Below are 288,358 nucleotides of genomic sequence, written 5' to 3'. Positions count from 1 at the left end.
GACTCCAAACTGTCCTCTGGTTTGATTCTAAACTGTCCTCTGAAGTGACCACATAGCTAAAGGGCAGTTGGTGATTGGCTGTGAATGCTGGCCTTGCCAGCGATGTTTCCATCCCGTGAAAGAATCCTTAATAAACTGCAGCGCTGAGCAAACTGATGTGACATCTCTGTTTGCTGTTTTCAGAGCTCCATCTCATTTAAAAAGCTACTTAATGCAACCTCTCCACCAATTAGATTACTCAACCTGCTAAAGTGCCCTCTATGCCATTATTATCCAACGACACATGTACTGCCATCAAGAGGAGCAATCATGAGTCTTCCTGCCATCATGCCTCACTTGCTTAAGCTGCTGCTCTTCCTCTATTATATAGAGCAGAGGTATATTAAGAGGACCAAACGGACTGCACTTGCTTCTATTTTCTGTTTCTAAGACCATTCTCTGAAGTTGTGCAGTGGACAATGGGGAACCTGTGGATGTTGTGTATCTGGATTTCCTAGAAGGCATCTGACAAGGTGCTGCACCAAAAACTGCTACACAAGATAAAGCTGCACAGTGTCACGGGTAATGTATTAGCATGTATAGAGGATTGGTTAACTAACAAAATGCAAAGAGTGGGGGTAAGTGGGTGTTTTTCTGGTTGGTGATCAGTGACTAGTGATGTGCCTCAGGGATCGTTTACAATTGTTTACAATTTGCAAAAAATGATTTGAAGTTGGGGACCAAGTGTAGTATGTCAAAATTCGCAAGTGACACAAAGATGGGTGGAAGAGTAAAGTATGCAGAGGACGCTGAAAGTCTGCAAAGGGATATAGATAGTCTAAGTGAGTGGGTGAGGGTCTAGTAGATGGAATACATTGTTGGTACATGTGAGGTTGTTAGAAATAACAGCAAAATGGACTATTATTTAAATAGTAAAAACTTGCAGCAAGCTGCTGTGCAGAGGGACCTGGTGTCCGTGTGCAGGAATCTGAAAGAGTTGTTTTGCAGGTGCAGCAGGTAATGAAGGCGGCAAACGGAATTTTGTCCTTCATTGCTAGGGGAATGGAGTTTAAAAACAGTGAGGTTATGTTGCAGCTGTATAAGGTGCTGGCGAGGCCACACCTGGACTACTGTGTAGAATTTTGGTCTTGCTTGAGAAAGGATATACTGGCACTAGAGGGGGTGCAGAGGAGATTCACTAGGTTGATTCTGAAGTTGAGAGGGTTGGCTTACGAGAAGAGACTGCATAGACTGGGGCTATACTCATTGGAATTCAGAAATATGAGGGGAGGTCTTACAAAAAGATATAAAATTATGAAGGGAATCGATAAGATAGAAGCAGGGAAGTTGTTTCCACTGGTGGGTGAAACTAGAACTAGGGGGCATGGCCTCAAAATAAGGGGAAGCAGATTTAGGACTGAGTTGAGGAGGAACTTCTTCACACAAAGCGTTGTGAATCTGTGGAATTCCCTGCCCAGTGAAGCAGTTGAGGCCAATCATTGAATGTTTTAAGGCAAGGATGGATACATTTTTGAACAGTAAAGGAATTAAGGTTTACGGTGAGCAGGCGGGTAAGCGAAGTTGAGTCCATAAAAAGATCAGCCATGATCTTATTGAATGGCGGAGCAGGCTTGAGGGGCCAGATGGCCTACTCCTGCTCCTAGTTCTTATGTTCTCACCTGATGAAGGGGCAGTGCTCCAAAAGCTAGTGGCTTGTGCTACCAAATAGACCTACTGGACTTTAACCTGGTGTTGCAAAACTTCTTACTGTAGTTAATTAGGAGAGCAATCGAGACATTGAAAGGATGAACATTTATTTTCAACTTTTGCCTTTGTACACTAAAATGATGAACTGATGATCACGACAGTGCGGCATCGTACAACTCTTACTGAAGATCCTACACTCACCATCACGTAATGTCGCTGCATCTCAGTCTTCTCGCTGGCCAGTTTTTCACACTCCATCTTGAGGCTTGCAAACAAGGAAACAAAAAAAAAGTCAGAACGCATTTCAAAATGGCTTCCCAGGCCCTTTAATCCCATTTTCAACCTCCCACCCAGAGAAAGAAAGACATTTCCAACTTTACCACCTCAAAATTATATTTCCACTCCTAGAGACATAAGACAAATCTTCTATTTTTTCCTCTTTTCTAGGCTCTAATTTTGACCCCTAAATACAGAGGTCACTCCTGGCTCGATTTGCTCAAGTACCCAAAATGCAAACTGTTTCACTGCCTCCGCGCTGCTCAGTTGGAAATCATGATAAATCCCAGTACTTTCGACTCTAACTCATTCCTGCCCAGGATTCAATTTGTGAAAATCCTCACCTCCTTCAGCAACACCTCCAACCTACGTTAAAATTATGTAGACTTAAGGTTAATTGGCAAAAAAAAAGATGTGAAGAGAATTTTTAAAAATACGTAGGCAGCAAGTTTTGATCAGCGATGTTTCAGTTGTTAGTGTCATGAGTAGGCTTACATTAAAGCTGCAATAAAGTTAGTGTGAAAATCTCAATCTCTGTATTCCATCCCCTTTTTGGGTACACTGAGGGAGAATTTAGTACGGCCAACGCACCCTAACCAGCAAGTCTTCTGCATTGTGGGAGGAAACCAGAACACCTGGAGGAAACCCACACAGACATGGGGAGAATGTGCAGGCTCCAGACAGACAGTCATCCGAGGCCAGAATTGAACCCAGGTCCCTGGCGCTGTGAGGCAGCAGTACTAACCACTGTGCCACCCCAATTCCTTTACTCAAATCCAATGCACAACCTGAAAGAGTGATTGAAGCAGATTCATTTAAAAAAAATTGTAGAAAGGAGCAGGGGAGTGGGGCTAATTGAAGAACTTTCATAAAGTGCCTGTCACAGACATGATGGGCCTAATGGCCTCTTCCAGTACTGCAAGACTCTATGGAACTGAGTGACAGAAACACAAGTCTGCTGCCACGTAATCATTATTTCATTATCCAGCTCCTTGCCTATTCTACTGCCTTGGATACCTTTCACCTAAATTTATCACTTAAAATTCATCATGATTAATAAGAACACCCGTATTAGCTTGCATTAAGCAACAGAACGCATGAGGAAATTTGATGGGTGAAGCCCATAATAGCATTCAGTCGCAAGGTGCTCGTGACATTGTGAGAATTAAAGTACAAAGGGTGACAGATTTCACTCGTTAGACCTCGGTCGACATCAGAGCATTTTTAACCCCAGTTGCTTCAATTGATGCCACTTGGTGTTCTCCCTCTCCTCCTCGCCCCAGCTTTCAGGGCTAAAAGGTTAATGAGGCTTCATTGAAAGCTATTAAGCTTAGGCAGTTCAATAGAAGGCAGCAGCAGCAGGTGGAATAATGCACTGCAGGAAACATCTTATTAAAATGGAATCTTTGATATCCGAGTTTGATTTTTAAAAGTAAAATCAGCCCGGATTATTTAAAAGACAGCATAGTTATACATCTCGCTCCTTCTCCCACAGGTAATTATGCCATTAAGCAAAGGCCTCTTCAATTTAGACCAGAGAACAACCAAGTTTTATCCTGACTCTGTGCTATATTACTCTGTCTAGATATCAGCAGAGCTGTCAAAAGAAATAACTGGACGAATATGCATATTTTAGATGCTTCAGAGATGTGAAGTGGTGCTGACCTTTCAGTGCAAGGTACATTCAAACCCACATCAGCCATTACCAAAATAAGGATTGAACAGGTCCAGGGGAAATACAGATTGGTCTCTGTCTCCAGATAGTTTGTGTATGTGGGATGACGGGGTGCGGGAAAATACAAAGAGGACACTAGGATTCTCACATCCAACCAATACCCAATCATTGGAGGTACATGGATGTAGACAGGACGATGGCTAGAGCAGATAGTCCAACAAGCCCCATTAAAACATCAGGAAATAGATCATCTAGCTCCACCATTCAAAATGTTTTTTTTAGTTCATGGATGGGATGTGGACATTACTGCAGATGCTGGAATCTGAAACTCAAGAGAAAATCTCAGCAGGTCTGGGAGCATCTGTAAGAGGAGAAAAGAGCTGACATTGAGTCCAGGTGACCCAACAATCCCCTGCCCTACACAGCAACAGCACTGTGGGTATGGAAGGTGCTGTCCAAGGAATCTGGATGAGTTGCAGTGCATCTTGTCAATGGTACACACGGCTGCCACTGTACGTCAGTGGTGGGGGTGTGGGGTGAGTGTGTGTGGACAGGGTGTCAATCACAGGTTGATTTGTCCTAGATTGTGGCTAATAATCAACCTCAACACAATAACCCTGCACTATCCCTGTTTCCCTTGATGGCTTCGCTAACTAAAAATCCATCATTTGGAAGAGACATGCTGGATTTGAAATATTAACTCCGCTCCCCCCCCCTCCCCCACACAGTTTGCCCAGCACTCTTGTTTATATTTCAGATCTCCAGTATCCATCGATCTTTGTTTCGAATATACCCTGTGACTGAGTCCCCACAACCCTCTTCGGTAGAGAATTCCAAAGGTTCACCACACTGATTGAAGGAATTCCCCCTCATCTCAGTCCTAAATGCTCCCCTCCAACTTTATGCCAAGACTGGTATTCCTTGGTTCTAGACTCACCAGCCAAACAAAAATACCCTTTCCACACCTACTGGGTTGAGTCCTATAAGAATTCTACATGATCAACAAGATGACCTCTCATTCATCTAAACTCATGAGGATACAGGCCTCCTCTCCTCAATCTCTTCCACCACCCAAGGAATCAGTTTGGAGAATTTCTGTTGCACTCCTTCAATGGCAGGGATATATTTCCTTAAGTAAGGAGACCAAAGCTGCACACAATGCTCCAGCTGCAGTCGCAGCAAGATTAAACACAACTGTGGCAAGATACAGAATCCCTACAGTGCATTTGGCCCATCGGGTCTGCACTGACAACAATCCCACTCAGGCCTTATCCTTGTTGCCCCATGTAACTCCCCCTGACATTAAGGGGTAATCCCACCCAAACCTACTCCCCATAAACCCAAGTATTTACCCTGCTTATCTCCCTAATCTACACATATTGGGACACTAAGGGGCAAATTAGCCTGGCCAATCCACCTAACCCGCACACCTTTGGAGTGGGAGGAAACCTGAGCACCCGGAGGAAACCCACGCAGACACAGGGAGGACATGCAAACTCCACACAGTAACCTGAGACCAGAATTGAACTCAGGTGCCAAGGGACCTGGTGTTAGCCACTGTGGCACTGTGCTGCTCTAATTCATGTACTCAAATCCCCTCACAATGAAGTCCAACATACCCAGCTGCTTGCTACACCTGCAAGTTACTTTTCAGTGACTGGTGATCAAGGATCCCTAGGTTCCTTTCAACATTAGTACTTCCCAATCTCTCACCATTTAGGAAAACTGTTTCTGGTTTTCCTGCCAAAGTGGATAACTTTATTTTTTTCCACATCACATTCAAAATGTAATGTTCCTCTCCATTCACTCGAATGGTTTAAAATTCCCTTGTACCCTCCTTGCATCCTCCTCACAGCTCACACTTAATCAGCAAACTTGGAAATATTACATTCGATCCGCAAATCTAAATCATTGATTATAGATAGCGATTAGCCCAGCTTAATACAGCATTGGAATAATGGCCAGAGGGGAGGGCTTATAAAGCAATTTCAACACAAACAGGACAGGCCACATTTAGGGTGAGAAAGGAAAGATTTGCATTTATATTGCATGTCTCAGTCAGGCGATACAACTAAACGAAGTTTAAAGTTTATTTATTAGTGTCACAAGTAGGCTTACATTAATGAAGTTACTGTGAAAATCCCCTAGTCGCCACACTCTGGTGCCTGTTTGGATGCACGGAGCATGAACCAACGTACCTAACCAGCATGTCTTTCGGACTGTGGAAAGAAACCGGAGCACCCAGAGGGGGAAAATGTGCAGTCTCCACGCAGACAGTGACACAAATTGGGAATCAAACACGGGTCCCTGGCACCGTGAGGCAGCAGTGCTAACCACTGTGAGGCAGCAGTGCTAACCACTGTGCTGACCAAAATGAAGTATTTTTGGATTGTAATCATGGTTGTACAGCAGGGAATTTGGCAGCCAATTTGCACGCAGCAAGATTCCGTAAACAAGGTGATAACGGACAGGTAATCTGTTTTAGTGTTGATCGAGTTATAAACATTGGCCAGGTGCAGGAGGAGAGAACTTCCTCAGTCTCCTCCCAAATAGCGCTGTGGGATCTTTCACATCCACATAATCACGGCTAAACATCTCATCTGAAAGGTGGAAAGTGCAGGAGTAAGCTGCAGCGTTCAAACTGCAGGACAAAGATCAAAAGCTGCCTGCAAACTCCCAACATCTGGGCCTGGTGACGCATTCCGTTTATTGTGACACTTGTTTTGTGTACTTGGCTTTCTGTATTGCTGATTTATCTTGTCTGAATGTCGAGGGCCCAACGGTTTGCAAAGCTATATTCCCCACAAGAAAATCTGACCACCAAATACTTTCATTTGTGTGTAACGCCACCCAGAAAAATGGTACTCAGCAAAAAGTGAACTACCAAGAGAAAATGCCGTGAAGTAAATGGAGAAAAATGCTGAGACCAACAGATTGTTAAAATATTTCAACTGCTTTCATTTTATATCCGGCAAAATAGCTCGTGCATCATTTTACTAGGATGATGAAGCCCCTTTAAATTATAGAGCAGAGGCTTCAGATTCACGAAGCAAGTTTCTGGTAGATTAGATGTTTCAGTACGTGCTGCATCCATCGATACTGCAACATCTGGCCAGCTGCCACCCCCCCCGCCCCCCTCCGCCCCCAAAAATTGCCTGCAGTTAATTTTTGCCCCCACCAAAAATCAAACACATTTTCTGGCAAAATCGGCACATTCCACTTTAATATTAATCACAAGGCCCGTGAAGGCAGCAAATCGTGATCCACCATAAAAATCCCATTGGTACATCATCTAACAAACCAGGGAAGGAATTGGTTTCATTTTCATCTGCATGGGAGTTTGAGGGCATCGTTTAATTCTGACAAAGCAACAAACGCGAAGAATCTCTTTCTATTTAGGGAAAAAACGCTCCAAGAAAAGAGGCTGTCAAAGTTAGGAAATGGAACGTTTTGTTACAGGCAACTTGACAGTTCCAGGTCACAGTATAGCTCCCAATCTAACAGAAACCTACTTCAAACATGGAAAAGTTATCATAAACTCATATGCCCTCTATTCAGCCCCAAAAGTATGCTTCACAGATAAACACTCTCTACTATCTGTCTGTCTCTTTGACGAGGCGTCCAGTGGCCTTTCTGACTGAACTTATAAATTTACTGCCAAACACTTGGCAGTCCAACGATACGAGCCTCTGGATTCAGACTGCCTTAAGGTCATTTCGCACTACAGGGGAGGCTTTCATCTGCCAAGTCTGGATCAAATTTGAATCCAGTGGCCCAGAGGTGAAAGGTCAACACTTAACCCAGTGTCTGACTTTACAGCTTCTCATCATCTAGTACCACTGAGGAAAATAGCAACAGAACAGAGGCTGCACAAAGACATGTTTCTAACTCCCAAGAGTAACAAGGGTAAGAATATCAAATACACAAAGGGATCCATCCCTCCCCAACCGAGTGGGGAAAGCCACTGCCTCATGCAGAGCCTAGTCTTATTCCCACTTAGGAGAAAAGCCAACTGTAGACAAGACAGTAAGAGAGTGGGCAATAAGAGAAGATTAAAGAAATCTGCATGTCAGCTATGACTCTCACCAACTTTTACAGATGCACCACAGAAAGCATTCTTTCTGGTTGTATCACAGCTTGGTATGGGCTCCTGCTCTGCCAAAGACCACAAGAAGCTACAAAAATGTAATGAATGAAGCCCAGTCCAGCATGCAAACCAGCCTGCCATCCACTGACTCTGTCTACACTTCCTGCTGCCTTGGAAAAGCAGCCGGCATAATCATGGACCCCACGCACCCTGGACATTCTCTCTTCCACCGGAAAAAAAGATGCAAAGCCTGCGATTGGTTCTCGAAATAGCTAGCACAAGGGGGCACCGCTTTAAATTGAGGGGTGATAGACATAGGACAGATGTCAGAGATAGGTTCTTTACTCAGAGTAGTGAGGGTGTGGAATGCCCTGCCTGCAGCAGTAGTGGACTCGCCAACATTAAGGGCATTTAAATGGTCATTGGATAAACATATGGATGATATTGGAATAGCGTAGTTTAGATGGGCTTTAGATTGGTTTCACAGGTTGGCGCAATATTAAGGGCTGAAGGGCCTGTACTGCGCTGTAATGTTCTATGTAGGTTATATCTGGAGGAGGGAACCGAGTGTAGAGTGTCGAAATTTGCTGATGACACCAAGATTGGGGGAACGGCAAATTGTGCGGAGGGTGTGGAGAGTCTGCAGAAGGATCTAGATAGGCTGGGCGAATGGGCCAGGAAATGGCAAATGGAATTTAATGTTGGCAAGTGTGAGGTGGTCCACTTTGGTAGGAAGAATGGTAGGAAGGACTATTACTTACGGGGCAAAAAACTGCAGCAGGCGACGGTGCAGAGGGACCTCGGGGTCCTTGTGCATGAGTCGCAAAAACCCAGCTTGCAGGTGCAGCAGGTGGTCAGGAAGGCGAATGGGATGCTGGCCTTCATAGCGAGGGGGATTGAATATAAAAGTAGGGAGGTCTTGCTGCCGCTATATAGGGCATTGGTGAGGCCGCAGCTGGAGTACTGTGTGCAGTTTTGGGCGCCGCACCTGCGCAAAGATATTTTGGCCTTGGAGGGAGTGCAGAGGAGGTTTACTAGGCTGATACCGGAGTTGAGGGGGTTGAGCTATGAGGAGAGGCTGAATAAACTGGGCTTGTACTCGTTAGAGTTTAGAAGAATGAGGGGAGATCTCATTGAGACATAGAAGATGATGAATGGGATGGATAGGATAGAGGTGGAAAGACTCTTCCCACTCAAAAAAGACAGTAGGACTAGGGGGCACAGCCTCAAGATAAAAGGGGGGCGGTTTAGAACGGAGTTGAGGAGGAACTTCTTCACTCAAAGGGTGGTGAATCTCTGGAATTCTCTGCCCGTTGAAGTGGTGGAGGCTACTTCGCTAAATATTTTTAAGACGCGGGTTGATGGGTTTTTGATAGGAGAGGGGATTAAGGGTTATGGGGAGAGGGCGGGAAAGTGGAACTGAGCAGCGACAGATCAGCCATGATCTTATTGAATGGCGGGGCAGGCTCGAAGGGCTGGATGGCCTACTCCTGCTCCTATTTCTTATGTTCTTATGTTCTTATAAAGGAGATTCTCATAAGAGGAAAGGTAGAGAGCTTTAGGGAGAGGATTCCAGAGCTCAAAGCCTAGGCAACGGATGGCACAGCCATCGATGGTGGAATGGTTAAAATTGGAGATGCTGAAGAGACTAGAAGTAGAACAGTACAGACATCTCACAGGGTTGTGGGATTGGAGATTATAGCGATAAAGAGAAGTGGTTAGCACTGCGGCCTCAAAGTGCCTGGGACCCAGGTTTGATTCCATCCTTGGGTGACTGTCACTTGGACACTTGCCCTGCATCCGTGTGGGTTTCCTCCCACACTCTAAAGATGGGCAGGTTAGATGGATTGGCCATGCTCAATTGCCTCTTAGTGTCCAAAGATGTGTAGGATTGGGGGATATATATGTGGAGATACAGGGATAGGGTGGGGAAGGGGGTTGGGTCCTTGCAAGATGCTCTACTGGAGAGTCAGTGCAGAATCGATGGGCCAAATGGCCTTTGATTCTATGTTATGGGGAGGGGGGGCGGAATAAAGGGAAAAAAGAAAAAAAGAGGCCTGGGTGTCTGCACCAGGGAGGTGGTGTAGACTCAATGGGCTGAGTAGCCTCTTTTGCACTCAGGGATTCTATATTTATATGACCTGCAACATCCACTTTGCAACCACCTCCCCCCCACCCCCCGATAACCGAGATGAGCAAACCCAGCACAGATCAGGAATCAAATCCAATACTCTTATATTGAGCTCTGTTAATGACCACTCCACTCACCACACTGCTGTGGAGAGGCACTAAAATGGAGGCAGATATCATCTTACCAGAGTTGTAAAGGAATGGATCACAAGAGCATTATGGTAAATTTTGGAGACTTTGTGTACTCCACCCCGAGGGTGCCTCTAGACTGGAATAAGTTGGAGTGGAGGACGACAAAATTACAGAGCATATTCTGCAAACCACAATCCCAGCTAGTGAGGCTCCGCATGGGGAAAGGAACCTGCCGAAAACAGACTGCAATGCCCCACTAATTCAAAGGCAACACTGCCTGAGATCTGGAAGTTGCCTTCAATGCAGAACCCCCGGAAGATCAAGTGGAGAAAATTGGAAGGCAAGTTGAGATTTTCACCAAGTCAGGGACTTTTCAAAATGGCGGCCAGGAGGCCCCTTCAGGCCCCATTTCCAACACACCTAACTTTCCTCCAGGCAAGATATGGGTTCGGATTACATCCTGCACTCCCGGCCTGGTAGGATAGGCATATCCTACCCACTATAATTTTCAATTGAGCCAGACAGTTTGTCTGGATGAGGGAATCTTTTGAAAGGCAAGTTGAGAAGGTCTAGCCCATGCCAAACTATGCTCCTCTAGCCACTCCATGACTCCTCATGCCCCCATGCAAGCTATACCCCTCTACCCATAACTCCACTTCCCCTCTATGCTTCTCTACTCAACATCCCAATGACCCCCATGCCAACCTAGGGCACTTACTGAGATCAAGGCACACAGAGAAGCAGGCCTTGCCAACGTCTAAGCCCCTCCTCTCTCATTTCTAGCGCAAATCACTCTGATCTCCAAAACTAAATATTTCTATAAAGTATCACATCTAAGAATGAGGTCTGCATAATTATCAGTGTTTGGACTGTAATGTTCCATCCACACACCACCCAAACACTTGCATTTTATGCAACGCTTGAATTAGGCATGTGATTAGTAAGTTTGCAGATGACAGAAGATTGGAGGAGTTGCTAATAGTGACAGGGTTACAACAGGATAGATAGATTGTAGACTTGGACACAGAAATGGCAGATGGTGTTTAATCCAGGCAAGTTCGAGGTAATGCATTTTGGAGGTCCATATTTAGGTGTGAATTATACTGTAAATGACAACTCTTAGGAACATTAAAATACAGAGGGATCCGGGTGTGCAGGTCCACAATTCCCTAAAAATGGAACACAGGTGGCCAAGGTGTTTAAAACACATGGCACGCTTGCTTCCATTGGCCGGGGCATTGAGTACAGGAGTTGGGAAATCATGTTGCAGCTATATCAAACCTTAGTTAGGCACATTTGGAGTACTGCGTACAGTACTGCTCACCACACTACCAGAAGGAGAGGGCAAAGAAGGTTCACCAAGATGTTGCCTGGTCTTGAGGATGTTGACTATGAGGAGAGGTTGAATAAACTAGGATTGTTTTCACTGGAAAGATGGAGGCTGAGGGGAGAAATGATAGAGGTCTCCAAAATTATGAGAGCTATAGACAGGATGGATAGTCAGAGGCTTTTTCCTAGGATGGAAACATTAATTAGGAGGAGGCACAGGTTCAAGGTGAGAGGGAGAAAGTTGAAGGGAGATGTGCAAGGGAAGTTTTTCATGCAGAGTGGTGGGTTCCTGTAACATGCTGCCAGAGGTGGTGGTGGAAGCAAGCACATTAGCAACATTTAAAAAGGTATCTGGATGGGTACATAAATAGGGAGGGAATAGAGGGATATGGACTAAGTAAGGACAGAAGGTTTTTTTCCCAGTTTAGGTAGGGCATCATGATCGACAAGCTTAGAGGGTGAAGAGCTGTTTCTGTGCTGTAATTTTCTGTGTGTGATTTGAGGAATTTCATTAACCCACACCAAAACAATGACTAAGTGGGGGAGGATTGGGATTGCACCGGCCGACACACACTTCCTGCTGGAGATGACAGTCATCTTTTTTTTTCCTCTGGAGAATGGCACCCAATGTTTGATGGGCAACTTGTTAGACCATCATTTTGGACCAGCGAGTTTCATATCACATCAGAAGAAACTATGACAAGAAGAGGCCACCAAGAATCTCTCTCATGTACCCCAGCTCTCTCAGGACAATATCCACTGCATTCTGAATACCTCAAATGACTTTGGAATAAAGTGCTAGGCCAAAACAAATATTTATCACCCTTTATTTTTCAGAAAGAAAAGCTTGTCAGCATCTGTTTTAAGTTTGCTTTTCACTCATTTCCAAACAGCGGTTACTCTGCCGGTTTGAGTTAAGGTAGGTCCTTCCATCAGGAGCCAAGCCTCGTTGGAGCAGACGCTGGCAATATCTGTGAAAATGTCTAGAACATGTTGCTTTTATTCACAATTCTTCCCCTGCCAGACACAAACAACTGCTCCCATTGGCAAATCAAATGGCATTGCTGTCTGGCCTCCAGTCTCACTAAACACAAAGTCAAAAGTCCCAGGCTGCTGCAAGAGAGCTCAAACTCACCTGAAATATAAATAAACCTTCCAATATTAAGAATATGTGTGCGCTTTTGATTTTTTTTGGAAAAGACCAGCAAAAACGTGGAGGGGGAGGTGACAGCTTCATAATATTATTACTAGACTTTTAATCCAGAAACTCAGCTAATATTCTGGAGACCTGGGTTCAAATCCCATTGTGGTAGATAATGGAATTTGAGCTCAATAAAAAATATCTGGAATTAAGAATTTACCGGTGACCACGAAACCATTGTCGGAAAAAACCCATCTGGTTCACTAATGTCCTTTAGGGAAGGAAATCTGCCATCCTCACCTGGTCTGGCCCACATGTGACTCCAGAGCCATAGCCGATTCTCAACTGCCCTCTGAAATAGCCTGGCAAGCCACTCAGTTCAAGGGCAACTAGGAATGGGCAATAAATACTGGACCAACCAGTGACACTCAGGTCACATGAAATGATTAAAAGAGGTTAGGTGGATTGGCCACACTAAATTGCCCCTTAGGTGTCCCAAAATATGCAGGTCAAGTATGTCAGACTACATGGATACGCCTGGGGGAGACGCTCTGTTGGCGAGTGGGCACAGGCACGATTGGCTAAAAGGCATCCTTCTGCACTGTAGGGTCCTATGATTCTATGGAAATAGAGTCAGAATATTTGCAGAAAAATTCACAGAACTCCTGGCCTGACTCAAAATGTTAACGCTGTTGTTCTCTCTCCTGTTCAGAATAGGAACTATATTAGACTTGAAACTATTATCTCTGTTTTTTTCCCCTCTCTCTAGAGGCTGCCAGACCTGCTGTGTTTATCCAGCATTTTCTATTGTGTATCTTGTGAAGTAGCTTCTCAGAAGCTCGATACCCACAACCCATGAAAGATTACAAAAAAATACATTCCTATCACCTGTATAAAATCTACAAAATAGCCTGAAGCAATAAATGTGTTTTTTTAATGTATTCATTAGTATCACAAGTAGGTTTATATTAACACCGCAATGACGTTACTGTGAAAAATCCCCAAGTTGTCACACTCCGGTACCTGTTTGGGTACACTGAGGAAGAATTTAGCATGGCCAATACATCTAACCAGCACATTTTTCTGATTGTGGGAGGAAACTCACACAGACATGGGGAGAATATACAGGCTCCACACAGAGTGACCCAAGCCAAGAATCAAACCCGGGTCCCTGGCTCAATGCAGCAGCAGTGCTGTCCACTGTGCTGCCCTTTTGCTTTACAATGTACATAGGCAGTTTCAGATAGTGCAGCTCAGTGGCACAGTATGAGCACTGACGCCTCACAGCAACATGGGTTCAATTTCCAGCTTGGGTCACTGTGCGAAGTCTGCACATTCTTCCCGTGTCTATGTGGGTTCCCTCCAGGTTTCTCTTATTAAGAGGCTCTGAGTGTTAAGGTGCCTCCATTTATTGTACGGCCTCACTGGTAGCTCAGAACTGGAGGAATAAATAAATTAGGAAAGTGACCTGCAACTGATGTGGAGGTACTTACCCTACCTGCCCCCTGCACACCCGCCATGAAACTGGCATTTCCATTTACAGATACTGCCTGACCTGCTGTGCAGTTGTTGCTTTTATTTCCTGACAAGTTCACAGAGAAGGGGGAGTAAGGAAGGAAGGAGGAACCAGCAGCAGTTCTGGACCAGTTGCTGCTGCTGCTCCTGTGTGTCCTCTATCATTACATGGGCTGTTTCAAATCCCAGGCCTCCAGTCTAATATTTTAAATTGTTGACATACTAGCCTTCCAGTTGACGCTAAATGGAAGAGCTTTAATTGAGTGTGATGTACAAAATGTTTACAGCATGGCAAATTAATGCACATCAAGCCATTAAATTATAATACGCCTTCCTAGAGCTGCTCTAATTATATGCTAATGATTCTCTGATCTGTTGACGTCACTGGTTTATTATAAACATGGGTGATAGCGTGCAGCTGCAGAAGTGGCTTCAGCAAGCGGCTGGAAGGCATCGAGAGCCTGACCGACACATCATTGAGCCCAAATTGTGGGAAGGTGCATCAAAAGATGGGCATTTACACCTCACACGCACACAGGAACAGCACGCAGTCAACTGCACCCATGAGTTAAATCTGTCTGTATTTTGACAAAGCGTAGCTTGGGATCGTTTGCCCAAAGACAGTCATTAAGTGAGATCAGCCAGCAAGCGAGCATCATTAACTGTTTATAAAAGAGAATCATTATCCAACTCCTAAACCTTCTGAGAATCAGAATACATTCCTTTTCACTGCACCCCCTCCTCCTCACTGCAAGAAAATACAGAAACAGTGGCAATGACACCTTTGCAGCTTACAGAGAAAGCCCTTGTGACCTGCAGCAAGGTCCACTGTGCATAATAACTAGCATCCAAGAATTTGACAAGCAGAGGGAGGGCTGAGTCACAGGGTATGCACTGCATACATTCAAACAATACATTTCCTTCGTCCTCAGAGCTGTAAAAAACAGACTGATACATGATCCCTCAGGGTGACACACTGGTAAGCGCAGCTGCCTCACAGCGCCAGGGACTCGGGTTCAATTCTAGGTTCAGCTAATGTCGTAATCAAGGACCCCACAGTACCCGGACATTCCCTCCTCCGCCTTCTTCTTTTGGGAAAAAGATTCAGAAGTCTGTGGTCACGTACCAACCTACTCAAGAACAGCTTCTTCCCTGCTGCCATCAGACTTTTGAATGGACCTACCTTGCATTAAGTTGATCTTTCTCTACATCCTAGCTATGACTGTAACACGACATTCTGCACTCTCTCCTTTCCTTCTCTATGAACAATATGCTTTGTCTAAATAAAATATAAGAATCAACACTTTTCACTGTATACTAATGCATGTGACAATAAGAAATAATATAAAAATCTGTTTGCACATTCTCCTCATGTCTGCGGGTGCTCCAGTTTCCTCCCACAGTCCAAAGATGTGGGGATGAGGTTGATTAGCCATGCTACAGTCAGCTTCACAGCACCAGGGACCTGGGTTCGATTCCCGGCTTGGGTCACCATCGGCATGGAGTTTGCACATTCTCTTTCTTCTATGTGTTTACTCCAGGTGCTCCAGTTTCCTCCCACAGTCCAAAAGACATGCTGCTTAAGTGCATGTCTTTCAGACTGGATTGTCCAAGGCACTGAATCGTGCCAAGCAGGGAAATATCTCAGTAGCTCATTGCAGTGTTAATATAAGCCTATTTGTGACTGACAACTAAACTGACCCTTAAAATCAGGGGGATTGACAGGGTAAACACTGGGATTGCAGGGATGGAGCATGGATGGGATTGTTATAGGTACAGGCTCAGTGGGCCGAATGACCTCCTTCTGCATTGGAGGGATTCTATGAAAAGCAAATCCAAAATAAAAAAGGGCAGCGCCAACCATTTTTTTTGAAGATACAAAAAAATCTGAGAAAGTCAAGAATTTATTGCAACAACAACAAGTGACTGGCTCTCAAAGGCTATCTCCTGCAGTACAGGGAGGGAGCCAGAGTTACATCATCAAGTTTCGCCTCAATTAAGTGCAGGTTTCATCTTGTAATTAAATTGTTTGAAGCCACCACAGCATGTGAAAACAGTGACCCCTTCTGCCAAACACACATCAAAGCACCTGAATGGCAAACATTCCCAGCCACCAGATATGGGGCAAGTATTAGCTTGGAAAGCAGATCCAGCCATACCTGTGGTACTGCGCCTGCAGAAACTGGAATTCTTCCTTAATCCGATCCAATGTTTCTGGAAAGGTGAACTTTAATGTTTGGGATGCTGCAGCTGGGGTAGCAGATGGTGGAACCTAGTGAGAGAGAGAAAGAAATAGGTCAGGGTACATTCATGCAATGTATCACCCTCCACAGGGATCACAGTGAATGGTAAAGAATCTTAACAACACAGGAACATTTAGCAAACCTGCAGAATTCTTATTCAATGGCAACAGTTAATTAAAACGCAAAAAAAAGATTTCCAGCTTGCAAGTTAGAAATTCCTAAGTGGAGGAATGATGGCAGCAGACAGCCAACCACTCTGCATCTTACGTGCATCCCTCATATTGGTTTAGTAGGTAAACTAGCACAGTATCTCCTTCATCACATCTGACAAGAATGCAGTCAAGCGTCATATTTAAGGCGGCTACAGTGAGCAGGTCAGTTCAGGAGTAATTCACAGCAAGGCAACCACTTATATAAGTGCAATGGACAGCCGACGGTGAACCCCCACCAACCCTATCAAACAAGGGAGCCTAAAGTCACTGCTGGAGCAGCAAGAGAAAGATCATCTACAGACAATCATTCGCAAACATTACCATAAAAACCACTTTGAGCTAGAGTCACTTTTCTTCGAAGGGTATATATAACAGCTCACCGCTCTGTTTTAAATCAGCAGGTCCTCAGCACTTTTTTGGTTGAAATTCTCTTTTCAAATGGGTTAGTGGAAAATCCTCCCACCCCACACACAGATATCCCCACCCTACAACGGGCAGCACAGTGGTTAGCACTGCTGCCTCAGCGTCAGAGACCCAGTTTAGGTCATTATCTGTGTAGAGTCTGCACATTCTCCCTGTGTCTGCGTGGGTTTTCTCCAGATGCTCTGGTTTCCTCCCACAGTCTGAAAGACATGCTGGCTAGATAGAGTGGCCATGCTAGATTCTCCCTCAGTGTTCCCAAACAGGCACCGGAATGTGGCGATTAGGGGATTTTCACAGCAACTACATTGCCGTGTTAAGCCTACTTGTGACACTAAAATAAAAAAAATGTAAACATCTAAATACCACTACATAACTCATAACACCAAGACAAACATGGATTCTGCACCCTCTGCAATATTTTTTAAAAACTCCTCTCGTGACACAGACACACTCACCACTAGCTCCGGTCACTGAGTCTACCTGCCATCTTCCTGCCACACTCAGTGCCCCTCCAAGTGGAGACGGAACAATCTTCTCTGTAAGCCTGGTTGCCACACCCTGCTCCCACCTTGCCCCAGCACAGCTCCCATAGATTTGCACACTGCTAGACAATTCCACAGACCCCAGTTCCACAGGCACTGCTTAAAGCACAGGCTTCAACAACTGTATTTTCACCAGCCATATAGATTCCATCAACATTTCATTCAAATACACCTGGCTGGCATGGAATACAGCCCAGAAGAGCCTAGGAGTTCAGGGAATATTGTGAGCAACTTTGGTCTTCTTATCTAAGAAAGGTTGCAGTAGCCCTAGAGAGAGAGAGAGAGAGAGAGAGAGAGAGAGAGAGTGTGTGTCCAGAGGAAGTTCACAGGAATGATCCCAGGAATGAAAAGCTTGACATACGAGGAGCGTTTGAGGATTTAGGGTCTGTACTTGATGGAATTTAGAAAGATGAAGGTGGGGTTGAGGGGGAAGGCTCTCATTGAAACTTACAGAATACTGAAAGGCCCGGATAGAGTGGATCCAGGGAAGATGTTTCCATCAGGAGAGACTAGGATTTAAGGGCACAGCCTCAGAGTAAAAGGGACAACCCTTGAGAACCAAGATGAGGAGGAATTTCCTCAGCCAGAGGGAATTCTGTGGAATTCATTGCCACAGAAGGCTGGGGAGGTCAGGTCAGTGAGTGTATTTAGAAAGAGATAGATAGGTTCCTGATTGTAAGGGGATCAAAGCTTCTGGGGAAAAGGCAGGAGAGTGGGGTTGAGAAACTTATCAAATATGATTAAGTGGCAGAGCAGACTCGATTGGCCAAATGGGTTAATTCTGAAGCTATATCCAATGGTTAACAGGCAGAGAGAGGTGTGGGGGTGTAAAAAGGGGGAGGCTGGCCACACCTCTAATACCTCACCTCCATCCAATGACTGTTGTTGGGGAAAATGTGCATACCACTACATCAGGACAGGCAAGGCTGTGATGCCCCCCTCAAAGACATTTAGCTCAATGCCCATTGTCTATCCTCATGTATGAGGGAGTCAAATGGGCAACGCACCAGCTTGAAATGAGGAAGAGAGTGACAATAAAGACAATCTCCGTTCACTCACTTCATAGACTGCACTCAGGGAGAGTTCCCATCCCTACCCATTGAGAAGCCATTAAAATAAGTAGAAAACTGCACTCAGTAATACAGTATGGCAAGACAATTGCTTCACGTCATTCAAATCATTGCTTTAAATCCCATCAGAAGCTAGCTTTTAAACTCGTACTACAACATGTCAAGAGTTCCATCCATTTTCACTCGGATTGTCTAAGCAGAGAAAACATACACTATCTTTTCACCCGATAATAACTATACTTGTCAACTGTGTTGTGCAGAAGTCTTGCATTAGGAGGCTGGGAAGATGCTGGTGGTATACACACTTGCTTTCCCAATCACTGATGAGGAGGAAATGAGGGGAGGAAAGCCAAAAAAAATACCCAGAGCCTCAGTCAGTCACAGATACAGCCAGGGTATTTTAACATTGCTCCACCTACACAGCTGTGGTTATGTATAAAAATCACTCACCAAAAAACTGACTTTAAAAAGGAACCACGATTTAGCAGGGGACAAAATGGTTTCAGGGAACTTATTTAAACGATGCTGGTAATCATATGCTTACAGTGCAGAAGGAGGCCACTCAGCCCATCAAACTTGTACCGACTCAACACCTTACCCAGGCCTATACCAAGGGGCAATTTACCTTGGTCAATCCACCTAACACGCACATCTTTTGGAGTGCGGGAGCAAAGCAGAGTACCCAGAGAGTGCACATAAGACACAGGGGAGAACGGTGGCACCATAGTTAGCACTGCTGCCTCTCAGCGCGAGGGATTTAGGTTCAGTTCTGGCTTTGGGTCACTGACTGTGTGGAGTCTACACATCCTTCCCGTGTCTGCGTGGGTTTCCTCTGGGTGCTCCAGCTTCCTTCTACATTCCAAAGATGGTGTGGGTTAGATGGATTGGCTATGCTAATTTAACCCTTAGTGGGTAAAAACATAGGATTATGGGGATAGGGCTTGGGTGAGCTTGCTGTTGGTGCAGGCTCGATGGGCCAAATGGCTTCTTTCTATACTGTACAGATTCTATGAGAACATGCAAACTCCACACCCAGAGGAAACCCACACAGACACAGGGAGAATGTGCAAACTCCACAGACAGTCACCAAGGCCGGAGCTGAACACAGGTCCCTGGCGCTCAGAGGCAGGAATGCTAACCACTGTGCCACCGTGCGTGATACTCTGCCAATGTGCAATGTGAACAGACACATCCAATCCAAGCTCAGGCATTGACAACACAAGGCTGCTCTCTCCAAGAAGACCAAACTGTTTGATCGGAGTATGGCGATATGAAGAGCAGCAGGTCTGAAATATCATTCCAGTGTTAAAAAGAAATAATATAGAAATATTTCCATATTATTCCCAACTCTGGACTGATCAATTGCAAAATTGCGCTCAAAGATACGTCTATCTTTTCCCCAAACAATCACAATACCCCCAGGCCTTTGCTATTACAGCAATGACACTACCCAACCCTGTGCAAAAGGATTCCACTAACTCTGTTTTGTCCTCAACCTCCCTTCCAACTCCTCCCGAGTTATTTGTCAATCTTCAGAAACACAGTAAAGTGAGGAAATACTGTTGGGATGAACCCCAAGTCCAGACATAAAGTTCTGTTTAGTACATAATTCAGCAACTGAAGATATAGGGAGATCAATGGGAACCTGTATCAAAATTTTAAGAAGGTGGCTCCTCAAGGCTGCAGGGAGCTCAAACATATTGCACAAAGACAAAAAGGTACTCCTGCTGTACGGGGCAGTGTGTTTTGCAGGCAGTCAAGCACACCCTCAATTGGGAGGTAGCTGGAAAATAGAACCCAGGCCCAAGGCTTTCTCCCCAAAACAATGGCGCAACTACAAATCATTCTGAGGCAGGGTTGTGAGGACGAACAGGGCAACAAACTTGTGAAGGCAACTTCCCACAAACGGGCAAATGATTGGTCATTGACTGCAATGGTGGAACTGATGTTTGGGTGTTGGGGGGCGGGGGGGGGTGTAACAAAGCTAGCCAAGAGACTGAGATAACCTCAGTTCTTGGAAATACTGCTGCAAGATCTTTTACAAGATCTACACAACACAGTTAAACATGGCTCCAGTTTAAAAGGTGCCATCAGACGGGCACACCCTCCAAACAGGGCTGCACCTTCTACTGCACTGAAAATGTCAAACCTGGACTCGTTTCCTGGGATTCTGTCCATGACTCTTTCTGACTAAGTGACAAGCGTTCTGCCACTGAGCCAAGCCAGTGTTATTCCACAATATTAAAAAGAAAAATCTGATGCCAATTTTTATTAGAAATTGCTTTAGGTTACATCAGGGCAAGTCTGACAGTTTATTAAAGATGCATACAAACATACAAGATAAGGCCAAATATACACAGGCATACCTAAAGCATGCCAGCTCATCCTAATGGGCATTTACAGGAGCAGATTCTGCCAAGTGCACCAAGGGAGATTTACTCATCCCTTATCACTAAATGTAAGCCTGCTGCTAAGTGAGTCTTAGTCTGACCCACTGAGCTCTCTATCAGTGAGTTTACTATATTGGTTTCTAAGCGAAAAAAAAAATCTAATCAGCAGTCATTACAAAGAGTTACTGTAGCTGGTTAACTACATGCAAATGAGAATTATCACTTTTGTGTCAAGTGCTTCATCTGCTAATCCAATAAAGAATCAGTTGTGGGGCAAGCTCTGTGCAATATCAAGTAGCAGAACTTACTCTATTATTGCTATAATCCAATATTTCTGAGCGTGTGGCGAGAAGGAGGCGGGGTAAAATAATATGAGGGAACTGCTCCCCCAATGCCTTTAGATACCAGTGCACCCTGTGACGTGTTAATAAATAACATGCAGCATCAAGTCTTGGGGTCAGTCCCAGGTTTGTGCTTCTTTAGCAGATATCAGCAATTGGCACTTTACCCCGTGCTAAGTCGTGTGTGTGTGTGTGTGTGTGTGTGTGTGTGTGTGTGTGTGTGTGTTTAAGAAATAGATTTAAAAAGCAGTTAGGTTTCCCACTTCTGATTACTATCCAGCGACTCCTGCTGAAAGGTGCAGGTGTAGACAGGACAGGCTCAGCACTGATGTCCCCAGCAGCTGTACACAGTCAGTTAATGCCGGCTCTGTCAACTCCACATGATGAAAGGCAATTTATATGAAGCACGGCTCCCACTGCCCGGCAAAGGTCAGTGTCTCAGGGGGTGGGGGAAGAGAGAAAATAGGAGCAAGATAAATATATGGAGATCAAAGAAGAGGGGGAAAAAAAAAGTGTTCAACTTTTTAAAACCATACAGGGGAAACGTTAGGCGAGGAGATGGTGGCTTTGAAAAGCTATTTGGAGGAGTGAAAATATGCATTTGTTAGTAAACTGAAGAGGGGCAGACAGGAGAGGGAAATGAAGAGATTCTCATTTAGTTCAAATGAGGTCATCTCCAGTGAAGCTAAGGGCAGCACAGTAACGCAGGGGTTAGCACTCATACCTCACGGTACCACGGACCCAAGTTCAACTCCAGCCTTGGGTCACTGTGGAGTTTGCACATTCTCCCCGTGTCCACGTGGGTTTCCTCTGGGTGCTCCAGTTTCCTCCCACATTCCAAAAGATAGAGAATATAGAACATAGAAAAACTACAGCACAAACAGGCCCTTCGGCCCACAAGTTGCGCCGAACACGTCCCTACCTACTAGGCTTACTTATAACCCTCTAAGTCCCATGTACTTATCCAAAAGTCTCTTAAAAGACTCTTTTAAGATGTCTCTGTCAGGTGGATTAGACCATGAGACATAGGAGCAGAATTAGGCCACTTGGCCCATTGAGTCTGCTCTGCCATTCAATCATGGCTGATATTTCTCTCATCCCCATTCTCCTGCCTTTTCCCCAGAACCCCCAATTCTCTTATCAATCAAGAACCCATGCCAGGCTGACTTTCCCTTAGTGTCCAAAGATGTGTAGGTTAATTGGATTATCCACGATAAATACACAGAGTTAGGGGGAAAGAGGGTGTAGGGGAGGCCTTAGTGTTGGTGGATTAGCAGGGTAAATACATGGGGTAGGGCCTGGGTGGGATTATTGTCACTGCAGGTTTGATGGGTTGAATGAGTTCTGCACTATAGGGATTCTATGATTCTAAGCCATATGCTTAGAACTCTGAAAATGATGACTGGAGGATTAAAAATTGAGACAGGGGAAGAATTGGTGGCTGAATTAGACAGCAATGACCATCAGGTTAAAGGAGGACTGATACTGATTTGCAAGCTCAGCTGCTGGATCTGGGGGGTATTCTAACTGTGCAATCATAGCATTCATGAGAAAATTGCTGAAGACAGGGCACGCTATTAAACCAGAAATTTATCCCAATTTCATTCTTCCTTTACACATAGTACAGCCAATTGACAAATTTCCTTCAAATATATTTGCTCCACCCAGTTAGCTTGTTTACATAATGATGATTCTTGAGGAGGCAACCATTCACAAAGTCATTTTGTATATGCAGCATGCACACAGGATACAAGATGCCTGGGTTGAACAAATGCATCCATTTGCAAATAGCCTACACACAGCAAATGGCCCAGAGTGCCAGGGAATACAGGACCTAGCTTCATTGCGGTACAGCTTCAAGGAGGGTCATTTAGGATAGACATCCAGTAACTCAGACACAGCAATGCCACATGCTGAACTCCTAGTTTTTTGTAATATATATCTTTGGTCAAGCCACTTTATAGCCTTTGGTGCGAGCATGGAAAAAGGCCAAGGAACACAAGAACATGTTTCGTTATTGCTTGGCAAATAAAAAAGGTCATGTGCCCATTATGCTTTCAGTAGCGGTTACAAGACATACTTCTGAGATTAATGTAAACGATAACATTGACACATAATACAGACTCAACCCCAGGGTAAATATGACTGAGCTGTACCTCAACACCAATTAGCCTCATGTAAAAATTCTCAGTTTTGTTTTCAACTCCCCCCATTGCTTCCTCCCCTCCTATTTCTCTGATACCACCAACCCTACCACCCATCTGAGTCTCTGCAATCCTCCCAACTATGAGCTCTTGTGCATCCCCATTTTCAACCCTGCTGCCATTGGTGGGCTGCCCAACCCCTGAACTTTGAAATTCCCTCCCCAAATGTCTCCACCTCTCACTCTTGCCTCATTTAAAGATGGTCCTTCAAAGCTGGCAGTTTGACCAAGGCTTTGGCACTTGTCCTAATATCACCATGTGGTTCCACGTCAAAACTTATTTGATATCACTCCCCTGTGAAGAGCTAAGAAATTTTACTACGTTAATATGCTCTATAAATAAACTCACGTCATTGGACCAGCATCCACAGTCTCTCAGGGGAAAAGAAATATGGATTTCCACAACCTTTTGTTTAAATATATGCCCAGTCTCCCATCCATTGACTCCGTCTACACTTCCCGCTGCCCTGGGAAAGCAGCCAGCATAGTTAGGGACCCCACGCAACCCAGACATTCTCTCTTCCACCTTCTTCCGTAGGGATAAAAGATACAAAAGTCTGAAAATAAGTACAGACTGACTCAAGAGCAGCTTCTTCCCTGCTGCCAATCAGACTCTTGAATATTAAGCTGATCTTTCTCTTCACCCTACCAGTAACTGCAACATTATAATCTGCACCCTATCCTTTCTTTCTCTCCTATATACTCTATGAACAGTATGCTTTGCCTGTATAGCGTGCAAGAAACAATACTTCTCTGCTTCCCAATACACGTGACAATAATTTTTTTTAAAAAAATCAATTACTTGTGCTCGCCAACCTTACTCCCCATCCTATCAGGGAAAGACCACACAGCACCTCAAGGATGAAAACTCACCTCTCCAGCTCTAGATTTCATACTTTCCACACTGACAAATAACACGTCTGGGGCAATTGATAGGAAATTGGCCAATGAGCCCATTATCATTGAACTATGCGACTACCAGCAAGGCAAGTGAACTAGATTAGCCTTTTCCCCAGTCTGCCAATTCTTAAGTGCTTCTCTCACAATATAAACTAGAAACACAATCAACCTGGAGGCCTCAGGTGGAACATCAATCATTTGACCACCCTTGATTCACATACAGAATATAGCTACAGCCCAAAAAGGTTTCAGATGTACATCGCATTTAAGATTAAAAATACAGCTTAAAATATTACAAACACCATCATCAAGCCAACAGGAAAATGCCAACTGTTATACAATCACAGAATCCCTCTAGTGCAGGAGGCCATTCAGCCCATCAGGCCTGCACCGACAACAATCTCACTCTGGCCCTATCCCAGTAACCCCATGTATTTACCTTGCTAATCCCCTTGACACAAAAGGGGCAATTTAGCATAGCCAATCCACCTAATCCACGCATTTTAGGAGCGTGGGAGGAAACCTGAGCACCCGGAGGAAACACATAGACGCAGGGAGAATGGAGGAAACTCCACACAGACAGACACCCGAGGCTGAACTTGAACTCGGGTCCCTGGCGCTGTGAGGCAGCAATGCTAACCACTGTGCTACCCAAAACTGTCTCAAAAAAAATTAAAATCAGCTGAACCTGGGAGGGGGAACAGCATCTTATGGTGCTCTAATTTGAATGTGTTATTGTGTCTGCAAGATTCAACAGCAACTTAAAATTGGAATTGATTATGGTCTCAAACAAAGGAGAAGGAGCAGTTAGATTAACTGGATAGCTCTATATATTTTAATTTAAAAACGCAGTTACAGCAGGTATGATGGGCTGAAGAGCCTCCCTGTGTCCTGTTCTGTCTACCAAGGAAGGCCATTTCAAATTTGGGCTCATTCTAATAACGTAGACACCCCCTTCCAATTAGTTTGGAGTTGCGGGGGGTGGGGGGGGATTACCACAAAATGACATGTCAGGAAGAGACAAGACATCACAAGCTCAGTAACCCCCCTGCTCACGGTGTGTCTGCATAATCAGTAACTCCTTTACCCCCCCAAAAAAACTATGTCCCAGCTAGAAAAAAAAAATCAATGCCAGGTTTTTAAATCTGAAGTCTTTAAACAGCAACACTCTCCATTGCTCCTAGCCCAACACAGCATTTAAAAGGAGTGGTGATATCATCCACGACACATTAGGTAGAAGGGAGGGAGAAAGCACTTGCAGTAACCACCAGGCAAGTATGACAGTATATCCTCAACTAACAAGGGAATGCAAGGACGGGGTAAATGACTGCACAGACAACAGCAGTATGACAGGCACCGCACTTATCTGACCTCTAATCATTCCCCCCCCCCCTCCAGATGCCAGTGTAAACAACTGGCTGTAATTCCAACAAGCATTTGTTGCCCCACACGTGTAGGGCACATGCCCACCCACCTCCCCTTCGCCTCCAGAGTGCAAAAGCATTGTAAAACTGTGGGCGGGATGGGGTTTTTTTTATTTTAAAGTCTCAGATTGTTTTACCATACGGTGTAAACAAATTAAAAGCCCATTCACTTGTATCCACTGAAATCTCTTTATGTGGGTGCCTATGGCTCTCTCCCTCCCCCCCAGTGACAACCCATCTCCATTTTTGTTACTTAGGAGAGTGTTCCTTTGAGTTCGCAGCGAAGCCAGGACGATGCAGCAACACACACACACAATGACCCTTTCCCTGTTGGAAGAAATCAGGAAAAGCCAGCCATGGCCAGTATTTACATGGCAAGGGGTGGGGGGGGGGCGGTAAGAGAGTCACAGCCTCAACTAATCATCTATTAGCAATTCCCCCTCCCCAGCAGCAGCCAGCCCCCTGTGTTAGTATCACTTTAACTATCTCAGCGAGAGAGAGGGAGAGAAATAGGCCACAGTATAACAAGACAGTCGCAGTGTACGGAAGCAGCCACTCACTCAGTCTCAACCCTTTCCTGCGGAGGGAGAGCAAAAAAAAACACCAAAAAAAAAGCACTTACCGATGAACGATTGTGGGGAAACATTTTTGCCAACGAAGGAGGGAAAATCCTCCAGCTTTGCCGCGATCTTCAAATATCCCCCCCTCCCCTCCTCCTTCCTTCCTTCCTTTTAAAAAGAAACAACAGCCCCAGCGATCAAACACAGTGTAATACAATGTTGTACATCCCCTGGATCCCTTTGTTCAGATGGGCTAATTCAAACAAGCACTTCTTCTCTGCCGGGATCAAATCATGTAGCCTTCAGGCGATGGTTCGCAATTGGCTCATAAATCTGTCAGTAATGTCGGATACTTTTTTTCCCTCTCTCTCTCTCTCCTCCCGGCGTCCTGGCTGATGTGTAAGAAAAAAGGCAGATTAATAAATGGCACGCAAGCACAAAACAAGGGGAGGGAGAGAGAGAAAATAGAGAAATGGGTACATCGATATATATACAGGGGAGGGAGGTTGGAAGAAAGTAGGAGGCAGGAGCGATAGGAGAGGCTTTTTGCCGCTGCCAGGGATCAGGACACGCGGTTTCTTGGAGTGAAATCTAATGTTTTCACCGCAACTCGTCAATTACCAGCGCCCCGCCGACCAATGGCGAGCTGCTCTCCCCACCCGACCCACGTGGGGGCCTCGCCACCCTCTCTCACCCATTGGCTACATTCAGGTTGCAACATCTTCTGGCTACATTTCTGACTTGGATCTCCTCTCCTTCCCCTCTTACACTAAAATGTATTCATTTCATTTCTAATTGATGTCCCAAACAAGTTAGCTCCCCTCTTTTGATTTGTCCCTACATGTAAGGACAACACAAGCACATGCCCCCCCCCCTCCCACACACAAAAAAACATGTTTAATTAAAGACAAGAGTTTTAAAGTTAATGTGGCAAGTAGGCTTGTGAAATCGCCTAGTTGCCACACTCCGGCGCCTGTTCGGGTACACTGAGGGGGAAATTTAGCACGGCCAATGCACCTAACCAGCATGCCTTTCTAAAGTTTAAAGTGTATTTATTAGTGTCAAAAGTAGGCTTACATTAACACTACAATGAAGCTTAAAGTGCTTCATTTTGAGTGGCATGGTAGCATAGTGGTTAGCACTGCTGCCTCACAGCTCCAGGGACCTGGCTTTGGTTACTGCCTGTGTGGTCTGCATGTTCTCCCTGTGTCTGTATGGGTTTTCTCCAGGTGCTCCAGTTTCCTCCCACAGCCTGAAAGCTGTGCTGGTTAGGTGCATTGGCCATACTAAATTCTCCCTCAGCAAACCCAAACAGGTGCTGGAGTGTGGCAACTATCAGATTTTCGCAGTAACTTAATTGCAGTGTTAATATAAGCCTACTTGTGACTAATATTTAAACTTAGTTACCACATTCCAGCACCTGTTTGGGTATGCTGGGGGAGAATTTAGCACGACCAATGCTAACCAACATGTCTTTCTAAAGTTTATTTATTAGTGTCACAAGTAACCTTACATTAACACTGCAATGAAGTTACTGTGAAAATCCTCGAGTCACCACACTCCGTTGCCTGTTCAGATACAAAGGGAGAATTTAGCATGGCCAACACACCAAGCCAGCATGTCTTTCAGAGGAAACCAGAGCACCTGGAGGAAACCCACGCAGACACTTGGAGGACATGCAGACTCTGCACAGATAGTGTCCCAAGCCAGAAATTGAACCTAGGTCCCTGGTGCTGTGAGGCAGCAGTGTCACTGTGCCACAGTGCCCCCCAGAATTTAGTTGCATTCCTGGATTAATAATCTAGTGATAATATCAGCAGGCCATCTCCAACCCCTTTACCAGCACTTTTGCCTTGTCACCTGCAAGAAATTCCTTAAAGTCCAACCCTTTGACAAAACTACCCTTTCTAATACCTCCATCTGAGGCCCAGCATCCATCTTTGTCTGATTACAGTACCATGCAGCACCATGGGATGTTTCTCTACATTGGTAGTGCTGCATTACGGTCAAAAGTTATTTTATTTTGTACAGTAATTCAGCTTAACATAACCCCTCCCTCATTCGAGGGTGCCCAGGACCATTGTTGCATTTGGACACTACTCCTGGTAAACTCAGCACAGACCACAAATTAAAACTGGGATGTTTCTGGTTGGTAGGACACAGCATAACACATATTCATCAAGAAAGTGCCAAAATAGAATGCTGGAATCACACATCCTAATCGCTTTTACACATACTAAACCAACACCCATTTTCACAACAGGATTTTTTTTAAAAAAAACACATTTAATATATTGTACAAAGTAAATACTGTTCAAGGGATGAATGGCAAGCAAGCATGTATGTTTTATTTTGGGTCTTGTACATAAGCAGTCACATGTGACTAATTCAAGCTTGGCACCTGTTAAGCACATAATGTACACAACATACTTTAAGATTGCACTGTTATAATGTGGAATATTTTGGCAACATGCAATAATGTGTTTTTTTTTGTTCTCACCTCTTCCTGTCATGTAAGGTTCCCTTATGATGAATGGGCCCAAATAAGAAAACATTGGGGTGGCTTCACCGTCAGTGATGGAGGAAGAAAAAAAGCAAAACTTGCCAACAGTAGCAGAACAGACAAGCCATAGCAGAAACAGAATATTATATATAAGAAACAGATGATTTGGATGGCGATCTACAATGTCGGAATCCAACTTTGGGGTTCAGATAACTTTACACACAGCTCAGGCTTTGCCTTATGGCTGATGACATCACCTGAACTTTGAGTTTGTGGTACTCACAATTCCAAGCAGCTATAATTCATTTGCAGAGAGCATGTCCCGATGCCAATTTGTGAAAATATGTTTCCTGTCACTTGCAATGCTGACATTGGACTCGCAGATTTTTTTTGGTACTTTATGTGAGGATAGATGTCTCCTGATTTTATTACACCCCAGTCCCAGTGGATCACAGACCATCTATGGGTGACAGGGTGGGGGAACCTGTTCCACACCCTCTGCTAATATAGTTTTGAGCTGTTGCCAATGGAATGCCAGCACGCTGGAGGTAGAGGGTGCATTCCACACTCCCTGTCATGATGCATTTGCGGCTCCAACTTGCTTCATTGTCTTATTGCCAACATTACACAGTCACTATGACACCAGGTTTGTTTCAGAGGATCTCCTGTGGCATTGCTCATGCGTAGTTACGGATCTGGCACATAACTGATTGGCAGCCATACCCAAAGCTCATAATCTTGAATCCCCTCCCTGAATTCCTCTTTAGAATCTTCAAGAAAACCCACCTCTTAGAGCCAAGCCGCCTAACCTCTCCTTCTTCACAAATTGTCCATTTTACTCATATTTCAGCAAAGCACCTTGAGCCAAAAACAGAAAATGCTGGAAAATTTCAGCAGGTCTGACAGCATCTGTGGGGAAAAAATAGAGCCAACATTTCAAGTCAGCATGAACTTTCATAACAGCTGGGTCATCCTGACTGGATACATTACTCCTATTCTCTCTCCAAGGTGCTGCCAGACCTGCAGAGATTTTCCAGCATTTTGTCTCAGATTCCAGCATGCCTAGTCTTTTGCCTTTATTAAGGCATCTTGGGCCTTTTGTTTAAATGTTAACTGCTCTATATAAATGCAAGTGGTTGCTATTCAGTTCTGCTGATAGCTTACACGCTAGGTTCATGTCGAAGCTGGTCACTGAAGGTTGTTCAGCACACGGACATTATTTATAGAGTCACAGAATGATAAGAAGGAGGCCATTTGGTCCATCTAGGTTTTTTTGCAGAGTGATATCCCTAAAAATTAGTCCACTTCAAGTACTAACCAATTCCCTTCTGAAAGATTCTATTGAATTTCAGCCACTTGTAGGCAGAGCGTTCCAGGTCACAGCATTATGCTATTTAAAAAAAATGCAGCTTTTGATTCCTTAGTCAGTCAGCTTAAACTTTGTTCCTGATCCTTCAGTCACTTGGGGTGGCACAGTCACACAGTTATTACCAATACTGCCACACAGCTCCAGGGACCTTGGTTCAATTCCTGGCTTGGGTCACTGACTGTGTAGAGTTTGTACATTCTCTGCCTGAGAGTGCTCCAGTTTCCCCCTTCAGTCTGACAGTGCTGGTTAGGGTACATTGGCAATGCTAAATTCTCCCTCAGTGTACCCAAACAGGCACCAGGGTGTGGCGACTGGGGGAAACTCCATTGTAGTGCTAGTGTAAGCCTATTTGTGACATTAATTTTTAAGCTTGAGAGTTTGTCCTTATTTATTCTATTAAAAACATTCATGATATTAAATACCTCTAACAAATCTCCTCAGAAGAACAACCCAGCTTCACGGTTTCTCATCTCTGATACCATCCTCATGAATATCTTCTGTGCTGTCAGTAGTGACTGTGAGGGCCTGCAATGGGAGTGGCTGGCATTATGTGTAAGAACTTACAATCTTATCTTTATATAGAATTTTTAAAAGTACTTTGGGAGGAATGAGTCACAGCGCTAATTATTTTAAGTAGTTCCACAACAAAACTAATAAAATAAAAGGTGATTTTTTTTGGGGAGGGGACAGAGGATTTAGGATTTTGACAAGATTGACATAAATGTGTTTTTGATGCAGATTTTTAGGCCCCACAACATTGACCTGTGGTTTAACTGGAACATTTGATTGTCTGCCAACTGGTATGGATACCAACTCCTTAGTGATTGCTGCCAGTGGCGTGACACATACAATGTGCTCTGCTGACACTGAGGAGCAGACAAACTAGTAAGAAATTCCAGGTCAGGGTACTGATAATATCACACTTGTAGAAATAAAATGACCTATCTACGTGGGTTAGTGACCACACCCGTAGGTTAACATTGTACAGGGTAAGCATAATAAACCTTGCTTCTATTAACTGTTGACATTGCAGCAATTCATGTCAAACAGTCAGCATCGTTTAAAGTCCTGAATTTGGAGGATAATATTGGAAGAGGGATTTAAGAGGCAGCTAAAAAGCTGCATAAAAGTTTCAGAATGTGCATGAGGAGGGTGGGAGTGTCTGTTCCTATGCCAAATTAATCGTCTTAACTGACCTAACAGTAAATAAACATTTACTAACTTGAGAAATTGCTGCATGCACTGTGCTTCCTTTAGAGTCATGTGATATCTTCAGCTGAACCCATTTAATCTCATTTCTCCAGAATGCCAACCTACTATCTTAGCATTAAGGTAGTAACAATATCAGAATGCTAACTGGCGGCATGGTGGCACAGGGGTGAGCACTGCTACCTACATGCCAGGAACCCAGGTTCAATTCCAGCCTTGGGTGACTATTGGTATGGAGTTTGCATGTTCTCCCCCAAGTCTGCGTGTGTTTCCTTCGGGTGCTCCAGTTTCCTCCCACAGTCCAAAGAGGTGCGAGTTAGGTGGATTGGCCATGCTAAGTGGCCCGTTGGGGTCAGGGAGATTGGCAGGGTAAATATCATAGAATCATAGAATACCTACAGCACAGAAAGAGGCCATTCGGCCCATCAAGTCCACACTGACCACAATCCCACCCAGGCCCTACCCATATATCTCTACATATTTTACCCACTAATCCCTCTAACCTACACATCTCAGGGCACTAAGGAGCAACTTTAGCATGGCCAATCAACCTAACCCACACATCTTTGGACATGGTGTTAAGGGGAAAGGGCCTGGGTGGGATTGTTGTTGGTGCAGGCTTGATGGGCTGAGGGGCCTCCTCCTGAACCATACAGATTCTATGATTCTATTCTATGAGAATCCATCTGCTGTAACAGAAATGTAAGTTGCTTTTCTTTCCCCTTCAGCCCAACATTCTCCTCTATCCCTTTGGAAGAGAGTATCTCATGTCTGGGGCAGTTTTAGTGTTCTGCCCATGGTGGCCCAGTGGTTAGTACTACTGCTTCACAGCACAAGGGACCTGGATTCAATTCCTGGCTTCAGTCACTATCTGTGTGGAGTTTGCACGTTCTCCCTGTGTCTGCTTGGGTTTCCCCCAGGTGCTCCAGTTTCCTCCCACAATCTGAAAGATGTGCTGGTTAGGTACATTGGCCATGCTAAATTCTCCCTCAGTGTACCCGAACAGGCACCGGAGTGTGACGACTCGGGGATTTTCACAGTAATTTCATTGCAGAGTTCATAGAATCACAGAGGTTTACAGCATGGAAGCAGATCTTTTGGCCCAACTTGTCCATGCCGCCCTTTTGTCTTAAACCCCTAAACTAGTCCCAGTTGCCCTCATTTGGCCCATATCCCTCTATCTTACCCATGTAACCGCCTAAACACTTTTTAAAAGATAAAATTGTACCCGCCTCTATTACTGCTCTGGCAATTTGTTCCAGACACTCACCACCCTCCATGTGAAAAAATTGCCCCTCTGGACCCTTTTGTATCTCTCCCCTCTCACCTTAAACCTATATCCTGTGGTTTTAAACTCCCCTACCTTTAGGAAAAGATATTGACTATCTGGCTGATCAAATGGCCCTCATTTTATAGACCTCTATAAAATCACCCCTCAGCCTTCTACGCTCCAGAGGAAAAAGTCCCAGTTTATCCAACGTCTCCTTACAACCCAAACTAATGTAAGCCTACTTGTGACAATAATAAACAAACTTTAAGAAAACGGATATTCTCCAGGCCACGAGCAGTAGCAATGCATTTCCTTTTGGCTGTAAGAGCTGTTCCTGGCTGTATATTGCTACACTATATGTTGCTGATTAACCTGTCCATTGCTGAACCTGGTATTGTGCTGCTCACCTCTGTGCATTGCTGGTCTGTGTTCTTGTTGATTTGTGCATTGTCAGCGTGTGTATTGCTAACCATTTATTTACTGCCTGCATTGTGGCCTCTGCATCATTTGCCTTTCCATTGTTAGCCTTCAACAGCCACTGGGCAAGAGAGTGGCCAAGAAATGAATGTTGTGATTATGCGTGCACAGTGGTTTAACAATCACGATCCTGCATATTTGCAATTGTTTACCTCAAGCCATCAGTGCTGAGGAACCTGTTGGTAATGTAAGGAGGGTGGAGATGGTGGGGGAGTCTGGGGGTTGCTGGATTTAACAGACCAAACAGCTGGAACACACAGGAATCCTTGAGTTTGAAGCAGTTCTATGCAACAAAGAACAACAAGGCTCAACATTTTCAATCATCCACCAGAATGTTCCAAAAGAAAAACGTACAGACAGCCAGGAATTCAAGTTTAAGGTCAGAAAACCAATAATAATTCGGCTGCCAGAATTTAGAATCATAGAATCCCGACAGTGCAGAGAAGACCATTCAGACCATTGACCCTTCACTGACAACAATCTCACCCTATCCTCATAACCCCACATATTTACCCTGCTAGCCCTCAATACTGAGGGGCAATTTAGCATGGCCAATAGTTGATTTATTTATTAATCGGAAGTAGGCTTACATTTACACTGCAATGAAGTTACTGTGAAAATCCCCTGGTCGCCACACTCCAGCACCTGTTCAGGTATACTGAAGGAGAATTTAACTTGGCCAGTCCACCTAATGTGCACAGCTTTGGATTGTGGGAGGAAACCGAGGCACCCGGAGGAAACCCATGCAGATATGGGGAGAATGTGCAGACTCCACACAAACAGTGACCCAACACAGGAATTGAACCCGGGCCCCTGGTGCTGTGAGGCAGCATTGCTAATCAGTGTGCCACCATGCCACCCTGATACACCTAACGTGCAGATCTTTGGATGTGGGAGAAAACCCGAGCACCCGGAGGAAACCCATGCAGACACAGGGAGAACATGCAGACTCCGCACAAACAGTGACCCAAGCCAGGAATCCAACCCGGTCCCGGGTGCTGTGAGGCAGCAGTACTAATCACTGTGCCACTGTGCCACCCCTGATACACGTAATGTGCACATCTTTGGACTGTGGGGGGAAACCAGAGCACTTACTAACAAAAATTGAGGGAAAACTTCCAATTTGAGATTAAACAGACCTGTGACTCATTAAAAAGGAGATCTTGGGCCTTCTGAATTATCTGCTCACTTCAACTCTCTATCCAATATGACAGGATCACTATGGAGGTCATTAAGGAGGCAAGTCTTTCAACAACAACCACAACTCGAAGTGATCCTAATGTGCCGCAATGTTGCCAGACTCTTCCCAGGAACTTTGCAAGGCTGAGTCGACACTGAGACACATAGGAAGATATCTGGGCACTTTGCCAAAAGTTGGGTCAAAGAAATAGATGGAATTTTCTGACCATTCCTGCCAGCAGGATTTTCCCATCCCACTTCAGAGAACAGAGATTTGGCTTGTCACCAAATTCTCTGTGTTCACTTTAGTGGGAGCATGGTGTGAGCGGGTGGTCAGATTGTGCCCGTAAGTTTTAAGGAGCATGTTAGATTCACAGGATCCGTTCGGCCCCGCACCGACCACAATCCCACCCAGGCCCTATCCCCATAACCCCATGCATTTACCCTAACTAGTTCCCCTAATATTAATGAGCAATTTAGTGTGGCCAATACACCTAACCCGCACATCTATGGAGTGTAGGAGGAAACCGGAACACCCAGAGGAGACCCACACAGACACGGGGTGAATGTGCAAACTCCACACAGATAGTGGCTTAAGCCAGGAATCGAACTTAGGTCCCTGGTACTGTGAGGCAGCAGTGCTAACCACTGTGCCAGTGTGCCAGTAGAGAGGCGGAGGGTTTTAGGGAGTGAATTCCTGGGCTTAGGACCTAGACAGCTGAAGGTATTGTTACCTGTGCGTTTAAATTCAGAGATGCTCAAGAGGCCAAAATTATAGCAACACCGACATCTTGGAGGATTGTGAGGCTGGCAGAGATTATGGAGATTTCAGTACCTGGTTCGGAAGGTACCTATGGGTACATATGAAGCGAGTTGTTCCTTGCCTTTTAAGATGAAGCTTCTTTCATTCAGAACCAATGGCCATCATTACATATAATTTGTTTTTCATTTGTACATCAACAGAAGACAATCTATTGTCTAGAGATTGTTGAACTAGTAAGCCATTATCTCCTCAACAAATTGAAATCTGTCAGAAACACTACAAGGGGCAGGATTGTGCTTCAGGTTATATTATTTGCTCCGGAACCTCTCAAAGCTTGTCAGAATAGGCAGACTTCCAACCAACACCAAGCCACACCATGGCAGTTTTTTCTTTAAGTGGGTTTCTTGCACCTGACACAAATTCATTATACTCCAGATGTTACACATCAAAGAACCATACTTTGTACAAATGCATAAACAAACTTTTAAGTAAGAAAGGAAAACATTTATCCTCTGCTGAGATCGAAATCAGAGCCAGAAACACACAATTAGTTACAATGATTTGAATTTGTCCATTTACACTGTTTTGTCACAAGGTATATTTGAGCCATGCTCCTAAAGGGATGACCCAGGTTAAACATAGCTCCATCTGAGCTAAGGACCTGGGTTAATTCCAGCCTGGGCTGTGGAGTTTCCACATTCTCCCCATGTCTGCGAGGATTTCCCCAGGTGCTCCAGTTTCCTCCCGCAGTCCAAAGATGTGCAAGTTAGGTCGATTGGCCATGCTAAATTGCTTTTTAGTGTCCAAAAGATGTGCAGGTTAGGTGGATTAGCCATGGTGAATGTGCGAGGAAACAGGGATTGTGGGGTTACTGGGTAAGGTGCTTTTCGGAGAATTGGTGCAGATTCAATGGGCTGAATGGCCTCCTTCTGCATTGTAGGGATCCTATGATTCTATGGTTTCGGGCTGCCTGTGAGCAATGCCATGGAAAATTCACTAGTTGTGAATGAATTATTTAAATAGCAAAGCTATACAGTGTGGCATTTCTGTTTTCCCCTGTACTTCAGCCAGCATAGAATATTTCTGTCATTACCTGCCGATAAAAAGTTCTAAGTATTTTACATGTGGCAGTTAATGATTCCAGCCAAGTATATGAAACAACATAATTAGAAAGGTATTTTATCATCTTGGTAAGTGATCAAATAAATGTGTTATATCGGCGTTAGAGGATATTGTGAATACTGAATACAAATTGACAGAATTCTGGAATTGTCTATTAAAACTACATCATCTTATTTACCTATAGTTCTTTTAATGTGTCAATAAACATTATATGAAGATTTGTTGATGCAGACAGGGCTATTAGCAAGACTGGAAGTATTGCAAGAACAAATCTGATCGGTAAGCACTGTGAGTTGCCAATACTTTCAATCACAGTACTGTCTTTTATACGACCATAAATGCTTTATAAATCAAGGAAGTTTTATGCATGCCTTGATATTTCATTGGACTTTTTAATGGTGACTTGTGAAATCTAGGCTTTCCACATTAGGTGCAGTGTGGACCTTTAAGGATAATGGTGGGTCTTAAACAGACTCAACTAGACACTTCTGATGTAAGGCCATTGACCTAAAACAGTAACTTTCTCACACTGCTGCCTGGCTTGCCGAGCATTTCCAACATTATTTCAAATAGTCTCCCAATTTTCCGCAGTTACGTCACTTTTTTGGTAAGTTTCATGCATAGATTTGGATGGATGTAGGGAGTACAATGCGGAGCAGGGGTGGGTAAGGGTAGAACTTGATTTCTTTGGAATAATAGTTAAGGACAATTCAGGAGAGGTGCAAAATAGGTTGCGGACCCAGCAGCACTTGTTTCACAATATCATACAAGATCCAGATCTACCCTATTTGGTAGGATTACTTGGAAGCGATGAAGGGACAAATATCCTGAAAGCATTTGGAAATAGGCAGATGGCATCTGAAACCATTCTCAAAGCCTGAGGAGAGAAGGGACCTAAATTAGTTAAAAATAAAGGGAAGGGAAAAATATTGCCTGGAATTTTGTGTCTCCACAGAGGGAGGAAGAGCAGAGTAAAAGGAAAGTGTTAACTTATAACTAAGTGCACAAACTTTAACATGCATCTTTTTCTGTCAGCATCTGTGTACTTATCATGGCTGAACAATTCCAGGCTGCCAATGTGGGATGAGTTACATCTGGTGTCCTGGAGACAAAGTACTGGGAAGATGATTAATATTTCTGTTTAAAGCTTGAATGTTGGCATGAGCACTTTGGATGCCCTTTGACCTCATTCCCACAAACTAAGCCAGGGCAGGAACTCTGTTTGATTTTCCCCAGTAGCAAGTCCGAGCAGGGCCACTGTAATGTTTCCCATCACATTCAAATTTTCTTCCCTTCGTAAAGGTGCCAACCCCAGCTGGGTATCATTCTCTCGACATGTCATCTTGCCCAGGCCGTTCTTGGTCTTCATGGCTTGGCATCAGAGTGGGTAGAGTAATCGTAAGAACATAAGAACCAGGACAAGGAGTTGGTCATTTAGCCCCTCCAGCCTATTCCATCATTCTTTAAGACCATGGCTGATCTTTTTGTGGACTCAGCTCCACTCACCCGCCCGCTCACCATAACCCTTAATTCTTTTACTGTTCAAAAATCTATCTATCCTTGCCTTAAAAACATTCAATGAGGGAGCCTCAACTGCTTCACTGGGCAGGAAATTCCACAGATTCACAACCTTTTGGGTGAAGAAGTTCCTCCTCAACTCAGTCCTAAATCTGCTTTCCCTTATTTTAAGGCTATGCTCCCTAATTCTGGTTTCACTTGCCAGTGGAAACAATTCCCTGCTTCTATCCTATCTATTCCCTTCATCATTTTATATGCTTCTATAAGATGCCCCCTCATTCTTCTAAATTCCAGTGAGTCTCGTCCAAGTCGACTCAGTCTCTCCTCATAAGCCAGTTTCATTCAACCTTCGACCCTTTCCAAACGTCCGACATTCCAACTTTGGAAAAGTCCACTGCTGCATGTTTAGCTATACAGTTCGCCACACAAAGGAAGTGTCAGGGAAAAGGCAGTCAATTTTCCAGTCAACACTTGAATGAAATGGAAAAAAACTCTATCCCATTATCACCATAAAACATATGTCACAGGAATGGAAAGCTGTTGAGGTTGGAAAGGAAGAGGAAACATGAGTTCAGCAGGTTCATAATGCAATAATTTGATCTGAGTTTTTTTGAAAAGGAGATGGAATGTTAGTGAAACCTCGGGGATTTTGCTAGACGGTGGAACTTTGGCAATTTGATCATTCAAACATCAGCCAAATTACTGATGACTAACTGACATCTGGTTTCCCATTTGTGAATGGTAAAATATTGTCATGCAAAGAACTGTGAGGATCCTATTTCAAGGTAGTTAAATTGTTTGCAACAAGGGATCAACATGTGTCATATACATACCATAGTTTGTGCTACAAATAAAGGATGGTATTTGTCAGGACAAATCTGTCAATGACCTCATGCAGAAAGTGTAGGCAAACATTTCAGTGCATATTCTGCAAAGCCTTTAACTCACTTTCATCACAATAGTAGCACAGCGATAACGTTACTGGGTGACAAATAAAGTTTTAGTTTATTTATTAGTGTCGCAAGTAGACTTACATTAACACTGCAATAAAGCTACTGTGAAAATCCCCTAGTCGCCACATTCTGACGCTTGTTCGGGTACACTGAGAGAGTATTTAGTATGGCCAATGCACCTAACCAGCATGTCTCTTGGACTGTGAGAGGAAACCAGAGCACCCGGAGGAAACCCATGCAGACACAGGGAGAACATGCAGACTCTGCACAGACAGTAATCAAACCAGGGTCCTTGGCGATGTGAGATAGCAGTGCTAACCACTGTGCCGTACAATAGGGTACATTTTGTCATGCCTTGTAGTATCTCACATGGACTACATTTTACTGACTGTATTTGTAGCCCTCCCAGTGACTTGGAGGGGGTACTCATAGAATTTATCCTTAAATATGTTTTCAAATAACTGAAATGGTAGTAGTGTCCCTTTAACAGTGTCAAATATGAAACCTTTAATCTGGAGTAAGGGCCATTCGTTAGAGTTCAGTGTCAATATTTCTTCCTTGCAGCTTGTTCCTCTCACCCTCTGTCCTTCTGTCAGTAGACCCCCTGTGCCAATCCTGGCTTCCACCAAGTTGACGGCAATAGTGAGCAGATCAGTGCTGGAATAAATTTAGCCATGGTGCCGCCATCATCAGGTCTCGCTGAAGGTAGAAAACAGCGGGGAGTCAGCAAGAAGGCAATGAGCACAGGCTCACATTACCAGCTCCTTCAAGGTACTTTGCATCATTTCCAATTGAGCAATGCCGGAACATGTTTTCCAGATGCATTGCATTTTCTTTTAATGAAATTATTATTAGAGCAGCTTTGGGATTTGCCTTTGAAACCATACATTAAAAGGAGCAATGTCATCAAGACCTGATGACGGCAAGGGTTCTTTAATTTGGTTATAAACTGAGGCAGGCATGTTATAACAATCAGTGTGTCACTCCTAATTTATGATTTTGAACTTAATTTTGATTTTTTTTAAAGTACGATGAAGTTAAAGCAGTAACAGTGAATGTTGCAGTACAGATTTAGCAAAATGTTTTCATTCTCGTAACAAGCTTGCCTGGCCTAAAATCTTCTCTCCGTTTTATTTACCTCCATTTCATGTACGCCCTGTTTGTGAACACAACTCTTCACTTACCTGATGAAGGGACAGTGCTCTGAAAACTTGTGCTACCAAATAAACCTGTTGGACTTTAACCTGGTGTTGTGAGACTTCTTACTATGCCCACCCCAGTCCAACGCTGACATCTCCACATCATTTCATTTACCTGAGTGTGAAGGAATAATTTGTGAATTTTCCAATATTTTGATCAGCTAATGTAAACATTCTGATTCCTGAGAAGTTACTTTTTTGCCCCCCCAATTTCCACATTAAGTTATAGAATCCTTACAGTGCAGAAGGAGGCCATTCAGCCCATCAAGCCTGCACTGACCACAATGCCATTCAGGTTCTATCCTAGCAACCTCTTGTATTTATCCTGTTAATCCCCCTGACATGAAGGGGTCAATTTAGTATGGCCAATGCACATAACCTGCGCGTCTTGGACTGTGGGAGAAAACCAGAGCAGCCAAAGGAAACCCACGCAGACACAGAGAGAATATTCAAACTCCATGCAGACAGTGACCCGAGACTGGAATTGAACCTAGGTCCCAGGCACTGTGATGCAATAGTGCTAACTGCTGTGTCACCATGGAATTTTGTTTTTGAGCACAGTCTTAGTCTTACAGACAGTGTTGCTGAGAATTAGCTGTCTGGCTGTTTTTGAACATTGCCTGGCTTCAGTTTATCTACTCCTGAAACCCTCACCCACGGCTTTGTTACTCTAGCCTTCACTGTTCTAAAGCACTTGGCTGACTCCTCACATTCTACCATTCTTGGTGCATTTGAGTCATCCAAAACTCTGCTGCCCTTGTTCTAACTTGCACCCTGTCCCATTCATGCATCCCACTTGTGTTTGGTGACTTACACTGGCTCTGAGTGAAGCCATTTCTTGACTATAAACTCTAATGCTTGGACAATATTTAACAGAGGCGGTGGGAGCCTCACTCGCCAGCTGAAGGACCAACGAGAGTTGTGTCTGTAATAAAGGGAAACTACTGCGGATGCTGGAATCTGAAACAAAAGCTGAAAATGTTGGAAAATCTCACCAGGTCTGACAGTATCTATGGAGAGAGGCTAGGATGACTTTTGACGAATGGTCATCCAAACTTGAAACACTGGCTCTATTCTCTCTCCACAGTCGCTGTCAGACCTGCTGAGATTTTCCAGCATTTTCTGCTTTTGTTGCAGAGCTCCGTGTTGCCTCTTTTCAGGTACATCTGCCAGATTACATACCAACTGGCATTTAACTGGTCAGCAATAGGCCGTCTCTGAGGTCATGGACCCTGGGGCATCAGGGCTAACAGCCCCCCAAACCCCCCAACACCACCCCCCCACCCCCCAATCCCGCCACCACCACCACCACCATTAAGAGCTGCCAGCTAATCAGAGGCCAACTGCTCTGCCTTGCTCAGTAGCGCCACTAAAGAGAAAGTGGCTGCCGCTGATATTACATCCTCCCAATGCTGAAGATTGCACAGTGAGTAGGCAGAGGTAAGCAATGTCGGGGGCAGGGGGGTTTGTGGAGAAAGGGGGATTGGTAGAAAGGGCAGGGGGTGCTATGAAAGGATGTCCCTTCCCCTTTCCCTTTCCCTACCTGATGCTGGGTACCTCAGTCAGGCACTGAGTGTCTTTGATCAGAGAATTCCCCGTCCTCCACACTGGGAACCCCGACAGAGTTTGCCTTTCAGGGTCCTCACTGTAATGATCCCAACCAGGTCCATCTGATTGGCCTCTCGGATATGAGCTCCCTGATTGAGGTAATGATTGCTGCCCAATCAGGGGGTCTCTCCTGTGTATATAATGAAGTGTCAGGACCAGGGGCACTTTGAAATCTGAATTTGTACCTGAAACACTCTTAGGAACGGAGATAAGTTTGTGAATAAAGAGAATCTGGTGAAGGGTCGCCAGCCTCTGAGGAGTTATTTCACTCACAAAGTGAATACCAATGGCAGTGGGATGAGACCTTTCAATGGGCATTAAGTGTCTTCTTGAGGACTTCAATTGTCAGCAGTACAGAAATGCTCTCACACGCTTACCCGAGGCAGAGGCAGGAATGCGGCCAATTAAATGCTCCCCCGCAACAAAACTCCCCATGGGAGAGGGCATTAAATTCCATCCTTTGTTTTCCAATCTCTCCATAGCCTCTGTATATCCCCCAGCTCCGTAACCCTGCTCGATATCTGTGTACCCCCAACTCTGGCATCTCGAACACCCCCAATTTTCACCGTTGGTGGCTGTTCCCTCAGCTGAGTGGGCCCCAAACCCTGGAATTCCCTCTCTAAACCCCCTGCCTCTTTATTCCTTTAAGACACTCCTTATAACAAACCTCTTTCACCAGGGATTTGGTCAAAATCTGCCCTAACATCTTCATACATGACCCGGTGTCACATTAAGTTTTGCAATGTTCCTGTGAAGCACTTTGAGCTGTTTTATTTAATTAAATATGCAATCGAGGATAAAGGCATTATACAAATACATTGTTGCTGGGAATGGTTTGGAAGATGGAAATCAATGTAGACAGGTTTGAACTCTCACTCATACACTTTGAGAGTAATTGATTCCTGAAGGAGAGTCAAAGAATCAAGATTTAATGAAGTGTCAGTTTCCCTGGTGGCTCAGGTATCCCATGGGAACAAAACCCTACAGACCAGGAAGGTTCCAAGTTCAGTCTATGGTCTTTACTGAACCAGTGAGAGTCAGATATGGAGGGGAAGGGGAGATGTCAGGGTTAGAATTGGTATCCATGCACCTAAGGGTGGCATGGTGGCAGTAGTTGGCACTGCTGTCTCATAGTGCCAGGGATTGGGGTTCAGTTCTGGCCTTGGGTGACTGTCAGTGCAGAGTTTGCACATTCTCCCCATGGATTTCCTCTGGGCGCTCCCATTTCTTTGCACGGTTCAAAGATATGCAGGTTAGATGGATTAGCCACGGTGAATGTGTGGAGATACGGGGATAGGGAAGATGAGAGGGCCTAGGGAAGACAATTTGTTAGAGAGTCGGTGCAGACTAGATGGGCTGAGTGGTCTCCTCTTCAGTGTAGGGATTCTATCATTCCCTGGATAGAACTGAAAGAGGAGTAGGTTCTTCCCCCGATCCTAGTAAGTCATATTGGAAAAGGATATGTGTATGAATGGTCCAGCATTGGGCTCCCTGCCATGCTGCCTACCCCTTAGCTCAATAGCCTGCTGACATTATTTGTTAAAAGTCACGCAGGGAAGAATGACCACTGGAAGCTGCCGCAATAAACACTGTCATTCAGTGTGAAACCTTCAGCCATACAAATTGGGAAGGCAGAGAGATCGCAGGCAGGAGTTTGAAAAAGACAACTCTCCTCAGATAACCTGTTACGTTACAAGCCAATCCGAGAAGTGAAAACAGTCACTTCTCCAATGTTTGGAGAGTTGGGCGGTGGGGGCTGCAGTGGGGTTTGGGAGGGTGGGGGGGTACAGTGGGGTTCGGGGAGTTGGGCGGTGGGTGGTGCAGTGGGGTTTGGGGGGGTGGGGGTGCAGTGGGGTTTGGGGGGTGGGGGCGATTGCAGGATGAAGAGATAAATAAATGAATGGTAAGAGTGTCAGGATGTCAAAGTTGGATTATTACTCCACTGACTGTAGGCACACAGGGATAATCAGCACCATTTGTAAAGGTTTGCTTTATTTCTGAAAAAAAGAGTCATGCTGTCAAAGTTTTTCTCTTGTACTCATCAGGAAAGATTCGCAAGAATACCAAATTTCAAAGGGAACAACAATTGATATTGCATGAGAAAGGGATACAGACTAATTGCCAAGTGTGCCGACTTGCATCTGCCAAGAACTAAACTATGACTATCCATTCTCATTTCACAATGGACCCATAACCAGCAGACATATATCCTTGTGATTTGAACTAAGATACAAGATATGAAATGCCAATGTATAATCTCCTGTCATCTAACCAGCCCCGTTCCCCTCTGTATATTGGAGAAGTAAATTAAAGGTCGACTCTTTCACATTTCATACTGGCTGGAAACATGACAAGGGGGTGCCAAGCGGTTAGCACTGCTGCCTCACAGCTCCAGCGAGCTGGGTTCAATTCCGGTCTTGACTGACTGTCTGCTTGGAGTTTGCACACTCTTCCCATGTCTGCATGCATTTTAGGCTGATTGATTGGGTACTAAAATTGTCCCTAAATTGGACCTCCCTGATCCTCGCACGTTAGGCGTAGACTAAAATCATGAATAGGTCACTGAGATAGTAGGACGGCGGCGCGGGCTCGTTGGGCCGAAGGGCCTGTTTCCCGTGCTGTGTTGTTCTTTGTTCTTTGTTCTTTGTTCTTTGCATGGGTTTGCTCTTGAGTGCTCTGGTTTCTTCCCATACTCCAAAGATGTGCAGATTAGGTGGACTGGCCATGGTGGATACCCGGGGATACGGGGATAGGGCGGAGGGGAAGGCCTGGACAGGATGCCCTTTCGGAGAGTTGGTGCGGACTCGATGACCTCTTCTGCACTGTAGTGACTCTGTGGTTGTGTGACAAGGCATCACGTTATCTCAGAGTATCATCTTTTCACCTCCTGTCTGGGTTCTCTGCCTTTTCCAATTTGCATGACTGCAGGTGGTGATTGATGCAAATTATGGCATCTGTGGATTTTTCAGAAATACTCGGGTTCTGTACCAGCCAATTGCGCAGTTTGCTTTATCCAGTGACATCAGTGTTAACATTCCAGCCACTAAATGTAACCACACTGAAGGGTGGGGAGTGACCTTTCCCACTCCTCAAACATTCAGGTCACCTGTTATGGTAGCAGTTTGCATTTGGTGAAATTGACTGCTTCCATGCTCGATTGTTCAATTTGCTTAAGGCTGGTAATAAATTATTAATGAACAGGAGAACTCGTGGTTGCGGCTGAGCATCCCAATCAAAGTGGCTGATTAAAGCTGCTGAATCAAGAACTATTACCCCAGCGGCTCACTCGTGTGCAAGCAAATAATAAAAAAACCCTGTCATTTGATCAGAAGTAAACCCGTTGCAGTCACCTCACGGTAGGTCAGGGCACTCAGCTCCATTTAAGTCAAAACAGCTGAATGACATTCCTGGTGTATTGCAGTAGATCTGATGAAGTGACACATACATACACGGACACATGCACAAACATGCACATGCACAAGTGCACACAGACATACGCACCCACACACATATATATATATGCACACACACATACACACATTCACATGTACATACAAACAGGCACATGCATACACACATATACATAGATATATACATAATTCACACAAATACATATATACAGACATAAATGCACACATATATAAACACACCTTCATACATGTACAAACACATACATAAATACACACACACATACATACAAATATTTACATACACATACACATACATTTGTATACGAACACACAGACATACATACAAACACATCTACACCTACACAAACACAGTCACATATACAGACACATATAAACACATATACAAACACATACATATAAACATACACAAACATACACAAACACAACATGCACAATAAAAACTCATAAACACACACATATACCCATCTTATTATCCTGGAAGAACAAGTAAACCTCAGCAAACCAGAGCTTCCCATTAGTGTGTGAGACAATAAATAAAATGTATTTTTTTCTGTAGATGAAGAGACCACCAGCATCACAGTAATCCACCACGCTACACCAATCAGTGCAGGAGTCTGGGAGTTGCACTGATTCCTCTCTCACCCTGTGTTGTGTTGTGCGATCGATGCACTGTAGCTCAGGATTGGAGTCCAGTGGCCGTCTGTGCCCTTGGCTTAGAAAGAGAATCAGCCAGGATTCCTGTTCCAATGACCACCACTGGAAGGTGTAGATATTGGGCAGGAGAAGGGCTGGGCTGCCACAATTTTAAAGTTTTATTTATTAGTATCACAAGCAGGCTTACATTAACAATGCAATGAAGTTACTGTGAAAATCCACACCCCGGCACCTGCTCAGATGCATTGAGGGAGAATTTAGCATGGCCAATGCATCTAACTAGCATGTCTTTCGGATTGTTGGGGGGAAACTGCAGCATCTGGAAGAAACTTGCAAAGACACAGAAGAGAATATGCAAACTCCACACAGTGACCCTAGCTAGGAATCGAACACAGGTCCCTGGTACTGTGCGGCAGCAGTGCTAACCACTGAGCCACAGTTGAACAGTCTGCTGGACCCATGGCTCAAGCAGTCACTTATGTATGGTATAACGTGCTTATTGAGCCATTCCCCAGCAAAGATTGATGAGAGTGGGGGAAAGAAGAAGAAAAGTGAACCTTGAAAAAAATTACAAGTTTTACAGTTTATTTATTGGTGTCACAAATAGACTTTCATGCACACTGCAATGAAGTTACTGTGAAAATCCCCTCGTCGCCACATTCTGGCGCCTGTTCGAGGACACTGAGGGAGAATTTAGCATGGCCAATGCACTTAGGACCCAGGTTCAATACCAGCTTGGGTCACTGTGTGTGCAGAGTCTGCACGTTCTCCCCGTGTCTGCGTGGGTTTCCTCCAGCTGCTTTGGTTTCCTCCCACAGTCCGAAAGATGTGCCGGTTAGATGGATTGGCCATGCTAAATTCTCCCTCTATGTACCCGAACAGGCGCCAGAACATGGTGACTGGGGGACTTTCACAGTAACTTTGTTGCAATGTTAATGTAAGCCTACTTGTGACTAATAAATAAATTTTAACTTTACTTTAAATATTGGCCAGGATATCAGGAAGAACGCTGATGTTTTAACGTGATGGTGGCTGGGATTCTCTGGTCCCGTTGCAGTGAATGGACTGAGCGCCAAATTCTCTGTTCTCACCGGCAATGGTGGTGGGGTATAAGAGATGGGAGAATTCAGACCAGCATTGGCGCCTTGAAGAGTAACTTGCAGTCAAATAGCGCCTTCCATGACCCTTAGGTCATTCCAAAGTGCTTTACAACCAATTAATTACTTTTGTGAAATATAATCACTGTTGTAATGCAGGAAACATAACATATAGCACAGCAAGACCCCACAAACAGCAATGTAATAAAGACCAAATCATCTTTTTGGTGGTCTTGTTTAGGAAACGTGGCTGGAATTTGACACCAACACTTCCCATGGTGGGTTTCCCTGCAGCATGCGGGGCGAACCTTTCAAACTTGCCTTGAATTCGGTGAGACCAGAAGATCCCACCAGTGGATGACCAACAAACCAGCTTTCCTGCTGTTCAGAGTAATATTGTGCGATCCTTTCCAACTATATGAAAGGCTAGATGCCATCTCAGTTAATGGCACATCCGACATTACAGTCTGCACTGGAGTGCTGGCCTAGATTTTGTGTCCCACGCCTCGGGAGAGTGCCCAGACCTCACAGTTCTCTGACTCAGTGATGATAGAACCACGATGGAGCTCTGCTACGTATCAGGTTAGCTCGTGTTTAACCAGAATTCCAATGGGAGATCATGGGGATGATTTTACCTTTTTTTTGTTTCGATGTTTGGCAGACTTGAAACTGGGAGAGTTTCAGATCCAACTTTTGTTTTCAGGCCCCACCCCACCCCCCCCACCCCACCCCACCCCACCCCACCCCCCCCCCACCCCACCCCACCCCAGCCCTGCCCCAGTCCTGCCCCACCTTACGCACTCTTCCAGCAAAGTTCTGGGTGAGGCTATTGCTCATTGCAGAAGCCTGTGGGTGGGGCTTAACATGCCTGAAAGCCTGCAGAGGGAGGTAGTGTGCACATGTACAGGTCTCTGATGCTGCACATGCACATTAACAGTAGCAGGGGCCTAACAAAAAAGAGAGAGCTGTCAGGCCCCTGCTACTGCAGGTAGCCGCAAGCAGCTTCCACCCCCCCCCACTCCCCCCACAAACGCGGGGGCCCAAGGTCTGAGACACAGCCCTCGTCAACCCCATGATGCTCAGACCAACTGTGGCCCTGTCACCCTCCTCCCACCAATCGCTGCAGAGTGACAGCAGGCCCCATTCCCATTAGCCACACCCCCATTTGCTTCACCCTATTAGCCCTGCTCCCATTAGCCCAACCCCCACTGGCCCCTTCCCATTAGCTCCTCTCCCTAGCACAGCCCACGTGGCAGACTGAGCACTGCCCATGTGCCAGGCTGGCACTACCAGAGTGGCACTGCTCAAGGGGCACCACCCCTTGCCCTTGGTCTCCCCGGCAGCCACCAGTGAGGCCAAGTCAGCTGCTCCCCATTCATGGTGAGCATGTCTATTCCTCACCCGCAAGAACCCTTCCCGATGAGGTCATGAAGGGGAGGATGGCGGTGGGGGGTGGGGGCTGGAGCGGGGGTGGGGTAGCAGAGTGGACAATTGAGCGCCAGGCTCACTAAGCAGACGTTAAACACCATTTAAATAAATTTCCATAGATTAACCTGCCCCTCACCCATTTCCAGAAAGAGGTTGATCAAACCGGAAAACCGGCATTCGTGAAATGGCGCCAGTCGTGAAAACCGGCACTAATCGCGCTGAGCACTTTACAACCCATTTTACCACCACATCATGTGTGAAAACAGGTGCAATATGGTGGTAAAATCGCCCCCGATATGGGAGCTCTCAAAGTGCCTTGATTAGGGGAAGAGTCTGGATTGCACTTCCTGATTGCAATCCCCTAAACCACACTGGAAAACACGGATGTGCCAGTCACTAGTGTTGCCGTGTCGAAATAACCCATCAACGCCCATTGTTCAAGTTTAAATGAGCAGCACAGTGGCACAGTGATTAGCACTGCTGCCTCACAGCACCAGGGATCGGGTTCAATTCCAGCCTTAGGTGACTGTCTGTGTGAAGTTTGCACATTCTCCCCATGTCTGCATGGGTTTCCTCTGTGTACTCCGGTTTCCTCCCACAGTCCAAGATGTGCAGGTTACGTGGATTGGCCGTGCTAAATTGCACCCGAGTGTGAAAAGATTTGTATGTCAGGTGGATTGGCCATGGTAAATGCGCAGGGTTAAAGTGGGGAGAGGACCTGGGTGGGATGCTCTTTTGGAGAGTCCATGTCGACCTGATTGCTAGACTATTAATCCAGAAATAGGCTGATGTTCTGGGGACCTGGATTCAAATCCTGCCACAGCAGATGGTGGAATTTGAATTCAATAAAAAAAATTTGGAATTAAGAATCTACTGATGACTTTTAACCCATAGTTTTATGATTATACTGTATGCTGTTTGAGCAGATGCAAGAGTTGCTCATTTTGAGTGTATGCTAGCATGCTGAATTGTTGATTGTTGGAAAAGCCCATCTAGTTCACTAATGTCCTTTACAGAAGGAAATCTGGCATCCTTACTGGTTTGGTCTACATATAACTCCAGAGCCACAGCAATGTGGTTAACTCTCAGCTCAGGATGGGCAATAAATACTGGCCAGCCAGTGACATTGAAGACCTATGAATGAATGATAAAAAGAATGGCCTCTATCTGCACCAGCGGGATTCTACACCTGTTGAGGCGTTGGGAGTTTACTAATGCTGGAAGAACTCTACCTCAACAATCAACCAGCAAAGAGAGAATAATACTGGGAGAAACATCTGGGTAATACTCCATCATTTCAATCTGTGCTATATTTTCTCTTTCTTTGCTTCATTTGATTTCACAGATAATGCAGTTTGAGGAAAGTGCCTCTTTTTTTTCTGACCCTAAACATTAATGGTGAATTTTCGAGGACAGTGTTCAGAAAGAAATCTCATCAATTTCAACTTCAATATGTTGGAATTTTGTGTGTGAAATCTCATGAGAATGAAAAGGGAACAGTTTATCATTTTCTTTGAAATGCCAAAAAAAGGGCAGTTAGATTATGCATTAGGTTGATGTCGGCCTTTGATGTCTAGTATTGGAGTTCTGAAAGAATGTTCCCGATGATGAGGGAATCCAGTACTAGGGGTCATAGTTTGAGGATAAGGGGCAAACCTTTTAGGACTGAGATGAGGAGAAATTTCTTCACCCAGAGGTTTGATTTATTATTGTCATATGTATTAACATGCAGTGAAAAGTATTGTTTCTTGTGCGCTATACAAACAAAGTATACTGTTTATAGAGAAGGAAAGGAGAGAGTGTCGAATGTAGTGTTACAACTTAGTGCAAGGTAGATCCATTTAAAAGTCTGATGGCGGCAGGGAAGAAGGTGTTCTTGAGTCGGCTGATACATGAGCTCAGGCTTTTGTATCTATTTTCTGTCAAAAGAAGGTGGAAGAGAGTATGTCAGAGATGCAAGCGGTCAAAACACTGTGTGGTTTCAAGAAGAAATTAGATATAGCTTTTGGGGCTAAAGGAATCGAGAGATATGGGGGAAAGTATTGATCAAGGTATTGACTTTGATGATCAGCCACAATCATAATGAATGGTGGAACAGGTGCAAAGGGCTGAATAAGACCATGAGACATCGGAACAGAATGAGGCCATACGGCCCATCGAGTCTGCTCTGCCATTCAATCATGGCTGACATTTTTCTCAATCCCATTTTCCTGCCTTTTCCTCATAATCCTGATCCCCTTATTAATCAAGAATCTATCTATCTCTGTCTTAAAGTCATTCAATGACCCTGCCTCCACAGCCTTCTGCGGTGAAGAGTTCCACGGATTCCCCACTCTCTGGCTGAAGAAATTCCTCCTCATCCCTGTTTTAAAGGATGGTCCCTTTAGCTTGAGGTTGTGCCCTCTGGTTCTAGTCTTTCCTACTAGTGGAAATGGCCTCCATTCCTTCTAGTCCCTACATTTCTATATAAACCCAGCTGGTATTGGTGGGAGGTAAATCCTCTCTATTCGCTGACTGCTTTAGAAGGACTCGTCATCCAGTTTTTGGTCCGTGTGGGCCAACAACAGAAACCACCCGTAATTCAGCACAAATGCGAAGCGTGCTCAGAGAAACCACAATGTGGCAGGATGTGGGAAATGGAAAACTGTCACACTGCTGTAGTCTCTCGACGCTGGAGTACATCGCTGACAATCCAACCATTCGAAACCTGATCTAGGAGCTGCATTTACACTGGTGCCGTGTCCGGGGAAATACTTCCTCCCCCACAGCTCAAGTCCCCTTGTTGGGATGAGTGCATTGACCTCTAACCTAATGCAAAAGTCACCAATAAAAAAGCTTCAAAGGAGGAGCTGTGCTGTCCGACAGCAGGACTATCTCATTGGTGACTGTTCATTCCTTCACTGGGATTATACCACAACCCGCAGCACTTGAAGCAGAAAGCACAATTTCCAATGGAAACAGTGGTTAGCTAATGTTTCCGAGCTCAACTTTAAGCCTCACATTCCATTGCTGTAACAGATTGAAGTGACTATAAGATACAGGAGCAGAATTAGGCCATTCAGCCCATTGAGTCTGCTCTGTCATTCAATCATGGCTGAAGTGTTCCTCAATCTCCATTCTCCTGCCTTTTCCCTGTAACATATGACCCCCTTGTCAATCATGAATCTCTCTGTCTCTGTCTTACATACACTCAGTGGGATGAATTTTCCCATTCCTCCCACCACGGGAATTGGAGCAGGTGAGGAGTGGACCATGGAAAAGTCTGTTTATCTCAGCTGGGATTTTACAGTTAAGAGATGAGCACTGCCATAAAATCCCACCCATTGGCCTGGCCTTCACAGCCTTCTGTAGCAACATATTCCACAGATTCACCACCCTCTGGCTGAAGAAATTCCTTCTCATCTTGGTTCTAAGAGTGAGCCAATATATTCTCCATGGGCTGAAATCAAGCAATATTCAGGTGTTAAAGATTTAGTGGTAGCATATGGATTCACAGTTACTTTTGATAATGTGTTTCTCTCCTCTCTCCCTCCCTCCCTCCCTCCCACCCTCCAAGGCTTTAATTTGACATTTTTGATGTATCTGATTACCAAGAGGAAGAGCTACTTACACAGAATGCAAATTTGCTGAAGAACCTATGGAAGTGCCCAAAACAGCTGGCAGGATTAATACCTTAAAACTGGCACTTTTGTAATTGACTCCTTTGTCACTAGAAAGTAGTTAGTGCAATTTGCCTGTGATAAACTTGGGCAGTGTAATTGGTGTAGCTCTCCAATTCAAAACAATATTGACACACAAAATAAAAACAGAATGATGGTACACTGATTCACCCTTTAAGGGTAACACAGCTGAGTAAGGGTGACCTGGCCTGTGTGTTCAACTGGGGCACAGAATGTGGAACTACCCCATGGGGTGAGAAAAGCTTCTAGGCAGAGACATTTTGAGAGCTAGCTACAGCCTATGTAGCTGTTGTATAATTCTTATTAATAAATACCTTTTGTGTTCTCTAATGAATTCTGTGAAAATGCACCTTTACATCTGGCGACAAGGATGGGACCGTACACTCGAAAAGAAGAGTAATCATTCCTATACCAGGCAGAGAGCTGCTCCTAACTGACTTACAGAACACTCATCCTGGTACCTCAAAGATGCTTGCCAGGAGTTATATGTGGTGGCCTGGTATTGATGCTGGTGCCGAGAAGCTAGTAAAGCATTGTCAACAGTGCCAACTGCAACAAAGATTGCCTGCTACAACCCCACTACACCCTTCATGTTGGCCCATTCTTGGGTACAATGCATTTGCTCATGATCGTTGCACACTCTAAATAGATGGAGATCTTTGAGGTAAAGTCACCTACATCGCATGCTACCAATGAAAGATTACGCCAATGCTTTTCAGCTCATGGGTTACCTGAAGTCATGGTATCAGACAGTGGAACCATATTCACACAGCTGAGTTTGAAAATTTGACCGGTCTCACTGGTATTAGAACTGTACCTTTCCAGCCAACACCAAACAGACCAACCAAGACAGCCATCCAAACCTTCAAGTCTGGATTAAAGAAATTATCGGGAGAATCCCTGGAGACCAAAATCTCAGGATTCCTCCTCAGCTATCGTACTGCTCCACATGCAAAAACTGAAGCTCCTCAAGCAGAACTGCTAATGAAACATCATCTCAGAATGAGGCTGAGCCTTGTGCTTCCAAATGCTGCCAGTGAAGGTAGGAGCTGCCAAAACAATCAGAAAACAAGCCACGGTCCACACAGCACGGCACCACATTTATGTTCAATGGAGCTGTGTACCTGAGCAACTTTGGTCGGGGATCCCTGGAATGATTCTGTCTAAGACTGGACCCCTCTCATACCAAGTGGAGATAGAGGGAAGGATTGTATGTAAGCACATGGACCATGTGAGCAGATAAGAGATGCCCCAGCAGTTAGTGCTGCCACCAAGAAATGTTTTCCAACCCGTAAACATTGAAGTATCTGCTCAATCTGTTATCATAGAAACCCTACAGTGGAGAAGGAGGCCATTTGGCCCATCGAGCCTGCATCGACCACACTCCCACCCAGGCCCTATTCCCGTAACCCCACATATTTGCCCTGCTAGTCCCCCTGACACGAAGGGCCAATTTAGCATGGCCAATCCACCTAACCTGCACATCTTTGGCACGTGGGAGGAAACTGGACCACCTGGAGGAAACCCACGCAGACACGGGGAGAATATACAAACTCCACACAGACAGAGACCCAAGCTGGGAATCGAACTGTGAGGCAGCAGTGCTGACCACTGTGCCACACTGCTGCCCTAAGTGGTGCAGGGAGAAAAGCAGGTGGCTGGCGAAAGCGATGACAAGTTGGATTGAATGATGGATTAATGCATCCCATTGAAAATGTGAGCGGCTAATAGTTTCCCACATGTGACACAGAAGTACTTGGAAACAGGGAAAAGGCCACCAACGATCTTTCTCCACCATTTTATTTGCCACGGCAGCAAGCTGTTCCTTTTAAACCCCAAACTCCTCAAGGGAATCTGGGAAGTGGAGACAAGTGGAACTCTGTGCTAGGAATCAGACTTTGTGTTTCCGGTTGACATTTTTGGAGGTTTCCTGACGGGTCATTCAGAAGCCAAAGTGTCCGATCCAAAATCTGGAAGGGATGGAGCCATAAGGGAAGGAGAAAATAAAAATGAAATGAAGTATAAAGTAGGAGCAGTGTGTTATAAATAAACAAATACCCAACTACAACAGGATACAAATATTTACAGTTTCTAAATAAGAATTTATAACTTTGCTTCCTTTAAAAGCCAAACTGCCGGCATGGCTACATTTTTTGCTGTGATATTTGGCTGCAGGCCGTAACAGCAAAGTTTCCTTTTTTTTTGTAACAGCGGTAATCAGACAGATACATTCCCAAACGATCACTGACTCATACACATCGCAGCCTCTGTCCAGCTGGAACTCTCACCTCAAAAATAAGGAATGTGCATTTGTATAGCGCCCTTCTGACCTCAGGACATCCTAATGGACTTTGCAGCCTGCCTCCAACTACTTTGTCAAGTACGGTCACCGTTTCACTGTGGAGAACGAAGCCAGTCAGTTTACAAACAGCAAGAGGTGCAATCGTACTGGCTGCAGCGAGGATGGAGAATTTGGCGTCCAACCAAATCTCCGTGCACCCCAGCAGGAGCGGGCAAAAATCCCGCTGGCATGAATGGCTGGAAAATTCTGCCCAAAGTCGCCACAGTCCCAGATCATAGAATCATAGAATCTACAGGGCAGAAGGAGGCCATTCGGCCCACCAAGCCTGCACCAACAACAATCCCACTAGGTCCTGTCCTATCCCTGTAAAGCCACATTAGTAAGTAAAGTTTATTAGTCACAAATAGGCTTACATTAACACTGCAATGAAGTTACTGTGGAAATCTCCCAGTCGCCACATTGCGGTGCCTGTTCGGGTACTCTGGGGGAGAACTTAGCATGGCCTATCCACCTAGCCAGCACATTTTTCGGATTGTGGGAGGGAACTGGACCACCTGGAGGAAACCCATGCAGACACAGGGAGAATGTGCAAACTCCACACAGACAGTGACACCAGCTGGGAATTGAACCCAGGTCCCTGGCGCTGTGAGGCAACAGTGCTAACCATTGTACCACTATGCTGCCCTACATATTTACCCTCCTATTCCCCCTGACACTAGGGGCAATTTATCATGGCAAATCAACCTAACCCGCACATATTTGGAGTGCGGGAGGAAACCGGAGCACCCGGAGGAAACTCGCGCAGACACGGGGAGAATGCCTGCCGATCGCAGGCTGGTGGTGATTTTAACCTTAGCATCATCACACTTCAGGCCAGGGGCAAGGTTGAGAAGGCAGGGCCTTCCTGAATAACCTCAGTCAGAGTGGAAATTGAACACTGTTGTTGTCAGTCTGCATCACGATCCAACCATCCAGCCAAGACTGAGCGAGACTGACCCTGAACAGAGCTCCCACTAACAGCAATGTCTTCACCTGCAAAGTTAATCTAGGTCTTTTAAGTTTTGTTGGTTGGAGGTAAATATTGCACAGGGCACACCGGAGATCTGCTCCCACCCCCTCCCCCGTCTTCAAAGTAGCACCGCCACATCTTTCAAGTCCACCTAAGGAGGCAGCTGGAGCCTCGCTTTAAGTGTTGTCCAAAAAATGGTACCTCTGGCAGTCCAGCACTCTGTCAATACTGCACTGGAGTGTCAGCCTGGATGGAGAATCCTAGAATCCTGGAATCTGTGCAGTGTAGAAGGAGGCCATTTGGCCCATTGAATCTGCACCGACCACACTCCCACCCGGACCCTATCCCCACAATCCCACATAATCACTCCGCAAATCCTCTAACCTGTGTATCCCGGGACACTAAGGGGCAATTTAGCATGACCAATCACCTGACCCACACACCTTTGGACAGTGGGAGGAAACCGGAGCACCCGGAGGAAACCCAAGAAGACATGGGGAGAACATGCAAATTCCACACTGATAGTGACCCAAGTTGGGAATCGAATTCAGGTCTCTGGAGCTGTGAGGCAGCAGTACTAACCACTGTGCTAACATGCCACCCATAGAATCCTAGAGTCCGTACAGTACAGAAGGAGGCCCATCGAGTCTGCACTGACCACAATCCCACCCAGAGCCTATCCCCGCAACCGCACGTATTTACCCCGCTAAACACTCTAACCTACACCCCAGGACTCTAAGGGGCAATTTATCATGGCCAATGCATCTATCCCACACATTTTTGGACTGTGGGATTGTAGTGTTCACTGGGATGTGAGCCCTTGGCCTGAACACTCTGGAGGGCATTAGCTCTGACTAACCCGCACCCAAATCCTCACACATTTCTAATGAGGCTAGTGCTGAGTTCAACAATGAATCTTTATGTATTTGATTTTGCCAGAAGTTAGGAAAGGCTGATCGATTGTTTCAAAAGCAGCAGAATTCGATCCTAAAAAAAACCTGACGGCTCTGACTGTAGATACTGTGACACTCACAGAAGGGAGGAAGTAGCCTTAACGTGAGGCAGGAGCTGGGCCTGTCATAACGCAAACTGTGGGCATACCTCACATTCCATCATTCTTATTGACAGGAAGAAACAGAACTAAAGTACACAACAGCCCAGTTTGTGGCTTTGGCAAGTTTAGAAATTAATAGAAGGTGAGTGTGAGTTCAGAAGGCAAGAGATTTATATTCTAAGGGCAGGATTTTCCTGTCACATCTCCCATAGGGAAGGTAGCGGGCAGGACACGGAACATGGACCTTGGGCTGGATTTTCTGGTCTTGGGCTGAGCGCAGCTGGAAAACCCCCACCTCAGGGTTTGCCCTGTCCCCTTCCCCAACTCCCAGAATCGCCCAATTTCTGGTGTTATGACCAGAATCTTCTGTTCTGGAGTCTACATTTGTGCAGAAATGGGAGTGATTTCTGCAGTCAGGTGGAATGGCTGACCATGTCTGATCATACACCGTTCGGCTCATTACTCAGACATCTGTGAGGACGTTGCCGAATCTCGAGGTGGGGGCAGGCAGGAAGTAGCCGCCACCACCGCCGCCCCCCGCCCCCCCCCCCCCCCCCCCCCCACCCACCACCATCACCTCATGGCATCAAAGGTCGAGGCGCCATGTTTAAAGGGCCATTGACTCACTACACGCCAGGAGCTCCGTATTCTGCCTCAATCACAATGTTGCAGAGAGGACAACAAAGTTTCGTGTCCAGATGACCCTTTGTCAAAGCTAAAAGGCATAGAAACTGGGAGATATTTATACTGCAAGGTGAGGGAATGAAAGATGAGTCATAGCTACAAACATAAGTCACCCTACAGTATAAATATCTCCCACTTTCTATATTTTCACCGACAACAATCTGGATTTGAAATGTCAACTGTTTTCTCGCCTTATAGATGCTGCCAGATCTGCTGAGATTTTCCAGCATTTCCTCTTTTGGTTTCAGATTCCAGCATCCGCAGTAATTTTATCCAGATTTTACACATATTTCTAAAGTGCTCCTGCCCTCATTGGGATCTTTGGCCCGCTGGCAATAAGAGAGGATTGGTTAGGACGAGAGGGGGCATTCGGAATATTTGGGCCCTCAACCATTTTGAGGAGCAGGGCACTGAGCTAGCTGAGGAGGTGCCGGTCCTGAAGGCAAGTTAGGATTCTCCCAAGGAGTCAATGAGGATACCAACAGTCTGCAATTGTCAGATGTGCCACAGAATAACACATTGCTTTATTTTAGAAGCCTTCTCAGGCATTCACTAAATCTTTATTTTCTCCATTTCAGCAAGAAATGGGGGAGGCCAACAAGACACAGAATCAGCTCCAAACCCACCTCAGAGGAGGATACCTCAGAATCCTCATGGGAAACGCCATTACAGCATTCACCTGCACCCTCCGCTAGCTCAGATACACTCAACTCTGTGGGTTCGGGGATCACAATCTAGTGACATCCCATGGACACGGGTCTGCAGTTGGTGGAGGAAATGACAGCTGACGTCTCTAACACATGGAGGGCTGCTGGAGACCAGGCCCCTGCTTAGTGCCAAGCAGATAACAAGCCTCTGGACTCAGCCCTAAGAGACATGTTGGAAACACAGAGACGGGCCGGGGAACATCAGGCAGAGATTCCGGAGGCCACGTACAGACAGGGCCAAAGACTGGAGGAGTCCATCCACATTCTGTCAGATGTCGTGCCTCTGGCATGTGAGTGCTTGGCTGCCTCCATGGGAAAGATGGTGGCCGCCTTAGAGACCCAGGTCCACAGTGGCTGCTGGATATGTGTTCGGGCCTGCACTCTGTCATGGGTTTGCAGCCCCTGAAGGACTGGGGTTGTAGTCGATGAGATGGGAGCGGGCCGGGTGTGTGTGCTGTACCGAGCTGATGAAGCTATCAGTGTGATCTATCAGCAGCTCTAACAGATCCCGTAGGCTCCATACAGGATAGATGTTTACCTCAGCTGGGGTGTTCACAATGACAGATTACAGTCTGACATTGGTTCTAAGGCCATCTTGGATTGAGACTCGTAGGAGTCTCTGTGATTGGAGGATCTGGAGTTGTTGCTACTCATCAACCCATAGTGTGGGCGAGTTGGGTCCTCCCATTACTCTTCCACATATAACCATCACTCTCCACATATCTTTTTTCCCCCTTTGAACCCATGCCCATTACTGTCCTCATGCCCATTCTACCTGTCCCCCTCCCATTGTCCAAGCCTCCTGTTTCACCTGTTTCAGTGGCCCCCACCCCCTCAGTGAAACCTTCAGCCACCCAACTATCACCCAGTACTTGTCACCCAATCAGCTCCCAGTCCCCCCTCTCATTGTAACTTTTCCCCCTGCTATCCAGTATCCCAGGACCCCATTGCCGGCAGCACTGAAACTACTGCAAGTAACTACAAAAGGTTTGTGAATGGAGCCCAGTCCGTCATGCAAACCAGCCTCCCATCCATTCACTTTGTTTACACTTCCTGCTGCCTCAGAAAAGTAGCCAACATAATCAAGGTTCCCATGAACCCTGGACATCCTCTCTTCCACCTTTTGTCATCGGGAAAAAGATACAAAATCCTGAGGTCATGTACCAACCAACTCGAGAACAGCTCCTTCCCTGCTGCCATCGGACTTTGAATGGACCCACTTTATATTAAGTTGATCTTTCTCTATGCCCTAGCTGCAACACTATATTCTGCACTCTGTCCTTTCCTTCTGCCCTATGTACTCTATGAATGGTATGCTTTGTCTGTATCGGGTGCAAGAAACAATATTTTTCACTGTATCCCAATACATGTGATAATAATAAATCAAATCGAAATCAGCATCTACGTGGCACCTCAGCACCACCAGCCTTCCCCAGAAAGAGCCTCCCCCACCCAACCACAGAACCCATGGACTCCAGAAGCAAGACCCTTTCCTCCATCCATGTCACTGAACCCTCACTGCCCCTTCCACACTCAACCTGCCCCCCAAACCCCATGTCCAGCTTCTGCTGCACCTTACAGTCCTCTCCCCACTTCCACTCTTAGCCTGCCCTCCGTGTCCAGCCTTCAGACAGCTTGGCCTGCTGGCCACAGTCAAGAGGCTGAGACGGCTGAGCGGTCCCCACGAGGGCCAGAGCAGCATCTGTTCACTTTACAGTCAGGGTGACCAGGTGCATGCCACTTACATCGAGTCATAAATGTGAACATTCTAAATTCAGAATGGCAGTGGAATGTGATTCCAACGAGGTGGCCTTTTAATGAGTGTGCCAGTCCATGCAAAAGGGCTCCACAACATTGTTAGTCCGAATGTTCAACCCACCTTACACACAGAGCTACACATACACACACGAATACACACACACTCACCATACACACTGATACAACATATGTGCACATACACACAGGTGCATACACACACACATACACATGCACACAAACTCACACGCATGCATACACATTCTCACATACACATGCACACCTATATACAGGCACATAACAAATACACCTACACACATGCTTACACACACAGATACACACGGAGTTTAATGGAAACAAATACGAGATGATGCATTTTGGTAGATTGACCCACAGCAGGACTTACTCAGTTAATGGTAGGGTACTGGGGAGAGTTACAGAACAAAGGGATCTCGGGGGTAAATGTTCATAGCTCCTTGAAAGTGGAGTCACAGGTGGGCAGATTGTTGAAGAAGGCATTCAGCATGCTTGGTTTCATCGGTCAGAGCATTGAATACAGGAGTTGGAATATCTTGTTGAAGTTGTACAAGACGTTGGTAAGGCCCTTGGAATACTGTGTGCAATTCTGGTCACCTTATTATAGAAAGGATATTATTAAATTAGAAAGAGTGTGGAAAAGATTTACTAGGATGTTACCGGGACTTGACGGGTTGAGTTATAAGGAGAGGCTGGATAGACTGGGATTGTTTTCTCTGGAGCATCGGAGGCTGAGGGGTGATCTTATAGAGGTCTACAAAATAATGAGGGGCATAGACAAGGTAGATAGGCAATATCTTTTCCCAAAGGTAGGAGAGTCTAAAACTAGAGGGCAGAGGTTTAAGTTCAGAGGGGAGAGATACAAAAGTGTCCAGAGATTTTTTCACACGGAGGGTGGTAAGTGTTTGGAACGAGCTGCTAGAGGAAAAATAGAGGCAGGTACAATTTTGTCTTTTAAAAAGCATTTAGATAGTTATACGGGGACGATGGGTATAGAGGGATATAGGCCAAATGCGGGCAATTGGGATTAGCTTAGGGGTTTGAAAAAAAGGGCGGCATGGACAAGTTGGGCCGAAGGGCCTGTTTCCATGCTGTAAACCTGTATGGCTCTATGACCCTATGACATACACAATCACAAACCTACACACAAACTCACACACATATGCATATGTATACACAAACTCACATAAACACAGATACACATAAACACAAACACACATACACACACATACACATACACAGATGCACACACATACACACACCACACATATAATTATACATCCAGACACACAGTTGTACATACAGACCCCCCCCACACACATACACAGTAACACATGCACACACAAATACACATCACTGCATATACACATGCAAATACACACACAATCACACATATACACACACACACTTGTAAAGAGGGAGTGAAGGGTGGTTGTTCAGACAAAACATGCTGCCCAGAAATGTGAGCGGGATGTCAGAAGTGTCCCCTCCAACATGGGGGCTGAAAACTTAGGCAACTCAACCAGTAACAATTAAGCTTTGGAGTTAGATCTGAGCAAAGAATCAAGCTTCAGAAGTGGGAATGGCATCAAAGCTTTCTCACCAGCCTCCCAGCCCCAATGACAGCTGCCAAGAGATGGACTTAACTGATTTGCCATCCAAATGTTTTTTTTTCCCCCTGTCTGGAAAAGCTGACATGACAGACATGTACAAAGCTGCCACTAAATTGGAAGAGATTGGAGGGCGGGGGGGTGGAATCTATCCCACATGTTCAAAAAAATAAACAGCCTTTGTACGAGGGAAACTCCATTTGCTGTCTGGATAGATATTCCACATCAATGATATCTCATAGCAGGGGTGGGTCACCAATTCTCACACTCTGAAAAACAAACAGTAGGAGCTATAACCATCATTGTCCCTCTTATACTTGAGTTATGGCTGTGAATGTTCTCTCCACAGATATACAGAGAACATGCTGTAGATTACCACTGGTGACACTTTAATATTGCCTTAACAGAGGAGATCCTTCTCCTTATGTCTAACACTGACATCACAACTGCGCCCAAAAATGACCTTAAATGAATATCGCTAAGTTGCATGGCAAACAAATCTATTGTGTCTAAAACACTTTGTTTCTATAATAATTACAAATTCAGGAACAACATCTGAACATTTCAATCCTGTGCTGTATTTCTCACAGCCTTGTTTATTTCACACTCATACTGCTGTTTTCAAACTGATAAAAGGGTTTCTGCTGATTTCCACACATTCTCCTCCGCACCGCTAAATAGTAGCCATCATTTCAACTTTTAGTAACATTTTTCTAATGGTCAACACAAGGTTTATTAAACTGTGTCGACTCTCGAGGAGGAGGGGGGGGCATTGAATTTAGTGTCTCATTTTGTCACTTATTAGCAGTTGCAGGTTCAAACACAATTCAAATATTCGCAGAGTATCTCATAGAATCATTATAGAATCCCCACAGTACAGAGGAGACCCTTCAGCCCATCGAGTCTGCACTGACTCTCTGACAGAATGTCTTACCCAGACCCTTTTCCTCTGCACTATCTCCGCAACCCTATACATTCATCATGGCTGTTCCATCTAACTGACATAACTTGTACATTAAGGGACAATTTATTACAGCCAAACCACCTAACCTGCACATCTTTGGGAGAAAAGCAGAGAACTCAGGTGAAACCCACACAGACACAGGGACAATGTGCAAACTCCACACAGATAGTCGCTCAAGGCCGGAATTGTACCCAGGCCCCTGATGCTGTGAGGCAGCAGTGCCACTGTGCCATGCATGTTACAGGTCTATTGACACTGTACTTGTTAATTATTGGGGATACTTTTTTAACCAAGTGGGTAGCTTTTTGCATCCATTTCCAAAATGGTGCCAATAGATTTTAGCTGATTGAATCCCACCACTCCCCCAACCCCCACATGTTTGTGTTTCTGGGCCACGCTTTTTCATGCCAATTTGTGACCACTACTTACCTCCCTTTTCTTCTGCTTCTCAAGGCTCACAACCCATCCCAACTGGACATTATTCAAGTGTGACTCTTGATGGGAATATCAGCAAGCAGGCTCTTTAACTGCAAGTCACATCACTTTTATGCCCAGTCCTTTCCTTCAATGTGTATATATTTGCTTTTCAGCAGGGATTGATCAGAGAATCATCACCAATTTCCTACAGTGTAGAAGAGGCCATTTGGCCCATCCAGTCTGGACTGACTCTCTGCCAAAGCTTCCTACCCAGGCCCTTTCCATTTCCCTATTCCCGTTACCCCACACACAGGGCCTGATTTTACCATTGCATCACACCCGTTTCCGGGGTGTGAAAACGTGGAAAAGTCGGGCATGAGGCCATTAATGCGAATCGTGCCCGTGTCCATGCAGATGGCCACTCTAGCGAGGCCCGGGAATGGCCACGATCCAATTCACGCGTGAAACAGGCGCAATGGTGATTTAAATATATTTACATGTATTTAAATTGAATTAATGAACTGTCCGCCCAACTTTATCAGCATTTCCCCCTTCACCATTGCATTTGCCGATCCAGATTCAGCGCAAAGCAGACCTGCTCAGCAAAGGCCTATTTCGGGCGCTCCAGCTGCTGAAGAGGTGAGTTCAGAGCTTTCAACGGCTCTCTGACTCAGATCGGTAGTGAAGTGGGGGGGGGAGGCGGGCCAGGTCATTCTCTGGTGGGGGGGAGGGAGGAGAAGGTGGCTCAGATGTACCTCTGGTGGAGGGGGGGGATGGAGGGAGGGGAGTGAGGCCAGATCATTCTCTGGTTTGGTGGAGTGGGAGGAGGGAGGTGGATAAGATATATTTCTGGTGGGGGATGAGGCCCCCGATCGCTCACTGGTGGGGGGGGGGATTGGGGGGTGGTTAATCGACTCTGGTTGGTTGGGGGGGGGGGTGGATGGGGAGGGCAGGGGGTATGCTGCCAATCTGTGGGCGTTCGGTGTGAGGAAAGGGAGCAGGGGGTCGCGATCGGCCTGGGTAGCGGGTGGGGGGTGGGTGCGTAAGGGGGACAGTTTTGGGGGTGGACCAATGTCTGTGGGGACCGTCACTCCTGGGCCGCTTTATCCACTTTTTGTGGCCTGGGAGTGATGTGACAGCGGCGCGATTTTCAATTTTTTTTCTAACTGCGCATGTACAGTTCAGAACTCCGATCATTTCGGGCACGCTAAACCCCACCCACAGTGCAACTGGGACTTGTGAGTCTTTTTCAGACTCTGTGTGTATGGGGGCGCCTGACAGCAGATTTCAAAGTCGGATCTAAATTGTGCCCAGATTCAGCACTTAGAATGAAAATGGTAAAATCAGGCCCATAATAACCCCACACTTAATCCCTCAAACCGACACATCGTGGGACACCAAGGGGCAATTGAGCACATCCAATCCACTTAGCCTGCACAGCGTAAGAATCATAGAAAGTGCAGAAGGAGGCCATTCAGCCCATCGAGCCTGCACCGACAACAATCCTAGCCAGGCCCTATTCCTGTAACCCCACGTATTTATCCTGTTAATCCTGCTTGCACTAAGAGGCAATTTATCATGGCCAATCCAGCTAACCACACTGTGCCATTGTGCCACGCCATCGTTGGACACGATCACAGGAATTCTACCGCCTCGCCTGCCATGGGGTTGGAGTGGGTGAGTGGCAGACAACGGAAATGTTCATTTACTTCGGGCAAGAATTGCTGGTCTTGCTCGAGCGAGGCTGTAAAACCCCATCCCAAGGGTCAGTTTAGCACGGCCAATCCACCTAACCTTCACATCTTTGGACTGTGGGAGGAAAATGGAACACCTGGAGGAAACCCACGCAAACATGGGGAGAATGTGCAAACAGTCACCCAAGGCCAGAATCGAACCTGGGTCCCTGGCGCTGTGAGGCAGCACTGTGCCACCACGCAAGTGAAGTTTATTGAACATATTGCACAGACGTAGAGATGGATGCTTGGTTGAATCCTGCCAGACTACACTTACACTTGTAGGGTCAGATCTAAATACAAGGGCAGACCAGAGACCGACAGATAATGGACTATAATGAAAGTGAAACAGCAGAGAGATGGGTAGTATAGATTTCAATCCGCCAGGAACAACAGGGTGGTCAGTCATAGTTACTACAGGCTCTGAAATCCCTGCTGAGAAATACTGAGGGACTGTTACATTGTCAGAGGCGCTGTGCTTTGGACGAGATGTCAAACTGAAACCCTGCCTGTCTATCCTCTCAGTATCCTGGCCAACACAAGTCCTCCAAGCAAAACCATCAAAACAGATTAACTGATCATTCATCTCCCTGTCGTCTATGCGACCTTGCTGTGTGCTACTTGGCTGCGATGTTTGTCTACGCAGGACTGGTGGCTACAGTTCAAAATGCTTGTAAAGGAAGCCCCTGTGGGACATTCTGCAGATGTGAAAGGCACTATATATAAATGCTAGTTCCTCCTTGACTGCACAAAAAAAAACGGTTTCTCTGAAAGCAGGACTGATTGCAATGTGGACTTTATACTGGTAATTGGAGAAAATCCCCAAGGAATTTCCTTGGGATTCCCTCAGCTGGCTGCTTTAGCTTTGGCAGGAGATGGGCAGAAACTCTGTTTTCATCCTGCGTTCCTGCCGAATTTAGAGTGACCCATCGGGAGGATCCTGCAGAGTGTCACTTTGCATGCAGCTTTGCAAGTTTAGGCTTCAAATAGCTCCCTGCTTTCTGCTATAATATCTTGTTAACACTCAAACTTGAAGCTGTAATTGAATCTGAACTCTGAGATGGCTGTCTGCAGTTTCCTAAAAACATTCCCTGCAAACACTGCGGGGCACTTTCCAAATCCAGGCAATCTATATAAACACAGCAACTGGTGTCCAACTATTTCACACCTTCCAATTCGGGCCTGCCCTCTCTCGCAGCTTGTTCCCTGACATAACCTGAACTATCACATCCCTCTCACCACTCCCAATGTGAGCTTAAAATAAATAAAGCGAGGCTGGAAAAAGAATGTGGCCAACATTTGAAGCAAGCATCCACTCTCCGCATCCGTGGTTGTAATGTGCATATATACGGAGCATGTACACAGAGTGGGGGCAAGGGCAACAGCTGGTTTACTGGGATTTTGTAAGTTGCATGGAAGAATCTCGAAACCTGAGTCTAAAGAGACACCTGGAGACACTAAAGAAATTGGGATTGTTCATCTTAGAGCAGAGAAGGTTAAAGAGAGATTTATTGGAATCATAGAACCCTACAGTGCACAAAGAGGATATTTGGCCCATCAAGCCTATCGGGGATGTATCACAGCTTAGTATGGCTGAGAGGCCAAGACCGCAAGAAACTACAAGGGATTATGAAAGTAGCCCAGTCCACCATGCAAACTAGCCTTCCATCCAGTGACTCTGTCTACACTCCCCACTCCCTTGGAAAAGCAGCCAGCATAATCAAGGACCACACAAACCCTGGACATGTTCTCTCCCACACTCTTCTGTCAGGAAACAGTTATAAGAATCTGAGAACACATACCAACCAACTCAAGAACAATTTTTTTCCTGGTGGCATCAGACTTTTGAATGGGCCTACTATATATTTAGCTGATCTTGCTCTACACTTACCTGTAACTGCAACACTATATTCTACATCTTCTCTTTTCCTTCTCCCCTAGGTACTCTATAAATGGTATGTTTTGTCTGTATATTGCTCAGGAAACAATACTTTTCATTGTATCCCAATACTTGTGACAATAGCAAGTCAAATCGAACCTGTACTGACAACAATCCCACCCAGGGCCTATCCCCATTATTTATCCTGCTAATCTCCCTCACTCTAAGGGGCAATAATTTTGTATGCAAAACTCCGTAAAGTGGGAGTTAATCTCGCAATTATTGGCTCAGAGAAGAGAGCCCTTTGGTTTTTGTCATTCATTCGTGGGACATGGGCATCACTGGCTGGCCAGCATTTATTGGCCATCCCTAGCTGCCAGAGGGCAGTTGAGAGTCAACCACATCTCTGTGGCTCTGGAGTCACACATAGGCCAGACCGGGTAAGGACGGCAGATTTCCTTCCCTAAAGGACATTAGTAAACAAGACGGGTTTTTTTTGACAATTGACAATGGTTTCATTGTCATCAGTAGATTCTTAGAATCATAGAAAAAGTACAGCACAAACAGGCCCTTCAGCCCACAAGTTGCGCCGATCTTTTCTCTACCTACCAGGTTTGCCTATAACCCTTAATCCGATTATGTCCCATGTATTCGTCCAGAAGTCTCTTAAAAGACCGTATCAAATTTGCCTCCACCACCACTGATGGCAGCCGATTCCACTCACCCACAACCCTGAGTGAAAAACTTACCCCTGCCATCTCCTCTGTACCTACTCCCCAGCACCTTAAACCTGTGTCCTCTTGTGGCAAGTTCTTAATTCCAGATATATTTTATTGAATTCAAATTCCATCATCTGCCTTGGTGGGTTTTGAACTTGGGCTCTGTTTGTGATCAGAACTCCCACTCACCTGACAAGGGGGCAAATCCCGAAAGCTAGTGGCATTTACTACCAAATAAACCTGTTGGACGTTAACCTGGTGTCGCCAAACTTCTTACTGTGTTTACCCCAGTCCAACGACTGCATCTCCACATCATGACCCCAGAACATTAGCAGAGATTCTGGATTAATAGTTAATCAATGGCTATTAATTTGGAATCTTTGCCAATGATCTGGGGACCTGGGTTCTGGTGGAATTGAGTTCAATAAAAAATATCTGGAATTAAGAATCTACTGATGACAATGAAACCATTATTGATTGTTGGAAAAACCCGTCTTGTTCACTAATGTCCTTTAGGGAAGGAAATCTGCCGTCCTTACCCGGTCTGGCCTATGTGTGACTCCAGAGCCACAGAGATGTGGTTGACTCTCAACTGCCCTCTGGCAGCTAGGGATGGCCAATAAATGCTGGCCAGCCAGTGATGCCCATGTCCCACGAATGAATGACAAAAACCAAAGGGCTCTCTTCTCTGAGCCAATAATTGCGAGATTAACTCCCACTTTACGGAGTTTTGCATACAAAATTATTGCCCCTTAGAGTGAGGGAGATTAGCAAGATAAATATGTGGGGTTATGGGGATAGGGACTGCATGGGATTGTTGATTACTTAATGTTCAGGGGTACGGGAAAGTGCACTAGTCATGACCCTCATTTGGAGAGCCAGTGCAGACATGATGGGCCGAATGGTCTCCTTTTATGCCATAACAATCATGTGTGTGTGTGTGTGTGTGTGTGCGCGCGCACGTGTGCATGTATGTATGTATGTATGTGTGTGTGCGTGTGTGTGTCTGCATGTGTGTGTGTATGTGTGTGTGTATGCGTGTGTGTGTGTATGTGTGTATGCGTGTGTGTATGTGTGTGTGTATGTATGCGTGTGTGTGTGTGTGTGTATGCGTGTGTGTGTGTATATGTGTGTCTGCATGTGTGTGTGTATGTGTGTATGTATGCGTGTGCGTGTGTGTGTATGTATGCGTGTGTGTATGTGTGTGTGTGTATGTATGCGTGTGTGTGTGTGTGTGTGTGTGTGTGTGTGTGTGTGTGTGTGTGTGTGTGTGACTGACACCTAGGATTCAGTTCTGGGTCTTCAAATCAACATTCAAGCACAACATTGGGATACTATTGGGGCCTTCCCCAAATGGAGCAAATTGGATCTGGGTGATGGAAACCTTTTTAAATTCAGGTAGATTGTCCATAATAAAAGGTGGTGTAAGTTTCCTCTTGCTTGGCGCATTTCTCTCTGGCGGAGAAGTGTTGTGTTGCAATTCAAATTCAATTTGGATCAACACAAGCCTTCTATCAAATTACCATATCCCAATGTGTAAGGGGGCAGAACTTCAAAGGACTGACATTCCTTCCATACAAACAAGTCTCCTGTGAATAGACCCAGTCATGACAGTGGATCCAATAACCATGGAAGAATCTTAATCTGCTTGAGGACTGACAGGAGAAGCTGTGGAAAGGAACATCTTGGAACCAGAGTTTCAAACCAACACAGACTGTGGAGATAAAGATCTCTCTCTCTCTGCCTTTGTGACAGTTCATGGTATTTAAATGAGCTGAGGCAGTATCAACAGTGGGCATCAATCCACACCGCAGGCACAACTTCCTAATTGGCAGAGGGAGTCCGGAACGAATAGACAGTGTAAGAAATTGAAGTCACATTGGTACAATGTGGGGTCAATGTCACAGTTGCCGTTCTTTTGAAGTTGAGAGCAACATAATCAGCTAAAGGGAAGAAGTTATGCTGGTATAAATGGAAATTCTCAAATCTCCAGTGCAAATGGTCCAAGATTAAACCATACTGGCACAAAATTGATCTAACTGCATAGCTTGCCTATTACCCTATTGCCATCCGTCCTTGTCAGGGTATGGTGCACTGTACCCACGATGAATGACATTTCTGTATTGGATATCATCTGTTATGGATTTGGAGACTGACTCGTGAGCAGCAGCCCCTCCCCATTCCCGAAAACACAAACATTTTTTTGCCACCATGTGATTCACTGCCAGGTTGGTATCAGGACTATTTGTCCGGCCTTTTGGCCAATTCCGTGAGTGCTGAGGCTTCTGCTCCTCCAAATTCCTGCCTCATCCCTTGCGCAAGGCTGTGGTAAACCCCATCACGGCTGCCATCAGCTTTCCTGCTCCGATAGGCATCTCATTTCTCCCCGCAGAGCTTGGTGGCACTAGTTGGATGCCAAACTCCCCTCCGGCCCAATAGAATCATAGAATCTTACAGTGCAGAAAGAGGCCATTCAGCCCATCGAATCTGTACCAACCACAGTCCCAACCAGGCACTATCCCCATAATCCCATACATTTGCTCTAACTAGTCCCCCTTACACTAAGGGGCAGTTTAGCATGGTCAATCCACCGAGCCTGCATATCTTCGGACTGTGGGAGGAAACTGGAGCACTCAGAGGAAACCCATGCAGATACATGGACAGCGTGCAAACTCAGCACAGGCAGTGCCCCAAGCCGGGAATCGAATCTGGGTCCCTGGCGCTGTGAGGCAGCTGTGCTAACTGTCTTGGTTTTGACTTCACCAACTGGCTTGCGTTCTGCTGATGCTCCAGTGGTGAAACGATTGCCAACGCGGAGGTGAACCAAACAGATTCTTTATCAGTGCTGAGTTTGTTTAGGGTGAAGACACTCCAGTTGGTCACAGCTCCCCAGGCTGTGCTGAGCTTGTCTAGACAGTGTGGAGTTTGCGGGTGGAAGAAAATCAGCCTGATTCCTGTTGAATAATGCACATGCACAGTTGTCAAGGGAAAGCAGGATCAACCGGAGCTGTTGGAGGAATTGCCTGGCAACAGTCCCCTGTCAAAGCTTATCTGAATATACCGGAGGGCAGGCAATGAGGAAACCTGCAGGCAGGTGGGGAGAAGATTGGAAGTGAAAGAAAACATAGACAAGATAAAAATGACCATTTTTTAAGAAAAGGGAAAGACGTCTCCAGATTCTTGAATTAAAAACACAATGAAGGCATGTTGCACATTGTGGGTAACAATGCAGTTATCAGGCCTTTGGACGAGAAATACTGAGAACCTGCAGCCAAATATTAATGGTCCCATCTCATTAATGTCACATCATGGATTTTGACACCAATAAACAGCTCTTACCTGGCACCCTACCGAGACGTCTAACACAAAATTGGCAACTTGATCAGTGCTGACATATGCATTATACCACAGTGACACCTATTGAATCACATACTGATAGTCCAGCAGCAGCTTGTACCCAGCCTGCCTCTGCAGCCATTTAAGATCACAGCTATTTAAAAAACACTTTCAAATTCTCGTAAGGGGTTATTGCGGCAAGCAGTTCTCAAGAATCTAAACATGCTCTCCAATGTTTACCTTAACTTCCTGTCCCCGCTCCAAATTGAAGTGGGTGTTATAAGTGTGTGAATTTGGCTGAGTGTATTGTAAGAAGGAGATTAAATGCAGGTTATGGGATCAGGTCTCTGGGCACCTCCTTCTGTGTAAAAATAACCGTCATTTCCATCCTGGACAAAATCCAGGGCAGCCCAGTGGCACAGTGGGTTTAATTCCAGTCTTGGGTGACTGTTTGTGTGAAGTTTGCACATTCTCCTCGTGCCTGTGTGGGTTTTTCTCTGGTTGCTCTAATTTCCTCCCACAGCCCAGATGCTCAGGTTGGGTGGATTGGCCATGGGAAGCTTGTGGGGTTACAGCAATAGGGAGGGGATGAGGGTAAGATACTCTGTCAAACAGTTGATGCAGACTCAATGGGCCAAATGGCCTCTTCTGCACTGTAGGGATTCAATAAAGTTGAAAATGGCTCAGTGTAGCAGTATGTAAATGATAGTTTTGCACAGTGATATAGTGGAGGAGGGAACCGAGTGCAGGGTGTCGAAATTTGCTGATGACACCAAGATTGGGGGAAAGGCAAATTGTGCGGAGGGTGTGGAGAGTCTGCAGAAGGATCTAGATAGGCTGGGCGAATGGGCCAGGAAATGGCAAATGGAATTTAATGTTGGCAAGTGTGAGGTGGTCCACTTTGGTAGGAAGAATGGTAGGAAGGACTATTACTTACGTGGCGAAAAACTGCAGCAGGCGACGGTGCAGAGGGACCTCGGGGTCCTTGTGCATGAGTCACAAAAACCCAGCTTGCAGGTGCAGCAGGTGGTCAGGAAGGCGAATGGGATGCTGGCCTTCATAGCGAGGGGGATTGAATATAAAAGTAGGGAGGTCTTGCTGCAGCTGTATAGGGCATTGGTGAGGCCGCAGCTGGAGTACTGTGTGCAGTTTTGGGCGCCGCACCTGCGCAAGGATATTTTGGCCCTGGAGGGAGTGCAGAGGAGGTTTACTAGGCTGATACCGGAGTTGAGGGGATTGAGCTATGAGGAGAGGCTGAATAAACTAGGCTTGTACTCGTTAGAGTTTAGAAGAATGAGGGGAGATCTCATTGAGACGTATAAGATGATGAATGGGATGGATAGGATAGAGGTGGGGAGACTCTTCCCGCTCAAAAAAGACAGTAGGACTAGGGGGCACAGCCTCAAGATAAAGGGGAGGCGGTTTAGAACGGAGTTGAGGAGGAACTTCTTCACTCAAAGGGTGGTGAATCTCTGGAATTCTCTGCCCGTTGAAGTGGTGGAGGCTGCCTCGCTAAATATTTTTAAGAAGCGGGTTGATGGGTTCTTGATAAGAGAGGGGATTAAGGGTTATGGGGAGAGGGCGGGAAAGTGGAACTGAGCTACAACAGATCAGCCATGATCTTATTGAATGGCGGGGCAGGCTCGAAGGGCTAGATGGCCTACTCCTGCTCCTATTTCTTATGTTCTTATGTTCTTATATGCACAAGTTAGGACATAAACTGTGAATATAGAACTGTTCACCTAAAGTTTTAAAGTTTGCTTATTATTATTAGACTTACATTAACACTGCAATGACGTAACTGTGAAAACCCCCTAGTTGCCACACTCCGGTGCCTGTTTGGGTATTATGGTGTCAGGTTCAGGGATATGATGGCTGGGGTTAGATTTAAAGTTTATTCATTAGTGTCCCAAATAGGCTTACATTAACACTGCAATGAAGTTACTGTGAAAATCTCTCAGTCACCGCATTCTGGCACCTGTTTGGGTACACTGAGGGAGAATTTAGCATGGCCAACGCACCTAACCAGCACATCTTTCAGACTGTGGGAGAAAACCGGAGCACCTGGAGGAAACCCACATGGACACAGGGAGAATGTGCAAACTCCACACAGACAGTGACACAAGATGTGAATTGAACCCAGGTCTCTGGCACTGTGAGGCTGCAGTGGTAGGCACTGTGCTGTCCCACTTGTCAGATCCTTACAGTCTCCCTAAGATCAGCTCATTCAGCCCAGCACTGCACACTGAACTTCCATTTTGTGTTTCACACGGGGCAGTGACGTTGCTAATCTTTAGGTTGTTCCAGCCCGTCATTATCATGTGTTCCCTTGGTAAGTGCATACAAAAACACACACGTGAACATCCGCACAGGCGCACACACACACACACACACACACACACACACACACACACACACACACAAGTGCATGCGCATCTGCATGCACATACATAGGCATAGAAAGACTAAACTGGGCGTGGGAGGCCATCTAATTAAAAATCCAACACTCAGCCTGTGCATTAGGTCAGATTCCATGGTGAATTCTTTAAATCAATTGTGTTTTGGGAGTCAGTAAGCATCCAAGCTTGTCTCTGATATCCAGCACAGTAATTTTCATTTTTGTGTGTGTATGTGTGCCAAAGGCTTGCAACAAATTATGTGACCTGTGCTTTTTTCCCTCGCAGGGCCCTGGGCTATCTGAAGCTTATGTAAAGGGAGAGCAGTCCACACCACAGAACCTAATAAACAAATACATTTTCAACCAGCTCACCGAATGATTAATGAAAAGCCATCTGAGGAATGAAGCCTGCTATTACATTATATTGAAGATGAGATTCTCAAGAGTGATGTTCTCTCAAAACCAATTTCTTTTACTGCTTTAGTCGGCAGGTGTGCCGAGGCTGGGGCTTGCGAGTTCAGATTTAAAGGTTTGTCACTGTGAACATGTCTCTGAATTGAGGACACTGACTTGGTGCCAGCATAAATTGGAGCCACGTCAGGAATTGGTATCATTTAGGGCACCCTTTCAGAGACATGCCAATATAACACAGCCACTAAATTATTGTCTGCCTCATTGTGCTCTTTGCTGAATATGTGCTACAGTTAGCAAGTTCAGCCTAATTTCAGGCATGTTCCTCGAGATAGTGTCAGAAAAATAGGAGCTCTGGGGTGGCACGGTGGCACAATGGCATTGCTGCCTCATGGTACCAGGGACCTGGGTTCAATTCCAGCCATGGGTGACTGTGTGGGGTTTGCACATTCTCCCTGGGGGACTTTCCATCCCAAGGTTGGAAAATTCCACCCAAGATCAATGGACCTCCGCATGGTTCATGTCCCACCCACTACAATTGACGTGGCGGATGGGATAGTAAAATTCCATACCCCGTGTCTGCGTGGGCTTCCTCCGGGTGCTCTGGTTTCCTCCCGCACTCCAAAGGTGTGTGCAGATTAAGTGGATTGGTTATGCTAAATTGCTCCTTAGTGTCTCAAGATGTGCAGATTAGGGGGATTTGCGGGATAAATACGTGGGGCTACGTGGATAAGGGATACTCTGTCTGAGAGTTGGTACAGACTCAATGGGCCGAATGGCCTTCTTTTGCAGTGTGGTCATTCCATGACTCTGTGTTTAGTTAGTGTTGGGTCATTACAAGCCAGACGAATCATAGGTTCAATTTCTGCTCTGCTCTGTGTTGACTGGCTAATTTCACCAGGATGTGGAGATGCCGGTGTTGGACTGGGGTAAACACAGTAAGGAGTCTGACAACACCAGGTTTAAGTCCAACCAATTTATTTGATAGTAAACTCACAAGCTTTCAGGGTTTGCCCTTCATCAGGTTTATTATCAAATAAATTGGTTGGACTTAAACCTGGTGTTGTCGGAGTTCTTACTGTGATTTCACCAGGGCAGCAGATCATGTGCTAGAGTTGGCCTCAGGACTCCAAAGTTAAGGAAAACAAAATATTGGTGGGAACTCCCTCTTCAAATCAGTATCCAATAGCTCCTGCAGCAAAGCACGTGCAGAGGAACAGGTTCAGGCCATTCAGTGCCTCTAACCTGCCCTGCCTGCAGTGAGATCATTGCTAATTTGTTCGATAACACTGGCTACCCGCCTTAGCACCATATCTCTTACCTGATAAAATTAATTTGGTGAGAACAGGATTACGTTAAGCAGCAAACTTCCTTCATGAACAAATAGTCCACCTACATTGCTCAGATTCACAACATCTTGGGTGAGATAGTGAGAATCACTAATTGCTCATGGATGACGTTCTGAGTTGCTGCTTCAGGAGAGGATGCGCTGGAAGGAAGAAGAATGAAGACTATTCACCTTCTCTTCAATTTGCCCAAGATTGAAGATCAGTTACCCAGTTTTAAGAAGGATTCCATCTGATCTTGTTTTTTTCCAGCCATTGAAACATAGAAACATAGAAGGAGGCCATTGGGCCCTTCAAGCCTGCTCCACCATTCATTTTGATCATCGCTGATCATCAAATTCAATATCCCGCCTTCCCCCATACCCCTTGATCACTTTAGCCCCAAAAACTACATCTAATTTCTCCTTCAATTCACACAACATTTTGGCCTCAACTGCTTTCTGTGATAGTGAATTTCACACATTCACCACTCTCTGGGTGAAAAAATTTCTCCTCACCTCAGACCTAAAAGGTTTATCGCTTATCCTTAAACTATGATCCCTAGTTCTAGACCCTGCCCCCATCATCGGGAACATTCTTTTTGAATCTATCCTGTCCATCTTCCTTTTATTTCCATTGGATTCTCTAATGGTTTTATTATTGTTTTGTCAGAAATCTTGACAGTTATTGACATTTATGGTGATATTTAACCAGAGCTATGGGAGGGGAAGATTGGCCAGGGCCAGCAACCTCTTCAGGACTCTTCCTGCTGTAACCTCTACAGAAGGAAGACGGAAATCCCACAACTGGGGATTCCAGCAAAACATGCCAGGGATCAGGAACAACTCCTAGGGAATTCCTAGCCTCGGATTCCCGCTCCTGATCTGAATATAATGACCTCCGCTGAAAGTTGCATGTGAACCAGGTCATTGTCCATGGTGCATAACTAGTTGCATAGATGGCCACCTGGTTAAGGCACTAGGGACCTTCTAGAACAGGGTAAATGCAAGGAACCAATGCCAGTGTGGGAACAGTAAGTAGTCGCAACACCAGGTTGAAGTCCAACAGGTTTATTTGGTAGCGCAAGCTTTTGGAGCGCCGCTCCTTCATCAGGTGAGTGCAGGATTTGTTTCACAAACAGGGCATATATAGATACAAACTCAATTACAACCGGGAGTTTGTGTTCATGTCACACTATCTGTAATCCCCATGATTTGCCTGGGCTTGCAAAATCTCACTAACTGTCCTGGCTGGAGACAATCCACACCTTCAACCTGTGCTTGGTCCTTTCACCACTCACATTGTCTGTAGCTGTAAAGACTTGATTACCTTTTAAGACTCGCATTCTAGCCATTATCTTGTAATTGAGTTTGTGTGTATGTATATCCTGTTTGTGAAACAAATCCTGCACTCACCCGAAAGATCGTGAACCAAATAAACCTGTTGGACTTTAACCTGGTGCTGTGAGACTACTCACCATGCTTACCCCAACACTGGCAACTCCACACAATGTGGGAACATTGAGAGGGTGGGTGAGAATAGCTAATAAGAGATTGACTATGTTTTAATTTCCTCATTCACTATAGCTGAAAACAGGTTCTGAATTTCACTGTTAGTTTCGTTGAGTGACCTGATTTTGACCTGGACAAGGTTGACACAGTTAACCATAGTGACCCCAGGGCTAGAGAGAAGGGTTTGCAATGCTGCTCCTGCTCTGATCCTCTTCAAAACCCTCTTTGAGTATGGTTCCAAAGAGACCCTTTCTCATCCCAGCATTGCCCAATGCCTGTGGAAAACTCTGAGTTACTTTGTTCAGTTTTCAACACAATAAACGCAAGTTGTTGTGGTTAGTGTAAAACCTTAAGAGAAAGGGAAGAACTGAATCACCATCACACTTTTTATGCCTGGCTCCTTTCACTGGACATGCTGGCCAGACTGCCTGCTGGAAAATGTTCATTTGTGACAATAACAGAAGGAGAACAGTGAACTTGACTGTGATATACTTCATGATGGAATAGCTGGCAGCCACTCAGTCTTGTCATCTGTGTCTCAGCCATGGCTCGGTGAGCTGCACTCCTTCCTCTGAGTTACAGGGAGTGGATTATCCAGCCCAGCCCACCACCGGGATCCTCCAGTCCTGCTGAAGGTCAATGGAATGTTGACCCCTGCAGCGGGTCCCGGCAGGGCGGGGCTGGAAAACCTCAGCCAAGATCTGGGTTCAAGTTCCACCTCAGGGCAGGAGTACAAAGGTCAAGGCTAATACTCCCCTTGGATGAGGTGCTAAACTGTTGCCGCCATTTGCGCATCTTTGGACAGTGGGAGGAAACCGGAGTACCCGGAGGAAACCCATACAGACACGAGGAGAATGTGCAAACTCCACACAGACAGTGACCTGAGCCAGGAATCGAACCCAGGACCCTGGATCTGTGAAGCAGCAGTGCTAACCACTGTGCTACCATGCCGCCCATCATGGCCGACCCTTCGACCAAGGGGAACAGCTGCTCCTTATCCACTCTGTCCGTGCCTCTCACGATCTTGAAAACCTCAATCTAGTGGCTGCCTCAGCCTTCTCTGCTCCAACAAAAACAACCCAAGCCTATCCATGCCTAGTGAACTGAAAGGTGCGACAGAGATGAAATCCTTTATGTCTTTCCCTTGCGAAGAATGGAAAATTGACTCAATGTGAAGGGACCTGTGTATTTTGTTTTTGCAGGGAGATGAGGGCAGAATACCAGCAGACGAAAGTCATTTTGAAAAAATGCTCCTAAATAAGTACCTTGTTCTGGGTGTGATGACTTTACATGAGCCATTGCACCACAGCTGTAGTAATGACACGTATGTAGTAATTTTGAACACAGAGGAGCAACATTGTTGAATTATAATTTAAAATACGTTCCAAATCCATGTAATTATGATTATAACATCTGGGATATTATACCACGAAACACTGGCTGCCAATCTACACTCAAATGATCCTTCAGTCAATCCAATTCGCAAAACAATAAAGCTGCCCTTTAGGAATTTTGTCTGTAGCTCAATACAGTGGAACAAACCTTATTGAGGGTCTTGCTGCAGCAAAAACGTAGTTGCCACTAGGGCAGTTATACCAGCTTAACACAAACCTCAATTATAAGGAATTTGTTAAATTACATATGCTAAAAAAGCCAAAGGGTAAGAACATATTTTCAGGTTAACCATATCAGACCTGGTGAAAAAACAGCGTGGGAAAGGTTAGGGACTTTTTTGTTTGTAACAACCACTTGGAAGCAATTCAGAATGATGTTGATTGAATTCTAGCTGAGGGTGCAGATCAGTGGTATTCACAAGCCCCAGGTGCTACACACGGCAAACTCCCCCCCTCTGCAGCCAGCACTGAGTGACAGAGAGAAAGAGAAAGAAAGAGACAGAGAGACAGATTTTAAACATTGTGGAAAGTGTATAATGGGAAATGTTTGGAAAGAAAACAGAATCATCATTTGGAGTTGGTGGGTTATTGAGAGCAACCTTCGAGCAAATCAATACTCAGGATTGTAGGCCTTGACACTAAGTTAGCGAGAACACAGAGTATAGATACTGGAATTTCTGCAACAAGGTAACATCCACGAGATACAAGGGCAGAAGTAAAAAGCACCATAGCCAACCAGGAGTCTTCTCAGATTGGAGAATTGCACTAGCCAATTGCACTCAATCACCTCGTGAAAATTAACAACTAAATTAGTCAGATCACACAAATCATTGATCTTTAATCTTTTTCTTGAAAAGAACAAAGAACAAAGAACAGCACAGCATGGGAAACAGGCCCTTCGGCCCAACGAGCCCACGCCGCCATCTTAACAATGTGTTTTTCCTCCTCCACCCTTGACCCGTGTCTATGCTTATGGTACCCCCATTGGTAACCAGATTAAGGGGAGAATAATTTAGGGACAATTTGTTACACCAATCAGCCTAAGAGCACATCTTTGGGGTGTGGGAGGAATCCGGAGCACCCGGAGGAGACCCATGCAACCATGGGGAGAATGCGCAAACTCCCACAGACACTGGCCCAAATCCATGTATCTGCACAGCAAACAGTGATAGTCACTGAGCTGTCGTGGTGCCCATCTGCTGGTCCAGTTTTAAGCACACACAAACGACGTGAAGTACTAGGCTACTCTCGAAACATCCAAGAGCAGCCCACACACGACCCACCACGTGTATGCCCCTCGTTAGACAACAAGGTGGACCGACGCACCTGCGGAGTAAAAGAGAAAAGCATCAACACATGTAACAGTTGATTTCCAGGAACGTCCCGAGGCTCTGATCCTTATTTAAAACAGTCTGCCATAACCCTCCATCCCTATTTCGCTCATGTGTCTATCTAAGTAAACCTTAAACAAGTCCAGCGTGCCTGCCTCCACCGCCTTACTTAGCAGTACACTCCATACCCCCACGACCCTCTGTGTGAAAAACCTCCCTCTAGCATCCAAATTATACCTCACACCCCCCCCCCCCTCACCCTAAGCCCGTGGCCCCTCGTGATATTTGTCTCCAATCTAGGAAAAAGCCTGCCACTGTTTATCTATACCCTTCATTATCTCATACACCTCTATTAGATCCCCCCTCAATCTCCATCTTTCTAAGGAAAACAGCCCCAATTTACCCAATCTTTCCTCATAACCCAGTCCTGCCATACCAGGCAACAACCTGGAAAACCTCCTCTGCACTCTCTCCAGGGTCTCCACGTCCTTCCGGTAGTAAGGCGACCAGAACTCCAATACTCCAAATGCGGTCTAACCAACGTTCTGTACAACTGCAGCATTAGACGCCAGCTCTTGTACTCTATACCCCTTCCTATAAAGGCTAGCATTCCGTAAGCTTTCTTCGCAACCTTCTCCACCTGTGTTGCCACCTTCAAAGACTTGTGCACTTGCACTCCCAGGTCCCTCTGCATTTCTATACTCTTAATAGGTCTACCCTTTATCATGTAACTCCCCTCTACATTATTCCTTCCAAAATGCATCACCTCGCATTTATCAGGATTAAATTCCATCTGCCATTTATCTGCCCAATATACCAGCCTATCTATATCTTGCTGTGTTGCCTGACACTCCTCCTCGCTGTCCGCCAATCCAGCCATCTTTGTGTCATCTGCAAACTTGCTGATCACACCACGTACGCCCTCTTCCAAGACATTTATATATATTACGAATAGAAGAGGTCCCAGTACTGAGCCCTGTGGCACACCACTGGTGACAGACCTCCAGCTAGAAAAGGACCCTTCCACTACTCCTCTCTGTCTCCTATTGCCCAGCCAGTTTTCAATCCATCTAGATACCTGTCCCTGTATCCCATGAGCCTTAACCTTTTCTACCAGCCTACCGTGAGGGACTTTGTCAAACGCCTTACTGAAATCCATATAGACGACATCAACGGCTCGTCCATTGTCAACTGTTTTTGTCACCTCCTCAAAAAATTCTACCAGAGTTTAGTTTTAACAGAACATACCCAAGAATTTCTCCCACCTGCCTAAAAATTGAGGCTTGTCAGGAAATGGCCCTTTAGTGGTCCATTATTGGTCACTTTTGGACCTCAATGTGGGCAAGTGCAGGTGGCCCATCTGATGCCCCATCCACCCTGATCTCACTGCAATTTTACACGGGGCATAAATTTTAAGCCCACCTGCTCTACTTCACCCTGTCTATAAACCATGGAAAAGTCACAGCACAGAAGGAAGCCATTCAGCCCATCTTGTTCAAGTCAGCCTTCTAGAACATAGAACATAGAACCCTACAGTGCAGAAACAGGCCCTTCAGCCCATTGAGTCTGCACCGACTACAATCCCACCCAGGCCCTATCCCTACATATTTTACCCGCTAATCCCTCTAACCCACACATCCCAGGACACTAAAGGGCAATTTTAGCGTGGCCAATCAACCTAACCCGCACATTTTTGGACTGTGGGAGGAAACCGGAGCACCCGGAGGAAACCCACGCAGACACGAGGAGAACGTGCAAACTCCGCACAGACAGTGACCCGAGCCGGGAATTGAAGCCTGAGGGCACTCAAGTGGCCTTCCTAATCCCACCTTCCTGCACCCGGTCCACAACCCTGCAGCCTATAGTACTCGAGGTGCAGATCCAGGTACAGTATAACAGAGTTCAGGATCTCTGCCTCTACCAGCAACTCAGGCAATGAATTCTAGACACTCACTATCTCTGTGTAAAAAAGTTCTTCTTCATATCCCCTCTACACCTTCTTCCATCTTGAATCTATGTTCCCTAGAATTCTTGGTCAAGGAAATTTATTTTATCCTGTTCACTCGATCATAATTTTGTACACCTCAACTTGAAATGAAGATGGTGCTGGACGGGGCGACCCTGCCCAGCTTAACCTTGAACTCTATCTTTTACTCTCGTTCTATGTTTTTAAAACTGTACTCTAAACAATGCTCTAACTCAATCTCTTTTGATCTTTCTCTACACCCTAGCTATGACTGTAACACTACATTCCGCACTCTCTCCTTTCCTTCTCTATGAGCAGTATGCTTTGACTAAAAAACACACAAGAAACCAGGCTTTTCACTGCATATTAATGCCTGTGACAATAATGAATCAAATCAAATCAAGAAGTCACCCCGCAGCCTCCTTTGTTTCAAAGAAAATAACTCCAAACAATCCAATCACTCCTCCTCATAGCAACATTTTTTCAGCCTTGACAACATTCTTGTCAACCACCTCTGCAGTCTCTCTAGAGCAATTATATCCTTCCTGTGATGTGGTGACTAGAACTGCATGCAATACTCCAGTTGTGGTTCACCAGTGTTTCTATACAATTCCAACATTATATCCTTACTTTTATATTTTATACCTCTACCAATGAAGGATAGCATTCCATATACCTTCTTTACAACATTGTCAATTTGCCCTTTTGGGATCTGTGTGGTTGTACATGGATTTCTAGAAGGCATTATCTGGATTTCCAGAAGGCATTCAACAAGGTGCCACACGAAAGGCTGCTGCATAAGATAAAGATGCAGAGTCTTTTGGTTAATGTATTAGCATGGATAGAGGATTGGTTAACTAACAGAAAGCAAATAAATGGGCATTTTTCTGGTTGGCGATCAGTGACTAGTGGCATGTCTCAGGGATCAGTGCTGGGACCGCAATTGTTTACAATTTACATCAATGATTTGGAGTTGGGGACGGGGTGTAGTGTGTCAAAATTCATAGATGATACTAAGATGAGTGGCAGAGCAAAGTGTGCGGAGGATGCTGAAAGTCTGCAAAGGAATACAGACAGTCTAAGTGAGTGGACAAGAGTCCCTCATGCTGTTATGCAGAGGGACCTGGGTGTCCATGTGCAGGAATCTCAAGGAGTTGGTTTGCAGGTACAGCAGGTAATTAAGAAGGCAAATGGAATTTTGTCCTTTGTTGCTACAGGGATGGAGTTTAAAAACAGCGAGGTTATGTTGCAGACGTATAAGGTGCTGGGGAGGCCACACCTGCAGTATTGTGTACAGTTTTGGAGTCTTCTTATTTAGAGGATGAGAGGCGACTTAATAGAGGTTTATAAGATGATGAGGGGGATAGATAGAGTGGACATGCAGAGACTATTTCCTCGGGTGGCTGTAGCTGTTACCAGGGGGCATAACTATAAGGTTCATGGTGGGAGATATAGGAGGGATGTCCGAGGTAGATTCTTCACTCAGAGAGTGGTTGGGGTGTGGAATACACTGCCTGCTGTGATAGTGGAGTCGGACACTTTTAAGCGGTTATTGGATAGGCACATGGAGCACACCAGAATGATAGGGAGTGGGATAGCTTGATCTTGGGTTCAGGCATAGCTTGGCACAACATTGAGGGCCGAAGGGCCTGTACTGTGCCGTACTGTTCTATGTTCTATGTTCTTACTTGAGAAAGGATATACTGGCACTGGAGGGAATGCAGAGGAGATTCACTAGGTTGATTCCGGTGTTGAGAGGGTTGGCTTATGAGGTAAGACTGAAACGACTGGGATTATACTGGGTGGAACTTAGAAAGTGAGGGGGCAATCTTATAGAAACATATAAAATTATGAAGGGGATAGATAAGATAGAAGTAGGGAGGTTGTTTCCACTTATGGGTAAAACTGGAACTGGGTGGCATAGCCCCAAAACAAGGACTGAGTTAAGGTAGAACTTCATCACTCAAAGGGTTGTGAATCTGTGGAATTCCCTGCCCAGTGAAGCAATTGAGGTAGCTTCGTTGAATGTTTTTAAGACAAAGATAAATAGATTTTTGAACAGAAAAGGAATTAAGGGTTATGGTGAGAAGGTGGGTAAGTGAGACTGAGTCCACGAATAGATCAGCCATGATTTTACTGAATGGCGGAGCAGGCTCGAGGGGCCAGATGGCCTACTCTAGTTCTTATGTTCTTGTATGCCAAGATCTTTCACTTCATCTGCCCCTCTTAGTATATTCCCATTTATTGTGTATTCCCTATAAATTTCTGATCTCCCTAAATGGATTTCCTCACACCTCTCTGTGTTAAAATCCATCTGCTACTTTATTGCCCAATCCCCAAACCATCTATATCATTTTGAAGATTATAGCTATCATTCTACACTATCCAGCCTCAGCCAATCTTTGCAAATTTCCAATTGTGCCGCTTGCCAGTGAGATGTAAAAACACGTCCCCTGGATGCAATAGTGACGGATCAGTCTGCTCCATCGATCCCATGGCAGGATTTGAGCAGGGATTTCTCCCATTTTTCTGATCAAAGTTCCTCCCTCAATCACCTTCATCAGAAACGTTTCAGCATGGTGGTACAGTGATTAACACTGCTGCCTCACAGAGACCCAGGTTCAATTAGACCCAGGGTGACCGTCTGTGTAGAGTTTACATGTTCTCCCTGTGTCTGAGTAAGCTTCCTCCGGGTGCTCCGGTTTCGTCCCACACTTCAAAGATGTGCAGGTTAGGGTGGATTGGCCGTGTTAAATTGACCCTTAGGGTGGGATTTTACAGCCTTGCTTAAGCGCGATTGTAAAATTCTGCCTGTGGCCAATGGAGATTTCCGTTCTGGGAACCTGGCCCAGGGGGCGAGGTGGTGGGTTTTTGGCCTTTGTGTCAGGGGGATTAACAGGGTAAAAACATGGGGTTACAGGGGGATAGGCCTGGGTGGGGTTGCTGTTGGTGCAGGCTCAATGGACTGAATGGCCTCCTTCTGCACTTTAGGGATTCGATTCAATCATTCAATTCTCACTGCTTGTTTGTCTCATTGCTATTTGTAAGCGGTGTGTGAAGTAACTGCTGATTTGCCTCACATAATGATCATTAACACACCTCAAAGCAGCTCGGTGTATGAAAAGCAGATTAAAATGTTTCTGGAAGATATTCTAAGATGCCACATAAATGCAAATCCTTCTTTATTTGACAGTTATTTGTACTTTTAAGGTAATTTATTGCGAGATGTGCTTTGAGGCATTCCAGTATGATGTGGTTCCTTATAATCTGAGGCATAATATTAAATTTCTTCATTCCTTAAGCAAAAGAAATGAACACAATTCATATCAGAGATTTTCATTAATGTATTGTCAAGAGGCACATTCCCAACACCGATCCTTTGCTCAAGGGCTACTCTCAGTTACGTTTCAGCACACTGTGCAGAGTGACAGATTAGTGGCTGCCCCACAGGTGCTGCCTTGGTTAATAAGAGAGTAAAAGGCAGTTACCCCTCACGGGTAGGACTGGCAGCACTGGTATTTTCATCTAAAAAGTATCTCATTTTAATAGCGCCTTTCCAATTGCAGTACCTGTGTTGGGGCAGCTAATCTGTACATGCTCGAGGAATGGACAGTAAGCATGACCCTAGCATAGCTACTGCTTTCAACAAGGTAAGAGAACATTTGGAAAAGCAGCGATAAGGAGACCTGACTCTACATTGTGTGTGTGACCTCTCCTCCCTCCTTCCCTTCATAAGTGGGTTTGACCTGAGTCACCATTTATTAGTCACTATTCATTAGTGTCACAAGTAGGCTTACATCAACACCGTAATGAAGTTACTGTGAAAATCCCCTAGTCGCCACACTCCAGCTCCTGTTTGGGTGCACTGAGTGAGAATTTAGCATTGCCAATGTACATCTTTTGAACTGTGGGAGGAAACCGCAGCATCTGGAGGAAACCCATGCAGATACGGGGAGAATGTGCAGACTCCACAGAGACAGTCACCCGAGACCAGAATCGAACACAGGTCCCTGGCGCTGTGAGGCAGCAATGCTAATCACTGTGCCACCGTGCCACCCTATTGGTCACTGGTTCTCCAAACCTGGAGTCTGCCTGCTGTCCAGGGTAGGAAGCTGGAAGAAAACCTGATATCAGAGCCCCAACCCAAAAACAATATACTCCCTTCCTACTGCCAATAGGATTGAGGACCAAAAAGACCCATTTTTTAAGGTAGGGTAAAGAGGCGTGGTTACGAGGATAGGGCCTGGATGGGATTATTGTCGGTGCAGACTCGATGGGCCGAATGGCTTCCTTTGCACTGTATGAAGTTTGTGATTCTATGATTCAAATTATTCTGACCAGAATGCACTGGTGGAAGCAGATTTAATACATGATAACCCCCATGATTGCATGCGGAATCGTTAATTGGCCTCCCAGTTGGGCTCATTGACTACAACCACCCTGGAGATTGGTAATTAACCAACCAGGCAGAGCTCATATACTGAGCCCTGTATAAAGCAAGACCCTGAGCAGACCCATTATCCTTTCAGTCCCACTTGGGACATGCCGTGTACATCACAGCTTTGTGGTAATTGTTTACTTCCGTCTTGTGCAATAAAAGCATGCTTCGCTCACAGTCGACTCCTGGAGTTATTATACAATAGTAACTTTTAAAAGGGAATGGAACAAATATGGAAAAGGGACATTTTACAAGGCTGTAACACATGGGAAGTGGGACTTCATTCAAAAGAGGACAGGACAGGTACGATGGGTGAACGTCCCCCTTCTGTTCTGGAACTGCATCACAGCTTGGTGGAGTTGGTACAAATCTTGCCACATGGCTAAAGGTTTGAGCTGATGAACAACATGATTGAAAGAAGCAGAGCGGGTTACTGAGTGGAGAGAGCGATAATTGCCAGAATTTTACCTCCTCACCCGCCCGAGGCTCATAAGATCCCACCCTAGGTCAGTGGAGATTACCGTTCTGTTAGCCTCGGGACAGGCGTGGCAGTAAAACTCCAGCACATATCTCTCCTTTCAGATAGACATTACAAATTGTATGGGTCTAATTTGAAGGACAAGAATGGGGATTTCTCCACTTTTCCTTCCCACCAATCCTTAGTCAACCAAAACTAAAAAAAACGCACAGATGAACTGGCCACTTATCTCATTACGGTTTCTGGGAATTTTTGCTGGCACAGATTGCCTGCTGTATTGCCAAAATACCAACACATACCACACACTAAATATCATTCACTGCACAATGTGCTTGGAGATATTTCAAACTGATTAGGAACTAAATAAATGCAAATATTTTTAGAACTGTTTGGCTGGTATGTCATCATTAGTGCACTGATTTTGAAATTCTTGTCTTTAATTACAAATCACTTCTCTGCAGCAGCTTGTTCCAGAACACAGTTTTTTCCCATTCACAGGATAATGTTGCATTCTCCCACTTTCTTACTCTACATTCATGACATGAGCTGTACCCCATTTCTCGACAATTCTCTCCTGAAACCCTGTCACTTGGCTCAATCTTTTATAGGATCATAGACCCCCTACAGATGCAGAAGAGGCCATTTGGCCAATCAAGCCTGTGTCAACTCTCTGACAGAGTATCTTCCCCAGCCCCTCTCCCCCACCTTATTCCCATAACCCTACCATGGCTAATCCACCTCTCAGGACACTAAGAGGTAATTTAGCACAGCCAATCCACCTCACACGTGCATCTTTGGAGTGTGGAAGGAAACCAGAGCACCTGGAGGAAACCCATGCAGACTCGAGAAGAATGTGCAAATTGCACACAACCAGTGACCCAAGGCTGGAATTGAACCTGGTGCCCTGGCGCTGTGAGGCAGCAATGCTAACCACTGTACCATCTCGCTGCTTTATCAATCTTCATAAACCTTTCTATTCAATCAGCCTCGTCCCTAATTTTCCTCTTAATTCCGATTACTATCCCTCCTCCCCTGGTTCTTATTGAAACCCCATGGCTGGAATTTTCATTGAAATCACATGAAATAACGCAAGAAGATGTCGGCTGTGCATCTTTGCACTCGCACACCTGAACTTGCTGGAATGTAGAAGAACTCTACTCTAATTGGTTGTAATTGAAACGTATAAAATTTGGACAGGACTCTGTTAGAATGAAACTGGTGACAACTTTGATTGGATATAATCTGACCAATGGGGCCAAAATGTAAGGGTCAGCTGTGCCAGTAAAATATGGAACCAATCACAGAGTGATGTAATAGTCAACTGACCAGCTGATTCACTATAAATAAAGAATTATGTAGAGTTGTGGGAAGCTTGGAGTGGCCCAGGGTGAGGTCCCAAGTTTGGAGTAATCTTGGTTCTTTATTAAACTCTTTCTTTGATTTATAAGTTGGAGTAAATTTTGTTGTATTTTCATCAGCTGCATTTTGAAGAGTTCCTTCTGAAGAAACAGGCTGGACAGACGAGAGGGACATTGTGTCCTCTAGCTGGGGGTGGGGTGGGGTGGGGGGTTCTAGAACAAGGGGTCATGGTCTTAGGACACGAGTTAGACCATTTAGGACTGAGATGCGAACAAACCTCCTCAGAGGCGGTGAACAAAGATCAAAGGAAACTGCAGCACGGGAACAGGCCCTTCAGCCCTCCAAGTCGGCACCGACCATGCTGCCCGACTGAACTAACCCCCCCTACCCTTCCGGGAATCATATACCTCTATTCCCATCCTGTTCATGTATTTGTCAAGATGCCCCTTAAAAGCCACTATCGTATCCGCTTCCACTACCTTTCCGGCAGCGAGTTCCAGGCACCCACCATCCTCTGTGTGAAAAACTTGCCTCGTACATCTCCTTTAAACCTTATCCTTCGCACCTTAAACCTGTGCCCCCTAATAATTGCCTCTTCCACCCTGGGAAAAAGCTTCTGACTACCCACTCTGTCCGTGCCCGTCATAATCTTGTAGACTTCTATCAGGTCGCCCCTCAACACCTGTCATTCCTGTGAGAACAAACCAAGTTTCTCCAACCTCTCCTCATAGCTAATGCCCTCCATACCAGGGCAACATCCCGTGGAACCTGTGGAAACTGCTAAAGGCTATGGAGGCCAAATCAATGAATATATTTAAGAAGAAAATAGGTAGATCTCTAGACTACAAAGTTGTCAAGGGGTGTGGGGAGAGTACTGCAGTGTTACGTTGAGGTAGAGGATCAGTCATGATCATATGGATTGACAGGGTAGGCTCAAAGGGCCAAATGGCCTGCTCTATTCTTGTTTCCCATGAATCTATTACGTTTGGTGGGTGTTTGCATGGAGTCAGAAGCTTGCCCACTGATCATTAAGTGGGCAATTATGCCTATTAGAAATTGTACACGACCTGCGCACTTTCATGGTTGGTGGATGGGGCAAGTGGCCAGGAGGTCTTCACATTTTCACTTCATACTCAATCCAGGGCAGAGTGAAATGTCCCAGTTGAAAACAACAAAGGAACACGCTCGAGGGTTGGAGTGTTCTGAGTTCTGCTATTGGTTGCTGGAAGAATTTGCACTTCAGAGAGAGTTTGTGGCATTATTTTTGTCGGACCAGTACTGCAGCTCCCTGAGCCAACTCCACTGCAGCCGTCAGCGTTCAGGCAGCTCGTTGGAAATCCTTGCCCACACCCTCACTTCTCTTGGCATCCATCCACTACCTGCAAGCCCGCCCCCACTACCATCACACCTCCCGGCTTCCAGTGAACTGGCCAGCCTGTGTGAAATCGCACGCTAGTTACAATGACAGGCTGAGGGACATGTTGTTTCTGCACTGGGCACCCCGATGGTGCACACACACATCAGACATCAAATTCTGGCCCATGAGATATTCTTCTCTTTTAGAAGCCACACAGTAGCACACATGGTGGTGTTGCCGGACTGCGCTGGTAATGACAAAGACAAGAAAGTTCAAGGCTAATCACGCCATTTATAATGTCAAGGTAAATTTCTGAGTAAGCAGAACGCTGTGTGATGGAAGCAGATTCCAGAGTAAATTCCATACAAAAATATGCAAACCTGGAGAAGGAAAGAACCAGGGTTTGGGGCTGATTGGACACCTCTTTCAAAATGTTGGCACAGAAACAAAGGGCCGAATGGCCTTCTTCTGTGCCGTAAGTGTCTATTTTAACTGTTTTTAAATTTTATTTATTAGTGTCACAAGTAGGCTTACATTAACACTGCAATGAAGTTACTATGAAAATCCCCTAGTCCCCACATTCCTCTTTGGGTACACTGAGGGAGAATTTAGCAAGGCCAATGCATCTAACCAGCATTCCTTTCGGATTGTGGGAAAAAACCTGCGCAGACACAGGGAGAATGTGCAGACTCCACACAGACAGTCACCTGAGTTGGGAATCGAACCTGGGTCCCTGGCATTATAAGGCAGCAGTGCTAACCATTGTGCCGTGGGTGGCACAGCAGAATACTGAGAAAAATTAGCAGCTGAAAAACTAATGAACGGGGAAAAAATTATCCTCTACTCTTTAAATAGAGAACGGTACTACAGCCTGTTATTAAACAATGACAAGAATCTGGCAATCTGCTGCAGTTTAGTTGAAGGCTGTGTAATGGCAGAGGAGATGTTTTGAGTCAATAGCTATATATCTTTCTAATGAGCAGAATAAATGTGTACAGTTCCATTGGCAAAGAAGAGTGGGAGTAGATTTAACAAGCTGATGCTAGACAGGCAAGCTGCGGCTTGTGTTAGAGAAGCAGTTTCTTTTTTTTAAGAAGCATTTATTTTGAATATTTCGACATGATGAGCTAATGCACGACTGAATGGGGCTAAAGAGTTAGAAAGCTTATAAAAATTTACATAACGTGGGAATTAAAAAGTGCAAGTACCATAATCAGGTTTTAATTGTTTAATTGAAATGGCTGTTTGACTAAAGCAGCCCTGCTCTTCTTAATCAACTATTAATCAAAAGCTCCTTCAAATGTGCTCACTGTGTTTCACTCTGTAACTTGTCACAAATCCAGAACTATATCTTGTTCTGTAAACTAATTAGCTGCATTCAGCACCATTTCTTGCATGCAAATTGAGCAAAATTAGTCATTAATTTCATGCCACCTGGTTATCTTGCTCGGAAGCTGTCTTAAAACAAAAGTGCTTCTGATTCAATATTCCGCAGGGGTAACAGGCTGTCGAAATGCAGTTGTTGGACTAACTCCAGAGCTCCTCCACATGGCCAAGTTGATACACTCACATGTGCCTTCCTCAACCCTTTTAGCCTGTGGCAGAGGTAGCTCCTGTCAACTACATAGACAGTACTGGTGCTCTGTATGGCCACTGTACACTTGACCTGGGAAGCAGAAATCAGTCAGATTTCTATAGTTGATTGCTATTAAGGCATGTTTCTGTGTGTGTGTGTGTGTGTCAGCATGTGTTGTCTGCATGTGTGTGTGTGTGTGTATGTCGCAATGTTTAGAGGTGGGAGAGCAAATTGAAGGTGCAAACCACTCCTGCTCCTCCTAGCCCACAAGCACACTTACAAGTAAAATGTAGTTACTGACTTTACTTCCGGCACAGCAGACACCTCCCATCAGGTTTGATCAGACATGGGATCCCTCATTGTTTCCACACTCACCTCCTAACTAAAATTTCACATCAAATGAAATCAGAACTAGAGGCACAGCCTCAAAATAAGCCGGGGTGGCGGCGGTGCAGGGGGAGGCAGTTTAGAACGGAGTTGAGGGGGAATTTCTTCACTCAAAGGGTGGTGAATCTCTGGAACTCTCTGCCCATTGAAGTGGTGGAGGCTGCCTCGCTAAATATATTTAAGTCACGGGTAGATAGATTTCTGATAGACAAGGGAATTAAGGGTTATGGGGAGAAAGCAGGGAAGTGGAAGTGATCCACTTCAGATCAGCCATGATCTTATTGAATGGCGGGGCAGGCTCGAAGGGCTGGATGGCCTACTCCTGCTCCTATTTCTTATGTTCTTATGTTAGGTCCTAGTGAAGTAATAGACCTCTGATCTGCATGTTAAAGTGGACTCTGCTTCTTTCCTGTATGGGTCTCATTCCCCTGAGCAGGTTAACACTGGGACACATTGGAAAAGCAGTGGGATCAGAGGGAGTAAATGAGTGTTGGAGTGGCCTGATGTCCAGTTTTATACTGGACAGCTTGGTTTTTAGTCAGTCCAACAGCTGTCCAATACGGATTGCTTCACATTTTGAAGCTTATTCCTCTTACCTCAGCAAAGCACCAGCTGGGATCCATACTTGTTCTTTACCCCTTTGTAGCAGTTTTGATGTGACAGAAATGCAACAAAAAGATAACTCATCTCACATTCCTGCTTGTTGCCTCTCCAACAGTGCAAAATATCCAAACAAAATTATCTTACCATGCCTGATGACATAATCCTTGTACAGGGTGAGCTAATAATATTACCCCTGTGCATTATGACAATGACTGGTCTTGTTGGCCTCCAACACTGGCCTAATGACTGCCCCCATTTTAATTCCCCACCCCCCCCCCCACCTGTTCCACCAGGCAGGGTATATGGTATGGGTTATAATAGCACCCTCTTGTGGCCTTTTGTATAAGTGTGTATAGAGATATATAAAATAGATCTATATATGTACTGTATATATAAACCAAACCAGAATAAACCAGTTCATTTGGGCACTATATTCCATGCTGTGTGCATCAGTGTTTAGTTCTGCAAGATATCCCAGGTGGAACTTAAGGCCATAGCTTGAGATGAGAGTGTTCCTACTGAGTTGAACTTGTCTAATACCAATTCACCTCTTAAAAATATGAAATTACCAGTTGACATTGTCAATGATGAAATATTATATGTTCCTATGTCACTCCTCCGTCTGCTATTTAAAAAAAACAAATTCGTGCCACTGATAAAATAATAAGTGGAGGAAGGGTTGGCACGGTGGCACAGTGGTTAGCACTGTTGGCTCACAGCACCAGGGACATGGGTTCGATTCTCGGCTTGGGTCACCGTCTGTGTGGAGTTTGCACATTCTCCCAGTGTCTGCATGGGTTTCCTCCAGGTGCCCCCCGGTTTAGTCCCACAGTCCAAAGATGTGTGGGTTCGGTGGATTGGCCATGCTAAATTGCCCCTTAGTGTCAGGAGGATAAGCTAGGGTAAATGCATGGGGTTATCGCTGCCAGATAAAGTGGTGAATGCGGGGTCACTTTTAACATTTAAGAAAAACTTGGACAGGTACATGGATGAGTGGGATGTGGAGGGATATGGTCCAGGTGCAGGTCAGTGGGACTAGGCAGAAAAATGGTTCGGCACAGACAAGAAGGGCCAAAGGGCCCGTTTCTGAGCTGTAATGTTCAATGGTTCTATAGGGACAGAGCCTGGGAGGGATTGTGGTCAGTGCAGACCCAATGGGCCGAGTGGCGTCCTTCTGCACTATAGGATTCTATGATTCTATTGCTACCCGAATGCACCATGATCTACTCATGCCCACAGCGTTAGTTTCGACCCAACAAACGTGCAAGTGCTTTTGCTGAATTGTTTGAAGCACTGGTGTGAGGGCCTCTGCCTGGTGTAAAGGCCCCACACGAGGGTGAGTTACTTTACCATCCTATTAACACCAGCAGCTGGCTCCACTATAAATGTGACCGATCGTCAATTGTCCAAAACAACCCGATAGTTTCAGGCTTTGGGCCCGGTTATTATGGAAATTGGGATACTCTGAGGATGCTGATCACTGTGTTAAATAGAAACTGGTAGCAGTGCAGATTCCAATCAGGGTGACAGAAGGAAGGCTAACTGCTGAAGGTAAGTGTTCAGTTATTTCTGTGGGCCTCCAGAACACAGTAAGAAGTCTCACAACACCAGGGTTAAAGTCCAACCGGTTTATTTGATAGTAAACCCACAAGCTTTCGGAAACACTGTTCCTTTGTCAGGTGTGTGGAAGGTTCTGGTTAGAGAAGGGGATAGAAAGTCACCTACAGTTTACAGAATACTGGTTAGAATACTGGTCTTTACAGCTAACCTGCTGTTCAAGCAAAGCTGCAAAGACTTGCATTCTAATCAGTATTCTGTAAACTGTGTGTGACTTTCTATCCCCTTCTCTGATCAGAACCTTCCACACCCTTGACGAAGGGACACCGTTTCTGAAAGCTTGTGGGTTTACCATCAAATAAACTGGTTGGACTTTAACCCTGGTGTTGTGAGACTTCTTCCTGTGTTTACCCCAGTCCAACGCTGGCATCTCCACATCATGGCCTCCAGAACAGCAGAACTTCTCCTCCAGAGTCCACCAAAACAATTTGGGTGCCATGATCACAAACAATGACGGTTGCTCCATCACCTTTATTGTTCTACCAGCCTGCCTCCATCTCCCTCGGCCTCTTCACTTCGGCAGCTCAGGCCCAATTATCAGGCTTCGATCTGGTTAGCCGCAGCACGAAGCATGTTTGGTTGCGTGCCAAACTTAAGTAAATTCAGAGCCTTAAAATCAAAACTTCGGTGAGACCACACCTAGAGTACTGGCTACAGTTTTGGTCTCCTTACACAAGGGGGGATTTACTTGCATTGGGAACAGTTCAGGGGAACATAGAAAATAGAAACAGGAGTTAGGGGGAGGCCATTTAGCCCTTCGAGCCTTCTCTGCCATTCATTATGGTCATGGCTGATCATCAAAATCAATATCCTGAACCTGCCTCCCCCCTCCCCCCTCCCCCCTCCCCCCTCCCCCCCATATCCCTTGATATAGGGCAGTATGGTGGCACAGTGGGTTAGTACTGCTGCCTCACAGCACCAGAGGCCTGGGTTTGATTCCCAGCTTGGGTGACTGTCTCTGTGGAGTTTGCACATTCTCTTCGTGTCTATGTGGGCTTCCTCCGGGTGCTCCAGTTTCTGCCCACAGTTTGAAAGATGTGCTGGTTAGGTGCATTGGCCGTGTTAAAATTCTCCCTCAGTGTACCCAAACAGGTGCTGGATTGTGATGACTAAGGGATTTTCATAGTAACTTCATTGTAAGCCTATTTGTGACACTAATAAATAAACTGATCCTTTTAGCCCCAGGAGATATATCTAATTTCTTCTTGAAATCACACAGTGTTTTGGCCTCAACTACTTTCTGTGGAGTGAATTCCATGGGCCCACCCTCTCAGGGCGAAGAGATTTCAGGGGAAGATTTGTTCGACTGATTCCTGGGATGGAGGGGTTGCTTTAGGAGGAAAAGGTGAGCAGGTTGGGTCCTTTACTCATCAAAGTTTTGGAGAATGAGAGGTGGTCTTATTAAAACATGTAAGATTCTGACGGGGGATTGGGAGGGTGAATGCTGAGATATTGGCCAGAATTTTACCACCCCGCCCTCCATGGGAATCAAAGAGGATGAAGGACGGACAATGGGAAGGTCCATTGATCTCAGGTGGGATTTTATGGTTTCCGGACAAGCGAGTCTGTAGAAACCTGTCTAATGTTTCACCCTCGTGAGGGTAATCTAGAGGGAACACAATTTATTGGGAAGGGGGTCTCCCATTCCAGGATGACATGAGGAAGAATTTCTTCTCTCAGACAATTGTTAGCCTTTGGAATTCTCCTGCGCAGTAAATATTGTAGATTGGATCATTGTAAAATTCAGGACTGAGTTAAACAGATTTTTCATCAACATGAAAGTCAAGGGTTATTGAGGGGAGGAAGGAAGTGGAATTGAGGCCACAGTCAGGAGGACCAGGATCTTAATGAATGACAGAGCTGACTCGAGGCTCCTATTTGTTTGATCTAAAGTGATGGATCCCTCCTCTTCGCTGCCCAATATTTGAAATTTTCTTTTGCAATTCACATCTGCACTGACTGCCGTCCACTGAACATTCAACTGGGATTTGTATTTTTGAGGGAAAAAAGTTCTGGAAAATGAATATAAAATAAGAGCCATTGAACTTCAAACTAATTCATTGTATGATGAAGAGCTTTGAGACAGAGAGAGTCAGGGAATTGGACCACTTGGAAAGCATCACCAAAGAGCCAGTACAAGTCTGATGGGCCAAGTGGCCTCCTGCTTCGGTACTGCTTCATTCAATCGTTCTATGATTCAATAATAAGGTGCTACATGAATGCAAGTTCTTATTAACTGGTTGGCTATATTTTGCTATATTTAGCTTGGTCACTAGATGGCATGTTCTACTGAAGAAAACCCGATTATACTGTCCCATCTTGTACAGTGAAAGTCTTTTGCTTCTCAAACTAGGGAACAGCATGTTGATCAGTAACATTATCCCACGTGGGTCAATTTGCTCAGAGCTTCTTCTTTGTCTTTGCAACCTGGAAGCACAGCAGAAACCAAATTTACGTTGGTAAATAGGGATTCGGTTGAATATGCACAAATGTTTTGTTTAAAGTTCATTAGTGTCACAAGTAGGCTTACATTAACACTGCAGTGAAGTTACTGTGAAAATCCCCTAATTGCCACACTCCGGTGCCTGATCGGGTACACTGAGGGAGAATTTGGCATGGCCATGGCATATAACCTGCACCTACTTTGGACTGTGGGAGGAAACTGGAGCAGCCTGAGGAAACCCACCCAGACACAGGGAGAATGTGCAGTCTCTGCTCAGACAGTGACCCGAGCCAGGAATCGAATCCAGGTCCCTGGCACTGTGAGGCAGCAGCGCTAACCATTGGACCTGTGCAGTGGGAAATCTCTGAGGAAGTTCACCTGTGATATTTTCTGGTTATGGAACCAATACTTCACCAAATTTGCAGCAATTTTCCTTTCATCCTTCTGCCATCACCGAGACCTTAGTTTGGTTGACTGGACAATGTTCTCAACAACGGCAGCAGGTGATAGACTCAAACCCCACACCATGAGGGTGGCACAGTGGTTAGCACCGCTGCCTCGCAGCATCAGGGACCTGGGTTCGATTTGAGTCTTGGATGCCTGTGTGGAGTTTGCACATTCTCCCCATATCTGCATGGCTCTCCTCTGGGTGCTCTGGTTTCCACACACAATCCAAAGATGTGCAGGTTAGGTGCATTGGCCAGGCTAAATTACCCTTAGTATCAGGGAGATTAGTGGGGTAAATACATGATGTTACGGGGATAGGGATTGTGGTTGGTGTCGGCTTAATGGGCCAAATGGCCTCTTTCTGCACTGTAGGATTCTCTGATTTGAAGAGGTCACTGCTGTGCCCACAGCATTTTGAAAATCCTTGAATGAATCTAATCAAAAAAAAATTCTCTGTTTTTGTGATGTTGATTGAAAGATAAATATTGACCAGGACACTGTGGATAACTCTCCTCCTCATCTTTGAAATAGTGCCATGGAATCTTCTATTACATCCTCCCAAGCAGGCAGATGTGGCTTTCACTCATCATCTCAATCCAAAAGACAGCATCTCCCACAAGTACAAGCCCTCCTTAATACTGCGCTGGAGTATCAGGCTTGATTTCTGTCCTCAAGCCCTGGAATGCAAATTGATTGCAATTCTGAGGCAGAAGTGCCACCAACTGAGACACAGCTGACACACACAAGTGAAGACTCAGCTGCAAACATAATGAACAGACTGGTTTGCATTAAGAGGGGAATTAACCTTATCCTAGTTCCATCTCACATCAACATCATTCTTGATCTCGTTCTTCCGTATTTGAGGTTAATTAATTTATTTCAGAAAATAACATTTTGGATCACAAGTGTATGAGCGATTTGAGTTTTATCCAGTAACTGTGGGAATGCTTGAGGAATAATTGTTGTTAGACTAATGGGGTGGGACTTTCCAGCTGTGCTCACCCCAAAACCGGAAAATCCCATCGAGGTCAACAAATCTTTGGATGGTTCGCACCGACACTGCCCGTCCCACCCCCATCCCCCACCACCCACCATCCGCTCCGATTCCCGTGGTGGGCGGGGGAACAGGAAAATTCCTCCCATGGTTTCTAAAGCTCAGTCATTGGTGTTCTCCTGATATCATGTTTGGGTCTGTTGCAGGCTCAAAGGGCAACCCGGTGCTTAGCACTGATGCCTCACTGTGCCAGGGATTAGGGTTCGATTCCCGCCTTGGGTGGCTGTCTGTGTGAAGTTTACACGTTTTGCCTTGTCTGCGTGGGTTCCCTCCAGGAGCTCCAGTTTCCTCCCAGAGCCCAAAGATGTGTAGGTTAGGTGGATTAGCCCCGGGTAAGGTGCTGCTTCAGAGAGTCGGTGCACCCTCGATGGGCTGATTGGCCTCTTTCAGCACTGTAGAGATTTGATAGGATTGGTAGTGATTAGTAGCTATGATTCATTAACAAATCTGTAATCACTGGGTGGGACTTTGGCTCAACTCCCCACGCCTTCCACGGTTGGATTTCCTGGTGTTGCCATTGCCAACAGAGTTTCCAGTTGAATGTACCCTTCACCACCAGGAAACTCATGGCATGGAACAGGAAGATTCCACCGGCATGAGCGGGAAGAAAGTTCTGGCCATTGTACCATGTGATGATGAAGGTAATGTGTTGTGGTCTTACTTGAGCTAACAATTCCTGTGTTCCTATAATTCCAACACTATACACAGGGCAGGATTTTCCAGCCATGCTCATCCCAAGGCTGGAAAATCCTGCTTGAGGTCAACAGACCTTTTTATGGTCTGTATCCTGCCCGCCTCCTTTCCCGTGGTGGATGGGATGGCAAACTCCACTCTGTACGTGTGAATTCACAATAGTCCAAATCACCCGAAGTAGGACTTGTCTAGTAGCAGTGCTGGGCGGGGTGAAGGATAATGCAGTGATGGGGAAGGAGGGGAAAGTGGAGAAGTAGGGATAGAGCAGGAAGGAAAGGAAGGGGTGATGGACATAGAAATAGAAGGGGAGGAAAATTAGGAATACAATTTCGGAAAGGGGGAATTGGGGAAAAGTGAAGAGGAATAATTGGAAACAGTGCTTTGGCAGAGTGGGTAAGAAGGAGCAATCCCCGCGCTCCATCTTGTCATAGTTTTCTCATTCACTTATTCTGTTCATTACTCTTTGCTGCTACCTGCTCCTATCTGCATATTGCTACTCTGTTCCTTCATCAAAATTATGGTTACAGCAATGAAGCATTCGGGTGCCAGAACACACCCATGGAGAGCAACATCCCATTAAACAGAAAGCCCCTTATTTCCAAACCCCCTGTCTCCTACCTCCTAACCCTTTTTTTCAAGCCAGGAGCAAAGGTTATTCAGAAGATTGCTCATTTTGCTCACCATCTCTTGTCTGGAAGTCCATAAAATATTTTCAAATTTTATTTATAGGATGTGGCTATTACTGTTCAGGACAGCATTTATTGCCCATTCCTTAAAGCCATTTAGAAAATAGTCATCTTCTTGAGTACAAGTAGGTTCCTAGGTTACATCAAAGGGAAGTTAAGAATGAACCGAACTGTTGTGGGTCTGGAGTCAGACACAGGGCAGGCTTGGCAAAAACTTCCAGTTTCTTTCCCTTCTTTAAGAACATTCGTGAACCAGATGGGTTTTTTGTGATAAATCAGTAGTTTCACACAAGAATACAAAAAATATAAGTAGGAGGAGGCCACCAGGCCCCTCTAGCCTGCTCCACCATTCAGTTAGACCGTGGCTGATCTAATGCTGGCCTCAGTTCCTTTTCTGTGCCATTTCCCATAACTCTCTATTCCTTAATCTATCAAATATTTATCCACCTCCATCTAATGATCCAGCCTCCATTACCCTTTGGGGCAGAGAATTCCAGAGATTCACTACCCTCTGTGAGAAGAAATTTCTCCACACCTCAGTTTTAAATGACCGGCCCTTTATCTTGTTTCTTGTCCCCTTGTTCGAGACTCTCCCACTGGTGAAAACATCTCACTATCTATTCCTGTTAAGCCCCTCAGGATCTGATATGTTTGAATAAGGTCACCCTAAGGATTAAGGTTTCAAGATCACCAATATTGAGACTAGCTTTTTGTCCCAGTTTTATTGAAATACTAAATAAAAGTTTCCCAGCTGCCATGAGGGGAATTGAACCCACGTCATTGGATCATTAGTCCAGGCCTCTGGATCACTTGTCCAGTATCCTGACCAGTAAAATCCCCAAAGATTCACAGACACTCCTTATGAATGATCTCTTTAATAAGATTCAACTAATCACCTTTAGATTCAACTTTAGGGTAGCACAGTGGTTAGCACTGCTGCCTCACAGTGTCTGGGATCAGATTCAATTCTGGCCTTGGGTGACTATCTGTATGGAGTTTGCACATTCTCCCTGTGTCTGTGTGGGATTCCTCTGTGTGCTCCGGTTTCCTCCCACAGTCCACAGATGCATGGCTTAGACTATGCTAAATTTCCACTTAGTATAGGGGGGTTAGTAGGGTAAATATATGGGGTTATGGGGATCAGGCCTGGGTGGGCTTATTGTCAGTGCAGGCTCAAGATAAAAGGGGGGCGGTTTAGAACGGAGTTGAGGAGGAACTTCTTCACTCAAAGGGTGGTGAATCTCTGGAATTCTCTGCCCGTTGAAGTGGTGGAGGCTACCTCGCTAAATATTTTTAAGACGCGGGTTGATGGGTTTTTGATAAGAGAGGGGATTAAGGGTTATGGGGAGAAAGCGGGAAAGTGGAACTGAGCAGCGACAGATCAGCCATGATCTTATTGAATGGCGGGGCAGGCTCGAAGGGCTAGATGGCCTACTCCTGCTCCTATTTCTTATGTTCTTATGTTCTTATGATGGGCTGAATGGCCTCCTTCTGCACTGTAGGGATTCTGTGCAACTAATTTTGTCATGACTTAGCCTTACCATGACTGTACTCTCTCCCACTCATCAATTAGTATTTGTTCACATGTTCAGTCACTCTATCTTTTATGACAGATTCTAATAGTTTCCTACATAGAACCATAGAACATTACAGCACAGAAACAGGCCTTTTGGCCATTCTTGTCTGTGCTGCACCATTTTTCTGCCTAGTCCCACTGACCTGCTCCTGGACCATATCCCTCCACACCCCTCTCATCCATGTACATGTCCAAGTTTTTCTTAAATGTTAAAAGTGAGACCGCATTCACCACTTCATCCGGCAGCTCATTCCACACTCCCACCACTCTCTGTGTGAAGAATCCCCCCCAATATTCCCTTTAAACTTTTCCCCCTTCACCCTTAATCCATGTCCTCTAGTTTTATTCTTCCCTAGCCTCAGTGGAAAAAGCCTGCTTGCATTCATTCTAGTCATGATGTGGATATGCCGGCGTTGGACTGGTGTAAACACAGTAAAAAGTCTGACAACACCAGGTTTTTGTCCAACCTATTTATTTGATAATATACTCGCAAGCTTTCGGGTTAGCCCCTTCGTCAGGTGAATGAAGAGTTCTGGCCAGAACTCTCCATTCACCTGACGAAGGGGCTAACCCGAAAGCTTGCGAGTATATTATCAAATAAATAGGTTGGACAAAAACCTGGTGTTGTCAGACTTTTTACTGTGCATTCATTCTATCCATACCCATCATAATTTCATACACCTCTATCAAATCTCCCCTCATTCTTCTACGCTCCAGGAAATAAAGTCCTAACCTATTCAATCTCTCTCTGTAACTCAGTTTCTCAAGTCCCGGCAACATCCTTATAAACCTTCTCTGCACTCTTTCAACCTTATTAATATCCTTCCTGTAATTAGGTGACCAAAACTGCACACAATACTCTAAGTTCGTCCTCACCAATGTCTTATACAACCTCACCATAACATTCCAACTCTTGTACTCAATACTTCGATTTATAAAGGCCAATGTTCCAAAAGCACTCTTTACGATGCTATCTACCTGTGATGTCACTTTTAGGAAATTATATATCTATATTCCCAGATCCCTCTGTTCTACGACACTCTTCAGTATCCTACCATTTACCTTGTATGTTCTATCTTGGTTTGTCCTTCCAAAGTGCAAAGCCTCACACTTGTCTGCATTAAACTCCATCTGTCATTTTCAGCCCATTTTTCTAGCTGGTCCAAATCCATCTGCAAGCTTTGAAAACCTTCCTCACTGTCCATTACACGTCCAATCTTTGTATCATCAGCAAATTTGCTGATCCAATTTACATCTGACAGGTTGCACATCCTTTCTTTAATACTGTTACTTCACATCCTTTCTTTAGTAGTGGAATGATGGCAACAATTACAATTTTTGAATGAACAGAGTTTTGGAAGATTATGGCTAACACTTCTGTATTGACCATACTTGATTCTTTTTATGCTTTACAGTAGGAACTATAACATCCTGGGAGAAGTATGGTGGCACAGTGATAAGCATTGCTGCTTCATACTGCCAGCGACCTGAGTTTGATTCCCAGCTTGGGCCACTATCTGTGTGGAGTTTGCACGTTGTCCCCGTGTCTGCATGGGTTTCCTCCGGGTGCTCCAGTTTCCTCCCACAGTCTGAAAAATGTGCTGGTTAGATGCATTGGCCATTGTAAGTTCTCCCTTAGAGTACCCAAACAGGTGCTGGAATGTGGTGACTAGAGGATTTTCACAGTAACTTCATTGCAGTGTTAATGTAAGCCTACTTGTGTCTAAAAAATAAACTTTAAACTTAATCTTTTTTCCATTTATTATTTCCCAAGCATCACCATTGCTCTTGGCACCTGCTTAAACCATTTTCTTCAGCTTTATACTGCATCTTACCTCATAAGTTGACTATGCTTCCTTGGCAGTACAAGTGGAAATTTTACTCTTGTGTGGAATGTATTGTACTAAATGCTCCTTTGCACAGTCTGCTGTTTCTTTGTAGCTTTATCTATTAACAGCCTAGTCAAGTTTAACACACTAAGTTCACATTTTATTCCTTCAAAATCTGCTAAGTTTAAACTTAAGTTTAAAACCTTACACTTGTGCGCGATCTATCTCCTGCTTAACTTTAATGTCAGGCATTAAATGACACGAAGGTCGGTGGTGTTGTGGATGGTCTGGAAGGATGGCAAAAGTTGCAGCAGGACATAAATAGGATGCAGGACTGGGCGGAGAAGTGGCAGATGGACTTCAACGCGGATAAATGCGTAGTCGTCCATTTTGGCAGAACCAACGGGATGAACGAGTACACTATCAAGGGCAGGAGTCTTGGTAGTGTTGAGGAGCAGAAGGATCTTGGGGTCCGGGTCCACAGGACTCTTAAATCGGCCTCGCAGGTGGAAGAGGTGGTCAAGAAGGTGTATGGTGTACTGGCCTTCATTAATCGAGGGATTGAGTTTAGGAGTCGGGAGGTAATGCTGCAACTTTATAAGACCCTGGTCAGGCCTCATTTGGAGTACTGTGCGCAGTTCTGGTCGCCTCACTATAGGAAAGACGTAGAAGCTATTGAAAGGGTACAGAGGAGATTTACAAGGATGTTGCCTGGACTGGGAGGCATGCCTTATGAAGATAGGTTGAGGGAACTGGGTCTCTTTTCCCTGGAGAGACGTAGGTTGAGAGGCGACCTGATAGAGGTTTATAAAATGTTGAGAGGAATAGATAGGGTGGATTCTCAGAGGCTATTTCCCCGGGTTGAAATGGTCGCTACAAGAGGACACAGGTTTAAGGTGCGGGGAGGAAAGTACAGAAGTGATGTTAGGGGTAAGTTTTTCACTCAGAGGGTGGTGAGTGAATGGAATCGGCTGCCGTCAGTGGTGGTGGAGGCGAACTCGCTGGGGTCTTTTAAAAGACTTCTGGATGAGTATATGGGGTTTTATGGGATTGGGGGTTATAGATAGGTGTTGATGTGATCGGCGCAACTCGTGGGCCGAAGGGCCTGTTTGTGCTGTAGTGTTCTATGTTCTATGTTCTATGTTCTATTATCAGGCTATGAGCATAAATCACAAGTGACCATATCAATAACAACAGTTTGCATTTATCTAGCACCAATAACTTGGTGAAATGTCCCAAAGTGCTTCACAAGAGCACTATCAGATGTAATTATACACTGACTTATATGATGAGGCATTCGGACCAGTGGCCAGAGAGTCGCTCAAAGGTTAGTTACAAGGAGCATCTGGAAGGAGGAGAAGGAGATGGGCCTGAATTTTACACACCCCTTGGGTGGGTTTGGATGGGGATAGTAGCATGAAATTGCATGGAAAGGATTCCCTCCGGGGTCCCCCCTTGCCCCGGCCAAGACACGATTTTATGGTGTAGGGAGCAGGGCCTTGGACAGAAACCCGCCTTTGCCCCCAGTAAGCCTCTTAAGTTTTTCTTTTATTCATTCATGGGACATGGGCTTTTCTGGCTGGCCAGCATTTATTGCCCATCTCTTGAAGGGCAGTTGAGAGTCAACCACATTGCTGTGGCTCTGGAGTCACATGTCGGCCAGACTGGGTAAGGACAGCAGATTTCTTTCCCTAAAGGACATTAGCGAATCAGATGGGTTTTTCTGCCAATCGACAATGATTTTCATGGTCATCAGTAGATTCTTAATTCTAGATATTTTTTATTGAATTCAAATTCCATCACTTGCTGTGGTGGGATTCGAACCGGAGTCTCCAGAACATTAGCTGAGTTTCTGGCATTGCTAGTCTAGCGATTATGCCATTAGGCCATTACCTCCCCTTAAACACCTTAAGTGGTCCCTTAATGACCTATTTCTGCCCAGCTTCAGTGGTCAGTCTGGTGGGTGCTGGGTGTCTCCAGGTTTGGCCTCAATCTCAGGTGGAAAGGTCGGGGGGGCGAAAGCCCCCTTCTGACTGGGGGGCACCTTCCCTTCACTTCTGGATCACCCCAACTGCCCACCCCCACGCCCCCACCTCACCTATCCCCTGATCTGGATGTAAGGATAATCCAGTAGCAAACAATAAAAATATTATCTTCACAAAGTGAATCAATGTAAAAGTTTAATAAAGAAACTTCATTACATCAGCAGTTGGGCCGTCCCCTGGGCCATGAAAGCTCCTCACAATCTCCTTCTGCTTCCTATTTATAACAGGTCAGTTGGTCAGTTGACCACCACAGCATTTCACCACTGGATACATTGTAACACTTGCCTGCCCAACCCGCCATTCCTCAGGTATCCCCTCCCTCGCTCCCTGAGACCCTGCCACTTACCTCATGCCGCCTTCCTGCACTCTGGCGCAGGCGGTGCCACTTCCAGCCACTGTGCCTGGGTGGGCTGGACAGCTGTTGGCCAATCCGATTGGCGGACCGCTCTCCACAGTGAAGACTTCCTCCCAAGTGAGGACAGAAGTCCAGCCCGCTGCCAATCAATGACCATTGGAGGGTAAATTGAATGGGGAGAACTATCAAAGTGGATGGGGATGTGCCCCGACCATCTGAAAAGTTGAGGCCACGGAGGGATTTAGGGAAGGAATTCCAGTGTTGGCAGCTCAGGCAGACAACGACACTGCCACCAACAGCGGACCAATTAAAACCCGGTGTGCGCAAGGAGCTGGAATGGAAAGGGTTTGTGGACAGTTGTTGAGCTGGAGGAGCTTATTGAAAGGAAGAGATCTGAAAACATAGAACCATTAAATCCCTCCAGTTCAGAAGGAGGCCATTCAGCCCATTGAATCTGCACCATCTCGCTGACAGAACATCTTACCCAGGCCCAGCCCCTGTTTTAGCCCCATAACCCTATGCAATTAATTCACTAATCGGCTAATCTACACATCTTTGGACATTAAGGGACAATTTAGCATGGCCAATCTACTTAATCTACACATCTTTGGACAAGTAGCAATTTTGCATGGCCAATCCATCTAACCTACACATCTTTGTGTACTGAGGGGCAAATTAGCTTAGCCAATCCACCCAAACTGCTCGTCTTTGGACTGTGAGAGGAAACCGGAGCGTGTGAAGGAGACCCACGCAGGCCCGGGGAGGATGTGCAAACTCCACACAGGCAATCACCCGAGGCTGGAACTGAACCTGGGTCTTTGGCGCTGTGAGGCAGCAGTGCTAACCATGGTGCCACTGTGCCACCCCTAAAATAAGAATGAGAATTTTTAAAAATCTCAATATATTGCTGACCAGGAGTTAGTGTAGGTCAATGAGTACAGATGTGATGGGTGAATAAGGCCTTGGTATAAGTTAGAATCCAGGCAGTGAAATTTTGGATAAGCTGAAATGCATAGAGGATGCATAGTCATCATGAGGGAAAATGCAGTAAACACAATGCAAGGTTTTCACTGTCACATCTGCCACTGTCAGATCAGACAGGTAACTGCGGGAATCCATCTCCAGCTGTGAGGAATGAGGCCGAGATTGTGGGGAGAAAGCAATGAAGGTGCATTTCACCAAGGTCGCTAACCATAGCTGATTACTCTCATGCAGTTTGTGGGGCTTCCAGCTGTGGGTAAGACACCAACCCGTGGTTTGGCTGTAGGAAGGGTTACCCTCGATGAGGCTTCTCAATCCACGGAGAGTGAACAGGTTCTGGCAGCTACTGTGTTGTCAGCGTGGCCCTAACTGTTTGCAGAGACATCTGGAGGGGAGGACCAACTGGTGGATTACAGGCCCAAACATCCCTGGGGTAAGAAACTACAAAAGGTTGTGAATGTAGCCCAGTCTATCACGCAAACCAGCCTCCCATCCATTGACTCCATCTACACTTCCCACTGCCTTGGGAAAACAGCCAGCATAATTAAGGACCCCATGCACCCCGGACATTCTCTCTTCCACCTTCTCCCATTGGGAAAAAGATACAAAAGTCTGAGAACACGTACCGACCAACTCAAAAACAGCTTCTTTCCTACTGCCATCAGACCTTTGAGGGAGGTCTTGCTGCAGCTGTATAGGGCATTGGTGAGGCCGCAGCTGGAGTACTGTGTGCAGTTTTGGTCGCCGCACCTGCGCAAAGATATTTTGGCCTTGGAGGGAGTGCAGAGGAGGTTTACTAGGCTGATACCGGAGTTGAGGGGGTTGAACTATGAGGAGAGGCTGAATAAACTAGGCTTGTACTCGTTAGAGTTTAGAAGAATGAGGGGAGATCTCATTGAGACGTATAAGATGATGAATGGGATGGATAGGATAGAGGTGGAGAGACTCTTCCCGCTCAGAAAGGATAGTAGGACTAGGGGGCACAGCCTCAAGATAAAGGGGGGGCGTTTTAGAACGGAGTTGAGGAGGAACTTCTTCACTCAAAGGGTGGTGAATCTCTGGAATTCTCTACCCATTGAAGTGGTGGAGGCTGCCTCGCTAAATATTTTCAAGAAGCGGGTTGATGGGTTTTTGATAAGAGAGGGGATTAAGGGTTATGGGGAGAGGGCGGGAAAGTGGAACTGAGCCACGACAGATCAGCCATGATCTTATTGAATGGCGGGGCAGGCTCGAAGGGCCAGATGGCCTACTCCTGCTCCTATTTCTTATGTTCTTATGTTCTTATATTAAGCTGACCTTTCACTATACCATAGCTATGACTGTAACATTATATCCTGCACCCTCTCCTTTCCTTCTCCCCTATGACTCTATGAATGGTATGTTTTGTTGGTATAGTACACAAGAAACAATAGTTTTCACTGTATACCAATGCACGTGATAATAAAACAAATCAAATCAAAATCAAATCTCATGACCAGAAATTTCTGTGCCCACAAGGGTAGAATTTCAACACAATGCAAGATTAGAAAATATATCTACCCACCTTGTTGAGTCATTAAGGAAATGTACAGAGGCTGGGAGCTGAGATTACTTGTTGATAACCCAATAATGAAACGTTCTTTGTTCTTGCTCCTTCGGTGGTGTTTGGAAATCAGAAGGCAAGTCGAGGCACTGGCAGACAAACCTCCAGATATCACATGCACAGGGAGTGCACTGTTTGTATGGGTTCCACACGAATCTCATCCAACTGGACCTTGAAAAGATTTGAAAACAATGATGAAATGTTATTAAAGGCTAAGGCATGGCTGGACTGGGAGCAGATGTAGGTTAACACAGAAACAATGGCTGAACAGCACTTGGCAGGAGTTAGGAGATGGAAATGGAGCATTGGATGATCTCAAATTTAATGGATAGCAGAAGGAAGGTGGTCGTAAGGAACCCTTTTTGGTAGAACAAAGAAAAGTACAGCACAGGAACAGGTCCTTCAGCTCTCCAAGCCTGCACCAATCACATTATCCTATCTAAACCAACTGCCTGTATCTCTCTATTCCCTGTCTGTTCATATGTCTATTCAGATAAGTCTTAAATGTTGCTAAATGTCTGCCTCCCTTGTCAGTGCATTCCAGGCCCTCGCCATTCTCTGTAAAAACCTTCCCCCGCATATCTCCACTGAACCTTTCCCCCCATTACTTTAAATTTATACGCCCTTGCAATTGTATTTCTGCCCTGGGAGAAAGCTTCCAACTATTCACCTTATCTATACCCCTCATAAACTTCTATCAGGTCTCCCCTCTTTCCAAGGAGAATCCCAGTTTATTCAATCTCTCTTCATAGCTAATACCATCCATATCGGGCAACATCCTAATAAACCTTTTCTGTACTCTCTCCAAAACCTCCACGTCCGTACTGAATGACAATATTTTAGTCCACTGCTCAAATATACCATTGAGATCTGAATAAATCTCTTCATCTAGCATGGGCCAGACTTCCAGTTTGTAGATTGCTACAAATTGTTAACCTATAAGAATTATGCATTAGGGCAGCGCCAGGGATTCCAGATGAGCTGTGCAAGTTGAGGAATGCAAGAAATATGCCAGCAAAAAGAAAGTCTGAATCATTCTGAAATGTCTAAGGGACTCAGGGAAATGTCTGAGGGGCTCAGGTTCAATTCTGGCCTTGGATGACTGTCTGAATAGAGGTTGCACGTTCTTCCTGTATCACATTGTATCTGTATAAGTTTCCTCCGGGTGCTCCAGTTTTCTCCCACATTCCAAAGATGTGCAGGTTAAGTGGATTGACCATGCTAAGTTGCTTCTTACTGTCCCAAAATGTGTGGGTTAGGTGGATTAGGCATGGTAAATATGTGGGCTAACAGGGATAAAGCAGGGGAGAGGGTCTGCTCTTTTGGAGAGATGGTGCAGACTCAATGGGCCAAATGGCTTCCTTCTGCACTGTAGGGATTCTATGGTTCAAACATGCAGCCAAACATCCTGCTTTATAATATGGTAGATAAATAATGTGGGCAGAGCATTTCCCAAATTTAGAAAAGTCTTCAGCCTCATTTAAATATTTAAAGGGAACCCAAGTGTAAAGTCAAATAGAAATGCCTTTACCTGTCAGTCCAAAGACTGGACAAAGAGCTTTAGAACAACATTGTCCATGACCGCTGTTCATTTGTCCATAAATCTCTGGAACAGGATGAATCGATGAATGCCTCAGGTTTGTCTGCATTGTGTAAACAGAATTAAATTTGGTCAACAAATATTTTTTAAACATGTATACTTTTTTAAAATTTGGTTCCAAAGAAGGTACATTCACATCTTCTGAAGCTATTCCAGAAATAGATATACTGTCACATGTTTTGTGAAGTGTCAGTCAGTTTTCAAGATTAAATGGGAGGAAAACTTATGGCAATTTATTTTAACACAGTACATTTATAAGACATGGAATCTCCAAATAGTGGTAGAAACACATCGCCAATATGTCTACTTTCTCAGGGGCTAAGGAAACTCAGCATGTCCACTACAACTCTCACTGACTTTTACAGATGCAGCATGTGATACATCCTTTCTGGATGTATCACAGCTTGGTATGGGCTCCTGCTCTGACCAAGACTGCAAGAAGCTACAAAGGGTCGTGAGTGTAGCCAATCCATCACACAAACCAACCTTCCATCCATTGACTCTGTCTACACTTCCCACTGCCTCAGAAAAGCAACCAGCATAATCAAGGACCTCATGCACCTGAAACATACTCTCTTTCACTTTCCCTTTGGGAAAAATATATAATGGCCTGCGATCATGTAACTAACTGATTCAAGAAGTTTCTTCTCTACTGCCATCAGACTTTTGAATGGACCTACCTTATATTAAGCTGATCTTTCTCTCTACCCTGGCTATGACTGTAACATTACATTCTCCACCCTGTCCTTTCCTTCTCCCCTATGTACTCTATGAACGGTATGCTTTGACTGTGTAGCTTGAAAGAAACAATACTTTTCACCGTATCCCAATACATGTGACAATAATAAATCAAATCAAAAAACAGAATTCATATTAACTTGTCAAGCAGTTAAATATTTGCAAAAGGAAGAGGCTGTGTAAATTGACGTATTTCTGGAGAGTGTAACACAGGCATAGGGGGCTGAATGAACTCCTTTTGTGCTGTAAAAATCTGTTTCCATAATCAGACAAGGAAGTTCATCTTGGGTTTGTTCTTGTTAGAATAACATCTAAATGACTGTGTGCCGAGCTTGACCTGATTCTGTAGCCTCATCTGATGATTTCTCTGGCTAACTTTCGAGCCAAGGCCATGAGGTAAACATCAGAAGCAGGAATTCTGACTGACGTTTTACTTCCTTTATCCTTCATCCCGTGAATGCGTACCGATCATAATGAGCTCCATTGCTTCGATCAGGTTCATCTGCCTCATCAGAGACCCAGTGATTCAAGTGTGGGAAGGATGAGGACACTGAGGCAGCTCCACGTGCCGCAGGGGAAGACTCCACAGATGGATCTGGTGAGGAGCCCGGGCAGACTTAATAAACATTCAGGGAGGTAGGGGTATCAGGGAGCCATTGATTCAAAGCTCCTCCAGCTCAGGTGCTAAGGTCTGCCTTCCATCTCTGTGCAAGGGCACTGTCACCTTCACCCCCATTTCTGACAATGCAATGCCACATCTCGCAGGTCACCTCAATACCTCTGTAGTAAAGTTTGGTGTCCCTACCGTCTATCATCAGGCACCAAGGAAACCTGCTCCATATGGAAAACATGAAGGACGCTGAAACAATTGAAACAAAATCTTGATTTATATTTTGTACCAGAGTTACAAGGAAGCAACAAAACATAAAAGGGCTGTTCCAGTTACTCAAAAACAACACAGCACTCAGATGAGTGTCAGTGACATTGAAAATCCCACCTTGTGCTCATGGGGCCTCAGAGTGGGGCGGTATGGTGGTGCCGTCTTGGGTTAATTCCATTAAAGAATCTCCTTCTGGACCGTTCGACATTGGGTGGAGACTTTATTGCCAACGAGTCTGCCCCCCACAGGCTTTCCATCCCCAGAGTCAATTCAGCACAAGTTACTCAGCAGAGCTTGACGCGCTGACAGAATTTGGCTGTCGCTGTACCAGGGAAATTCTGCCCATTTCAAAATATTATTCATGGCGTCTTCATGAAAAATCAATTTATTTTTATGACTCAGTGCACAAAGCAAAGTCAAAGGATCTTTGAAGATTTTTCATCTGTTAAACGTGCCCTTGTGGGGGGAAGGGGCCGTGTGACGGAGGTGTTGGGGGGGGTGCGGGAGGGGATCACATAGTGCTCCTAGCTGGCACATTCTCCTGCGGCACAGAATCCCCCCATGTTGAGGACCCTACTGTTTAGTTAAGAATGAATTGTACCATAAAAGGAAATTAAAACATCTGGGGATTCTCAACTTATTAATACTTGGTTTGCCAGTAAAACTGACAGGAGTGGCACAGCGAGGATTAGTCTGAACTTTTATAAGGATAAAGATGAATCATCACTGTTCAGCTGACTGGGAAGTATTTTCCAAAGCAGACTGGCCGCTTTTCCCCAAACCCTTTCATATTCTAGAGAATAGAATCTCTACAGAGCAGAAGAGGCCATTCGGCCCATCGAGTCTGCACTGACTCTCTGACAGAATAACTGACCCAGATCTCCTCCCCTGTCCTATCCACACAGCCCAACAAATGGCCAATCCACCTAACACACATCTTGGGATACTAAGGGGCAATTTAGCACGACCAATAGTGTTCTGTCCCTGTAACCTCTCCAGAAGTGTGATGGAAATGGCGGCAGGGCAGGAGAGATGAGGAGAAACTTCAAACACGGCATCAACCTCCAGGACTCGAGAACATGTGCAGAGAGATTTGCATTTATATAGTGCCTGTCACATTCTCAGATGTTCCAAAGCAGTTTGCAGCCATTGAAGCACTTTTTATCCAAGCGTAGTTCCTGGTGCAAAGTAGGAATCCCGACAAGTCAATTTGTGCAGGTAAAGATCCCACACCCAGCAACGCGCTAATTACTGCATCACCTGCTTTTTATCCATTCATGAGATGTGGGTATTGTTGGGTGGACCAGCATTTAATGCCCATCCCTGAGGGCATTTAGGAGTAAACCACATTGCTGTGGGTCTGGAGTCACATGTGGGCCAGACCAGGTAAGAACATAAGAACATAAGAAATAGGAGCAGGAGTAGGCCATCTAGCCCTTCGAGTCTGCCCCGCCATTCAATAAGATCATGGCTGATCTGTCGTGGCTCAGTTCCACTTTCCCGCCCTCTCCCCATAACCCTTAATCCCTTCTCTTATCAATAACCCATCAACCCGCTTCTTAAAAATATTTAGCGAGGCAGCCTCCACCACTTCAACGGGCAGAGAATTCCAGAGATTCACCACCCTTTGAGTGAAGAAGTTCCTCCTCAACTCCGTTCTAAACCGCCTCCCCTTTATCTTGAGGCTGTGCCCCCTAGTCCTACTGTCTTTTTTGAGCGGGAAGAGTCAGGACGGCAGATTTAATGAAGCAAATGGCTTTTTACGACAATCGACGATGGTTTCATGGTCATCATTAGACTTTTGATTCCAGATTTTTATTGAATGCAAATTTCACCATCTGCCGTGGTAGGATTTGAACCTGGGTCCCCAGAGCATTACCCTGGGTCTCTGGATTGCTGGCCCAGCAACAATATCACTATGCCACCACCTGCCAGAAACACCTGTATGTGAGATATTGCCTGGGTGATACACGTAGGCCAGAGCAGCACTCCTCATTGAATTAATGCCAAGGAATCTTTCACATTTTTTGATAGTGTTCTTTCATGGAATGTGAGCATCGTTGGCAAGGTCAGCATATTTGTTACCCATCCCCAATTGCCTTGCTTTTCATCTGCCGAGGAGGATAGATGGGGATTCAGTTTAACCTTAATCAAAAAGACAGCGTTTCCAACAGTGCAGCCCCACCCGAAATACTGCACTGAAATATCAGCCTCGGATTTGCATCTTACTCAATGGGAAACTGTGACCCAGCAACAGGACATCAGAAACTATTCCTTTTGTTAATATCCTGATGACTGCGCTATTATATTACTATTATATGGGCGGTACAGTGGTTATCTAGAGACTTGGGTTTAATTCCAGCCTTGGCTCTCTGCCTGTGAAGTATTTGCACGCTGTCCCAGTTTCTGTGTGGATTTCTTCTGGGTGCTCCGATTTCCTCCCACAATCCAAAGATGTGCAGGTTAGGTGGATTGGCCAGGCTAAATTACCTGCAAGTGTCCAAAGAGGCTCAGATTAAATGGATTGGCCATGAAAAATTGCCTCTTAATTTGTCTGTGTATGATTGTGAGTGTGACTATGCTTAATGTGGTGTACAGCCTCTTATGGCCTGGTTACAGGTGACTCCAGACCCACAGCAATGTGTTTGACTCTGAACTGTTCTCAGTTCACGGTCACTCAGGAGTGGGTAACTAATGCTATTCTTGCCAGTGACGCCCGCTCAAAAAAGTAGAGAATTAAAACGGCAATTTGGATAAGGTAACAAAGCAACAACTTCAGAGGGGAGATTTAACAGAGGCATTTAGTCAGAGGTCTTTATTTAAAAATAAGGGATCTCCTAATTAAGAAATAAGAAGAATTCTCCTCTCTGGGGGCCATGAACATTTGGAATTTTTTTCTCCAAAGAGTGATGGAGACAGGGTCGGTACATATTTTTAAGGAAGAGTTGGATAGATTCCCAACTAACAAGAGAGTCAAAGGTTTTCAGGATTAGGCAGAGTGTGGAGTTGGCTACAATCAGATAAGCCTTGATCTTTTTGAATGGTGGAGAGGGCTCGGAGGGCCAAATGGCCTACTCCAGATCTCTAATTTGTCTGTTTGTAAAGTTCAAAATGGTAAAGGGCTCTGGATAAAGAGGGAAGAGTTGCTCTCTCCCATTGGTGGAAGGATTGGGAATGAAAGCCACAGTCTCAAAGCAGTTGACAAACAAAGCAGCGGTGACATGAGGAAAAGCAGTTTCACGCAGTGGGTGCTTCAGATCTGGAACACGCTGCCTGAAAGTGCGGTGGGGACCTCATCCAATCAGTCAGTCAGAAGGAAATTTGGTTGTTATCTGAAAAAGAAGAATGTGCAGGGTTAATGGGACAAGGCAGGGGAATGGTAGTAGGTAAATTGTTTATTTGGAGAATTAGGACAGATGTGATGGGCTGAATGGCCTCCTTGTGTTTTAAAATTCTGTGATTCAGTGACAGGGAGGAGGAGGGACAAGCAATGACAAACAATCGATGCAGAAAAGTGAAAAGACGGAAGTGTTTTTTGGCTCGTAGTTTAATACAGGAACGGCTGTAAATCAATAACAATTCCCAATAATATTTAGCATCAAACTGGTGAACATTTATATCTGCTTTACCAGCACATTTACAAACACTAGATCATACATCAATGATTAACTTGAACAAAAATGATACCCACAACATTGAAATTTCCCATTGTCATCGTCAACTCCCTCAAAACTTGTACATTCAATCTGTTATCCAGAACAAAGCAGCCCAATTGGCACCACGTCTACAAACATCCACTCCCTCCACCACAACGCTCAGTAGCAAGAGTGTGCACCATCTACAAAATGGACTGCAGTAATCCACAGAGATCCTTACTCAGCACCTTCCAACACATGACCACTTCCATCTAAAAGCAGATATTTGGGAACACCACCACCTGCCAGCTCCCCTCCAAGCCTCCCATTTGGTATTTCCACTGAGTTGGAAATATATCATCATTCCTTCACAGTCGCTGGGTCAAAATCCTGGAATTCCCTCCCTAACGGCATTGTGGGTCAACCCTCAGCACATGGACTGCAGCGATTCAAGAAGGCAGCTCATCACCACCTTCTCAAGGGCAACAAGGGATGGGCTATAAATGCTGGCCAGCCAGCGATACCCATGTCCCTCGAATGAATAAAAAACCTCTAATTATTGTACTACCGTCAACCCTCCATTCCTTCTCTAAATGGTGCTTAAAACATATCACCATCCAGCTCCGTACCCATCTCTTGAATCCTTTCAGGTCATTATCTGCTGGCTCTCAGCGTTGATACTCGGGCCGAGAATGAACCGTAGGGATTCAAACAGAAAGAAGTGGACACGGAACTGGGTGACACCAACACGTTCGAGGATCTTGGAGACGAAAGGTGAGGTTATTGTAATGTTCAAACTACAACACCTGGTGAAAGAGTGTCCACTCACCTGATGAAGGAGCAGCTCGCCGAAAGCTTGTGATTCCGGATAAACTTGTTGGACTTTAACCTGATGTTGTGAGACTTCTTACTGTCCCCACCCCAGTCCAACGCTGGCATCTCCCCATCCCTAAACAACTAGGCACATTAGGCCCATTGAAATTGCAGTTTGGATCTTAGATGGGAAAGCTGAGGTCTAAAAGGCCAGAGCTTTGATGGGCCATGTGGATTTTGTTCCATTTGTCCCATGAATCTTCATGGTCAATTTTTATTTTTTAATATCAACAAGATACTTCTTCATTCACCCCCAGCATTCCTCCTCCTCTTTTCACACTTATTAACAACCTGCACAGAAAGCATCGATCTTTCACCTGGATTTCCCAAATAACAAATCGTGTTATTCGCCGTCTTAGTTTTCTGGAATGACCTCTGCGTTCTTCATTTCATTTTGTCCACGACCACATTTGACATTTCTCCTAACCTTCTCCATCATCACCCGGCATTTTAAATACTCCCTGGAATTATTCCAAACCACAAATCGTGGGACACAAGCTGGAGAGGATACTTTAGCAATGAGTAATAATGTTATTCTGTAATTATTCCCCAACTTCAGGGAAGTCATGAATCAGTCTCTTTGTCCCAAATCTTAAAATTATTATTGGAACTCAAGATGAACTTTCAATCACTCTGTCAAACTCATGTGTGTTTAAGAAATCATTAACAGTTTTCTTTTTTTCGTTTAAACTTGTTATATGAATAATTTAAAAAATGAAAAGGGGCATTAAATTGATTTGTGCTCACTTCATACAGTGGATGTCCAAATCTATGTTCACAATCACAAATATTAATTGTCAGGGCAAGCAGAAAATGTAAGATATTCAGGTGCTTTCAGGGCAACTCCGGGACCTTCCTTTTGAGAACTCTTGGAGCACATTTAACATGGCAAAACGTTCTGAGGAGGCCATTGGGTCCATCAAGTCTGAACCTACTCTCTGACAGAGTATCTTACCCAGGTCCACCTGCTGTGCTACCTCCATAACCCCACACATTTACCACGGCTAATCCCCCTAACCTACTTGTCTTGGGTCACTAAAGGGCAATTTAGTATGGCCAATGGCCTAATCCGCACATCTTTGGACTGTGGGAGGAAATCGGAGTAGCCGGAGGAAACCCTGCAGAGACTGGAAGAATGTGAAACTCCATATGGACAGTGTGGCCAGAATTGAAACCAGGTCCCTGGCTCTATGGGGCAGTGGTGCCGCAATTGGCTGAAAACTATTACATTCATTAAACCAAGTCAAAGGTCACAGGCTTTTGACCTCAGATGCTCTCCAATAACTCCAGTTATTGGAGAGCAAGTATTTGCATATTGCATCATCAGTCCTGGCTCTAAGATCCACATACTCACCTGAACCAGGAGGGTCAGGGTTCAAGTCCAACTGCTGATTCTTGAGGACGTAATGAAAGGCTGGTAGACTAAGTGTAGTCTGAGGAATGCTGCACAGATGGAAGTGCTGGCTTTTGGCTGAGTCATTAAATACAAACACCATCAACATTTTCAGGTGGGTGTAAAACGTTGCATGGCTCTATTTCAAAGTGGAGCAGAGGAACTCTCCCTGATACATATCCTTCGAACGCCATCTGATTTTAACTCTATTTAAATGAGCTGGTTTTGAATAAGTTAAAAATAGGCCCTTTTGGGGTTGCGAAAGGGATATTCAAAAATTCCATCTTCTTTCTTTTTCCAATTTCCTAGTATTTACAAAAATAATGTCTTAGATTTTGCTGTACTTCATCCTGAAGCAGAGATGGGTAGTTTTACCTTCTTATTTAATATATTTTATCCAATATGTTTTCAATTCTTGTGAATTGAGAACACACGTGAATCTTCCCAAAGTTTCAGATCTGTGTTAAGGAAGTGCCTGGGGAGAGGTGCTTTGAGGGTGGATTAGAGGTGGGGCAAAAGTTCATTGGCTGAGATCACCTGACAAAACAAAATGGACTGAATAAACTCCTGGAAGTTTTTTTTGCAAAAATATATTTTATTTATACAAAACCCAAAGACACATTACAAAACATTTCAAATTGTTTTAACAGTGAAGATATTCACATTTTCTTAAGAGATCAAGATGCCCTCTTGAGGTGCTTCTGTTCAGTAATGGGAACATTACATACATTTCAATATTTCCATTACACAGAAAACAATTCTTATCAAGTGATATATATCTGTCATGTTGCACTCTACAGCATTCAGTCCGGTTACATACAGTTAGAAATGAAGCGCCAGTCTCAGGATTTTTCATAGAATCGCAAGAGTACAAAAGGAAGCCATTTGACCCATCGAGTCTGTACCAACCGCATCCTATCCAGGCCCTGTTCCCGTAACCCCATCTATTTACTCTAGCAAGTTCCTCTGACACTAAGGTCTATTTAGCATGGTCAATCAACCGAACCAGCACATCTTTGGACTGTGGGAGGAAACTGGAGCACTTGGAGGAAACCCATGCAGACACAGGGAGAACATGCAGACTCCACACACACATGCAGTGACCCAAGGCCAGAATTGAATGTGTGTCCCTGGCGCTGTGAGGCAGCAGCGCTAATCACTGTGCCATTATGCCACCCCTGGTTCCGAGTCATAAACCCCTTGAATTTTTTTTCCCAAAAACATGCTTTATCCACTAGAAATCTGCAAGGAGTTTACAAAAAAAATTCCAAAATGGCCATTGCACAAAAGCAATAATATTCAGGTTCTTTACATACATCAATACAGTCAAGGAAATGGTACAGCTGTTTTACCATGGCCCTCAGAATTGGTGCATAGGTATTTAAAGACTGTCTACCTAGAACAAGTTGTACTCCAAGGTGCTTCAGTGCAACCGAAATACATGCAATATTCAGCGTATCCATTCAGTGGGTCACTTGGCCCAAGGGGGTTCTCTTCCCCTCATTTCCCTACGCAAATATTAATTGTCAGAGCAAGCAGAAAATATAAGATATTCAAGCAATTTCAGGACAACTCTGGGACATTCCTTTCTAGAACTTTAATCAATGTAGCATCTCCATCATGGTAAAATATCCTGATGAGGCTTTGGGGCCATCGAGTCTGCACCTACTCTCTGACAGAGTATCTCGACCCGAGGAGGTTCTGCTCCCCTGTGATTGAAAGGTCCTAGACAGCGTCCTTCCCCATTGTGCCTGTGCAGTAGCTGCCCTAAGCTTTAGTGTGCCCCTCAGCATGCAGTCCTGGGCTTTGGAATGTGCCAGTCTGCAACACTTGGTTGGGAACAATTATTTGCAACGGAAAACCAACAAGTTTCGGGTAGACCAAAGAGCGTTTCTGACCGAGTTGATGATCCTCCAACAACAGCTGATGTTTATCTCGGAGTGCATCCCTGGGAACTGCCCATACCGCTCAAATTCCTGTGTCACAGAGCTGGTCGGGATGAACCTCAACCAAAAAAAAACCATATCATCTCCCTCCAGATCTTCTTTGTAAAGGCAAATTCCACAAGGAGGTAGATACATTTTTAATTTCAAAAATATACTTCATTCATAAATAATCTGAAAAAAATTACAGAGCAGACATTTCCAATCAATATGAAGTGAAAAACACTCATATTTACAATTTCCCTTAACTTTGAATATTACAGGTTTTAGTCCCAAGACATTTCATACATTACAGTACAGTTCAGAGTACATCATCAAACTATATATATTCACCACATTGCACTGTGCGCTGCTTTTACAGTGTTACGCACAGTTACACAGTCCGAGGGTTTTTTTACAATTACAGGGCCCTCAGTCTGCCTTGGTTGAAAGGCTTTAAATGGTGGCCTTTCCCTGTTGTGTCTTTGCAGTGGCTGCCCCAAGCTTCAGAGCATCCCTCAGCACGAAGTCCTGGATCTTGGAATGTGCCAATCTGCAACACTCGGTCGAAGACAAATCTTTGCTCTGGAAGATCAGCAAGTTTCAGGCAGGCCAAAGAACGTCATTTACTGAGTTGATGATCCTCTAGAAGCAGTTGACATTTATCTTGGTTGCATATTTACAACTTCTATTGTTAAATCAGAAATAAGATTGAGCAAGCAACACTGATGAGTCATACCAGCCTGTTTGACACACCTTTCAGTATAACTGGCTCAGGAAAAACCACTGACTAAGACCCAACAGCAACAAAAACCTGTAACCCAAATCGACACAAAAGTGTTGTTAATACTTTTACAGGAGCAGAATGATCACCTAACTCATACAGATCTGTAGACTGCAATTCCTGAACAGTCAGTAAAAGGTGATTCAAGTCAATTCAGCAAGCACAGGGCTACAAATGGCTTAAATCAAAATAAGCCAGAGGAGGAATATAATTGGGCCCTTTAAGCTTGTTATCATTCGGAAAGGTCATGGCTAATCTGATTGCCACCCCAAACCCATTCCTCCCTATCCCCCCTAACTTTTGACTGTCTTGTCCATCAGGAATTTAACTCAGTGTTGAGTAATAACTCCCCCTTCACTGCTGTACAGATTTCCAAGGATTGATGACGTTCTGAGGGAAGAAATTCCTCCCCATCCCTATTCAAAATGGGAAACCCTTCATCTTGAAATCGTGTCCCCTTGTTTTGGTTCCCCCTCCCCGGAGTGGAAACATCCTCTCAGCATCCACCCTATCAGGCCCCTCAGAACTATTTTGCAATTAAAATCACCTCTCATTCTTTTGAAAACTAATGAATATCTGCACCAAATCTGCTCAACCTTTCTTCATAACACAACCCCTTTAACTAGGGATCAACCAACAGAATCTTCTCTGAACTTTGAAATAATTATTTAATGGGATGTGGCCCTTACTAAGCCACGAGTGTTGCAATCAACCCCACTGCTGTGGGTCTGGAGTCACATGTAGGCCACACCAAGTAAGGTTTCCTCTGGGTGCTCAGGTTTCCTCCCACAGTCCAAAGATGTGCAGGTTAGATTGATTGGCCATGCTAAATTGCCCCTTAGCGTCAGGGAGACTAGTAGGGTAAATATATTGGGCTACAGGGATAGGAGCTGGGTGGGATCGCTGTTGGTGCAGGCTAGATTGGGCCAAATGTCCTCCTCTTGCATTGTAGGGTTTCTATGATTCTATTAGCTACTAAAACAATTTCCTTGGCAGAGAATCAGTGGCTGAGAACAAATCAGAAGTTAAAAACCATTCTGAACCTTTCACAGCTTTCCTCTGGGTTTTCCAGTTTCCTCCCACAGTCTGAAAGACGTGCTGGTTAGGTGCATTGGCCATGCTAAATTCTCCTTCTGTGTACCCAAACAGATGCTGGAGTGTGGCGACTAGGGGATCTACACAGTAACTTCATTGCCGTGTTAATGTAAGCCTACTTGTGACTAACAAATAAATGTTACATTAGTTGTTGCTGGTGTCTGTTCCGCCTCGAGGGGTAGGCTGCCTCGCCAGCCTGAGGGGGCTGACTGCTGGAATGCTGCAGACATTTAAAAAGGGCTTGGATCCACGTTTTACCGCCATTCACTGAGGGCAGGTGAATGGTTACAATCGCAAAAATCAGCTCTTTCGCGCTCAGTTCTCGACAGCTGCCATTTTGACTTCAGCACTGGAACATGTCAGAGAGGCACCAGCCAGGTGCCAGGTAAACATTTACAAATCACGGTCCCATTGGAGATCCAGCACTATTGTAACTGGGCAAGGCGGAAATCTTGGACCCTGACCAACCTGCTTAATAAGATCTCACGCTCAGAAGCTGACGATCAGAACCTCTGCAGCAATTCAAAGGGAACTTAGCTGGAGTGAAATATTGAGGAACTGCTGCGTTCCATGGGGTGCAGGCCAGCTAATTATTACTAATTGTTTTCTCACTGTTTGGCATCGCTCACTCCGATTAAAAATTCATTACTTATCATAGCTGCTGGTTTTGTTTATGTACTCTGGTCAGAGGGTCAGTTGGAGGAAGAGCTTTAGATACCCATGAACTGCAGGACCCTGGGAAGCACCGAGGATCAGAGGGACCTTACTGTGCATGTACGCTGGTCCCTCAAGGTAGCAGAACAGGGGGACAAAGTGATCAAGAAGGCTCATGGTACACTTGCCTTTATTAGCCAAGGCATAGAATTTAAGAGCAGGGAGGTTATGCTGGAACTATATAAAGTGTTGGTTAGGCCACAGCTGGAGTATAGTGTGCAGTTTTAGAATCCACATTATAGGAGGAATGTGATAGTGCTGGAAAGGGTGCGGAGGAGATTTATCAGCATGTTACCTGGACTGGAGAATTGTAGTTATGAAGAGAGATCGGATAGACAGTGGTTATGTTCCTTGGAGCAGAGGAGACTGAGACACGATTGAGATGCATAAAATTATAAGGAGTTTGATAGAGTAGACAGGAAGAAGCTTTTCCCTTTAATGGAGCAATCAGTGACCAGGGGACAGAGATTTACGGGAAGGGGCAGGAAGTTTAGAGGGGATATGAAGAAAAACTTTTTCACCCAGAGAACATTAGAACATAGAACATTACAGCGCAGTACAGGCCCTTCGGCCCTCGATGTTGTGCCGACCAGTGGAACGAATCTAATGACCCTCTAACCTAAACTAATCCAATGTTATCCATATGCCTATCCATAGACCATGTGAACGCTCTTAAAGTTGGTGAGTCCACAACTGCTGCAGGCAGGGCATTCCACGCCCTTACTACCCTCTGAGTAAAGGGTGGTGGAAATCTTGAACTCACTGCCTGCAAGAGTGCTGGAGGCAGAGATTCATAATATTTAAGAAGTATTTAGATGTTCACTTGCGATGCCAAGGCAAAAAGGCTATGGGCCATGTGCTGGAAAATAGGATTAGAATAGTTAGGTGGCTTGTCTTTTGTGATGGGCTGAAAGGCCTTTTTCTGAGCTCTATGACTCTCTGAGAAACCAGGATGAGCAGAAGCTGGTGAGACAGGCAGCCAAGGAGGTCAGGAATCAATCATCATTCCTGGGCCTCATGTTAGTCTTCTTGAGCCACTCATCTTAAAATAGAAGAAAAGGTTTTCTGGTTTTTTCCACTGTACAGGAGAGTGGCTACAGCTACTGCTTTATAGATCATGAGATTACTGCCAGGGCTGAGCTCCTTGTCTCCAAGCACTCTCTTCCTCTGGTGACTGAAGACTGGCACACAAATAGCAGTGTTGAACCTCATCATCACTATTTTCCCTTGTTGATAGTAGACCTCAAGGTATGGAAAGTGGTCCACATTGCCCATGTGATTTTGATTGGGATGCTGGGGGTGGGGATGGAGGGAGGGGGATGGCAGTGCTGTGTGGCGAGGGCAGGTTGGTAGAGAATCTCTTTCTTACTTTATTGTAAGTTCCTTGCTCTTGTACTCCTCAGTGAAGGTGTTGACGATGATTTGGAGCTCTGTCTCTAAGTGTATGCCGACACAAGAATCATCTTTGATGAAACTGACCTTTAAGAAATGTATTTTATCACGTTTCTCTGCAGATTTTTCAAACAGGTCCTGGTAGCTTATTTTGGCACCAAAATGTCTGTAAGCAACAATGTCTAATTGTTACTGAAGCAATATAATGGACATCTTATTTATTTGTAATGTGGGTCTAATGCAGTGTCCTGGGGCCTTATGACCCTTTTGGAATTGTTGGTTGGAGCCTGACTGACGGGTCAGGAGCAGGCTTTGGACAGTTTTTTTCTTCACAGGAAAAATCTAAGGTTTTAGTTTCATTTCCTTGGAAGCTGTTTGGACTGCAGACTGAAAGCAATGTTTTTTCTATCTTTCTCCCTGTTGAAAATCCCACTGATGGTAGTTTGCTAGCTAGAGGCAAGCAATGTCTCTGTCACTCTCTCTCAAAGTACACTGAAAGTTTCCAGTCCTGGAACTATCAGTGTTTTAATTTAACATCCAATGGAATAATCCACAGCAGGTGTTAAAAAGCTGTAAAATCCAGCATCGCATGAGCATACTTTCTTTCTGTGCCAAGCCTAGAAAGGATGTATATTTATGAGTGTTGTTTGCTTTGGTACAGTAAAGTTAGATGTTAAGGTTTACACAATATCATGGTTTTTCTTGGTAAAAGTTATACCACTTTTCTTATTATATTTTAACTGTGTTCTTAAATAAACGTTGTTTGATAAAAGCTTCCTAGTGGATCACTTGAATCAGACCAGGAGTGAAACACCTTATGTTCACCCTAATGCCAAATACAAAGTACAGAACTTATGGTCTAGGTTGACTTCATAAAATACCTTGGAGTTTCTGGCCTGGATCACAACAGTGTGCATATTGACAGAGGCTGGGACAATATTGGATCTGGCCTGTAGACAGTGGAGGTTGAACAGATCACCATTTATTCTGTAGATGAGCTCCACTCCAGCAGGGAGCTTGCTGAGGGTGAGATGGACTTGTCTGTAGCTTCCAGCGTATGTGCTGAGGACTGTCGTGTATGGGCTCTGATCTGGGGCGCAGCTAAGGGTGATAAGGCATTCATTTATTGATTTACCATCGCTGTTAGAGACTTCAGCTGAGCTGGTGAAAGGTTGCTGTTGCTTATGTTGTGGTCGTGAGGTGACCATAAACTGGTTAATCCTGGATGCTCGGGGTTGAATGGACACAGCCTCTGGATGTAACACTCAGTCCAGTCATAACCTCTGCCCCCATATTTTTGGGTGCCAGTTGTTGATGATTCTCCCTTTACCATTTACACCACCTCCACACATTTTTTGTTTCTTTGTTTATCCCATGGCCATCTCATTTTCCCCTGGTCCAAGCTTTCTTCAGGTTATTTAATATCTCCTGCCATCCACCCAATCACAGCCCTTCCTTTCTGTTCATTGCCCCCCCCACACCGCTCCACCACCACCCCCTCCCTCCCTCCCTCCCCCATTTCCCTGTCTCTGGACTTGCTTACAACCTAAAACATCTTTAACCTTTTCCAGTCCTGATGAAAGAAGTGGCACAGTGGTTAGCACTGCTGCCTCACAGTGCCAGGGACCCGGGTTTGATTCCCGGGACACACAGTGACACAGTGGTTAGCACTGCTGCCTCACAGCGCCAGGGACCTGGGTTTGATTCCTGGGGGACACGGTGACACAGTGGTTAGCACTGCTGCCTCACAGCGCCAAGGACCCGGGTTTGATTCCCAGGGACACAGTGACACAGTGGGTTAGCACCGCTGCCTCACAGCGCCAGGGACCCGGGTTTGATTCCCAGGGACACAGTGACACAGTGGGTTAGCACCGCTGCCTCACAGCGCCAGGGACCCGGGTTTGATTCCTGGGGGCACAGTGACACAGTGGTTAGCACTGCTGCCTCACAGTGCCAAGGACCCGGGTTTGATTCCTGGGGGCACAGTGACACAGTGGTTAGCACTGCTGCCTCACAGCGCCAGGGACCTAGGTTCAATTCCTAGTTTAAAATGTATTTATTAGCGTCACAAGTAGACTTACATTAACATTACAATGAAGTTACTGTGAAAATCCCCTAGTTGTTACACTCCGGTGCCTGTTCAGGTACACTCAGGGAGAATTTAGCATCGCCAATGCACCTAACCAGCACATCTTTTGAACTGTGGGAGGGAACCAGAGCACCTGGAGGAAACCCACACAGACACGAGGAGAATGTGCAGACTCCACACGGACAGTGATCAAGCCAGGAATCAAACTCGGGTCCCTGGCGCTGTGAGGCAGCAATGCTAACCATTGTACCACCGTGCTGCTTGAGTCACTGTCTGTGTGGAGTTTGCATTTTCTCCCAGTGTCTGCTTGGGTTTCCTCTGGGTGCTCCAGTTTCCTCCCACATTCCAAAAGATGTGCCGATTCGATGGATGGCTGTGCTAAATTCTCCCTCAGTGTACCCAAAAAGGAGCCGGAGTGGGGTGACTGGGGGATTTTCACAGTAACTTCATTGCAGTGTTAATGTAAGACTACTTGCGACATTAATAAATAAATAGATTATTGAGCTGAAACTTTAACTCTGTTTCCCATTCCACAAACGCAGCCTGAGTATTTCCAGCATTTCAGATTGTCAGTATCTGTGGTGTTTGTATTAGTCAGTTTGATTATGCAAATGTCATCCACTCCATTTTCTGATGCTCCCCCCTCCACCCCTCCCCAATCATGCTGATTGCCCCACTTATGCCAATTGGTTATAATTATTAGTGCAAAGAAATCGAGTGGCCTTATTTGGACAGAGCATTTTATGGGTGGAAGGAGATGTGGTTAAGAAGGGGAAGAGTAGTGGTATTCCAGTAGGAAGTGTTAATAGTGAAAGGAAAAATGTGACACTGCACGCCGGCATGGTGTGTGGCACTGCTGCTCCTCAGTGCCAGGGACCTGGGTTCTATTCTGGCCTCAGGTGACTGTCTGTATGTTCTCCCCGTGTCTGCGTGGGTTTCCTCTGGGTGCTCCTGTTTCCCCCCACACTCCAAAGTTGTACAAGTTAGGTGGATTGGCCATGGTAAATTGCCCCTTAGTGTCGGGGGGCACTGTCATTTTTGTTTTAATTTAGCGATTAATGCTTATTATTAAGGATATACGTTTATAACAAAAAAGATGTCTGCTGTCAGAGAAATATTACTGCCAGAGGGTAGAGTCATTATATTCTTCAATTCTCCTCATCCTTCAGTCTCCAGGCTCAAAGAGGTCTTTGGCGGGCTTGGGTTTCCATTGGATTGGTCAATGATTATACTTGGTGAAGTATTGCAGTGAGGCTGAATGGGAAACTCTCCCACTCTTACTGCCTGCCATCAGGCATTTCGGAAGGATTTACAGGCTAGTAATCAACCCGTTTAGCCACATTAGTGTGGCACAGTGGCACAGTGGTTAGCAGTGCTCCTCACAGTACCAGGGACCCAGGTTCGATTCCAGCCTTGGGTCACTGTTTGTGCAGAGTCTGCATGTCCTCCCCATGTCTGCATGGGTTTCCTCCAGGTACTCCCACAGTCTGAAAGACACGCTGGTTAGGCGCATTGGCCGTGCTAAATTCTCCCTCAGTGTACCCAAACAGGAGTTGGATATGGCAACTAGGGGATTTTCACCGTAACTTGATTGCAATGTTAATGTAAACCTGCTTGTGACACAGATAAATAAACTTTAAACTTAAACACTATGAACGCACTGTCCATGCCCTTTAAGTCCTGAAGTGGGACTTGAACCAGGAGTGTTTAGGCCTGAGGTAGGTATGCTTCTACTGCCCCCCGAGACCACCCTCTTCACTTATATGTTATTAAATAAATTGCTTCCTGCCATCCTGAGATAAAGCTGAGCTTCTGTTCACCACAGATTTCAGTTGAATCTTCACTTCTATGGGCTGTTTGTTTCTGTGAATGAATAGATTGCTTTGTTCAGCAACTCAAGATAAATAAACTCTTCTATTTGGAGATGCTACAATTCCTGGGAAAACAAACTTACCCTTGTGTTGTGTTGGAATAATACCAACTAAGTTTAAGTTTGGTTTTGACATTAACTGCTTTTCTCGGTAAATATTAAAACATGACAAGCAAATCTCACAGATAAATTCACACATCCTGATCCTAATGGAGAACATCTATGAAACTTGATAAGCACAGTGGCCTGGAAACTTGTCGGTGTCCAAATCTGGCATGAACCCAGTGGTGGCAAACGTCCATGGCAAAGACTTGGTGCACAAGAGGACATTGCAAAACTGGCTTGCTTAGTGTGCCAATTACACCTCAATGACACAACTTATATTTATATTGTACCTTTAATATGATAGCTATTATCAAAAGTGACAACAAAATAACCATAGAATCCCTACAGTACAGAAGGTGGCCATTTGGCCCATTGAATCTATGACAGTGTCTCACCCAGCCCATTTCCCCACCCTATCCCCTGTAACTCTGTACATTCACCATGGCTAATCTATCTAACCTACACATCTTGGGACACTAAAAGACAATTTAACATGACCAATCCACATAACACACACATCTTTGGAGTGTGGGAGGAAACCAGAGCACCCAGAGAAAACCCACGCAGACATGGGGAGAACCTGCAGACTCCTCACATTCTCCTCCAATATTTGTGCCAATGCGTTCAACTATCTAAGTTCTAAGATTTGGGAATTTGGAGGCATGGTGGCACAATGGTTAACACTGCTACCTCACAGCTCCAGGAATCTGGGTTCGATTCCTGGCTTGGGTCACTGTCTGTGTGGCGTTTGCACATTCTCCCCGTGTCTGCATGGGTTTCATCCAGATGCTCCGGTTCCCTCCTATGGTCCAAAACTGCACAGGTTAGGTTGATTGGCCATGCTAAATTGCCCCATAGTGTCCCAGGATGTGTAGGTTGGAGGGATTAGCAGGGTAAATATGTGGAGTTACGGGGATAGGGCCAGGGTGGGATTGTTGTTGATGCGGACTCAATGGGCCGAATGGCCTCTTTCTGCACTGTAAGAATTCTATGATTTCTATGATTCTATGAGTCACCAAGGCTGGAATTGAACCCGGGTCCCTGGGCGCTGTGAAGCAGCAGTGCTAACCATCATGCCACATTAATGGAGCACCATAAAACAAGGCATGACACTGAGAAGGAATGCAAGTGAAGGAATGATGATGAGGAACAGGGAGGGAATTCAAAACCTTGGGACCTAGGCAACTGAAGGCATTGGCACAAATACTGGAGTGATTAAAGTTTTCTTGTGAAGGGAACAATAGTTGGCCAGTGGGTGGGGAACGCTGAGGGGGCCCAAGAATTGATCTTGGTTTTGTTGCAGTCAAAAGGCTCCTCTTCCCAGCTCTAAATCCAGGCAAGTAGAAATAATTGTTTCCCGATAATTTTCACACTCCCTTTTCCATATTCAATTACAATTGACAGCATGCTTGGAAGCTTCTCGCATGCAGACCTCAATGTGTGTGATGCCATGTGTGGTCAAATAGCCTGCCAACAGACAGAGTTAGATTCATTTCTGGAACGAAACCTTAGCACAAGCCGAAGTGTGAGGAAGAGGAGTGAATATATAACATGGATCTAGGAGTATTGGCTGTAATAAAGCTGGCTTTTACATCGCTGGCTCCAACCTTCTGAGCTGCTTCAGACATGAACAGAAACACATCAAGGAGATCTTGTCTTTTTAAAACACGCATTACAAAATATTTAATTTTATATTTGTGGGAAAGAATGCAGATAAAAATTCAAGCAGGGTCTTTGTGTTGTTTGTGTTATCATCCCTCTTTACTCCCTAATGCCCCTTGCCCTTTATGTGTGGCATGGTGGCACAGTGGTTAGTACTGCTGCCTCACAGCATCAGGGACCCGGGTTCGATTCCCGGGGGGCATGGTGGCACAGTGGTTAGCACTGCTGCCTCACAGCATCAGGGACCTACGTTCGATTCCTGGCTTGAGTCACTGTCTATGCGGAGTCTGCATGTTCTCCCCATGTCTGCATGGGTTTCCTCCCACAGTCCAAAAGACATGTTGGTTAGGTGCATTGGTCATGCTAAATTCTCCCTCAGTGTACCTGAACAGGCGCTGGAATGTGGCAACTCGGAATTTTCATAGTAACTTCATTGCAGTGTTAATGTAAGCCTACTTGTGACACTAATAAATGGACTTAAACTTAGAAACTCAACCTCAATCCACCATGAATGTACGTCCCTCTGATTTAATCATGCAGATTGTGGGGATGTTTAAGCCACCCAGAGAGATGTGTCGGTAATTCTAATATTTGAATGAGGCATCATTCCTCAGATTTTGGCACCTATTTGGATTCCCAGCTGTGGGTTGGATTTAGGAGATCCAGCTGTTGAAGGGTGGGGGGGGGAGGCAAGATTGGCCAGATCCAGAAAGTATGGGCCTTTCCTACGTTGGACCAGGAGGACCAAGGATACTTTCTCCAGTTTCTTCCACAAATCTTTTCTTTCCCTTCCATAAAATCATGTTGGTTTCTTCCAATCTACCAAACTTTTAAATAAACACAACTTTTGTAAGACTCCCTTCAAAATAGATTCCATCACTTCCCCAGTGACCGATGCCAGGCTAACTGGCTGAAGGTCCCCAGTTTTCTCTCTCCCTCCTTTCTTGAATAAGAACATAAGAAATAGGAGCAGGAGTAGGCCATCTAGCCCTTCGAGCCTGCCCCGCCATTCAATAAGATCATGGCTGATCTGTCGTGGCTCAGTTCCACTTTCCCGCCCTCTCCCCATAACCCTTAATCCCCTCTCTTATCAAAAACCCATCAACCCGCGTCTTAAAAATATTTAGCGAGGCAGCCTCCACCACTTCAACGGGCAGAGAATTCCAGAGATTCACCACCCTTTGAGTGAAGAAGTTCCTCCTCAACTCCGTTCTAAACCGCCCCCCTTTTATCTTGAGGCTGTGCCCCCTAGTCCTACTGTCCTTTCTCAGCGGGAAGAGTCTCTCCACCTCTATCCTATCCATCCCATTCATCATCTTATACGTCTCAATGAGATCTCCCCTCATACTTCTAAACTCTAACGAGTACAAGCCCAGTTTATTCAGCCTCTCCTCATAGCTCAATCCCCTCAACTCCGGTATCAGCCTAGTAAACCTCCTCTGCACTCCCTCCAAGGCCAAAATATCTTTGCGCAGGTGTGGCGCCCAAAACTGCACACAGTACTCCAGCTGCGGCCTCACCAATGCTCTATACAGCTGCAGCAAGACCTCCCTACTTTTATATTCAATCCCCCTCGCTATGAAGGCCAGCATCCCATTTGCCTTCCTGACCACCTGCTGCACCTGCAAGCTGGGTTTTTGCGACTCATGCACAAGGACCCCGAGGTCCCTCTGCACCGTCGCCTGCTGCAGTTTTTCGCCCCGTAAGTAATAGTCCTTCCTACCATTCTTCCTACCAAAGTGGACCACCTCACACTTGCCAACATTAAATTCCATTTGCCATTTCCTGGCCCATTCGCCCAGCCTATCTAGATCCTTCTGCAGACTCTCCACACCCTCCGCACAATTTGCCGTTCCCCCAATCTTGGTGTCATCAGCAAATTTCGACACCATACACTCGGTTCCCTCCTCCAGATCATCTATATAAATGGTAAATAGCTGAGGCCCCAGCACCGGCCCCTGGGGCACTCCACTAGTCACCATCCGCCAATCCGAATAGCACCCATTGACCCCCACTCTCTGCCTCCTATTTGACAACCAATCCTCTATCCACGCTAACACCCTACCCCCAACTCCATGTCCCTCAACCTTCTGCAATAACCTCTTGTGAGGTACTTTGTCAAATGCCTTCTGAAAATAGCAGTGCTACATTTTAACTTCCATCGTTCCACATGTGGAGTGAGATTTTCCAACCTTGTTCGACCCTCTGTACCACGAACCAGCTGTCTTGCCAACTGAGCTGAAGTTATTCATGAAGTCCCACTTTCTCATCTTTGCCCCTCACCTGAGGTGTGGTGATCCTCAGGTTAAAATCACCACCAGATGGAGACAGCAGCCTATGACCATCTGGGACTGTGATGAAATGCTCATAAGTTCATAAGATATAGGAGCAGAATTAGCCATTCGGCCCATCGAGTCCATTCTGCCATTCAGTCATGGCTGATATGCTCCTCATCTCCATTTTCCTGCCTTCTCACCATAAATCTTCAACCCATTACCAATTAAAAAGCTGTCTAACTCCTCCTTAAATTTACTCACTGTCCCAGCATCCACCACAATTTGATGTAGTGAATTCCACAGATTCAAACTGTTTTGTAGTTTCTCCTCAGCTGTTTTAAATTTGCTACCTCTTACCCTAAGTCTATGACATCTCATCCTAGAATGTCCCACCAGAAGAAGCATCCACTCCACATCTACCTACCCCATACCTTTTATCATCTTGTACACCTCAATTTGATCTCCTCTCGTTCTTCTAAGCTCCAGAGAGTATAGGCCTGAACTGTTTGATCAACAAACCCCTCAACTCTGGAATCAATCTAGTGAGCCTCCTCTGAACTGCCTCCAATGCCACTACATCTTTCCTCAAATAAGGGGACCAGAATTATGCATAATACTCCAGGTGTGGCCTCACCAATGCAGTGACTCATGGAGGAGCAGTGATGGGCAGAAGAGAACGTTGGTGAAATTTTCTCATCACACCCGCCATGGCAATCGTAGCGGGCGGGACAAAGACTACGAAAAGGTCTGTTGACTTTAGGCGTGCTTTTCTAGTCTTGTGCGTCCCCAATTCCTTATGTGGTCCCACCTTTTCCCCCTCCATTGTTCTGCATTTGAAAAATGCCACAAGCACCAGAGAATGGAAGGAAATCTACTCTGTAATTGTTATCTCAAATTGCTTCATCTATCATTTCAATTGTACTTACATCAACTCTGGGCAGTTTAGATAGCCAGAGGGACAAGACCTTCCCTCACCTCTCCCTGGTTGAAGAAAAATCCAAACACAAGCTCAGAAATTTCCATTCTTTGTAATGATGTTTATTTTTAAGGTGGCTTCAGTCACCTCCGATGTTACATGAATTTTAAGCAACGTTTGGCAGGCAAATGGTTGAAATTTTTGCCAGCAAGGGGGTGGGGGGAGAGACTCATTATTTCTCGTCTCGCTCCAGGCCAGAAATAATATGCACGGAGAGAGGAATGCAAATATAATAAATGGTTCAACTAAGCAGAAATTAAAAATGCTTTTAGAGTAATAGAGGAAGCGCTTTGCATGAGGGAAGAATTGATGGAATTTGCAACTGGCAAAAGCATCGACATGGGCAGAGAGTGGAAACTGCAAATGCGTTAAGTGCAGAAAGATAGACATATTAATCTATCTGGAAAGGTGGCATTACTGGTAAAGAATAACATGATAGCCGTCAAAAAGATGGAACTTGTAGGAGGGAACGAGCTGGCAGAAGCAATATAGATAGCTATCAGTAACAATATAGCAATAATTGGTAACTGTCACACCACATCAGATCAAGGTGCAAGGACCAATGGAGAATTATTCAGGCAAGCACAAGGAATTGTAATGCGGAGATTATGGGGAATTCCAAATACTGTTTATCTCTGCTGTCTCACGGCGCCAGGGATCCGGGTTCAATTCCCGGCTTGGGTCAGTCCACGAGGAGTCTGCACGTTAACCCCGTGTCTGCATGGGTTTCCTCTGGGTGCTCCAGTTTTCTTCCACAGTCCGGAAGACATGCTGGTTAGGGTGCATTGGCCGTGCTAAATTCTCCCTCAGTGTACCCGAACAGTTGCTGGAGTGTGGTAGCTTGAGGATTTTCACAGTAGCTTCATTGCAGTGTTAATGTAAGCCTACTTGTGAAACTAATAAATAAACTTAAATTTAAGTAACCTGAAAGCAAACGTACTAATTCAGGGCCCACAGTGAGGGAGGGATGAAAATGTAACCAGTGTCACTTGAGGCAGTGGGGCAAATTTCCCTCAACCCCATCCCATGAAGCAGCAGACACAGGCAGATGTTAAATCAGCTTCAGTGTCAAAAGTTTATTTATTTATTTATCATGCCACAAGTAGGCTTAGAGTTTAGAAGGATGAGGGGGGATCTTATAGAGGCGTATAAGATAATGAAGGGGATGGATAGGGTAGAGGTAGAGAGGCTCTTCCCGCTTAGAAAGGATAGTAGGACTAGAGGGCACAGCCTCAAGATAAGGGGGGGGGGGTGCAGTTTAGAATGGAGTTGAGGAGGAACTTCTTCACTCAAAGGGTGGTGAATCTCTGGAATTCTCTGCCCGTTGAAGTGGTGGAAGCTACCTCGCTAAATATATTTAAGTCACGGGTAGATAGGTTTCTGGTAGACAAGGGAATTAAGGGTTATGGGGAGAAGGCGGGAATGTGGAGCTGATCCACTTCAGATCAGCCATGATCTTATTGAATGGCGGGGCAGGCTCGAAGGGCTAGATGGTCTACTCCTGCTCCTATTTCTTATGTTCTTATGTTCTTACGTTAACACTGCAATAACATTATTGTGAAAATCCCCTAGTCACCACATTCCGGCACCAGTTTGGGTACACTGAGGGAGAATTTAGAATGGCCAATGAACCTAACCAGCATGTCTTTTGGACTGAGAGAGGAAACTGGAGCACCCGGAGGAAACCCACGCAGATACGGGGAGAACTTATAGACTCCGCACAGCCACCCAAGCCGGGAATCGAACCCTGTTGGACTTTAACCTGATGTTGTGAGACCTCTTACTGTGCCCACCCCCGTCCAAAACCGGCATCTCCACATCATTTAAGGAATCACCAGCCTCATGAAGGTACATATGGCAAACTACAACATACTAACAAGCTGGAAGGAACTTTGAGATTGTAGATTACTGAAGGAGAGGCTGAGCGTCCTGGCCCTGGAACAGTCAATAATTGCAGAGTTCTCCAAGGAGAGTCAATGATAAACTACATTAGAAACATTACTGCCAGGCAAGGCGCGGGACTGGATACAATAACATTTGTGGATTTCTCAAGCACAAATGCTACTTGACAGCTGGATGTATCTGGCTAATGAAGGGGCAGGAAGTTCAAAGCAATAAAGAAATTGACAATCAAATGCCATGTGTTACATGATGATGAATGCTGGTACACTCAACAGTATATAAATAGACAAGGCTGAATAAAATACATTGTGATGTTAGAATCATATTTGCATAACTATAAAGTTCATGGTGGGAGATATAGGAGGGAAGTTTGAGGCAGATTCTTTACTCAGAGTGGTTGGGGTGTGGAAAACACTGCTTGCTGTGATATGGAGTTGGACACTTTAGGAACTTTCAAGCAGTTAACGGATAGGCACATGGAGCACTCCAAAATGATAGGGAGTGGGATAGCTTGATCTTGGGTTCGGACATAGCTCAGCACAACATTGAGGGCCGAAGGGCCTGTACTGTTCTATGTTCTATATAATCACTATATGATTATACAAAGGAGGCCAATCAAGTCTGCACCGACCCTTCTACAGACCATCCTACACCTCCAGGCACAGTAGCACAGTGGCTAACTCCGCTGCCTCACAGTGCCAGGGATCTGGGTTTGATTGCTAGCTTGGGTCATGGTCTGTCTGGAGTCACAGAGTCATAGGGGTTTGCAGCATGGAAACAGACCCTTCGGCCCAACTTGTCCATGCCGCCCTTTTTTTAAACCCCTAAGCTAATCCCAATTGCCCACATTTAGCCCATATCCCTCTATACCCATCTTACCCATGTAACTAAACGCTTTTTAAAATTGTACCCACCTCTACTACTATGTCTGGCAGCTTGTTCCAGACACTCACCATCCTTTGTGTGAAAACATTGCCCCTCTGGACACTTTTGTATCTCTCCCCCTCACCTCAAACCTATGCCGTCTGGTTTTAGACTTTGGGAAAAGATATTAACTATTTAGCTGATCTGTGCCCCTCATTATTTAATAGACCTCTATAAGATCACCCATCAGCCTTCTACACTCCAGAGAAAAAAGTCCCAGTCTATCCAGCCTCTCCTTATAACTTAAACCATCAAGTCCTGGTGGCATTCTCGTAAGTCTTTTCTGCGCTCTTTCTAGTTTAATAATATCCTTTCTATAACAGGGTGACCAGAACTGTACACAATATTCCAAGTGTGGCCTTACCAATGTCGTGTACGACTTCAACAAGACGTCCCAATTCATGTATTCAATGCTCTGACTGATGAAACCAAGCATGCTGAATGCCTTCTTCACCACTTTGTCCACTTGTGACTGCACTTTCCAGGAGCTGTGAACATGTACCCCTAGATCTCTTTGTTCTGTAACTCTCCCCAGCACCCTACCATTAACTGAGTAAGTCCTGCCCTATTTCAGTCTACCAAAATGCATCACCTCACATTTTTCTAAATTAAACTCCATCTGCCATTCGTCAGCCCACTGGCCCAATTGATCAAGATCCTGTTGCAATTGGAGATAACTTTATTCACTGTCCACTATGCCGCCAATCTTGGTTTCTCCCTCAGTGAACCCGAAAAGGCATTGGAGTGTGGCACCTAGGGGATTTTCATAATAATTTCATTGCAGTGTGAATATAAGCCTATTTGTGACTAATAAATAAATTTTACTTTTATTTTACTTTGTAACCCCATGTATTTACCCTGCTGATCCCCTTAACCCACATATCCTGGGACACCAAGTGCCATTTGAACATGTCCAATCCACTTAACCTGCACATCTCTGGAGTATGGGAGGAAACCAGAGCTCCCAGAGGGAACCCATGCAGACATGGAGAAAACATGTAAACTCCACACAGTTACCCAAGGCTAGAATTAAACCTGGGTCTCTGGTGCAGTGAGACAGTAGTGCTGCCCACTGTGTCACTGTGCAACCCCTAATATCTGGCAGGATATAAAAGTCAGCAGTGCACCTGGTCCTGTCAGTTTTCCAATGGACGAGTTAGGTTAAAATTGAGAGGCAGCGGTACTAACCACTGTGCCATCGTACCAACCTTAGAGTTGGTTCCCACATTCATTTTTACATCATTTTATTAGTTCGGATCTTTATACAAAAGTTAGCGAAAATCTGGAATCATGCTTGCCCTCGTTCCCCCAAAAAAATATAGGCTGGGATTCTCCCAAAAAAATTAAAAGTGCCAAATTAGTGTAAAAACTGGAGTAAATCCCACTGTTTTTTCCAGTGGGATTTTAAAATGAATCTTTGTATCATACACAGTCCTAGCATGAATCTCATTAAAAAGCTATGTGTGGGGCTATTAACACTGCAGAGGCTGGCAGCACAGCGGGACATTGTCCATGCACTGGTCTGTCTGAGCAAATCTATCTGATCTCCCATTTCACCAACCCCCAGCACGGCCAGCCCTGATCGCTGGCCTCCCACCCTCCGTCACCAAGCTCGAGAGCAGAGTGGCAGCGGGAGCCCCACTGATCCCCCCGAGACCCTGCTCCCCCCTCCTCTGGCCCCATCCCTTTGGCACTGCCCGATACCTGGTGGATAGTGCCAATGTGCCCCCTGGACAATGCTACTTTGCCCTTTGGACAGGGACAGGGGGCCAGTCTGGCACTGCCAGGCTGACAATGCCCAGGTGGCACCCCCCCTCAATCCCAACCACCTGGGGGGCCTCGATGGCCCCCCTTTACTCCAGCAGAGTCCGACCACGAGCTTCTCGCTGGTGGGGAGCTATTGCAAACCCTGCTGGAGAGAAATGTTCCTGGTGGGGTGGAGGGGGGGTTGTGGGGAGAGATACTTGTGGGCCTGGGTATTTCATCCTGGGCCTGCTAATGAGGTGGCAATCAACATTAACACAATTTATTCAGCTCCGTTCCGATTTCCAGCATGGAGCTGAGGATGCCGGAAAGCTGGCAGCTGGAAACGTGCGAAGGCTGTGGTGCCCAGCTGGAAGCTCATTACACGGCCTCCACTCGAGTCTCCCAACTAACGCAGAGTAGTGGGCTTGGAGAATCTTTCCCCTTGAGGCTCAGTCAATGGAAAGCTTCAAACTTGGAGGTTGATACATTTTTGCCCTGGTATTAAGACATTCTGCTATTTTACCCATATGTCACTATTAGCACAACCTTTAGTCCTTACACTGCCATTAACACATCCCTTATCTTGTGCCTGTAGCAACTTATTCCAATCTCTCGTAGCTCATTTCTGTTCCAGACCTTCTGCTTTGCTCCAGCCCCTCTTAAACAGTATAAAACCCTTTGCATTCTTCCCTCTCTTTAGCTCTGAAGAAGTCATACAGACTCAAAACATTTACCATCTATTTCACCACAGATGTTGCCAGATCTACTAAGATTTCCAAGCATTTTCTGCTTTTATTTCCAATTTCCAGTATTTTTCTTTGATCGATACATTTTAGTTAGGGATGTGTATTCAGGGTTGGGGAACCGAGGGTGAGGTTTCAGGGAGGACCTCCCATTGGAGTCCACCAAGATTATCGTCCAGTCCAGAGTTTGCTTTGTGACACTGGATAATATGTGCTTGGGGAAGGACATGATGTGGAGGTGCCTGGTGTCGTCAGACTTCTTACTTGGGAAAGGTCTACAGAGAGCCTTGTGTGGCATTCATGTACAGATCAATCATGATCTAATTGATTGACGGAAGAAGCTTGATAGTTGAATGGTCTACTTTGTTCCTTTCTTTATTTATTCATGGGACGTGGGTGCCACTAGTTGGCCAGCTTTATTGCCCATCCATATTGCCTGAGGGCAGTTGGAAGTCAACCACATTGTTGTGGCTCTGGGGTCACAAGTAGACCAGACCAGGTAAGGCGGTAGGTTTCCTTCCCTAAATGGACATTAGTGAACCAGATGAGTTTTTCCAACAATGATTTCAGGGTCATCGGTAGAGTCACAGAGGTTTACAGCAGGGAAACAGGCTCTTCAGCCCAACTTGTCCACGCTGCCCAGTTATTCCCACTAAGCTTTAGTGGGCAGTTTGTCTGGCAGCTTGTTCCAGACACTCACCACCCTCTGTGTGAAACAATTGCCCCTCTGGGCACTTTTGTTTCTCTTCTTTCTCACCTTAAACCTATGCCCTCAAGTTTTAGACTCCCCTACCTTTGGGAAAAGATATTGACTATCTGGCTGATCTGTGCTCCTCATTATTTTGTAGATCTCTATAAAATCACCCCAAGCCCCCTTCACTCCAGAGAAAAAAGTCCCAGTCTATCCAGCCTCTCCTTATAATTCAATCCATCAAGTCCTGGTAACATCCTAGTAAATCTTTTCTGCACCCTTTCTAATTTAATAATATCCTTTTGGTAGAAACTGACCAGCACTGTACACAGTATTCCAAGTGTGGCCTTATCAATGTCTTGTACAACATCAACAGGACATCCCAACTCCTTGCTCAATGTTCTGGCCATTGCTTTTTAATTCCAGATATTTTGTATTGAATTTAAATTCCACCATCTACTTTGTAGGATTTGAACCCAGGTTCCCAGAACTTTAGTTGAATTTCTGGATTAATAGTCCAGCAACAATACCACCAGGCTACCACCTCTCCCAAAGGATTTCAATGCTTTTTAAGTCCACAAAAGGATAAGCTGGTATTGAAGACAATGTGATTATCCTCAAGATTAGTCTGAAAGATGTGTTGGTTAGGTGCCTTGGCTGTGTACCCAAACAGGCGCTGAACTGTGACAACTAGGGGATTTTCACAGTAACTTCATTGCAGTGTGAATGTAAGCCTACTTGTGACTAATAAACAAACTGAACTTAACAAGCTGCCAAAGAACCAGAAGCACTTAGGTGGGAGGAATCACAGAAAGCTCATGACCTGATAGCTGATAACCTTCAGCTTTGCAGCAATCTGCTTTAAATCTCATTGTTCAGCACAAGATGATCAGCAACTTAAAAGTTTGTTCACACAACGGTAACATTGTCACAAAGGTTTTGCTTCCCATCGACAATGAAATCCTAATATAATCTACATCTGGAGTTGACCTGAGCCAACACAACATGAACAGGAGCGAGACTCTCTCTGCAGGCAAGTGGATCTGCAGGTCCACTTCTCTTTGGAGGCCATTAAGGCTTCAACACTCAACCAAGGGTGGCACGGTGGTTAAGTACTGCTGCCTCATAGTGCCAGGGAGCTGGTTCAGATTCCCAGCTTGGGTCACTGTCTGTGTCAAGTTTACACGTTCTCCTCATGTCTGCATGGATTTCCTCCGGGTGCTCAGGTTTCCTCTCTCCAAAGATGCGCATTTTAGGTAGATTGGCTATGCCAATTCGCCCCGCAATGTCAGGGGGAGTAACTGGGGTAAATGGAGGGGCTTATGGGGATAAGGCCTGGGTGTGATTGGGGTTGGTGCAGACTTGATGGGCCAAATGGCCTCTTTCTGCACTGTAAGATTCTACGAAGTTTAGCTTTGTGGCAGGGTTAAACCAGTGAGGTGTGAATGCAATATGACATTTCTGCCAAGTGCTTAAGATGAGACAGAAACAATACCAGAGAACAAGACCACGTTACCACCACAGTGTAAAAAAATCATTTTAATACATCATTTATAAAATCTCTCGTCTTACTACTGCAAATCATTAAACAAGAAAATTTATACATTTCACCAGAAGTACAATTTTTCACCCACAAACCTAAAGCAACTTTACAATTAATTCAGTATGCTGGACCACGCTGTAAAAATTTGAACTGTGTTAATATTCTCTTAAAAAGCCTTCTTAAAAAAGGCTACCTTACCCAAATGTTTGCGAATATTTCAAGGAACTGTAAGTCTTCACTTTGGTCTGCTGATTTTATTGTAAGTTTACAAATTTAAATCTTGTATATTTCTTATCATTTGTGTATTGGTGGTGTATACTTTCTGAAATTAATAGTTTTTCCACAACAAATTAGACTTCCATTTCCCAAGTAATCCTCAATATCTAGAGTACACATATAGTTATATACAAAACACCTTAAAAAAAAGTTCAGTTCAGTTTCAAAAAAGCATCTTTTTACACCTCTGCGCTTAAGTGGTATAAGATCTGGTGTAGTTACATATTCAACATTGAGCTGGCAACGTATAAATCTTGTCCATATTAAGAGGAACATATGCCCTCTGACTTCTGGACTAGGTGCTAATTTCATATTTGTTTCTTGCAAGTCTAAATGCGCAGGCGCATGTATTGTGAAGCTCACTAACATTTTGGAACTCCATTTGAGAACATAGTGGAGAGAACGACAAAGCACATCTCTCCTTTGGGTTGGGTAGGGACCTGAGATGACCTTTCTCTGGCCTCTTAGGCTATCCCTATTGGGCTCATTCACAGGTCCAGTTCCAAACACGCGTTTAAAAGGAAGGCCCATGATATTAATAATCCACACAGGAAGTTTCGATCAGCAGCTAGCGAGGCACTGTTAAGCCCAATGTTTAGAGACCAACCTCTGTGCTGTGTCCTAATGCAAATGCATGGCCTGAACAAATGCAGCCAAGTTCACCCATCTGAATCTTCATATGGTCTTACCAGCGAAGAGACTTGCTTCACAGGAACTACATTCAATATAAATGATAGCGAGCTTTGATCCCAAGGCAGTTCCAAGCGTCCTGACCATAATATCGCAATGAACAGATAAACTACAATTAGGCCTTTATACAAGTAATTCATTAAGAGCCTGTCAGGATCAAGATAGTTAATACATTTCATAACAGTAGCTGCCATTTTTGTTTTTTTTTGCAGATATTTCTGTTTATACATGAGCTGCTGGTTACATTATTGCTCAGATTATTCAGTCTCTGCCTTAGAATAAGGATTTAATCTTTGTTCTCGTTTTCTGTGACTCAACAAGTTCTTTGGAAATAGGCCAGAAAAGGGTACACATCGAAGGAACTTGTACACTTCTCACACCGGTGTGAGTTGCTACTCACACCGAGTCTTATGTTGCGTTACAAATTGTAAACACATCAGTCTTATTTTGATGTTTGGCAGGAAAGCACTCAGATTAGTACATATGCAAAGTACTTACTTATTAAACATCAGTCATGCCTTGCCCTTTCAATTTTTTTTTACTTTCTCTCCAAAACCTACGCTAGGCATGACTATATCACCATCATCCCCAAATGAACCCAGTCAGTTGTGGCTGATTATTTGCTCTCGAGGGATAAGGGTTGATCCTAATGCTGCCCACACATGGTAACTGCGCACATCAGATGGGTTGTGACCAGGAACAGGACCCTGTCTGTAGTTCATAAGCACTGGAACCAAATCTACTACTTTAGCAACACCTCAGTGGAGGTTAGCTAGCTCAGCTAAGTCCTGCATCATGCAGACCTTTGCCCTAGATACATTGGAGAAAGGGTGGATGGGGGGTAGGGTCTTTCAAAGTAATTGAAAGTTCAAGAGCGTAGGCATTTTGTTCCGAATTCTCCCCCCACAAAAAGGTTACCTTGCCAAACCAAATGGCCCTCAGTGGTGTTTCTCAGACACTGGGTATAAATCAGGGTCAAACTGCTTTCACTACGTCCTTCGCATGGAGTGTAGTGGTGGAGCGGGGCACCTCATATTGCCTCCATCATTGCCTGCCGATCTCAGCTAACTCTCTGGTGCTCAGAATTTAAAAGAAAAAGGCTGTAAAAACAGTGGATAGCTCAGGGGAAAAGAGATGCGCATGGCCCTGGATTTCCTCATGTACATCAGCTAGCATCACTGTCTGATAACAGTATCAGCTGCCCAACTCTACCCAAGCGTTGTATTCAGGACATGCCATCAAAAGAATGAGTAGAAACTTTATTGTTGAAAGTAAATTGGTATTGAAGGAATTTTACACAAAGTTAATTTTTCCACCGGCAGCAATACATGGAGCAACGTGAGTCATTAGCCTATCCAAAAGCCTATCTGTATTCAGTCTCACTGTCTCGAGGATATATTATGAAAAGAGCAAGTCAGTGCCCCTGGTACCCCAGAGACTGAAATGTGTCTTCGATGCTAAGCCACAGAAAAGAGAACAAAGCTTAAAATATGAAGGAAGGAAATCCCAGGTTTCCTTTGATGCTTGAAGGGAAGAGCACAGATTTTGTGACAAAGGAATGGATGCTGGCCAATCAGGAGATGTGGCGTGTGCCGTAGTGATTCATGGGTTCCGTTTCAGTTAAGGGAATGTTAGGTTTCCGTTCAGGTTCTGAAGCTTCTGAATCATCACTAAACAGGGGCCTCTGTTTGTAGAAATCCGAGACATATCGCACCTGTTATAGAACATAGAACATAGAACATAGAACATTACAGCGCAGAACAGGCCCTTCGGCCCACGATGTTGCGCCGACCAGTTACAAAAACAATGACCCACTAGCCTATACCAATCCCTTTTCGTCCATAAACCTATCCAGAGATCTCTTAAACGCCCCCAAACTAGACGCATTTACAACTGCAGCAGGCAGGGCATTCCAATCCCTCACCACCCGCTGGGTAAAGAACCTACCCCTGACATCCGTCCTGTAGCTACCCCCCCTTAATTTAAAGCCATGCCCCCTCGTGCTAGCTTTCTCCATCCGAGGAAAAAGGCTATCACTATCCACCCTATCTAAACCTCTAATCATCTTATATGTTTCAATAAGATCCCCTCTTAGCCGCCTTCTTTCCAACGAAAACAACCCTAAATCCCTCAGTCTCTCCTCATAGGACCTCCCCACCATACCAGGCAACATCCTAGTAAACCTCCTCTGCACCCTCTCCAACGCCTCCACATCCTTCTTGTAATGCGGGGACCAGAACTGCACACAGTACTCCAAGTGCGGCCGCACTAGAGTAGTGTACAGTTGCAACATTACACTGCGACTCCTAAATTCAATCCCCCTACCAATAAACGCCAAGACACCGTACGCCTTCTTAACAACCTTATCTACTTGATTCCCAACTTTCAGGGATCTATGTACACACACACCTAGATCCCTCTGTGGAAAGAAATTTCTTATGGAAAGAAATTCATCAGAAAGAGCAACTCTTTGGAGGGACAGGGTCACATATATACATTACATACCCCATTTCTCTTCCCTGCACCTAGTGATGCACTAAGACTGACTTTCATCTGTTTCCATCACTAGGGCAGCACGGTGGTACAGTTAGCACTATTGCCTCGCAGTGCCAGGGACCCGGGTTCAATTCCAGCCTTGAGTCTATGTCGAGTTTGCACCCTCTGCCCGGATCTGCGTGGGTTTCCTCCAAGTGTTCCAGTTTCTTCCCACAGTCCAAAGATGTGCAGGTTAGGTGGACTGGCTATGCAGAACTGTCCCTTAGCATCCCAAAGTGTGTAAGTTAGATGGATTAGCCATGGTAAATGCATGGGGTTATGGGAACGGGGCAATGAAGAGGGCCTTGGTAAGAAACTCTGTTAAGAGTCAGTCTTGACTTGATGGGTCATATGGTCTCTTCTGCACCGTAGGGATTCTGTTGATGATTCTGGAGGACGGAATCTAAGGAGTAGGGAGTGGCTACCAAGGACAAGATGATGTTGGTTAAGGAAAACTGACTGATCTTCATTTTTCTTCCCTGCCCCCACTTTCTTTGCTTCTTCCTCTTTCACTACTCACGATGACACAGTGGCACAATGATTAGCACTGCTGCCTCACAGTGCCAGGGACACGGATTCAATTCCAGCTTCGAGTAACTGTCTGTGTGGAGTTTGCATTCTCCCCAAGTATACGTGGGCTTCCTCCAGATGCTCTGGTTTCCTCCCACACCCCAAAATATGTGCAGGTTAGGTTGGTTAGCCATGCTAAATTGCCCCTTAGAGGAACTAGCAGGGTAAATACATGGGGTCACACAGATAGGGCCTTGTTGTTGGTGCAGACTCGATGGACCGAATGGTCTCCTTCTGCACTTTAGAGATTCTATGATTCTACAATGTTCAAAGCTTAGATACTTGCGTTGGCAAAGGGCTTTGCGGGAAATACTCAACCCTGTCCTCGCCCGTTATTCATATACAAGTACTAGCCAACAGGGGCGTGCAGAGATCAGGAGCAGGAATGATGGCTGATTTCTATTCCCTGGTGTCCTTGGACAAAGAGGACAATCTCAGCTTTGTTACGTTCAAGACCCGCCTCACTCCGCACAGACCAGCAATTAAATTAAGAGACCTTCCAGGTTGTCACTGCACAGTCACACATTTGCCAGTTTATATTTTCCAATCATCAATTTAATTCCTTATCTCTGAAGATTTTTTTTAAAAAAAGTCAATTTTTCCCAAAGTAAAAAGGCTTGCATTTATTAAAAGGAGCATTCATGACTTTGCAACCAATGAAATACTTTTATTTCTGAAGTCACTGTTGCAATGTACAAAATGTTGGAGGTAATTTTCCCAAAACAAGATCCCATAAACTGCAAACTCCCAAACACCAGATCGTTTGTTTTTAGAGGTACTGGTTGAGGGATAAATTGTGGACAGGCCACTGGAGAACCTCCCCTGCTCTTTGAATTAAAAGTCTTCAGATCTTTTGTATCTAGGTGAGAGGGCAGGCACGCATTTGTATCTGATCCAAATCACAGCATCTCTGACTGTGCAGCATTCCCTCAGTATTGCAGCAGGACGTTGGCCTCGATTTTGTGTTCAGGTTTTTAGAGGGGGACAGGGAACTCTCAAATCCCTGACTCACAGGAGAGAGCACAGCCCACAGAGCCATTACTGGCACTCAACATAAGTGCTCAAATTGCAGCATTTGTGAAGACAGGATTTCAATGGGCAGTGAAATGCTCACCTGGAAGCCAAGAAACACCAGGACAATTGTGCCTACAATACTCACAACCAAAATGGCGACAATGGCTCCTTGTAGAAATCCAGCCAGTACGTCACTCCAGAAGTGGCGGTAGTCAGAGACCCGGGTATAACCCACGTAAATCGCAAACGCCAACAGGAAGAACTGGATGGTTGGCCGCAAAAGCCTGGCCCATTTGGCCTGTAAACGGACCTGCACATACAGCTGGGCGAAACAGAGAGAAAAATATAAATATTAATGGAAACAAGTATTTCCTGATCAACAGGAGAGTTAACTACTTCAAATCAGGGCAGGTTAAGGTGCAGAATCTGCAAATGGGATACCATGATGAACAAACTGTCATTTATATAGTGCCTTTCACATCCTCAAGACACTCCAAAGCATTTCACAGCCAATGAATTATTGTTGAAATGTAGTCATTATTGTTGTGTTAGCAAATGATTAACCAATTTACACACAGTAACATCCCTCAAGCAATGAATGTTGAACATGAATGAATACTGGTCAGGACAGTGGGAGAACTATTTTACTCTTCTTTGCACAGTATCTTAGGGTCTTTTACATCCAACTAAAACAGTCACAGCCTCCCCCAGTGTCTCATATGAAACATATTGGCCAGAATTTTGCCATCCCGTGCACCACAAGTATCAGAGTGGGTGAGGGATGGAACATAGAAAGGTCCATTGACCTTGGGGGGGGGGGGGGGGGGGGGGGGGGGGGGAGTGAGGCTGCAAAATCTCATCTAATATCTCTGACAGGGCAGCCCTCCCTCACAAGAGGTCAACATGTAAATAAACAGTTGAAAGAACAGCTAATTGTCTTTCAAGGTCAAATGCAAAAGGGCTGTATGAATCTTCAACAGCATGAAGTAGTAAAGGCTGTCTTCACAATAACAGAACAAAGTTGCAGAGATTCTATTGAATCACAAAAAAGTTCAAGACAAACTAATTGAGCTTTATTGACAAAAGGAAAACCAGTTGAAGTATTTTCACACAAGGGCCTCTCGGGTTAAACTTGCTCCTTTGGAAAAGAAGCAAAATGAATTTGTCACGCTGAGTGAACTGAAGAACCAGTTGGCAGAGAAAACTCAACAACGTTCTATATTCTCGGGGGAAGGCCGAGAGGTACAAGGGGCTGAGAAGCTGAATAACCAGCTGAAGGGAAACAAGGCAGGACTGGAAGGAAAAGCTATCGAACTTTCCAAGTTGCGGATGGATAATGAAGCCACGAGTACCACAATTTCAGAACAGAAACATGTTAAGACTTGGCTGGAGACAGTCCTGGCCAACAGTGAAAACAAAATGGAGGACAAGGACAAAACTCTCCACCCTGTCTAATCTCATTAATTTTATGAGTTCCCCTCTCTTCTAAACACCAATGAATATAATCCTAACCAATTTAGTCACTGGATGTCTCAAAGTTACTGAAAACCACTGAGTTGCTGTAATGGCAGGGCTGAAATGAGAATAAAGAACCTCAAATTCAAGCAAAGGTTGAAGACTTGCAGGAGAAAGCAGAAGTTCTCACAAAACAGAGTGATGCATCTCTGAATCAATTAGCAGGTGTAAAATTAAAGATAGACAGTGCCCAGGAATTAGGATCTGCTGAAGTCGTTCTGTGTAGAGCAACAATTTTTGGCACCAACTTTCACATATATACAAAGGGTGGAATCACAGAAGGGACACAGACCAAAGGTCTGCTAAGCTCGGGTGGTCTTGAGGCGAACACCATTGGAAAAACCTGCTCAAAGAATTTGCTAATCAAACATTAGAACTGACATTCATCATCGGTTAAGGATTATGAAAAGTACCTGCAACAGGAAAAAGAATTGCTAATAAATCAGAACAGTTAGTTGAATGCGGCACGGTGGCACAGTGGTTAGCACCGACGGCTCGCAGTGCCAGGGACCCGGGTTCAATTCCAGCATCAAGTTACGTCTGTGTGGAGTTTGCACATTCTCCCCGTGTCTGCGTGGGTTTCCTCTGGGTGCTCCGGTTTCCTCCCACACTCCAAATATGTGTGGGTTAGGTGAATTGGCTGTACTAAATTGTTCCTTAGTGTCAGGTGGATTGGCAGGGTAAATGCGTGAGATCATGGGAATAGGGCCTGGGTGGGATTGTGGTTGGTGTAGACTCAATGGGCCGAGGGCCTCATTCTGCACCACAGGGATTCTATGAAACATATGACTGGAATGGATTGAATGTGTGGGCATTCTATGAAATAACAACCAAAAACTGCTAAAATTCTTGAACTTTAATCCAATATGAAGTATATGAAAGATGAGAAGAGCAGTACGGAAGAACAGAGATGGACTTTAATAGCAGAATACTCCGAAACAAGGACAAGTGAACTCACCACCGTAGTTGCTGAGCTGAATGAAAAGATGTATAAGCTTGACAAAGGATTGGAATAAAAGTAAACAAACATTTGGCTGAAATTGTAAAATAATTGGAAATGAAGGTTTTGTATTTTCAAAACATCAATGCCCAATGCACCACACAGAAAAAGAAAACTTGAGTTCATTCTAGGGACGGACCGAGGGAACGCTGCCTTCAGAAGGAACAGGAGAAACCAGGCTGTCCGAACAAAGCAGTCAGACTGTCAAAGATAAACACTACTCGAAGTGAGTGCCAGAAAAGCAACTCAAATGGAGACATCCAAATACTGGAAATGCAGAGTGCTACAAATTTCGACACCAAATGAACAAGGTCAACGAGGTTGACAGACCACAGTTCCTCCAAACCACACAACATAAGGTCTAGAGGAGCTGTCAAGCCTCTTGACCGTCTGAGTTTATACGGCAGAATTGTAAAATCCTGCCTGAGGCCAATGGAGATTTCTGTTCTGTGAGCCTTGCCCGCCCCGATTCTGGAACAGGCAAGATGATAAAATTCCAGCCATAAAGTCAGGGACCTGAAGGGTGAGAGGGGTTACAGGTAAAGAAGATCATGCCGTATATATATTTGCATAAAGACACACAAGGAGATGTTTCATAGAATCCCTAGCGTGCAGAAGGGGCCATTTGGCCCATTGGATGTGCACCAATTTGCTGACAGAGTGTCTTATCCAGGCCCTCTCCCTTACCCTATCCCCCTAACACAACTTTCTCCATGGCTAATCCTTCTAACCTGCACATCTTTGGACTGTGGGAGGAAACCGGAGCACCAGCAGAAAACCCACGCATACATGGGGAGAATGTGCAAACTCCACACAGACACCCAAGGCAGGAATTGAACCCCGGTCCCTGGTGCTGTGAGACAGTGACATTAACCACTGTGCCATCTCATGGTATAGGGTGCCTAGATGTTGTATAAGGGTGTTCAGTATTATTAAGCCACTAACGTACCAATCAACTGCTCCTAGAAGTAATTGTTAGAAACACAGAAATTGCTGGATAATAAAAAAAAGACAAGGATCTTCCAATTTATTTTCTACTCTACTGGTAACCAATACAATGATGATGGAGTTGTTAATTAATCACAACATTAATATGCAGTATAAATACTGCACTCAAAACATTTCAAATTTGACAATCTGGGACATTAATTGTGTTGCAAAAGTGAATCTTTACCGTGATTGCCCAAGAGGCTTGCTATTTGAGAAGTTGACATGATCTTGGCATCACCTAAATGGCTGTTTAAAGCTAAGTGGACTTTAACATAAAAATACTGCCTTCCTGCCTTTCTCGCCTGCTTTCCTGAGGCTGCTGATTGATACTGGGGGGAGCATTCTCAAGTATCTCAAAAAAAAGGCCACCTTATGTGAAGTCACATAGTCCACATGGAAGATTCTCAATTGTGAGACTGGGTTATCACAGCTGAACCTGGCATCCAGTAGATATGACATTCTGCGCTTAATGAAATTACAAGGAAATATACTCTTCATAACTGTGACAAACACTGGATCAGAATTTAATCAGTGGAGTTAAATATGTGGCTAAAGAGCTGGTGTAGGAAGGAGGGAGGGCTTCAGAAATGTGGATCATTGGGATGTCTTTCTGGGCTTGTGGGACCTTCATAAGACCCTAGTCGGACCCCACTTGGAGTACTGTGCTCAGTTCTGGTCGCCTCATTATAGGAGGGCTGTGGAAGCTATTGAAAGGGTGCAGAGGAGATTTACAAAGATGTTGCCTGGATTGGGTGGCATGCCTTATGAGGATGGGTTGAGACAGCTCAATCTTTTCTCCTTGGAGAGACAAAGGATGACAGGTGACCTGATAGAGGTGTTTAAGATGTTGAGAGATATAGATCGGGTGGATTCTCAGAGGCTTTTCCCCAGGGCTGAAATGGTAGCTATGAGAGGACACAGGTTTAAGGTGCTGGGGAGTAGGTACAGAGGAGATGTCAGGGGTAAGTTTTTCACTCAGAGGGTGGTGGGTGAGTGGAATTGGCTGCCGTCGGTGGTGGTGGAGGCAAATTCGATAGGGTCTTTTAAGAGACTTCTGGATGAGTACATTGGACTTAATAGGATTGAGGGTTATAGGTAAGCCTAGTAGGTATGGATATCATCGGCGCAACTTGTGGGCTGAAGGGCCTGCTTGTGTAGTTTTCTATGTTCTGTAAGAGGGATTACACAGACTGGTGGCGCACCAATATCCTGACAGAGAAGTTTGCCCATGGTATGTGTGCGTGCCTCTTCCATCTCCTCTGGCTGTGGCTCGCGTATGAGAGTGTGCATATGTGCGTGGTGAGAACCAGAGACGTCAGTCAGCATGTGAAATGATCACAGAGGAATTAGAACCTAAGGCCAGTAAGACTAAAAGGAAGAACAGACAGGGAGAGGTTACTGAACATGGCAGGACTGGCCTTCTGAAATGCATTTGTTTTGAGTAAGACAGATGAATTTAAAGTTTGGTTAGTATTTTAAAAAAAAGGACTTATTAGCAATAAGCACATGGCTTTGTGGGGGGGAGTCATGCCCCACAAACTTGATGGAGTTTGTTGCGGAAGTGACAAAGATGATTGATGAGGGCAAGGTGGTGGATGTTGTTTACATTGACGTTAGCAAGGCTTTGACAAGGTCCCTCATGGCAGACTGACAGGGAAGATAAAGTCAAATAGGATTCGCGGTGAGCTGGTCAGACAGATATGGAGCTGGCAGAGTCAGAGAGTAGAGATAAAAGGGTGCTTTTCTGACTGGAGATCGGTGATCGATCTGTGCTGAGACCCCCATTGTTTGTAATATATTACACATATGATTTGGAGGAAAATGTGGGTGGTCTGATTAATAAATTTGCAGATGACACAAAGAGTGGTGGAGTTGTGGATAGTGAGGGGGATTGCCAGAGGATACAGCAGGATATGAATAGATTGGAAATTTGGGTGGATAAATGGCAGAAGGAATTTAATTTGGACAAAGGCGAGGTGATGCATTTTGGAAGGTCTAGTGTAAGAGAGAAGTATACAGTAAATGGAAGAACCCTTAGAAGCATCAACATACAGAGGGATCTAGGTGTATAGGTCCACAGTTCCATGAAAGTGGCAACGCAAATGGATAAGGTAGTCAAGAAAGTGGATGTCATGCTTGCCATCATCAATTGGGCATAGACTATAAAAAATTGGCAAGTCATGTTACAATTGTATATAAATTTAGTTAGGCCACATTTGGAATATTGCGTACAATTTTGGTCGCCACACTACCAGAAGGATGCGGAGACTTTGGAGAGGGTGCAGAGAAGGTTTACCAGGATGTTGCCTAGTTTGGAGGGCATTAGGTATGAGCTGAGATTGGACAAACTTTGTTTGTTTTCACTTGAAGGCCGGAGACTGAGGGGCGACCTGATAGAAGTTTACAAAATGATGAGAGGCATGAATAGAATGGAGAGTCAGGGTCTTTTTCCCAGGGTAGAAATGTCAATTACCAGGGGACAAAGGTAAAAGGGGAAAGTTTAAAGATGGCGAGAGACAAGTTTTTTTTTTACACAGATATTAAGTGCCTGGAATGCACTGCCAGGGAGATGGAAGAGGCAGATACTAAAGCAGTGTTTAAGAGGTGTCTTGACAGATACATGAATAGGCAGGAAATAGAGGGATACGGATTGCACAGAGACAAAAGGTCTTTAGTTTAGAAAGGCGTCATGTGTCGGCGCAGGCTTGGAGGGCCGAAGGGCCTGTTCCTGTGCTGTACTGTTCTTTATTCTAAAGCTGCAGATAGTAAATGAATCAAGCACAGTAATATGATGAAGCACAAAGAATGATAAGTTACCACAACAACAGGACAGCCACAATCTTCGGCACTGAGCTACTTGGTGGAGCATTACTGAGGTTTAGGATCAGTTTCAGGAGACCAGAAAAACATGTGAGGGTACTGGAATGTGTTGTTTGCCGCGTGTGTGCATTCAGGATTTGTCTGGCTTTCAGTCAAGTTCATACCTTGGTTAAAATGCACTGAAGAAAACTGGGATTCAGTTCAGCGAGAGATTTATGTACTGGGTTAAGTCCAGCAAAAAAATGATTTTAAAGGTCAAAGTAAATGGAACCAAATTCACAACAGATTATCTGTCAGGAGCCAACAAAGCATGAGGGATTGGATAGTCCAACAAGGTGGGACAGTTGGACATGAAGTCCAAACTTTATGTGATGAAAAATTTCCTTTCTCCCTCGCACTGTTGTTTTTTTGTTCCCAACAGCTGGTTAGCAACACAAAGATCATCTACGCCCTCATGGTAAATGCACTTACTGCTCCATGGGCGATACTTCCACAGTGCTACAAAAGCAAAATGCTGAATATCCGAAATAAAAACAGGCAATGCTGAAAATTCTCATCAGGTCAGGCAGCATCAATGGAGCAAAGGAGATCAAGGAACCGAGAGGTTCTAATGAAAGAATCTATTCCTTTTCCCTCCCCACCCTGATACTTCTCGACCTGTTGGGCGTTTTCAGCACTTTCTCTTCCCGTGGCGTTGCTGCATTTCTGTTTACAACCTTGGTTTTCCAATGAACGTCTGAACTGCTAATAGGATGTTCTTCTCCCATGTCGGGAGACAATCGTAACATGCTGCTCCTCACCAAATACGCCTTGAAAGGATAGAGAAAGGGAAGCAGGAAAGGGTGAAGTGAGCTTGGGAATGTGATAAAATGCGACTGTCAAAGATAAAGCTTAGGATTCACCAATCTTGTCTGTGGGCCACAGCGGCACTAGAAAATTGTAGTTACAGGTGAGGTTGGAGGTTTTTGGTGATAGATTTCGGGATAAAGGCAGCAGGTTTGGTGGGCTTAAAGACAAAGGAGAAAGGAAGCAAAGAGAATAGAAATGTAGAATCCCTACAGTGCAGAAGGAGGCCATTCGGCCCATCGAGTCTGCACTGATAACAATTCCACCCAAGCCCTATCCCTATCACCCCACACACTTACCGCATTGGTCCCTCTAACCTATGTATCCCAGGACACTAAGAGGCAATTTAGCATGGCCAATCAACCTAACCCCCACAACTTTGGCACCTATATATCCTTCAGGACATTCCAAAATCTTACAAACCTATCAGATAGTTTTGAAGTGTGGTTTTTGAGGGAATGTAGGCAGATGCAGAAGCCAGCTTTCACATCACTGTTTGTGGGACTTGGCAATGAGGTATAAATCAGATCTGTTCTTTTTCGATGTTGGTTGAGGGATAACTACAGGCCAGGAAACCAGGAACGCCACCCTGGCTCTTCCTCAAAATGGTGCCACAGAATGTTTCCAATCCATTTGAGGGAGCAGCTGGGGCCTCGATAACATCTCATAGCGAGGGGGATTGAATATAAAAGTAGGGAGGTCTTGCTGCAGCTGTATAGGGCATTGGTGAGGCCGCAGCTGGAGTACTGTGTGCAGTTTTGGGCGCCGCACCTGCGCAAGGATATTTTGGCCCTGGAGGGAGTGCAGAGGAGGTTTACTAGGCTGATACCGGAGTTGAGGGGATTGAGCTATGAGGAGAGGCTGAATAAACTAGGCTTGTACTCGTTAGAGTTTAGAAGAATGAGGGGAGATCTCATTGAGACGTATAAGATGATGAATGGGATGGATAGGATAGAGGTGGAGAGACTCTTCCCGCTCAAAAAAGACAGTAGGACTAGGGGGCACAGCCTCAAGATAAAGGGGAGGCGGTTTAGAACGGAGTTGAGGAGGAACTTCTTCACTCAAAGGGTCGTGAATCTCTGGAATTCTCTGCCCGTTGAAGTGGTGGAGGCTGCCTCGCTAAATATTTTTAAGAAGCGGGTTGATGGGTTCTTGATAAGAGAGGGGATTAAGGGTTATGGGGAGAGGGCGGGAAAGTGGAACTGAGCCACGACAGATCAGCCATGATCTTATTGAATGGTGGGGCAGGCTCGAAGGGCTAGATGGCCTACTCCTGCTCCTATTTCTTATGTTCTTATCTCACCCACAAGATGGCACCTTGGGCAGTGCAGCACTCCCTCATTACTGCCCTGGAGTGCTGGCCTGGATTAGGTGTTTAGATTTCTGGAGTGGTAATGTGAACCTCTAATATCTTGCATTCTCAACACAAAAGGACCTCAAAATGAGCCACAGCTAACATCAAGGGAGTGTCAGCCAGGACGTGTAGGGGCCAGGAATAGCTGCAAAGGAAGCAAAGGATGTACAGTGGAACATTCAGTCATTGTAACGTTCACAGTGTACACTGACATTCCCAGAAGTCGAATATTGACTAAGCCTAGGAATTCAATATCACATGAGGATTAATAAATTCCAAAGCCCCATCATTTGAACCGATTTTAAAATCACCGAGTTATAAAACATTTTGCTGCAGGGTTGATACATGGTCATCCTAACTATACTGGGTCAAATGGATTCAGATAAAGAACATGATTGAATTGGAATATGGGTAAACGTGCTATTGCCTCTTAGTTGTTAAGAGGATAGGTGCTGTTTGAGACAAGCAGCACAAGGACACAGTGGTTAGCACTGCTGCCTCTACCAGGATGTTGCCTGGTATGGAAGGGCTGTCTTACGAGGAAAGATTGAATGAACTTGGGCTGTTTTCCCTTGAGAGACGTCGGCTGAGGGGGGATCTAATAGAGGTTTATAAGATTATGAAGGGGATAGATAGAGTAAATGGTGGTAAGCTTTTTCCGCTACTAGAAATGGATAGAACGAGGGGTCACGGGCTTAGGGTGAGGGGGGCTAGGTATAAGACAAATATTAGAGGGCAGTTTTTCACGCAAAGGGTAGTGGGGGTGTGGAATGCACTGCCGAGTAAGGTGGTGGAAGCAGGCACGCTAGGGTTGTTTAAGAGTCACTTAGACAGCCATATGAGTGGGCTACATATAGGGGGATATAGTAGGCCTTACTGAACATTGTAGGCTTGGGAATACGTTTTGCCTCAGGAATGTTAGTCTTTGCCTGTTTAATAATGAATTTTTTTGTCTCCACAGGCATTTAAGTCCAGCAAGGGGCATGCAGGCGGCAGGTTGTAGTGGGCTGCTCTTGGATGTTGCTTCGGGAGTTGCCTATTGCTTCATGTCGTTAGTGTGCTTAAACTGGACCATCTCGAGGGCAACATGACAGCTCAGAGACTATCTCTGTTACTGTGCGGACACATGGATTTGGGTGTGTGTCTGTGGGAGTTTGCACGTTCTCCCCGTGGTTGCGTGGGTTTCCTCCGGGTGCTCCGGTTTCCTCCCACATCCCCCAAAGATGTGCTTTTAGGCTGATTGATTGGGTACTAAATTGTCCCTAAATTGGACCTCCCTGATCCTCGCACGTTAGGCGTAGACTAAAATCATGAATAGGTCACTGAGACAGTAGGACGGCGGCGCGGGCTCGTTGGGCCGAAGGGCCTGTTTCCCGTGCTGTGTTGTTCTTTGTTGTTGCCAGGGACTCAGGTTCAATTCCAGCCTCGGGTCACTGTCTGTGTGGAGTTTACACATTCTCCCTGTGTCTGCCTGGGTTTCCTCAAGGTGCTCCAGTTTCCTCCCACAGTCCAGTGATGTGTGGGTTAGGTGCATTAGCCATGCTAAATTCTCCCTCAGTGTACCCGAATAGGCGCCGGAGTGTGGTGACTAAGAGATTTTCACAACAACTTCATTGCAGGGCTAAGATAAGCCTACTTGTGACACTAATAAATAAAATATTTTAAAAATTTCAAAAGCAGTCATTGTTTGTTTAGAGATTAGTCACCAGAGGGAGTTGGCAGTAAAATGAAGTGCATGTGGGACATTACTTTCTTGTCAGATCATTCTCTGCGTTCTCCTTTCACAATAAGTTTAAGCTTCAATTTTTAAAAATTCATTTATGGGACATGAGCGTCATTGGCTAGACCAGCATATATTGCCCATCCCTAGCTGCAAAAATAAACTATTTCCTTCCTGTAGCCCTAATATCTCCAGACAGAGACTTCCTCTCACATCACTATACTGTTCAAATGGAGTCACTTTATCTTGCTGCAACTGTACAGGGTACTGGTGAGGCCGCAGCTGGAGTACTGTGTGCAGTTTTGGTCGCCGCACTTGCAGAAGGATATATTGGCCTTGGAGGGAGTGCAGAGGAGGTTCACTAGGCTGATACCGGAGATGAGGAGGTTGAACTATGAAGAGAGACTAAGTAGACTGGGTCTGTACTCGTTGGAGTTTAGAAGGATGAGGGGGGAGATCTTATAGAGACGTATAAGATAATGAAAGGGATGGATAGGGTAGAGGTAGAGAGATTCTTCCCGCATAGAAAGGATAGCAGGACTAGAGGGCACAGCCTCAAGATAAAGGGGGGGCAGTTTACATCGGAGTTGAGGAGGAACTTCTTCACTCAAAGGCTGGTGAATCTCTGAAATTCTCTGCCCGTTGAAGTGGTGGAGGCTACCTCGCTAAATATATTTAAGTCACGGGTAGATAGGTTTCTGATAGACAAGGGAATTAAGGGTTATGGGGAGAAAGCGGGAAAGTGGAACTGATCCACTTCAGATCAGCCATGATCTTATTGAATGGTGGGGCAGGCTCGAAGGGCTAGATGGCCTACTCCTGCTCCTACTTCTTACGTTACAATTCTCGGGCCGTGGATATCATTGACAAGGCCAGAATATATTGTCTACTCGCATTTGCTCTTGAGAAGGCTGTGGGTATGTTGCCTTCTTGAACTGTTACAGTCTACCTACTCCCAAAGTAAGGGCTTCCTGGATTTTGACCCAGCAACAATGAAGGAACAGTAGTACAGCTCCAAGTCAGCTTGTGGAATTATAGACTTTCAAATGAAATCCCTGTACTGCAGAAGGAGGCCATTTGGCCCACTGAGTCTGTACCAACTCTCTGACAGAGTATCTTATCCAGGCTCTCTCCCCCACCTTATCCCTGTAACCCCAGATAATTATCCTACTATTCTTCCTAATCTACATTCCTTGGGACACTAAGGGGCAATTTAGCATGGCCATCAACCTAATCTGCAGATCTTTGGACTGGGAATATGGAGAAGATAGTGCAAACTCCACACAGTCACCCATTATTGGGATTGAACCCAGATCTCTGGCACTGTGAGACAACAGTGCTAACCACTGTGCCACCGTGCTGCCTATTTGGATCATGATCTGGTGGGGATCTTGTTCCCACTTACCTGCTACTCTTGCCCTTTTGGTTGTCCTGTAGGCTGTTCTAACATGGACAGCATGGTGGCGCAGTGGTTAGTACAGCATCAGGGACCCGGGTTTGATTCCTGTCTTGGATCACTGTGTGCGTGTGGAGTTTGCACATTCTCCCTGTGTCTGCACGGGTTTTGACCAGGTGCTCCGGTTTCCTCCCACAGTCCAAAGATGTGTGGGTTAGGTTGATTGGCCATGCTAAAACTGACCCTTAGTGTCAGGGGGAGTAGCAGTGTAAATTAGGGTTTGGGAATAGGGCTGAGTGGGATTGTGGTTGGCACTTGGACTGAATAGCCTCCTTCTGTTCTGTAAGTATTCAATTCTAATTCAATTCCTCCTAGAACTTAAAAGTTGTGAAACATTTCACAAACTTCAGCCTTCTTAGATTGTGTTTATAATTGCTTATCCTTAATCCCAATGAAGGGATTAATTCTGGTCTACAGTTTCACTGTTTTGGGGTCTGAACGCTTCATCTACCTTGGCTTCTTATTGTAAAGAAAAAAATCCACGGCCTCCACAACAAGTAATTTGACTGAATTGACATCAACTGATTGAGGATCCAGAATATCACCAAGCAACACATTCACAATTAATCAGCAGAGACAGACGGAGAGACATGACCGCATAAACTGGCAGAGATTGACAGCAGCTTGAATAAATCAAACTCAGAATGGAAAGGTCTTTCTCTTTTTTTGAAGTTCAAGTTTCAGAGGACAGCTGAAGAAATGGCTGCAGCCAAGTCACACAGGAAAGCTGACTCGGGAGATATCTGCTGTCGAAGAGGAGCAATTGAATCCAGTAGCCTGCAATTCTATTCCAGAGTGTAAATCGAGTCAGACAAGGGGCAGTCTGGCAGTGTTCCTCTCAGCTGGAATGAGTTTCAACAACCCTTGAAAAGATCACGATAAGGGAGAATGCCTCGATGAATGTGCCATCTTGAAGAAGAATATTTAAGCAATGGCTAATCCCATATGAATTGCTGATACTGCCAGCATTCAGGTGAAGTTCCCTCCATTACCCCCTTCCCTTGACTTTACCACCGGTGACAACATCTTCCCCGATTGACCGTACTCTCCAAAAGGTGGATGGTACAGTGGTTAGCACTGCTGCCTCACAGCTCCAGGGACCTGGGTGACTGTCTGTGCAGAATCTGCACATCCTCCCCATGTCTGTGCAGGTTTCTGCTGGGCGCTCTGGTTTCTTCCCACAGTCCAAAGATGTGCAGGTTAGGTTGATTGACCATGATAAATTGCCCCTTAGTATCCTAGGATGCATAGGTTAGAGGGATTAACAGGTAAATATGTGAGGTTATGGGGATAGAGCCTGGGTGGGATTGTTGCCGGTGTAGACTCGATGGGCTGGATGGCCTCCTTCTGCACTGTAGGGGTTCTATAAGTCTATGAAAATGCCCTCTCTGAAACCTTCTCACCCCTTTTCCTCTCCACCACTTTAAGTATGTTGGGGTATAGCCCTTTGTAAGGGAATGAATGGGTCATGTGATCTGGGGTGAATAGTCATGAATGGACAGTCAACGTTTGGAGTATGGTGTGAGTAGACTAAATAAAGATCTGTGTTCCCTGGTGCCTGGCTGTGAGTAGTTCTTGAGCAGACACCTCAGTACTCTGAGGTTTAGCACACTCCCCCCACCATTGAGAACTTTCCTGAAAACATTCTTTTGAACCAAGCTGTTGGTCACACCAACTAATCTCTCCATCCCTGGCTTACTCTCTATTCCTTTACACATTTCCCTATTTTGTCACTTCAAGGAACTTCCACCTTAAAGCCACCACGTGTATGGAAGTTGCAGTTGACTAAGAGATGGGTAGAGGATGTACAATAAAAAGTGTAAAATCATTCCATAGTTGGAGGTCTGACAGTAACCTCCCAAGAAGAATCTGAAGCACTCAACGAGGCAAAGGTTAAGTTTTTTTTTATTCAAAATTGTGGGACATGGGCATCGCTGGCTGGCCAACATTTATTGCCCATCCCTAGATGCCCTTGAGAAAGTGGTGGTGAGCTGCCTTCTTGAAATGTTGCAGTCCACGTTCTATGGGTTGACCCATGTTGCCAGTAGGGACAGAATTGCAGGATTCTGACCCAGTGGCTGCGAAGGAACAGCGACATAGTTCCAAGTCAGGATGGTGACTGGCTTGGAAGGGACCTTGCAGGAGGTGGTGTTCCCATGTATCTGTTACCCTCGTCCTCCTCGATGGAAGTGGTTGTGGATTTGGAAGGTACTTTCTAAGGGAGCTTGGAGACTTACTGCAGTGCGTCTTATAAATAGTGCACACTGCTGCTACTGCGTATCTGTGGTGGAAGTAGTAATTGTTGGTGTGAAAGGGGTGTCAATCAAATGGATTGCTTTATCCTGGATGGTGCCGAGCTTCCTGAGTGCTGTTGGAGCTGCACCCATTCAGTCAGGCAAGGAGTATTTTATTACACTCCTGACTTGTCCCTTATAGTTGGTGGACAGGCTTTGGGGAATCAGGAGATGAATTATTTGCTGCAGTGCTCCTAGCCTCTAACCTGCTCTTGTAGCCGTTACCTTTACAGAATCATACAAGCTACAGTGCAGAAGGTGGTCATCTGGCCCATCGAGACTGCACCAACAACAATCCTACCCAGGTCCCATCCCTGTAACCCCACATATTTACCCTCCTAATCCCCTAACACTAAGGGGCAATTTATCATGGCCAATCAAACCAACTCACATATCTTTGGACTCTGGGAGGAAACCTACGTGGACATGGGGAGAATGTGCAAACTCCACACAGTCATATGCAGCTAGAATTGAACCCAGGTCCCACTGTGAGGCAGCAGTGCTAACCACTGTGCTACCGTGCCGTCCCAAGTTTGGGGGGGGGGGGGGAGGGGGTGGGTGGGCTAGTTCAGTTGAGTAAGCATGTGACCAAGGTGTGGCACCTTCCAAAGCCAGCCGAATTAAATTATTTTGCATTATTTCAAGTCTCTAGAAACATGAGGGATGTTTTTGCAACAAATATCAGCCTGCAGGTTGGACACATTTCAATCTCCCACTGCACCAGTGACCTAGAATATTGTGGCAGGCAGCTGGTTGTGCATTCCGATGATCTTTTTACATATTGTGACTTCTTGCACCTGCGTCATTTAGTTGGGACAAATCTCACAATGGGAATCAAACACCCGATCACAGTTACTGCCCTCCTTATTGAGCAGGTAGTTATATGGGTACTTACCGAAAGAAATACCATGCAGTACATTCCAAATGACGAGTGGCCAGAATAAAAGGATAACCTGCAAAATATTCAATGAAAGAAACACACATTATAACAGCTTTGAGTGCAACAGCCAGGGGATTGAGGCATGCAAGGATGGAACTTGAGCCCGTTATTATACAAGTAGATCGATACCGTTCTTAATGATGAAATTACAGTTACAAGCCACTATTTAACACTCAGAATATTACATTTGAAACAAAGAACAAAAAATTACAGCACAGGAACAGGCCCTTCAGCCCTCCAAGCCTGCACCGACCATGCTGCCCGATGGAACTAAACCCCCCACCCTTCTGCAGACCATAACCCTCTATTCCCATCCTATTCATGTATTTGTCAAGACACCCCTTAAAAGTCACTACTGTATCCACTTCCACCAGCAACGAGTTCCAGGCACCCACCACCCTCTGTGTAAAAAATCTGCCTCGTACATCTCCTTTAAACCTTGCCCCTCGCATCTTAAACCTGTGCCCCCTAGTAATTAGAGTCTGCATTTAGAAATAATTTTGAACCTCTATAGAAAGAGGAAATCAGAATCCAATTTCTTATGCCTCTTCTGAAGCTACTGATTTATGGTGGAGCACTGTCCAATGGGAGCTGGCCTCTCTTCAATATTTCATCCAATGATATGTTTGAATGTGGATATTATCAGACTTTGCTGTGAGGGGTGTCACAGTTGGACCCAATTAATCACAGAACCCTCCACTGCAGAAACAGGTCCTTCGGCCCATCAAGTCTGCACTGAAAACAATCCCACCCAGGTCTTACCCCCATATCCCTACACATTTACCCGCTAATCCCTTTAACATACACATCCCAGGACACTAAGGGGCAATTTTAGCATGGCCAATCAACCTAACCCGCACATCTCTGGACTGTGGGAGGAAACCGATGCAGCCGGAGGAAACCCACGCAGACACGAGGAGAATGTGCAAACCACACAGTGACCCGAGCCGGGAATCGAACCCAGGTCTCTGGAGCTGTGAAGCAGCAGTGCTAACCACTGTGCTACCGTGCCGCCCCTTGCCGCCCCCAATTAAGTTGGTGCACCTTCCAGCGGAGTTATTGAATAGTGATGAGGAGTGCTAAACTGAGATAATTCTTTCCTCCCATCTCCATTTCCGACCTACTAATCTTGCACGGGCCAAAGGAGACACCTAAGAATGGATACTCTTGAGACATATCTAGCACAGTGGCACTGCTGTCTCAGAGCGCCAAGAACCTGGGTACGAGTTCCGGCTTGGGTCATTGTCTATGCGGAGTCTGCACATTCTCCCCATATCTGTATGGGTTTCCTCTCACAGCCTGAAGGATGTGCTGGTTAGGTGCATTGGCCATGCTAATACTCCCTCAGTGTACCTGAACAGGTGCCAGAGTGCGGCAACTAGGGGATTTTCACATAATTTCCTTGCAGTGTTAATGTAAGCCGACTTGTGACACTAATAAGTGACACTGGGATAAAGACCTCTGCACCAATTCTAACATTTCATCCCATTGCCTAACTCTGTTGCCTCAAAAAGGTCAAACTCAGGGCATTGGCTTGGAGGGGGTAGTTCACAATGCAGTTACTGTGACTGACTCTCAACTACCTTCCAAATTTCCTTAAGAAATGCACAATAGGTTATATTCAAGAAGGCAGTTCACCAGCACAATCCAGGGACCCAAGTTCAACTCTGGCCTTGAATAACTGTTTGTATGGGTGGAGTTTTCACATTCTCTGTGTGTCCATGTGGGTTGCTTCTGGTTTCCTTCCTGTGCAGGTTAAGTTGATTGGCCATGTTAAATTGTCTCTTAAGTGTCAGGGGTTAGCAGGGTAAATATGTGGAGTTGCAGGGATAGGGCTTGGGTGGGATGGTTGTCGATGTAGGCTCAATGGGTAGAATGGCTTCCTTCTGCACTGTAGGGATTCTATGAATGAAATGAGATTAAGTAAATAGCGCACAGCAGCATATCAATGTGCTGCCGTGAATAGCTCAGCAAAGTCTTTGTTTTCCAACGACACTTGGTTAGTCACTTGGAAACATCAGGCTGTTGGCTCATTGCAGCCTTCAGGGGGCAGCTGTTGGCAATCTTAGACTAAATTCTGGCCTTGTGATCCAGGGTGAGTGCCAAGCTTGAGTGGCGTTCTTTGTGGGGATTCAGCGCCATGAATGATTGGGCCAAGGTGTTCAGTCGCAACTAGGCGATTGCTGAACGCACAGCCTGGGCTGAAGTTGATGTAATTATTGGGCAGACGCAACTGCAAATAACGTGGCAATTAGTTCCTTTCCATCGCAGCAGAGGTCATAAATAAACTGGAGCCAGAACGTGGCAGCTGCTCATCCACCAAGCAGCATCTTGTTGAGGTAACTTCACTTCACTGAAGGCAGTTTGGTTTTTAAAGCTGCAGCTTATAAGCTTTAGTTTTTTGAAACCTCTTTGGAGCAATGAAGAACTGCTCTAAACGGGACATTATGAAGCATTATGCCAAAGATGTACAGGTTAGGTGGATTGGCCATGCTAATTTGCCCCTCAGTGTACAATGCTGAGTAGGTTAGGGAAATTAGCTGGGTAAATGTGCGGGATTACAGGGTGGCATTGTAGTTAGGACCGTCACCTCACAGCACCAGGCGCCTCTCAGCGTGGAGTTTGTATGTTTTCCTCGTGTCTGTGAGGGTTTTGTCCGGGTGCTCCAGTTTCCTCCCAAAGTCCAAAGATGTGCAGGTTTGGTTTATTGGCTATGCTACATTGCTTCTTATTGTCAGAGAGATTAGCAGGGTAAATATGTGGGATTGTGTGGTTAGGGCCTGGTAGGATTGCTGTTGGTGCAGGGTTGATGGGCCAAATGGCCTCTTTCAGTACTGTAGGGATTCTATGACAGAGCAGGGGAGTAGTCGGGGTGAGATGCTCTGTCCAAGAGTTAGTGCAGACTCGATGAGTCAAATGGCATCCTTCTGCACTGTAGGGATTCTAAGACGATCAGGATTGGTGCTAAATATATGAAAAACATTGCTGATTCATTTGGGTGAAGCAGTGGGAGTCATCAGTAAAAAATCCCAAATCATTTTCCCATTATCCAAAGTCATTCAAATATGGACAAATGAATTCCTCTGGGCCAATGTCAAAGAGAGTGCAGACTAGTGCTCTCCAACTAGAGACATCGCTTATGACTAGAGAAAGCTTATACTGGAGCCTAACCCAACAGGCAGCAATGAACAGCCATCTGTAAGGAGAATGGGAAAGGAGATTGTGTTGCCCAAAGCAATCAGTTTGACCAAGGTAATGACAGCCTATGATTTAGGGTCACTTTGATGTAATTAAAAAGCCTTTATCGAACCAGCCGAGTGGGAGAATAGAGACATTCACTGGGTTCATCCTGAGTACAGAGGGATTTTCTTATGAGGAGAAGCTGAGTAGGTTGGGCCTGTGCTCATTGGAGTTTAGAAGAATGAGGGGAAACTTGAGATGACTTTATAAAGCATTTAGACAGTGACATGGGTAAGATTGGTACAGAGTGATATGACCCAAACGCAGGCAACAGGGACTAGCTTCATGGTTAAAAAAAGGTGCAGCAAGGACAAGTTGGGCCAAAGGGCCTGTTTCCATGGGGTAAACTTCTACGATTCTATAATTTTATTCAGATCTATAGGATTCTCAGGGGGCTTGACAGGATAGATGCTGAGATGTTGTTTCTCTTTGTGGGAGAGTCCATAACCAGACTCATAATCTCAGAGTAAGGGATTGCCCATCTAAGACAGGATTTCTTCTCTCAGAGCGTGGTGAATCTGTGGAGTTCTTTCCTGCAGAAGGCTGTAGAAGTGGGTCATTAAGTACATTCAAGGCCGAGATAGATTTTAATCAGTAAGGGAAGCGAGGGTTATGGAGATAAGGCAGGAAAGCGGAGTTGAGGATTATCATTCCAGATCAACCATCATCTCACTGAAAGGCAGAGTGGACTTGATGGGCCAAATGGCCCACTGCCACACCCACATCCCAAGGTCTCACCAGCCAGTATAGTTGATGGCACAATGGCTGGGTTTGCAACAAAAACTGCTGGAAATCTCAGCAGGTCTGACAGCATCTGTGGAGAGAGCGAGAGCATGGAGCTAAAGTTTTGAGTTGGCTCAGACGAAGGGTCATAGAACATAGAACATAGAACATTACAGCGCAGAACAGGCCCTTCGGCCCACGATGTTGCGCCGACCAGTTACAAAACAATGACCCACTAACCTAAACCAATCCCTTCTCGTCCATAAACCTATCCACGGATCTCTTAAACGCCCCCAAACTAGGCGCATTTACAACTGCAGCAGGCAGGGCATTCCAATCCCTCACCACCCTCTGGGTAAAGAACCTACCCCTGACATCTGTCCTATAACTACCACCCCTTAATTTAAAGCCATGCCCCCTCGTGCTAGATTTCTCCATCAGAGGAAAAAGGCTATTACTATCCACCCTATCTAAACCTCTAATCATCTTATATGTTTCAATTAGATCCCCTCTTAGCCGCCTTCTTTCCAGCGAAAACAACCCCAAATCCCTCAGCCTCTCCTCATAGGACCTCCCCTCCATACCAGGCAACATCCTGGTAAACCTCCTCTGCACCCTCTCCAAAGCCTCCACATCCTTCCTGTAATGTGGGGACCAGAACTGCACACAGTACTCCAAGTGCGGCCGCACCAGAGTTGTGTACAGTTGCAACATGACGCTGCGACTCCTAAATTCAATCCCCCTACCAATAAACGCCAAGACACCGTATGCCTTCTTAACAACCTTATCTACTTGACTCCCAACTTTCAGGGATCTATGTACACATACACCTAGATCCCTCTGCTCATCCACACTATTCAAAGTCCTCCCGTTAGCCCTATACTCGACACATCTGTTATTCCTACCAAAGTGAATTACCTCACACTTCTCCGCATTAAACTCCATCCGCCACCTCTCGGCCCAGCTCTGCAACCTGTCTAAGTCTTCCTGCAAACTATGACACCCTTCCTCACAATGTACCACACCTCTGACTTTGGTGTCATCAGCAAACTTACTAATCCACCCAACTATACCCTCATCCAGATCATTAATAAAAATTACAAACAGCAGTGGCCCCAAAACAGATCCCTGAGGCACACCACTCGAAACCGAACTCCATGATGAATATTTACCATCAACCACCACCCTCTGTCTCCTATCCGCTAGCCAATTCCTGATCCAATTCCCTAGATCACCCCCAATCCCATACATCTGCATTTTCTGCAGAAGCCTACCATGGTGAACCTTATCAAACGCAATTCAGACTTGAAGTGTTAACTCTGTCCTCTCTGCCATCAGCCACGCTGGCCAACAAGACCTCAAGATGCCAGTGCAAAAGTAGGCCACCCGGCCCATCGAGTTCGCTCTGCCTCTCAATGAGACCAAGGCCAACCTGAAATGATCTCTGACAGCTACAGGACAGTGTTCTTGCCAATGGAAATTCCTGCCCTTACAATCGGATAGTGAAGCCAGACAAGTAAACAGTCCTCCAAGGTAATGTGAAAGATTAACCACTGTTGTTCAATGTTACACTGGTTTCTGCAGACAGAGATTTTTCCCCCAGTGATCAATAGTTTCAGATAACCTCCAATGCCAATCTCTTAATAGGCAAGGACTCTCCTGGCACAACCTGCTGGGTTTGGTCTTCCCAGTAGTACCCCAATGCAAACTGGGAGAGGGGGGGAGGGGTGTTTGTCCACACATCTCTGAAACTGGACAGGCAAGTAAATATGGTGGTGAAAAAGGCATATGGAACACACTCCTTTATCAATCAGGGTATAGATTACAAAAGGAGAGAGATCATGATGGAATCACATAGAACTTTGGTGAGGCCACATCTGGAGCACTGTGTGCAGTTCTGGTCACCACATTTTAGGAAGGATGTGAACACACTGGAGAGGGTGCAGAGGAGATTCACCCGGATGCTGCCTGGGATGGAACATTGAAGTTATGAAGGTTGGATAGGCTTGGGTTATTTTCATTGAAGCAGAGAAGACTGAGGGGGTGACCTGACTGAGGTGTTCAAGATTATGAGGGGCACGGGGCAATGTGGATAGGGAGCAGCTGTTCCCCTTAGTTGAAAGCTCAGTTACAAGGGGACAAAAGTTAAGAGAGAGGGGTGGGAGGTTTGGGGGGACTTGAGGAAAAACCTTTTTAGTCAGAGGGTGGTGATGGTCTGGAATGTGCTGCCTGGGAGAGTGGTGGAGGCGGGATGCATCACATCCTTTAAAAAATATCTGGACGAGTACTTGGTACGCCGTAACATTTAAGGCTGTGGGCCAAGTGCTGGCAAGTGGGATTAGGTGGCAGGTCAGGAACTTTCATGCATCCATGCAGACTCGATGGGCCAAAGGGCCTCTTCTGCACTGTCATATTCTGGGTGTTGATGGTGGTGGATGGGTGATCACCATAAGATTCAGCAGTGCCAAGCTGTACTTTTCCCTTTGGGGTTTAGCAATTACTTTTGGGCATACATTCCATAATAGAGAACAAAGTCTACCAAGCTAATTTCTCAGCAGCCTCATTCACAGACCCCTAAAACCGGTGAGAGGCTGTCTGTGTTTGTCAGACATACAGCTGACCCAAATTTATAAAAGAAGGCACAGACTGAAGACTGGATCTGAGATCTCAGAGGCTGCAGAGCTCAGTACTGCCTTTGCGGTCCACTTCGCCACTGATCCAGTGTTTCCAGCCAGGACTACAGAGAAGTGGCAAATCACACCACTAATTCAACATCGTCAGGGGATATTAAATAATTGATACCAACATGGAAACTTTCGTGAACCCACTTTGAGGCAAGTAACAAGTTACTCATTGTTCTATTCAGTATGAGCTGCTCCAAAACTAGGCTCATATGACAAGCACACATTCTGATCTGGCAAATAAGCAGTAGGGTCAAGGTTGCCTGACAGTATTTCGCAACAGAAGGATGCATCGATGGCCAAACAACTGGCAGACACAGAGCTGAACAGAATGAAACACAGGACGGAGCTAGCAACCATCAGGTCTCGGATCGCACGGCTCGAGATTTTTCCAAAAAGTCTCCATTTCTCCCCAACATTTTCTAGACCATTCTTACAGTCTGTTAGAAATGATATTAGTAGCTGTGGAGATTCAGGAATGTACCCAGCTCAGACTCAGGATATCAAGAGAGAGCAATGGTTGAAACAACTTAGCAAGCTTTTTTTAATTTTATAATGGCCAACCCAGTGGCAGGAGAAACAATCATTATTTGCTCGTGGAGACAAGCAACTCATGCTTTTTAATTATGAAAGGATTTACTAATGCTTTTAAACACCCACCAAATTAAACACGAAAACTTGCTTTCCTAGTAACCCTGATTACATTTTTCTTGGCCTTTGCTTTGCCAATATTTAACCAGTAAGTCTGGCACATGGACAAGGCAGGTCAAGTCACATCCAAAGCAATGAAGCAGCGTTATTCACATGAATCAGCAGTTACAGGTCCAAATTTTAAATATTATAGAATCCTACAGTGCAGAAGGAGGCCATTCAGCCCATCGAGTCTGCACTGACCACAATCTTACCCAAGCCCTATCGCCATAATCCAATGCATTTAGCCTAGCTAGTCTCCCCGATACTAAGTGCCAATTTAGCATGGCCAATTCACCTAACCCGTGCCTCTTTGGACTGTGGGAGGAAACTGGAGCACCCGGAGGAAACCCACACAGACATGGGGAGAATGCGCAAACTCCACACAGACAGTGACCTAAGCTGGGAATCCAACCTGGGTTTGTGGCACTATGAAGGTGCTGTGCTAACCACTGTGCCAACCCATAGTGAAAAGAAAAATTGATTAGCGAGTCTAATGTGAAAACAGCAAACAGCTCTGAAGGCAAATGGCCTGCTCGTCTTCATTGCAAGAGGATTTGAGTACAGGAGCAAGAAAGACTTACTGCAGCTGCACGGGGCCTTACTGAGAACCACAAAAGGAGTACTGTGTGCAGTTTTGGTCTCCTTATCCAAGAAAGGACATAGAGAAATTGCAAAAAGATTCACCTGACTCATTCCTGGGATGGCAAGATTGTAGTACAAGGAGAAATTGGATGGACTGGGCCTGTACTCGCTGAAATTTAGATGAATGAAAGGGAATCTAATTGAAACACGTACATTCTGACAGGGCTGGACAGATTGGATGCATGAATGTCGTTTCCTTTGGCTGAAGGGTTCAGAACACGAGGGCCACTGTCTCAGGATACGGGTTTGTCCATTTAGGACGAGGAGAAATTTCTTCACTCAGAAGAAGGTGGTGAACCTGTGGGATTCTCTACCATAGAAAGCCGTGGAGGCCAAGACACCAGATATACACAAGCTGGGAAGAGATAGATTTCTAGATTTTGAAGGTGTCGGGGATATGGGGAGAGCGTTGGAGGATGGCATTGAAATAAATGAGCAGCCATGATCATGTTGAAAGGTGAAGCAGGCTTGAAGGGCCTCCTCCTGTTCCTACGTCATTTTAAAGTGTTCCTTATTTTTAATGACCTGTGTATGAATACTCATGATGGTACTAAAGGACATTAATGTTGTGAAGTAGAACAATTTTGTCTTGGACATTCAGATTACGTAATGTTTAGAAACTGGATTTTGTAATGTCCTAAATTTGAATCCAAATCTGACACAGTCGGATTGTTTCTGTTTACTGGTTATGAAATTAGTTTAGAAACATAGAAAATAGGAGTAGGAGGAGGCCATTCGGCCCTTTGACCCTGCTCTGCCATTCATTATGGTCATGGCTGTTTATCTAACTCAATAGCCTAATCCCACCTTACCCTATATCCTTTGATCCCCTTCAGCCCAAGTGTTATTTCTAACTGCTTCTTGAAAACAATCTCCATCCAATTCTTTCCAGCCACATAGAAAACAATTGCCCCGAGCAAGCACTAATAAACATTAGCTTACCGAGCTTGCTTAGTGAGAAATATGGCCAGGAATTGAACTGGATCAGCCAAAGATGTGCAGGATAGATGGATTAGCCATGGTAGATTGTCCCTTAGTGTCCCAAGATGTGTAGGTTAGAGGAATTAGTGGGTAAATGTGGGGTTTTAGGAATAGGGCTTGGGTAAGATGCTCTATAGATGAATCTGAAGAGTTGGTGCAGACTTGATGGGCTGAATAGCCTCCTTCTGCACCGTAGGGATTCTATATAAATATGGTGGCTACAAGAGGAGATCAGAAAATGAGAATTCCACAGCAAGTAACTGCCCTCCTGCCTCTCCAAAGACTGTTCAGCATCTTCAGGGCACAATTTGGGAGTTTCATGGAATACTCTCCCCTTGTTTAGTTGAATGTAGATCCAACATTCTCAGAGCTCAACACCATCCAGGACAAAGTGACTCACTTTGATTGGCACCCCAGCCAGCACTCTAAAGTTTCACACCCTCCACCACTGACGCACAGTGGCAGCCACGTGTACCATGTACAAGATGCACTGCATCACTCATCAAGCATCGTTCAAAAACACCTATCCAACCTGCAGCCTCTACCATGGACAAGGGCAGCAGACACATGGGAGCACCCTCCTCTGCAAGTTCCTCTCCAAACCTCACACCACCCTGACTTGGAACTATGTCGCTTCACTGTCACTGGATCAAAATCCTCACAGCACTGTGGGTGTACCTGCACCAGATGGACTGCAGTGGGTCAGTAAGGCAGCTCACTGCCTTCTTACAGGGAATTGGGAATGGCAATAAATTCTGCTCACCTCCCAAGGAAGAATTTTATAAAATAAATTTCATCAATGCAGTACAGAGTGGTCTTCTAAGATTATTGGGCCACTGCGGTTACTGGGGTAAAGTGAAGTATAAGGAAGCTATCTTCTGCATCTAGGCCCAACACTGGGTGGTTCAAATTTAGGACACTACAAAATAGTTTCTAAACACAATCTAATCTGAATTATAAACCACCACATTTGTACCACCACTAAGGGGCAATGGTTAGCCATGCTGCCTCACAGTGCCAGGGACCTAGGCTTGATTCCGGCTGTGGGTGACTGCATGAGTTTCCTCTGGGTGCTTCAGTTCCCTCTCAGTCCAAAGTTGCTAGGTGGATTAGCCATGGTAAATGTACAGGGTCATGGATTATGTGCAGAAAGGGGCCATTCAGCCCATAACATCAACATCCCTGTAACTGATGGGTACAGATTCATTTTAATCCACTGCCCTAGACATAAGAAACGTTGGACAACTTTGTTGCCTTTGGATGTTGCCTCTGGTACTCAGAGTTAATCGAAATTAGCTCTGGTAAAGTAGAACCATTGCTTTATTGCTTGGATATTAATGCAGTAAAGTTTCATTGTGACTCGCAAGCTGATCAACTATATACGCACAGTGGCTAGCACTGCTGCCTCACAATGCCAGGGTCCTGGGTTCGATTCCCAGCTTGGATCACTGTCTGTGCAGAGTCTGCACATTCTCCCCATGTCTGCATGGGTTTCCCCCGGGTGCTCCGGTTTCCTCCCACAGTCCAAAAGATGTGCACTGGCCATACCAAATTCTTCCTCAGTGCATCCGACAGGCACCGGAGTGTGGGGACGAGGGGAATTTCACAGTAACTTCACCACAGTGTTAATGTAAGCCTACGTGTGACTAATAAATAAATAGTAACATACCTTGCTTCAGTGACATTACGAAATGACCCCATGCAAACATCTATCTCGACATACTGCGAACAGTTCACCAGCGTCATATTAGGGTTACACAAAGCCAGAAAACACGGCCGAAGGCGTCCAACGGTATATTTTGCAATGTCGGTCAACGATTGGCTCACGGAAGCCCCGAACATGAAGGTTCCCACCACCTTGTACAAGGCAGCCACATAATTGTTGAACTCAGACTTTGAATAAAGTTGCTTCCGGTGAACCATGAAGGCTTCTCCAGCAGTGATCTACACAAATAAAAACAGACAGGTGAGGCAGACCGAGGGGCAAAGCCTGGAGAGATTTTGTGACAGGTCACCCATGAGGCTCGAGTTTGGATCCCAGATTTAAATCGCTGGCTAATTCCAGCTGGCGCAGCCTTAAAGGGTGGCCTCAGTAACCCAGTCTCGGGGAGCTCGGGGGCCAAAGGTCCTTTCACTCCTCAAACTTCTCCTGCTAGAGGGACATGCTGGCAGTTCTAGCTTGGTTGTGGTGTCACTCATACTTGGAGAGACTTCAGTTTTTCATTGTCAAAGATGAAACTTTCAGGAGGAGGAAAGGAGACAAGAGGAGAAACCTGACAAGAAAAGTAGAACAATGGCACCTCCAGTAATACATCTTAAAATTGCACTGAGCTATGCCCATAGACAAGGTATCGGATACTTTAAGCAGTGCCCATGTGTTTTGAGATTCAGGAATGCTGGATGTTTGTCTCTATGAAGCTTAGGACCAACCTGAGTAGCACAGTGACACAGTGCTTACAACTACTGCCTCACACTGCCAGGGACCCGATTTCAAATTGTGGCTTACGTCACTGACTGCACATTTTCCCTGTGTCTGCATGGGTTTCGTCCCAGTGCTTCCATTTCCTCCCACAGTCCAAACACATGCTTGTTAGGTGAATTGGCCATGCTAAATTCTCCCTCAGTGTGCCCGAACTGGCATCAGAGTGTAGCGATTAGGGGATTTTCAAAATAACTTCATTGCAGTGTTAATGTAAGCCTATGTATGACTAATAAATAAACAAACTTTAAATTGACCCTTAGTGTCAGGGGAATTAATAGGGTAAATATGTGCGATTATGGGGATAGGGCCTGGGTGGGATTGTGGTGGGTGTAGACACAATGGGCCGAATGGCCTCTTCCTGCACTGTAGGGATTCTATGAACCCACAGGGACTTATGGAAACAAACAGAAAATCCTAAAATGGGAATACCTAACACTACACAAATGCCTGTGAATACACTGTGTTACTGAATAACTGCAGCAGTAATTACAGCGGACTTCAACCAGTGTCATAAGATATGGGCTTTCTTTAAAATCCAAAAAGAATACATCACTTACGCAAAGAGCATGAAAATCACTGCTTAGAGATTCCCCAAAGACTCACTGAAATATCTAACGGATGGCAGATCCATTTTATTGGGTCCCCAATTCAATCAATAGCTTGTGTTGAACCAACTGTCACAGTCAGGACAGCAACAGAACTGCTCAAGGTGGCCACAAACTTAGGAGTAGAAAAATCAAACTGAGTTACCACTAGTGACAGCTGTCTAAATGATGCTCCCTCTTCCAGCCTCCACCCCACCCAACTCCAAACCCCTGTGAATTAATTATTAACTCAATATAAAAAGGTCTCTACTTGAACAACAGCAGATTATTGCAGATGCTGGAACCTGAAACCAAAAGGGAAAATACTGGAAAAACTCAGCAGGTCTGGCAGCATCTATAAAGGAGAGAGCTATCTCCTTAAAGATGGTGCCAGACCTAGAATCATAGAATCCCTATAGTGCAGAAGGAGGCCATTCAGCCCATCGAGTTTTTTTTATTCATTCGTGGGACATGGGTGTCGCTGGCTGGCCAGCATTTGTTGCTCCTTGAGAAGGTGGTGGTGAGCTGCCTTCTTGAATCGCTGCTCTCCATGTTCTGTGGGTTGATCCACAGTGCCGTTAGGGAGGGCATTCCAGGATTTTTACCCAGTGACTGCGAAGGAACGGCAATATATTTCCAAGTGATTCACTTTGGAAGGAGTAACAGGAATAGAGTACTGGGCTAATGGTAAATTACTTGGTAGTGTGGTTGAGCAGAGGGATCTCGGTGTCCATGTGCATAGATCCCTGAAAGTTGCCACCCAGGGTGATAGGGTTAGAATGTAGAACATAGAATGCTACAGCACAAACAGGCCCTTCAGCCCACAAGTTGCGCTGATCATACCCCTACCTACCTATAACCCTCAATCCCATTAAATCCCATGTACTCATCCAGAAGTCTCTTAAAAGACCTCAGTTCGCCTCCACCACCACTGACAGCAGCCAATTCCACTCACCCACCATCCTCTGAGTGAAAAACTTACCCTTGACATCTCCTCTGTACGGGTTGTTAAGAAGGCGTATGGTGTGTTAGCTTTTATTGATAGAGGGATTGAGTTTAGGAGCCATGAGGTCATGTTGCAGCTGTACAAAACTCTGATGCGGCCGCACTTGGAGTATTGCGTACAGTTCTGGTCACCGCATTATAGGAAGGATGTGGAAGCATTGGAAAGGGTGCAGAGATTTACCAGGATGTTGCCTGGTATGGTGGGAAGGTCTTACGAGGAAAGGCTGAGAGACTTGAGACTGTTTTCATCAGAGAGAAGAAGGTTAAGAGGTGACTTAATAGAGGCACATAAGATGATCAGAGGATTGGATGGGTGGACAGTGAGAGCCTTTTTCCTCGGATGGAGATGGCTAGCACGAGGAGACATAGCTTTAAATTGAGGGGTGATGAATATAGCACAGATGTCAGAGGTTACTGTGCCGTTCTCTGACCAAGCTTTAGATAACTTAGCAGACTGGTCTAAGATCAAGACCTCCTGGTTAATATAACCAAGCTCCATCCCCAAATAATGCCTGAAGACAGTGGGAAAAACTGCCCCCTTTTTCAAATATTGCCTGGCAATAAGTTTTCTTCACTGATTTATATAAATGAGCTCACTGCATTCATTCACATACAAGTAGGAAAATCAATCACTTACAATTATGACACAGACTGGAATAACAACTGCTGCCATCAACCAGTGTGAGATGGTCTCCTTTTTGTACGGATACTTTATGCTGTCGTCATTGCAGTAAAACCCTCGTTTGTTTGGTTGAGCCTGAAGTGTCAATATGACAAACGGTAACGATGCTGTGAATGGGACAAAGAAGGAAAAAAAACACAATGTCAGAGATGGATGTGCAGAGGCACATTGTGTTTTCCCACATGGCAGGAGCAATCCACTATCATCGTCCCTACAGAGTCTGTCATGGTAAGCAGTCTCTCAACACCAGCTTAAAATCCAACAGGTTTAGTTGGCAGCATGAGCGTTGCCCCTTCATCAGGTGAATGAAGAGTTCGGTTCACAAACAGGACACCATTGGACACAAACTCAATTACAAGATAATGGTTGGAATGCGAGTCTTAGCAGATAACAAGTCTTTACAGGTACGGACGATGTGAGTGGAGAGAGGGTTAAACACAGATTAAAGAGATTCTGTCATGGGCTAAGCTCTGAGGTACTGCCACACTCCACACATCAGCATTGTGCCAAAACCACTGTACACAAACTCAAAATTCGGCAAGAGTACCAAAACTCAAAAAACTTTGAAGCAAAGTGAAGCAAAACAAGACCATTTCTCCATGGCCCCTTGTTAAGTTCAGAAAGCGCATCAGGTTGGACATTGCTGTGAAATTTAACCTACATTCAGATTACAATGACAAGCTCTGAGCCTAATTCACATAGATTTAGCAGATGTAATGTGAATTAACCTTCAGAACTGCTACAGAGCCTCTTTCCCCCCCTCTACCCCGCCAAGCTCTGACCAAGATCGCAAGAAACTACAAAGGGTTTGTGAACGTAGCCCAGTCTGTTACACAAAACAGCCTCCCAGCCATTGATACAGTTTATACTTTCCACTGCCTCAGAAAAGCAGCCAGCATTATCAAGGGCCCTGGACATTCTCTTTTCCACCTTCTTCCATCAGAAAAAAGATACAAAAGTCTGGGACATCACGCGCCAACTGGCTGAAGAACAGCTTCTTCCCTGCTTTTGAATGGACCTATTTTATATTAAGCTGATCTTTCTCTTCACTCTAGCTATGATTGTAATACTGCATTCTGCACTCTCTGAGTCATAGAGGTTTACGGCATGGAAACAGGCCATTTGGCCCAACTTGTCCACGCTGCCCTTTTTAAAAAATATCCCTAAGCTAAGCCCAATTGTCCGCATTTGGCCCATATCCCTCTATACCCATCTTACCCATGTAACTATCTAATGCTTTTTAAAAGGCAAACTCTACCCGCCTCTAGCATCATCTCTGGCAGATTGTTCCAGACACTCACCCTCCTTTCCTTTTCCCCTATATACTCAACGAATGGTATGCTTTGTCCGTAAAAAGCGCAAGAAACAATATATTCCACTGTATCCCAACATATGTGACAATAATAAATCAAATCTAAGAATCTACTATCTCACAGTGACACAGTCAAATAGACAGCCCAGAAAATACCCATAACCCCAAAATCAAACAGACAAAACAATACACTCAGTGGTGGGTTGGAAAAAGTTAATTTATATAAGCACCTTTCCCAACATCAGGGTATCACAGAGCACATTAAAGCCAATCAAGTATTTCCAAAATGTAGTTCTGTTATAATGCAGGAAACAAGGCATCGAAATTTCCCCCACAAGGACACAAATAGACATGAGGTAATAACCACATCATTTATTTTAGTATTGTTAGTTGAACGATAAATATTGAAAAAAAGTTACAGTTTATTTGTTAGTCACAAACTATGAAAATCCTGTGGAAATCCCCTGGATGCCACACTCTGGTGCCTGTTCGGGTACACTGAGGGAGAATTTAGCACGGTCAATCCACCTAACCAGCACATCTTTTGGACTGTGGGAGAAAACCAGAGCATCTGGAGGAAACCCATGGAGATACAGTGAGAATGTGCAGACTCCACACAGACAGTGACCCAAGCTGGGAATCAAACCCAGATTTCTGGCACTGTGAAACAGCAGTGCTAACCACTGTGCCACCATGATCAGGACGCCAGGTAGAACCTGACCCGCTCTTCTTCAGGAAACGCAATGGGATCTTTTGGCCGGAATTTTCTGGCTGTTCACTAGTGGTGGATTCTTTGGTCCTGCTGACAGTGCATCCCCGCCATGAATTTCCAGGTAGAATGGAATGGATTCAATGGATTGACAATAGTGGAGCCAGAAGATCCCAGTGCAACCAACAATGAACCTCTCGCTGCCTAGAAACCTGCAGGAAGAATTCCAGCATCTGTATCCACCTGATAGGGCAGATGGGGGTAATGGGGACGTGGGGGGTAACATCTGATTTAAAAGATGACACCTCCACCAGTGAAACATTTCCCGGTATTGCACCAAGGTTTCAGTCTAGATAATATGCTCAAATCCATGATGTAGAAGTGGGAGTGCCACAACTGACACCCAAATGGAAAGATTTCCATGACGAACAAAACTTTTAAAAACCACTTAAGTCTTAGACAGGAACCGAGAGGGAGAGGGCAATACGATTCTTGATGGAAATCAGGAAGGAGAAAGTAACAAAGACAGTCTAAGAAGGCAAGCAGCTGTAACATTGCAGATTCGGAACAGAGAGCCAAGTCATTACTCAGTGTCACTTAGTCCTCCGTGAGAACGCTATTTTCATGATTTTACCATGCACAAACAGAACTTGAGACGAAAAATGCTATATAAGGCAAGAGCAATCTTGCAATGAATTATGCAGCAATACAAAAATCACACTTTTGAGAACGGAGGCTAAACACCAAATGGTTACATTTATATATCCACAATTGGCATTAGTTAGACGGCTGGATTATGGCGCACACTCAGATTTTAAGGGTTATCGGGGGCAGTGAAGGGCACAGAGCCTTTCAATGGAAGTGGAGATGAGGTTGTTCAATATCACCAGAGTTCTGCTCAGAGAACATTCAACAGAAACAAAACACGGTCAGGATACAGGAAACATTGTGAACGTTAAGAAATCGTTTTTCTTGGATCAATTTCATGATTTTTATTGACAACTTTTCAAAAGTTTACACATTTCTGGAATGTTCTTCAAAGCCTCTTAAAAAAATAGACTGCACAAGAACTTTCTGTAGTTGTTCCTGAACAGGCCTTACTTTGGCAGCCATGTCACAGCCCCATGGAAAAACTAACCCAACAGCTCAGATTCTGTCATTTCTATTGTCCAATTTGATCTTAAAAACAAATACTGTTAACATATCCCAGTTTCCAAATCTCTCCTTGGCGCCACCACTCCTTCTCTCTGTAATCTCCTCTGGCCTTACAACCCTCTGAAATTGCTGTACTCCTCCAATTATCAAAGTTTATTTATTAGTATCATGAGTAGGCTTACATTAACACGGCAATGAAGTTATTGTGAAAATCCCCTGGTCTCTACACTGCGCCAGTTCAATGTCACTGAGGGAGAATTTAGCATGGCCATTGCACCTAATCAGCATGTCTTTTGGACTTGACGGAGGAAACTGAAGCAACCACAGGAAACCCACACAGACACGGGGAGAATGTGCAAACTCCACACTGACTGTGACCTAAGCCAGGAATCAAACCTGGGTTGCTGGTGCTATGAGGCAGCAGTGCTCATGGCTGTGTTACCGTGCTCTCCTTTTGGTCTCTTGTATGGCCCTCATTTTCTTGATTCCACCATTTGTGCCACACCTTTGGCTGCATTAGCACTCAGCTCTGGAATTCCCACCTTGAATCTCCACTATTTTTATTTCTCCACTGTTTTGAGGTTGAGTGGGATTTTCCAACCTGTGCCCATGTAGTGTGATTTCCAGTGGCACAGGTGGCTCACCATCGGCTGCCACCGGTCTCGCCAACAAATATGATGTTCTGTGTGACTTGCCATCACTGGGACCTTCCGGAGGTGGGGCAGGGGTGGGAAAGGGGAGGGCGGTTTGGTGGTGGGGGTGGCGGTGGTGGTTTGCCTTTGGCGGGACTGGAACATTCCACCAGCAGGAAAGGGTGGGGGAAAAATCCCGTCCTAGGCATAGGACTCGAGACATACACAGAATGTAGACGTATTTTGGGATTTGCTAACACTTGTTTATTGGTTATGCATCTAAACATCTGACAGAATAGGCACATTGCCCCCAGGCATAAAGGGGAGATATAAGAGTCTCACACACGACTGACTTACTATCTGTAGTGCACCATCAGGGTTGGTGAAGGCTGAGTGGTATTATCGTTCTTCATCCAGAAACTCAGCAAATGTTCTGAGGACCCCGGCTTAAATCCCGCTACAGCAGATGGTGAATTTAAATTCAGTGAAAGAAATCTGGAATTAAGAATCTACTGATGACCATGAAATCATTGCTGATTGTCAGTAAAAGCCCATCTGGTTCACTAGTGTGCTTTAGGGAAGGAAATCTGCCGTCCTTACCCCGGTCTGGCCTACACGTGACTCCAGAGCCACAGCAATGTGGTTGCTCTCAACTGCCCTCCAAGGACAACTAGGGATGGGCAATAAATGCTGGCTAGCCAGCAACGGCCACGTCTCACAACTGAATTTAAAATAAAATCATCTATGTCATGCATCTACTCCCCAACTACACTATCTTATTTTTTGAAAAAGGTACTAAGGGATTTGATAACAGAGTTAAAATATGCAGTGGACTCCAGCACCCTATGCCTCAGAAAACACTGTCTGTGACTGAACCTACCTTCATATTACAACTGTACAAAACTCTGGTGCGGCCGCACTTGGAGTATTGCATGCAGTTCTGGTCGCCGCATTATAAGAAAGATGTGGAGGCATTGGAAAGGGTGCAGAGGAGGTTTACCAGGATTTTGCCTGGTATGGTGGGAAGGTCTAATGAGGAAAGGCTGAGGGACCTGAGGTTATTTTCATTAGAGAGAAGGTTAAGAGGTGACTTAATAGAGGCATACAAGATGATCAGAGGATTAGATAGGGTGGAGAGAGAGAGAGCCTTTTTCCTCAGATGGAGATGGCTAGCACGAAGAGACATAACTTTAAACTGACAGATGTCAGGAGGTTCTTTACTCAGAGAGTAGTAAGGGTGTGGAATGCCCTGCCTGCAACAGTAGGGGACTCGCCAACATTAAGGGCAATTAAATGGTCATTGGATAAACATATGGATGATATTGGAATAGCATTAGGTTAGATGAGCTTTAGATTGGTTTCACAGGTCAACGCAACATCGAGGGCCGAAGGGCCTGTACTGCACTGTAACATTCTATGTTCTACTGCATAAAGGAAGGAACCAACTTGAAGCTGCACTGAAGGAGCTCACTAAGGCTACTTGGACAGCACTTTCCAAACCCATGACCACTGCCCATCTAAATCAGGGGCAGCAGATACATGGGACACCACCACCTGGAAATTCCCCTCCAAGTCACACACCATCCTGACCTGGAAATATTGCTGTTCCTTCACTATCACTGGGTCCAGATCCTGGAATTCCCTCCCTAACTGTACTGTGGGTGTACCTACGCCACATGGGCTGCAAGGGCAACAACAGATGGGCAATGAGCAGTGGACTAGTCAGTGACATTCAAATCCCATGAATGAAATAATTACAAAGTTTTGGCTCTTTTTCAAGAGGAGCTCTGCTGCTCAGTACCAGAGCAAATGGTGTTTCCCATCTCCCACTGTTGGCCTCTGAGTCCTCAAGGCAATCAACTGGGTGAGGCAAGGCAAGGGACAACTCATTAAGCATGGACATCATTACCTCTGTGCCTCCTTCATCTGCCACAGTTCTTCAAGCTGCCTTCATTGGTTTCTTCTCATCCTGTGTTTCCTTCGATAAGACATCAACGTCAGCATGTCTGTCACTATGTCCTGGGATTGGTCCTTCTATCTTGCAGTATAGGTGTGGGACTTGGAACACAGACATACCCCGGTATCTGCTTAACACCTGTTTGTCCAAACTGGCTGCAGAATGGGCATGTTGCTCCAAGGCACAATTCCAAACTCTCTCTCGAGTCAAAATAATACCTACCTTGAAGAAGTACTGTTCTTCTTTCCGATAGGATTTCCATTCTTCCCTCTTACCATGCTCATCTTCATTGCTTTCCATCTTGCTTTTGATATTTTGACAAGGTGTTTTCCAAAACTCACTTCCACAGCCACATCTCTTCCATTAGCGACTGTCTTTGTCTCCGACTCAGCCCACACGGCTACATTAACCCTCTCTTTTGCCTGACAAATCTGTCAGTGTCTCCTTTGTCTCAATCTATCCCTGGTCTTCAATTCTCCATGTGGAGATGCTGGCGTTGGACTGAGGCAAACACAGTAAGAAGTCTCACTACACCAGGTTAGAGTCCAACCAGTTTATTTGATAGTAAATAGTAAACTTCTATTCTCCTCCACTCCTTTTCCAATGATATAATTATGTACATTCCTACCTCCCTTCAGTTCTACAGGAGCGCCATTTAGACTCAAAACGTTAACTGTTTCTCTGTCTACAGATGCTGCCACATCTGCTGAGTTTATCTAGCATCTGCAGTATTTTGCTTTTACATCACTGACTGGTGTCAGTGGCACATCATCAACAACACTGTACATATCACATCTGTTAACTCTTTATTCTACACCCACCTTTATGACATTCCTCAAAACCTCGCTCTTTGACCAGAGGATGGCACGGACCTGGGATTGATTCCTGGCTTGGGTCACCATCTGTGTGGAGTCTGCACATTCTCTCCGTGTCTGCATGGGTTTCCTCTGGGTGCTCTGGCTCCCTCCCCACAGTCCAAAAGATGTGCTGGTTAGGTGCACTGACCGTGCTAAATTCTCCCTCAGAGTACCCGAACAGGCTCCGGAGTGTGGCAACTAAGGGATTCGTACTTAATTTCAATGTTAACATAAGCCTATTTTTGACACTAATAAATAAACTTAAATATTAACTTCAGTTGGAGGATTGATGGTTTTTTGTGGTAAGACTGAGGGATATACAAAGGGACAGTGACAATTTTGGAACATTCAGATCTGTGGGTCTTCTCTAGACAACAGCACTGCGAAATGTGAACTTAGAGCAGCAGACGCACACTTTTAATCGGGTCTCCAAATTTGTAACTGGCACTCTGGTTTTCACAGACAGTTCAGCTAGTCAATAAGCTTATGCAGTGACTCAAGCTTAGGTGCACTGAGTTGGACCAACAATGATGTTTAGTTCAATAATTGAATGATTATGGGTATAGAAGGATATGGGCCAAATGCAGGCAATTGGGACTAGCTTAGTGGTAATAACTGGGCGGCATGGACAGTTTGGGCCGAAGGGCCTGTTTCCATGCTGTAAACCTCTGAATAATTCAAGAGGAAGAAACCATTAGGCAGAATTCTACTCTCCTTGTAGGTGGGGAGGGGGACTGGGGACACGTAATCTAATGGAAGGATTTCCTCTTGGATCTTGCCTACCCAAATCCAGACACAATTTCACACTTGGGTGGGCAGAGCCTTGTGTGGGAGCTTCAATTTTTAGGCTGGCAGGAGGGCTCTATCTCAGAGCTCCGGTCCTTCCTGCCTCACCCCCCCCATGCCACGATTACCCACCTCCCAACACCCATCCTGTCACCCCACCCTCCCGCCCCTGGTCCCAGTCAGAACGCTGCAATACCGCTTCTGGCCACTGCGGCACCGTGCCTGGCTGGGTTAGAGAGAGCTGTCAGCCAATCTGATTGGCCACAGATGGGGCTTCCTGCCAAGGGTGGGCAGAAGTCCTGCAAACCGCCAGTCAATGCTCAAATGAGCGTTTAATGCAATGGGCTACTGAGAGTTGTTATGCGCTGACTCTCAGGATGGTGAGCACCAATCACTTATCATCCTTAAAATTCATTAGCTTTATGATATTCTGTGCCTTGAGAAGATTCCAAAGGCTAATTGGGAATAAACGCGTGGTAGGATCAAAGGAGTTTTTATTATGCGACCTCCCACAGTCAACTGTGCTCTCCCCCTTCCTTCCCCATTTCTAGTACCTCGATAACAAATCAAATGGTGTTCACGGAAAGAGAAAAATGGCCAGTCAGCGACGCCCATGTTTCTCGAGTCAATAAGAAAAGGATAAATGTAAAAATGCTTCATAATAACTAGGACAAGTCTATCACTACACTCCTCAGCTATGGGAAGACGACAGGGGGAGAATATCAAATACAATAACCAAAGAACAAAGAAAACAAGAAAATCACAGCACAGGAACAAGCCCTTCGGCCCTCCAAGCCTGCACCGAACCTGCTGCCTGCCCAAACTAAAACTCCCTACACTTTTCCAGGACATATCCCTCCATTCCCATCCCATTCAAATATTTGTCAAGATGAAATTTCAGACGATGGTTCTAAACCAAAAGGTAGCCAAACTTTTGTCTTTGTTGGCAAGAAAGGGTACAAAGGGGCTGGCCGTGGCAGATCTAATATTTCATGCACCTTCCCGCTAACACTTCCAGTTACTGATGTGGGTGGATCTTGGAATTATCCATCCATGAGATAACAACACTAAAATTTGTCCTTTCCAGCCCTCTAGGCTCCCGGAATTCAAACAGGTCAAAACACAAATGGAAAGAAGTGTGAAACGTTACCTTTCCTTCCCAGACTTCATTGTTGAAGCTTGGGTTGGGGAGGAAGTAGGGGTTGGGAGAGGTGGGGAGGGGCACACTCCCAGGTTGAACACTGCCGTTTGAGACTTTTATCCCTCAACTGGATTTGAGCCATGCAAATCCCACTTCAGGTTACTTTCCGGAATGCCCAATGTTTTGAATACTTATAATCAACCGTTATTAGCTCAATCAGCAATGATATTTTACATTTCACTTTCATTTTACACTCCGTACTCCTCATTTTCTGATAACCTGGGAAAGGAAACTTGGCCAATTTGATATTTTCCCCCCACTTCCAATCTTCACTTTTTTTTGTTAACAAGCTAAGATCAGTGTGGATCACGTAATCAAGGTTAATGGAATGCTATCCTTTATTCCGAGAGGAATTGAACACCAATGTAAGGATGCTATGCTTCAGTTAGACAGGGTATTGGTGAGACCGCATTTCAAACACGTGCAATTTTGATCCCTTTATTTAAGGAAGAATGTAAGTGCACTGGACACGGTTCAGGAATAGTTTACTAGATTGACACCTGGAGTGAGCAGGTTGTCTTAGGAGGAGAGGTTAGAAAGGCTGAGCTTGTATCCAGTAGAGTTTAGAAGAGTGAGGAGTGACTCTGATTGAAGTACACAAGGATGTTTCCTCTTCTGGTGAGCCCACAACGAAGAGGCACTGTTTTAAAATTATGGTTCACCCTTACAGGAGAGAGATGAGGAGAATTGTTTTTCTCTGAGGGCCGTGCGTCTATGGAACTTTCTACCTCAGGTGGTGGTGGTGGAGGGGTCACTGAATGCCACTGAAGGAGCAGCTAAGGTAACCGGGTCGGGGTAGATGACATCACAGAATCCCTACAGTGCAGAGGGAGGCCATTTGGTCCATCGAGTCTGCACTGACCACAATCCCACCCAGGCTCTATTCTCGTAACCCCACATATTTATCCTATTAATCCCCTGAGACGAGGGTTAATTTAGCATGGCCTATGTACCTAACCAGCAGATCTATGGACTGTGGGAGGAAACCCTCGTAGACACAGGGAGAACGTGCAAACTCCACACAGATAGTGTCCCAAGCCGGGAATCAAACCCAGGTTCCCGGCGCTGTGAGGCAGCAGTGTTAACCCCTGTATCACCATGCCACCCCACACTGGAACATGGGGCTCAACACATACAAATCAGCAATGATCTTATTGAACAGCAGAGCAGGCGCAAGGGGCCAAATGGTCTACATCTGCTCCTATTTCATATGTATGTAAGAATCGAACCTCAGGGCTCTGTGAAGAATCATCAAAAGCTCTACTTAAGAAATACAATCTGCATTAGAAGACGTGAATTAAAATCTATCAACAGAAGATCTGTTCTGGCAAAGTAACTGCAGCTGGAGTGTTAACCTGAACTTCTCTTCACCAAAGCTGCTAAGACTTGCTGCGAATGAATACTCCACATTTTTGCCTTGTTTCCGATTTCCAACATTGGCAGTTTTATTCCCCTCTCACTAGTTAGAAGTCCCAACAGCAGGCAAAACCTGCCTTAGTGTCAGGGTTAAGTTGCAAATGTTGGAATGCAACAAGACTGGGGAAGGCTGGAGCCGTGAGGTTAGGCAATATCCGGACTGTCAAGGAAGGTGTCACATTTCAGTATAATTAATAAATCAAGAACAGAACCACATTTCCGGAAATGAATTTTACTTTTGGGAAAGACCAATCAGACAGAGGTTTCCGGTTTCCAATCAATCCGGTGAGGAGACAGGAGAGCTTCCATTAATACGATGGAAGGGGGCAGCACAGTGGCAGTGGTTAGCTGCCTCACAGCGCCTGGGTTCGATTCCTGGCTCGGAGCACTGTCTGTGTGGAGTTTGCACATTCTCCCTGTGTCTATGTGGGTTTCCTCTGGGTACTCCGGTTTCCTCCCACAGTCCAAAGATGTGCGGGTTAGGTTTATTGGCCATGCTAAATTGACGCAACTGTCAGGGGATTAGCAGGGTAAACGGGTGGGGTTACTGGAATAGAGCCTGGGTGAGACTGTGGTTGATGGGTTGAATGGCCTCATTCAGCATTGTCAGGATTCTACGATTCTACGATGAGTGATGAAAGATTCAACAATTAAATATTTAAATCAGTACAAGTTCCTTCTTCATGCTCTATGCTCCTATACCACATCACCTCAATGTCACTTCACATTCTCGATGATAAATGATCTTGCTTCTCCCTGCAATAATTTTATTTATTAGTCCCATTCCTCAGTTAATAAGTAAACTGTTTAGTACACAACGCGGGTATCTCGATCAAGTTCATATCCCTGTGCATGTTAGTTGTGAAGGCATTAAAATTGGCCTCAGTGCCAGGGGCGGACAGGAAAAACAAGAGTTAGCACTCCCTCCCTCCCATTAGCAGCTGGGGAAAGATTCAATGTTGATGACACACCTTGAAAATTTATCCAAAAGAATGCAACTGTGTCAACTTTCTGAGCTAACTGGTATTATCGATCAATTTGCAGGATCACATCAGATCCCAGAATCACATTTCACAATTATGTCATACAACCATTCCACTTTTGCACCAATATCCTTGGGAGTTACCATTGACCAGAAACTCAACAGGACTCGTAGACACTGTGTTTACGTGACGAGTACAGGTCACAAGCTAGGAATACTACCGCGAGTAACTCACCTCCTGACTTTCCAAAGCCTGTCTGCCATCGACAACACACAAGTCAGGAGTGTAATGGATTACTCCCCGCTTGCCTGGATGGGTACAACTCCAACTACACTCAGGAAGCTTGACACCATTCAGGACAAAGCAGCCCACTTGATTGGCACCACATTTACAAACATCCACCGACACTCAGTAGCAGCAGTGTCTACAAGACACACTGCAGCTATTCACCAAAGAACCTCAGGCAGCTCTTCCAAACCTACGACCACTTCCATCTAGAAGGACAAGGGCAACAGATACATGGGAACACCATCACCTGCAAGCTCCCCTGCAACCCTCTCACCATCCTTAGAAATATATCGCTGCTCCTTCGCAGCCACTGAGTCAAAACCCGAGAATTCCCTCCCCACAGCATCGTGGGTCAACCCACAGAACATGGACTGCAGCGATTCGAGAAGGCAGCTCACCACCACCTTCTCAAGGGCAACTCAGGATGGGCAATAAATGATGGCCAACCAGCAACGTCCATGTTGTTTTAATGCAAAAAGGCAAACTTTTGCAAACTGGTGAATACAAAGGAAAATGTGTTGATTAAAGAGCATACTCAATTATCTCAAAAATCTCAGACTAATTAAAATCCTGTCAACAATATAAATTTTGACTAACTCTGCACAGTAATCACAAGTCACTGCCCAGACAAGATATTTTCTGTCTGTCACACAGGAGCAAAAATCCCCACCAGCAGAACCCATATAGGACATAGTCTCCTTTTACGGGAAATAAAAAATAGACATGAGTAAACATGAACAGTGGTTACCAGAAATATACCACAAAAATCCATCTTGAGCATTAAATCTTGGCTTTACAGCTTTGTAAAAGGGCTGAAAGTTATCATAGAATCCTTACAGTACAGGAGGCGGCCATTCGGTCCATCGAGTCTTTCCCGGCCACAATCTGACCCAGACCCTATTCCCGTGCCCCCTCATATTTACCCTGCTAAACCCCTGACACTAGGGTTAATTTAATATGGCCAATCAACCTAACCCACTGTGGACTGTGGGAAGAAACCGGAGCACCTGGAGGAAACCCACGCAGACATGGGGAGAATGTGCAAACTCCACACGCACAGTGACCTGAGGCCGGAATTGAACCCGGGTCCCTGGCGCTGTGAGGCAGCAGTGCTAACCACTGTGCCACCGCGTCGCCCGAAGTTAACTCAAAAACACATTGGGGGAAAAAAGATCACATCTCTCCATAAGGGACCTGATAGACAGTGAGGAGCTGGAAGATTTTGTTTCCATTCGGCTGAGTGAAACATCATCATTACTAATGCCATTGGGAAGCAGAATTGGGCACAGCCAAGAAATGGTGCACGAATGACAGATGGAGGGAGCCATGAATCAGAGGCAGGTACATCACAAGCGACTGAGAGAGGAGAAACTACGTACACAGAGAGAGACCACAGCAAAAGGGTGGCACAGTGGCAAGCGCTGCTGCCCCACAGCACTGGGGACCCAGGTTCGATTCCCAGCTTGGGTCATGTCTGTGTGGATTCTGCATGGGTTTCCTCCGGATGCTCCAGTCTGAAAGACGTGCTAGCTAGGTGGATTGGCCATGCTAAATTCTCCGTCAGTGTACCCGAACAGGCGCAGAGTGTGGCAACTGGGTGATTTGCACAGTAACTTCACTGCCTATTTGCGATACTAATAAAATAAGAGAAAATGATGGAAAGTGACTTAATCAATGCCAAAGACATTGAGGATCTTGAGGAGTTCCTCATGCACAATTATCCAGGGTCCAATTGGAAGCAGAAGGTGGCCATTTGGCCCTTTGAGCCTGCTCTGCCATTCACTGTGATCAATGCTGATCACTGAATTCAACATCCTGATCCCTCCTTCCTCCCATATCCCTTGACCCCTTTAGCCCTAAGACATACGTCTTTTGTGTGAGACAAAGGTTTCTCGTCAGCAATCCTGCAACCCCTGGGTCTCTGTACTGAGCTAGGAATTTATTACAGACCTGCCATTCTCCTATCTCTCCATTGTGAAGAAAGGTTCTCACTCAAAATGGAAACTTGTCTTTTCTCTCCATAGCTACTGACTGAACTACTAATGGGGTCAATTTTAACCTAACCCATCCATTGGTTAACTGGCAGGACCAGGTGCAATGCTGACTTTACACGCTGCCAGATATTACTCACCATGTATGGTTGGCATGTTGACACAGTGGTTAACAATGCTGCCTAACAGCGCCAGGGATCCGGGTTCAATTCCAGCCTTAGGTAACTACATGGAGTTTGCACGTTTGCCCCTTAATGTCCCAGCTTGTGTAGCTTAGGGGTATTAGCGGGGTAAATACATGAGGTTACAGGGCTGGGGTCCAGGCTCGATGGGCCGAATGGCCTGCATCTGCAATGTAAGGATTCTACGATTGGAGTCATCAGAGAATAATATTGGATGGAGGTCAAAACCGATGATTTATCCATCCCTCCCCACCGGATCAGATAAGCACAAGCAACAAGTACAGCAAACACCTCCGATTTCCAGCATCTGCGCTATTTTATCTTTTTTAGCTGCACTTTTAGTTTAATTTAATTTATTAGTGTCACAAGTAGGCTTATATTAACACTGCAATGAAGTTACTGTAAAAATCCCCTCGTTGCTACACTCCAGCACCTGTTCAGTTACGTGGGGAGGGGGAGACGGGGGGGGGGGATTAAAATGGCCAATACACCCAGCCAGCAAGTCTTTTTGGAGTGTGGGGGGGAAACCGGAGCATCTGGAGGAAGTACACACAGACAAGGGGAGAACGTGCAAACCCCACACAGACAGACACTCACCCAAGGCTGGAGTCAAACCTGCCTCTTCGCTGTCATTGGGGTTCTCCCCTCTCATATTCCCCCACCACATAAAAAGGGGTTCCCCCCACCCTCCTCCACAAATGGAGGGGGATTGCACACCCTGGCAGATCCCCCTGGCACTGTACCTTCATGTGCCACCAGAGGGCATTGACTCTCAAACCTAAAGATCCTCCAGGCATCTCCGGCAGAGCCATCACGACTGGTTTTCATTTTTTAAAACAAGTAATGACTCGCGTTGGCCTAACCTGTAAGGGGGATGAGTGGGAGAATCCAACGTGGCCAGACAAGATGATGTGTAGCTGTTTAATGATATTAAAATTTATTTAAAATCATGCAAATTGGGTTCATTCTCAGTTGATCACTTCACCAGCGGGAGGAATGGGGAAGATCTCAAACCGAGATCTCACGGCACAACTCATCTTTAAAGTTTATTTATTAACATCACAAGTTGGCCTACATTAACACTGCAGTGAAAATCCCCCAGTCGCCATACTCCAGTATCAGTTTGGGTACACAGAGAGGGAATTTAGCATGGCCAATGCACCTCACCCAGCACATTTTTCAGACGGTGTTTTGACCCTCTTGTTGAGATCTAGCAGCTGTAGCGGAATTGGCACCTGCAGCAAATGGTGTCAGAAGATCTCACCACATGAAAACCTTTGAGAAGATATAGCCTGGGAGATTCTTTCAAAGGGAGAGATGAAGAAACCAGATTCAATATTGATTAGAAGGGAGAAAATGAAGAAAAGGAAAATAACAGCAGTTTTTCAGTGATGGAGACTGGTTTTCGGTGTCCCTGGTATTTCAATTCTGTTTGCTGTGCACCTCGTTAAACTTTTGGGGTCACTGAAAAGTCATTTAAGTGCAGGAACTTTGGCTGATTTTCTTCCCATGACCGGTTAAGGGACATTGCCAGATCAATTGTTGCACCCTTCTGCGTAACTCAGCCTAGGCTGGCAATCAAACTGCAGTCTTTAGGCTATGGAGCAGAAAATTGTATAGGTGTGACCGATATGCCAAGTGAGTCATGATGTCTCGCTTTGCCCTCTAACCCCAGAGTCTTATAACACTCCAATTCATCTTTCATTGATCCCAAAGTTCAACCAATTAAAAAAGGTCTGCGGCAAATGAACCCGTTGGGTCGGGAAACATTCAGAAACGTGTTTTTTCTGTGTCGGAAATGTTTGATGTTGACCTCAGCCAGCCTCCCACTTACAATGCAGTCAATTGTGAGTAACTGTGGAAAAGGATGCACTGCTATTTTCCCTTTCTCTTCCTGTGATCTTGTATTGCTCAGCAACAGGATAAGCTACTGGGAGTCAGTCGGCCAAACGCACACTGTATTTACATTTTCAGTTCCCATTTCCGGGACATTGTGGCAGTTTTTCTGTCTCAAAGAATGACCTTGTCCAGAACATGAAACAATAAAAAAAAACTTACAAAATATATTGTGACCTCTCTAGGATATTTCCATTGGATTCTGGTGCAGCTTTTCTCATTCCTGTCCCCAACAATTCTCCTGTCCTCCATCCTCTGAATGTCAAACTATATTATTCCTGCAGGATTAGTATTTTAAGCAAAACATCCCAATTTTTTTCCCCCGGACATTATGTTCTCCCTGTCTCGTTAGTGAAATTCATGATTTTTTTAAAAAAAAATTATTTCAAAGTGAATTTTGTTCACCAGGTTTTGGCAAGGTGGCTGCAACTGCTGCCTCACGGCTTTCGGTGGGGAGTTGGGGGCAGGGGGGGCGGTGTTGGTTGGGGAAGAGAGCAACGGCTGTCAAGGAGAAAAGAGTGTTTCCTGGTACTTCAGGGAGGGGGCGGGATGGGTCACACTGACGCTTGTGGTGGTGGTCCTCTGTGTCCATTGGGGTGGGGTTTGGAGGAAATTTTAAATGTAGATCAGAGGGGATTAAGGGTTATGGGGAGAGGGCGGGAAAGTGGAACTGAGCCACAACAGATCAGCCATGATCTTATTGAATGGCGGGGCAGGCTCGAAGGGCTAGATGGCCTACTCCTGCTCCTATTTCTTATGTTCTTATGTTCTTATGATAGGGTGTTAGCCACACCTCCAGAATTTCTATGCACTAAATGAAAATTCCTCTCCTGAAATCCCATGTACATTTTACCCACTGCACTCCCATCTACCAAGTTCATCGCCTCCTTAAAGAATTTGGTGGGGTTCCAAGTATAATCATTTCTTTTGAAATCAACACGGGCTTCTTCTAAATTTCCCCAATCTGGATAAAGTGATAAACCTGAACTGCATCTGGCCTTGTCACTTTTATTCACAAGGTACACAGAGGAATTAAGGAATCAAAGTCAGGTATGGATGTCACCTCCTTCATGTTAGGAGGTTGGCACTATTGTTTCTCTTCAGGTGATAGCAGCCCATGAGAAAATATTTCCATAATCTTATCTCTTGGGTGCAGCACAATTCATATAAATGCAACTTCAGTTCACTAATTAAATATAGCTGTGCTTATACGATCAAGTGTAGTTTGAATGGCTGGGTTACACCTATCAGGAAAGCAAACAAATCTCTTCGGAGAGAGAGGAACTGCCAACCTTATGAACTTGGTTGGTTTACAGAAGGTGCAAGTGCACATTTTTAAAAAAAGATTGTTACACTTGGGCTTACTCAGAAAGCAGTTTCAATTTATACAACATGCATACAACACTCCAATGGCTAAGTAGAGAACACATTATCAAGAGTGGATTTTACTGCAGTAAAGGTCAATGAACTGAAGGCAAAGCAGGAGAGAACAAAAGGTGTGTTTACATACCAGCAAGCATCCATTTACTGATTCACCAGTTAACAATGCAGGCGGTCTGATGGGAACAGGGACATTGCAGACACAGGCACCCAGAGCTTGGTTAATAACCCCTGCCTCGCCTGGAGCTGTTTCACCAACAAAAATCATCCTGCCAGGTGGGTACAGTTTGCGCCGACCATGGGGCAAAGTGGCAGAACGAGGGCACATGTACAAATCTAAATTCAATTTGAACTCGTTCTGCTCCTACAGACCGTGCCCGCTTTGCCCCAGTCGGTACAGACCGTGCCCGCTTTGCCCCAGTCGGTACAGACCGTGCCCGCTTTGCCCCAGTCGGTACAGACCGTACCCACTTTGCCCCAGTCGGTACAGACCGTGCCCGCTTTGCCCCAGTCGGTACAGACCGTACCCGCTTTGCCCCAGTTGGTACAGACCGTGCCCACTTTGCCCCAGTCGGTACCGACCGTGCCCACTTTGCCCCAGTCGGTACAGACCGTGCCCGCTTTGCCCCAGTCGGTACAGACCGTGCCCGCTTTGCCCCAGTCGGTACAGACCGTACCCGCTTTGCCCCAGTCGGTACAGACCGTGCCCGCTTTGCCCCAGTCAGTACAGACTGTACCCGCTTTGCCCCAGTCAGTACAGACTGTACCCGCTTTGCCCCACAGGATCTGCACCAGAAGAGCTGCAAAGAGAAATCAGTTTGTGTGTGAGGGAGCATAACCTCAGGCTTTTGAAAACCTGGTCTCCTTACAAATAATGGAACAGCAATCAACATCACCAAACTGGATCGTTACACAACACAAAAGGCAGCTGTGCCCGGTACTATCCAGAGGTGGCAATATTCCCTTAAAGACTAGTAATGTAATGGGCCTCTTGCCATAGAATTTAAGTGTCACTTCATGGTGAAACAATGCACTTCCTTCAAGGGAGGTGCACTTTCATCCTTAGGGCAGCAATACAGAGATTTTAAAATGAAAAGAATAAAAAAAAAGGCAGTGTAAGGAAGAAAAAACAAAAATCCTGCATTTATTGGAAACCTAAGCCCAAATCAGAAAATGTTCAAAACACTCAGGTCAGGTTGGCGTTCTCACTGACAAAGGCTGTACCTATGAGGTCAGTTCCCCCTCAAAATGCTGCTTAAGTTGCCATGGTACCAGCACTTCTTGTTTATTATCATAGAATCCTGCAGAAGGAGTCCATTCGGCCCATCGAGTCTGCACTGACAACAATCCCACCCCCAGGCCCTATCCCCATGACCCTACAAACTTACCTTGCTAATCCCACTGATACTAAGGGGCAATTGAGGACGGCTAATCAGCCAACGTACACATCTTTGGAGTGTGGGAGGAAACCGGAGCACCTGGAGGAAACTCACACAGACATGGGGAGAATGTGCAGACTCTGCACAGGCAGTGACCCAAGCTGGGAATTGAACCTGCGTCCCTGGCATTGTGAGGCAGCCACCGTCCCACCCTAATTATCCTGGAGAATTGAGCAGCACCACCTGTTATAATCGGATTTGGACATGGTAACTCTATGCTGGCTTATCTATTTTCTTGCTTCCTCGCTATCCTCCCAAGACTAAGGCAAAAGGAACGCTCGAGACCCAGAGACAGTAGAATCTGCAAGATTTAATCTTTCTCCAGAGTCATTACCCCGTATTAAGTACTGAGTGATTATTTAGCTGCACGCATTTATATAAAAATATTTTGCATTTGTGCAGTGCCTGTCACAATCTTGATATTTTTCAAATGCTTCAAAACCAATCAATTTGATTTGATTTATTATAATCACATGGATTAACATACAGTGAAAAGAATTGTTTCTTCAGCGCTACACAGACAAAGCATACTATTCATAGAGAAAGAGGGAGAGGGTGCAGAATGTAGTGTTACAGTCATAGCTAGGATGTAGAGAAAGATCAACTTAATGCGAGATAGGTCCATTCAAAAGTCTGACAGCAACAGGGAAGAAGCTGTTCTCGAGTCGAATGGTACGTGACCTCAGACTTTTGTATTTTTGTCTCAATGGAAGAAGGTGAAGAGAAAATGTCCGGAGTGCGTGGGGTCCTTGATTATGCTGGCTGCTTTGCCGAGGCAACAGGAAATGTAGATAGAGTCAATGGGTGGGAGGTTGGTTTGTGTGATGGATTGGGCTACATTCATGACCTTTTTGTAGTTCCTTGTGGTCTTGGGCAGAGCAGGAGCCATATCAAGCTGTGATATAACCGGAAAGAATGCTTTCTATGGTGCATCTGTAAAGTTATCTGTCAAGTATTTTCTCAAAGCATAGTCATTGTTGCAACCAAAAGAGAAAATGCTGAAAAATCTCAGCAGGTCTGGCAGCATCTGTAAGGATGCTGACATTGAGTCCAGATGATCCTTCATCAAAGCCAAAAGACATAGCAAGTCGGTGATATTTATACTGCAGGGTGAGGGAATGGAAGATGAGTCATAGCTACAAAAACAAGGGAAATGAGGGAATAAAAAAGGTGCGAATGGCCAAATGTTAGAGGGTAAACTGTGACAGGTGAAGAAATGGGGGAAGTGGAGGGAATGGATGGGAGAGAGGTAAAACTGAGAAAAAGAGAGAAAGGGGAAGCAAAGGGGGAGAAAAAGTAAGGAAAGGGGGACAAAATAGGGGGAAGATAAGGGAAAAGAAAAAGAAAAATAAAGACAATAAAGAAAAAAATTGATAGGGAACAGTTAAAAATTAAATCAAATGAAAACAAAAGGGGTCAAGGTGGTGTAGAGCTAATCATCTGAAGTTGCTGAATTTAATGTTGAGATGCTGTTCCTCCAGTTTGCGTTGAGCTTCACTGGAACATTGCTGCAAGCCAAGGACAGACATATGGACACGGGAGCAGGATCGTGTGTTAAAATGGCAGCAACCGGAAGGTCAGGCTGCTGATTACGCACAGGCATTGCTGTAACATCAACGCTGCTGTCAGTTTAAACTCTGCAAAATTTGACAAACCGCAGAGAGTCAAATGATCATATCATCCTTCTGTTTAATGAAGTTAGTTTCAGGATAAATGTTGGCTTAAAAAGGGGAGAAGCTGCTCTGGGAAAATTAAATATTTAGCCAATGCAGTCTTGAGGTTTAGTGTCTTTATACACATAAAGGGAAAAAAAATCATTTTCTATCTTCTTTGATGCTTTTAATTTGTCACCTTAAACAATTTTAACAATCACCACTGTTAGTCCTGTACCTACTATACTGCATAGTCAAAGTCCCCTCTATAGGCAACAACCAAAGATTATAGAATCATAGGATCCATAGAGTGCAGAAGGAGGCCACTCGGCCTTTTGAGTTTGCACTGATCACATTACCACCCAGACCTTATTCCCGTAAACCCACATATTTACCGCACTAATCCCCTGACACTAAGAGGCAATTTAACATGGCCAATCAACCCAACCTGCACATCTTTGCAGCGTGGGAGGAAACCAGAGCATCTGGAGGGAACCCACGCAGACATGGGGAGAATGAGCAAACCTCATACAGACAGTGACCCAAGCCGGGAATCGAACCCGTGTTCCTGGCACTGTGAGGCAGTAGTGCTAACCCACTGTGCCACCCACGGTGAACAGTCTGGAATTGTACTGCTGAGTGTTTTGTATATTTCAAGCAGAGATTTTGGCAAGTTCGACCCTAATTTCTCACTGCAACATTTTATGTCTGCACAAATTCTCTGGTAAATGTGGGTTGTTCAAGGAATTATTGTCTTTGCTCTGCATCGACTGCCTGTTTTGTATATTCTGTAATGTTTAAACTGAAGTGTTTGTCTGGAGGTAGCAAATGGGTTGAAAACCCAAGCTGAAAGCTGTTATTTAAAATAAACACTGGGCTTCAGCATTCCTGCAGTCATTCAATTAACAACCATCAATCATTCTGAGGTGCTATTGTGGTACAAAAGCCTGGGCAATGGGTTATTTAAATAACTTATGTCTCTGTCCATAGCCATAGGCTAGGGAGGAGGAAAAAGTCACAATCACTATCTAATGCCCCCACTTGGACTCCAGGAATGTGGATGGAATAGATCAATGTCCTGTTAACATTCACTATTAAAGCTCACATAGGAGGAATGGCCACACGAGTGAGATGATGTAGGGTATCTGACCCTATGAAACTGTATCCTAACAATGAGTTGATGGCTTCAGGAAAAGAGGAGAAATGTTAGCAGTTACAAGTCAGTCAGTCAGGAAATATGTCCATGCTGGATACAGCACGTTATGATAATGGAGAAAAAAGTCCTTGGAATTGCACACAGACTTTAAAAAGACCCAAGTTTTACATTTTAAAATGGAGACAAATCCTGAAGATGGTCGGGAATGCAGTTATCCACTGACAGGACAGCTCCAGGTATTTCTAGAAGGGATAATGGAACCCCTCCCTGTTTCCAGACAAGGTACTCAAGGGCAACTAGCGAGGGGCAAAGAATGTTGGTCTAGATAGTGATGCCCACATCCTGCAAATTAATTTTAAAATTCATCCAAAGATAGATTACTATCTCCAATAAAGACAAAGGAACATTATGGCCATCAGTGTAACTGCAGCCTTAGACTGGCTAGTAAATTCCAGTTAACATATACTAAGAGGAGGATTAAAAGCTTGACAATAGAGCTGCCCTGTGCTTACATTCTGCCTGGTGTATGTGCGTTTGCGTGTGTGATGCATGCGTTCATATATATGTGGTACATGCATGCAACACGTGACGTGTCAAAAGAAAGTTTTCAATACTGATGGCATGACAGACCATTCAGAAGCAACGTCCCTGAAAACAAAAAGTCATCTTTGCAGGAACATCTAAAACTGTCTCTCTGACTGTGAAAGTCAACTGGCCAGCGAAAAACGATTACAGCTGAAAACAAGAACTTCCTGCTCTGCCCAAGGCCACAAAAACCTACAAAGAGTCGCAAACGAAGCCCAGTTCATCACTGAAACCATTCTCCCATCCATTGATTGTGTCCGCACTTCCCGCAGACTTGGCAAAGCAGCCAGCATAATTAAGGACCCCACGCACCTGGACATTCTCTCTTCCACCTTTTTCTGTCAGGAAAAAGATATAGAAGTCTGAGGTCATGTACCAGCCGACTCAAGAACAGCTTCTTCCCTGCTGCCATCAGACTTTTGAATGAATCTATCTCACACTAAGTTGATCTTTCTCTGCACCCTCGCTACGACTCAATGAATCAAATATTGCCGGCAGAAGTCAACTATACTGGAATCGATACATAATGATTGCAACGCTTCTTCATCTTCTCCACACAATTCGAAGATTATTCTGTGTAACTTTTTATTTATATTTACTTACAATTGGATTCAAATCTCACTTATGAATTTAGATGCACAGGGTTTACTGTTTCTTCTTACCTTTTTAATTAATAAACTTATTCTATCTTAACTCAAGAAAACTTGGTTTAGTCGGTTCGTTTTTAAACTTAACTATTCGTCTGGAAAAACTATCCAAGGGAAAGGAAATCTTGTTAGATTAAGCATTGTTGCTACCAGCAGAAGGTGGGTTAAATAAAGACAGAGAGCTAGTCATCCCTCCTCACCCGGATTTGTAACAAAGTGAGGGGTCTCCCCGAGACAGACAGCGACAAAGTGAGGGGTCTCCCCGAGACAGACAGCGACAAAGTGAGGGGTCTCCCCGAGACAGACAGCGACAAAGTGAGGGGTCTCCCCGAGACAGACAGCGACAAAGTGAAGGGTCTCCCCGAGACAGACAGCGACAAAGTGAAGGGTCTCCCCGAGACAGACAGCGACAAAGTGAGGGGTCTCCCCGAGACAGACAGCGACAAAGTGAGGGGTCTCCCCCAGACAGACAGCGACAAAGTGAGGGGTCTCACCCAGACAATAACTTTCGGAGCACCTCACCTGGGGACTGATTGTAACAAGCTTAATCAGTGCAGATAAAAACTCCTCCATCTTATTTGAATAATACATCCAGTCACTAATATGCTTTTCGATATTTCTGTTTTCCAGACCAGCCCTCTTTTGAATTTTCAGAGCGAGATTGCCAATTTAGCCCCTAATTCGAAGCAATTTTGAACCCTCAAGGAGCCCAACTGATAATTTCCCAACCTCATTTCACAAAGGACTCTTGCATCCTTTGAGAACTAAACCACATTTTTAAACATCTCAGCTTTTACAATTTAAAAAGATATTAAACTTGACTAACTGGAAGTTAGCAATGAATGAATCCTTTAAGGATGTGGTTTCTGCTCAACAACTGGCCAATTATAATGCCTTGGCAGTACTTGACACAAAAAATATGAATGTGCTTTCTGTAACTGAAGAAATTGAATCTTTGGAGGGGCCGGCTAAGCACAGGATAATTGTCAGGATCAGGGTATTTGAATCAATTTGCTGAGGCTATCTGTCCAACCAACATCTGTCTGGTTTGCTGATTCTACCCCACGCCTGGCTTTGCCTCACCTGCTTGCTTCACACTCTCTACATGTCCCTCCATTGTAATAGTAAACTGCAAAAGGCTCATCAGATAACTGTTTTGAACCAATTATTTCCTCTCTCAAAATCTTAACGTTTGGTAAACAGTGGGCCCAAGACTTGAATATTAACCCCATATAACAAAAACAGAACATGCTGGAAAATCTCAGCAGGTCTGGCAGCATTTGCGGAGAAAGAATAGAGTCAATGTTTTGAGTTTGGATGACCCTTCTTCAGCGACCTCATGTTTAGGGAGGTTCGGGGTGGCATAGTGCCAGGGATATGGGTTCAATTCCAGCTTTGGGCCACCGCCTGTGTGGAATCTGCACATTCTCCCTGTGTCTATGTGAGTTTCTTCCGGGTGCTCCAGTTTCCTCCCACAGTCCAGAAATGTGCAGATCAGGTGGACTGGCCATGCTAAATTACCCCACAGTGCCCCGAGATGTGTAGATTTGGGGGATGAGTGGGGTAAATATATGGGACTATGGGGATAGGCCTGGGTGGGATGCTCTGCTGGATAATCAGTGCAGAAGCGATGGGCCGAACAGTCTGCTTCTGCACTGTAGAGATTCTACATTATGATCTATTTGATAGGTTTGTTGCTATACAGTGGCTCTATCTGCCCTTTCAGATGGATGCCATGGAATCACGTGCAATGTCTCAACATAGAGCCAAGGATTTATCCTCTGTTAAGGAGCCAATATTTATCCTTCACCCAAAAAACACCCATATTATATGTTCTTTATTAGTTTACTATTTGAGGAAACTTACTGTGAACAAACTGGCTGTCGCGTTTCTGACAATTGCGGCTACTTTGTAAAACCAGCTAATTGGTTCTAAAATACTTTGGGACATCGAGGTTCTGAAGGACATTATATAAGTATCATTTATTTCTTCATTGCTCCCGACTGGGTTGCCAGAGAATGTTTATTGTCTGATAATTAATTTGTTACAGTAAGTAATTTGTCTTTGTTGAGGTCCTGGCATTTCTGCTGCCTCTGGGACCGCCTGTGAAATCTTGTAGCGCTCGATACCAGCTTGTGTTCTATAGAGATTCATAGAACTAGTGGCACCGCATCCCTGTCCTTCCAGCGGTGGTCCTCACCTCTCCAACATCTAATTTCACATCGTAGCCCTTTCTAATATCCCCTTCTCAAACAATGAGGAGACAGAATACAGGAAAGAGATAGAGAATCTGGTGAAATGGTGTGATGACAATCTCTACCTCAATGTCAGTAATACAAAGAAGATAGTCATCAAATTCAGAAAACATAGTGGAGGATACGCTCCTGTCTACATCAATGGGGATGAAATGGAAATGGTTGACAGCTTCAGGTTTCAAGGTGGTCAGATCACCAAACTGTTCTTGTCCCTCCATGCTGATGCCATAGTTAAGAAAGCCCTTCAACGCCTCTACTTTTTCAGGAGGTTAAGGAAATTCGACATGTCTACTATGACTCTCTCCAATTTTTACAGATGCACCATAAAAAAAACACTCTTTCTGATTGTATCACAGCTTCATACGGCTCCTGCTTTGACCTCAAGATGTCAAGGAATTAAAAAGAGTTGGTAAGTTTGCTGATGACACAAAGGTTGGAGGTGTTGTGGATAGTGTGGAGGGACGTCAGAAGTTGCAACGAGACACTGATAGGATGCAAGACTGGGCGGAGAAGTGGCAGATGGACTTCAACTCGGATAAGTGTGTGGTGATTCATTTTGGCAGGTCAAATAGGATGACAGAATATAATATTAAGGGTAAGACTCTTGGTAGTGTGGAAGATCAGAAGGATCTTGAGGTCCGGGTTCATAGGGATGCTCAACGCAGCTGCGCAGGTAGATACTGTGGTTAAGAAGGCGTATGGTGTACTGGCCTTCATCAATCGGGGGATTGAGTTTAGGAGTCGGGAGGTAATGCTGCAGCTGTACAAGACCCTGGTCAGACCCCACTTGGAGTACTGTGCTCAGTTCTGGTCGCCTCATTACAGAAAGGATGTGGAAGCTAAGGAAAGGGTGCAGAGGAGATTTACAAGGATGTTGCCTGGATTGGGTGGCATGTCTTATGAGGATAGGCTGAAAGAACTCGGTCTTTTCTCCTTGGGAAGACAAAGGATGAGGGGTGACCTGATAGAGGTGTATAAGGTGTTGCGAGGTATTGGTCAAATGGCTTCTCAGAGGCTTTTTCCCAGGACTGAAATGGTTGCTACAAGAGGACACAGGTTTAGGGCGCTGGGGAGTAGGTACAGTGGAGATGTCAGGGGTAAGTCTTTCACTCAGAGGGTGGTGGGTGCGTGGAATCGGCTGCCAGCAGTGACGGTGGAGGCAGATTTGATAGGGTCTTTTAAGAGACTTTTGGATAAGTACATGGGACTTAGTAAGATTGAGGGTTATAGGTAAGCCTAGTAGGTAGTGACATGTCCGGCGCAACTTGTTCTATGTTTAATCGTGAATGTAGTCCAGTCTATCATGCAAACCAACCTCCCATCTGTTGACTCTGTCTACATTTCCCATTGCCAACATACTCAAGGACCCCACGCACCCCGGACATTCTCTCTCCCACCTTCTTCCGTCGGGAAAATGATACAAAAGTCTGAGATCGCATACCAACAGACTGAAGAACTGCTTTTTTCCTGCTGCCATCAGACTTTTGAATGTACCTACCTTATATTAAGTTGATTTTTCTCTACGTCCTATCTGTAACTGTAACATTATATTCTGCACCATCTGCTTTCCTTCTCTCCTATGTACTCTATGAACAGTATGCTTTTGTTCGTATAATGTGCAAGAAACAATATTTTCACTTTATAGTAGAACATGTAACAATAAGGAATCAAATCATCTCGATTTTTAAACATTCACAGCAGCGATGGATTATTCAATCCATCATATGTATGCTGATAATCCATAGCTAACCCTGTTGTCCCACTCTCTCCACAGCCTTGCATCTTCCTTTGCTCAAACATTTATCCCATTTTCCTCTAAAATATGTCTCTAACTCAATCATTCCCTGAGACATACAGGAACAGGAGTAGACCAATCAACCCCTCAAATACAAAGTATAAGTAACACCCATGCCACACAAGCACTGGGCCATGTCCAACAAGAGAGAATCCAAACATCTCGACCTGACATTCAATGGCAATACCATCACTGAACCCCCATTAGCAACATCCTGGGGCTGAAACTGAACTGGACTAGCTTTATAAATACTGTGGCTACTAGTAGCAGGTTGGAGGCTGGGAACGTGCAGTAAATAATGTACCTCCTGATTCCCCAAAGCCTATTCATCCACAAATCACAAGTAGGGAGTGTGATGGAATATTCTCCACTTGCCTGGATGAGTGCAGCTCCAACAACACTCTGGAAACTTGACACCATCCAGGATATTGCAGCCTGCGTGATTGCTATTCCTTCCTTAAACATTCATTCCCACCACCACCTACATACAGTGGCAGCAATGTGTGCCATCTACAAGATGCACAGCAGAATTCACCAAGATTCCTTAGACAGTACCTTCCAAACCCATGATGACTACCATCTCTAAGGACAGGAGCAACAGATATATGGGAACACCGCCACATGGAAGTATCTTTCAAGTCACTCACCATCCTAACTTGGAAATATATTGCTGTTCCTTCACTGTCGCTGGATCAAAATCCTGGAATTCCAACCCTAACAGCACTGAGGGCGTACCTACACCTCAGGGACTGCTGTGGCTCACGCCAGCAGCTCACCATCACCTGCTCAACGGCAATTAGGGATGTGGCAATAAATGTTGGCCACATCCATAGAACCCCCATGGTGCAGAAAGAGGTCATTCAGCCCATCAAGCGTGCACCGACACTCCAAAAGACCCAGGCCCTCCCCTCTGTCCTATCCCTGTAAACCTGTGCATTTACCATGGTTACTTCACCTAACATATAAAACTTTGGACACTAAAGAGCAATGTAACATGGCTGGTCAACCTAAACCATAAATCTTTGGACTTTGGGAGGAAACCGGACCACACAGAGGAAACCCATGCAGACACAGGGAGAATGTGCAAACTCCACACACACACACACACACACACACACACACACACACACACACACACACACACACACACACACACACACAGTGACCCAAGCCGGGAATCGAACCCAGGAACCATGAATGAATTTTAAAAAATTAAGCAAGCTTCAAAAAACGCCACACATTTTCCAGCACAAATGTACTCATCAGCGTCAAATAACTCACATGGATTCCTCACAATATAACAACAATTCACATTTATTTAGCGCTTTGGCGGCACATTCTAAGGTGCGCTGCCACAGGGGTGCAATCAAACAGATTTGACACTGGGCCACATAAGGGGATATTAGGACAGGTGTCCATAAGTCAGTGAGGGAGCTTTTAAAGGGAGTGTCTTAAACATAGAAAGAGCTGGAGAGGGAATTCCAGGACTTAGGACCTAGACTGCAAATGTGGAGCAATTAAAACTGGGGGTGCACAAGAGGCCAGAATTGGAGCAGCACAGAGACCCTGGAGTCTTGAAGGGTGGTTGAAGATTACAGAGGTAGGGAATGCCAAGACCATCGAAGGGTTTGGAAACCAAAGCAGCATTACAAGAACAATTTGAACAAACCTGCCTAGCAGGAGGTGGTTACTTTTGCCATTGATGATGAATGGCAGAAATAAGTGCCAGGACCTTTCAAACGCACCCAAGGAATGTGGTTATTTTACAATCAGTGGACAATAAATAGACAGCCCTGGGCCTGCCTGTCACAGCCTGTTCCTTAATGATTACAAGGCGAACAATGGCAAGAGTTAAAACATGCATCATGTCCTGACCCTAATCTATAACCAGAAACAAGATCTTTCGCTTTAATTCCAGCGCCTCCCAGTTCCTACTATAATCGTGCTACAACATGCTGGGCTGGTGCGTCCACGCCCTTTAATAGCAAACCATTCCAACATAAATATCCTGCTTCTGAGTAGCGTCACCCACTGAAGCATGAACTCAACTCTCCGATGCAGACGTGTGCAACCCTGCAGGATATCGAGACAGTAAGGAGCGAACTGAGTAACGTGAGATGCATTGTGCAAATCAACAAAGATAGCTCAGGAGATGCTAAGTCCCCAAGCCCCTTGACTCGACCTACTAGGACAACACATGACTCAACTGGAAGAGAATCTGATTCACATATCAGTAACATCCAGAAAGAGGGGGCGGGACGAAGGAGGCTTGGTTGCTACATGGAACACATAAATTCACCAGAAAGGCAAACTGAAAAGATTGGCTTTTGATCTCCTCAGAGGCTCAAAATTAAGCAGCAATGCTAATGTAAATCCACCTGACCTCTTCCCCCTGCACCTAAGGATAATGTTGCAAGTAAATCATAAAATCCCAACAGTGCAGAAGGCCATTCAGTCCATTGAGTCTGCACCAACAACAATCCCATGCAGGCCCTATCCCCGTAACTCCATGTATTTACCCTAGCTGGTCCCCTGACACTAAGGGCCAACTTAGCATGGCCAATCCACCTAACCCCCACATCTTTGGAGTGTGGGAGGAAACCCATGTAGACACAGGGAAAATATGTAAATTCCATACAGTCACCCAAAGCTGGAATTGAACCCGGGTCCCTGGTGCTGAGGCAGCAATGCTAACCACTGTGCTATCTTGCTGCCCTTACATAGAAATAAATGACACAAAGTGGGGTCAGAAACCTGATGTTAAAGCAGCAATGGCTACATCAATGGCTCAGAGCAGCAAACTTCAGCAAAAAAAACCTAAATATTTGCAGATCGAAGATCCAAACCCATGACCGCTTCCATCATGAAGGGTAAGGACAGCAGATACACGGGAACACCACCTCCTACAAGTCACCAGCCTGACTTGGAAATATATACTGCAGTCTCCGGATCAAAACCCTGGAATTCCCTCCCCAACAGAATTGTAGGTCAATGCTGGCCAGTCAGCCAGTTTAATCATGTTCCACAATTAAACAAAGATGCTGCAAATCTGAAACACTCAGCAGGTTGGCTCGCCTCTGTGCAGAGAGAAACAGAGTTCACCTTTCAGGTCAATGATCCTTCATCAGCAAACTTCATGATGGCTACCATGCTGGGTGCAAATGATGTGTAAAGTTGATGGATGGGATTTACCCATCCCCCCACCCCTGCTGAAGAATATAAGAACCAGGAGCAGGAGTAGGCCAGCAGGCTCCTTGAGACTGCCCCGCCACTCAATAAGATCATGGCTGATCTTTTCATGGACTCAGCTCCACTTACCCACTTATCTGGGAGGCAAGAGAGGTGATTGCAGAGCCTCTGGCTCTGATCTTCAGGTCGTCGTTGGTCACAGGTATAGTGCCTGAGGATTGGAGGATAGTGAATGTTGTCCCATTGTTTAAGAAGGGGAATAGAGACTTTCCCGGGAATTATAGACCGGTGAGTCTTACTTCTGTTGTGGGCAAAGTATTAGAAAAAATTATTAGGGATAGGATTTATAGTTATTTAGAGAGTAATGAATTGATTGGAGATAGTCAGCACGGTTTTGTGGAGGGTAGGTCATGCCTTACTAACCTTATTGAGTTTTTTGAAAAAGTGACCAAAGAGGTGGATGGGGGTAAGGCAGTTGACGTGGTATATATGGACTTTAGTAAGGCGTTTGATAAGGTTCACCATGGAAGGCTTCTGCAGAAAACGCAGATGTATGGGATTGAGGGTGATTTAGTTAATTGGATCAGGAATTGGCTAGCTGATAGAAGACAGAGGGTGGTGGTTGATGGAAAGCATTCGTCATGGAGTTCAGTTACAAGTGGTGTGCCTCAGGTATCTGTTTTGGGGCCACTGCTGTTTGTAATTTTTATAAATGATCTGGATGAGGGTATAGAAGGATGGATTAGTAAATTTGCTGATGACACCAAAGTTGGAGGAGTGGTAGATAGTGAAGAGGGGTATCATAGTTTACAGAGAGACTTGGACAAGTTGCAGAGCTGGGCTGAGAGGTGGCAAATGGAGTTTAATGCGGAAAAGTGTGAGGTAATTCACTTTGGCAGGAATAACAAATGTGTAGAGTATAGGGCTAACGGTAGGACTCTGAATAGTGTTGATGAACAGAGGGATCTAGGTGTATATGTGCATAGATCCCTGAAAGTTGGAAATCAAGTAGATAAGGTTGTTAGGAAGGCATACGGTGTCTTGGCGTTTATTGGTAGGGGGATTGAATTTCGGAGCCGCAACGTCATGTTGCAACTGTACAAAACTCTGGTGCGGCCGCACTTAGAACATAGAACATAGAACATTACAGCGCAGAACAGGCCCTTCGGCCCACGATGTTGCGCCGACCAGTTACAAAAACAATGACCCACTAGCCTATACCAATCCCTTTTCGTCCATAAACCTATCCAGAGATCTCTTAAACGCCCCCAAACTAGACGCATCTACAACTGCAGCAGGCAGGGCATTCCAATCCCTCACCACCCGCTGGGTAAAGAACCTACCCCTGACATCCGTCCTGTAGCTACCCCCCCTTAATTTAAAGTCATGCCCCCTCGTGCTAGCTTTCTCCATCCGAGGAAAAAGGCTATCACTATCCACCCTATCTAAACCCCTAATCATCTTATATGTTTCAATAAGATCCCCTCTTAGCCGCCTTCTTCCCAACGAAAACAACCCTAGATCCCTCAGTCTCTCCTCATAGGACCTCCCCACCATACCAGGCAACATCCTAGTAAACCTCCTCTGCACCCTCTCCAACGCCTCCACATCCTTCTTGTAATGCGGGGACCAGAACTGCACACAGTACTCCAAGTGCGGCCGCACTAGAGTAGTGTACAGTTGCAACATTACACTGCGACTCCTAAATTCAATCCCCCTACCAATAAACGCCAAGACACCGTACGCCTTCTTGACAACCTTATCTACTTGATTCCCAACTTTCAGGGATCTATGTACACACACACCTAGATCCCTCTGTTCATCCACACTATTCAAAGTCCTCCCGTTAGCCCTATACTCGACACATCTGTTGCTCCTACCAAAGTGAATTACCTCACACTTCTCCGCATTAAATTCCATCCGCCACCTCTCGGCCCAGCTCTGCAACCTATCTAAGTCTCCCTGCAGACTATGACACCCTTCCTCACAATCTACCACACCTCCAACTTTGGTGTCATCAGCAAATTTACTAATCCACCCAACTATACCCTCATCCAGATCATTAATAAAAATTACAAACAACAGTGGCCCCAAAACAGATCCCTGAGGCACACCACTCGTAACTGCACTCCATGATGAATATTTACCATCCACCACCACCCTCTGTCTCCTATCTGATAGCCAATTCCTGATCCAACTTCCTAGATTACCCACAATCCCATACATCTGCATTTTCTGCAGAAGCCTACCATGGTGAACCTTATCGAACGCCTTACTAAAATCCATGTATACCACGTCAACTGCCTTACCCCCATCCACCTCTTTGGTCACCTTCTCAAAAAACTCAATAAGGTTAGTAAGGCACGACCTACCTGCTACAAAACCATGCTGACTATTTCTAATCAATTCATTACACTCCAAATAACTATAAATCCTATCCCTAATAATTTTTTCTAAAACCTTGCCCACAACAGAAGTAAGACTCACCGGTCTATAATTCCCGGCAAAGTCTCTGTTCCCCTTCTTAAACAATGGGACAACATTCGCTATCCTCCAATCCTCCGGGACTACACCAGAGACCAATGACGACCTGAAGATCTGAGCCAGAGGCTCTGCAATCACCTCTCTAGCCTCCCAGAGAATCCTAGGGTAGATCCCATCCGGACCAGGGGACTTATCTATTTTCAGCCCCTCAAGAATTTCCAGCACATCCTCTTTATCAACCGTAATACTTTCTATTTTACACCCCTGCGACCCAATGTCCTCCTCAGCTATATTCATGTCCCCCTGCGTGAACACCGAAGAGAAATATTGGTTCAATACTTCTCCAATCTCCTCCGGTTCCACACACAACTTCCCCCTGCTGTCTGTAACTGGCCCTAATCTTGCCCTGACCAACCTTCTGTTCTTGACATACTTATAGAACGCCTTAGGATTCTCCTTAATCCTATCAGCCAAAGTCTTCTCATGTCCTCTTTTAGCCCTTCTCAACTCACTCTTCAACTCCCTCCTAGCCAATCTAAAGCTTTCTAGTGCACTATCTGAGCCCTCCAATCTCATCCGAACATAAGCCTCCTTTTTCTTTTTAACCATCGACTCAACTCTTTTAGTGCACCACGGTTCCCTAGATCTACCAAATCCACCATGCCTGACAGGGACATACCTATCAAGGACTCGCAGTAGCTGCTCCTTGAAAAAATTCCACATTTCAGATGTTCCCAGTCCCTGCAATCCCCTAATCCAATCCATGCTTCCTAATTCACTCCTGATAGCCTCATAATCGCCCTTACCCCAGCTAAAATTGCTGACCCGAGGTTCACGCCTATCTCTTCCCATCACTAAGGTGAACGTAACCGAATTGTGGTCACTATCACCAAAATGCACACCAACTTCCAAGTCTAGCACCTGGTCTGGCTCATTTCCCAGCACCAAATCCAATATAGCCTCACCTCTAGTTGGCCTGTCTACATACTGAGACAAAAAACCTTCCTGCACGCTTTGTACAAACACTGACCCCTCTAGCGAGCTAGAACTATAGCAACTCCAATCAATATTCGTAAAGTTAAAGTCCCCCATAACAATTACCCTATTACTTTCACTCCTAACCAGGATTGTCTCCGCAATCCTTTCCTCAACCTCTCTAGAACTTTTAGGAGGTCTATAAAAGACTCCCAACAGGGTGACCTCTCCTTACAGATGGTACAAAGATATGTAGAGGAACAGGTAGCACCGAGGAAGTATTGTGCGCAGTTCTGGTCCCCACATTATAGGAAGGATGTGGAGGCGCAGAGGAGGTTTACCAGGATGTTGCCTGGTATGGAGGGGAGGTCCTATGAGGAGAGGCTGAGGGATTTGAGGTTGTTTTCGGTAGAAAGAAGGCGACTAAGAGGAGACCTTATTGAAACGTACAAGATGATTAGAGGTTTAGATAGGGTGGACAGTGATAGCCTTTTTCCTCGGATGGAGAAAGCTAGCACGAGGGGACATAGCTCTAAATTAAGGGGGGGTAGTTATAGGACGGATGTCAGAGGTAGGTTCTTTACCCAGAGGGTGGTAAGGGTATGGAATGCCCTGCCTGCTGCAGTTGTAGATGCGCCAAGTTTGGGGGCATTTAAGAAGTCCGTGGATAGGTTTATGGATGGAAAGGGAATGGTTTAGGTTAGAGGGTCATTGCTTTTTTCTTAATTGGTCGGTGCAACATCGTGGGCCGAAGGGCCTGTTCTGCGCTGTAACGTTCTATGTTCCCGCCAGCTCACCAGATCCCTTAATTCCTTTACTGTTCAAAAAATTATCTATCCTTCCCTTAAAAACATTCAATGAGGTAGCCTCAACTGGGCAGGGAATTCCACAGATTCACAACCCTTTGGGTGAAGAAGTTTTTTCCTCAACTCAGTCCTAAACCTGTTCCTCCTTATTCTGAGGCCATACCCCCGAGATCTAGCTTCATCTACCAACTTCCCTGCTTCTATCTTATCTATTCCCTTCATAATCTTATGTGTTTGTACAAGATCTCCCCTCATTTTTCTGAATTCCAATGAGCGTAGTCCCAGTCTACTCAGTCTCTCCTCGTATGTCAACCCTCTCACCTCCGGAATCAACCAGGGAATCTTCTCTGCACCCCCTCCAGTGCCAGTATACCCTTTCTCAAGCTTCCTGGGAAGGGGTGGAAATCAATGTCGGCAGAACTGGAAGATCCTGGTGACAGGAAAATCCCGCCCAATGTTTTGAAGGAGTTTTCGTTTTTGCCAAGAGGACGTTATTATTTCAGGAAACCGACTGCGCATTGTTCAAAAAAACCTATACTACCGTGTACTGGGTTTCACAAATACTTCCACTGAAAACCTCTTTACTTAGGAAGAAAACAAAATGTTTAAGCTCCCTGGCGATTTTTTAAAAACGAAGAGGGCACTACGTAACAGCACAGTTACACTCTTCTCTCCAGAGTTTCTTGGTGTATAACTGCTGAGGTGTTTAAAAATCGAATCAACCTGTCATCCACCACAAGTTTTTATTCACATGTGCACAAAAGGAAAATTCTTCATTTCTCTTCGAACAACAGTCTAACAGCATTTCTAAATATTTCAGATGTCTTCGGGGAAATTCTTATTTGAGAAGCGGCAAAGTGAAAAGACATATTTGGAAGTAATGGTTTGCGATTGCTAGTAGAATGATTTATCTGATGTTAGTTTCTGCAGCCAGCATGTAAAAACAACAGCCAACAGCATTCTCCATTGTCACAACTTTTTTAAAATTAATTTGTGGGACATGGGCGTCGGTCTCACCCTTCCTTCTCTATGAACAGTATGCTTTGTCTGTATAGTGCACGAGAAACAATACCTTTCACTGTATGCTAATCCAAGTGACAATAATAAATCAACTCAAATATTGCCCATCCTTAATTGTCCGAGGGCAGTTGAGAGTCAACCATGTTGCTGTGGCTCTGGAGTCACATGTAGGCCAGACTGGGTAAGGATGGCAGATTTCCTTCCCTTAAGGACATCAGTGAACCAGATGGGTTTTTCTGACAACGGTTTCATGGTCATCAGTGGATTCTTAATTCCAGGTAATTTTTTCCTTGAATTCAAATTCCACCAGCTGCCATGGTGGGATTTGAACCCAGGTTCCCAGTGCATGAGCTGGGTTTCTGGATTGATAGTCTAGCGATAATATCACTAGACCGTCATCTCCCCAACTGCAAAACAAACAACCAAGTGCAGTTAAAAATAGAAATGCAAACATTTCTATCGGTCATTTCCTTCTCCTCCAGAGGGTGTGGTGTCATTAACATCCTCACGGTTGGGAAGCTGAGGAGCACTTGGTTTTACATGAATTTCTATTTTTCATGTCATTTTGTGCCAAAAAATCTTGAAAATGTTAGGCCTTCTAAAAAGAGGTGTAAATGAATTTTATAACGATGTACAAAGTCATAATACTGATGAATAAACTCTCCGGTCCTGAAAACAAATGCTATAATTGCATAATTTTTAGTATTTTTAAAGCTCATCATATTTTAGCTTCTATCTTAATCCCATCTATATAAAAACATAAGCACTAGGAGCAGGAGAAGACCATCTGACCCCTCGAGCCTGCTCCGCCATTCAATAAGAGCGTGGCTGATCTTTTCGTGGACTCAGCTCCACTTACCCACACGCTCACCATAAACCCTTAGTTCCTTTGCTGTTCAAAAATCTATCTTTGCCTTAAAAACATTCAATGAGGTAGCCTCAACTGCTTCACTGGGCAGGGAATTCCACAGATTTGGGTGAAGAAGTTCCTCCTCAGCTCAGTCCTAAATCTGTTCTTCACTGCATTCATTATACAAAGAACACAAAGTAAAGGGAAAAATCAGTGTTTTTTTACTTCCTGTTTCACTGCCTGAGAATTCCACTGTGTGATTGGCTGCTAAGCAGGCTTGGTGATATTTCCTGTAGTGAGTGTTGGAAGGAAACTAACCTCGTGAAAGGTGAAATACACATCATAGAAATGGCTGGATCTCTGTGGGTGGCTTTTTTTTGGTGTCAGCAGCAAGAACTTTGTCAATGAGTGCAAAATCCTGGTTAAGTGTGTATCTACTCATTTTCCTACATACTCTTTTACAAATTAAAAAAAATACAAAATAATAAGCGGACTAAATAAAGAAATGCAGCAGACATTTGATAGAGCAATTGTCAAGTCAACTTGCTCAGAGTTTGTTCGTAGCGAATCAATGGCAAGACCATAGAAAGACACTTGTCTGTATTTCCCTACATTACAACAATGAATACACAAACAAAATATTTCATTGGCTTGGCTCTGTAGCCTCAAAAGGTGCTATATAAACACAACTTTTTGTTGTGCCGACAAAGTGCAAGAAAGCCTTTACATGATTCAAATACAAATGCAATAATAAAATTCCTAAATAAGGATGATTCTGCTACAGAGGGAGTGCAGCGAAGGTTTACCAGGCCGATCCCTGGGATGGCCAGACTGTCATGTGAGGAGTGACTAAGCCGGTTAGGGTTATATTTATTGGGAGTTTAGAAGAGTCAGAGGGGATCTCATGTGAACTCATAAAATTCTAATAGAGTTAGACAGGGTAGATACAGAAAGAATGGTCCCAATGATGGGTGGGCCCAGAACTAGGGGTCATAGTTTGAGGATAAGGGATAAACCTTTTAAACCTGAGGGGAAGAGAAATTTCTTCACCCAGAGAGTGGTGAATGTGTGGAATTCACTCCCACAGAAAGTAGCTGAGGCAAAAATATTGTGAGATTTCAAGAAAAAATTAAATATTGCTCTTGGGGATATCGGGGAAAAGGCAGGATCAGGGCACTGAATTTGATAACCAGCCACGATTATAATGAATGGCAGAGCAGACTCAAAGGGCCGAATGGCCTTCTCCTATTTTCTATGTCGTCACCCAGGGTCTTAAAATCTTTTGCAAAGGAGTGATATTTTTGTGAAATTCTTTGGGTCACTGCCTGTCCAGCTTTTAATCAGACGGTTCCAAATAGATTTTCTAAAAGTGGATGAATATCACTTCTATAATCTTATAATGCAACAGATCAGACTGAAGGAAGTGTAGCTTTTGCACACGCAGGGGGTTCCACTTTACCCCCGGGTTGTATGTAGCAGTCTCCAGAAGATTCACCCTCCTCCATTCCAGGAGGCGTCTGGGCAATGCAGAGGGTGAGGGGGGTCCTGTCAACCTGGCGCCTTGCACCACCTACCACTTCATATTCCTATGATGTCACTCAGGGTCTTAAAATCCTGAGGCGTCTCTGTGTCCTGTTTTTCAAAGTCATGTTTTCTTAAGAAATTAAGAAGTGTGCAGCAACTGGGGAGTTATGTTCAAAACAGAGACCGAGGAACAAACGACCTTGCACACGATGTGCCTTTCACATCCTCAGGACATTCCAAAGCATTTTACAGCCAAGTAATCACTTTTGAAGTATAGTTAGTGTTTTGTAGGAAAATGTGGCGGGCATGGTAAAGTCACACAAACAGTTATAAGATGAACAAAGATCATTGGGCTTTGATGGGGTTGATTGAGGAGTGCTGCGTCTGTTTATTTCCTTTTTCTTCCAATAGTTTTCGCCACTAAAGCAGCAACTCTTTAGGGATACAAAAATAATACTCAAATGTTAACCTGGATGCACACTCAGGATATACCTTTTATTATTCTTTCAATTGTTGTCCATCGCTCCCAAGCTCGGCCATTTCAGAGGGCATTCAGGAGTCAACCATGATGCTGTGGGCTCAGAATCACACACACACACACACACACACACACACACACACACACACACACACACACACACACACACAATCAAAATCCCTATAGTGTAGACTCAGGCCATTCAGCCCATCGAGCCTGAACCGACTGACAATCCCACCAGGCCTTTTCCCCGGAACCCCACTGACACCAAGGGGCAATTTAGCATGGCCAGTCCACCAAACCTTCACAGCTTTGGACTGTGGAAGGAAACCAGAGCACCCAGAGGAAACTCACACACAGGGAGAATGTGCAAACTCCACACATTCGCCTGAGGCCAGAATTGACCTGGGTACATGACGCAATGAGGTAGCAACGCTAGCACTGTGCCAATGGGCACGGTACTCAGTACTCTCTCACACAGCATCACCTGATTGAATAGCTGTGGATTGGCACTGTACTCAAGAGAAATTTCATGTCTCCTGATGGAGACTTACCTGTGGGCAATCTCTCTTTCCCGCAATGCAGACAAATGCATTTAAACCTGGGTGACTCGAGCGTTGGAAGCACTGGACCATAATGTATCTGGAGAAGGAGTAGGGGATGGGGGCGGTCTGGATGTACTTTGGTTTTGGCTCTGAGAAGTGGAAGATCTGGTTTGTTTTCTCGTTGTGTTGCTGTGTTATAATAGTTAATTACACAGTATCACAATGTATTTACAGCACTGAAACAGACTATTCAGCTGAATATGCCCACGCCGGTGTTCACGTTCCAGGTAAGGCCTCACTATCTCCCATCTGTCATTGCTGAAGGAAAGAACGCACAAAGAGCTCCGACATTGCAACTGATTTGTTCCAAAACAAATTATAAAAAATTTAAATGTAACAACTGCACCTTTTTACGCAACCCCATTTTTACTAGAATATGTAGATAGGATCAGAGGAAGATGGGTGGGAGCATTCATTTGCAGCAAGTTCACTATAAACTGGATATTGTTTTCTTCAACACCATTGATCTTGTGGTTGAATTCCTCAGAGACAGCAAACACAGAGAGATGCCAACACTGCATGGAAACAATCCTGGAGATTTCATATCTGATCTCCTCCTTCTAACTGGTCCACCCTGCGATCCCCTGATTGGAGTGACCATTCTTCCACTGCCATGCCTGCACTAACCAAATGGACAAGAAGTAAACTGTCTCTCATCCAAGTGGACAATATTTGAAGCTAGTCAAACATTTTCCTTTCGCAACTCCAACCTTATTATAACCAATAAACACCAGCGTCAAGGTAAATGATCTTTAAAATCCTTTTAAGATTTCTTCTCTTGCTTTTTTTAAATTCATTCATGGGTGTCGCTGGCTGACCAGCGCTTATCACCCTTGGAGGGCAGTTGAGGGTCAACAATTGCCATGTGGCTCTGGGGTCACATGTAGGCCAGACCGGCTAAGGACAGCAGGTTTCCCTCCCTAAAGGACATTAGTGGCCCAGATGGGTTTTGCCGACAAATCGACAATGGTTTTATTGTCATCGGCAGATTCTTAATTCCAGATTTTTTAAATTGAATTCAAGTTCCACCATCTGCTGTAGTGGGATTCCAACACAGGTCCCCAATATGATAGCTGAATTTCTGGGTTAATGGCCTAACAATAATATGCCCCTGCGCTCCCCCTCCCCCCAATCCCATACACACCCCACTTCCCCCTGCACACCCCTTCATTGGCAATATCCAAGAGATCAGGAATGGAGAGGTCAGGACAATCCTGGAACATTGGCCAATGTACACACATCTTCTTGCCAATTCTCTCCCCGCCCCACCCCTGTCAGCATTCTGCATGGACTGCTCTCTCTGGGACACCCAACACCTCTCCCCCTGCCCATGCAATCATAGAAGATGCAACACCTCTCCTTTACCTCCTCCCCGCTTCACATACATCTCCTGACCTATTGCATTCACTGCTCCCAATGCGGTCTACTCTACACCGGAGAGACCAAACAGACTGGTCGACCGCTTTGTGGAACACCTTTGGTATGTCTGGAAGCAGGTCCTAGACCTTCCTGCCGCTTGCCACGTCAACACCACCCTGCTGTCCTATCCACATGTCCATCCTTGGCCTTTTGCAATGTTCTAGCAAACCCTAACACAAACTGGGGGAAACAGCACCTCATCTTCCGATTGGATACTTTACAGTCTGCTGGACTGAACATCGAGTTCAACAACTTCAGAGGATAAACTCTTCCCTTCACCCCATTCCCATTTATTTTATTCCATTTCATCTCATTCATCCATTCTACCATCCCTTTTCTCTTCTATTTTTCCTACTTCTCCATCCCAGCTCTTCTCCTTTCCAAACCCTTTTCCCTCCGCCAGTGCAACTGCCACATTCCTCAAGCAGTCCTTTAACAATCTGTACCTCACTTCTGCCATTCTCGCATTCTGACCACTTAATGGACACTCTCAGCACCTTCTCAGCCTTCCATATCTTCATTTACATTTCCTTTGACCCCTCCCTCTCTCCCTAACCCCAATCCCAATAGTATAAACCTCTGCTGATTCTCTTTGCTGTCAGTTCTGATGAAGGGTCCTCTAGACTCGAGATGTTGGCTCTATTCTCTCCCCACAGTTCTGTCAGACCTGCTGAGATTTTCCAGCATTTTCTGTTTTTGGTTCAGATTCCAGCATCCGCAGTATCTTGCTTTTATCTATGTACGAACATGATTTCCGTCAGTACAGATAACTAATTTTTAATGAGGCAACGAGACAGTACGACTCCAACTGAGCTCACAGGAAAGAGTAACATAGCTATTCAATGGCTGAGTAACTTATATTGCGACATCACATTGAGTGCAGGGAAAGTTGCGGGAAAAAACCTGACCCAAAAAAAACCCCAAAAATCACTTTCTGATCTTACCTGGAACATTGGAATTGTTCTCAGTCTCAAGGTCGGGTTAAGAAAATAAATATATTCAGTCCAGATGGTTCGCAATTACTGAACAACTGAAAGCCTGCTGTAAAATACAACTCAGTGAAAAATATTGGAATCGACTGCAGTGTTTGTTCTGACAGCCAAATTTGATAGCCAAGTTCCGCACACACGAGGACGACCTCAACCAGGATCTTGGGTTCATGTCACACTATCTGTAACCCCCACCATTTGGCCGGGGCTTGTAAAATCTTACTAACTTTCCTGGCTTGAGACAATTCACACCTCTTTAACCTGTCATTATCCCTTTTTCCACTTGCATTGTCTGTACCTGTAATTTCACAGTAACTTCATTGCAGTAAGCCTTACCTTTTACTAATAAATAAACTTTAAACTTCAACTTTTTAAAGACTCGCATTCCAACCATTATCTTGCTATTGAGTCTGTGATTACACATGCCCTGTTTTGTAAAGGAATTCTCCTCTCACCTAAAGAAGGAGCAGCGCTATGAATGCTCGTGATACCAAATAAACCTGTGGGACTTTATCCTGGTGTTGTGAGACTTCTTACTCTGACTACAAACACATAAAAAACTTTTCCGTTAATATTTGGCGGATGGTGATGGGGGAATGTGGTGAAGGTAGAAATTAAAACCTAACCCAGGGCGGTACGGTGGCACAGTGGTTAGCACTGCTGCCTCACAGCGCCAGGGACCTGGGTTCAATTCCAGCCTTGGGTCACTGTGTGGAGTTTGCACATTCTCCCCGTGTCTGCATGGGTTTATTCCGGGTGCTCTGGTTTCCTCCCACCGTCCAAAAGAAGTGCAGGTTAGATGTATTGGACATGCTGAATTGCCCCTTAGTGTCAGGGGAATTAGCAGAGTAAACACATGTGGTTAAAGGGCCTATGTGGGATTGTTGTCGGTGCAGGCTTGATGGGCCAAATGGCCTTCTTCTACACTGTAGGGATTCTATAACTCCATCGAGTAGCGTACCCGCAGGACCCGATGGAATGCTGGTTTTTTCACCCTGCCTGAAACTTCGCTTCACAAAATAACAGCAGATCCTATCAAACTCCCTGAGGTGCAGCTGTGGTTAAATGATGATGAAATGAAAATGGTGAGTTGGTAATGGTGCTCGAGAATGAAGCATATTGCAAAACTAGATTCCAACAGAAGTCAGAGCTTAGGGAAGAACGGGAGAATGGGAATAATTTTTGAAAGCTTTAATTGTGATTGATAGTCTTCCTCAGACAAATCATTTCCAGAATGACCTGAACGTACAGACATGGAACCCATCCATTAGGGAAAAGTGTCATCCTGGTACACCTCCAGGCTACAGTTTAATACTAGAGATTACAGCATCTTTGTTACCACGTTAACTATAAAATGTAAATCAAAATCAATTCCTGCACAAAGTTTATTTTATTTCTTTGTATCACAAGTAGGCTTACATGAACACTGCAATGAAGTTACTGTGAAAATCCCCTAGTCGCCACACTCCAGTGCCTGTTTGGGTGCACTGAAGGAGAATTTGGCACAGCCAATCCACCTAACCTGCATGTCTTTCTGACTGTGGGAGGAAAATGGAGCACCCAGAGGAAACCCTCACAGACACGGGGAGAACGTGCAGTGACAGTGTCCCAAAGCCAGAATTGAACCCAGGTCCCTGGTGCTGTGAGGCAGAAGTGCTAACCACTGTGCCACTGTGATAAACTCTTTCACCCTTTAGTGTTATCTGTTACCCACTTGAACATGTACAACCTTTGCCCCTTCACATAATTAACAAAACCCCTTTTGTTTTGCTTAGCTTTCCTCACACTGACGCAGTTGCTCCATGTGACTTCCAAAATGTTCACTGCGTAAAGAAATGACATTTGGTGGAACGGGTAAGTAATCCATAACAAGTCTAGCTGTTGTCCACAAAGCCGTGTCTTTGGATTAATACCACAATGAAAGTGACTCCATGACAGGGAAGTAAACGTTTCTCCTTGGCAAAGAATCTGGAGATTCCCTAGGCGCAACAGAAATGCAAGTTTTGTTGTTGTTGTTAATAAACTTCTTCCTGAACACTGCGCACGTTCTAGGTAAAGTCACCACAGTCCCAGATGACCATAGGCTGCTCTCCCTTTTGAGAGGGGAGCTGACTGGTGGTGAGTAAATCCGAGGATCACCACACCTCAGGCGAGGGACATGGTTAGGAAGGCAGAGCTTCCCTGAATAACCTCAGCCGATACAGGAATTGAACGCGCACTGTTGACCTCGCTCTGCATCACAAATCAACCATCCAGCCAACTGAGCTAAACCTACTGTCCAACTCTACAGGCTAACTACAAACACAAAATTGAAAAAGGTTGTATTCCATAATCTCACATAGCTTGCAGAGGAGCAAACTCAATGGGCCGAATGGCCTAATTCTACTCCCATTATCTCTTATGAATGATGTACACTATACAACTAGCCAAAGAGCAATACCCAACTGGGTGGCAATTCACCATCACGAGGATATCATTGTTGAGCCTTGAACCCACCTTCAGCGCATACACCTTCCAGTAGTCTCACCAGGATTGACAAAATGTTAAATATTTTCATTGAATCCCTACAGTGCAAAAGGAGGCCATTTGGCCCATTGAGCCAGCACCCACAACAATCCCACCTAGGCCCTATCATTGCAAACCTCACATATTTACCCCATTAATCCCCTCCACACTAAGGGGCAATTTATCATGGCCAATCGACCTCACCCGTACATTTTTGAACTGTGGGAGGAAACCCACACTGACACAGGGTGAATGTGCAGATGCCATCTAAGGCTAGAATTGAATGCAAACCCCTGGTGCTGAGAGGCAGCAGTGCTAATCACTGTGCCAGTCTTACTCTCTTATGGACATGATGTGGAGATGCCGGCGCTGGACTGGGGTAGACACATTAAGAAGTCTCACAACATCGGGTTAAAGTCCAACAGGTTTGTTTGGAATCACAAGCTTTTGGAATGCTACTCCTTCATCAGTGAGTGGCTCACCCACCTGATGAAGGAGCAGCGCTCCGAGAGCTCAGTGATTCCAAACAAACCTGTTGGACTTTAATCTGGTGTTGTGAGACTTCTTACTGCCTCTTATGGACAGCAAGTGGTCTCACAACACCAGGTTAGAGTCCAAAAGGTTTATTTGGTAGCACAAACTTTCGGAGCGTTGCTCATTCATCAGATGAGTGAAGAGTTCTATTCACAAACAGGACATATATAGACACAAACTCGATTACAAGATAATGGTTGGAATGATAACAGTAATCAAGTCTTTGCAGATGCAGACAATGTGAATGCAGAGAGAGTTAAGCACAGGTTAAAGAGGTGTGAATTGTCTCCAGACAGGACAGTTAGTGAGATGTTGCAAGTCGTGGGGGTTACAGATAGTGTGACATGAACCCAAGATCCCGTTCCAGGCTGTCCTCATGTGTGCGGAACCTGGCTATCAGTTTCTGCTCAGCGATTCTGCGTTATCATGAATTGTCAAGGCTGCCTTGTTGAACTCTCTTATGGACAAGCAGCACTGAAACAAATTATGACCCCCCCCCAACCACCCCTCAGCCACCATCCTGACTGACATCCATTACTTTTTGTAGAGACTTGAAGAGGTGACCTAGACAATATTTGATTCACTGAAATAGACTGGCTTGCTGCATTGCCGGCTAAATCCTTAGAAAGAAGATGTCAAAATCTGGGAATGGTGGTATGTGCTTGATTACATCTTCCGACTGCAACCACTGACTCCAGATTATTACAAGCTAACATATGTCAGACGATAGTACAGATCATTTTCACTCTGAGTGCTGTTGTGTAATTAACCACGCAACATACCAGGTAATCAACAACAGATGGAAGTCCTCCTTTTGAGATTCGGATTTTGAGTGCCTGCGACACTGCTTGGGGCTGCATAGCTCAACACTTACGGTTAAACAGAAGGGGAAAAAACACTTATACAGATACCATTCTGTGGACATTAGTACTAGTTAATACTAATGTGGTGGATTCCCCATCAAATTATCCTTTCCACGAACAGACTGACTCAAAGAACAAATCAGCATTTATAAAGTGCATCCTCCACATTTCCCAAGGCTTACTGCCACTGATTGACATTTTAAGTGTAACCACTGCCACAGTGTAAGCATGGCAGCCAATTTGCATACAGCAAAATTCCTGAAACAAGCTTTGGCGAAGGGTCATCTGGATTTGAAATGTCAGCTCGTTTTTCCCCTTACAGATGCTGCCAGTCCTAGAACAAAGAACAGTACAGCACAGGAAACAGGCCCTTCGGCCCTCCAAACCTGCGCCGCTCATTGGTCCAACTAGACCATTTGTTTGTATCCCTCCATTCCCAGGCTGCTCATGTGACTATCCAGATAATTCTTAAACGATGCCAGCGTGTCTGCCTCCACCAGCCCACTTAGCAGCGCATTCCAGGCCCCCACCACCCTCTGCATAAAAAACATCCCTCTGATATCAGAGTTATACCTCGCCCCTCTCACCTTGAGCCTGTGACCCTTCATGATTGTTACCTCCGACCTGGGAAAAAGCTTCCCACTATTCACCCTATCTATACCCTTCATAATTTTGTACATCTCTATTTGGTCTTCTCTCATTCTCCGTCTTTCCAGGGAGAACAACCCCAGTTTACCCAATCTCTCCTCGTAGCTAATCCTGCTGAGATTTTCCAGCATTTTCTCTTTTGGTTTCAGATTCCAGCATCTGCAGTAATTTGCTTTTATTCCTGAAACAGGGGTTGGTTTAGGACAGAATTTTCCCGTCTCATTTGGCTTGTCAGCGAGAACGGAGAATGTGGCAGACGGCCAAATTTCCATTCACTGCAGCGTGACGGGAGAATCCCAGCGGGTGAGGTCAGAGAATTCCGGTCGTGGCTTTTGGCAGTAAAGGATCAAGACACAGGAGAGCTTCCTGCTCATTGGACAATCTCATTCCATCTTTTATTTTCATCTGGGTGAAAGTGTTAGTGATCACAAAAGTTTAAAATTCACCTAAGAAAATACTCTGGCTAGTTACCGGTCCTGACCTGTGACTTTCCAGGGTCCTTGCTATAAAGTTTGAATTAAAATAGCTGTTTAAGAGAACTTGGTTTGATTATTTGAAGGGTAAAGTTGTAATCAATCAAAAAGCTGAATATCAAAACCAGCAACACTGGTTACGTGGACGTGGCCTCAGTTTTTTTTAAACGTGGCAACACTGTAGCACTGTCTCCAATTGCATGTTTCCTGCACTGAGAGAGATTGACCTCAATTTGTTATGTGTATCGTACTCATCTTCATTCTGGTGGCCAAAGGCGTTGTTATATCCTATGTACAGAACTAGCATGATTTTCCTTCATTATACATCAATTCCTATTTTCAAGCACAAGGAAAGTAATGGGAAACTCTATTGCATCCTTCTGGAGATCTTCCTACTGAGCATTAGAGATTTAACCACTGGTGAAGGTTCCTGGCAGCCATATTCCAATTACCAGCAAAACCTGTCCACCATCTACAAGTCACAGTGCAACGGGATGCACCCCACTTGCCTGGATGAGCTCAGCTCCAACAACAACACCCGAGATAAAGCAGTTCACTTAACAGGTGGGCAGTGGCAGCGGTGTGCATCATTAACAAGATTCCCCGTACCAACTCGCCAAGGTCCCTTTGGCAGTACTTTCCAAATCCACAACCTCTGCTAGCTGGAAGGACAAGGGCAGCAGATGCACAGGAATGGCACCACTAGCAAGTTTTACTCCAGATCAAATACCGTGCTGACTTTAAAGTTTAATTATTAGTGTCACAAGTAGGCTTACATTAACACTGCAATGAAGTTAAGTAAAAATCCCCTAGTCGCCACACTCCGGCGCCTATTCGAGTACACCGAGAGAGAATTTAGCATGACCATTGCACTGAACATTTAGTGAATTGAGGCCAGAATTGAACCTGGGTCGCTGGCACTTGAGTCAACAGAGATAACTGCTGTGTCACCGTGCTGGCATTCTGAGGATGAGGAATTAGATTGTGGCCCCAGTGACTTTTTTTTTTGCTCATGAGAAGTGTGCATCGCTGATGAGGCCACCAGTTCATGTTCATTCCTAATTACTTTTGAGAAGGTGGTAATGAGCTGCCTTCTCAAACCATGTGGTGTAGGTACACAGATGGTGCTGCAAGACAAGATGCTCCAGAATTTTGACCCAATGGCCAAGGAACAGTGATATATTTTCCAAGTCACGCAGCACAGTGGTTAGCACTGCTCTCTCACAGCGCCAGGGACCCGGGCTCGATTCCCAACTTGTCTGTGCAGAGTTTGCACATTCTCCGCGCGTGTGTGGGTTTCTTCCAGTTGCTCGTTTCTTCCCGCAGTCCAAAGATGTGCAGGTTAGGTTGACTGGCTATGATAAATTGCCCCTAGTGGCAGGGGATTAGCAGGGTAAATATGTGGGGTTACATGGAAAGGGCCTGGGTGGGATTGTTGTTGGTGCAGACTTGATGGGCTGAATGGCCTCCTTCTGTACTGTAGGGAGTCTATCAATCATTCTATGAAAATGTCTTTATACTGTACATATAGTCAGCTTGTTTTAATTTTCTAGGTTGGTTTATACACACAGCCAGTGATAAAACTGAAGATGTTGGATGATAAGGGCAGGTTCAGTTGAAAGAAGATCATCCTGATGAGTTAATAATTCTGGCAAGCTGGTGTGACACTCCTGCAGATTGCACAACATCTGGAATTCAGCAGCTGGCAGAGCCCAAAACCTCAGGTCATCATGACCAGAAAAAAATACTTGTGTGAGGAATTTTTTAAACAAATCAGATGCAAGATTAGCTTTTCCTAGTTTGAACTTGTGCTTCTGAGTTATCTTTGTGATTTAATTCAAAGTTTTGTTTGGGGTTTGCCTGTTCCACTCCATGTCCCTATGAGATGCTCTGTCTGTAGATTGTTCCTTCGAAGGAGGTAAAAAAAAAAATCCCTTGACATTTTTCCTCATAACTCAGTCTTTAAACGCTCAGGATCGGTGCTTGGGATGGCACGGTAACTGTGGTGCTCACAGCACCAGGGACCCGGGTTTGATTCCCGGCTCTGTGTGGAGTTTGCACATTCTTTCCGTGTCTGTGTGGGTTTCCTCCACGTGCTCCAATTTCCTCCCATATTCTGAAAGACGTGCCAGTTAGATGCATTGACCCGAACAGGTGCCAGAGTGTGGCGACTAGGAGAACTTACAGTAACTTCATTGCTGTGTTAATATAAGCTTTACTTGTGACTGATAAATAAGCTTTAAATCAGATGAGTATCTTTTCTCCAATTCATGCCCAGAGCTCGGATATTTGAGTGAGTAATGAAGGTGACAATACGTTGGCTGGGCGGCGCAGTTTAATTTGGCAAACCAAACTGTAAGGGCCATTCGCCCTTAGAGCCTACTCCACCATTTAATATGATCACGGCTGATCATCCATTTCAATGTGTTTTCCCCACACTAATCCCATATCCCTCTATGCAATTGGTATTTAGATATCTGTCGTCTGCTTTAAACTCAACGACTGAGCTTCCATAGCCATAGAGGATTCCAAAGATTCACAATGTTCCATGTAATAAAAAAAAACTCATCTTAGTCCAAAGTGGCTTCCCCCTTATTTTGAAATTGTTTTCTCTGGTTCTAAACTCCTCATGATCTGGAGATGCCGGCGTTGGACTGGGGCGGGCACAGTGAGAAGTCTCACAACACCAGGTTAAAGTCCAACAGCACAAACTTTCAGAGGGTCACTCCTCCTTCAGCTGAGTGAGGAGTTGTGTTCACAAACAGGGCATACGTAAGCACAGACTCAATTTACAAGACAGTGGTTGGAATGCGTGTCTTTACAGGTAATCAAGTCTTTACAGGTACAGACAATATGGGTGGAGAGAAGGTTAAGCACAGGTCAAAGAGGTGTAAATTGTTTCCAGCAGGACAGTTAGTGAGATTTTGCAAGCCCAGGCAAGTCATGTGTGTGTGTGTGTGTGTGTGTGTGTGTGTGTGTGTGTGTGTGTGTGTGTGTATGTATGTGTGTGTGTGTGTGTGTGTGTGTGTGTGTGTGTGTGTGTGTGATGGGGTGGTGCGGGCAGCACAGATAGCATGACACAAACCCAAGATCCCAGCTGAGGCTGTCCCCGTGCGCGTGGAACCCGGCCAACAGCTTTTGCTCGGCGATTCTGCATTGTTGTGTGCTGTGAAAGTTGCCTTGGAGAACGCTTACCCAAAGATAAGAAGCTGAATGCCTGTGACTGCTGAAGTGTTCCCTGACAGGAAGAGAACATGTCTGCCTGGTGATTGTCGAGTAGTGTTCATTCATCTGTTGTAGTGTCTGCACGGTCTCCCCAATGTACCAGGCCTCAGGACATCCTTTCCTGCAGCGTATCAGGTATTGGTCGAGTTGCAAGACTATGTACCGTGTACCTGGTGGATGGTGTTCTCACATGTCGATAATCTGGCACGTCTTACAGTGGTTACTGTAGTAGGGTTGTGTGGTGTCGTGGCCACTGTTCTCCTGAAAGCTGGGTAGTTTGCTGCGGACAACGGTTTGTTTGGGATTATGATTGGAGATGCCATAATTTTCCAACCCCCGTTTGAACATAACATAAGAACATAAGAAATAGGAGCAGGAGTAGGCCAACTAGCCCTTCGAGCCTGCCCCGCCATTCAATAAGATCATGGCTGATCTGTCGTGGCTCAGTTCCACATTCCCGCCCTCTCCCCATAACCCTTAATCCCCTCTCTTATCAAAAACCCATCAACCTGCGTCTTAAAAATATTTAGCGAGGCAGCCTCCACCACTTCAACGGGCAGAGAATTCCAGAGATTCACCACCCTTTGAGTGAAGAAGTTCCTCCTCAACTCCGTTCTAAACCGCCCCCCCTTTATCTTGAGGCTGTGCCCCCTAGTCCTACTATCCTTTCTGAGCGGGAAGAGTCTCTCCACCTCTATCCTATCCATCCCATTCATCATCTTATACGTCTCAATGAGATCTCCCCTCATTCTTCTAAACTCTAACGAGTACAAGCCTAATCTATTCAGTTGTTTGAAGGCCAGAAATGGGGGCATGGCGATGGCTTTGGTGAGATGTTCATCTTCATCGATGATACGTTGAAGACTCCGGAGAAGATGTCGTAGCTTCTCCAGGTTGGGTCGGATCAAGGAAAATTCCAAGGCTTTTTATTCTTATGTGAGAAATAAAAGAATGACCAGGGTGAGGTTAGGGCTGGTCAAGGATAGTAGTGGGAACTTGTGCATGAAGTCAGAAGAGATAGCTGAGGCGTTGAATGAATACTTTTCTTCAGTGTTCACTAAAGAGAGGGTTTTTGAGGATGAGAGTGTGATACAGGCTGATAGGATGGAGGAGGTAGATGTTCTGAGGCAAGATGTATTAGCAATTTTGAAAAACCTGAGGGTGGATAAGTCCCCTGGGCCAGTTGGGATACATCCTAGGATACTTTGGGAGGCAAGGGATGAGATTGCAGGCAAGGGATGAGATTGCAGAGTCTTTAGCTTTGATCTTTGGGTCCTCACTGTCCACAGGGATAGTAGTCATGATGTGGATGTGCCGGCGTTGGACTGGGGTAAACACAGTAAAAAATCTGACAACACCAGGTTTTAGTCCAACCGATTTGTCAGGTGAATGGAGAGTTTTCTCCATTCACCTGACAAAGAGGCAGTCCCCTCGAAAGCTTGAGAGTTTACTATCAAATAAATCGGTTGGACTAAAACCTGGTGTTGCCAGATTTTTCACAGGGATAGTGCCAGTGGACTGGAGAGTGGCAAATGTTGTTCCTCTCTTCAAGAAAGGAAATAGGAATGACCCTGGTAACTATAGGCTTACTTTGGTGGTCGGTAAGTTAATGGAAAAGATCGTGAGGTATAGGATTTATGACCATTTGGAAAGACGCAGCTTAATCCGGGATAGCAAGCACGAATTCGTGAGGAGTAAGTCTTGCCTCGCAAATCTGACCGAGTTCTTTGAGGAGGTAACTAAACGTGTTGATGAAGGTAGAGCAGTTGATGTTGTAAACATGGATTTTAGTAAGAAGTTTGATAAGGTTCCCCATGGTAGGCTCATGAAGAAGATAAGGAGGTGTGGGATAGAAGGAAGTTTGGCCGATTGGATCAGTAACTGGCTGTCTCAGAAGTCAGAGGGTGGTGGTGGAGGGAAAATTTTCAGACTGGAGGCCAGTTACCAGCGGTGTACCACAGGGGTCAGTGCTGGGTCCTCTGCTATTTGTGATTTTTATCAATGACTTGGAAGAGGGGGCTGAAGGGTGGGTCAGTAAATTTACTGATGACTCCAAGATTGGTGGAGTAGTGGATGAGTAGGAGGGCTCTTGCAGGCTGCAAAGAGACATTGATAGGATGCAGAGCTGGGCAGAAAAGTGGCAGATGGAGTTTAACCCTGATAAGTGCGAGGTGATTCATTTTGGTAGGACAAATTTGAATGTGGATTACAGGGTCAACGGCAGGGTTCTGAGGAATGTGGAGGAGCAGACAGATCTTGGGGCTCATATCCACAGATCTCTGAAGGCGGCCACTCAAGCGGATAGAGCCGTGAAGAAGGCTTATAGTGTGTTAGCATTTATTAACAGGGGGTTTGAGTTTAAGAGCCGTGGGGCTATGCTGCAACTATACAGGATGTTGGTGAGACCATGTTTGGAATATTGTGTGCACTACTGGTCACCTCACTAATAAGAAGGATGTGGAAGCATTGGAGAGAGTGCAGAGGAGTTTTACCAGGATGCTGCCTGGTTTAGAGGGTAGGTTTTATGAGGAAAGGTTGAGGGAGCTGGGGCTTTTCTCTTTAGAGTGGAGGAGGATGAAAAGCGACTTAATAGAAGTTTATAAGATGATGAGGAGGATTGATAGAGTGGACGTTCAGAGACTATGTCCTCGGGTGGATGTAGCTAGGATTTACATTTTTCCTCAGTATATTCCATCTACCACGTCCTTGCCACTCACTAGGTATATGCTAATTCTCTTGAAGCCACTTTGCATCTTCCTCAGAAAGCACCTTCCCATCCAGTTTTGTATTGTCTGGAAACATTATACATTTGGTCCCACATCCAAATCATTGATGTATATAGTGAACAGGAGGGATCCAAATATTGATATTTGTGGTACCCCAATAGTCACAGTCTGCCAATGTGAGAATGGCGCGGTTATTCTTGCTCTGTGTTTGCCAGTTAGCTAATCCTGAATCCATGCCAATATATTACCTCCTCTCTCAAGTTCTTCAGTTTTGTTAACCAACCTCCTGTGGGGAACTTTATCAAAAGTTTTCTGAAAATCCAAGTACATTACAGCCACCGATTCCCTTTTATCAACTGTTAGTATCAAAAAACTCCCAGTAGGGGGTTAGTCAACACAATTTCCCATTCATAATCCATGCTGACTATATCCAATCAGATCATTATTAGAGCATAAGATAATAGGAACAGAATTAGGCCATTCAGCCCATCAAGCTCCGCCATTCAATCACGGCTGATAAAGTTTCTCAACCTCATTCTCCCATAACCTTTGATCCCTTTACCTATCAGGAACCGATCTATCCGTGTCTTAAATACACTCAATGACCCGGCCTCCACAGCCCTCTGTGGCAATGAATTCCACAGATTCGCCACCCTCTGGTTGAAGAAATTCTTCCTCACCTCTAAAGGGTGGTCCCTTTACTCTGAGGCTGTGCCCTCGGATCCTAGTCTCTCACTAATGGAAAGATTTTCCCCATGTCCAGTCTATCCAGACCTTTCAGTATTCTGTAAGTTTCACTGAGATCCCCCCTCATTTTCCTAAACTCCTTCGAGTACAGGCATTATTAAACATGATGTATATTATGCAGGTATCCATCAATCACATCCTTTAGAAATCCTTCTTTGCTCTGTCCTGTGTAGCTCTACGCAATGCAATACACTCTGTAGTACATGTACACAGCAGTAAGACACATGCCAATCTATTATGTGGTTGAAAAGTAGCTCTGAATGGAAGCTTATGACATGTAATTATGCAAAGTTAGTGGGCACAAATAAGCTCCAAAATAACCACTTTAGAGTGGTGGAAGATGAGGACAAATTTATTGTGGGAAAAATCCATTTTTTTATTGACACTCACTTGTTACACTTTTTGCCATGGGCATTATTCTTCTTGCCTCTCACTTGCTGTCACCATCGCCCCATTTCACTAAATTCACACTGGCATTTTGTCTGCCCCATTGCTTTTTTGATTGGACTGACACACTCTTTCCTCAAAGTAACAACTTACATTTAACACAGAAAAATTATATACCCACAGTCCAAAGGTGAGGGGATTAGGTGGATTGGCCACACTAAATTGCCCCATAGTGGCAGGGGGAGTAGCTAGGGTAAATGCATGGGTAATGGTAATAGGGCCTGGGTGGGATTGTGGTCGGTGCAGACTCGATGGGCTGAATGGCCCCCTTCTGTGCTGTGAGGCTCTATGAATTAGTCTATGAAAAATAAATTGCCCCTCGCTGCTTCACAGGAAAGTTACGAGGCAAAGTTCAACTTTCAGTCATTAGGCGTTAGACATTAGGGCTGGTGACCAAAATCATGGCTGAAGGGACAGATTTTAAGCAATGTCTTAAGAAGAGTTTTAAAGCAAAAATAAAATCAGAGCTGATGAAGAGAGATCCAAGTAGCAGCGTTGGCATTAACTTGGAGGAGTTTTGGAGAGTTCAACATCAACCTCGTCCAGTTAAGGCCTAACTGACAGAAGGCACAGCAACCAATGGTGGGGCAAAAACATTAGAGGATATACAGAATTCTCACAGGTAGAACTGGAGGAGGTTGGTACTGGCACTCTCCAACACTCCTCCAAGTTAAATGCCAACTCGACAACTCTGATCTCTCTTACCAGAACTCTAAGCAAGTGTGCTCGTCATTCTGGGCAGATAGACAATGCTGCTCAAGCTTGATGCAAAATTCCAGCACACATCAAACTCCAGGAACAACACTGGTTGTGAACCAGAGACGGCTCGGATTTTGTCACGACTGTGGACTGGAAGGTGTTAGTCCAAGCTCCTGACCGTCTGCTTGAAACCTGAATGTTTGGCTTGCATTAAACTGCATCTCTACATTTCTCTCAACAGTAAAACTTCCCTTTAATAAGTTACTCATTGTGCGAGATCAGACTGTTAACTGAGCTCCGAGAACCTCCATTTGCGCACTTCTGTACTTGCACATCATTATTCTATTTTTTAAATGGTCTCTTTAGTCAGGAGGTTTAATTAGTTACCTTATAGACTGTTGACAGGAGGCTAATTTAACACTTCAGTTAAATCAAGCAACTGTAAAAAGAAACAAGCTGATGTATTTTAGTCTTGACTCATGGTACACTTCCACATCTCAAAATGTTTTCCCTAGATATAACCCAAATTTGAAGTGATAAAAATTACATTGTTCAGTGTCTTTTATTACTGCAAATGTGACATGCTATTCCTACACATGATGCAAACTTCACTCTCGGGGTTACAGTTTTTTGAAATCTTCATGCCAACATCAATTAATGGGAGGGAGAGGCTTCATTAAAACTGTCGTCCACGAGTAACGCAGACAACATCTTCCTCCAACATTGTCCAGTTTCTTCTTGCAAGACAGCGAGAAGAGCAACGTCGAAGTCTCACACCGGCAACTAATCAGTGACAATAACACAAGGTTGTGACAACGGTTGGGTTTAGTGGAGCTCACTGGAGTGGGCTAAGTGGTGGGTGGGTCTACATTATCATAGGGGAGGTTGGACATCTCATCCCGTTGTCTGGAAAACTAGTCCCGATTCATCATATTAATGCTAAGTGTGGAAGGAGACCATTTGGTCTATTGAGCCTGTGCCGACAGCAATCCCACCAAAACACTAACCCTCGTAACCCTGTTTAGTTACCCTGCTAGTGCACCTGACACTAAGTCAATTTTGTATGGCCAATCAACCTATCTTTCAGTTAAGCTGTGTCCTATCAAGACAGAGTGAATAGTCTGGTATCCCTTGGAGTATAGGAGAGTGAGGGATGACCTTATTCAAACGTACAAAATCCTGAGAGGGCTTGACAGGTAGATGCTGAGATGTTCTCACTTGGAGATGCTTGAACAAGGGGACATGACAACAAGATAAAGGGCCGGTCACTTAAAACTAAGGTGTGGAGAAATTTCTTCTCGCAAAGGACGGTGAATTCTCTACTCCAATATTAGAAATATTTCATTAGAAATGTTTAAAGTGAAGGTGGAAAAATATTTAATAGATCGAGGAATAGAGGACTATGGAGAAATGGCACAGAAAAGGAACAGAGAGTGGCATAGATCAGCCATGATTATATTGAATGGTGGGGCAGGCCTGAAGGGCACGGTGGTCTACTCCTGCTCCTATTTCTTGTGTTCTTGTTGTGTTGTGCAGCCTGCTCCCTCTGTCCTATTTCAAACTATCAACCTATATTTCAGGCAAAAAGGTCAAAAATAAAGAAAATTATCACTCTTTATTTTTGGCGTGGGCCATAGATCAGCTGGTAACACATTAGTGCCTCAGGTGCCAGAAGGTAGGGCACCCAAATCCTATCCCTGGACTTGAGCACACAGGTTGAAGCTGACTCTCTGGTGCAGTGCTGAGGAAGTGCTAGACAATGAAAAACACCACCTTTTGTACACTCCATCTGCTCTATCGGGCAAGCGATGTCACGGCACTAAAGAAAAGCAGAGGAATTAACCCCAGGGCCCTTACCAATATTTAGCCCAATAGACAACATAAAAACGGATGACTGGTCATCACCACCCTGTTATTTGTTGGAGCTTGCCGAGTGCAAATTGACTGCTGTATTTCCTGCAGCATTTCACAAAATACTTTGGCTGCATTGGGAGGTGATGACAGACACTGTATAAGTGCAAGTCTTCCTTTCTTTGTAGGACAGAATTACGAATATTTTCACTGCATTATATGCGAAACAAAGGAAATCATCCGGAAAAGTGGTCCCTCTAAATAGACTGACAGGAGAGTTCCCATCACTTAAAACATTACAGAATTGTTACAGCACAGGAGGAGGCCATTCAGCCCATCGTATCAGCACTGGCTCTCGAAACCAGCAACTCACTTGCTGCCATTTTCCCATCTTTTCCCTGTAACCCTGCAAATCCTCCTGTTTTACAGAAGAGTCTAATTCCATTTTGAATCCGCATTTACAATCGGCACAAACCGTTATCCATTTGCACCAATGACAGTTAGTTATATTCTTTCCTGTTCTGTTTGTTTCAGACAGTTATTTTACTCACTACTTTACAATAATTGCATTAAACCTCATCCTTAATCCGCATTAAACCGACCCTTTGGCCCAACTTGTCCATATCGTCCTTCTATTAACCACAAAGCTAGTCCCAACTGCCCGCGTTTGGTCCATATCCCTCTGCACCCATCTTATTCATGTAACTATCTAAATGCTTTTTAAAAGACAAAATTGTACTTGCTTCTACTACGACCTCTGGAAACTTGTTCCAGATACTCATTAAACCAAAGAATGCAAGGATTGCCAAGCACACAGCGATCCAGTCTGTACCTTCCTGTACAAACCACAAGTACCAGTTAACACCAGACAATGCATTGCATGCTTTCTCCTCCATGTTTAAACAAAAAAGCAAGATGTTGGGGAAAGAAAAATGAGTTACTCTTGAATATCAGCAAACAGTCCTCTTTCTGATCTTTAATAATGTGTACCCTTTTCGAAAGAAAACCTTGTATTTTTATTTCATTAAAATTGTATTGGCTATAATTTCCAATTACACGGACAGCCACTGATTGAGATTTTCATGGAACAAAACGGGTATAATTACAGACAAGGCAATCACACAAGTGCAAATAACGGGAATGATTTCTAGATTAATTAAAGCTCTGTTATATCAGAGATTCAATTGCACTTGTATGAAACCTGATGCTGTAAGCAATGGGGACTGCACTGTACCAGAACACATGCATTGGAATTGGTATGGGTTAAAATTAATTCAAATTCATTGCATTCAGACTGGTGTTGCTGGGAAAGGATTTCACTAAAACTAACATAGACGTTTGTGCTTGTTTTAAAGATGAAACCACTAAATATTTATCTTGGGAAGCTTTTGGATCTTTGAGTTACCTAATTAGTTCCACTTCCTTGCCCTTCCTCTGTAACTTTGAATATCAAACATAGAATCATAAAGGTTTACAGCATGGAAACTGACCCTTTGTCCAACTTGTCCACATAGCCCATTTATTAACCATGAAGCTAATCCCAATTGTCCGCGTTTGGTCCATATCCCTCTGTACCCATCTCATCCAACTATCGAAATGCTTTTTAAAAGACAAAACTGTAGTTGCTTCTACTACTACCTCTGGAAACTTGTTCCAGATACTCGCCACCCTGTGTATGAAAAAATTGCCCCTCTGGATCCTTTTGTAACTCTCCCCTCTCACCTTAAACCTATGGCCTCTAGTTTTAGACTCCCCTACCTTTGGGAAAAGATATTGACTATCTAGCTGATCTGTACCCCTCATTATTTTACAGACATTATAAAGTCACCCCCAAGCCTCCTATATTCTCCAGGGGAAAAAGGTCCCAGTCTATCCAGCCTCTACTATAATTCAATTCATCAAGTCCTGGTAGCATCCTAGTAAATCTTTTCTGCACTCTTTCTAGTTTAATAATATCCTTTCTATAATAGGGTGACCAGAACTGTACACAGTATTCCAAGTGTGGCCTTCCTAATGTCTTGTACAACTTCAACAAGACGTCCCAACTCCTGTATTCAACGTTCTGACCAATGAAACCAAACATGCCGAACACCTTCTTCACCCCTCTGTCCACCTGTACTACACCGGAGTGATATTTGTGCTCATATTCCTCAGCGGGGCTCGAACCACCTGCCATCTGACTTGGTGCTGAGGTTGCTGTCAACTGAGCCATGTCTGACATCCTGGCAGTGGTGAGTATTTTAAGGAATTGAGGTTTTAGATTCCCAATAAGTAAGCAGTATAGGATAATGGTAGAAGCCAGAGATACCTGTATAGCACATAGCCTCCATTGTCCAATCCACATTGCCAATAATACAGACGTCCTCTGAATGCTTACCCCCAATTCCAACAACTGAACTACTGAATTAACTGTAATCTTATACCGCGGAACTCCCTCGAAAATGATTGATGTTGATGCACAGATCTCAGATTTAGAAACTGAAGCACAAAGTAGCATTAGTTATAATTCAACGTAAACAAGTAAGGCGTTAAAATATAAAATACTCAATCGCATGGACATATGTGTATGTACTCATTGTGAGAGTTTCCAAGGGTTACATATTGAAGAGAACTCACGGGATCTGTGATTATTCCAATTGAGGAGGTGGCAACAGCAGAGGCACATTGGGCAGAACACACGAAATAGGAGCAGATGTAGACCATTCGGCTCCTTGAACTGTTCCGTCATTCAGTAAAATCATGGCTGATCGGTCTGTATTTCAAGTTCCACAATCCCATCTACCCCTGATAACCCATGCTTAACAAGAATCTATCTACTTCTGCCTTAGAAATACTCAGCGACCACCACACAATTCCCAGAGAAAAAAATCTTCCTCGTCTCTGTGCCATGAGCGTGGCCCTAATGTTAAAACAGTGGGCCCCTAGATCTGGATTCACCCGCAAGAGGAAACATTCTTTCCATGTCCAGCTTTGCAAAACCATTCAGGATATTATATACTTAGATCAAATCGCCCCATCACTCTTCACAACTCCAGTGGAAACAAGCCCAGCCTCACTTCTGAGGGATACAACTAGGATTGGATTGTCTTTCTTCACAAGACACTCCACTCATTCCAGGTATCAATCTGGTAAACCACCTGTGAACTACCTCCAATGCATTTACATCCTTCCTTAAATAAGACGACCATACTGCACAAACGTGGTCTCACCAAAGCCCCGCGTAACTGAAGCGTAACATCCTTATTTTTATTTTCAATTCTTCTCATAATTAATGACAGCATTCCATTTGCCTTCTTGATTACATGCTGCTTCTGGATGCTAATGTTTGGTGACTCATGCATGAGAACGCCCAAATCCCTCGGCACCTCAGAATTCTGTAGTTGTTCTCCAGTTAAGTAATACTCCGTTTTTTTATTCTTCCTACCAAAGTGAACAGTTTCACGTTTTCCCACATTATACTCCCTCAACCAGATTTTTGCCCATTCACTCAACTTACCTATATCCATCTACAAACTCCTTAGGTGGAATCTTGCCATTCCACCCGCCATGGGAATCGTAGTGGGCGGGACAGGACTGTGCAAAGATCCGCTGACTTCAGACAGGACTTTCCGCTCTTGGGTGAGAGTGGTCAGAAAATCATGTCCCTTATTTCTTCTTCACAGCACATTTCCCTATCTATCTTTGTGACTTCTTTGTGCAAATTTAGCTATCTAAGTCATTGATAAAAATTGTAGAAAGTTAACATCCCTGCAATGATCTCAGCGGGACTCCACTCATTACAAGCTGCCAATCAAGAAAAATAACATTTATGTATACTTTATTTGCCAGCCAGATAATCTTCCATCCATGCTAATATGTTAGCCACTGTACCATGAGCTTTTATTTTTGCAATAACGTTTGATATGGCACTTTCAAATCCTTCTGGAATTCCAAGTGCAGTACATCTACAGGCTCTCCTTTAGAACATAAGAACATAAGAAATAGGAGCAGGAGTAGGCCATCTAGCCCTTCGAGCCTGCCCCGCCATTCAATAAGATCATGGCTGATCTGTCGTGGCTCAGTTCCACATTCCTGCCCTCTCCCCATAACCCTTAATCCCCTCGCTTATCAAAAACCCATCAACCCGCGTCTTAAATATATTTAGCGAGGCAGCCTCCACCACTTCAACGGGCAGAGAATTCCAGAGATTCACCACCCTTTGAGTGAAGAAGTTCCTCCTCAACTCCATTCTAAACCGCCCCCTCTTTATCTTGAGGCTGTGCCCCCTAGTCCTACTGTCCTTTCTGAGCGGGAAGAGTCTCTCCACCTCTATCCTATCCATCCCATTCATCATCTTATACGTCTCAATGAGATCTCCCCTCATTCTTCTAAACTCTAACGAGTACAAGCCTAGTTTATTCAGCCTCTCCTCATAGCTCAACCCCCTCAACTCCGGCATCAGCCTAGTAAACCTCCTCTGCACTCCCTCCGAGAAGTTAAGTCTTATTTATTAGTCACAAGTAGGCTTACATTCACACTGCAATGAAGGTACTATGAAAATCCGCTAGTTGTCATACTCCAGCGCTTGTTCGGGTACACTGACGGACAATTTGGCATGACCAATTCACGTAACCTGCACATCTTTGGATTGTGGGGGGAAACCAGAGCACCCGGAGGAAATCCATGCAGACACGGGTAGAATGTGCAAACTCCACACAGTCACTGACCCAAGTCAGGAATCGAACCCAGATCTTTGGTGCTGTGAGACAGCAGTGCTAACCACTGTGCCACCGTGCCTTTATCCACAGAACATGGTTATTCCTTCAAAGAATTCCAGTACATTGGTTAAGTATGATTTTCCTTTCACAAAATCAGATATTCCCTGATTACCCTGAGTTTTTCTAAGTGTCTGGCTATAACCTCTTTAAAGATCAATTTGAAAACTTTCCCATGACAGACATCAAGCTAACTAGCTTATAGTTTCCTGTTGTCTCCTTCCCCTCTTCAATAGAAAGGTTACATATGCTACTTTCCAGTCTGATGGAACATTTCTAGAATCTCAGGAATTTTGGAAGATTAGCACGATTACCTCATTTGTCTTTTATAAGGCCCTAACGTGAAGTCCTTCAGAACCTGGAGATTCATCGTCCACAGGTCCATCAGGTTGCTGAGTATGTTTCCCGAGTCATTGTAAATCCAACAAGCTCCTCTCTCCTTTCCACCTACTGCTTTTCAGCTATTACTGGAAATACTTTTATATGCAAAATATTAGTTCTTTTCACACACCATTTCCTTATTATCTGTTATTAACTCCCCATTCTCACCCTCTAGAGGATCAGCACTCACTTTATCACCCTTTCCCTTTTTAAATACCTGTCGGAACTTTTTATTTGTTACACTTCTAACCAGCTTCCTCTCAACACTCGAAATTTCTTTCTCTTGATTTATCTTTTGACCATTCTCTGCTGTCTTTATATTCTGACCAATCATCTGACCTAGAATCATAGAATCCCTACAGTGTAGAAGGAGGCTATTCAGTACATTGAGCCTGCACTGACACCAATCCCACCCAGGCTCCATCCCCATAACCCTAACAATTTAGCCTGCTGGTCCCAGTGACGCTATGGGATAATTTAGCCAATCAACTTAACCCACATATCTTCAGACTGTGCGAGGAAACCGGTGCACCCAGAAGGAACCCACACACGGGGTAACAGGGAGGAAGTGCAAACTCCACATAGTCACTCATGACCAGGATTGAACCCAGGCCCCTGGTGCTGTGAGGCAGCAGCGCTAACCACTGTGCCACCCTGCTTGCTCCTCATCTTTGTGTAGTTATATGCTTTCTCTTCAAGTTTGATGTTTTCCTTTTCTTCTTTATTCAACCACAGGGCAGAATGGAGGCACAGTGGTTAGCACTGCTACCTTACAACACCAGGGACCTGGATTTGATTCCCAGCTTGGGCCACTGTACATGTGGAGTTTGCACATTCTCCCTGTGTCTGCGTGGGTTTCCTCCAGGTGCTCCAGTTTCCTCCGACAGTCCAAAGATGTGCAAGTTAGGTGCTTTGGCCATGTTAAATTCTCCCTCAGTGTACCTGAACAGGCACCGGAGTGTGGCAAGTAGGGGATTTTCACAGTAACTTCATTGTAGTGTGAATGTAAGCCTACTTGAGACTAATAAATAAACTTTAACTTTAGCAGATGGTGCATGCACCATTTAGAATTCTTTATAGTAGGAATACACTTATTGAATGTTCTGAAATATCTCCTTAAACGTCTATCCTTCTTGAAGAAGGAGCTTGATATTCTGAAAGCTAGTGCTACCAAATAAACCTGTTGGACTTTAATCTGGTGTTGTGAGACTTCTCACTATTTCAGCAACTCAGCTTTCAGGGCTGCATAGTTGCCCTCACTTCAATTTATTTGTATAATTTAGCATTTTTAAACCAACATCTCCTTTTTAAAATGACTTACAAAGCATTTTTTATGACCAACAGCTTAAGTTACAGAATGTCTTGATATAGATCATAAGATTGTGTAAAGGCAAAAACATCTGAATCTACCATGCCATGTTTCATCATCAGTTTTTTGGAAATTACAATTTTTTAAAATAATTCAATCTGGGCATGATGGATTCAGATGTTTCTGCCTCCACACACTATCTTTTATAACCTATTACTCAAGCCGGCAGCAAAACAGAACACTTACCCGGTTTCGGAAGGATTGTTAACTCTGTTTCGCGTTTCGACATTTAAAATCAACACTTTAGTTAATTCCCTTTGAAGTCAATTTTTCCCAAAGAGTGAATCCAAACTTCATGTACGTATGTATACAATTCGCAATGCAGAACAGATGTGGAAAGCCCAACGAGACATATCCCGACAGTTCTGGGCTTTTTTTTGGATGTATTCAGGCATTTTTACACCCACAACAGGACAACAGGAAACAACATTTCAAAAGGGACACAGCTAATTGAATCAAGGAAACAAACCTATTTCATCTTCTGATCAAAAAGCAGTGGAAGAAACAAGTTATTCAAACTTTGTTACACTCAGAAATCCGCCTTCATTGCTTAACTGTCACAGCCACAACGTGGTTTGCCTTTAGCCTAAAGGCCCAACATCTGCTCAATATAAATTTAACTTCCAGATAGCTCCCTTTCACCCCTTGCTTTTGGTGAAATGGGGAAATCCATCGTACCCCACGTGTGGCCTTTGGCGCATCAGGTGTGGCCATGTTGACTGAACCATTGGGAAGTGCCATCTGCCCATTCAGCTAAATCTCAAGGATCCCACAACTTTCACAGGGGAGTCTTTTATTTCTTAAATTAGCATCACAAGTAGGCTTACATTAACACTGCAATGAAGTCATTGTGAAAATCCCCTCGTTGCCACTTGCCAGTGCCTGTTCAGGTACACAGAGAATTTACCACGGCCAAAGCACCTCCGCAGCGTGTTTTTCAGATTGTGGAAGGAAACTGGAGCACCCGGAGGAAACCTGAGCACCCGGAGAAAACCTACGCAGAGACGGGAGAATGTGCAGACTCTGCACAGACAGTGACCCAAGCCAGGAATCTAACCCGGGTCCCCGGCACTGAGAAGCAGCAATGCTAACCACTGTGCCACCAAACTAGCCAATATTTATCCCTCAATCAATATCATACCACAGATAATCTGGTTATTATCATATTACTCTTAGTGGGAGCTTGCTGTGCACATACTGGCTGCTGTATTTCTTAACAATTATGTGCCTACCTGGTGAACTGGTGCAGCAACAATAATCTCTCCCTCAATGTCAACAAAATGGAGGAGGCAGTCATCCACTTCAGGAAGTGTAGTGGGGGACATGCCTCTATCTACATCAACAGAGAAGAAGTGGAAATGGTCGAGAGCTTCAAGCTTCTAGGTGTCCCGATCACCAACAATCTATCCTGGTCCCTCCACACCAAAGCTATAGTTAAGAAAGCCCATCAATACCTCTACTTTCTCAGGAGGCTAAGGAAATTTGGCATATCAGCTACAACTCTCACCAATGTTTACAGATGCACCATAGAAAGTATTCTTTCTGGTTGTATCACAGTTTGGTATGGGCTCCTGCTCTGTCCAAGACCACTAGAAACTACAAAGGGTCGTGAACAAAGCCCAGTCCATCACACAAACTAGTCTCTCATCCATTGACTCTGTCTACACTTCCTGCTGCCTTGGAAAAGCAGCCAGCATAATTAAGGACCCCACATACTCCGGGCATTCTCTCTTCCATCTTCTGTCGTTGGCAAAAAGATACAAAAGTTGAGGACACGTACCAACCGACTGAAGAATAGCTTCTTCCCTGTTGCCATCAGACTTTTGAGTGGACCTACCACGTATTAAGTTGGTCTTTCTCTACACCTTAGCTATGACTGTAACACTACATTCTGCACTTTCTTCTGTCCTTCTCTATGAACGGTATGCTGTGTCTGTATGGCATGCAAGAGACAATATTTTTCACTGTATACTAATACTTGTGACAATAATAAATCAAAATGTATTTCAAACATCCAACTTCAGAGCATTTTGGGATGCCCTGTGATCACGTAACTGCTCTTTTTTGCTTAAACGAGATGTTGGTTTATAAAGTACTAAATTATACAAATAAACTCGAGCACAAATATCTAGGCCGACACTCTAGTGCAGTACTGAGGGGAGTGCCACACTGTTAGAGGTGCCGAGTTGCATATGGGATGTTAAATTAATTCCACTATTTTGCAAAAGAGTGGAGCAAATTGCCCCCTGGTCAATATGTAGCCTTCAGCCAACATCACCCCGAAACAGAGTGTCTGGCCTTCTCTTGTGGGAGCTTGCTGTACGCTGTGACTATGTGTTTCCTACAACAGTGACTACACTTCAAAGATATTTCTTGGACTGTAAATTGATTTGGCAGGTTCCAACAAGGTAGAGAAAATTGCTATATAAATTTGATTTATTACTAGTTATACGGTGAAAAGTATTGCTTCTTGCGTGCTATACAGACAAAGCATATCATTCATCGTGAAAGGAGAGGGTGCAGAATATAGAGCCACAGTCTAAGCTAGAGTGTAAAGAAAGATCAGCTTAATATAAGGTAGGATCATTCAAAAGTCTGATGGCAGCAGAGAAGCTGTTCTTGAGTCGGGTGGAGCATATGGCAACCTGGACAGCCCATCCACCTGTCCCTCCAGGCACCATCTGCTCCACCTGTGACAAGACTATTGGTCATGCACTGAACTCCTCGGACATCTGAGAACTCATTTTTTAGCACAAAAGCAAATCATCCTTGACTCTGAGGGACTGCCTAAGAAGAATTAACCTTCGCCTTCAAGATAATAATGGTCATGGGTTTGAAAGGTGCAGTCTAAGGCACCTTGGTGAGTTCCTGCTGTGCATCTTATAGATGGTACACACTGCTGCCGCTGTTTGTTGATGGTGGGGCAGGAATGAATGTTTGTGAATGGGGTGTCAACCAAGTGAACAGCTTTGTGTTGTGCATGAGTCGCAAAAACCCAGCTTGCAGGTGCAGCAGGTGGTCAGGAAGGTGAATGGGATGCTGGCCTTCATAGCGAGGGGGATTGAATATAAAAGTAGGGAGGTCTTGCTGCAGCTGTATAGGGCATTGGTGAGGCCGCAGCTGGAGTACTGTGTGCAGTTTTGGGCGCCGCACCTGCACAAGGATATTTTGGCCTTGGAGGGAGTGCAGAGGAGGTTTACTAGGCTGATACCGGAGTTGAGGGGGTTGAGCTATGAGGAGAGGCTGAATAAACTAGGCTTGTACTCGTTAGAGTTTAGAAGAATGAGGGGAGATCTCATTGAGACGTATAAGATGATGAATGGGATGGATAGGATAGAGGTGGAGAGGCTCTTCCCGCTCAAAAAAGACAGTAGGACTAGGGGGCACAGCCTCAAGATAAAGGGGAGGCGGTTTAGAATGGAGTTGAGGAGGAACTTCTTCACTCAAAGGGTGGTGAATCTCTGGAATTCTCTGCCCGTTGAAGTGGTGGAGGCTGCCTCGCTAAATATTTTTAAGAAGCGGGTTGATGGGTTCTTGATAAGAGAGGGAATTAAGGGTTATGGGGAGAGGGCGGGAAAGTGGAACTGAGCCACGACAGATCAGCCATGATCTTATTGAATGGCGGGGCAGGCTCGAAGGGCTAGATGGCCTACTCCTGCTCCTATTTCTTATGTTCTTATGTTCTTATGTCTCAAGTGGTGTAGAGCTTCTGGAGTGTTACTAGAGCTGTATTCATCCAAGTAAATGGAGAGTACTCCATCACACTCCTGAATTGTGCATTGCAGATGGTAGAAAGGCTTTGGGGAACCAGGAGGTGAGTTACTCATTGCAGGATTCCTAGCCTTTGCCTGCTCTGGTAAGCACAGTAATTATATGGATAGTCCAGTTCAGTACCTGATCAATGGTTACCCTCAGGATGATGACAGTGAGGGGATACAGAATGATAACGTTAAATGAAGGGGTGGGGGGGGGTGGTGATGGTTAGCTCCTCACTTGTTGGAGATGGTCATTGCCTGGCATTTGTGTGGCTCAAATGTTACTTGCCACTTGTCAGCCCAAGCCTGGATATTGTCCAGATCTTGCTGGATTTGGACATGGATGCATCAGTATCTGAGGAGTTGTGAATGGTGCTGAACATTGCAGCAAACAACCCCACTTCTGCCCTTCAAAAACATTGCTGGTTTGCTTTAAAGCGACTTTCATTAATACCAACATGACTGTTTCTAATGATAAATTTATGTTTCAGCCAACACCAACCACAGAGCTATCTAATATGGTCGAGTGACTTCTTACGAGTGATTTAGTGTCAGTGAAGAGGTTAATGCAAGACTCAAAATGGTATTTCCTTTATCGCAGCTGTTCACAGTGCCATTTAAAGCTTCACAGAATTTGCATTCAGCGTGGGCCAATATCCACACAAAGCCCGACCCGCGTCAGTTAGTGTGGGGTCAAAGGTTACATTTCATGCCCATCTTGTGCGCTCAGTCCTGATTTCTACTGGAAAATTAACAGGATTTGATTTGATTTATTATTGTCACACGTATTAGTATACAGTGAAAAGTATTGTTTCTGGCGCACTAAACAGACAAAGCATACCGTTCGTAAAGAGAGAGCGCAGAATGTAGTGTTACAGTCATAGCTAGTTTGAAGAGAAAGATCAACTTAATGCAAGGTAGGTCCATTCAAAAGTCTGATGGCAGCAGGGAAAATGGAGATTCCCATCAGAGATTTTTATTAGTCTGCCAACTTGACAACTGCGGGGTCAAATAGTGGGGAGCTTTGCCTTTGAAATCCAAATAGCTCTGTCCATTTTTCAAAGCTTTATGGAGACTTAAATGGAGTTGGCCAAGGGCAAAAACGTCTACAGAACGTTTAAACAAAAGTCCCTCCTCATTTGTGCGTGAGACACACAAAACAAGGCAAAAAATCATGCACTGACTCAAGCAAGAAGCTTTTATGAATGGGATGGGGACAGTCCTTCACTGATTTTTATTTAGAAGCAGGTGCAGTGGTGTACTCCGTATTGAAATGTATACGACATCACAGTGAACATGGTGTTGAGTTCATTCCAGCTCTGATATAAAAGCAATTGATCTTTCTGGCATCAGATTTTCTTCTTTGCCCAATCCTCCCTCACGCTTTTTGCAGTCCAGCTGAGCAAACAAAATCTTTTCCAAATTCCTTGATCCTTCAAAAAAAAAGGTTTCCTGCATTAAAAATTCCCAATTCCAAAAACATATTCCACCAGTTCCACGGTGGCATAGTGGCTAGCATTGCTGCCTCACAGCACCAGAGACCCAGGTTCAATTCTTGGTTTGGGTTTCTGCTGGGTGCTCTAGTATCCTCCAAAAGATGTGCTGGTTAAATGTATTGGCCATGCTAAGTTCTCCCTCGGTTTACCTGAATAGGTGCCAAAGTGTGGTGACTAGGGGGTTTTCACAGTAACTTCATTGCAGTCTTGATGTAAGCCTACTCATGACATTAATAAATAAACTTTATTTTAGAACTGAATAATATCATTAGCGATAGATAGCATGGTTTTGTATGAGGGAGGTCATGCCTCACAAATTTGGTTGCGTTTTTTTGAGGAGGTGACAAAAACAATTGACGAGGGAAGGGCCGTGGATGTCGTCTATATGGATTTTAGTAAAAGGTTTGACAAAGTCCCTCGTGGCAGGCAGGTGCAAAAGGTTAAATCTCACGGGATAAAAGGTGAGCTAGCGAGATGGGAACTGGCTTGGCCATAGAAGACAGAGGGTAGCAGTGGAGGGGTTTTTTTCCACTTGGAGGTCTGTGACTAGTGGTGTTCCACAGGGCTCTGTACTGGGATCTCTGCTGTTTGTTATATAAATGATTTGGAAGAAGATGTAGCTGGTGTGATCAGTAAGTTTACAGACGACACAGAGATTGCTGGAGTTGCGGATAGTGATGACCATTGTCAGAGAATACAGCAGGATACAGATAGGCTGGAAAATTGGGCGGAGAAATGGCAGATGCAATTTAATCCAGATAAATGCGAAGTGATGCATTTTGGTAGATCTAATGTAGTGGGGAGCTATACAGTTATTGGCGGAACCATCAGGAGTATATACACAACAGAGGGACCTGGGTGTGCAAGTCCATAGATCTTTAAAGGTGGCAGCACAAGTGGAGAGGGTGGTGAAGAAGGCTTATGGCATGCTTGCCTTTATTGGACGGGGCATAGAGTATAAAAGTTGGCTTATGATGTTGCAGCTATATAGAACTTTGGTTAGGCCACATTTGGAATACCGCGTCCAGTTCTGGTTCCCACACTACCAGAAGGACATGGAGACTTTGGAGAGAGTACAGAAAAGGTTTACCAGGGTGTTGCCTGGTATGGAGGGTCTTAGCTATGAGGAGAGATTGGGTAAACTGGGGTTGTTCTCCCTGGAAAGGAGGAAGATGAGGGATGACCTAACAGAGGTGTATAAAATTATGAAGGGCATAGATAGAATGAACAGTGGGAAACTTTATCCCAGGTCGGAGGTGACGAACACAAGAGGTCACAAGTTCAAGGTGGGGGGTGGCGGGGCAAGGTTTAACACAGATGTCCGGGGAACGTATTTTACACAGAAGGTGGTGGGGGCCTGGAATGCACTGCCAAGCAAGGTGGTTGAGGCGGACACACTGGGATCGTTTAAGACTTATCTAGATAGTCACATGAACAGACTGAGAATAGAGGGATACAAACAAATGGTCTAGTTGGGCTCACGATCAGTGCAGGCTTGGAGGGCCAAAGGGCCTGTTTCTGTGCTGTACTGTTCTTTATATTCAGAAGGAAATCATAGAGTAATATAGTACAGAAGGAGGCCATTCGGACCGTTGAGTCTACATCGATAACAATCCACCCAGACCTTATAATCTTAACTCCACACTCCCGACACTAAGGGGCAATTTAGCACGGCCAATCCACCAACCTGCACATCATAGTATCTCTCCAGTGCATAACAGGCATTTAGAGATGCAAGGACTGATTAGGGGCAGTCAGCAAAGCTTTGTGAGTGGAAAATCATGTCTCAAAAATTTAACTGGGCTTTTTGAAGAGGTAACTAAGAAGATAAATGAAGACTGTGCAGTTGATGCCGTCTACATGGACTTCAACAAGGCTTTTGACAAGGTACCACATGGTAGGTTGTTGCATAAAATTAAACCCCACAGGATCCAGGGTGAGGTATCTAATTGGATACAAAATTGGCTTCTGAGAGTATTTGTAGAGAGTTGTTTTTCAAACTGGAGGCTTGTGGCCAGTGGTGTGCCTCAGGGATCAGTGCTAGGCCCACTGTTATTTGTCATTTATATTAATGATTTGGATGAGAATATAGGGGGCATGGTTAGTAAGTTTGCAGATGACACCAAGATTAGTGGCATAGTGGACAGTGAAGAAAGTTATCTCCAATTGCAACGGGATCTTGATCAATTGGGCCAGTGGGCTGGCGAATGGCAGATGGAGTTTAATTTAGATAAATGCGAGGTGATGCATTTTGATTAACTGAGTAACTCCTGCCCTAGTTCAGTTTATGGTAGGGCACTGGGGAGAGTTACAGAACAAAGAGATCTAGGGGTACATGTTCATAGCTCCTGGAAAGTGAAGTCACAAGTGGACAGAGTGGTGAAGAAGGCACTTGGCATGCTTGGTTTCATCAGTCAGAACATTGAATACAGGAGTTGGGACGTCTTGTTGAAGTTGTACAAGACATTGGTAAGACCACCCTTGGAATACTGTGTGCAATTCTGCCCACCCTATTATAGAAAGGATATTATTATTAAACTAGAAAGAGTGCAGAAAAGATTTACTAGGATACTATCAGGACTTGATGGTTTGAGTTATAAGGAGAGGCTGGATAGACTGGGACTTTTTTTTTCTGGAGCGCAGGAGGCTGAGGGGTGACCTTAATAATAACTATAAAATAATGAGGGGCACAGACAAGTTAGATAATCAATATCTTTTCCCAAAGTAGGGGAATCTAAAAGTAGAGGGCATAGGTTTAAGCTGAGAGGGGAGAGATACAAAAAAGAGTCCAGAGGGGCAATTTTTTCATACAAGGGTGGTGAGTATCTGGAACAAGCTGCCAGAGGTAGTAGTAGAGGTGGGTATAATTTTATCTTTTAAAAAGCAATTAGATAGGTACAGGGTACAACAGGTATAATGGGATATAGGCCAAATGCGGGCAATTGGGAATTGCTTAGAGGTTTTTAAAAAAAGGGTGACATTGACAAGTTGGGCCGAAGGGCCTGTTTCTATGCTGTAAACCTCTATGACTACAGAGACCGTTTGACCCATTGAGTCTACACCGATTCTCCAAAAGAGCACTCTACCTAGGCCCAATCCCCTGCCCTATCCCCATAATCCCATGCATTGATCTTGGCCAATCCACCTAGCCTACACATCGTTGCACTGTGGGAGGAAACAGGCATATCTGGAGAAAATTCACGCAGACACAGGGAGAATGTGCAAACTCTATACAGACATTCACCCAAGGCCAGAATTGAACACAGGTCGCTGGCGCTATGAGGCAGCAATGGTAACCATTGTGCCAATGCGTCACCCAAGTTAGTTCTGAAGTAAAACCATTCATTGCTCCCACTCCCCTTTTCATTCCTCATAACCCAGTGCCTTTATTTCCCTCTTCAAGCATTTATCTAGTTCCCTTTTGAAAGTTACTATTGAATCTGTTTCCATCACCCTTTGAGGCAGTCCACTGCAAATCATAACTAGTTGCTATGAAAGTAAATGCTTCCTCATGTTGCCTCTGGTTCTTTTGCCAATCACCTGAAATTGGTGTTCCTGTTATCTTAAGATTATCTCGCAATGTGCATGGCTACCACTCCAACCTCTTTGCAAAACACAAGGCAATGTCTGATTGCGTTGTTGGGGGGCGACAGTAACTTGGAGTAACTTAGCTGCCATTCTCCTCTTCAGCGTTCCAGAAGATGAATTAAACATATTTCTTTAGTGGATTTATTAAAAGAAAACACCCTTTGCCTTTGTTGGCAGGATAACTGGAATAAGGATCTTTGGCAGAATTGATCTAAGCCACAATTTCCAACAGAAGATCTACCAATCCTGTCCAATTCATTAAAGAGGCAATGAGCTGGCAGAATAGGAAAGATCTGTACAGTCGCAACTGACAGCTTTGGTATCGTTGCCAGTGCTGTACATAAACCAGAGCATTGCCTGTTCAAATAGCCAGAACTATAATGCTTTTGATTCTGAAAAACATGTTTGCAAGTTCTCATCAAGATTCTTGAAAGAGAAAAATTTCAAAGATTCCACTATAGAAAATAGAAGCAGGAGTAGGCCATTTGGCCCTTTCAAGCCTGCTCTGCCATTCTTCATCATGATCATGGCTGATTATTAAATTCAATACTCTGATCTTGCCTTCCCCCCCTATATCCCTTTAGCCCCAAGAGTTAAACCTAATTCCTTCTTGAAATCACACAATGTTTTGGCTTCAGTTATTTTCTGTGTGGAGTGAATTCCACACATTCACCACCATCTGGTTAAGAAATTTCTCCTCACCTCAGTTTGAAAAGGTTTACCCCTTATCCTCAAACTATGACCCCTAGTTCTGGACTCCCCCCACCATCGGGAATGTTCTTTCTGAATCTAACCCTGTTAGAATTTTATAAGTTCCTATGAGATCCTCTCTCACTCTTCTAAACTCCAGTGAATACAATCTTAACCATGACAAAGCTGCCAGCCCAGGAATCAGCCTGGACTGCACTCCCTCTATAGCAAGGATATCCTTCCTCAGATAATGACAGCAAAACTGCACAAAATGTTCCAGTTATGGCCTCACCAACGCCCTATACAATTGCAGTTAAACATCTCTATTCCTGTACTCAAATCCTCTCACTATGAAGGCCAACATATCATTTCCCTTCTTTACTGCCTGCTGTATCTGCGCGCTTACTCTCAGCAACTGATGCACGAGGACTCCAAGGTCTTGCTGAGTATCCGCCTCTCTCAATGTTACTGAAATGCCATCAGCAGTGACACAGAGGGTAGCACATCCCTCTCCCGTGTCAGCAGGTTGAGGATTCAAGCTCTGCTCCCGGGACTCAAGCATATCATCTTGACGGATACCTTAGCTCAGTACCAAGGGAGTGCTGCACTGTTTGAGGTACTGCCTTCCAGAGGAGTTGTTAAACCAACCCTCTGAGGTCACTGACAATCCTATGGCACTATTTCAACAAGGTGCAGGAGCATTTTGCCCTGGTAACCTGGCCAATAGTTATCCCTCAAACTAACATCACAAACAGATTGTCTGATCATTATTACATTGCTATTGGTGAGGAAGCTATATAAAAGATGATCTTTGTACTAATATAAACAAACTGTTACGAAGCTGAGTGATTAAATTGGCAAACATTTTGTTTGGGATCAGTTGCCAGAAATCTGACCTCAGTCAATGCCATAAATTCCATAAGATATGGCAATAAACTTCCGGTGTAACGCAAAACAAGCAAACACACCGTTGCACTTCAGTGGCCTCGGTGACACACTCTGGATTATTCATTTGCATACATGGAAAGGAGAATCACAAACATCACCCCAAGGACTTTTCCTCTTGAAAACTGGCCAAAACAGAGGCAGGAACGAACACAAGATGACTGCACACACAGGTGGTAGCCATGGGTACCATCTCTTAGATACCCTCCTGGAACTCATCAAGGTTCCTTAGGCAACACCTTTCAAACCCACGATCACTACCATCTTCACGAACAAGGGCAGCAGATACCTGGATACACCATCACCTGGAGGTTCCCCTCCAAATCACCCACCATCCTGACTTGGAAATATATCACCGGTCCTTCACTGTTGCTGGTTCAAAAACATGGAACTCCATCCCCGACAGCACTGTGGGTGTTCCTACCTACACCTCAGGGACTGCAGCGGTTCAAGAAGGCAGCTCAACCCCACCTTCTCAAGAGCAACTGAACACTGGGCAATAGCCACCCACATCAGTGAATGAATGAAATAAAAATGAATTTTTTTTTTAGAAAAGTTAACTTTCTTGCGCCCTATCAAAAAGGTGCCAGACCTGTAGCCTCACCTCAGAGTGAGAACGTCATGGCTTCGTGCTGCACTCCGAGAACTTGTCAATCTACATTGATGGGTGACTGCAATACCAAAGAAATACTGCGCCATGGGAGTGACCGTCTTCTGGATATGAAACCAATTACTCCAATGGCTCTCTCAAGCATCTTTTCAGATGGCAGCTGAGTTCTCCCAGTATCCTGCCCAATATTTAACCCTCAAACCCTCACAGCAACAAAAAAAACAATTATCTACGTGGAGGGATTTTCTTATGAGGAGAGGTTGTGTAGGTTGGGCCTGTACTCACTGGAATTTAGAAGAGCAAGAGGCGACCTTACGGAGACATATAGGAAGGATTCTTGGGGATGGGGGCTTTGACAGGGTAGATGCTGAGAGATTGTTTCTCCTTATAGGAGAGTCTAGGACCAGAGTGCATAATCTCAGAGTTAGGCATCACCCATTTGCGACAGACATGAGGGGGAGTTTCTTCTCTCAGAGGGTAGTAAATCTATGGAATTCTTTATTGCGAGGACTGCAGAAGCTGGGTCATTAAGCACGTTCAATGTTGAGATAAGACAGATTTTTAATCAGTAAGGGAATCAAGAGTTATGGAGATAAGGAGGGAAAGTGGAAAGGAGGATTATCACCTCAGATCATTCATGATCTCACTGAACGGCAGCGCAAACTCGATGGGCCAAATGGTCCACTTTTAGTTCCTCTTTCTTATAATCTATGATCATTTATCTGATTGCTGTTAATGCAACATGTCTAAGCAGCAATATGCTACTGTGTTTTCATATTTTACATCTGAAGTGTCCTAGACTATTGTATATCTCTGCCAGTAAGACACAGATTTGTAGACAAGAAAACCACCATAGAAAATCAGATTCTCTTAAAAGCTGCATTGGACTGATCTTAAAACTCACAATAGCAAAGCGATCAGCACTGCTGTTTCGCACGACAGGGATTCCAGCCTTGGGTGACTGGGCAAACTCCACACAGACATTCTCCTCATGTCTGTGTGGGTTTCCTCCAGGTGCCCTGGTTTCCTCCCACAGTCCAAAGGTGCACAGGTTAGGTGGATTGACCATGATAAATTTCCCCTTGGTGTCCCAAGATGTGTGGGTTAGGTTGACTAGTCATGGTAAACTGTGGGGTTACAGGAGAGGGCCAGGGTAAGACTTCTGTCAGAGAATCGGTGCGGTCTTGACGGGCTGAATGGCCCCCTACTGCACTGTAGTGAGTCTATGACTGTAGAAGATTGCACACTGCCTAAATTAAGAACTAAAAACCACAGCAGCATGCTTGCGTGAGTGACTCAGTGGCCAATCATTCACATGTCTGTAAAACATATTTTTTATATTTAAGAAAAAAAATTGTGCCTTGTGCACAAAATCTAAATCAACTCCATCAGTGACAAATATATCCTGGTCTTTGTTAAGCAAATCACAGCTAACGTTTCATCAATTCCTTCCTGCTCCAAACTGCACAAGTATCTGTTCCTGTCTGAATCATAGTTCAAGTCTCATCACAAGCCCAGACTTCTCACAGGATGTAGCTATATTGTCATTTAACTTAATCCAGCAGAATCACCATATTAGTAATCTGTGGGGTAATCAAGAGGGAGTGAGGGGGTAAGAAATAGCCTGCAGAATTCACACTAAAAACTGCCTATATGTCTTAGTGAGAAATCATATTAACCATCCTGATTTACAATCAGGGAATCTGTGAAGTTAGATTTCCATTCAAACAAACAAAATAACAAAGGTTGTTCAAGCAATGCCAACATCTTTCAGAGTTTTGTAAATTGTATAATTTTCACGCCATTTCTCACGAGGGGAGCGTTAAAATGTTAATGCACAGAAATCTTTTCCCTTGCAAAGAAATTATTGGTCACCTATAAAAGGTTCTGCTAAGATTTGATTTGATTGTCATGTGTCTTGGGGTACAATGAAGAGTATTGTTTCTTAGATGCTACACAGGCAAATATAACACTCAAAGTACATTGGAGGAAAGGACAAGGATAGGGTGCAGAATATGTTGCAGTTACAGGTACGGTGAAGAGAAAGATCAGTTTAATATATAATAGAACCATTCAAAAGTCTGATCAGAGCAGGGAGGAAACTACTCGAGACAGTTGGTCAGACTTTTGTATGTATTTCCCAATAGAAGGTGAAGGAGAAAAGGATATACAGGCTGGAATATTACCATCCTGCCTGCCACAAGAATCGGAGTGAGCGAGGGGCAGGCCATGGAAAGATCCATTGACTTTGGGCGGCGTTTTACGGTTTCGGGATGAGCGAGGTTGTAAAATCCCCTGCATAGAAAGCTAAGCTTAAAGTTAAATTCTCCCGCCTGTTTTGTTTTGTAGATGTGAGAGGTGGTTACAATGGCGATGGTCTATCATTACCCAGCTTTTTCACGCACCAAACTGGTCTCCTGCAATTCCAAATTGCAGGTGACAAGAACACCCAATCCAAGCAGGCCGAGTCCTCGTTGAATGTACAGGTACAGTTCTGCTGACAACCTGAGACTGAATCAGCACACTGACAGTCTGTTCCCTGCCAGGGAAAATCCAACAGCAACAGCAGCTAGGGCGAGGGGCTATTCAGCAAAGTAAGCTGAAAATCTCTAGGTTTTGTTGTGAGTCAACAGCTGCAGTAATGTACTTCCAGGAATTCCTCAAGGAAGCTCTGGGCCTACTCTGCCTCAAGGCTTCTTCCAGCCACTGCGGTTTCCTCCGCGGAGAACTCACCTTGTGCCTGCATTTTTTTGTATTTATTCATGGGACATGGATGTCGTCAGTTGGCCAACATTAATGGCCCATCCCAAGTTGCTGGAGGGCAGTTGAGAGTCAACCACATTTCTGTGGCTCTGGAGTCACATGTAGGCCAAAAACCAGGTAAGGATGGTAGATTTCCTTCCCTAAAAAGGCATCATAGGGATCATAGAGGTTTACAGCATTGAAACAGGCCCTTCGGCCCAACTTGTCCATGACACCTTTTTTTAAAAACCTCTAAGCTAATCTCAATTGCCCACATTTGGGCCATATCCCTCTATACCCATTGTACCCATGTAACTATCTAAATGCTTTTTAAAAGATAAAATTGTTCCCGCCTCTACTACTACCTCTGGCAGCTTGTTCCAGACACCACCCCGTATGTGAAAAAATTGCCCCTCTGGACACTTTTATATCTCTCACTTCTCACTTTAAACCTATGCCCTCTAGTTTTAGACTCCCCTCCCTTTGGGAAAAGATATTGGCCATCTACCTTGTCTATGGCCCCCATTATTTTATAGACCTCTATAAGTTCACCCCTCAGCCTCCTACGCTCCAGAGAAAAAAGTCCCAGTCTATCCAGCCTCTCCTTATAACTCAATCCATCAAGTCCTGGTAACATCCTAGTAAATCATTTCTGCACTCTTTCTAGTTTAATAATATCCTTTCTATAATAGGGCGACCAGAATTCCACGCAGAATTCCAAGTGTGGCCTTACCAATGTCTTGTACAACTTGAACAAGGTGTCCCAACTCCTGTATTCAATGTTCTGACCAATGAAACCAAGCATGCTGAATGCCTTCTTCACCACTCTGTCCACCTGTGACTCCACTTTCAAGGAGCTGTGAATCTGTACCCCTGAGATCTCTTTGTTCTGTAACTCTCCCAATGCCCTATCATTGAACCAGGGCAGGACTTGCTTAGTTTATCTACCAAAATGCATCACCTCACATTTGTCTAAATTAAACTCCATCTGCCATTCGCCAGCCCACTGGCCCAATTGATCAAGATCCTGTTGCAATTGGAGATAACTTTCTTCACTGTCCACTCTGCCACCAATCTTGGTGTCATCTGCAAACTTACTAACCATGCCCCCTATATTCTCATCCAAAATCATTAATATAAATGACAAATAACAGTGGACCCAGCACTGATCCCTGAGACACACTGCTGGTCACAGGCCTCCAGTTTGAAAAACAACTCTCTACAACCACCCTCTGGCTTCTGTCAAGAAGCCAATTTTGTATCCATTTAGATACCTCACCCTGGATCCCGTGAGATTTAACTTTATACAAAACCTACCATGTGGTACCTTGTCAAAGGGCTTGCTAAAGTCCGTGCAGGCAACATAAACTGCACTACCCTCATCTACCTTCTTGGTTACCCCTTCAAAAAATTCAATTAAATTTGAGACATGATTTTCCACTCACAAAGCCAGGCTGACTGTCCCTAATCAGTCTTTGCCTTTCTAAATGCCTGTAGATCCTGTCTCTCAAAATACCTTCCAACAATTTACCCACCACAGATGTGAGGCTCACTGGCCTGTAGTTCCCAGGCTTTTCCCTGCAGCCCTTTTTAAACAAAGGCACAACATTTGCCACTCTCGAAGCTTTAAGCATCTCACCCATGACTATCAATGAGACCCACAATTTCCTCCCCAGCCTCCCATGACGTCTTGGGGTATACTTCATCAGGTCCTAGGGATTTATCTATCTTGATGCACTTCAAGACTTCCAACACCCTCTTCTCTGTAATATGTACACTCCTCAAGACATCATTATTTATTTCCCCAAGTTCCCTAACATCCATGCTTTTCTCAACAGTAAATACTGATGAGAAACATTTACTTAGGCTCTCACCCATCTCTTGTGGATACGCACATAGATGACCTTGTTGATTCTTAAGAGGCCCTACTCTTTTGCCCTTTATGTATTTGTAGAAGCTTTTTGGATTCTCCTTTGCCTTATCTGCAAAAGGATTTTGTGTCCCCTTTTTGCCCTCCTGATTTCCCTCTCAACTCGACTCCTACATCCCCTATACTCTTCAAGAGATTCACTTGATCCCAGCAGCCTATGCACATCATATGCCTCTTTCTTCCTGTTCACATCAGTGAACTAGATGGGATTTTCTGACAATCAACAATGGTTTCATGGTCTTCAGTAGATTCTTAATTCCAGATTTTTTTTATTGCATTCAAATTCCACCATCTGCTGTGGCAGGATTCGAACCCGGGTGCCCAGAACATTAGCTGAGTTTCTGGATTAAAAGTAAAGTTTATTTATTAGTCACATTAACACTGCAATGAAGTTCAGAACGCAGCACTCTAGCTCTGTAACAGCTGAGGCAACACCACAGAAACATCCTGAAGAGGCACCCAATTCGTAAAGAAATAAATCAACTTTAATTTCTTCCCCCAGTTCCCAACTTCACCGAGACATGGCTGAAGGATTAATATTAATGCACAGAAACCTCAGCACAGACTACAGTCTGCTGTCAGGGTACAGCATGGGCAAGTGTATTAAAGAGAATGTAGAACCATGTATGTAAAAACAGGACTATTGCTATACAGCCTCTTTGACCTGTTCATATCATTAGACTGTGACTAATCCATTCTTTAACTCCATCTTCCCACCTTAATGCTTCGGCCTAACAAAAATCTAACAATCTCACTTCTGAAATTTGCAACCAATCTTGTCTCAGTAATTTTCTTGGGGAGGGGGTAGAGAACAGGTTTCTAATTGCAGTTCCATCAGATAATGAAACAACCTAAGATCAAGGATTCGCTAAAGGGTGGAGCAGAATAACAGTCAGAAATTTACAGCCTTAAGCCTGCTTCAATCTAGTTGCGATCAAGCATTACAAATGGGAAGCAAACATTGGCGCAGGGGTTCATTTGGTGGCATAGATCATAGAAACCCTACAATGCAGAAGGAAGCCATTTGGCCCATCGAGTCTGCACTGACAACAATCCTACTTCGGTCCTATCCCCGTAACCTCACAAATTTACCCTGCTAATCCCTCTAACACATACATCCTGGGAGACAAAGGGGCAATTTAGCATGGCCAATGCACCTAACCTGCACTTCTTTGGACTGTGGGAGGAAACTGGAGCACCTGGAGGAAATCGACGCAGACATGGGGAGAATGTGCAAACTCCACACAGACAGTCACCCAAAAGAGAATCGAACCCAGATCCCCAGAGCAGTGAGGCAGCAGTGCTAACCACTGTGCTACCGTGCCACCCCAAATCCATCAGTATGGATGCGGGCAATAACAAGAGAAAGGCTTCCATCTCGGACAGTGTATTTCATCAAAGGGACAAATAGCAAATACTCACACAGAAGAGAACCGCAGTGAGTGCAGCCTACAATCCAGCTCATCTGGATTCTGAGTGCAGACCACAAGACATTTTACTGAACTTTGCTTACACACAAATTCCTCCAATTTCCATCCACACAATTTTTTCCCCCATTGGTGTGACTGAAGCAATTCGCACATAAAACAAGGACAAGTGAAGTGAGATGCTTGCTGATTGCTCACAACATTGACTGCGAGAGCCGTACGCCCATATGTAAATATGTCTTTTCTTTTCAGGATTTGAAGTTGATGACAGTTTTATTAATATATAAATAATTAAGCATTTTCTATATGAAGTACTAAATGTAATTAATCTTATTCATGGGGTCACAGTTAGTGAACAAAACCCAATTTCAATCTAGCACTCCACTGAGATGAAGGGAGGTCACTTGGGGAAGATCCACTCACCAGCCTGGATTGCCCATCACCAGTTTAGAGGCCAAACAGACTGAGAATCTAAAAATCTTGAACCCTGAGGGCAAAAGTGAACCCTCTTAACATTTCAATGCAATCACAAGTTCCGATCAATCTGTATGTCAGAGTACGCAAGTGCCCTAATAAAGTTACTGCCACTCTCTCCTCCAACAACAAACACAAACATTGTTAAAACAATGGTAGGCCTAACCCTTCTGCTTATTCAGAAATGCTCTCTCAGCCAGGCCACTGTTTAGAAAGTCGCAAACAGAAATCAGTCAAACTCGCTCCCATAGGGAAAGACTGACTGCCAGGTGAGCTGGACTGCCAACTAATGATTACATTTCTTGCTGATGTGTTGACTCATCCAGGGGCAAAATTCCATGGGCACCGGCCATCCAGCTGTAACCTCATCTAATTGGCTGCCCTTTGCATAGGCTTGGACAGTGAACGCCAGCATGCTGAACAAGTATGGGAGGTGAGAACGAGGGGTCAGTTTTTCCTTTTCATATCCAGGGCGATGTGGCCAATTCCAACACTCAAAACCACCACTCCAGGTTAGAATCAGGCAGCTTAGCATTGCTGGAAATCGACTGGAGCACCAACAATATCGAGGTAAAGCTCGGAGCCACTCAGGGCATCTAATCTGCCAATCTGAAACATACGGGTGTCCAGAAAGAAAATATTACAGTCAAGGGAGAGGGGAAAGGACAGCTACTCCTTCACAATTCAGAAAAGAAATGATCTCAATTTGTTAACCCAAAGTGTTTCACAGTCAATGAAGTAAAGATGCTGGTCACTGAACCCCTACAATGCAAAAGGAGGCCATTTGGCCCATCGGGTCTGCACCGAACACATTCTTACCTAGGCACTTTCGCCATAACTTCATGTATTTACCTAGCTAGTCCCCCTGACACTAAGGGGCAATTTAGCACGGCCAATCCACCTAACCTGCACACCTTTGGACTGTGGAAAGAAACCAGAGCACCCGGAGGAAACCCATGCAGACACAGGGAGAACATGCAATCTCCACACAGACAGCGACCCAGGCCTGGAACCAAACCCAGATCCCTGGTGCTGTGAGGCAGCAGCGCTAATCACTGTGCGATACAGAGAACCATCACACGCTCCAATCTTCATGCCAAAATCTGAACACAGAATTATAAGCTTGACACACTGTTATTGTTCTACGGTCTGGTGTAGAGCAGATTGACAATGACAGAACCTAGTTGAATTACATTAAAGAGGCATTGCTAGCATTATGCAGTTGCTTGGTGCAGCATTGGTTTCCATCAATCCACAATGAAAATGCTTTATTGTGTTGAATTACTTTAGCCTAAAAACAAGCCATGGTCAATTACTGTTCCTTAATCAAAAAAGCAAAAAAATAATTAATGAAGGTTAAAAGTGGCCTTCTATTCTGAAAACCACAGACACACAATCCCCACATGAATTTGCCTCTTGAGAGACATTATCATGGAATGATAATCCTATAGTGCAATAGGAGGCCATTCAGCCCATGCTGCACCGACAACAATCGCATCCAAGCCTATCCCAGTAACCCCACTAATCCCCCTGACACTATGAGGTAATTTGTCGTGGCCAACCAACCTAACCCGCATATTTTTGGAGTGTGGGAGGAAACCGAAGCACATGGAGAGAATGTGCAAACTTTATACGGGCAGTTACCCCAGGTTTGAATTGAACCCAGGTTCCTGGTGCTGTGAGGCAGCAGCGCTAACCATCGTGCCACCCACAGACCTCATGGTCAAGGAAATGTTCTATACAAACAATCTGTCTTTCTTCCTCTTCTTGAGTTCTCTGCCTGAAGGAAGGTCTGACCCACAGGCACGATCTGCACCACTGGTCGGGCAAAGAGACAGGTCCCAAATCCACCCCAGAAGGAACATTGATTGAGCTGTGTGTTGTTGGCAGTAATCTGATATCAACCAGCCGTCCAGCAAACTGAACGACCCAACACCCACGAGGAGCCGGAGCTGCTGGAGCACACTGTCCGTACATGTTGTAGCCTGGACCAATGAATAGTGATGGGAGAGATGCAAATTTCTTTACATTACACGGATGACAAGGAATCGCACACCAATAGCAGGCAGTAAGACTGGGAATGTTGGAAGGATTTACAAATTTATACTTAACCTGCTTGGCCCACTATGAATGCACCTTCCTTAGCCATCATGACCAGGATCAGGAACTGCAGTTTTGGGCTCGGAAGCAGGGAGGCTATCCACTGCATCACAAGACCACTCGTCTTAACAAGAGTCAAAAATAACCGGATAGGATCATCAAAACTTTGACAGGATAAAATGAAATATGGGAACTCTGAAGTAAAACGTGAAATAAGAGTTGAATGTCAAAAGTCTTGATGTGGAGATGGCGGCGTTGGACTGGGGTAAATACAATAAGGAGTCTCACAACACCAGGTTAAAGCCCAACAGGTTTATTTGGTAGCAAAAACCGCTAGCTTTCGGAGCACTGCCCCTTCATCGGGTGCCCTGTTCGTGAACTGAAATCCCACTCACTTGACGAAGGAGCAGCGCTCTGAAAGCTAGTAGCTTTTCCTACCAAATAAATCTGTTGGACTTTAAACTGGTGTTGTGAGACTTCCTACTGTGTCAGAAGTCTGACAGAGAAAGTGAAGGATGCAGCAGAAAGTTTATCTTTTTCTCATCTTCCAGGATGCTTCTATTCTGCAACTTCAGCATCAATGGTTAGCACCGCTGCCTTCACAGCACCAGGGACCCGGTTTGGGCTCCTGTCTGTGCAAAGTCTGCACATTCTCCCCGTGAATGCGTGGATTTCCTCTGGGTGCTCCAGTTTCCTCTGGGTGCTCTAGTTTCCTCCCACGGTCCAAAAGACATCCTGGTTAGGTGCACTGGCCGTGCTAAATTCTCCCTGAGGTGCACCCAAACGGGCGCCAAAGTTTAGCAACTAGGGGATTTTCAAAGTAACTTCATTGCTGTGTTAATGTAAGCCTAGTTGTGACACTTTAAACCTTTGTTGTGAAGCTAGTTCAAGTTTGAAGAGATATCAAACTTCCAGTATAACTCAGGAATCAGATCGGTATTGAGTTTGGAGCAGTGAAAAACCAGTAAGTTTATCATTGCTTGAAACTGCGAAGGGAGTTGGGCTGGTTAAATGCATTGACCTGAACAGGTTCCAGTGTGTGGCGACTCAGGAAATTTCACAGTAACTTCACTGCAGTGTTAATATAAGCCTACTTGTGACTAATAGACTTTAAATATCACCTAAAGCACAGTATCACATTGTCAAATCTAGTTTACAAAGTGTTGGAGAGGTGCCTTAAGCTCCCATGGCACTTCTGAAGTTTACTTAGGTGTTAAATTCAAAGTTCAGCACATATTTGCTTCCACCGTGCTGTCCAATTTAATATATATGTTTAATTGCTGAGACAGGAGCACTGAGCACACACCTGCAGCCAGATGTGTTTTATTCTGGTCTGAAGAATTATAGTTCGAGCCAGGCAGTATAAACATGGGAACTGCCCCGTTGATACCAGCAGTTTAAATATTATTATAGCATCAGGTGCTGACTAACTTGCTGTTCATTTTCGCTATTTTCTATTTTGAATTTTTTTTCAGAGACCTGCGATACTCCAAAAGTGGTTTCAGCATTAGTTCAACTTGTGTCAAATATTTCTCAGTTTAAAAGTGCTGCTTTAATCAAGAAGCCACAAAAACTCCACAATTCAGGTAATACTGTACACGTTCAATAACATGCCCCAGTACGCAAATTACCCAGAAATTACATGACCTTTCTAACACAGAAGGAAACACAAGCAGGTTACCGTAATGAGCAGTTGCCAAATTGATTAATTTCCAATTTATTTTCAGAGTAACATAATTGCAGTGTTAATGTAAGTCTATTTCGAATCGTAGACTCCCTACAGCATGGGTGGCCATTTGGCCCATTGAATCTACATCAATCACAATGCCATCCAGGCCCTATCATCACAACACCGTGCATTTACCCTAGCTTGTCCCCCAGACACTAAGGGGCAATTTAACACGGCCAAACCACCCAACCTGAACATCTCTGGACTATGGGGGAGAAATCAGAGCACCTGGAAGAAAACCCCGCAGACACGGGGAGAACATGCAGACTCTGCACAGAGAGTGACCCAAACCAGGAATCGAACTCAGGTCCCTGGCACCGCAAAGCAGCAGCGCCAACCACTGTGCCACTGCACTGCCTGAAACCTCTGAAACTAATAAATACACTTTAAAATAAAAGCGTGTGTGCAAAATCCAGCAATAATACCATGTACCCAGGTGAAATCACAGTGGTTAGCACTGCTACCTCGCAATGCTAGGGACACGAGTTCGATTCCTGGCTTGGGTCACTCCCTGTGTGGAGTTAGCACATTCTCCCAGTGTCTGTGTGGGTTTCCTCTGGGAGCTCCGGTTTCCTCCCACAGTCCAAAGATGTGCGGATTAGGTGGATTGGCCATGCTAAATTACCCCTTAGTGTCGGGGGACTGGCTAGGATAGGTGCATGGGGTTATGAGGGTAGGTCCTGGGTGGGATTGTGACCAGTGTACACCTGATAGGCTGGATGGCCTCCTTCTGCACTGTAAGGATTCTATGATTCTATTTTGAGTCTGATTTAGAAAGTTGCCATGAAAATTTGAGGTTTGATCTCCCCCTTGGTAAAACTTGCTTGTTTACACTGCCTGTGATTTCATGAGAATTAGACCACAAATAGCTGTGAACACAAATTAGCATCATCACTCTGACTCCTGTCACAAACCAACAAGAACCTGAAACACGGCAACACTGAAACTTTATGAAGGTCAAAGGAAGGGGTGATAATTCTTCAATTTTCAATCTTGTTTTCAACTGCCTCCTTCCTATTCCTAATCTCCCTTAAATTACATGACGCTCTGAAATATCCATACTCCTCTAATCCTGGCCTCTTCCCCAATTACAATTGCTCCCCCACTGTTGGCAACTGGAGTTTTGGCAGAGTTCCAGGATGGGATTTTTCTGCCTCGCTCGCCCCAAAGAGGTCAACGAACCTTTGTATGGTCCGCCCCCACTCGCTACAATTCCTGTGACAGGTGGGATGGGAATATTTCGTCACAATGCCTCATTTTATCCTCAGAGTTTATGATCCTATCCGTTTATGGCTTTATGGCGCAGTTCTAAGTCTTTCAGAACCAGAAACTCCAGCTCAGTGCTTCAATTGCCTACATCCCAAGCTCTGGAATTCCCTCCCTACTTTCCTCTGTCTCATTTTCCTCCACTTCTTAAAGTCTATCTTATTGACCAAGCTTTTGGTCACCTGATCTGATAGCGCCGATGTTGACCAGAATCATACTTTTGTCTTAGAGAATGCTCTTGTGAGCACCCAAAGATATTAAGTGGGCCTTAATGCCTTAGACTGAGGTAATTAGATCACATGGCCATTGCCGTAAGGGGTCCATTGAGAAAGATAATGCTGTAAGAGTGCGGCACGGTAGCACAGTGGTTAGCCCTAATGCTGCACTGCGCCAGGGACCCAGGTTTGACTCCCAGATTGGGTCACCGTATGGAGTCTGCACACTCTTCCCGTGTCTGCGTGGGTTTCCTCCAGGTGCTCCAGTTCCATCCCACACTCTGAAAGACGTGCTGATTAGGTGCATTGACCCAAACAGGTGCTGGACTGTGGCGACTAGGGGAATTTCACAGTGACTTCATTGCAGTGTTAATGTAAGCCTACTTGTGACTAATAATAAATAAAACTTTTAAAAAACTACTCAAGGAAGAAGGGATCTGCTTTGAACATGAATAGATGTCCTAGCTGTACCCTGCAAGACTCTTTACACAGTGAACTACAAACCTCTTTCCACTTCTAGCAAACCCGTGTATCAACCAGTACTCTAGAGATCAGCTAGCTGAGTTATTACTACTGCTAGCACCCACCCACCCCGCTCACACCTGGAGCCCCAACTCAACTCCTAATGCACCAATGTTTGCATTGGTAGTCTTTCTAAGCCAAACTGCACACTTGTGTCCTTTCTGACCTATTCTCCTGCCATTGGGTCAGATAGTCTCTTACCGGTGAACTCTTTTTGAAAGATCCAATGTCAGGGATAGTTCTGGGAGGATACTGGAGGACGAAGGCACTCTCTTGAAGCAGATGCTTTACCTACCCATTCACCAAATCATTTTATAGCAGACACACCAATGCTGATCATGACAGATTGTTGTACTTCCAAGGGCGAGATAGTCACAAGCCCCGAGTTAATGTCAAGCAGAACCAGCTGAAAGATATAGCTTCACCAGAAATGTGCCTTAAACCTCAAATCTCAATCTCCTTCACCAGCACAAACCTAAATGTTTCCACTCCCACTGCACCAATTTGGGGCCCATTTTGACCTTTGACTCCGTACTCATCAGCAATTGGACTACGATAGCCGCCTTGAAGTTTATTCAGACAGTTAATGAACATCAAGATAATGAAGCTCAATCCTAACTCTCCTCAGCAGGGAACTAGATTTTCATTCAAATCCATGTTCAAAGGGTGGTACAGTGGTTAGCACTGCTGCCTCACAGCGCCAGCAACCCGGGTTCAATTCTGACCTCGGGTGACTATGTTGAGTTTATACATTCTCCCTCTGTACGTGCATGGATTTCCTCTGAGTGCTCTGGTTTTCTCCCATAGTCTAAAGTCATAGAAATCATAGAAACCCTACACTGCAGAAAGAGGCCATTTGGCCCATCGAGTCTGCACCAACTACAATCCCAGCCAGGCCCTCACCCCATACCCCTACATATTTTACCCGCTAATCCCTCTAATCAACGCATCTCAGGAAACTAAGGGGCAATTTTAACATGGCCAATCAACCTAACCCTTACATCTTTGGACTGTGGGAAGAAACCGGAGCGCCCGCAGGAAGCCCACGCAGACACAAGGAGAATGTGCAAACTCTACACAGACAATGACCCAAGCCAGGAATCGAACCCAGGTCCCTGGAGCTGTGAAGCATCAGCGCTAACTGCTGTGCTACTGTGCCGCCCCCAAGTTGTGCGGGTTGGGTTGATTGGCCATAGTAAATTGCCCCTCAGTGTCAGAGAGACTAGCAGGGTAAATGTACGGGGATAGGGGCTAGATGGGATTGCTGACAATGCAGGCTCGATGGGCTGAATGGCTTCCTTTTGCCATGCAGGGATTCTATGATTCTAAGGGCAGGAAATATGTGTTGTGTTAATCCTAATGTTATTGGCTGGGCAATGAAGATGGGGTTGTAATCCTATTCCCAATATCATTACGTCAATATTATTGAAAACATGTTTAAATCGTTGTGGCCATTATTCAGTATTATTACTGGCCAACCTACTGCAGCTTCAGGCAAAAATCCAAAGGAAAAACAGACTAAGTTAAAAAAGACACAAGTCAGGAGCGTGGTAGAGTTTGCTGCCTGGGTCGGAACAGTTGGATGCAGCTGTAACGATGCTCCGGAAGTTCAGAACAATTCGCAGCAAAAGCAGTCTGCTGCTTGATCAGTTATCTATTCACCACTAGCTGACTGTGGTTGTGGCCTTCACTACTACAAGTGCACTGCAAGCACTCATCAAGGCTTCTTCGACAGAATCCCCTAAATATTCAATCTCTACCATTGAGAAGGATGAAGATTGCAGGTGCACGGAAACACCACCATTACAACGTGCACCCAAAGCCATCAACTATCCTGACTTTTCCATTCCCAATTCATTACTGGATCAAAGTCCTGCAGCTCCCTGCTTGACAATGTGTGGGAGTGTCTTCACCCTCGTGGTCTGTAGCATTTCAAAGTGATAGCTCGTCACCGACCTGAGATGGCCAACTAGAGATGGCCAACGATGGTCACGTCATTAATAAAAACAGAAACTGCTGGAAAAAATCAGGATGGCTGGCAGCATCTGTGGAGAGGGAAAATAAAGTTAACATTTCAAGTCCCTCAGACTTCTTCAGCCCTGGAGAGGTCACACAGACTCAGAAAATTAACTACACTTCTCGCTCCACAGACGCTGCCAGACCTGCTGAGGTTTTCCAACAGTTTCTGTTCTTATTTCGGATTTCCAGCATCTGGTCTTACTTAATCGGAATTTTGAGCATTGCTTCAGCTGGTTTTGTCACACTCGCTCAGTCCAGAAGTTTGCACAGTCTGTCTGCCAACTACAGGGTAACAGGGTCCTACCCTGACGAGTCCTGTACAGGCAGCACGGTGGCACAGTGGTCAGCACTGCTGCCTCACAGCACCAGGAACCTGGGTTCAATTCCCGGCTTGGGTCACTGTCTGTGCGGAGTCTGCATGTTCCGCCAGCGTGGCATGTGTTTCCTCTGGGTGCTCCAGTTTCATCCAAAAGACGTGTTGGTTAGGTGCATTGGCCAGACTAAATTCTCCCTCAGTGTGCCCAAACAAGCACCGGAGTGTGGCAACTAGGCGATTTTCACAGTAACTTCATTGTAATGTTAATGTAAGCCTAGTTGTGACACTAATAAATAAACTTAAAACTTTAAGCTCATCATCCAAACAAGGGGGCCAGATTTGAAAAGTTACCTCTGATTCTCTCTCCACAGAAGCTGCCAGGTCTGCTGAGTGCTCTCAGTATTTTCTGATTTTATATCTGAAATGCGAGAGCCCACGGACACAAGTACATTTGCACCTCATGTCCTCAGAGCTCCTCAAAGGGCTCAGCAGCCAATGAAGTGGTCATTATTGTGATGAATACTGTAATAAGTGTCATCATCATTAGAACAACCTAAAGCCAATGTGGATTCAGCTAACCACCCAAATGTTTCTCCCACCAACTTTTACAGACGCACCATAAAAAGCATCCTCTCCAGACGTATCACAGTGTAGTATGGCTCATGCTCTTTCCAAGGCCATACAAAACCACAAAGGGACGTGAACAAAGCCCAGTCCAATCATTCAAACCAGCCTCCCATCCACCGACTCTGTCTACACTTCCCACTGCTTCAGAAAAGCAGTCAGCATAACTAAGGACCCCACGCACCCTGGGCATTCTCTCTTCCACCTTCTACTGTACAGAAGTCTGAGATCACGTACCAACCGACTCAAGAACAGCTTCTTCCCTGCTGCCAGACTTTTGAATGTACCTCCTCGTATTAAGTTCATAAGCTACAAGAGCAGAATTAGGCCATTCGGCCCGTCGAGTCTGCTCTGCTATTCGACCATGGCTGATACGCTCCTCATCCCCATGTTCCTGCCTTCTCTGCATCACTCTTCAACCCATTACCAATTACAAATCTGTCTAACTCCTCCTCAAATTTACTCACTGTCCCAACACCCACTGCACTTTGGGGTAGCCAATTCCACAGATTCACAGCCCTTTGGGAGAAGTAGTTTCTCCTCGACTCGGTTTTAAATTTGCTACCCCTTATCCTGAGACTATGACCTCTCGTCCTAGAATGTCCCACAACAGGAAGCATCCGCTCCATGTCTACTTTATCCATACCTTTTATCATTAAGCTTATCTTTCTCTACGCCCTGGCTATGACTGTAGCACTACATTATAGATAAATCATTGGAAGGAGTACTAAGAGATAGGATCTACAAATACTTGAATACAGAGGGACTTATAAGGGAGAGTCAACATGGCTTTGTGCATGGTAAGTCATGTTTAACCAACCTATTAGAGTTTTTCGAGGAGGTTACCAGGATAGCGGATGCAGGGAAGGCAGTGGATGTCGTCTACATGGACTTCAGTAAGGTCTTTGACAAGGCCTGCATGGGAGGTTAGTGAGGAAGGTTCAGTCGCTAGGTCGACATGGAGAGGTAGTAAATTGGATTAGACATTGGCTCAATGGAAGAAGCCAGCGAGTGGTAGTGGAGGATTGCTTCTCTAAGTGGAGGTCTGTGGCTAGTGGTGTGCCACAGGGATCAGTGCTGGGTCCACTGTTGTTTGTCATCTATATCAATGATCTGGATGATAATGTGGTAAATTGGATCAGCAAATTTGCTGATGATACAAAGATTGGAGGTGTAGTGGACAGTGAGGAAGGTTTTCAAAGCTTGCAGAGGGATTTAGACCAGCTAGAAAAATGGGCTGAAAAACGGCAGATGGAGTTTAATGCAGACAAGTGTGAGGCTTTGCACTTTGGAAGGACAAACAAAGATAGAACGTACGTGGTAAATGGTAGGACACTGAAGAGTGTAGTAGAACAGAGAGATTTGGGAACACATATGTAATTCCTTAAAAGTGGCGTCACAGGTAGATAGGGTTGTAAAGAGTGCTTTTGGAACATTGGCCTTTATAAATCAAAGTATTGAATATAAGAGTTGGAATGTTATGGTGAGGTTGTATAAGACATTGGTGAGGCTGAATTTAGAGTTTTGTGCACAGTTTTGGTCACCTAATTACAGGAAGGATATTAATAAGGTTGAACGAGTGCAGAGAAGGTTTACAAAGATGTTGCCGGGACTTGAGAAACTGAGTTACAGAGAAAGGTTGAATAGGTTAGGACTTTATTCCCTGGAGCGTAGAAAAATGAGGGGAGATTTTATAGAAGTGTATAAAATTATGATGGGTATGGATAGAGTGAATGCATGATGTGGGTATGCCGGCGTTGGACTGGCGTAAACACAGTAAAAAGTCTGACAACACCAGGTTTTAGTCCAACCTATTTATTTGATAATATTCTCACAAGCTTTCGAGGGGTTACCCGCATTCACCTGACGAAGAGGGTAACCCCTCGAAAGCTTGTGAGAATATTATCAAATAAATAGGTTGGACTAAAACCTGGTGTTGTCAGACTTTTTAGAGTGAATGCAAGCAGGCTTTTTCCACTGAGGCTAGGGGAGAAAAAAAACTAGAGGGCATGGGTTAAGGGTGAAGGGGGAAAAGTTTAAAGGGAATATTGTGGGGGGGGGGTTTCTTCACACAGAGAGTGGTGGGAGTGTGGAATGAGCTGCCAGATGAAGTGGTGAATGCGGGCTCACTTTTAACATTTAAGAAAAACCTGGATACATGGATGAGAGGAGTGTGGAGGGATATGGTCCAGGTGCAGGTCAGTGGGACTAGGCAGAAAAATGGTTCGGCACAGACAAGAAGGGCCAAAGGGCCTGTTTCTGTGCTGTAATGTTCTATGGTACATTCTGCACCCTCTCCTACGACCAGTATACTTTGTGCATATCGTGTATAGCACGCAAGAAACAACACTTTTCACTGCATATCAATACATGTGATAATAAATCAAATCAAATTGTCACAGTTAAATATAAGAAACTCCAGCTCGAGGTAGTTTAAATAGAGCTCCTCCCACCTCTCCCCCAACAACATGCCAACTTGTAACACACATGGTTATTTTCTGCACGGATGGAAATTCTGATATTGTTACAGTGCTGTTGTAGCTAGAGCTGTGCTTCTGCCTGTAAATGTGCCTTGAAGTAACACTGTACAATACTTCCCACTACCGTAAGGAGGTTGGGAATCAAGGACACTTTATATTCAGCACTTTAACTGTTGTGCACCCTACCCCGTGCGTATGTCCCCCAATCTCTCTCTGTCCTCACAGGAGAGCGTTCGCAACCGGCCCAAGCCTCAAATTTTAACTCACATTGCAAAAAACAAACACTACGCAAGAGCACACAGGATGGTAAATATCCCATATTTTCCACAGATAATGCAGTTTCAGAAGTTATCAACAAACTCCTCGCTTTAAAAAAAAGTTGCCAAGCGTTACCAATAAAAAAAATTCACTTACCCACAATCACACACAACACATCAACTAACACGAAAATATTTCTCTTCTCGAACATCTTGCCAGGGATTGAAAGGTTGGCCACGGTCTTTCTGAAGCTGCGATATTTAAGAAAAGCAAGAGACTTTTTAGGAAGAAATAAGAAGTTGTAGCAACTTTTTTTTAAACCGCACAACAACAACACGGGGGCGGGGGGAGGGAAGAAAGTGCCAGTAACCTGAATTTCGAGTTCTTCCGCAATCGAAGGTACCTGTCTCAGTCCGACTGAGTCCGAGTTCCCCTGACTCCAGGCTCTCCGCTCCGCTGGTCAGTTTCACTGGGGAAAGGCTTGAAACTCACACATCGCAGGGGGAGGATCAGGCGCTGCTCGTAACCAGCTATTACTCTCTTTTGTTCTTCCAAATCTCACCCCGCACCAACAACAGGGAGGAAGAGAGAGAGAGATTAATTCATGAGCCTTCAGCTCGCTCTTGTTCTGATCCCAATTCTGGGAGAGGGGAGGAGGAGGGGGTGTGGGAAGTATCTGACGTGGTGGCTGGGAGAGTGGTGAAAGAATTACAGGTTCCTCCCCGGCAGTGAGAACGAAGTTCAGTTCTGGGCAGTGCTGGAACGGTGAGGCACTACTGATCAAACCAAACAAACCCTTCCACTGGCTTTCCCTTCAACTCAAAAAAAACAAGGAAGCGACTGCGAGTCTCTCCCTCTCCAATTGCAAGAGTTACGTTGTGATAATTTCAGCACACCTTAGACACAGTTCAAAGTCTAATGGTGTGGCTGTTTTTTTGGAGGGAACGATTCATCCTGATTGCAGGGTGTGTGCTGCCACTTACAGATCTGAGTAAAAATCAGATATCTTTTCTACCCCACCCCCGTTTTGGTATTTAAATTTAACATTTACATCTTGGCAAAGTTAAACTGGGCACATCAGATAGATGTACAAGTTTCTAATATTCCAAAGGTATCCCAATGTGGTCTACTTTTCTCTATGCACATTTATAAAGTAAACTTGGCTATCTCAATTAAAGTTTAAGATTATGTATTAATGCCACAACTAGGCTTACATTAACACTGCAATGAAGTCACTGTGAAAATCCCGAGTCGCCACATTCCAGCGCCTGTTTGGATACACTGAGGGAGAATTTAGCACGGCCGATGCACTTAACCAGTACATCTTTCGGATTAAGGGAGGAAACTGGGGCACCCGGAGAAAACCCACGCAGACACAAGGAGAACTCTGCACAGACAGTGACCCAAGCCAGGAATCAAACCCAGGTCCCTGGGTCTGTGAGGCAGCAGTGCTAACCACCATGTCACGCTTTAGTACATCAGATGTACAGGTTTCAAGTATCATTTCAAACATTATATAAGCTCAAAGGTATCCCAATGCAATCTACTTTTTTCTCTGCATATTTATAAAGAAAACTTGGCTATCTCAATTTGCCACTCTATAATTGCACCCTCTCACTCGGAGGCAGGCTCAAAGGGCTGAATTTACCCACATCTGCCCCTAATTCTTATGTTCCTTTAAAATAACTTTAAAATAAGACAACCTTTAAAATAACTTTGCAACATTTGTAAGAATCCATTGTAAAGCATTTTCTTGACTGTGGACGCATCTCAGTAAAGAATCTGAATGTTATTGCATTTTGTGTGATTGCCATTTTGCAATGTTTGTAATGTTCTTGCAGATTTCTAATGAATAAAGTATATTTTGGTGAAAAAAGAATCTACACCACAGAGAATCTTTAATGACCAACTCAGTACAAGTTCCAAAAATGTCAAAGGTATTTAAAAACAGAACATATGGAAAGAATGTATGACTTTAAAAGGGGGGTGGGAATAATGTGTGTACATTTCAATCCAATTATCCCAACCCTTTCACTTGTGTGTTTCTCCTCCCCTGTTTGAATGGCCGCAGTAGGTTGGTTGTGTCGGTTCACACATACTGGTAGCACTGTTCCCTCGGGACTTGAGGGGAAGAGGTTCAAATCTCTGTCCAGCACTTTTGAACATGGTTTAGCACCAGGGCAATTCTGCACTATCAAAGGTACTCTACATTTGGATGAGACTTCAAAGAACATAAGAACATAAGAAATAGGAGCAGGAGTAGGCCATCCAGCCCTTCGAGCCTGCCCCGCCATTCAATAAAATCATGGCTGATCTAGCCATGATTGATGATGGTTTGATGATGATGATTGATGAGGCTTTCTTAGGTGGAACCCGGATAAATAACTGGATAGCGCTTCTAAAATAAGCAAAATTAGCACTATGGGTGCTGGAATCTGAAACAAGAATAGGAATAGGGCCTGGGTGGGATTGCGGTTGGTGTAGACTCAATGGGCTGAATGGCCTCCTTCTGACTGTAGGGATTCTATGAACAGGAAGGAAAAAAACTCAGCAGTTCTGAATTTCTACAGCTCTAACATATTCATAGAAACGTAGGAAGTAGGGGCAGGAGGAGGCCATTCAGCCCTTCGAGCCTGCTCCACCATTTGTTATGATCATGGCTGATCATCCAACTCAATAGCCTGATCCCACCTTTCTCCCATATCCATTGATCCCCTTCACCCCAAGAGGTATATCCAACTCTTTCTTGAAAATATACAATGTTTTGGTCTCAACTGATTTCTATGTTAGTGAATTTCACAGGATTACCATTCTCTTAGTAAAGAAATTTCTCATCTTAGTCCAAAAACGTTTATCCCTTATCCTTAGACTGTGACCCTTGGTTCTGGACACTGGGAAAATACTTCTTACATCTATCCTGTCTGCCTGTTAGAGTTTTACAGGTGTCATGAGATCCCCACTCATTCCAAATTCCAGTGAATATACTCCAACCGACTCAATCCCACCTCATATGTCAGTACAACCACCCCAGGAATCAGTCTGGTAAACCATCTCTGCACTCCCTCTGTAGCAAGAACATCCTTCCTCAGATGAGACCAAAACTGCACATAATATTCCAGATGGGGCCTCAGCAAGGCCCTGTACAATTGCAGCAAGACATCCCTGCCCCTGTGCTTGTATCCTCTTGCTATGAAGGCCAACAGACCATTTGCCTTCTTTACTGCCTGCTGCACCTGCATGCTTACCTTCAGCAACTGCTGTACAAGGACACTCAGGTCTCGTTGCACATCCCCCTCCCTTTTGTTCTGACAAAAAGTCAAAGGATTTGAAACATTAACTCTGTTTCTTTCCTCATAGATGCTGCAGACCATTGAGGTTTTGCTGACATCATCAATTCATTGAATCAGCTCTCTCATCAGCGGTTGATTTGATTTATTACTGTCACATGTATTGGGAAACAGTGAAAAGCATTGTTTCTTGTGTGCTATACAGACAAAGCAAAGCGTTCATAGAGGAGAAGGAAATGGGAGAATATAGTGTTACAGTCACAGCTAACGTGTAGAGAAAGATTAATTTAATATAAGGTAAGTCCATTAAACAGTCTGATGGCAGCAGGGAAGAAGTTGGTTTTTGTATCTTTTTCCTATCGGAAGAACATGAAAGAGAGTATGTCTGGGGTGTGTGGGGTTCTTGATTATGCTGACTGCTTTTCTGAGGCAGTGGGAAGTGTAGACAGAGCCAGTGGAGGGGAGGCTGATTTGTGTGAATGGACTGGGCACAATATCTCATTGCTCTTCCTGAGATCATGCTAACTTGGCTACTGCATTTACCCAGAAGACAGAAGTGACCACAGCTCATTGGCTGTGAAGAACTTTGGGGAGATCCTGTGGATCTGAAAGGTGCTAGATAAATGCAAACTATTCCTTCATTGGTATTTTCTAAAAGGTAGAGCTACACAGTGTGGCAGTTGGCATAGAGATAGGGAAGGTTTGATTCAGTGCTGTGCCGGAGGTTGATTTTTAGTCTGGATGTTGGCAAAGGGCCACAATTGGGCAGGAATCCCTGCAGGAAATGTGTGGGTGAGCACACAAGCACACTCTGATGGTTATGTGGAAAAATAGGCCTTCAACATTTAAAGATTAATGGTTCATCTGTAGTCAGCAGCTACTAGAACAACTCCAGTTGTTATTGGTGTTTTTGGACATTGACAACAAGGCCACATTTCTCACTTGACATGAATACTAGTATTGTCCAGTTACCCCTATCAAGCCATCTGGTCTCTACTGAATCATATCATAGAATCCCTAAGGAGGCTATTCAGCCCGTCGAACCTGCACCGACACCCAGGCCTTATCCTTGTAACCCCACATATTTACCCTGCTAATCCCCCTGACACTAAGCATTCCCCTTGGCACGGCCAATTCACCTAACCTGTACATCTTTGGATTATGGGAGGAAACCAGAGCACCCAGAGGAAACCTACGCAGACATGGGGAGAACATGCAAACACCACACATTCTTCCTATTTAGGAAAAAAGATACAAAAGTCAGAGATCACGTACCAACCAACTCAAAAACAGCTTCTTCCCTGCTGCCATCAAACTTTTGAGTGGACCTACCTCACATTAAGTTGATCTTTTTCTATACCCTAGCTATGACTGTAACACTACATTCTGCACTCTGTCCTTCCCTTCTCTATGTATGGTATGTTTTGTCTGTATAATGCGCAAGAAACAATGGTTTTCACTTTATACTAGTACTAGTGACAATAACAAGTCAAATCCAATAGTCACCTGAGGCCAGAATTGAGCCCAGGTCCCTGGTGTCTGAGGCAGCAGTGCTAACCATTGTACCACCATACCATATTTACTTCTAACTTTCTATAGTTAGGATGGTGCAATGTGTTAACTTAAACAGATTGTGTAATCCTGGTATAATCTGGACTTCATAGAATACCGTGATTTCCAATGTTGTACAAGCAGGGCTGGGCTTCCTTGAGGATTCTCACTATCCCACTAGTAATTCTGACAAACCTCACCACTTGCTAGTGTCAGTATAGATCAGATATTTACCAGCCAAAATGTTTGTAATTGAAAAGCACTCCTAACCCACCTGGAATAGCGATGAGCATACAGCAACTTGTGCCATCTTTCACAGTACAATTTTGAATGGGTCTTCCCAGTTTTAATGCTAACCCATTATTGTTTCATTCTGTACTTGCCTACACTAGTGAATTCAGGTCATCATCGATAGCAGAAAGCATGTCCAAAATTTAGAAATTATATTACAACACACCCTTTATTTGATTATTAATTCAAAGTCAATAATTATTTAAAAATGCAGTGATGATAAAATAACTCACTGTGGTCTTCTGTTCTCTTATGAAGGTTGCCTGTTTGAACAAGTTCTGGGATTAGTAAGAAAACAGATTCTAACTGAATGCTGAGTAATAATGAACAGCCTGATGATTATTTAAGAAATCATTTCCTAATAGTATTCATCAGTATGGAATGTATGACTCCTTGTGGACATCATCAGTGAATTAGGGTCATTGTAAAGGGTGGCACAGTGGCACAATGATTAGCACTGCTGCCTCACAGAGCCAGTGACTCAGGTTCAATTCCTGGCTTGTGTCACTGTCTGTGTGGAGTTTGCACATTCTCCCCATGTCTGTGTGGCTTTCCTCCGGGTGCTCCGGTATCTTCCCACAGCCTAATGGTGTGCAGGTTAGATTGATTGTCCATGCCAGACTGTCCCTTAGTGTCAGAGGGACTAGCTAGGGTAAATACAGGGATAGGGGCTGGTGCAGAACCAATGGGCTGAATAGCCTCCTTCTGCACTGTAGGAATTCTATAACAGGCACAGACATCCTTTAGAAGGGCTTTCAAATTTAACTATGGAGGGAGGCAAAGGACATTAGGAATGATAAAGAGCCGGGTAATTATGTTAATTTATCTCTTACCCCTTTTGGTCAGTATGAGTTGTTGAGTCATTGTGATAGCTAAGGAGAACAATGTGCCAAAGACTGGCAGGTGTCATGAGCTTAAACTTTGTGATCTGCTGACTAATTCCAGTCCTGCAAAGAGTGCTAAGCTCATAATACAGGAGAGGTGAGGGCCTAATAGTATTGTCACTAGACTGTTAATCCAGAAACACATATAATATTCTGGGGACCCGGGTTCAATTCCCACCACAGCAAATGGTGGAATTTGAATTGAATTTTAAAAAATCTGGAATTAAGAATCCACTGATGACCGTGAAACCATTATCATTGTTGGGAAAAACCCATCTGGTTCATTAATGTTCTTCAGAGAAGGAAATCCGCTGTCCTTATCTGGTCTGGCCTACATGTGACTCTAGAACCACAGGAATATGGCTGGCTCTCAATTGCCCTCTGAAATGACCCAGCCGAGGACAACTAAGGATGGGCAATAAATGTTGACCAGCCAGTAATGCTCATGTCCCACAAATTAATCAAATAAAAAAAACAAACACTGCTTCTAATTTGACACAATTTGTGCTAAATTGGTCATTTATTTTAACAGACCACAGAATGGCTGATGTGGGAAATGGAGAAACAAATACTGATACATCTGTGGGAGTAGGAATTCACCACAGTAAGCATATTAGATGAGAGTTTATTCTGAATGTTGTGGACAGAACTAGGAGTACTTCATAACTTATTTATAAGATTTACATTTGGACAGATAAAATTGAAAAGTAAAGAAGTTATCCTAAGTTTGTATTGAAACTTGCTTAAACCACACTTGTGTACAGTTCTGGTTGCTATGTTAATAAGGGGATATTGTACTAGAGAGCAAGAAAAAGATTTACAAGGTTAATATCAGAATTGTGTGGTAATATTTATCAAGATAGGGTAAGCAGGTTGGAAAAGAGAAATCTGAAAGGTGAGCTAACACAGATGGTATGGATACAGAGAGAATGTTCTCCCTCATAGAGATGAGCAAATCAATACAAGATAATCACTGAGAAATCCAATGGCATATACGGAAGAGACTTCTTTCCCAGATTGCAATAAGAACTTGCACCATGTTATCACAGGGCGTAGTTTGTTTATCCAGCAATAAGGATACTTCAGTTGCAAGCAATAAAAGAACTAACTTCACAAAGTACAGTTTTTAATAAGAAAACTTCATTACACCACCACTTGAGCCAAAAATACTCCCTACTGCTTTCTATTTGTACCGGGTCAGCTGGTCAGCTGACCACCACATCATTTTACCATTGGTTACATTGTTAACCTAGCCAGCAGGTTACCATTGGTTATGGTACAACAGCAGATGCATTTAAAGGAGAAGCATGCGAGGGTTTAACTGATAAAGAACAATTGAGTGGAGTATAAATGCTGTTGTGGCCTAGTTCACCAAACTGCCTGTCTCTCTGCTGTATATAATAGTCTGTGGCTACACTATCTGCACAAGAGTGCATCACCATCAATGACACTCCACAGCATGACAGACACAGGTATTTACATTTGCTTTTCCTAACATAGCACAGCCCCATTTTGTGATGGAGTTATGGGGTGTTTACTTTGGTTGAGGGAAATATTAATAGCCTGCACAATCACAAAATGTTCCAGATAATTGTAACATGAATGCTGATAACCTTGCAAAACAATGAAAAGTTTCCTGAAGAATTTGTTCGGGATGGAAGGTGGATAATTAACTATTTCCTATGTGTTATTGTTCACATGTGACTCACAGAGTTATAATTGTAACTGAATTGTGGAAATTTCCTCTTTGGGCCTATGGAAAGTCTAGTTCCAGTCTAACTGTCTGGGTTACGCACCATGGAGAATTAGTAGGAAGTTAAGGCTGATGTTGGAATGATAGTCACACACTGAAACTTTAGGAACTTTCAAGCGGTTATTGGATAGGCACACGGAGCACACCAGAATGATAGGGAATGGGATAGCTTGATCTTGGGATTGGACATAGCTCAGCACAACATTGAGGGCCGAAGGACCTGTACTGTGCTGTAATGTTCTATGAAACAGCTGCCAAATTGGACGAGCACACTAGCAAAAATGGTGGGCCAATGTGCTATAGGTTAGACTTGTTAAAAATACAAAGGCCATCGCACCTTTGGGAGAAACCGTCATTCTCTACAGATACCCTCCAAGAAAGAAAACTTGACCACTAAAAGAAACACTTCTGATGGAATCTGTGGCATGTACAGTAACTCCAGGAGTCAGCTGTAAAGGAACAGTGTTTTATTACAGAAAATAAAGTAAAGCAAAACCACAAGCCTGTGGTGAACATGAACAGTAATAAGTGTATAAAGTGTAAGGGGCTGAGGACACAGCCTTGTGGGGCACCAGTTTTGAGGATAATCATGAAAGAGGTATCATCTCAAAAGTTTCTGATATGGAAGCCGATGGTGTAGTGATATTGTCAGTACTCCAATGACACAGATTAATGCTCTGGGAACCTGGGTTCAAATCCCAAATGATGAAATCTGAATTGAAGAAAAATCTGGAATTTCATGCTCCTGAAGGTCATGAAATTGCTGTAAAAACCTCTCCGGTTCATTAATGTTCATCCTTGCCTGACATAAATGTGATTCCAGACCCACAACAATCTTAAGTGCCATTCAGTTAGGGGTGATAATAAATTTGATTTATTATTGTCACACATTAGTATACAGTGAAAAGTATTGTTTCTTGTGCGCTATACAAACAAAGCATACCGTTCATAGAGAAGGAAAGCAGAGGGTGCAGAATGTAGCGTCACAGCTGGGGTGTAGCTGGGGTGTAGAGGAAGATCAACTTAAAGTTAAAAAGTTTATTTATTAGTCACAAGTAAGGCTTATATTAACACTGCAAAGAAGTTAATTTACTTGTTAAGCCTTACTTGTGATGCTCACATATAATAAAAGTTCTCCTAGTCACCACAGTCCAGGCCAATGCGCCTGACCTGCACATCTTTCAGAATGTGGGAGGAAACTGGAGCACCTGGAGGAAACCCACACACATATAGGGAGAATGTGCAAACAGTGCCCCAAGCCAGGAATTGAACCTAGGTCCCTGGTGCTGTGAAGTAGCAGTGCTAACCATCGTGCTACAGTGCTACCCCCATCTGATGGCAACTGGGAAGAAGCTGTTCTTGAGTCAAATGGTACATGGCTTTTGTATCTTTTTCCCGACAGAAGAAGGTGGAAGAGAATGTGTGTGGGATCCTTGATTATGCCGGCTGGTTTTCCGAGGCAGTGGGAAGTGTAGACAGAGTCAAAGGATGGGAAGCTGGTTTGCGTGAAGGACAGGACTACATATACAGAGCTTTGTAGTTTCCTCTGGTCTTAGTCAGAGCAGGAGCCACCCCAAGCTGTGATACAAACAGAAATAATGCTTTCTATGGCGTATCTGTAAATGTTAGTGAGACATGCCAATTTTCCTTAACCTCCTGAGAAAGTAAATGTTGGCCCAGCCACTGATGCTCGTGTATAACAGAAAAGAGCTAGCTTTATATTCACCCAACTTCTAGCTTAAACTCACTCAAATTGCAAGGCTTCTTAACCTTTTTCTATCTCAGTGTTGTATTATCTGAAAGGAAACCATTAGTAGAAGTGAGCATTTTATTTAAAATAAAGATTGGCTTGCAAAAAGTGACTTGTTTGTTAGTAATGAGGGCACTGAGCAAGGAAAAAGACTCATATTTAACTGACGCCTTTCACAGCCTCAAGGTAGTCCGAAGTGAAGTGCAGCAAACGATGCACTTTTGATGTGTAGTCACTGGTGTAATGTAAGAAATCAGGCAGCAACGTGCTCGCAGCAAGCCCACCCCCCCCCCCCCTAGAGAAATGAAGTTAATGTCCAGATAGTCTATTTGAATGGTATTGGTTGAGGGGTAAATGTTGGCCAGGAGGGAGAATTTCTTTGCCCTTCAAAATAGGGTTGCCAACGGTGATTAAATGCATTCCTGCAGGTTCTTTTCTTCAAGAGATGTGGGTTTCACTGGCTGGGCCAGCATTCATTGCCTATCCCTAATTGCCCTTGAGAAGGTGGTGGTAAGCTATCAACTTGAACTGCTACAATTTAACACACGCAGCGCTGTTAGGGACGGGGCTCCAGCATTTTGGCTCAAGTGACGGTGAAGAACCAGTCAATATATTCACTCTTATTAGAGATGGTCACTACCTGACACTTGAGTGGCGCGAATGTTACTTGTCACTTGTCAGCACATGCCTGGATAGTGTTCGGATCTGTTGCATAAGGACATGGACTGCTTCAGGAGTCACAGATGGTGCTGAACATTGTGCAATCATCAGTGGACTTCCATACTTCTGACCTTTATGATAGAAGGAAGATCATTGATGAAGCAGTTGAAGACACTTGGACCGAGGACACTCCCTGAGGAACTGCCTCTGTGATGTCCTGCAGCTGGGATGACTGACCTCCAATGACCATAACTATCTTCCTCAGTGCTAGGTATCATCACATGACTTACCCCCATGTTCCAACCATTAATAAGGCTGTGCGCATCATGGCACAGTGGTTAAAACTACTGCATCACGGCGCTAGGGACTTGGGTTCAATTCCAGCCTCGAGTCACTGTCTGTGTGAAGTTTGCACATTCTCCCCGTATCTGCATGGGTTTCCTCTGGTTGCTCTGTTTCGTCCCACAGTCTAAAGATGTGCGGGTTAGATTGATTGGCCATGCCAAGTTGATCCTAGTGTTAGGGATTAGCAGAGTAAGTATGTGGGGTTACGAGAAAGGGCCTTGGTGGGATTGTGATTGAATGGCCTCCTTCTGCTCTGTAGGGATTCTATGAATCTATGAAACATCCATCCTTATGACGCACAACCTTCCCATGTCAATTGGAAAGCAATAAATCTCATTACCCAATAGGCCAATACTTGACTGCAAGTCATAAAGCAGTTTCCCACTCCCCCTTGCCAATTTTCAATATTTTTATATTTAACAAAGAAAAGTATTCAAAGAAAACAAGAAAAATGTTTTAATGTTGCAATGGTTTTTCTCTAGGGTTCCACACAATAGTGTGATTGATTGTGAGATTGTTCTTCAGTTCCTGGAGACTCCAGGCCAACCTTGGAGGGTTGGCAGCCTTATCTCAAAATAGTGCCATTGGGTCTTTTACATCTATCTGGGATGGCAGACAAGACCATGGCTTTATGTCTCAATGAAAAGATGGCACGTCCGACAGTATAGCACCCCTGCAGTACAAGAGTGTCAGCCTACAGTTTTGGGCTCAAATTTCAAGAGTTTGTTCTTTTTATTAATTCATGGGATATGGGCACTGCTGGCTAGGCCAGCATTTATTTACCTTTTGCTATTTACCCTTGAGAAGGTGATGATGAGCTGCCTTCTTGAACCGCTGCATTCCCTGTGGTGCAGGTACACTCACAGTGCTGTTAGGGAGGGAGTTCCGGGATTTTGATTCAGCGACAGTGAAAGAACGGTGATGTATTTCCAATTCAGGATGGTTGATAACTTGGAGAGGTACATCCAAGTGATGGTGTTCCTATGCGTCTACTGCTCTTGTCCTTCGAGATGGCAGTAGTCGTGGATTTGGAAGGTGCTGTCTCAGAAGGCGTGGAAAGTTCTTGTAGATGGTACACGCTGTACATGTACTGTACGCTGGCGATGGAGGGAATGAATGTTTGTGGTTTGGATACCAATCAAGTGGGTTTCTTGTCCTAGGTGTTGTCAAGTTCTTGTGTGTTGTTGGAGCTGCACTCATTTTGGCAATTAGAGAGTATTCCATTACACTCCTGACTTGTGCCTTGTAGATAATGGACAGGCTTTGGGGAGTCAGGAGGTGAGTTACTCACCACAGGATTCCTAGCCTTTGACGTGTTCTGGTGTCCACATTTATATGGCTAGTCCAGTTCTGATCAATGGTTACCCCTAGGATGTTAATGTGGAGGTTTCAGAATGGTAATGCCATTAAATGTAAAGGGGTGATGGTCAGATCCTCTCTTGTTGGAGCTGGTCATTGCCTGGTACTTGTGTGGCATGAATGTTACTTTCTACTTGTCAGCCCAAACAAGGGAATTGCTGCATTTGCACATGGGTTGCGTCAGTATCTGAGGAGTTGCAATGATGTCCTGGAACTGAGATGATCAACCTCCAACAGTCATAACCATCTTCCTTTGTGTACAAATCCAATCAGTGGAGGGCTTTTCTGCAATTTGCATTGGCTCCATTATGTCAAATTCAGTCAAATGCTGTCTTGTTGTCAAGGACAGTCACTCTCGCCTCACCTTTGTGTATTATTGAAACAAGTTTGCAATGAGATTAGGAGCTGAGTGATTTTGATTTGATTTGACTTGATTTATTATTGTCACGTATTAATGTACAGTGAAAAGTAGTGTTTCTTGTGTGCTATACAGACAAAGCATACTGTTCATAGAGAAGGAAACGAGAGAGTGCAGAATGTAGTGTTACAGTCATAGCTAGAATGTAGAGAAAGATCAACTTAATGCAAGATAAGTCCACTCAAAAGTCTAACAGCAGCAGAGAAGAAGCTGTTCTTGAGTCGGTTGGTATGTGACCTCAGACTTCTGTATCTTTTTTCCTGAAGGAAGAAGGTGGAAAAGAGAATGTCTGCGTGGGGCCCTTTGTTATGTTGGCTGCTTTTCTGAGGCAGTGAGAGGAGTAGACAGAGTCAGTGGATGGGAGGCTGGTTTGAGTGATGAACTGGGCTACATTGAAGATTGTTGCAGATGCAGTGGGACTGCAATTCTGTAGCCTTCTGACTCAGAAGCTAGCGTGCCACCAACTGAGCCAAGGTTGACTGCTTGTTGCTATTATTACTGGTGAGTACTACCAGGAAATGTGCTTGTAAAGAAAGAAAATCAATCTGGTAAATAAATCCACGACAGTGAAAACACAACAAGGCCTGGGGTATGGAGGGCTTTGAGATTGGGTTACATAGAAAATTGGAGCAGGAGGAGGCCATTTGGCCCTTCGAGTCTGCTCCACCATTCATCACAATCATGGTTGATCCCCTAACTCAGTAGCCTCATCCTGCTTTCTCTTTGATCCCATTCACCCCACTCTAGTCCCCTCTTGAATATATTTAATGTTTTGGCATCAACTACTTCCTGTGATAATGAATTCCACGGGCTCACCACTCTTTGGGTGAAGAAATGTCTCCTCACTTCCATCCTAGATGGTCTACCCTGAAATTTCAGATTCTGACTGCTGGTTCTGGACTCCCCCACCATCGGAAACATCCTCCCTGCATTTACCCTGTCTAATTCGGTTAGAATTCTAACAAGTCTCTGTGAGATCCCCCCCCCTCATTCGGCTGAACTCCAGGTTGTTTGCCAGAATGACTTCAATTCAGAGTTAATAAATAAATTACCCCATTAATCTGTCCGGGTGGGAAAGTATTGTTTGTACCGCTGTGAGAAAGGGAAAAAAGAACCCAGCTGGATGTAACGGAAGACCTTAAAAATCAGGAAGATGTTCAAAGGAATGACCTAACCCACTGGCAAGAGTTGTCCAAAGTAATGGTGAACTGCAAATTTGATTAGACCCTTGAGCCCTGTTACTGAAGAGGAACATTTCACCTTGTAAGAAGATTGTGAACCATTTTGCAAATGCAAAGGTCTTTAGCTTTCTGGCAAGTAAGACTGAATGGAACATGTTGCAACCTCAGCACATTCCTACGGGAAACACAGCTTCTTTCCCTTTGGCATTACTTCTGCTCCATATATTTTAACACATTAGCCCTGGTTTTAACTCTGTCTACTCAGCGAATACCAGGTGAACAGTTAAAATCAAAACACGGACTTACTCCTTGGCATCCTGCTGCTACCTTGACGCACATTTGGGTTTTTAAGCTACTGTTTTCAGCGGATAATCAGGACCTGGAGGAGAACTGATTCTGAATTTAAACGTGGGTATGGGCCTCCTCGTGATGTTGCACCACCCAGCTGCCATTTCAACCCCAAGACTGCACGGGCAAGTCCATGTGACTTCCTCGCCAGAGAAAGTTGGCAGCAAAAGTGTACCCAAAACCAGAAAGCAAGTTTAACTTTTATAAAAGTTAATCCAAAGATGTGCGGGTTAGGTGCATTGGCCAAGCTAACTTGCCCCTTAGTGTCCCAGGATACATAGGTTAGAGAGATTAGTGGGGTAAATATGTAGGACTACAGAGATAAGGTCTAGGTGGGATAGTTGTCAGTGCAGGCTCGATGGGCTGAATGGCCTCCTTATGTGCTGTAAGGTTTCTATGATTTTTATGATTGTAGGAAAATGGTTTTCGGGAGGGCTTCTTAAGGATTTTGATTCGATATGAGTTATTATTGTCACATGTATGGGTATACAACTGAATGTATTGCTTCTTGCGCTATACAGACAAAGCATACCGTTCATAGAGTACATAGGGGAGAAGGAAAAGAGAATGCAGAATGTAGTCTTACAGCCATAGCTAGGATGTGGAGAAAGAGCAACTTAATGTATGGTAGGTCCACTCAAAAGTCTGATGGCAGCAGGGAAGAAGCTGTTCTTGAGTTGATTGGTATGTGACTTCAGACTTTTTTATCTTCTTCCCATCGAAAGAAGGTGGAAGCGTTTGTCTGGGTACATAGGGTCCTTAATGATGCTGGTTGCTTTTCCAAGGCAGTGGGAAGTGTAGACAGAGTTAATGAATGGGAGGCTGGTTTGCGTGATGAACTGGGCTGTGTTCACAACTCTTAAGGAATACTTGAGCCTCCCCTTGTTCTAGTCTCTTCCTTCATATCTCTGGGCCTAGTGTTGTCCAAAATAAATTCTGACCTGCTGTTGCTTTCTGCCAGGTTTGGGGATTGAAACTTTGGGGGTTGCGGTGGTGGGAGAAGGGGAGGGGGAAAGGGAGGTGTGGGGGTTGGGGAAGAGATGCTTCCGGTCCAATCTCCATCATGGAAATGTGACCTGGGAGTTAAAACCTCACAAGGCATGACGCCAAGCTAAAATCAAAGCTGATATGTTCAAGAACTGTATGTGCAGCATGTCTACATGACCGCACTAACATTTTAATTGGTGGCCAAATAGTGTGAAGTTCATCCAACAAAAATTAATGGAAAGTACTGAAAGTTACTGGATGGATCAGTCTGTAACTTCAATAAAACTGGAGTGCTTGGAATCTCTGAGCTGTTATTGGCTGATGATATCATCAACAATGAACCACTGGTTGGAGATTTGAAAGCCTCCGCTTTTGTACACGTCCTAACCTCTGCATGAGAAAGCTGAGTCCCCACTGGAGGTTATGGTCAATGGCTTGGAAAATTTATATCGCTTGGGGAAGTGTCAACTCTTAAAAAAACTGAGTGAAGTGAGCAGCTGAAAGCTGGTGTCACAGAGTCAAAAGGGATGGTTTGAAGTCTCGTTGCTTAAGAGAGGTAAATAAAGTTCAAAGTTTATTTATTAGTCGCAAGAGGCTGAGATTCATGCTGCAACGAAGTTACTGTGAAATCCCCTACTTGCCACAATCCGGTGCCAGTTCGAGTACACTGAGGGAGAATTTAGCATAGACTGTGGGAGGAAACCAGAGGAAACCCATACAGGCACAGGAAGAATGTGCAAACTCCACACAGTGACCCAAGCTGGGAATCGAACCAGGTCCCTGGTGCTGTGCGGCAGCAGTGCTAACTACTGTGCCATCGTATCACCCCACGTTAGGACATTAACGAATAATTATCTGGCAGGGGTGAAATCATGAAAATGAAGGTTTGATTTGGGTTTTGGAGCGAGCAAGGAGATGGATTAAGGGCTCGACTGATCTACTCTGCACATTAGGTTTGTAAATTTAAGATTGGAGTGAAGTTTAAAGACACCTTAACCATTTGGGAATCAGCAAGGAGGAAGTTTAATCCAGTTGTGTCTTATTTATCATCTGGGTCTGGTATATCAGAAACTAGTAAATAAGGGGATGGAAGACTAGGTGAGATCTATGGAGTAGGGATTGATTGTGAAGTTAAACACTAGGATAGTGTCATAGATCTGTGTTGATGGAATAAAATAAATCCTTCGTTATGGGATAGGTATGTTTTACCTAACTGAGAACTAGGAGCAGGAGAAAAAAAATCAGCCCCTCGAGCCTGCTACGCCATTCAATATGATCGTGACTGATCTTGTCTTGGTTTCAACTCCATTTTCCTGCCCATTCTCCATAACACTTTAACCCATTACTCATCAAAAATCTGTCTATCTTCTCCTTTTAATCTTACTCAATGTCCACTGTACAATGGGGCACTGAATTCCATAGATTCACAGCTCTTTGAGAGAAGTAATTTCTTCTCATTTCTGTTTTAAATCTGCTACCCTTTATTCCCCATCTAGAGAGGTGGTAGTGTATTGTTATTGTCACTGGACTAGTAGTCCAGAGACCCAGGGTAACGTCCTGGGGACCCAGGTTCGAATCCCAGGGCTATCCTGTCAATCCCCTTTGTTATCTTATATTAGATCTTTCATTCTTCTAAACTCTCTAGAGTATGGTCCTAAGCTAAAGTTTATTTCGTTAGACACAAGGCTTAAATAAACACTGCAATGAAGTTACTGTGAAATCCCCCTGGTTGCCACACTCTGGCGCCTGTTCAGGTCAATGCACCAAATCAGCACGTCTTTCAGACTGTGGGAGGAAACCTGCACAGGGGGAACATGCAAACTCCACACAGACCGTGACCCAAGCCAGGAATTGAACCCAGATCCCTAGCACTGTGAGGCAGCAGTGCTAACCGCTGTGCCACCATGCTGCCCATATCTCCTCAATCTCTCTTCGTACAACATACTTGGGGGCCGAAGGGCCTTTTTGTGTTGTAGTGTTCTATGACATGTCCCTCATCTCTGAAATCAATCTAGTGTGACATTATTAATAATAATATGCCTATAATATCAACAGAGATGCCTAATTAAAAGTTAAATACAAATGTTTGTTTGAAAGGCTGGAAATAATGATATACCCATTGAATCATGGAAATAGTTTCCACTCAGCACAAACATTTAAAGTCAGGCTGTAGAAATAGCTGAATCTGCATGAGTGAGGTTGTAACCAGAGCTTGAACATTGAATGTTACACAAATGTAACATTCTTTTTCAATCACAGACAATTGTTTTCCTTCCTAACTCGATGCTGTGTTATTAGAGAATTTAACAATGGAAACAAAACAACAACACTCTCTGTACTCCCATTGCCCACACCCAGTGTGTGTGTGTGTGAGGGTGAGAGAGATGGGGTGTAAGTGCCTGTGTATGTGTGTGGGTGTGAGGGTGGGGGTGGGGGGGTAGTGTGGGGGGAGGTGAGGGGGTGGGGGGAGAGCAATGTTCATGGTTGATTGAGTGTGAATTATTTCACTTTCAGGATGTGGAAGTAGAGTGATAGGGACATCAATTCATTAAGCATGCTGCCTGTCTTGGCAGTACTCCTGGACTGGCTGGGATCTGAAAGCCTCAGCAATTTTTCTCTTCCATCTTTAAAAATAATCCCTGCAGAAATGATAACTTAATTCCCTTCTTGTGTTACCACAAATTTGATTTAGTCAGAACTGAGGTCATTTTTGACATGGTTTGATTAATGTGTGAAGCAAGTGATAGGAAAGTAAGTGATTGTGATTACTGGACAATGTGGAGAAAAGGTACATCAGCATTACCCCACCAGCGTTTTATGCAATGTGCAGCTAGTAGGCTCTTTATTTTTGAGTGAATGTACATGTGACACTGTGTACATTGATTATTTTGATTGGAATGGAGCCAATTCCTGTTAGCCTCTACACGCTGGAAAAAAGGAGCAACTTTTCTCAGGTCCCTGTGGAGGGTGTGATTGGCAGGTTGTGAAAAGCGAACTCTTGTTAAATTCTTCTTCCAATGTTCTATCCAATCGCTTGCTTCAACTTGTTTTCAAAACTTCTTGTTAAACATTGATGAACGCAGCCAGAAACCAGCTCTTCAGAACTTTTATTCATTTCTGGTAAGCCAGGCAGTCTATATATTTTAATGTGAGATCATGAACAAGAAGTAAAAGGTCACCAGTGTGAGGCCTTCCATTTCTATCATTCGGTAGAGAGTCTAACCGAGGCGGCTGTGAAGATACCTACATCCTAGACTGAAGACCACAAGACCATAAGATATAGGAGCAGAGTTAGACCATTCAGCCCGTCGAGTCTGCTCCACCATTTGATCATGGCTGATAAATTTCTCAAGCCCATTTTCCCAGTAACCCACAATCCCTTTGCCATTCAGGAACTCATTTATCTCTGACTTAAATACACTCAGTGACTTGGTCTTCAATGTATTCCATAGATTCACCACCCCCAGGCTGAAGAAATTCCTCCTCATCACAGTTCAGTCCCTTTACTCCGAGGCTGTGTCCTTGGATCCTCGTCTTGCCTACTAATGGAAATCTTCCCCACATCCACTCTATCCAGGCCTTTCAGTATTCTGTAAGTTTCAATGAGATTCCCCCCTCATCCTCCTAAACTCCATCGAGTATAGACCCAGAATCAGAATCGCCTCACTCTGTGTTTCTGTAATGAATGTGGGATGAGAGCAGTCCGGGATGGATTGTCTGGGAGATGGAGAAATGGGCAACACGGTGGCAGTGACCTCAATTCCAGCCTTGGGTGACTCGCTATGTTCTTCCTGTGTCTTTGTGGGTTTCCTCCGGGGAAAGGATTTGTCAACAATCTATAATAATAACGTAGGGGGACAGTAGGTGTGTAAAAGTGATGTCAACGGGCTAGTAATCCAAAGGCCCAGACTAATGGAAGCAGGGGTTCAAATCCCACCATGGCAGCTAAATTGAATTCACTAATAAATCTGGAATATAAAGCTAGTCTCAGTACTGGTGACCATGAAACTATCACTGATTGTTGTAAAAACCTATCTGGCTCACTAATGTCCTTTAGGGAAGGAAATCTGGTATGGCCTACATGTTACTCCAGATCCACAGCAATGTGGTTGACTTAATTGTCCTCTGAAATGGCCTAGAAAACTATTCAGTTCAAGCGCAAATAGGGATGGGCTTTCCCAGCAACACCAACATCCCATAAAACAATAAGTAACAAAAAATAATTAAGCATAGGCAGTAGGAATATCATGAAAACATGAAGGATAAGTCATTTGTACAGAATGGTTATAGACAACATATGCAAGTTGTTCATACATAGCACTTGTATACAATCATAACAGCATGAACCATCATTAAATGTAACATGTAATGTACAGATTCATAAAATGATACAGCACAGAAGAAGATCATTAGTGAATGAGTTAGCTCTTCATTAATTAGCTAGCCCATACAGGGCTATCTGACTAAAATGTACCATTTCTATTGTTCTATTGTACATTTGCTGTTCCTTTACCCTATATAGCTTCTTTCTTTATGAAATAGTCCAATGCTCTTTTCATAGTTATGCTTCTGCTGACTTTGAGGAAATACATTCTGGACAGAACAACTCGTTGTGTAAGAAGAATGTTGCCTTTTTGTGTCTGGCTGATTTACCTTAAAAGACATGTTGGTTAGCACTACATTTGGCAATGTTTCTCCTTTGTTATCTTCCCGTACCTAATGGTGAACTAAGGCTAATCTTTATCTGTTTCCATAGCAAGTAGTTCCCAGAACAGGTTCCTGGCCTGTCACCAGACACAGTGCATCAAGCGTGCCTGTTCAGGAGTCTCTCCTACTCCTACACTACTCTTACTATTCTTACCCCAGTCCAACGCCGGCGTCTCCACATCATGGCTACTCTTACTGCCATGGTTGAAAGGATTTTTGCAGGTTGGCACTCAACCTGTTTAGCCATGTTATGAACACACCTCCTTTGGGTGGGACTCGAACCTGGAGCTTCCAGCTCTGAGTTAGGGAGAGGCAAGGCTGAGCAGTACCCCTTGGGCAGTGCCAGCCTGGCATTGCCAGACTAGAATCCTGACAGTGCCAGTCGTATTTTCTTTATTATAACAGCAACGATACTTTAAAAGTACCCTTTAGTTTTACAAAGATATCAGGCCGATGATTTATTTCGGAGTGTGTGGTCAATTTAAGTGTGTGGTGACGTAAAGAGTCCAATCTGTTCTTTGCTTGCACAGGAACCTTTGGGTTGCTGTACGGAGTGAGGGCACCTTGATCCTGTGATTGTGAAAGGTGCCATATAAACATAGCTTTTTTTTCCCAAAGAAACCTGGTTCTTTGATCAATGATCTTGATGAAGGAACTGAGGGCATTGTGGTTAAGTTTTCAGATAATACAAAGATAGGTGAGAGATCTAATAGGTAGTATTGAAGAGGCAGGGAGGCTGCAGAGGACTTGGATAGGTTAGGAGAATGGCCAAAGAAGTGGCAAATGGAATACAGTGTGGGAAAATGTGAGGTCATGCACTTTGGTAGAAAGAATAGAGGCATAGACTATTTCCTAAATGAGGAGCGAATCCCGAAATCTGAGATGCAAAGGGACTTGAACATAAGAAATAGGAGCCGGAGTAGGCCATCTAGCCCTTCGAGCCTGCCCCGCCATTCAATAAGATCATGGCTGATCTGAAGTGGATCAGTTCCACTTTCCCGCTTTCTCCCCATAACCCTTAATTCCCTTGTCTATCAGAAACCTATCTACCCGTGACTTAAATATATTTAGCGAGGCAGCCTCCACCACTTCAACGGGCAGAGGATTCCAGAGATTCGCCACCCTTTGAGTGAAGAAGTTCCTCCTCAACTCCGTTCTAAACTGCCCCCCCCCCTTATCTTGAGGCTGTGCCCTCTAGTCCTGCTGTCCTTTCTAAGCGGGAAGAATCTCTCTACCTCTACCCTATCCATCCCCTTCATTATCTTATACGTCTCTATAAGATCCCCTCTCATCCTTCAAAACTCCAACGAGTACAAACCCAGTCTATTTAGTCTCTCTTCATAGTCCAACCCCCTCATCTCTGGTATCAGCCTAGTGAACCTCCTCTGCACTCCCTCCAAGGCCAAAATATCCTTGCGGTGACCAAAACTGCACACAGTACTCCAGCTGTGGCCTCACCAGTACCTGTACAGTTGCAGCAAGACCTCCCTACTTTTATATTCTATCCCCCTCGCTATAAAGGCCAGCATTCCATTCGCCTTCTCGATCACCTGCAGACTGGGTTTTTGCGACTCATGCACAAGGACCCCCAGGTCCCTCTGCACCATAGCATGCTGCAGCTTTTCGCCCTTTAAATAGTAATCCCTCCTACTATTATTTCTGCCAAAGTGGATAACCTCACACTTGCTAACATTATACTCCATCTACCAGGTCCTCGCCCACTCGCTCAGCCTATCCAGATCCCTCTGCAGAATTTCCACACCCTCCGCACAATTTGCTTTTCCACTCATCTTTGTGTCATCAGCAAATTTCATCACCCTACACTCAGCCCCCTCCTCCAGGTCGTCTATATAAATGGTAAATAGCTGAGGCCCCAGCACTGATCCCTGTGGCACTCCACTAGTCACCAACCGCCAATCAGAATAGCACCCATTGATACCAACTCTCTGCCTCCTATTAGACAACCAACCCTCTATCCATGCTAACACCTTACCCCCAACTCCGTGCACCCTAACCTTCTGAAGCAACCTTGTGTGAGGCACCTTATCAAACGCCTTTTGAAAATCAAGAAACACCACATCTACCGGTTCCCCTCTGTCTACCGCACATCCTCATACGAATCCGTGCTGCGTCTGCTCTATCAAACCATTCCTTTCCAGGTGCCTTGCTATTTCTTCTTTGATGACGGATTCAAGCATTTTTCCAACTACAGACGTTAAACTAAACCGGCCTATAATTTCCTGCCTTTTGTCTGCTACCTTTTCTAAACATTAGCCGTTTTCCAATCTTCCGGCACTTCCCTGGAATCCAGCGAATTTTGGTAAATAAGCACTAAGGCATCCACTATCACCTCTGCCATTTCCTTCAGATCCCTGGGATGCATTCCATCCGGTCCTGGGGACTTGTCCACCATCAGTCCCTTCAGTCTATCAAGCACTACCTCTCTAGTGACAGTAATTGCATTCAGGCCCTCATCTCCTACCATCCTTCTATCTTTAATATCCGGTAAACTATTCGCGTCCTCCTCCGTGAAGACCGAGGCAAAAAACTTATTTAAGGCCTCAGCCATTTCCTCATCTCCCACCACTAAATCCCCTCTCTCATCCTCTAAGGGTCCAACATTCACTCTAGTCAGCCTCCTCCTCTTTATATATTTGTAAAAACTTTTACTGTCCTTTTTTATATTTAGTGCTAGTTTAGCTTCATAGCCTGTCCTTCCTTTCTTTATCAACTTCTTAGTCATTCTTTGTTGATTTTTAAATCTTTCCCAATCTTCTACTCGCCCACTACTTTTAGCCACTCTAAACGCATCAGCTTTTAATTTAATACTCTCCTTTATTTCCTTTAACCACGGCTGGTTATCTCTTCTCTTACATTCCTTCTTTACCATTGGAATATATTTCTGCTGAGCACCGAAAAAGATCTCCTTAAAGATCCTCCACTGTTCCTCAGCTGTCCTACCAACCAATCTGCGCCCCCAATCTACATTCGCCAATTCCTCTCTCATCCTATCGTACTCCCCTCTGTTCAAACAGAGGACACAGGTTCGGGACCCTACTTTCTCAACCTCCATCTGCATCAAAAACTCAACCATACAATGATCGCTTGTCCCAAGAGGATCCCTCACAAAAAGATCCCTAATTCTTCCTGCCTCGTTACACAACACCAGATCTAAGATAGCTCGCTCCCTCGTCGGTTCCATCACATACTATTCAAGGAAACTATCCCGGCAGCATTCCAAGAACTCTTCCTCAAGCCCACCGCATCCCACATGGGTCAACCAATCAATATGCAGATTAAAATCCCCCATAATTATCGCTGCTCCACGCATCATTTATTTGCTTGTTTATAGCCTGCCCCATCTCTAAGTTATTATTTGGGGGCCTATAGACCACACCCACCAGCGTCTTCCTCCCCTTACTGTTCCTTATCTCCACCCACAACGATCCCATGTTCTGCTCTTTGGAGCCTATATCTTCCCTTACTACCGCCCTGATATTATCCCTAATCAGCAGAGCTACCCCACCCACTTTTTCCTCCCACCTATCCTTCCTAAACACATGATACCCCTGGACATTCAGCTCCCAGTCCCTGTCACCCTGCAACCACGTTTCTGTAATGGCCACCAGATCATATCCATTTGTGCTGATCTGTGCCACCAGCTCATTCACTTTGTTCCGAATGCTTCGTGCATTCAGGTAAAGTGTCTTTATCCCAGCCTTTATCTGGACCTTATTTGAAGGAACGCTACTAACCTTTCTGATGCCCTCTACTCCCTTTATTATTGGGACATCCTTGTCCTTTTCCCGTACCTGTACCCTCTATTTTACTTTAGATATTGTAATTTCTCCCACCCCTGCACGCACACCACCCCCCCCAAATATTTAGTTTAAAGCCCTATCTACTGTCCTAGCTATACAATTCGCCAAAAAAAAAAATTCAAACCCATTCCTCCCACACCAATCCCTGAGCCACCCATTCATCTCTTTAATCCTATTTATCCTGTGCCAATTTGCATGTGGTTCGGGTAGTAATCCAGAGATAACCACCTTGTTAGTTCTGCTTTTTAATTTGATTCCCAGCTTTGCATACTCCCTCTGCAGATCCTTAGTTCCCATTTTGCCTATGTCATTGGCACCCACATGTACCACAACGACCGGATTCTTACCCTCCCACTCCAGGTTCCTCTGCAGCCCAGATGAGACATCCTGGACCCGAGCCCCAGGCAGACAACACCCCCTTCTGTATTCTTTATCATTGTGATAAAGGACAGTGTCTATACCCCTAACTACACTATCCCCAATTACCACTACATTCCTCTTTACTTCTTCCCCTTTGTCCTACGTCTGCACCACTGTACCGTGGGCAGTTTGCTCGTCAACCTTACAGCCCTCATTCTTATCCACACTGGGAGCAAGAATCTCAAACCTGTTGTGCAGATTGAGAGGCTGCGTCCTTTGGGCTCCCCACTCCTTCCCCCCCCCCACTCCTCCTCTCGCCCTCCCCCCCCCACTCCTCCTCTCGCCCTTCCCCCCCCCACTCCTCCTCTCGCCCTTCCCCCCCCCCACTCCTCCTCTCGCCCTTCCCCCCCCCACTCCTCCTCTCGCCCTTCCCCCCCCCCACTCCTCCTCTCGCCCTTCCCCCCCCCCAACTCCTCCTCTCGCCCTTCCCCCCCCCCAACTCCTCCTCTCGCCCTTCCCCCCCCCCAACTCCTCCTCTCGCCCTTCCCCCCCCCCCAACTCCTCCTCTCGCCCTTCCCCCCCCCCAACTCCTCCTCTCGCCCTTCCCCCCCCCCCACTCCTCCTCTCGCCCTCCCCCCCCCCCACTCCTCCTCTCGCCCTTCCCCCCCCCCACTCCTCCTCTCGCCCTTCCCCCCCCCCACTCCTCCTCTCGCCCTTCCCCCCCCCCACTCCTCCTCTCGCCCTTCCCCCCCCCACTCCTCCTCTCACCCTCCCCCCCCCAACTCCTCCTCTCGCCCTTCCCCCCCCACTCCTCCTCTCGCCCTTCCCCCCCCCCACTCCTCCTCTCGCCCTTCCCCCCAACTCCTCCTCTCGCCCTTCCCCCTCCTCAGCAGCACCCTCTTGTTCCTGACCCTCAGAGTTAGCCAGTCTAGGGGGTATGAATCCCTCTTGTACCCCATTATCCAGTTTACACTCCCTCTCCCTGATGTGCTGTTTCTGTATGATGTGGGAGCTGGTGGACCCCAAGGTCCTTCCCAGCGACCATGTCTGCAGTAAGCGCTGGTTGCTTGAAGAGCTCCAGCTCAAAGTAGACGAACTGAACTCTGAGCTTCAGACACTGACTTGGGGCTCCTGGTTCAGGATTCTCTTAAGGTTAATTTGTAGGTTGGTTTGGTGGTGCGGAAAGCAAATACAATGTTAGCATTCATTTCATAAGGGTTAGAATACAAATACAGGGATGTACTTTACATGGATTTCAGCAAAGCCTTTGACAGAGTCCCACATGGGAGACCTATTAAGAAGGCAAATGCACCTGGAATACAGGGTGATCTGATAAGGCGGATTCATAATTGGCTTAGTGGTAGGAGACAGAGGGTGGCGAAAGCGGCTGCTTTAGTGACCAGAGGCCAGTGAGCGGTGGTGTACCACAGGGATCCGTGCTGGGCCCCTGTTTGTTATTTATATAAATTACATAGTGGGGAGGTAGAATCAGTCAGTTTGCTGATGACACAAAGATTGACCAGGTGGTTAACAGTGAGGTCGAATGGCTTGGGTTTCAGGAAGAAATAGACGAGGTGGTCAAATGGGCAGATGAGTGACAGATGGAATTTAACCCTGAAAAGTGTGAGGTGATACACTTTGGAACGAGTAATTTGATAAGAAAGTATACAATGAAAGGCCGGACACTAGGAAGTTCCGAAGAACAAAGGGACCTTGGCGTATTTGTCTGTAGATCTCTGAAGGAGGAAAGACAGGTTTATAGGGTGATGAAAAAGGCATATGGAACACTCGCCTTTATCAATCGGGGTATAGATTACAGAAGCAGAGAGATCATGACTGAGTTGTGTAGAACTTTGGTGAGGCCACAGCTGGAGTACAGTGTTTGCAGTTCTGCTCATCACATTCTAGGAAGGATGTGTACTCGATGGAGTTTAGAAGAATGGTGAGGAATCTTAATGAAACCTACAGAACATCGAAAGGCCTGGATAGAGTGAACATGGGGAAGATATTTCCATTAGTTGGAGAGACTAGGATCCAAGGGCAAAGCCTCAGCGTAAAGGGATGACTGTTTAGAACCGAGATGAGGAGGAATTTCTTCAGCTGGAGGGTGGTGAATCTGTGGAATTCATTGCCACAGAGGGCTGTGGAGGCCGGGTCATTGAGTGTATTTAAGACAGAGATATGTTCTTGATTGGTAAAGGGATCAACAGTTACAGGGAAAAGGTGAAGAATGGGGTTGAGAAACTTATCAGCCATGAATGAATGACGGAGCGGAATGGCCTAAATCTGCTCCTATTCTCTCATGGTCTTGTAGCAGAATAATTGGCTTGAAACCATATTGTGAAATATGAGAGAGTCACATCAATCAATAGCAGTAAAATGATCAGCAGAAACATTCATTAGTTTCACATGTTAAAGATTTATTGTGCGTGAGGTACGATTGCTGAGTTGGCTCAGAGAACTTCAACATTGCACTGCAAGAAAATAATTTACAAAATGTAGTTACACAAAAAATCGCCAATAGAGGGCTCCACATCTTCACGGCGTTGTCACAATGAAATAA

At 44.8% G+C, this 288,358-nt stretch overlaps 2 protein-coding genes across 2 annotated transcripts in view; both read right to left on the bottom strand.

The window, feature by feature from the left end:
* Positions 1-26,847, bottom strand: part of LOC145358786 (transducin-like enhancer protein 1) — a 215,486-nt gene extending 188,639 nt beyond the window's left edge. Inside the window, exons 1-3 of the mRNA XM_080213073.1 lie at positions 26,342-26,847; positions 16,131-16,243; positions 1,888-1,951 (exon numbers count right to left, since the gene is read on the bottom strand). Of these exons, the coding sequence (XP_080069199.1) occupies positions 1,888-1,951; positions 16,131-16,243; positions 26,342-26,365 (201 nt within the window). The 5' untranslated portion in view covers positions 26,366-26,847. The remainder of the gene's footprint in view (positions 1-1,887; positions 1,952-16,130; positions 16,244-26,341) is intronic.
* Positions 26,848-137,319: 110,472 nt separating this feature from the next.
* Positions 137,320-263,021, bottom strand: LOC145358605 (phospholipid phosphatase 2-like). The gene is made up of 7 exons (XM_080212799.1): positions 262,464-263,021; positions 262,250-262,344; positions 171,028-171,179; positions 167,989-168,263; positions 157,315-157,372; positions 142,570-142,746; positions 137,320-140,019 (listed from the first exon to the last, which is right to left on the bottom strand). Exons 2-7 carry the CDS (start codon positions 262,302-262,304, stop codon positions 139,879-139,881), a joined length of 858 nt encoding a protein of 285 aa, XP_080068925.1. The 5' UTR covers positions 262,305-262,344; positions 262,464-263,021; the 3' UTR covers positions 137,320-139,878.
* Positions 263,022-288,358: the final 25,337 nt, after the last annotated feature.

This window comes from Carcharhinus amblyrhynchos, chromosome 26 (assembly GCF_965287045.1).
Source record: "Carcharhinus amblyrhynchos chromosome 26, sCarAmb.v2.hapA, whole genome shotgun sequence".
NCBI lineage: Eukaryota > Metazoa > Chordata > Chondrichthyes > Carcharhiniformes > Carcharhinidae > Carcharhinus > Carcharhinus amblyrhynchos.
The sequence above is the reverse complement of the archived record's forward strand: the minus strand, read 5'-3'. Positions and strand labels throughout refer to the sequence as shown.

Bases quoted from the DNA above. Each gene is read 5' to 3' on its own strand.
- LOC145358605 (XM_080212799.1), bottom strand. From the start codon at position 262,304: ATGTTCGAGAAGAGAAATATTTTCGTGTTAGTTGATGTGTTGTGTGTG. The intron at 157,373-167,988 runs GTATGTTACTAT...AATATTTTGCAG, and splicing joins CGTAATGTCACTGAAGCAAG to GTTATCCTTTTATTCTGGCC. The intron at 140,020-142,569 runs GTGAGTATTGTA...GTTCTATAACAG, and splicing joins CCATTGTCGCCATTTTGGTT to GTGCGATATGTCTCGGATTT.